Here is a 288,358-nt window from a genome sequence, read left to right on the forward strand (position 1 = left end):
ACATGGCCATTTAGACCCGTGGGATAACAAGAAGCCGGCCAGGCCACTTTGGGGATGGCATGGGCATGACAGCCTGTGCAAAGGCCCTGAGGCAGGAAAGAGGTAAGACTGAGACCGGTGATGGAACAGGTCGGCAGGAGTCGAATCAGAGACTCTTGTTTCTGCAGCAAGGAGTTCAGGCTTTAAATGCCTGGTGAAACCACTCAAGGGTTTTAAGCAAGAGGGTGACGTGATCACCGTTTAAGATGCTCTGGAGAGAAGGTTGTCACACTGTCCAGGGGACTATCGAAGCCAACGATGGAGGCCCAAGAGCGAAGCTCGGGTAAGGCAGATGGACAGGTGCACCTGGGAGGCATGGCCCCCGGGATTGAAGACTCCAAGTGCAGGGAGAACCCAGGCTGGCTTCCGGGTTTGGCCAGCGGAGGTGGTGGCGCTGGTCCCTGGGATGAAGATGTCAGGGTCGTGGCTGGGAGGTGGCAGGCAGGTGTGGCCCATCCTGCCAGCGCTGGCCCCTGTGTGTGGGGTGTCGAGACCATCCCAGGCACCCTGAGGCCCCACCACCCACACATGCACAGACATCTGTTGTTCAGAATTCTTTCCACTGTCTTCACTCAGGTCACATCTTCACTCTTAGCAGCCTGGGTTTGATTTTTTTTTATGCTCAAATTTTGCAAGGTCAACGAGTGAAAAATATGGTACTTTTTTAAAAATAGGAAATGTGTGGTTATAAATGAACACTTCTGGTACATCCTGAATAATGGACTGAAGACGATTCAAAATGCTTTTCCCAAATGTTCTGAGAAACTTGGATTTTAATATTTTGGGCTTCTCTTGTGGCTCAGCTGGAAAGAATCTTCCTGCAATGTGGGAGACTTGGGTTTGATCCCTGGATTGGGAGGACCCCCTGGAGAAGGGAAAGGCCATCCACTCCAGTGTTCTGGCCTGGAGAATTCCATGGACTGTATAGTCCATGGGGTCACAAAGAGTCAGACACGACTGAACAATTTTCACTTTAATATGGGCCTTATTTGTTTATACATGCTGTGCGGCTTGGGGGATCTTAGTTCCCCGAACCAGGGATGGAAACTGGGCCCTGGCAGGGAAAACACCGAATGCTAACCACTGGGCCACCGGGGAATTCCATGAGAATTTTTTCACTCTGAAAATATTTAAATTTTCACTTGTTAAAAAACATTTCCATATGAAGCTCATTGCCTGTCCTAGGTATTTCATTTTCCTAGAGAGATATTTAAAAAATTCACAACCTAGAAAGAATACAAGTGGCAGGCAACATAAAGGATGACCCACAAACACACAACTCCGAGATCTCATTAGATGGGCTGGGAACCAGCATCTGCTGGTTTCATCCGGGGCTTTCCCGTCTCGGGGTCTGTTTCATTTCCTGTAAAACAAGGGTTTTGAACTAGACCAGAGTTCCTAGAATCCCAGATTCCGCAGAGCTGGAGGCAGATCGATGCTGCTGTATTACTATTTTCTCCAGGGGGTGAGGGTGGTACACAGTGGCACCAATTTTTTTCAAGTAGGGAATCACTAGAAAACTACTATTTATGTTCATATTTCACGAAGGCTTAACGCCAAGTGTGGAGGAGAAGCATGTCGGGTGAAGGACAGCTTCCTGACTCAGGTGACGCAGTGGTAAAGAGCCTGCCTGATGCAGGAGATGAAAGGGACGGGGTTCGATCCCTAGGTTGGAAGATCCCCTGGAGGAGGAAATGGCAACCCACTCTGGTACTCTCGCCTGGAGAATCCCATGGACAGAGGAGCCTGGCGGGCTACAGTCCGTGGGGTCACAGAGAGTCAGACATGACTGAGTGGGCACAAAGGGAGGGAACCGGCTCAGTGCCCTGGAGGACAGAGGAGCCCTCCGTCATGCCCAGCACTGTGTGAGCAGACGGGTGGTGGGGGCCCGGGCACGGCCATCAGGGATCTGACACGGTTCCCGTGTCACCTTAGATAGGGCGGATTTGGGGTCTCAAATCATGTCGACAAGAGCAAGGGGCTGGGAATTGGGAGACGTGGCTTTTCTGCTCACTGAGCATCTGTGGACCTGGGTATCCTCACCCACCAAGCAACTTGCTTTGGGAGGAAGTTATGCCAGTCTCTGGGCCGGAGAAGAAAGCTCATGAGGGACCTACTGGTAACTTAGAGTTACTGGACTGCATCTTGGTTTGGGCAGCGGGCCCGTGGTGTTCATGGTGGTTATGAATGGATGAGTGAAGTCAGGAAGCCTCTTTTGCTCGAGATCCCCACCCTGGAGACTCCTGGGCCCCTGTCTGGCTAGGCGGGTAACCAAGACCACTGGTTACCTAGACACCTCCCCTTCCACCACTCCTTACTTACCAGGATGCCCTCGCCGACCCACCTATTCTAGAAGCCCAGGGAGCAGGGAACACGTTTCCCCCAAGTTCAGACTCTGAGTTGAAGGGGAAAATGTAAAGCGAGGCGTATTTTCAGGTTTATTTGATGTTAATGTTAAATACAAGTCACCTCCAGGTCACTCCCGGGTGTCAAGCTGCGTCCTCCGGGAGCGATGGAGCCTCCTCTTCAGGCTCTGTCCTTTTGCTGGGCAGCTCATGAGTCTCGTCTCCGGAAGCTTCTACTTCCTCAAGTGGCTCAGTTGGAAAGCAGGTCTCGCAGTTCACCCGGCAGCCACCTCCTCTTCCTGTCTCCATGTGCCTGTGTGGTGGAAGCCGTTAAAGGCCCCGCACACAGGCGCCACAGGCCGCCTGCTCTGCCCCGTGCTGGCTGTGGCCGGGACGGTTAACCAACCTCTCTGTGCCTCCCGCTCATCTGTGAGGCGGCTGAGCCCCCAAGGGCTCCCCTTGCCCCGACACACGTGTGTGCCCACACACACGTCTGCCCTTTGCTCCCGGCAGGTCACCTCTCGGCCCTGGGAACATCCTGCCTGATAATTTCATCTGGGGGGCCTTGGGCCTCCCTGGAGAGTCTGTGCTAACGATGGGATTTGGGGGAGGGGGGCAGAGCTTGGGTCGCACAGAATCAGCTCCATCTTTGGGGGGATTGAACGACACTCATCAGTTATGTCAGTGTGACTGACCTCTGATGAAACTGGACACCAAGGCTGGGGCCACGATGGCCAGGAGGAGCCGGGTGGAGGAAGGGAGGAGCTGGGTGGTGGAGGCGGGTGGGGAGCGCCCAGCTGTCCCAGACCACCCCACTGGCTTGCGCATCCCTCCCTGCGCTGACTTCCATCTGGATCCACCTGGATCCTTCTGCTCATGAACCGTGAGGACGGCAGCGCCTCTCTCTTCCACATGTCCTTAAGGGGAATCGGGGAGCCTGAGGTGCTGATGTTGGGACGCTGAACTTGGCAACAGCCCTTCCACCCATGGCCTCGCTGAGTGTCAGGCCGCCCTTGGGGTCCAGGAGGCCTGTTTTCTCCTCTGCCCAACATGCGAGTGACCCCCACCTGCCCTGGGGCTGGGTTTGGCTCAGTTTACCCTCCACAGCAGGCTCTTGACTCGTCTTTTTGAAACTCACGGAGAAACATTGTGGAAGAAGCAACCTCTAGGTTTCCTAGCAGAAGCGTTTACTATGGAATCATCTGGACTCTGACCCAAAGAGAGAAAGCTTTAAGATAGTCCGCTCAACAGCAACACTTCCTGTGGACATGACCTGCTGTGCGCTCACCTGGGCTAAGTTCTGGGGAGCCTGCCTTCAGTGTGGTCTGAACACCCTCTAAAATGTGGGGTGAGCGTGTCCCCTGGGGCTACTTCCCCTGCTCGGCCCGAGTGGCAGCTTCAGCTCACAGCCCCACCCGTGTGGGCCCTGGGGCTGCAGGAGGCAGTGGCAGGTGCCCTTAAATTTACAGGGAATTTGAGAGGTTTCTAGCAAGCGCACTCAGAGAGGGCAGTGAAGTCTCTACTAGGGGCCCCACCCGAGGCTGTGCAGCCTTAGGCCGGCTTCTCCATGTTCCCTTTGGTGCCAGGGCTGCCCGACCCTGCCCCTTGATCAGTGCCAACCCCCCCAGCGCATATTCTGACTCTGCGTGTGCTGCCAGCGTGAGCACGTCGGGGTGTGTGTGGGGGGGAGGGGGTGCGGGCACGGGAAGGCCCTGTCTGAGGACACAGCCGCTCCAGCAGCTGCACCAGCGCAGAGGGGCCGCCACACTCGGGTACCCTCCGCGGTGGCGCACGGCCTGTGTGCGTCTCCAGAGTGGCCCCGTCACCAGACACGTGGGGACGTCCCCAAGGTCGTCACTGAGCCCAGCTCCAGGAGCGACTTCGGCACGTTTGTCATTGGTGGTGGGTGGCGGGGTGGGGTGGGGTGGGGAGGAGTCACAGGGCCCGCCTGACAGACAAGGAAGCAGAGGGGCCTGGGTCACAGCCCACCCGCTGGGAGGCCTGAGGAGGGTGAGCTTGTCGCCATGACTCCAGGGAGCGGCTGATCCTGGGCGGCTTTTCCGTAACCACACCGGTGAGGACAGGGAGCCCCTGGGGAAGATGAAGGTGGATCAGCTAGGACCCCAACTCCTCCTCAGCCATCCTGCTCTGCTCTCAAGACTTTAACATCCCTTCAAGAACCATTTTAAACATCACGGTTAGGGCTCGAGTAATTCCATTTCTATAAACTGTGTTCTGATTCACATTTGCCTACTGGTAAAACAAGGGTGGTCATTAAAAAGTCATCTCTACTTTTTTCCATTAGAGAAACAAAAAAAATGAGCTTATGGAAGGCTCGGGGAAGACAGGGCTGTGGTGGACGGCAGAGTGGCCACCCAACCTGTGTTGAGTGAGGGCCTTCCAGCCGGTGTCCCCGGCGGGGCTGCCCGCCCCTCACCGTTACCTGACAGCGGTGGGCACCGGCTTGCCCAACACCATGGCTGAATTTAGCGTCATGATGAGCAGTAAAATTCACAGGTTCTTTATTTAGTCCATATAATACACCATTTTTTAGAGTTTTTCTTCTTTTAAAATTAGATAAAAGAGCATATTAAATGGCAAGTGTATGAAGTTTCTCTTCATAAACAATGTCAAAACGAAAAGTTCTGAATTACAAAATGTTAAAAAATATGTAGGTACTTAACATTTCACTAAAGCATAAAGTTACAGATATTCTCTAAAGAAAAATAATTGTGCCACTTACCTATTTTTGCTGTTTCTATGAACTTTTTTTTTATTCTGTACATAGGACATTTTGTACAAAATATGAAGTCTACATTTTTATTACTCATTACCATAAAACAACGGTACAATGTATGTACAATATTAAAAGGAAGCCACACTAAAGCCGCGCTAAAAAGACACTCGGAACAGTGACATTTCTGATGTACAGATACCTTTTGGAAAGACTGAAGATGCCAAACGCAGAACTTTATGAAGAAAAACAGTCACCAGTTTATTTTCAATGCAGTACTTTTGAAATCAATTTGGTACAGAATAAACAGTGTATCTATGTAATAATATGTAAGCTGAACAATTAGCACAGGGAATCTGAGTTCTAACTAGGAAAACTTTGAGAGGCCAAAATATTAAATAATAGTCTCATCAAAGAAAATCAGTTTCTCTCAAAACCTTTTTTTTTTTTCTTCCCTTTTTGGTGAATGTTTGTCTTCAATAAAGAGCAGAAGGAAAACCTAGACAAAAAGATGTTCTTAAATGCTGAGCTTTCCACGTCACCCAAACACCGAGGTTTTTTGCTTTTTTCCCTCGGGCAAGAGGAGAGGCTTCCCAGAGACCTCTCGGGGACAAGCCGAGAACATCCTCCATCAGCTGAAGACTGAAGTTCAAACAATGGTTTATTGAGATACACAAGACGCTGCTTTATACAGTGAAAAGCACCCTTTTTCCCTCAAAAGGAGAAGGCATCTGAACTTTTTTTTAAATGATAAATTTCATAATGGCAAAGTGGATGGATACTTGTCAAGTTTCTCAGGAAGGTTTCTCCTCCTGCTTTCAGCTGGGGCGGCCTTCCGATTGACTACCTGCTCTGAACACAAGGGGTCCGCTCCCTCCAAGTGACAGGACCCAGGGAGACGCACGCCGTCGGGTGGGGGGTTAACTGAGACCACGGGCAGGAGGCTCCGAGCTGCATGGGGAACGATGTCTGCTCCGCTCCTCACAGGATCTGAATGCGTCCCCCCCAGACCTTGAGTGAGAGATACATCCTGACGGAAGCCTCTGAAGCATCCAGACATTTAACATCAAGTTGTAGCATCTTACGCCAGAGACACGGGAAACTAGAATCACTGGTTGACAGGGGCGGTGTGCATCTCAAATAGCTTTCGAGCAGGATAAGTCAGTCAAAATACTGGCCACCAGGAGAGACATAAAGAACAGAGCCTTAAGTTTAAAGACTTTTCTCCTCGTGCTGTCCCATTGAAAACAAAGAGCTTAATACATGCAAGGAAGTCTGAAATATTTAGCAGCATTGAAGACCAGTGAAGACTCAGACGCTGTATTTTCCTTATGAAGCTTCGACTAAGGTGTCCTCTTGCAACAGAGACTCCTCGGAGGCCATCGCCGCCGCCGCCGCCGCCGCCTCCATGAATCCCTGGGCACTGCACCGTGGGAAGTGGCACTTGCCCACGGCACTGATTCTGTGACTTCTGCCCAAAGGCAGCTGTGGCCTGTCTCGGGCCTAGAGCTGGCCTCACTCAATATGATTCCCTTCTGACTTTCTATAAAATGTGGAATTCTCAGAGAATTTATCAATTGAAGAGCCTCATTCAAGGGTAACAACGTGTTAAGTAAAGAAAAATCATTCTTCAAAGTAAGACATTGAGCGCACCACTTTAAAGTTCCAATTCCAGGCAAGAGAAAGCTTATATATATATTTTTTTAACAAATTTCTCCTATGAGCTCACTCCCGGAACCCTGGTGCTGGACCACAGACCTGGAAATATGGCTTTAGTGACACGCAGCAGCAGGACGTGGTGCGCACGGCACTGGTTGGAGTAAAGTGATACCTCGGGAAGACACGGCGCAGAAGGGTCACGTCACTTTCCCAGTGAGCTGTGTTAAGATCAACAGCATAGACCCACCTTGGTGGGATTAAAACAAAAACAGACCAAAAAAAACCCACCCAGAAAGAAACTGTTGGTGTAAGAGTCTGAAGGGCTGTACAGTCTTAAAAAATATGTGATACTCTTTTATAGTGTTCCTTTGATTTGAAAACCATTGATATTCTCATAGGACCCACCTATCCTAAATGATCGCAAATCCCATTTGGGGAGAGCGTGAAGGTGATGACTGGGGTGCTTTCCTTAGCTCTGATTTTGGGGAACCATCTTACGTGGGGCCGTGCGGGGACCCCGAATTGGGGGGGGTGCACGCACAGCCCTGGAGGGGTCACCATTGTTTGAACTCCTAGTCTCGAGCTGAGGCGGAAGGATGTGATTGCCTACAGACAGGGTTGGAGAAAGCTTGGACTTGAGTGTGACTGACTGGTATGGCACACGGAGCGTGTCTTCTCTACAGGCGGGCGTGGGGGCTAGCGCCCGTCCTGGGGCGCCGGCTCCTCGGCGCGGCCGTGGGCCTCCAGGGCGCTCTTGGCGTGCGGGTCCTGGGGAAGCTCGGACTTGCGGCGTGCCAGGGGCCGCTCCTTCTTCGGGTCCTTCTGTGCCTGCAATGGAAACGCACGGCGTTGGCGACAGACCTGGCGACCCGGAGGTGTGCTCGCCCTGCTCTGAGCCGGCGCAGCCCACGCTCCAGGGCCCCCCTGAGGACTCCGGACGCCCAGAGGGCAGGGTGGCCCTCACCCCCTCAGTGACTGAGGGGGACGCCTCGTCTATTAAGAGATAACCCAGGGACGGTGTGTGCGGTGTTGGCATCGCGGTCTTCTAAAAGGTACAGTTTTGTCCAGGGTATTGGATACCTCTGTTTTGCAAATTCATCAGCTTTAGTACATCTCATAAATGGCAAAATCTTCCCAGTTCATAAAATGTCACCGAAACCATTTTATGGTTGTGTCCCTTACAGAGGCATTTCAGGAAGTCGAAATTTCCCTTGGAGGTAGATAAAAACAAAGAGTGAACAACACATTTAAACTGGACTCAAAGCCACCAACGGGTCTAAGACTTCTATTAAATTTGAAAAAAGATATTTAAAATGAGAGGTATTAAGTAGGTCATGTAAGGGGAAAAACCTTCTAGAACTTAGAAAAACTATATATTTAATCATCTACATAAAATTTCCTAACATTAAGGGTACAATATAAGACTCCCCTCTCCATTCCATTTTCTTCCTAAACTTAGGACATTTTGGTCTCCTGTTTGCATGGGGATTTAGAGAATTGTGTCTGCAGAGAAAGGGTGGTCTGAAATACGGGGAGTTTAGATACCAACAGCGTCCATTTCCATGAGAAATAGTTAAATTATTCAGTTTTGAAGTAGGGCCATTGCATCAATACCAATATATCTGAAACAAAACAAGAGGCCATCAAAGTCGCCTAAACACACCGTTATATACCAGGAAGCAGCCAGTTTGTGAGGAAATTTGACAAGAACCACAACTTCCTTTCTGTTTAAGTGTCTCCAGCAAAGGGGAGATAGTACTTAAATAGCAATACTTTGGTGGTGATGAGCAAACACCTACCAGAAAACACTTGTACTAAGTCAACCACTTGCTAGCAAAAAGCACACACCTCTGACCACTGCCTGGAGTAGCCAGCTTGCCAGCACTGCTGACATGATACACAAAGTATACTCTCTGTGCTTTAATAACAATATTCAGGGGCTTGCAGAAACCATATATGAAAAGTTCAGCTTTGCAGAGCTACTATTTCTTATGGTTCTTCGCAAATTTATCTATGAAGACCATAATAAAGTCAAGGTTTGGAAAGAATTTTGTGTCACATCATTTTAGGATTGTTTCTAGAAATGTTATTTGGATATTAAGGTTCATTTACGGCAAAGGCAGGAATTCTGATTTTCTCTCCTGGAAACTGGTGTAAGACAGCTTCAGGACCGCCAGCACGTCGGGAGACTGGAGGCCCCCAGTCCCCGAGGGGCTGCTGATCATGGTCACAGCCCTTGTAAAAGTGCTCTGATCGGTGAAGCCTGTTTGCCTTCGACCCGGGAGAAACTCAGAGGGAAATTCTACCCTGAATTTTATGTCCATTCCATGTTGAGTTGTAAAACAAAGCAAAGCAAGGCAAAACAAAAGCCTTTCAGATACTTGAAATATTTAATAACTGCCACCAACAGGCATTCCAAAGAGAAGAAACATTTTCATAGAAAAAGGCAATAGTAAAAGCCTAGGAGCTGGAAACTAACAAACGCAAATTGAGGAGGCAAATGTGACCGGGGAAGCTTCTGGAAGGAGAGAGAGAGAGAGGGACCTGCTGAGTCTTCCTGTGTAGCCTTTTAAAACCAGGGTGTAAAGCAGAGAGCAGTTACACAAGCCACAAAGGTTAAAAAAAAAAATCAGAAACATAGGAGGCAGGAGAGAGACATCATGCAGATGGTCACCCTGGACGAGCGACCCTGGTGGAGGGGCGAGCATGCTGTTGATGGGGTGGACAAGACAGACGGAAATGCTGCCCCGGACACCTCCGCGGAGGTGTGAGCCGGAAAGATGCGGTCTCTGTCCGCAGCGGGACAGCGGCTCTGAAAGGAAAAGCGGCTCTGAAAGCAGCCATTCAGGAAGTGGGGGGCAACATCGGGGTGGGCGCATGTAAGAGTGCATGCTTCCACTACTTAATTCAGGACAGAGCTCATCAGAGTCTCCTGAGGGACCAGATTCCTTTGTCTTCACCATCACAAGCTGGAATGACAGGGGGAAAAAAGGGAAAATACTTCATGTACACAGCACTGTCAGTTCTTTTCCTAAATATAAAAAAAGCCTTATAAATGCACTTCTACGTACTGGAGTAAGGAACACCTTCACTTCCCACCTTCCGTCTTTCTACACCTTCCTTAACTGCATGCTCGACACTGCTTTCCTCCCGACCGACTGTTAAAAATGAGAATTGCAAAACATTTTTAATGTCTCTGGTGTATGAACATCATTCACATGAACTTTACTAGTTCTCTCTGGAGGTTCTTCATAGGGTTACACAATTTTCTCGGAAGAAATACAAACCACAGTTCTGACAGGTAAATACATAATTGAATTTCTCCACAGGATCCCAACCCAGTACGTTGCACGACCATTAGGGTCTCCTCCACTGGAGAAGATTCTCCTGCAATGCTGCCTGCAATAAATGCAATGCTGCATTCTCCTGCAATGTACCTCAGGCCAGCTGTGAGCCCACATTCAAATTACTTCGAAGAAATGTAAGAGTTATTTTGGAAAAAATAAACCTAGCTGAAAATAAACTAAAAGGGGCAGTGAAAATATTCAAACTGCTAAATATAAAAACTGAAAAGCCTAGTTTTTAGCATAACCTCTTAAGTCAGTTTGGTCTCCAAAATAGATTTCCCCTGCATCTCAGTATCTTCTCTTTGCTTTAACGACAGTGTTTTTGAGGATTTCAGGACTATGACTCCAAATACTTTCAAATTAACAAGAACCTGTCATATCAAATATTATAGCTAAGAGACTGCACTATAAATTTCTTCATCTAGGTAGGTTGCTATTTGCAGGGGGTCGGGGTGGGGGGAGTTCAACTGATCCACAGAAATCCATAATAAGTCTTGAAATCGGGTGGTGTTAGTCTTCCAAGCCTATTCAGAGTTATCTTAGCTATTCTAGCTCCTTTGCATTTCCGTATACATTTTAGAATTAGCTGGTCAATGTCTTAAAAAAGAGAAGGGTGACTGTTGGGATTCTGACTGGGTTCTGTTAATTTGGGAGAGAACTGATACCTTAATAGCACAGAGTCTTCCAACACAGGAACAAGATCCATAGACACTTAAAGGTAGCATGAGGGGTGGGGAGGGGAGATTTTTGTAGGAATGTCAATTACACAGAAAGCTCAGTCTTATAATCTAATTTCAAGAGTTTCATGAAAATAAACTGGCAAACAAAGAGCTGTCCGAGTGACGCCCTGTCTACACCCAGTGACCCAGGACTAAGGAGTGGATGAGCAGAGAGGCTGCTTCCTTCTCAGAGAGGGGAAGGAGACACGCCCTCCACACGCCCTCCAGGGGCCGCTGGAAGATCAACCAGCTGGGAAGGAGCAGCCACCACGGAAATACGAGAGCTGACTTTCAAAGGTAGTCTTTCTCAAGGCAAGAATGCTGTTTTGTGTTCTAAATCCCCTACAGAGTGGGCCCTGAGTCAGAAATATACCCAAAGATCGCACAATTATGTAATATGTTCATTACACTCTGGGAGTAGTCTATCTTTTTCCTGGGTTTAATTATCACGTCAAATGACGTCCCCAAAAGAAAACCCCTCCAGCCCTAAAATATTTAACGTATCAGGACTGGCTTGTAAGCTGTCGGTTTCCCTGTGTTGTTGGGCCTGAGTGACCTAAAGACCACCGTGAGGTTAGACTGAAGGCCACCCACGGGCAGGCTTGCTGCTAAGAGGGACCCTGACACGCTCGCCCTCTGCCTGCCTGCAGTTCTAACCCACCTGAGGCTGTAAACTCGAAATGGCAGTCAAAGAAATGACTTCAAATTCCTTTCCAAGTTAAAACAAAACAAGCCTTAGTAAGAAAATTAACACCCCCATAAGACGGAGAAAAAAGATAAAGGTTTTCGTTTTTTTTCATTCAGGCTATTCATTGCTAAGAATATTGTGAGGAAATGATGGAATCCAAACTGGATTAAGTAAAAAATGCATCACTGATGTTTTTCCACTGTAGTTTCAGCGTTTGTATCCACCTGCCTTTCCCTGAACCTGAGGTCAAGAGCTGGCCGGGCGGGAGGAGGCATGGCGGGGTCCAGCAGCCCTGAGAAAAGGGGGTCTGGGCCCGTGCTGCCCGGTGGGAACACAGCGCTGGCCACACACACAATTTCAGACTGTCTAGCAGCCACACTGAAAAGGCGAAAAACCAACAAATGAAAATTATTTGAGTAACATTTTTTATTTAACCCAGTATATCCAAAATATTATCATTTCAACACCTTGTCAGTGACAGAAAGCTACGAATGAGCTTCCTAGGTTCTCTTCTGTGCATTAAGCCTGGGAGTCCCCTGGGTGTGTTCTGGGCCGCAGACGGCCACGGGGCACGCAGGCCTCTTGGCTGCCGTGTGGGGCCGTGCAGTCTGGATGGTCCAGAGTGTGTGCCCGTGGTGACATCCAATTCTGTCTGATCATGCAGGGGACACAATTTACTTGAATGAAAAACACAGAGTTAAAAAAAAAAAAACACAACCCTGAGGTCAGGATGACCCTCTCCTCTCGAAACCATCTGCATTCAGCTGCTGCTGCTGCTAAGTCACTTCAGTCATATCCGACTCTGTGCAACCCCATAGACGGCAGCCCACCAGGTTCCCCCGTCCCTGGGATTCTCCAGGCAAGAACACTGGAGTGGGTTGCCATTTCCTTCTCCAATGCATGAAAGTGAAAAGTGAAAGTGAAGTCGCTCAGTCGTGTGCGACTCTTCGCGACCCCATGGACTGCAGCCTACCAGGCTCCTCCATCCATGGGATTTTCCAGGGAAGAGTACTGGAGTAGGGTGCCATTGCCTTCTCATTCAGAGTGCAGCTCAATTTTAGCCTCTCTGTTTTTACATTTCAGTATTGTAGCGCTGGGAGTCTTTAGGAATTCTTATGAAGCTCAAAGGGGATTCATGTTTCAGAGTCAGAAAGGGCCATGTCCCCAGACTCGGGGAGTGCTTATCAGCTGCCTGGACTGAGAACGGGAGACACAGGGCGACCGAGGCCCTCCTCGCAGGCAGTGGCTCCACCCGCTACCTTCTGCAAAGCCTAAATCGTGTCTGCTCCTGATTTAGCGACAGGAGCCTTTCTTTGGACCAGCGGTGATCTGAACATGCATCTCTGAGAAGTGGAAACAAGACCATGTGACTGTGGGTACTGCCTGAGGGACCCGAGAGAGCCCTGGCGTGAGCAGGACCCTGCTGTTGACAGCAGGAGAGCTCTGCCCGGCGTCCTGGGACCCCCCGGGGCTGGCAGGAACTCTGCGGAGAAGTTAAAGGGGCCGGCCCTGGGCCAGAGCAGGAGCCAGAGGTGGGCAGAGGGCTCACATGGGGCAGACATGACCGCACACCTTTCGAGTTCTCGCTCTAGCTGTGAGCTGACCTGCAGGTAAGAGCTGGGATTATTACTTTTAAGAGTAAACATAGAAAACGCATTTCAGGCACGTATTAACCCTTAAAAACTGCTTCTACTAACTTGATCTAAGATGGACGGATGGGAGGTTTCCCGTAAGACGGCCAACTCATGAGTTTCCACGTCAGCTTGCACGGGAGGCGCTGCAGCCCACCACGTGTCTAAAATCGCACACACGTCTTATAAGCAAGTCTCTAAGGGGCGCAGCCAGCTGAGCTCTGCGCGCTTTTACCTGGCGAGCCTCTTCGTTCACTGTCTTTCTCAGCATCTGCACATCTTCAAATAAAGGCCCATCTGTCTCCATTGCCACCGGGATGCTGATGGTGCTCGCTTGACTATACACTGCGTACTGCAATGCAAAGCGCGGAGTCACTCTCGGCCAGCACTCGGGGGGTGGGGGGGGGGGCGCGGCTCCAGGGCTCCTCCTCGAGACGCCGCCCTCCCCCGGGGCCCCTCCTCAAGGAAGCCTGTGTGCAGGAGCAGCCTGAGCCTGGCCTACACCTGCCCGCTGCGGGCGGGGACAGCAGCGCAGCCGCCTCACTTCCAGGCTCTCCCAGCCCTGGGCCACAGGACACCACCCTGGAGCCTTGGCCACCTGACGCCCTGGGCCTGCTCACGGGACCGCTTCCTACAGAAGCCTGTGCCTCCAGCCCCCACCTCTGCCCCCAGCCTGCGGGCCTCATTGTGCTTTCCCTATGTCCATGTCACCCTCACTCACATCCCTGTTTGCTCTGCGCTCTACAGACTCGCCCCAACCCCAGCACGGATCACACCCGCCCTTTGACGCACAGCCTCTCTGTTTGCCTCCTGGACGATGTGGTCTCGATCGATCCCCCAGCTCACACCTCACCCTGCCAGCCGGGGCTGGCCCTGCGGGGGGCCTGATGCGCCCACAAGCCAGTGGGGTCCCGTCAGGGCACCCGGGGATGCCACTCTCCCCGGGCTTCAGTCCAAGTCAGGCTCTGGTGTGAAGTGTGGTGAAGTGAAGTCCGCTCAGTCGTGTCCGACTCTTTGCGACCCCATGGACTGCAGCTTACCAGGCTCCTTCGTCCAGGAGATTCCCCAGGCAAGAACAGTGGAGTGGGGTGCCATTTCCTTCTCCAGGGGATCTTCCTGAACCAGGGATCAAACCTGGGTCTCCCGCATTGCAGGCAGACGCTTTAACCTATGAGCCACCAGGGAAGCTCTGGTGTGAGCAGGACGGTTTCTGACTTTGCTTCTGAGAGTGCGACTGGGGGTGGGGTGGGGGATGAGCTTGCTTCACAGGTGGTGGAGAGGCCTGACTGTCCTTAGCGCTTAGCATCCACTCGTGTGTCTGCTGCGAGCTGGGTGCTACTCCAAGTACCAGCTATAACGTGAGTGCTAAAAGCCCCTGACTGAAGGATTGCTGCGGTCCTTACGCTAACCCACCGAGGCTCCGGGCCGGTGCAGGGGGTCGGGGTCCTGAGCTGCAGCTCCGCCCTCCCTGCCCCGCACCGTGCCCTCCTGTCTGGGCGGAAGGCTCTCCGGCCCACAGCGAGCCCCTTCCTCCCACTGGGCAAGCACCCAGGAGAGCCGCTCAGCTCTCGGGGGGGCCCTTCTCCTCCTGATCCCTCAGGCCTGGGCCTCGCCTCTCTGACAGGACGCTGGGCACCAGGCTGTGGGTGACCTTGTGACCATGCGCTGACCACTGTCGGCCCTGAAGCCGCCCCCTCCTGGGCCTGGGGCGCCAGCCAGCCCAGCTCCTCTCTCCTCCGCCACAGCTTGGATGACACAACTGTCCCTCCTCACGGCCCCCAAGGGTCTTGCAGACTCCCGCCCTCAGCCCCCTTGCAGGAGCCACATCCTTGAGTCCGATTCTCCCACTGAAGGTGCCCAGGCCCTTCAGCGCCCCCCCCTGCCCTGGCCAGCAGCAGAGTCTCCACAGGTGCCCCAGAGCACCCCAATGAGCTTTCTGAACACAAGTGAGCCGGGACGACGCCCGCACAGCGGAGGGGATCAAACCCACGGGTCCTGCTCCCTCTCCAGCTTCAGCCCCGACTCTGACCATGCCTAGCCCCTGCCCCGCGACGACACTCCATCCACGAGCAGCTCGGTCTCCCTAGTGTCCCATTCTGTCCTGACCCCTGGCTCCTGAAGCACTTCCCAGCTTAGTTGAGACGTGTTGGCTCCATCTGCAGGCAGCCCAACGCTCTTAAGTCCTGGTGGCGTGGGGACACCCGGCTGTGCCCACCCTATCCCCAGCCCTCCTTTACGTGTCCCTCTCTAAAGGCACGACCAGACTCTCGCCAGCATCATCCCCTGTGTTTCTATCATCTGACAGTCTGGGTTCTCTCTGTTCCCACCTGGCTCCCATCCTTGACACCCGGGCCCTGTCTCCTTCTCATCTGTGTATCCTGGGACATGCTGTTGGCACCATCGGCTGAGAGAGGAGGGGGCCTGCTTGGTACAGGGAGCTGGGGGCCTCACGTGACTTGGCCCAGCAGGACTCAGGCTGGGCAGGGCAGATAGGGCAGTGCCCAGGAGGTGGTGCGTGGGGTTTGAACCAGTATTTCAGCTTTCGGCCATGCCAGGAGAAAATCAGTGCTCCATGCAGAACCCACTGATGAACGGCTGTGCCAAGAGCAGCAGGGGGGACTCTGAGCCCCTGGGGGGGTTGGGGCAAAGAGAAGTTCGCACAAGGATGCTGGGTGATGTCTGCAGGAAGCAGCATCACTAGCAGGCTCGGGGCGGGGAGGGGCGTGGGCAGAGGAGTCTCACCAGGAATAACAACCTTCCCCCACCTGCCGAGGCTGATGTTTTCAACAGGTGGGAGAGGGAACGCACATGCCCAGAGGCTCGTCTCGCACAGGAGAGGCAGGCAGCCAGGCTCTGTGCCCCGGGCCTGCCACGCATTGTCCTCTCGCTGCTAACGGACAGAACGCTGAGCCACAGCCGCGTCTGAAAATCACAGAGGCGCGCCTGGACTGCATGTCACGAGATGCCCGCAGAAGGGAGATGAGCGTTAAACCGCTGTATGGCTTCTTGGTGGATTGAGAAAAACACATTCATGTTAGAAACCTTCCGTATTTCATGACTTTACTAAACTGAATTACGTCTGACGTTAAAAACACCCCAACACAAGCCACCACAACTGCTAAGACAACCTGAATACTGAAGGACCACCGCTTTCTGAATCCAGCAGCCTACACGGGGACCTGTGGTCACGTCTCAGGGAGGATGAGACCTGGCTTGGGCAAACTGCTCGAGTCCCCCCCGCGAACAGAGGGAGGGGCTGGGGGCTGCCTTAAATGAGGAAACTGGTGAACCACTTCTCAGATGGCAGGTTCGAGATGGAGCGTGAGGCTGCAACCACCCAACTACCTACTTTCGTCAGAGATAGAAAGCAAACTGTATTACCCACAAAATTATTTACCGTTTTTGGTTGTTATAAATGGCAAGCAGTGATTAGAATTTAGAAAAGATTTTCTCTCTCTCGAGAATGAACAGCGAGCACCAAGGCCCTGATTTCCAGCTCTGAGACACTAGCCCATGAAGTATTTTCCGACAGGGAGCGGTGGACTGCAGCATGCAGATGGGACGGGCCAGGGTGGAGGTGGAGGTGGTTCCCAGGCACGGATGAGGGACGGGGCGGTGCTTGGCCCGGGGCTCAGCAGCACAAATGAGGCGGACCCCAGCAAAGCCCGCCCTGCGAGACGCCGGGAGACAGAGCAGCCGAAGGAGGGAAAACGCGATGGATGAACATTCAGGAAAGGTTCAGAAATGGGAATGAGGACGATACATATATATACATTAGCGGGATCTCCCATGGGGTTTATTCCTGTTTTCCAGGTAAAACAAATAAAATCAGACCCTCTGATTTGTACACATTTCACCTGTTGTCCAAGGGTGTGCGTGACGGGGGCCCTGACGACCTTGACTGGGACCCCCCGCCCCGTCTGACCTCGGCACGTGAGCTGTCAGAACAGAGCAAGGCAGCCGGGTGCCTCGTGAGGCCCGGCCTGTCCACCAACACACCCCAGACGCAGGGCTTTACGACAAACGTCAGCCGTATTTTAACCTCATGTTCAGCACAGATTCTGTTCTTAAAAGTATATGCCCATAGCTACCCGCCTCAATAACTGCCGCACTGTTTCACAGTAATCTTAAAACAGTACTTCTGCATAAGAGCGTGGCATACAGACAGGAATAATAAATCAGCATGTTGTTACGAAGGTGAAGGACATACTTTCAACTTTGATTCACGTGTCACTTTTTATTAATCGAGAACCCACCGAACACCTGAGATCACGATGACCTGTGCACACTTCTCACCAAAGGCAATAAATAGGCTGCGTGTCATCTGCTTCACCTCATACAACCTTTCAGGACCTTAGTGGGTAGCTGGAGCAGTTATCCTCAGAAAACAAAAAAGTCTTTCCTTTTCTGGGGAGCTGAGCACAGCCCTGAGAATTCTCAGGGGCAGCAGAGACTCACAGAAAGGCCCTTCAGGGACGGTCAGATGGACACTCAGCACTGGGAAGAATGCCTGCCAGGACCTGCTCCAATCCCCGACCAGAGGACACGACCCCAGCAGCCCCAGCTCCGGCCCCCGACCCCGGCCGTCTGGGGGGGTGTCAGCTGGCTCACCTCTACAGGGGACACTGCTTCAGAAGACACTTCTTCCAGAAGACACGCCCGTTGGGCCCACTGGCCAGGGCGCGCCGGGACGGGAGAAAAGGGTTAGTTGCTAAGATGACAGAAGCCAGTCCACTGTTAGTGAGAAAGGATCAGGCCTGTAGAAACCTCATTTTAGGAAACAGGTCACTGACTTCATACTTCACCTATTCCAAATCCAGTTTTTATTTTTTTTCCCTGTAGAATTAATTTGATATTAAAAAGAAAAGAAAGTACGGTTTCAACTACAGCATCTATGATATTGGAGAGAGAAAAGCAAGCTGTAATCTGGGCCCAGAACAGAGGTTGTATCCTGGCTTTCTTTTTACCACAGTATATTCGAAAGGTCTGTATCTTATTTAAAAAGCATAATAATAATAATTAATAAAAACACCAATCCTGTGGTAAAAACTTGGTGGGGCAAAATAAGTACTTATACGAAAGTTGGAAAGTATTTTTATTGCAGACAGTTTCATACACAATGTTGGTGAAGTGGATCTGTCTCCCCTCCCACGATGAAGCCACACTCCTATCTCACAAAAATACTCAAGTCACACCCTAGACGTTTTCACGTCACTCTCTTTTTTAGTACCTGGGGGTTTGCTTTGGCTAGGTTTTCTATTTTAACCCACGCTTCTTCTCGTTCTTTCATTTTTAGCTTCTCTCTGAAAAATAGTAAAAGGTCGTTGGCGTTAGAGAAACAGATCAAATTCAAGAGAGTGTTAAGTGGAGGGGGGGGCATGGCTGGCAACACGACACCTCATTTCCCCTTTGTCACCGTCTGGTCTTATCTCACGTACGTCACAGTGGTGACCACGAGGCATGCAATGGGGGAAGAAAAAACAAAACTGGGCTTAGAGGAGAAAGAGCTAAAATTACAAACACACCAAAATTTTAACACGTCTAAGAACTTCAGCTCTTAGGAACGTCTGTGCCAGCACCTCCACGCCTCCTTCCTCCCCTGGCTCTGTTGCGTTGTCACAGGATGCTCGCAGCTTCGAGGAGAAGTCTCTACCCGTGAAGAGTGAGGCCGCACCCCAGCGCGGAGGAGCCAGGTGAGGACGTCCTCACAGAGGCCCAGCGGCAGGTCTGCACCCGCGAGGCGCAGGGCCTTCAGGAAACTACTCATCACAGGACCGACTCTTTAAATCTGGAAAACGTGCGGCCTGATGAGTCAGGTCCCTTTTAGGGATGCGATGTCCCATGGACATTGATGCACCATCAGACAGGCCCCGGGGGTCACGCACTTCAGCCCTGGACACACGTCCACCCGAGGCAGGAGGGGGGCCAGGCAGCCTGAGGCGTGAGGACACCACGGCCAGCTCCCCGCGCCCTCCTCCTGCTGCTCCCTTTGTCACCGCCCCTCACACACTCGTTGATGTTTTGCTATCTTTCTCTTTCCGCACCGCCCAGGGCAGAAACTCCAGAAGGGCAAGGGTTTTGTTTGTCTTATTCACAGCAGGGCCTGGCATACAGGTAGACACACACTGAGGAATGAACATGGCACTGTGTGATTCTGATAACGGATGGAGCACGCTGTTCCCAGCACCGCTCGGGGACGGCCTCAGTGAGCGTGTCCCTGTGCAGGTGTGGGCTCTGACGTCCTCACGGCACGAGAGCAGGGCCCTGGTTTTGTGAGGGACTCAGGCACCAGACTCTAGAGAGAATGCCCGAATTTATGGAGAGCAACAAGTCAGAACAATAAAGCTACGCTGGATGAAGTTCCGGCTTTCTTACACAGAACTTACAGGATAGAATCTAAATTCCTGCCTGATGACCATGAAAAATTGCTACACATTCCTGTTTTTAAGTGTCCCCTGAGAAATGCAAAGATTTTGAAAGTTAAATTCTTGATTATTACATGTACTTTTTGCAAAGATGACTGAACTGGTAGAATAAGGGAGAGTATAGCTAAGGTCTGTTTTTTGTTGGGGGGGGCGGGCTGTGAGGCTTGTGGGATCTCACTTCCCCGAGACTGAACCTGGGCCCTCGCGAATGGAAGCGTTCAGTCCTAGCGGTTACCAGCGAGACGCCAGAGAATAGCTAACTTAGGAAATACGTTTTCACCACAAAGATTTACTTTGCTTTCCAGAACAACAGGGCAGATTTTGCTTTGAAGTGAAGAGTAACTTTTTACGACAAACTAGTGGCAGAGGTTTATTCAGGATCAAGGGGGGAAAATCCTTGAAAGAGTAACTGCTGAAAAGAGCAACTTACTTCAGTTTCTCTGCTTTAAACTGCTGGGTGCAGTCATCAAACAGTTTTTGGTTCATCTCCATGAAGAGCTTCAGTGCGTTGTATATCAAGCCATGTATTGTCCTGCAACGAGAGCTTTGTGTTCACACTCAGGATGCTTCATCTTATTCATCTTTTTGGATCCCCCTCCCTCCCCTCCCCCCCCAGACACTCCTTCCTCTCCCAGCCTGGCGGCGTATTTCAATGGTCCCACAAGTCTCCTAAGCTTCAGAGTTAAAAGCCTGTGACTTTTTGACTCCTTGCTGGTTTTCTCAGAGGCAGCCCTGCTTCACCACGCCTCTCATCTCAGCGCCTGGGCCTTCTGGCTCACCGACCTTGCTAATGGCCGCCAAAAGCCGCATCATTACTTGGAAGTCGAATAAAAAACGCTGAACCTTGAACAGGTACAGTTAAGGCAAGGTTAGTCATACAGAGAATAATGGAAACGTTTTATTTCCTGTAGACGTCAGCTTCCTTTCAATCTTACTCACTGAGGACAAAAAACTAATGTTGACACTGCCAAAGCACATCTTAGGAGAGTGTTAAATGAAACTGCTACCGATCAGCTTAATCCAGCTCAGCTCTCAGGCGCTGACACCAGGAGAGGGAGGACCCGGCTGTCCCCCTCCCGGCAGGGCTTCGGGAGGACTCCGGTCTCACCTGTCATCAGCTGCAGCCACGTGAGGGACCCCCCCACCGCTACCCCCACCCCGTGATTCGGGCAGAGGACTGCCCCTCGGAGCCTGGTCAACCCACAGAATTGGGAGCAACAACCAAAAACTCGACTCGCAAGTCTTATCTAGTATTTGATTCACTATAATAAAACCAGACCCTGTTTAGCAAACACCTAACAGGACGCGCCCGCCTTGCAGGGGGCAGCGGCCTAAGCCATCACTGCCGGCCTCCACAGCGCTCTGCACCACACGCGGAGCTGGGGCTTAGCTCGAGGGCTTGCTTAGCACCTGCTGAGCTTAACAGAAGACGAACGTCACGCAGGAAAGCTTGCTGAAAGCGGCACGTGAACACTGACCGCTAGGCCACTATTCCCACCGCCACGGCTGCGTCTCTCCTACCCCGGCGGTCGGAACCACTGCCAGACCCGTGGCTGAGGGGCTGCTGCAGAAGCGCACTGAGTGCAGAGAGGCGCCAGGAGCTTTACACCGACGCACACTCACTCCGTCCTAACCAAGCCCCGCCGCAGGGTGGCGGGCGCCACAGGGCAACGTGCTGCACGTGGCCTGACGGTATCTTGGTCGACCGATCACCACTGAACAGAGGGTGCCAACATTTACTCCTTTTTTTTTCTTTGGTTGAGCCAAGTGGCTTGTGGGACTTTAGATCCTGGACTCAGGGGACCCTTGGCAGTGACAGTGAGGAATCCTAACCACTGGACCGCCAGGGAAGTCCCAGTGCCAAGATCTTCTCTACTTTTCAGGTGAGGAGGCTGTGGCTGAGAGACCCAGTGGGCAGCAGGGCAAGTCTGTGAGCCAGAACAGCAGAAGGGGTGACGGCAGAGCCCGCGGACAGAGCGGCCCAGCAGCTCCTGGCGGCGGGCTGGGCCGTGTCCCGCCCCGCCATCCCCCCACAAACAGGAGGGTGGGACTGGATATCAGAGCTCTGTCCCTCCTGCTTTAAATTTGGATTCACTTATTATAACACAGAAATGGCAGAACATGGACGAAGCGGAAGCCTGACTCCTTATTTATGAGCACAACGAGGGTACCAGGGCAGCCCGAAGGGTAGCGTGGTTTGCGGTCTTAGCAGACGACCGCTGAGACCGTCAGTCTGCTCAACTGTGTCAAGTGAGAGGAGGGAGCAGAGCAGCAGGGACAGCCAGGTGTCAGAGACTCCGAGGTGGTGTTTAGGTTACTCGCCCCTTCTCTCTGGCTGCTTGGGCAGTGGGCACAGAGGGGCTCACTAGGGCGAGTGTCAGCAGGGCTCCGGGGACCCCCACAGGAGGGGTGGCCTCTGTGCTCCAGCGGGGACTGAGCCCGAGGCTGTGATGACCTTTAACTCCTCTGGAGGGAACTTCAGAGGAGGCCTGGAAGATGCACCTCCTGACCCCGCCCGGGGACAGGATGGGGCTGGGCAGGGAGGTACTGTGTCCTTCTACGTGGGCCCGACTCGGGTACAGGATGTCAACGAAAGGGCGAGATGCAGCCAACACTTCTGCTTGGTCACAGCCCACGGAGAAATCGGCATCTAATTTTTTTAACTGATACTGAGACTTGGATTCAATAGTAATTGGTTTCAAGTATCAGCAAAATACTGTACGCAAAATTTAAAAATGGCCAGCGCAGGACTTGCTTGGCGGTCCTGTGGTTAAGAATCCACTGGCCTATGCAGGGCACGTGGGGCACATGTGATCCCTGGTCTGGGAAGACCCTACATGCGGTGGAGCAACCAAGCCCATGGTCACGACTCCTGAGCCCACACATCTAGAGCCCGTGGTCCGCAACAAGAGAAGACACCGCAGTGAGAAGCCCGTGCACTGCACTGAGGGAGGAGCCCCTGCTCGCCCCGACTGGAGAGAAGCCTGCACGCAGCACCAAAGATCCAGTGCAGTCAAAAAACTAGAGAAAAGCCTGCACGCAGCACCAAAGATCCAGTGCAGTCAAAAAACAAAAGCTACTTGAGTTAAAAACAAACAAACAGGTTAATTAGAAAGGGGTAAAAGAAAGGCGGGCGGCGGGTGCTCACTTGTTCCAGTGGGTCTTGGAGTTGCGGTACAGGGACGGGAACATGATGGGCAGGATCTTGGCCGCGTTGTCGCTGATCAGGCTCATGATGTACTCGTTGTTCCAGTAGTACAGCGCCCGCTCCGCCACCTGCAAGGCAGAAGGGCATGGCGCTCATCGGCGGTGCGCACGCAGGTGGGAGAACGAACTCTAGTGGACGGGAAGGGTAGTATCGCTTCTGCAAATGAGAGTGCTCTAGACTGTAACCCTGAAGCGCCTTCAGCAGAGAGGCGGATGACTCCATATCCCTCAAGATCACTGTCAGTCTTCCATGAGTTGGATCAACACTGCTGTGGGACATGGGCCAGGTGCTGAGGCCACAAATCACATGAGGTCGCCCTCCTTAACCATCAGCTGCCCAGCACCCTCTACGGGCGTCTCCCCCTGGGGAGGGCGTCTCTCCCTGGGGAGGCACCGTCCGGCCCTGAGGATCCTGGGGGGAGGCCTGCAGGCAGAAGCCCTCGCCGTCAGGGAGCTCGCGCTCTGTGGGGTGAACCCATGATGCCGACTGGTCTGACATGTTAGTGCTACAGTGCGTGGTGAACGGCAGCAGGGGAGGCAGGGGGAGCCGGTGTGTGCACGGAAATGTGGCCTCTGCTCAAAACTGGTGGTGGCGGGGCCCATCCCTGCCGAAGCCCGGCGGGAGGGGGCGTGATATGGCTGCGGGGTGGCCGGCTGGGGATAGCAGGGTGGGGGACGCGGCCCAGCTCTGAACCCCCTGGCAGGACGGAGCAGCCACACCGCCCTCTCCGGCCGGATCGTGACTCCCTGGAGACTGTGAGGTTCTGCTTCTTTGGTGCTTACGTTTCTACCTTGTTCACAAAGACTTCACCATAAATACCATCTCGATACAAAACGATGGGGTGCCCAGTGTATTAAAAGGAGGCAGAAAGGCTGGAAGAGCCACCGAGATGACCTCTGACGGGGGCTGGGAGGGTATGAGGGCGAATCGGGAAAGGCGTGGCATGGCTGCGGCCCCCACGCAGGGACGTGAAAGGGATGGAAATCAGAACCACGACTGTTTCCTAAAACTCACGTGTCAGAAGTGGAGCGCTTATGGAGGGAGGGAGTGGAAGCCAAACAGCTGCACATCCTCTGTAAATACTGAGCTCTCAGCTGTGGACGGTAAGGTTGTGTGTGTCTGGCAGCCCAGGGAACACAGAGACGGAGGCGGCTTACAGAGAAGCTGCCCTTAATCACTCTTACTGAGAAGCGTGTCTTTAGTGGCAGGGCGGGACAAGGCACTGGAGGCTTATTTTATAGACCCGAAGCCTCAACGTGTTACAGCTGAGGCGAAAGCCTGATTGTCACCTTCAGATTACCTGAAGGGCAAGAACACGAGCAGCGATGCCCGAGTCGAGGCCGCTCTCCGAGGCACCCTACCTGGAAGTGGGGGCTGGAGACGCACTTGGCCAGCTGCCGGAAAAGAGGCTCCATGATCTTCACGAACTCTGACGGCTCAATGACGTCCAGAATCTCTTCCAATTCGTTCAGGAACATGACTTCTTTTGGACTGTGGGTCTTTGGCCAGTACTTGAGAAGTGCCATTACCACCTACAGAAGAGAGAACACAGGGGTCACGGCCTGCTCCCCTGTTCAGGGGTCCCCTCTGAGAAGCCACAGATGAGGTGGTGCTTTCTCCCCTGTAAGAAGGAACAGTGATTCAGTGGTTGAGAACGTGGGCTTTTATAATTAGTGTTCAAGGTGTTAGTCGCTCAGCTGTAACTGACTCTTTGCAACCCTATGGACTGGTGCCCACCAGGCTCCTCTGTCCTTGGGATTCTCCAGGCAAGAATATTGGAATTGGGGGTTACCATGCCCTTCTCCAGGGGATCTTCCTGACCCAGGGATTGAACCCGGGTCTCCTGCACGGCAGGCAGATTCTTTACAATCTGAACCATGAGCTAGACCTAATCTTATATACTTTAGAATCACAGTTTTAATTTATGTGACCCACTCTGTTTAACCACCATCTCAGTAAGAGTCAGATCTTTAAATTAAAAAAAAAAAAAAAAAAAAAAAAGACAAAAAGATATGCAGTTAGGTGAGTTTAGAGAAAATAAGACCAGTGGAGAAATGTAGATCATATGAATTGTATAAATGTCTTAGGGTGGAGACACACATAGGCACAATCCATTTCTCTCTCAAATTAACTGACTCTTCATATATATTTACACACATACATACATAGGGGCTTCCTGGGTGGCTTATGTGGTAAAGAATCCATCTGCAAGGCAGGAGATATGGATCTGAACCCTGGGTGGAGAATATCTGTTGAAGGAGGAAATGGCAACCTACTCCAGTCTTCTTGCCTGAAAAATCCCATGGACAGAGGAGCTTGGCGGGCTCCATGGGGTTGCAAAGAGTCAGACACAACTCAGCGACTGAACACACATATACATACATAGCTGTGTACAGTCTTTTCAATTGTGTTAAAACACATCAGAAAGAGAGACGTGAAGTGCTGTAAAGTACTGATGCTGCTGGCAAGCCCTCCGCGTGGTCTCGGGCTGGTGCCAGCCCCTCGGTGTCCCGGAGCTCTCCTTAAATACCAGGGGGAACGACAATCCTCGCCTTGGGGCTGCTGGGAGGACGTTATTACTAAATCCACACAAGCGCCTGTGGAGTGCTGGCCGCAGTGAGGGGTGAGCCTGGCCCGGGCCAGGGCCCCAGTGCAGGTCTGTGCAGCCGCTCCCCGTGAGGCATGCCCGGTGGGGTGGCAGCGGCCTGGCTGGTGAGTGCTGGCCGCTAGGTTCCTTGCCCGTGACACAGGCAAAGTCCCTGCCGGGCAGCCTTTCTTTATCGTGTTCCTGCATTTCCCAAACTTCCTACCAGTAGAGGCTGTTCACCCAAAATATCTGATGGGTAATGCAGACTAGTAGTATCCCTAAGAGTTTAGCTACCTTAAGCCCAAAATGGTACAATGATGCAAAACATTATGCAAGTGTCTGTAAAGCACAGATACCTACTTGCCCATGTAACTGAACGACTGCGACCTGTTGCCTAACGCAGCCATCTACCCTCGTCACGGCCGTTCCTGGCCGCCAGCGCCAGGACTGTGGTGAGGATCGCCGCTCGTGGCCGGGATGCCATTCGCTGCTCATCCCCGGCTCCGCAGACCACGCCAGCTCTGCTGCCAGCCTGGGCGCCGGCACCGCAGGCAAAGCGAGCAGCTTCGGAACAGCGTCCGCCGAGGACAACTGTGCCTTGACGCTTCTGACCTTCAGGCTCCTGGATAACCTTCTCTGTCCTTACACTTTATAAAACTCCAAATTTACACAAAAAGTGCCCCCAGTTTTGAAGTCTGTCATAAGAAGTTAAGACACAACTGTCTTTAAGAGGGATCATTTAAAAAAAAATGCATCATTCGATGATTTTCCTACTTTTTTGCTCAAAATCACGTTAGTAGACATTTGAGCCCCCCACTCCACTCTGTGTATTGGAATCACTTTTAAGGTTCAGCAGGTGCCAATTACTTCACAAACCCACCATTCCTTGTCATTTGACAGAATGGAGTTTTTCTAGGAGAAATATGCTGATCTGTGAACTACAGAACACCACTGACTTATCTGGCTAATGTCTCTAGAAAAGGTCTTATTTCTGGAATCAGAGTTGTACGCTGGGCTTACTTTTCACACTGTTTGGAACGACTTCTGAGCAATACCCAACTGGTTCAGCTCCTTCTGAGGGTGAGGGTGTTCTGCAGGAGCAGGAGTCTGCTCAGGGAATGCTAATCTGAGCCAACAATGGCTCTCGCTGTCGGGCGCGCTTCAAGACTGAGTTCTCCTGGGGAAGCCAACGGTTGGCCTGCTCCCGGGGGGAGGCTGCTGAGGGGCAGTGGTGGTGGCTGGCGAGCCCAGCATCCCGCAAACCCCTCTCCTGTCCTGGAACACCAGGGGGAAAGGCCACGGGGCAAAACTTGGTCAGCCTCAAGGGACAGGTGGGTGGAAAAGGAATGTGATTTTACTTCCACCATGCGCCTCTAACTCTTATAATGACAGTGCACACGTCCCACATGCCCAGAAAGCTTGTGGGCACTCTACACAATTTACAAACAACAACACAATAGTTACAGATCACCAGTGGGTACATCGTGGGTGCAGGACCATGAGACGCCGGCCGAGTGCCCATCCCAGTGCCTTCACAAGGGTTTACACCTTCATCAAACTGTCTACATGCCTTTGATGCTGAAGTCAGACAAGATGGGCTTTGGATTTTCGTAACACATGAATTCTAAAGGAAGGAAATTACTGAGGCGAGGGTCTGAACATTTGTAAACTTTTTTTTTTACATTAACATCTTTAATAGCACTCTGTAATCAAGGGTGCTATTATATTACTTGTGCTATAGGAAATCAAGAAATGAAGCGGTTCTGGGTGGAAATATTGGGGACTGGGTGTGGGGGGACCTGAAGTAGCTTTGGGCTCGTGCCGAGTCAGAGTTTTCTATCTACTATCTAAGACAGAAGGACCCCACTGAAGCCAGGAAGGACACTGTCTGTCTCCTGCCTTCTTTCAGACAACTACAGTTAAAAGCTCTCACTGCTGCAAAGTTGTATTAGCTTATTATTAGTGGGAATTTATATGGCAGTTCAGCTGTTAAAGAATCCCCCTGCAATGCATGAAACCCTGGTTTGATTTCCTGAGTCGGGAAGATCCTCTGGAAAAGGGACAGGCTGACCACTCCAGTATTCTTGGGCTTCCCTGGTGGCTTAGATGGTAAATAATCTGCCCGCAATGCAGGAGACGAGACCTGGGTTTGATCCCTGGGTCAGGAAGATCCCCTGAAGGAGGGTGTGGAAACCCACTCCAGTATTCTTGCCTGGAGAATCCCCATGGACAGAGGAGCCTGGTGGGCTGCAGGCCATGGGGTTGCAAAGAGTCAGACACGACTGAGCGACTAGGCACACAGGCATAAGCTTTAACAGCAGCCATATTACTTCCAGGTGAGAGAGAGAAGGGGGTGTGGGCGTTCACTGAGTCTTGCTGGAGCAGGATTAGGACCAGGTTCTGACAGATGGTGGTGGTGGGGGGCGGGGGGGGGGGTGTGCAGGTGGACAGAAGCTGCAGGGGGTGGCTTGGTGAGAAAACCTTATTCCATGATAAAAATGTAGGGTAAGATTCAGTGAATTCTTTAGCCACTAGACAGTATGAGAAATATGCACAAAGAAATATCACAGAAGGAAACTGCACACTTTTTTCTTATTTTTGAAGTAGGAATAGTAGGAAAAGAGCAGGGTTCGTGTTAAAATTTCTTCATATAACAGTCTGGAAAAGAACTGCAAATATAGACAGGAATTAGGATGTGTCACTAGAAAGACATTAAAAAGGGCTTTTGTATTATTAGTGCCATCTCATTTTTCTTTCCCCATCTAAACATGTCGTCAGTTTAGTAGGAGGATAAAATAACACGTCCTCAACCTAAATTGCAGTAAATACTTTTTGTGTTTGGTACGGAAGTCTGGTAAGATTTGGTACATCTCCTGGTTTGGGAGATGGATGTCCAGAATGTTGGTCAGAGCTGAGGCAGGGGTGCAAGGAAGACCAGGGAGGGGCTGCAGAGCAGGGGGCTCCTGTTCCCCCTGCAGGCAGCAGCTGAGCAGTATGACCAGGGGCTTTCCCTGAATTTTAGGGTGAAGGGGGGTGGCCACATGTGGAATTTAAAAGCTTACAAAGAAAGGAGAGATCAGAAGCAGTTTAACTCAGGATACAGTATTAAGAATTTCTATTTTTTTTTTCACTATAAAAACTACAGTTTCAACAAGGAAACTGTGGAAGACCACTAAAGGGACAAGGAGGAGTCAGGAATTACAACAGTCACCTTTTCAGTCCAGTAGTGATTCTTAAAAGTGTTCAAACCTTTAAAGTGGCACCTGACACTTCTTGCTCTGTTACTCAACAGTAAACCAACCCAATTAAAAATGGGCAATGAATCTAAGAGATTTCTCCAAAGAAGAAACACAAATGGCTAGTATACATGTGTAAAGATGCCCGACGTCGTTAGTCATTGGGGAAATGCAAATAAAAAACCATGAGATACTCCTTCACACTCACTAGAAGGGTTCCAGTAAAAAGAACGGAGAACAGCAAGTGTCGGCCAGGGTGTGGGTCAGCTGGAATCCTTGTGGCTGCGGATGGGAATGCAGAACGGTGCGGCTGCTGTGGAGAACGGGACAGCGTCTCCACAGAATTACCAAGCGATTCAGCACGTCCACGTCCAGGTTTATACACAGAAGAACTGAAAGCCGGGACGTGAAGAAATGTTTGCACACAGATGTTCACAAAAGCTGAAGTACGGAAACAACTCAAGTTCCCGCTGACAGGTGAACGCGCCACCCACATGCGGTCTAGCCACACAATGGAGCACTAGTCAGTCACAAGGAGTGAATTTCTGGCACACGCGGCAGCACAGACAAACCCTGAGCATATGACACGGAGTGAACTAAGCCAGCTGCAAAAGGACAAAGCCTGGACGAGTCCACTCACATCAGGAATCTAGAGCAGTCAAATTCAGGGACAGAGAGTAGAGCTGAGGTTATCACGGGGAGAGTGGAGGGCAAATGGGGCAACCCTGCTTAACGAAGACAGAGCTTCTGTCTGGGGCGATGACAAAGCCTTAGAAACAGCGGTGGCAGCTGCACACCATCCTGAATGGAATCAACGCCCCTCAGCGGCATTATCGGCTCAAAGGGCACGAGCCCGCGCAAACTCCAGGAGAGTGGGCAGGGGAGCCTGGTGTGCTGCAGCCCATGGGGTCAGAGTCAGACACGACTATAGCGACTGGACAGCAACAAAACTGTAACCTTCAAATAACAATCTTGTTATACAGTATATTTTACCACATTTGAAGAAATTAATAACCTAGGATATAAAAAAACCATTGAATCACACACGTTAGGTGGGTGAGCTGCATGGCACAGAATTACATCTCAATAAAGCTGGTTAAAAAAGGGTATTCAAATGCTTCAACGGCCACCTGACACACCCAACTTTGTGAAATCTAAGTTACAATAGCCTTTTTATTTTTAATAAAGGTAAAGTGCCAAGAAACTTGGAAATCTAAACACTGACGGTGGCAATCTAACGTTCATTTATGATACAATGATCATAAAATAGTTACACTCTAACTTGGGGAGAATTTTCAAAACAGTAAAAGCTCTTTAGTATAGGCATTTTGAACCCTTACTACACTTCCTCTGACTGAAGTCAGTAAACTGTGCTGTTAAACCAAGCAACGTGGAAGCATTAAACCGCACGCGATTCAGCAGCCATGCCGTTCACTCGGAGTAAACGGCAACGCGGGATAAGGTGGCCATCTTATTACATAAGAGTCACTTTGGCAAGGGGACTTGTAATTAAAATTGCTACAGTTTGAAAGCTCGTAACACACGAATGAGATCGGTCCGCATCCGTCGGTGCAGTAACTTAGGAGGGAGAGGCTGTCGTGGTGAAGGTGGAGGAGCCGGACTGCAAGGCTGCCAGCGGCGGTGCGCACACCACGCGCGGGGCCTGAGCGGGCGGCTGTACTTACCGGCTCAGTGAGGGTGCTGTCCTTCTCTAAAAACTGCACCACGCAGTAGGCCAGCTATGGTGAGAGAGACAGAGTGTTAACACCGCACGCTACCAAGGAAACACAGCATCACTGCCAGACACCTGCCCCTGGGAGACAGGCCTGGACGTGACCCATGCCCCCCACCTCCCACCCCGGGAGGGACTCTCAAGGAGGGACCCAGGACCGATGCGTGACACAGGTCAACCGTAGAAAGAACATTAGGAAGCTGAAAAAAAAAAAAAAACCCAGGAGACGGTCTTTTAGGCCAAGACTGCCAAGTCAGCCCAGGGCTGGTGAGGACTTTCCCTGTGGCCTTTTGGAGACCGTAATGGACAAGTAATCTAACTGCTGGGGGGAAAAAATCTGTTTCCATCTTAAATCCCTAAACTATTAATTTCTAATACAGAACAACTAACGTGATAATAAATTGGTTGGATGTAAAGATGTTACCAGTTAATAGGAAGCAGAGAAAAAACTCTAAGTAAAAGATTTCTCAGGAAGCCAGTGTTATTAGAATGGCTGGGTTCCCCAGTGGCTCCGTTGGTAAAAAATCTACCTGTAATGCAGGAGACACAGGTTCAATCCCTGGGTCGGGAAGATCGCCTGGAGAAGGAAATGGCAACCCACTCCAGTGTTCTTACCTGGAGAATCCCAAGGGCAGAGGAACCTGGAGGGCCACAGTCCATGGGGTCACAAAGAGTTGGACACGATTTAGTGACTAAACCACCAACTACCACCCAAGAATACACTTTCTGATGCTATGAGGCACACTCCTCGAGGGAGGCCCCACAGAATGCAGGGGGGAGTTTCCTGGTTCTCGGACCTAGACAAGGACCCAAAACTTCCCGAGCTGCGTCAGTGTGGCTTATTTCTGTCTACATGGAACTTAGAAGAAAAGTGTGAAGGAAAATCCAAATTTCCTGGGGGAAACGCAGCCAAACCACCAGTTAGAAACCATTTATGGATTAGTTTTTCAGTGTAATTGTAAACAGATTTTTACAAAGTTATAAAAACCCCACAGCTTCAAAAAAAACCCAAAACTTTTTGTTTGGAAATATATACTTTTTTTATTCTTTTGGCTGCACCATGTGGCTTGTGGAATCTTAGTTCCCTGACTGGGGATCAAACCCGTGACCCCTATGGTGGAAGTGCAGAGCCCTAACCACTGGACCACTGGGGAAGTCCCCAAACAACCTGTCGTTCTGCCACTTTACTGGCGGGCAGACACAGCGGTGTCGTCTTTGGGGTGCGAGGTTTCTACCCCGCCACAGGAAGTCTTCCTCTGAGAGGTCTTCCTTGACCCCTTCATCGTGTGAACCCGCTCCCTTTTCGATACTGACAACCAATTTTGAAATTCTCCATTCTTGAGAATTTTCTGATATTCTTAAAAAGCAATCTCCTTTACTCCCTTATCCCCTTTCACTCATCATCGGAATCCTGATACCCAAGTCCACATGTGATGTAACAGAGAAAACACTCCCTGCTGGAGGCTGGGGTTCAACATCCCAAGTTCACTGAGGTCCAAGCAGAGACGGCCACGCTCCCTCCTGAGGCCCCACCGACCGTCGAGGGAGGAGCCCTCACCTGCGGATGGTAGACGCTCAGAGACTTCACTTTGTGCAAAGGTAATAACACCTTCAATAAGAAAATCTTGTGCTCTTCTTTTAGTGGTAAGGCAAATCCGTTAATTATACTGTGAAAACAGAATTTATTCAAAGTTTGAATATGTACAAATTCCAGGTTAAAAAACGTATCTCGCCGTTTTTCTTTTAGTTTTTGTGTTCACCATGAAAACCAGAAAGCAAATTATGAGTGTCAGAAAAAAGGAGGGCGGATAGTAGCAAAAATTAAAAGACTGTTAGGTCCCTTTCAGGAAGCACAGTCATTTCTATCTTTGGAACTGCAGGGTGATTTAAAAATTCTGAGCTCACAGGTAGCTACCCGGAGCAGCGGGAACCTCTGGGGGCAAAACCTCCTCCACCAGGCAGGGCCCTGAGACCGGCAGCTCGGGTGGGCACCAGCGCCTTCCTTCAGCTTCCACCATCGTTTGGAATTCTCACTCACTTCCCCAGAGAAATCCTGCCTCTTTATTCTAGTGCTGGCAGAACAGAGTCTGCGGGTGCAGAGTGGGTGTCATTTAAAAATCAACAAGAAAGCTGTTCCCTTCTGCAGGGAAAGGGGATCCCCTGCTCTTAACCTCCAAGCTGAAGTTTTCATCTGCAACACCGAGGACTTAGTTATCTACTTGGCGTTGTACACTCAGGTAAGTTGCTGAGAGCTGCAGAAGTGTTTGCAGCAGTTTCTCAACTGGCGCCTTGTTTGTGAGCCTGGTGCACTGGGCACTCAGGCAGGATCAGTCCGAAGTGACCATCGGGGTGATTTGCGCGTTCAAATGAGGGGACAGGAGAGGCTCTCGTGTGTGGTGTGGGGGCTGTCTGGACACGTCACTCGGCTTGCCTCAGCCTTGCAACAATCTCAGACGTGAATACGATGACCTTCCCATCTTACAGGGAAGGAAACAGGAGGCGCGAGTGTTCAGTAAGGCCAAACAACAAGGGCGCCCACTCTTGCGCTCACTGCACTCCGCTGAGAGAGAGAACCCGGGACCGTGTCAGAGAGGAGCTCGCCACGAGGACTGGTGTTAGCTTTACATTTTATCTGAAACGGCGGGCGAGGGAAGCTGTTTTCAGAACGACTGGGCCTCGGTTCGCCAGATGACAAGACTGTAGCGGTGTTCTAACAGCTTTGGGAGTTACTAGACTGAACAGGAGGACAGTTTCCTCCCCGCAGGACTCCTCAGAACCTTTAGCTTCTAACCTGAACTGAATCCCCAAGCGAGGTGTTGGGGAAAAAGCACTTTCGAGCTTATTCAGCCGTGGAACCCTGAGGAAGGCTGTTTGAGAATCAGTGAGTTAGGAGGCCTGGGAGAAAACCTATTGGTCGTTGATTAAAAAAGAATGATAGGAAGCAAGAACTCTACTTGGATTAAGACAATGACATTTTTGAAATGTTAGTTTATAAGAATACATATGAAAAATTTATAAAATCAAAGCAATTTGAAATACTAGTATTTACTCAATACCCCAAATGTATAATAAATGACCTATTCTTCTTCTAAGTGTCAGATGTAAACCTTCTTAATGTAGCTATTTTTAGCACTGCTCTTGAGGAAATAATTGAGATTGGGTTCCCACAGTAATGCTACCGAGGTATATACATGACACAGAATCTACATATGGAACCATACGATGGGAGAGTCCCGTCACTCAGTCCTGATCCGAGGGCTCACCAGCCCTGCCACTCAGTGAGGCTGGTTTAAGTTCCTCCGGAGGACAGCCTGCACTGCCCTGCTCTGGGGGGGGCGGCTGAACGCAGTGAACTGGATTGTTTTGGCACGAATCCCACCGAAGGCCGTTCACTGCCAATTAACAGAGAGACAGCTTACCTTCCCAATATTTCCAGTAATTCTGCTATGCCATTGTGATGCTCTGTTTCATAAATAAATCTGGAAAAAGCAAGATGTCATTTAGAATTAGAACGCTGAAATCATGGCTAGAAAAGATGAAAATGCTCTGAAGAAGAAAACAAGGCTTTTAGGAAGAAAACCACGTAGCCAGGCAACAAGAAGCACCGCTAATTGTTATCAGAGACTCCTCAAGGTCTGGATGTGCAATACTCGGGGCAGGGAGCAGGGGCTCGCTCCCGTTTCTCCCGAATATTTTACTTTGAAAGTTTCAAACATAAATTGGGAAGGATGTTTACAGTGAGCACTGCATCTCAACCACCCGGATGTGACAACAAATAGCCTGCTGTTTGCTTTTATTTTTTTGCTGCATCTCAAGCTAAGTTGAGACCTGACTCAATTTCAAAGCCTCCGATATTTAGCATGGTCTCTGCAAAGGGTACAAGCTACTTCCTTACCACTGGGGCTGGCTCCCCTACTTCCTCCCTGACACCCCACACTTTTCCTACGCTACTTCAACTGCCATCTTCTGAAACCCCTGTCTGAGCAGCCGCTCCCTTGGGCCCCGTGCGTGCTCCCTGGGGCTCCCAGCGCCTGTGTCAGCCTGAGGCAGCGGACCAGGACTTATTGTCAACACGCCCCTGGTGTGAGGGCCAAGCCTGGCCTCTGAGACACGACTGCTGAGTCTACTGGGGCCAGAGAGAGGGGCCAGGGACAGGAAATAGGACAGTGTCTTCTCTCTCCGAGGGTCCCCCAGGAACAACCCACTGCCGCCCCACAACCTGGCTCGCCTGGAGTCAGCCTAACCCAGAACACGCAGCGAATTCTGCCTGAAGCCAGAGGGGGCTGGTGTTTGAAAAACGTTCCTGGCTAGCAGATGAAAACTACCAGTTTAGAGCCAGCTTCCGGCCAAAAATAAGTTCGCAATGAATAAAAATTTTCATTGTCCTCGTTTGAAACAAATGAAACAGTGACGTTAAGGTAAAGACCAGGTCGGACACAAAGCGTGACATGCTTCCAAGGAGCGGGTCTAATGTCTCTAGATTTTGGAACTGATCTTTTAAAAATGGGGTCGTGAGGCAGGGAGGTAACCCCTTTGGCTACAACAGAGGTGGGTGATGGGCAGGCAAGGCAGTCACGTGGAGGCCTGGACACCAGCTTGGACTGATCGGAGCTGAGCCCACAGGGACCCGGGTGAGAACCGCTGAGCAGCAGAGCACAGTGGTGTGGTCGCAGCATGGAGCCGAGGCAGGGGTGTGCCCGTGATGGATCGTGGAGGCCGGGCTGGTGACAGCAAGGCTGCATGGCATGCGGAGGCTGTGCCAGCCTCAGACACATCGGCCCCGCCGCCCTGCCCTGAGCTGGAAAGCTGGCCCTAGGGAGCTCCAGCCTCCTCGGACATCTACACGGGGAGGCGCTTCAGCTCATGGAACTCAAGGCTCCCTTCGCTTCACCTGTTTTACCAGAAATACTTAAAAACGGCTCAGACGTACAAAGTTACATTTTTGTCCAGCACGACCGGCCCGCTTCTGTTTCTATTCCTCTGTGTCTACCGGGGTGGCTGGGCAGGCAGCAGCGGGGCCAGGCTCCTGAAGCCTGAGAGCTCGGCTCTGGCTCCTGATGCTTGGAGGCGGCCAGGCCCCTGGGCACCACCTGTGACCCAGCCCCACCAGCGCTGACGTTTAAGCAAGGGTGGCCTGGGGCCAGCAGCCATTTTGTTTTCCTAAATCAACTTTACTATCTTCTCATCGATAAACTCTTAATTTGGATTACTTGATAGATGTGGAGCAGGTACAGGAAATATAAGGTTTCCCTGGTGGCTCAAACGTTAAAGAGTCTGCCTGCAGTGCGGGAGACCCGGGTTCGATCCCTGGGTCGAGAAGATCCCCTGGAGAAGGAAATGGCACCCCACTCCAGTACTCCTGCCTGGAGAATCCCATGGATGGAGGAGCCTGGCAGGCTACAGTCCATGGGGTCGCAAAGAGTCGGACACGCCTGAGCGACATCATTTCACTTCACAGAAAAGAGAAAGCAAGTACAGCCCCCTTCCTTCTTTTCCAGAGGAGAGCAAGAAAGCGGGTGCAAAATGGGAGGCAGCCCTAAGGGTCCACGCAGAGCAGAGCTGTGGTGTTCCTTCCTCCTTCCACACAAAGGAGCCAGGACTCCACCCACACTGGGCTGAAACCTGCCTGTCAAGGACAGGGCCCCCACAAACGGATGCCATGCACCTCTCTCGTGAGGGGTGAGGCGCTCTGCACCTCACATGGAGGCGGAAGCTGGTCCCCCTCGAAGCTGGGCTGTGCTCACCTCCCCGAGTCGCTCTGACCCATACCAAGGGAAGAAGCCAGCTTGCCCCAGGCCGAGGCCAGGCCCTGCGGGGTGCAGTCAGCCACTGCGGCCTCTGCCTCGAGTTCCTGGGGCCTGGGTGGGTCACGGGACGCGAGGGCCAGCAGACGGCTGACCAAAGCCTCCGGCTGCGGGGGCGCGTCGGCAGCAGAGGCTGAGGCCCGGCTCTACCTGCCACCTAACCTTAGGGGTCCACCAGTGACCAAGACGGGTGCGAGCCCTCACCCGGAGCCGCCAGCCCTCAGCCGGGCTGTGTCTGACCCAGCTGTGAAGATGCTGACTAGACTTGAGAAAGCACAGGCCTAGGTAGGGGCCTCGCACCAGCAGCTCGGGGAGGGGGCCGAGCGTGTCGGAGACTGTCTTACAAGCCGCAGCTGCGCCGCGTCGGGCGCGGCGAGCGGGGTGCAGCTCCTAGGGACCCTCTCCATCTTTCTCACATGAAGTAAGGAGCGGGTGGTGCCAAAGGTGGAGACCAGGCTGGTCACGGAGCCCACAGAACTGGCTCCCTTCTGACCGCACCCATCAGGGGCGGTTCTTACAGACGGGATCACTGAAGACAAGAGGAGAAGGCCACATGCCCAGCACCGAGTGTGCAGGGAGAGCTGAGCTGTACCGGGTGACAAACTTCTGGACAACCACCTGGTCAGGCATTCCAGGCCGAGGTCACGGTTCCTCAGGTACGAGGCAGCCTCTCCTCCCTGCACGCAGCACTGACTGGTGGTTCTGCACAGAACAGAACCCACCTGCCCAGGGAAGGAACCTTCAGGCAGAGCTTCCTCCACTTTAGTCTAAAAGACTGGAACTGAAATCCTACCTGCTTGCTGTTGATTAAACAGGGGATGCTACGTTTTGATATATAAGCCCATCAGCCAAGGAACGATCTTGTTAAAAAGGAAACACTACACCAACAAAGACAAAACAGGAACATGACATTTAGGAAACACGACGTCACTCCTCTAAGTCATGGGTCCAGCCTGGGCTCCGCCATATAAATGGGCCATGTGGAGCGTGCAGGGAGTCTGAAGGGAGGCCATTCGTGAGCTGGACAGCTCTGACGCCAAACTGCATTGTCAAGTCTGCAGATAAAGTGGGGGGCGCCAGACCCTGCTGACCTGCAGGCGGGCGGGCGGGGTGAGGAACGGCTGGGGCAGGCCGCCCCTGGGGTGGAATTCCCAGAGAGGGCCGCTGGTCTTGGCTACAGGACCCTGTGTCCTGCCCACTGTCTCAGCCCCTCTGCTTTCCCTGCTTGGTCACGGCCACTAAAAAGGCCCCGGCCAGGCTACTGGGGTGCTCTGTGCTGGTGCCCCTGGGCCACCCCGTCCCACAAAATCCGCCGGCCTTCCAACCTCACAGCAGACGCCCGTCAGCGCTGGGATTCACCACTACCTGAGGCATCCCAGAGCCGGGGGCTTGGGGCTGAGCTGCCCTTTACTGCTTCCAGGGGCAGAGAAGGAACTATGCTAAGGGTTTTGTCCACTGACATTTATTGGGCGCCCCCAGGAGACGGGTGGGAATCTGGAGCTGGAGCTGTGAGACCAGCTTGCCCTTCCAGGAGACCAGACCACCCACCACGCCGGGGCCTTCCTGGTGTGGGCCTGTTTCCAGAGCCCGGGCGGGTGAGGAGAAGGGCTGGTGGAAAACGGGAGGATGTGCAGGGCACCGGGGACTCGCCCAGAACCCACATCCGCTCATCCAAGGAGCATGCTGGCGCAGGAATCGGCGGATCTAGGGGCGTTAGCACCCAGGTTCACAGAGGTGGAGGTGGGCCGGTGTGCAAAGGGAGAAGGGGCTCAAGCTGAACACTTGAGGGATACTCTTCCCTGAACCCTGGGGTGCGGCCCTCCTCCACCATACCAGGGCCAAGCCGGCCCCCGTGGACCTGCAGGCCTGGGGAGGCCCTGGTCGCCACTCTGCCTCACCCACTGCTTCCAGCAAGGACGCCTCCAAAGAGCCCCTGCGCCACCCCCAACCCTCCTCCTTCCACCAAGATCCATGGGGAAGCGTGAGCTGGTGTGGCTCTGGGTGGGTCCAGAGGCAGCCAGGCTTGGGGTGACCAGCCTGCTGACAAGAGCTGGACCACAGGCTGGGGTGCGAGCCGTGGGGTGGGGGGTGGGGGGGGGTAGGGGAGCAGGCACAGAGCGAAGGGGCCCTGCCCAGCGCCGAGACAGGAGGTGTAGACGGGCCCCCAGCTGCACACGACAGGCCAGCTGCTCACAAACAGCCACTCCTGCTCCTCAGCCTCTGAAGGAAAGCGGTGAGGCTAAGTGTGACGGGACCATCAGCGTGCAAGAGGGGGAGGCCACCGTGCACGGACTTACCTATAAAATATATTATTTATCTGTTTTCTGATGTAAGCTCTTAAGCCTAAGAATTTTCCATAGATTCTGTGAAGGGTAGTTTTGAGAAAATCTCTCTCGCGGGGATCTTCACTGTCAAAGAGCTCTAAAAGCTTCAAGGAGAAAAAGACACTCAGTGACACGGTAATGCTCTCTGCGTAGATCACGCAATCTGTAGCTTCAGCTAATCTGGGCCTTACCTGCAATACAAACTTCTGATCAATATATTTCTTCGCTATATTAGGTTGGAAATCTGGAGACTCTAAAAGTCTTAAGAAAAACTCATAAACAAGCTAGGAGGAAAGAAAAAAAAACCACAGTGAGTCAAATAACATGGTATTTCATTAAATGGAGATTTCAAAATATACTATGAGTTGAATCTCTGTCTGCAAATACGAACCTTAAAAAAAACCACAGGTGTGTATCTAAAGAATCCATATCAAAGCACGTGGCTTAATTATACTGAGGATGGTAATTGCTTTACTTATAAGAACCACAGGCTATACCCTTCCGTGGCATCTACACAGGGACGCCCGTGGCTGAGGTCACCCCTGCTTGGAGCCCACAGTGCACAGGAGCCACGACCCTGGCTGGGAACAGACTCCAGGTGGGATGTGCAGGTCCCGGCACCCCCGGGGTCCTGGCGGAAGGCCGGGCGCACAGGAAGCTGGGACCCCCGCATGAATGGGCTGCAGGCTGTCACGGTCACACACGATACTGAGGGCAGGGTGCTCTGCCTCTGGCCCCTCCTGTCTGCTCCCCATCGAGCTCCTTCCCAGGGTGTTTAGCTCCCCGACTGCCCTCCTTCAGCCGACCCAGACCTCCCGATCTAGCTCGTGGGGCTGGCGCCCTGCCCAATCCACCTCTTTCTTCACAAATGTGTCAGAAAAACAGCATCCGTCAAGCAGGTGGGCCCTGGGATGCATCGCAGGCAACAGTAAGTCTGAGGACCAAGACTGAAAAATGTCTGCGTAAGACCCGCGACCTCAGCTCAACAGTCACGTCCACTGGAAATACACTGACAGTCCTGTAGCCGTGCAGCGTGTCCAAACAAGCAAACCCTTCTGCTGCCACAACACTGCTCTCGGGCGTGCAGGTCTGCAGGGCTGGGACACCAAAGCTCCGAGGCCTCCCCCCGCCGCCCCGGGGCCAGCTGGGCGTGGGCTCCCGTCCTGGAGAAAACACCAGGCCCCGCCCCTCTGCTTCTGAGGCACCCGCGACCCCGTACCTGCAGGTGAGGCCAGGCTGCTTCTAACGTTGGCTCGTCTTCCTCTGGGTCAAATTCTGCTCCCGTGGGGTTGGAGGAAGGTGGTAACGTTCGAAACATGTTAACTGCAAACTAAAACCCACATATTTTATAATTATAACCAGGATATTAAAACAATTTCCAGAGAACGTCTACAACAATCTCAAGGCATTCTAATGGCAGCTGCCTCCTGTGGCGATCTGGCTCGTCTTAGTCTCAATGTTCAGAAGCGGCGTGGGTCTCGAGAGCCTGGGTCAACGCCGCAGCCGGACCCGAGGCCGTGACAGCCTACACCGAGGTCCCTGCCTGACCTCTGGACAGCCAGCACCAATATACACCACCCGGCAGGGATGACACCTGTTTCGGAACACGGAGAGAGTTCTGAGTGCTAGTGAGAAAAGCGGAGATCACAAAGGAAACCGTGGAGACCCAAGAACCGCAAACGGGGAGGAGAAAGCAGAGGTTGTGTTGCACTGGACGCTGTGTGCACCTTCCGGAGTCCTCCGCAGGGACAGGGACAAGAGAGGCCACAGTGGCGACACGGTGGTCTCCGGGTGGTCGGCCAGAGGAGCCTTTCCAGAGAAAGGGCTGTAGTGTTGGCAAGGAGAGGAGGACAGCCTCCTCTTGCCCGACAGCCTGGCGTGCGCCAGGACAGGACGCACAGACGGGAGAGTCCTCTGGGGTCCGGGCGATCCCCCCGCGTGACTCTCTGCCCTCTGCTTTGTTCTCCTCCTGCACTGTCCGTCACCATGTGCCCCCAGCCCAGGCTCTGATTAACCCCAACTTCTTAAACATCAGTGGGCTTTACAACACGTTTTCTATACAAAATCTAGAATTCTTGGGCGCACAGGGGTCCTCATGGTTAATGAGGATAAAGCACAACATATACGACAGATTCCTGATATAAAATAAAAGTTTAGTTTTTCTCTGTCACCAATTCATAACCTATTTTTCTTTTGCAGTCAGTTTATTTCTAAAAAATTCCTGTTTTGTTTGGCCGTGTCGGGTTTTGGTTGTGGCGCTCGGGATCTTCTCTTGGGGCACATGGACTCTCCCGTTGCGGGGCACAGGCCCAGCAGTTGCGGTACTTGCTCTTCACGTGCTCCGGGGCACCTGGGACCATAGTTCCCCGACCAGGGACTGAACTCACGTCCCCGGCATTGCAAGGTGTATTCCTAACCACTGGCCCACAAGGGAAGTCCCCTAGTAGCTATCAGTTTAAATGTGACCAGTGACCTCACCAAAATCTTTGAGCCGACCTAAGCCAGTTAACAGAGCTTGACTCTAGGGATCAAAAGAAGCCCTCTGTCCCTGCAGCCCAGATGCACAGAATCAACCCCCCTCCAACCTACAAGGCAGAATCCCATTCCACGGCAATAGAGAGGGTCTCTGCAGGGAGTTCAGAGCAAATCTGGCTCTTCAGAGAACAGCCTTGTAGAGACCCAAGCAAAAACTCCAAGGCACCTGTTTTGGCTCGTCTTGTTTTTCTGTAACACCATTTTCCATGAACAAACACAGTCACTCCCTATACCACGGGCTCCAGAAGCCCCAACACCAAAAGTCTGCTCTCTAAGTCGTGTGAGAGGAGCTCACACAGGTGGTCCAGGAACAGGAGGAACAAAGAATGGCTGGAACAAGGAACCAAAAGCCAGAAACAACTAAAACAATTTACTAAAAATATGAGTAATGCTCTTCTTGTGGCTCAGCTGGTAAAGAATCCTGCATCTGTAATGCAGGAGACCTGGATTTAATCTCTGGGTTGGGAAGATACCCTGGAGAGGGAAAGGCAACCCACTCTAGTATCCTGACCTAGAGAATTCCAAGATATGCAAGGACATGCATGTGTAGTGCAGGGGGTCGTAAAGAGTCGGCCATGACTGAGCGACTTTCACTCTCGCTTTCCTAAGATAAAAGTAAAAAGGGGCGGTGCTCCAGAACCTGTGGACGGCGTGTGCGCACAGGGCCCAGAAGAGGCCTCCCAAACAACAGGTGACCGCAGAGCAGATGCTGGGACAGCCGTGGCCAGGTCGAAGGGGCAAGTCCTCTGTCGCTGGCCCCCAGGTTCCCAGTCCCAAAGCCCAAGGGACAGAACGAGGGGACACGAGGTGCCCGCCCATTAAGGAGAGGCGAGCTCGTCTCCTCCGGGCCTGCGGGGTGGGGCGGGGGCAGCAAAACAAACATGGTCACCACCGCCCGCCAACCCTCCTCCCAGGCTGCAGGGTGTGAGAGGACAGGATCAGAACGGAGCCGGGGGCCTTTGTGGGGTGTGGCATTCCTGGGCCGGGCTTCCCAATCCTCTCCCTGAGAGCCACCGGTTGGGGGGCTCCCAGAGATTGGGGCTGGGAGCCCTGGATCTGGCGGGGAGGTGTCTGTGAACACACTCCGCCCTCCTCTCTGGGAGACTTGCTGGTGGGCCCATGATGTTGGGGTGCAGGGCACCTAGAGGGGAGCACAGGGGCCACAGAGGTCAAAGGGGAGAGAGGAGGGGTCAGCTTGCCCGGATAGGGGCTGGGGACACATGGGAGATGGCCGCCCCTCAGAGGGGGTCTCCGGGGAAGCCCAACATTCCCCAGAGCACAGACACCCCCGGGAGGGGTGGCGACCCGGGCAGAGGCCAGGCTGCAGGACGGCAGGCACAGGCCCCGCTCAGGGGGATAGGTGGGGATGGTGAGGTTCTGAGCCGGGGGTTGAGTGTTAAACTAGGTGTGACAGCCATAACCAGAGGAGCCCGAAAGGGAGATACGACAGATTGTGGTTAAGGCAATGGCTGAAAAAAAAAAGCATACCTGGCTGGCAGCTTCGAGTAGCCACTATTCAATCCAACAGTGATCTGACTGTCACTGTGATGCATTTAGTCACCGTGGTCGCATCTAGATCAGCTCACTTTAAGGCAAGATTACCCTCGAGAATGAGAGTGGGCCTCATCCAAGCAGTTGAGAAGTCTTCTAAGAGCAAAACCAGCTTCACCGAGGAAGAAGCAAGTCTGTTGTGCACAGCGGCGGCAGCGCCCGCCCCTTGGGGTTCAGATCTGCTCCGTCGGACTCCACGTGTCCTAAGACAGAGCCTCAAAAATCCACCCATCCATCTGCTCCTCTCTGTCTTTCTCTGCTCTATCTTATTGGTTCTGCTTCTCTGGAAGAACTCTGACTGATCCATCCTTGGGGCCTGCAAGGGCCTGAAGACCAAGTTGGTTTGAAGACAAAAGTCCCCTTTTCAGTGTCTTGTGAGGATGACCATCTTCGGTCCAGGAAGTTTTATTACTGGCCAGCTCCAATGGATAGAAAATTATTTGTTTCATGCAACAACAACAAAAACCTCACACTAATTTCTACCCTCCTTTCCTACCACATTTCACTGCACTGATTTAATGCTCTAGAAAAGGGTAAAGACATTAAAAACTAAAACACAGATAAAAGAGCAGAAAGCAAAAAAACAGGCCACCTTAAGCTGTCCTTGGGTTTCCAACCCACCAACATTTCTTAGCCCAGAAGCTTCGGGGTCAAATGAGTTGAGCACCGTGGCGTGGAGTTTAGCTTCAGCACTATAGAAGGCGATCACTGCCAGCATCACGCCATGGATATCAGAGGGAATCCGTTTCTGCCGTGAGTCTAGAAGCCTTAGATCTGGTGCAGATCATGCAGACCACCCCCCACAGCCTCTCAGCGTGCACCCCTATCCGGGCACACAGAGCCGGAATCAGGTCTTGGACAGAAAGGTGCAGCGTGGCCTCGGGGCAGCCTCCCTGGGCCCTCTTCTCACTCAACAGCAGGACCCGAGACTCAACAGCCTACTCAAGCCTTGGTTTTCTCACCCGCGGAAAGAGAGTAAACCCCTGCTTTGCGTGGGGCATGTGAGAAACAGACGCCGTGACGCGTGTAGGCGTGCACAGCCCCCGCGCACGCGTGCAGGCAGGCAGAGCCCCCGTGCATGGCATGGACTGACTGTGCCATAGGAAGCACCTGCTTTGACGGCTCTCCCAACACTTCTACTTTCAGTATTTAAATGACCCTGGAGATGCTCTTCTCCCAGTTGCTAAATTTACTGAGTAAACACAAACCAAAATGGCTCAAGAAGCGAGTTTATGGAAAAGTCTCACCATTGAGCAGTAACATGCACGCTTTCTATACCTGGGATACTCACCGCCAGTGGGTGAAGTAATAAAACACTCATGCTGTGAGACACCTGCAGTACAGTAGACAATATAAAGGTTTAAGACAGGAAGGGATACTCTCCAAAAAGGAACGCTGATAATCTAATTTCAGAGACAAGGAAAGAAAGGCTGATTCCTCAGTTCTCTGTTTAAAACCACAAGGGTTCTCTACTGCTACTGATTCTGTTTTATTCATATCACTAGGATTTATAAAGATGAGTCCACCAAAGACCAAATTACAGCCCTTCCTCCTGTAATAGGAAGGCCAGGCTCTGAGGGTCATATTGCTAAGAGACACATTTTGGGGGTAGGGAGGAATGGAGCCCTTCCACGTTATATTTTAAACGGCAAGCTGTTATTTGACTGCAAATTATATAACTGGGAAAACCAACAGAGGCAATGGCCAGAGCATCACAGTTGGACCACCCATACGAAAACCAAAAATACACACCTAACAGCAACAGCCTCTCCACCAACAACAGGTAATGAGGAAACAGCTTCTCCACCAACAGCAGATAATGAGGAAACATGATTAATAGGTGGACCCCCAGATATGTGGCCACAAAAACGACCAAGGACCTGGGAACTCACAAGCCAGTTACAAGGCCTCAGAGCATGAAAAACCTAGGAAAGGCACTAAAGAATACCCAAACGAACAAGGACCCTTCCCTTCGCCAGTGTGAGATGACATCGTATTACAAAGATGTAACTTTTCCACAAAGCAATTCATACTTTGAAAGCAATCGTAGTAACTCTAATTGACTTTTTAGGTGGATAATAATCCAAGTAGCAATCTTAAAGAGAAAAACCGTCCCCTGCCTCACTTGTAAAATGAGATCAGTCTGGTTTCACAGCAGAATTCAGGCGTCTGCTTGACTTTGACCCTCCAGCGCCTGCCGCAGCGCCCGGCACCTGGTGCGGCCTCAAAAACCTGCTGAGAGCAAGTGGGTCCTTTGGGAAAAGCACTGACCAGGCACCTTATTAACTGCAACACCAAGTAATTACCTGGAAACTGCGAAAATGTCCCAATTAAACCTCAGCTCTCCGCTGCAGTGTCATGTCATCAGGGGAACCTCTCCTGACCCCAGGCCCAAATTGGGCCCCTGAGTTCAAGCTCTTCCATCATCCTGGACCTCTCTTCATGATCTGTGTCTCAAGTATAACTGGACGGTTGGGTGATTCCTGGTCTAATGTCTTTCCCCTGGTGCTGCTTTCCAGGGCCCATCGCTTCATGAGGCACAGAATGAGCACTCTATTAACATGGGGGGGGGGGGGCAGTGAAGTTGGGTCCCCTCCTCCAGGAATCGACCTCATCACTTCCTCTAAGTGAGAGCTGCTTTCAAAGGATGCAGCTTCACCTCCAAATAGACGCCCGAATGAAGGAACCACAAGCTGAACTCTTACTGTGAACAGCTGGTTATTCTTACGATCAAATATGTTCTTAATCAAAGTTAAAGCTATGGAAATAAATACCTACAAATCTTTATAGAATACTTAAATAAAGGAAATTTACTCTCACGTTTTCAAACAACATACATTTAATTTAATGACTATTTCACTATTAAGGGTATAATAGCATCTTCTTCAAATGAAAATATGCTCATTATTTATAGTTATGTGATTCATGGGGTCGCAAAGAGTCGGACACGACTGAGCGACTGATCTGATTTATAGTTATGCATATAAATTTATTCTTTAGTTTTTATTTTTTGAACTTCAGAACAGAACATTTACTTACAAAAGATAACCACTAATCTGCAATACTTATAGTTCAGTTGGTGCTATTTAAAGATAACACTGCAACTGGAAGCTTCTCCTAAACTGTTTACTCTGGACCTAAGGTGACTTTTACACAGCCTCTGAACGACGTATTCCCCAGTATCTTGCTATGAAAAACCTCAACGATAAACAGCTGAATTTCATAGTGAATAACTATACAGCTACCAATTAAATTTTACCATTAACATCCTTATACATTACATACATTGATTTTTTTTTTTTTGCAATAAATTGTGAAAAAGTTTAGGAATGCTTTGGAATGGCAAAACTATGTATTCTGCATTCAACATGAGAGAAACAAACTGAAAAGGGAAGCTTAAGAGTGAAAGTATTTACCTGCTGGTCATGTATGCATAACCAACCATCTTCTTCCTACGTGCCATCTCCACTGGCTAGGTGTACACAGCTACACAATTATAAATTATGCACATAACCTTTAATTAGTTCATTTTTTAGAATCATTGCTGGACCGCCTGTGTGGATGCAGTTACAAACCAACTGAGTATCTATTATAAATGAAGCAGAGACTTACACTTCCTGACAAGACACAGAAACAGAAATGGGATTTGCCTTACTTCCTGAAACAACGAAAAAAACTAAGCTAAAACATATGGAATAATGGTTTGCAAGGCATGGATTTCAGGCAGTGAAAGATAGAGATTCCTGAGAGATGGAAAACAAATACCCAGCTTTCTCCTTCAACAGAATTTCCAGGTTGCAGCACAGGCAGAAAAAACCCAGGTGATGTTCAGCAGACACAGGTGTTAGAATTTGCAAGGCACAGTCCCAGAGAGGACCGAGTTGCACGGAGACAACTCCAGAGACTGCAGAGGTCTCCTTAAACTATTCAGCAGAGGACTGACCAGCACATCTGTGTCAGAAAACTACTGGAGCCTGCAAAAAGAACACCCGAAAAGAGCAGAGACCCAGTACTCACCCGGGGCCAACAGCAGTGCCTGTTCCCACCAACCAGACTGGAAGAATTCATTAATTCATAGAGTACCGGGCTCATAATCAGAGGGGTCTTATCTCAGTAGAGGGGATAATTAGCCACAGAGTGACTATGACCACAGTCCGTCCTTCTTGTTGTTCAGTCGCTAAGCTGTGTCGGACTCTTTGCAACCCCATGGACTGCAGCACTCCAGGCTGCCCTGTCCTTCACCATCTCTTGGAGTTTGCTCATAGTCATGCCCACTGAATTGGTGATGCTATCCAACCATCTCATCCTCTGGTGCCCCCTTCTCCTTTTGCCTTCAATCTTTCCCAGCATCAGGGTCTTTCCAATGAGTCAGCTCATTAGTTTTTCCTGCTACTGCTAAGTTGCTTCAGTCGTGTCCGACTCTGTGGGACCCCATAGACGGCAGCCCACCAGGCTCCCCTGTCCCTGGGATTCTCTAGGCAAGAACACTGGAGTGGGTTGCCATTTCCTTCTCCAGTGCATGAAAGTGAAAAGTGAAAGTGAAGTCGCTCAGTCATGTCCGACTCCTAGCGACCCCATGGACTGCAGCCCACTAGGCTCCTCCATCCATGGGATTTTCCAGGCAAGAGTACTGGAGTGGGGTGCCATTGCCTTCTCTGTTAGTCCTTCCTAACACCTCTTAAAAGCAAGAATCAAAAAGGATCAAACTGTTTGCAAGTAACTTAACTGCATGCAAAGCAAAGCTCCAGAACATTAGCAGAAATCAGTAAGTATGCAGTATTCATCAAGACAAAATCCACATGGTCAGGCATCCAATAAAAAATTAATTACCGGACACATAAGACAGCATGAAAGATATAATCTATAACGAGAAGGAAAACCAATCAATTGAACTGACCTGGGACTGACACAATGGTAGAATTAACACATAAGACTAAAACAACAGTCTGTGTTTATAAAGTTAGGTGGAGACACGAAGATATAGAAAAGACATAAACTATATGAGATGAAGACGACAATGTGAGATGAAAAATTTACTGGGTGGGAATTAACAAAAAAGCGGAGACACTGCAGAAAATTACTGAACTTGAAGACAACAAAGGGAATCACAAAATGAAACACATGAAAAAAAAAATACAATGCTAAAGAGAAAAAGAACACCTGTGAGCTGTGGGACAACTCTCAGGGGCCTAACACACATGTTACTGGAGTCTCTAAAGGATTATGGTGCAGGGGGCAGAAAAAAATGTTTGCAGAGATAAGGGCCATATACTTTCCCAAATTTGATAAAAATTATAAATGAACTCCAAACACAAGAAAAAGAAGAAAAATACACTGAGGTCCATCATAATCAAGGTGCTTGATTAGAAAGAATAAAAGAAAAAGATCATAAAAAGCAGCCAGAGGGGGAAAAAAAAGATGCACCAGGTTCAAAGGAACAGAGACAGGAAAGGCAGCTGACTTCTCATGAAAAACGATGCAAGCAAGAACAGAGTGGAGCACAATTTTTTTTTTTTAATTTTATTTTATCTTTAAACTTTACATAATTGTATTAGTTTTGCCAAATATCAAAATGAATCCACCACAGGTATACATGTGTTCCCCATCCTGAACCCTCCTCCCTCCTCCCTCCCCATTCCATCCCTCTGGGTCGTCTCAGTGCACCAGCCCCAAGCATCCAGTATCATGCATCGAACCTGGACTGGCAACTCGTTTCATACATGATATTTTACATGTTTCAATGCCATTCTCCCAAATCTTCCCACCCTCTCCCTCTCCCACAGAGTCCATAAGACTGTTCTATACATCAGTGTCTCTTTTGCTGTCTCGTACACAGGGTTATTGTTACCAGCTTTCTAAATTCCATATATATGCGTTAGTATACTGTATTGGTGTTTTTCTTTCTGGCTTACTTCACTCTGTATAATAGGCTCCAGTTTCATCCACCTCATTAGAACTAATTCAAATGTATTCTTTTTAATGGCTGAGTAATACTCCATTGTGTATATGTACCACAGCTTTCTTATCCATTCATCTGCTGATGGACATCTAGGTTGCTTCCATGTCCTGGCTATTATAAACAGTGCTGCGATGAACACTGGGGTACACGTGTCTCTTTCCCTTCTGGTTTCCTCAGTGTGTATGCCCAGCAGTGGGATTGCTGGATCATAAGGCAGTTCTATTTCCAGTTTTTTAAGGAATCTCCACACTGTTCTCCATAGTGGCTGTACTAGTTTGCATTCCCACCAACAGTGTAAGAGGGTTCCCTTTTCTCCACACCCTCTCCAGCATTTATTACTTGTAGACTTTTGGATCGCAGCCATTCTGACTGGTGTGAAATGGTACCTCACAGTGGTTTTGATTTGCATTTCTCTGATAATGAGTGATGTTTGGAGCACAATTTTTAAAGGATCAAACTCTGACCTGCTGCTCTACACCCACAGAGGTATTGTGGGTTCAGCTCAAAACCACTGCAATAAAGTGAATGTCAAAATAAAGCTAGTCACACAGAGTTGTTGGTTTCCCAGTGCCTATAAAAGTTATATTGAAACTGTATTACAGTATATTAAGTGTACAATAGCCTTATGTCTAAAAATGCTAACCATTATCTGAGCCTTCAGAGAGTCATAACCTTTCTGCTGGTGGAGGGTCTGAAATATTTTGGGCATTACCAAAGTGTGACAGCGGGACACGAAGCGAGCAGAATGGCTGGGAAATGGTGCCAACAGAGCTGCCTGTCCCAGGGCCGCCACAGACCCTCACTGTGTCACAAACACAATGCATACAAAGCATAATAAAATGAAGCACAATAAGGTGAGGGATGCCTGCATGTCCTTCAAAACCAAAGGCAAAAGAATGACTTTCTCAGGCAAACAAACGCTAGAAGAATCAATCGCTGGTAGACCTCAGGGGTGGGCCTCCCTGATAGCTCAGCTGGTAAAGAATCCACCTGCGAAGCAGGAGGCTCCAGTTCGATTCCTGGGTTGGGAAGATCCCCTGGAGGAGGGCATGGCAACCCACTCCAGTACTCCTGCCTGGAGAATCCTGATGAACAGAGGATGCTGGCGGGCTATCGTCCATGGAGTCGCAAAGAACTGGACACAACTGAGTGACTTCCCATAGCACAGCACAGATGTCAGAGGTAAAGAATCCACCCGCCAAACAGGAGACGTGGATTTGATCCCTGGGTTGGAAAGATCCCCTGGAGAAGGAAAAGGCAACCCACTCCAGTATTCTTGCCTGGGAAATCCCATGGACAAAGGAGCCTGGTGGGCTATAGTCCCCATAGGGTTGCAAAGAGTCAGACACAACTTAGCGACTAAACAACAACAGACGTCTACTACACGAGAAATTTAAGAAAGTCCTTCAAGCATAAGAAAACTGGTATCAGATGGATATCGGAATGAAGAATACTGAAAATGGTAATTATTTGGGTAAGTATAAGAGGGTTTAAGAAATAGAGGAAAACAATAGAATGAGAAAGACGAGATCTCTTCAAGGGAACATTTCATGCAAAGATGGGCTTGATAAAGCACAAAAATGGTAGGGACCTAACAGAAGCAGAAGATATTAAGAAGAGGTGGCAAGAATACACAGAAGAACGTATAAAAAAGATCTTCACAACCCAGATAATCACGATGGTGTGATCACTCACCTAGAACCAGACATCCTGGAATGTGAAGTCAAGTGGGCCTTAGGAAGCACCACTACAAACAAAGCTAGTGGAGATGATGGAATTCCAGTTGAACTATTTCAAATCCTGAAAGATGATGCTGTGAAAGTGCTGCACTCAATATGGCAGCAAATTTGGAAAACTCAGCAGTGGCCACAGGACTGGAAAAGGGCAGTTTTCATTCCAATCCCAAAGAAAGGCAATGCCAAAGAGTGCTCAAACTACCGCACAATTGCACCCATCTCACACGCTAGTAAAGTAATGCTTAAAATTCTCCAAGCCAGGCTTCAGCAATACATGAACTGTGAACTTCCAGATGTTCAAGCTAGTTTTAGAAAAGGCAGTGGAACCAGAGATCAAATTGCCAACATCCGCTGGATCATGGAAAAAGCAAGAGAGTTCCAGAAAAACATCTATTTCTGCTTTATTGACTATGCCAAAGCCTTTGACTGTGTGGATCACAATAAACTATGGAAAATTCTTCAAAAGATGGGAATACCAGACCACCTGACCTGCCTCTTGAGAAACCTGTATGCAGGTCAGGAAGCAACAGTTAGAACTGGACATGGAACAACAGACTGGTTCAAAAGGAGTACGTCAAGGCTGTATACTGTCAGCCTGCTTATTTAACTTATATGCAGAGTACATCATGAGAAACGCTGGGCTGGAAGAAGCAAAAGCTGGAATCAAGATTGCCGGGAGAAATATCAATAACCTCAGATATGCAGATGACACCACCCTTATGGCAGAGAGTGAAGAAGAACTAAAGAGGCTGTAGATGAAAGTGAAAAGGGTGAGAGAAAAAGTTGGCTTAAAGCTCAACATTCAGAAAACGAAGATCATGGCATCCAGTCCCATCACTTCATGGCAAATAGATGGGGAAACAGTGGAAACAGTGTCAGACTTTATTTTTTTGGGCTCCAAAATCACTGCAGATGGTGACTGCAGCCATGAAATTAAAAGACGCTTACTCCTTGGAAGGAAAGTTATGACCAACCTAGACAGCATATTAAAAAGCAGAGATATTACTTTGTCAGCAAAGGTCTGTGTAGTCAAGGCTATGGTTTTTCCAGTGGTCATGTATGGATGTGAGAGTTGGAGTATAAAGAAAGCTGAGCACTGAAGGATGGATGCTTTTGAACTGTGGTGTTGAAGAAGACTCTTGAGAGTCCCTTGGACTGCAAGGAGATCCAACCAGTCCATCCTAAAGGAGATCAGTCCTGGGTGTTCATTGGAAGGACTGATGTTGAAGCTGAAACTCCAGTACTTTGGCCACCTGATGCGAAGAACTGACCCATTGGAAAAGACCCTGATGCTGGGAAAGATTAAGAGGAGGAGGAGAAGGGGACAACAGAGGATGAGATGGTTGGATGGCATCACTGACTCAGTGGACATGAGTTTGGGTGGACTGCGGGAGTTGGTGATGGACAGGGAGGCCTGGCGTGCTGCAGTTCATGGGGTCGCAAAGAGTCGGACACGATTGAGCAACTGAACTGAACTGAAGAGGGTTTAACAATTACTTTAATCTCTTTAACATAGAACAGTTTCCTAAAAATAATATACCATGGGGTTTATAACATACGGAGAAGATGTACAGCAACAACAGCGGAAAGACTGGGGGAGAAGACACGGAAGTCTGCTGCTGTAAACTATTTACATGACACAGTGTACAGTCACTTAAAGGCTAACTGTGACAAGTTAAAGATGCATTCTAGAAAAGCTAAATATATGAGATCAAACAATAGTGATAGTTTAGGACTTCCCTGGTGGTGCAAAGGATATGAATCTGCCTGCCAACGCAGAGGACATGGGTCTGATCCCTGGTCTGGAAAGATCTCACATGCTGTGGAGGAACTAAGCGCGTGAACCACAATTACTCAGTCCAAGCCCTAGAGCCCACGAGCCGCAGCTACCAAGTCCATGTACGCTGGGGCCTGAATGTCGCAGCTCCTGAAGCCCATGCCTGGAGCGTGCACTCCACAAGAGAAGCCCCCACAATGAGAAGCCCGTGCAAGTAGCCCCTACTTGCTGCAACTAGAGAAAGCTCTCACGAAGCAACGAAAACCCAGCACAGCCAACAATAAATTAAAAAAGGTTTTTTTTGAAAAACAGTGATAGTTTAAAAGCCAACAAAAGAGATAAAATGTAATCACAAAAAATATTCAATTGGTCAAAAAGGAAGCAGAAAAAGAGGAAAAGGTAACAAAACCCAGATAGAATAAATAGGGAAAAAATACAGCAAAATGGTAGATTTAAACCCAACAATATCAATACTCACAGTGAAAGTTAACGGTTTGACTACCCCAGTCAAAAGGCAGAGATTGCTTGATTGAATAAAAGTATAAGACTCAACCATATACTGTCTGTAAGTCCACTTTAAATATAAAGATACACATTGGTCAAAAGTAAAAGGAAAGAAAAAGATTTGCCATGGTAACACTAGTCAAGAGAGAGTTGGAGGGGCTATACTAACATACAAAGTAGGTTTTGTAGAAAATAATGTTACTAATGATAAAAGGATCATTTTACAGTTATAACGGCAATTTAATTAATAAATAATACTAATACTTATGCACTGAATAACATGAAGCACTTGATGCAACTGCAAGAAACAGAAATAGAAAATAAAAAACTCCAATTACAATAGCACCAAAAAATGAAATACTTATATTTATGGGTCTAAAAAATACACAGGAATCTACATGCTTAAAACTGCAGAGATGACCAAAATGGGGAGATATGCTGTGTTCATAGACTGAAAGGTTCAATATTGTTGATATCAATTCTCTCCAAATGTATGTATTTAATATAATTCTAATTAAAACCCTTGAAAGATATTTTGTAAATAAAGACAGACTGATTCTAAAATTAATTTGGAGAGATAAAATAACTAGAAAAGCTAAACAATTTGAAAAAGAATAAAAAGGTTGGAGCACTCACATGACTTGATCGCAAAATTTAATACAAAACTAATGGACTTCCCCAGTGGCTGAGATGGTAAAGAATCTGCCTGCAATGCAGGAGATCTGGTTTAATCCCTGGGTTGGGAAGATCCCCTGGAGAAGGGAATGGCTACCCATTCCAGTATTCTTGCCCAGAGCATTCCATGGACAGAGGAGCCTGGCAGGTTACAATCCACGGGGACACAAAGATTCGGACACAACTGAGCGACCAACACTATCACTTCACAAGCATGAAGACAGTATGGTACAGGTGAGCAGATCCCTAGATCAGTGGACGAGAATACAGGGTCCAGAAACAGACTCACAAATACAGTCAATTTTTGATGGACCATATCAAAAAGGTGGAAAGGAATTCAATGGAGAACGGTTATTCTCTTCAACAAATACTTGGACATCCATAGGCCAAAAAATGAACCTCAGAAAAAAGTAGAAACGTTTAGGAGAAAATTTTTTGAGTTTGGGTGGGGAAAGACTTCTTATATATGACACCAGAAGCACTCTCCGTGAAAGAGACAAGTCATGAATTAGACTTCATCTAAACGAAGAACTCTGTAAAAGACACTGTGAACATAAAAAGACAAGCCACACACTGAAAGAGAGGATTTGCACGTCACATATCTGGCAAAGCATTTGTATCCAGAATATGTAAAGAAGTCTCAAACTCAATAAGAAAACAACCCAATTAAAAAATGGGCCAATGATATGAACAGACCCTTTCCCAAGGAAGATATGCAAACAAACACAGGAAAAAGTGCTCAGCACTGTTAACTGTCAGGGAATTGCAGCTTTAAGTCAAAATAAGATAAAAGGGCTGAAGACACCAAATGCTGACAAGGAGCTGGAGCAACTGGAACTATCACCTGTGACTGGTGGGAGCACAAACAACGGCACATGGACCTGGGAAAGCAGTTGGGCAATTTCTTAGAAAGTTAAACAAATACTCAACAATATGACCCAGCAAGCCCACGCCTGTGCTCAAACATAACACCAAACTTGTTATGCTAAGTTAAAGGAGCTAGACTCAAAAGGCAACATACTGTCTGAGTCCATTTATACAACATTCTGGAAGAGGCCAAGCAGAGCTGGGGGAGAGGTTAGTGGCCACCAGAGGCAATGGATAAGGGGAAGGTCTGATTTCAAAGGAGCAGCGTGCAGTGCTTTTTTGGAGGGCAATAAAACTGTTCTCTATCCTGAGTGGTTACATGACTATACATATTTGTCAGATCTCAGAGAACTCTTCACGAAAAAGTTAATTTTGCCATATGGAGATTTAAAATTAATTTAAACATGTTACAGAAAGGTATTTACTAGGTTCTAAGTTCTCAAACCTTCTTGGTTCACAATGCCCTAAGTGTCATCGTAATTTCTTCTCGGTGCTTCTAGATCAAAAGAAATAGCTATCAATTTAGGAGCTTCAAAAACTCCAGCTTTTGTGAGGTACAACTGACATGTGTAACTGTACATCAACTGCACAATTTGATACATTTAACATTTGCATACATCCATGAAATGATCATGCAAGATGATAAATGTATTCATCATCTCCCAAAGTTTCTTAGCAGTCTTTTGGGAAAAAAGGTACATATAAGTTGGTTGGCTGGAGGTAGGGGTGGGTTTAGGTAGAATTGGGAAAGGGTGGAGTAAAGACAAAGATTAACTATTTTTTTCTTTTTGTATTTATTTCACTTATTTAAAATAAGCACACATTTAAAAATAATTTTAAAACATCCAACAAAACAAAGGGTAATTCTCTCAAAACAAGAAAAAATCTCTAAGAAACAACTCACTGCTTTTAAGGTAGAACAAGCATTCTCTGGATTTCAATAAGCACTTGCTGCTTTCATCTCCCTTTAGCTCATCTCTGACGAAAGCGCTTCTTTACCCCCATGTTACGGTGACTTCGGTAAAACAAAAACAACTAAGCGAAAAGGGGAATGCATTGTTCATTGGAAGGACTGATGCTGAAGCTGAAACTCCAATACTTTGGCCACCTGATGCGAAGAGCTGACTCATTTGAAAAGACCCTGATGCTGGCAAAGATTGAGGGTAGGAGGAGAAGGGGACGACAGAGGATGAGATCAGAGGATGGCATCACTGACTCCATGGACGTGGGTGAGTAAGCTCCGGGAGTTGGTGATGGACAGGGAGGCCTGGCGTGCTGCAGTCCATGGGGTCGCAAAGAGTCGGACGCGACTGAGCGACTGAACTGAACTGATGGTTTAAATCACCACCTGAAAGAAATCTGCGGACTACTGAAGCTTCATTTTTAATATACCACCTCCTTTCATTCAAAATGCCCTTTCCCCTCTCATTTGCAAACTATCTTTACCCTTACAACACATAAAACTTTCCAGAACACACTGTAAACATCAGATATAAACACTGAAGGAGAGAACTGGAGCACAAGACAATCACCAAGGGGATCTCGGCATGAAACCTCCGGTAAGGACCAGAGAGAAACGCTCTGCTCTTATTAGAAAATGCCGACTTGAACCCCAAGCATAAAAGAAAACTTGCAAGGCACCATGTCGTCACTGACGAGCAGTGCAGGTTAAAATACGGTGATGCACTCGTTTCCCCTGAAACTCAACATGGATCCCCACAAGGCCAGTACTCCTGTTAGACTACACGCCAGGAGGGTTTTGTTTTTTTTTTAAAGAAAAACATATTTACTGATTTTTGATGATGGCAAATGAGATACATAATCATATGAAATTTTTTAAAATTAGAAAAATATAGTAAAAGGGGAAAATGCACTTACACACCACGTGGAGGCAGCTGCTAGTAACAGTTGGCTCTACGCTCCTCTAGAAGAGTCTGTCTCTGAGACAGTCAGGGCGGACTGCGGAAGGGCACCCCTGCGTCTGATTCACTGACTTCTATGCAGTAATCCAGCCCCACAGAGACAGGTGATTCCAGAGAGGTCTACCTTGATGTGAAGCACTTCTGAGCCAGCCACTCCACTCAACCGGTGACCAAAACAACTTTTCTGACCTGCAGGCTATATTCATCTCTGACTAAGACTAGCCTTTGTGCCCTCGCCTAGGCAGGAAACTATCGAGGGAGGGTTACTGAGCTCTGACCAGGACTTGTGCTAAATTCCGCGGAAGAAGCGGGGCACTGCAAGCCGTATTCTCTGGAACCGAGAGCCCAGGGGGAGTTGGAGTCGTCACAGGCAGCACGGGAAGGCGTAATCTCAGGGGGGCGGGGCCGGGGCGGGGGCGGGGCGGGGCCGGGGGCGGGGCGGGGCCGGGGGCGGGGCCGGGGGCGGGGCAGGCAGGCCATTCAGCGTGAGCCGGAGACCCTGGCAAACACAGCGCGATGCCCCAGGAAAGCGATGCCCCAGGAAACGTTTCTGAGCCGCTCCCAGGCCGTGCTGGTAGACCTCCTTGAGAGGAGTGCTTCTCACACTTTTTGGTCTCAGGACCCCTTTAAACTCCTGCAAGTTATTGAGGATCCAAAGAACTTTAGTTATTAGAGTTCTGTCTATGGACATGGACAGTATTGGAAATTAAAGCAGAGAAATTAAAAAAGAATACTTGCTCATTGAAAAATAATAAACTCATTATGTCAATATAAATTTATAAAAATAACTACATTTTTCATAACTAACGTTACTTATTTCATAAAACAACTCATATTAAATAAAAAGATTTCCTGAAACAAGTTCAGTGAGAAAGGTGGCACTGTGTCACATGTTTGCAAACTTCTTTACTATTTGGTTTCATTAAAAAAAAAAAAACCACAAAGCTGAATTCTTATATCTGCTATGCTCAGAATGTTCACTTGGTTGAAATACAGGAAGAAAAACCTGTCTCCAGCAGATACGTAGTTGGAAAAGCGAGGGGTGATCAATAGCTCTTCTAGATAACTGTGGATTTCTTTGATACTTTACCAAAACTTGACAAGTGGTAGTTCACTAAAGGAGAAGGCAATGGAACCCCACTCCAGTACTCTTGCCTGGAAAATCCCACAGATGGAGGAGCCTGGTGGGCTACAGTCCATGGGGTCGCTAAGAGTCGGACACGACTGAGCGACTTCACTTTCACTTTTCACTTTTCACTTTCATGCACTGGAGAAGGAAATGGCAACCCACTCCAGTGTTCTTGCCTGGAGAATCCCAGGGACAGGGGAGCCTGGTGGGCTGCCGTCTATGGGGTCGCACAGAGTCGGACACGACTGACGAAACTTAGCAGCAGCAGCAGCAGCAGCAGTTCACTAAAGGTTACCTATCCTGTGGAATCCTAAATCTTATCAGTTAGAGGGGTCTCTAATTCCTGAAAACCCCATGATGTGTTTTGCACTCTGAATGGCTCTCCGGCCAGTGAATGATTTTATAATATCATCTGTTCGTCATTTGGAAAATACTGGCCTCACTGAATTATGTGTGTTAATGTATTGTAAACAAATTGCCTATTAGACTGAAGTGCCATGCTTTTTAAAAACAGGTTTATTGAGATATTCACATATCATACAATCCACCCCTTTAAAATGTACAACTTGATTGTTTTTAATATATTCACAGGACTGTGGAGGCACCACGTCTAGTTCCTTTCATTGTGTATACTAAGGATCCCACTCATTGGTATCGACGCCAGTCTCAGCAGGACAGCTTGCAGCACTGGGAAGCTGAAGTCTGCACTGGCAGATACAAATCTTCCAAAATTCAAAATTTCTCCTGAGAGCTTGAATTTTCTTTTTGAATGCTCAAATTTTAATCACTGACAACAAACATCATCAGTTATCTTCCTTAAAGTGACATTTTCATTTTATTTTGTGAGAAGATGCTCCCTGAAAACCCAAGTCTGAATAACCTTTTTGTTAGTCGTTCAAGTATAAATGGTATTCTGTGAAAGAAGAGGCTATGCTATTAACTTGGTTTTGCTATGAGAAAAATGCCAAAGCCTGAAAAAAGGATTAATTAGATAAGTTAATTAAATACCAGATGGCTGACTATATTTTAAAAATGGCCGAAATATTGAGATAATGGAGTTTATGTAATTTAGCCTAAGAATCTAGACTCCAGGAACTTCCCCCCTGGGTATTGCTCCCTTTTCATCCTCATCTCCCTGAACCTAAGCTATTTTAATCTGGAAAATAAAGGTCGGGCTTGATGATCTATAAGCTTCATTTAATTTCCGTTGAATGACGTATAATAGAAAAACACCTCACATGAAAAGTGCTAAACATCATTAGCCAAGAGGGAAACACTAACCAGAACGCCAGTGAGATCCTAGCTCACACCTACCAGGATGGCCACCATCAAACAGATGGGCAGTAACAAGTACGTGAGAGGTGGGGAAACTGAAGCCCTCATACCCCACTCCTGGGAACGTGAAACGGGGCAGCCACTTTGGGAAGCCGTCTGGCAGCTCTCCAAAACGCTAAACACACAGTGTTAGCACGGGACCTAGCGTTCCACTCCTGGGTAAACTCTCTAGAGAAATGAAGACACGTATGTACACAGAAGTCTGTACATGAATGCTCACAGTGGCATTAGTCACAACTGCTAAGTAGCAGAAATGACACAAATGTCCATCAATGGATAAACAGATAAATAAAATGTGGAGTATATATTCATGTAATGGAATATTATTCAGCAACAAAAAGAAGTTCTGACACCTGCTACCACATCAATGAAATGTGAAAACATTATGCAAAGTAAAAGAAGGTCATGTACTGTGTAATTCCATTTCTAAGAAATATCCAGGTTAGGCAAATCTACAGAGGCAGGAATTAGAGGAGCGGTTACCCGGGGCAGGGGAGGGGAGTTAGGAAGAGTGGCAGTAACTGTTAATGGGTACAGGATATTTTTTAGGGGGATGAAAATATTACAAAATTGTATGTGCTGATGCCTGCACAACCCTGTGAATAGACTAGACTGAATTGTACATCTTAAAGGGGTGGATTGTACTTATGAATTACCCATCAATAAATCTGTTAAAAAAATATAGCAGCCCAGTATAATAGGCAACATATTTAAAAGAAGTACACATAAAGAATGCAACATCTCTAGAGCTTTGGATTCTTCAAAGTCAGTAGGAATAAATGTCTGTAAAAATATTAAGACAGGGACTCCCTTCGCAGTCCAGTGGTGAAGACTTCATGTTTCCACTGCAAGGTACAAGGGTTCGATCCCTGGTTAGGGGATTAGGATCCCAAGAACCATGTGGTGCAGCCAAAAAAGAAAAAAGCAAAACACACACCAGGCAACCCTTCAAGCAAGGCTCAGTGGTAAGCACACCAGGGGCGTTGGGATGGAACTGCAAAGGGGCCCACCTCTCCGCCTGCCCCGCCGGGTCTGGGCGCTGCGCGGCGGAGGCCTTTTGTCGGCTCTTGAGTTCTGCACTCACTCTGCTTCTGAGAGGGTCAGACATGCTGCCGGCGCCGTCCCCACCACACTCTTGCACTGTGTCTTTCCTCAGCACCCTCCGTCTACCAAGCGAAACAGCGAGAGCAGACACAGCGCAAACCCTCCCTCACTCTCATTAACCCATCAACAGGGGTGCCCCCTCCCCGCCCCTCCTCGAGGGAAGGCCGGCTGTGCTCTCCTGCCCTCGCTGCAATCAGAGACAGAGCACAGAACGACCGTCCCTGTCCTCAGCGACACGGGAAAGCACCTCCTTCACGCACCTTCGTGGGACGGTCTAACTCACCTTGTACCAGGTTTCTCTCCGCACCTCTTCCCACCACGTGGGCGGTCCTGCAACTCTACTCTCTCCCCACTTCCCCTTCTTTCATGGCCTCACCTTAACCAAAAACGACATGTTACTGATCCCAGTTCTGGGAGGGCGCACGTCTTGCTCACCACTCTTATTTCCTCACCTAAAAACGTGCTCAGGGGATGCTCAGCAAGTGTCTGCTATGTGCATTAGAGGCAAGATGCCCAGGACTCTGAAGACGGCCTGCATTGCCTGGAGGGGAACACAGCTAAGACAGCGGGAGAGCCTGGTTATTAGGACACAGTTTTAACAGGGAGGCAAGAAGTAATGATCATTTCATCTGAAACAAGTCTCAAGAGCTCAAGGCATGCTAAGTGGTTCTGGTAACATGCCACCTCAGTGAAAGACCCAGGAGAGACTGGGGCCCACGGGCAGTGCAGGGCAGGCATCCAGTCCACACCCGGCCAGCCTGGGCCTCGATGCCCCTTGCGAACCCCCTCCCTCCCGGGGAGAGAGCGGGACTCAGGGGCTGCTGGCAGCCCAGGCTCCGTCCAAACAGAAGAAGCTTCCACACAGGCCATCTAATACAGAATATATTGAGTGTTTATAATAGATGCCATTTAGATACACAATGGCACCCCACTCCAGTACTCTTGCCTGGAAAATCCCACAGACGGAGGAGCCTGGTAGGCTGCAGTCCATGGGGTCACTAAGAGTCGGACACGACTGAGTGACTTCACTTTCACTTTTCACTTTCATGCATTGGAGAAGGAAATGGCAACCCACCCTAATGTTCTTGCCTGGAGAATCCCAGGGACGGGGGAGCCTGGTGGGCTGCCGTCTATGGGGTCACACAGAGTCGGACACGACTGAAGTGACTTAGCATAGCATAATTCAAAAATAGAATACATTTAATATACAGTAAAGCAGCATTTAAAGTCAATGGAGAAAGGGGAATATTCATCACATGATGTAGAGACTAATGATTTTTTAATCATTTTAGAAGACACAGTTATATCTCTACCCTGAGACATTAAAAAAAAAAAAAAAGGTTCCAGGAGGACTGCAAAACATCTTGTGAACAACAGAATTATTAAAGTGTTAGAAAATATTAGAGATTTCTCTTTGCGGTTCTGGGGTTTGGGAGGCCCTTCCATAGTAACTGAGAGTGGAAATTAAGGAGAGAAAAAGACATTCCCTGATTTTCCTTAGTCTGGATGAGAGAAGCTTTAAAGGATTTACTGATCAGTATACACCTGCCGGGGGATAGTGAAGGACAGGGAGGCCTGGCGTGCTGCAGCCCATGGAGTTGCCAAGAGCCGGACATGACTTAGTGGCTGAACAATAGGCCTGTGATGGTTCTTCAGGTAGGCGTCTGGGGAGGAACCCAAACGGACCTCACAGCCCTAGGCGGACAACAGGCTGGTAAAGTCTGACCTTTAAGAGTTAACCAAAATAAAGGAAGCAAGTTGATCTCAACTTTGGATACAATAGATTATGAATTACACAAAGAACGTGATTTACATTTCTTTTCTTCCGAAGCACACATACTAATATAAGAATAAACATAGTTTAGGTCAATGAGCCTAGTCAATTTTGAAATATATAGCTTTAGGGGAAAAGAATCAGAAACTTAGAGAGTTCAATGGAAATCAGGATTTAAAATTTTGTATTAAGCCACAAGGATTCCCTAGTTATCAAGGAGTAGTATTTCAAAGACAGATAAAATAACAATTCACAAAAAATGCAACAGATAACTGGAGTTCAGCATTAAACATTAGAGTTTTAAAAATGGTATCACATGAAATGTTTCTAGATGGTACTGACTGAGGTCACAGCGGGACCTGCAAAGGACCTAGAAATGGGCTGGAGAGTCTGAGACTGAAGACAGGGATTTGGGAGTCAAATGAAACCAACGATGAACCAGCCAATCAGGGTGGACTGTCCTGACTCCAGCTTGGCCCTACCACTATTTTACCTCCTCCCAACCATCAGCATTTTCCTGCCTGTGTGTGGACCACACGCTTACTTCTGAATTATGCACGGGCACTGTTAGAGAGGGTAAGACAGTTAAGAAAAAAATGAAAGTTCTGACATTTCTACCCCACGTGGTGGCTGTGAGGATCAGGTGAGTTAACACACGCAGGGCACAGCGGTCCTTCGAGTCCCCTCACTGTAGTCGATGTTCATTCTTCCAGGGGCCAGTACACATTTTTGAACAGGAGGATTTTTTTTTGGTAGCAAACGTCATGTTAGGCTTAAACGTCTTAGCATATTCTAAGCAAGTCAGAGTTCAGTTTGTAACCGAGGGTTGGGCACGCTGGTTAAACGGCCATTACTTACCATATGGACTACTTCTGGGTAAATAGGCTCTGTGATCACATTCCGATTATGGGTGATATATTCTACCATCTCACTTAAAGCAGCTCGTTTTACTTCCTTCCACTTTAGGTCACTTAGTGGATCGGAAACAAAGTCAAAGAGGACACAACACTGACGTAACTTCTGGATGAAAAGCTTCTCTTGATCAGCAGGAGGAACATCTGAAAAGGAGAAAGCAAAGTATTATTGATCGCAGCAATGCTTAACCCAGAATTACTGTGACGCGCTTTTAAGTTTTCTACAACTTTTGAATCTCTATTGGGATTTGAGAAACAAGAGATGGGGTAGGAGTGAATAGAGATTATACATTCCTTAAAGACAATGAAAGGAAAAAATAAGCTAGTCGCTGCTCATATCATATGCTTCATATGACAAAGTTTCTATGTTTCTTAACTCTCTGAAGCCATGTCCAGAGTACTGTTCAAAATAAGATTCTAATTAAGTGCTTGCATTCAACAAACGTGACCCTGAAGCCATATCAGATGCTGGCAGGATGCTGGGCAGTGGAACAGGAGGCAAACCGCAGCTCCGGTGTGGGGTGAGGGGCACCGCGGGCCCACTGCGCAAGGCAGGTGAGGGGTCACAGGAGGGGTGCCCCCCGGGCCCGCTGTTGCTCTAGATTTACGGGGGAGGGCGTGGTGGCTGTCCCTCGGCCAGCTGGCAAGCAGCAAGGGCCATCGCTGTGGAGCTGCCCAAACGCGCTGTTCCATGCACACAGTGGGGGTCTCCACCCACCCTGGTGCCCCGTATCCTCCGTCAGCGTGGGTGACGGTCAACACGTGTCACCTACGACAACAGCGACACAGAAACAGCGCAAACAGCAGCGGTGTTACTGAGGGAGTGCTCGCCTGGGCCGGGGCCGCACCGAGAGCTTTATACACATCACACATACTTTTCTCACGTAATCTTTACAATGACACAACAGAAACGAGATGCAGGCACGGATTCGGTGCAGGACTGGGAAGTGATGGAGCGCTGTGCGACGTTCTGGGAGGTGTTGGAAAGCCCCGATCTGCCCGTGCAAGTGTGACAGCTTTCTGGGGTGAAGAGGAAATCGGTGGTGATATTAACAAACAGGATCTATTGACCCATTGACTGAAATGTGTCCAAGATCTGCCTGACACAGTGAACCAAGAGCTTCCACAAGATCACACTGGTGTTACACGATCAGTTAAGGGTAAAATAGCCATTCGGAGGGTGAAACAGCCCACCAGGCCTTAATTTGATAAGGTGTACAGGAGCCTATTACTGTGGTTTCAGATTCCACACTGCAGATTCCTTCAAGAAACCTCTCACTGCTTACTTTTTGCTGTGGTATCAAAGAAAATGTCCTTAACGATCTGAAAAGCCTACTGAAACGCTCCTCCCTTCCCAATCATGTGCCTTCCCGGAAGCATTGTTTTAACCCAAACACATGGCAACAGGCTGGATGCAGAGGCAGGCCGCAGAATCCAGCTCTCGCCTAGTAAGTTAGACATTAAAAAGACTTTCAAAATAGAAAATGATACCACCCTCTCTGGTTTAATTTTTAATGTGGTCAATATCAGTAGTTAAGCCTGCATAAACAGAAGCTCTCTACATAGTTCTGAGGGGCGTGAGAGGGTCCTGAGACCAAAGCTGTTGAGACCCCCACCCCATAGGAGCCAGCACCGCAAGTGGGTGCCCAGGTGGCCCTGGCTTCCCTGCTTCCACCCGCCTCTCTTCGCATCAGCTCCCCCAACCCTCCTCACCTCCCTTTCCTCCACCAGCTGCCCCTCCTGTTTGGAGTTCTCGCTTGGCCTGCTCACTTCCTGGTCAGACAGGACGCACTCCCGGTCGTCATTTAGCTCCTCCTGCCTTGAACGGTCAGCTCCCTCGCTGGGCATTTCTTCCGCATCGGACTGCTTGCTGAGAGCAGGTGCCAGGTGAATGTCCCCTGGTTCTTGGTACCCTCCAGTGCCCAGTGTGGAACCCTGCAACTAGCAGGCACTCAGCACAGCCTCCCACTTCCTGGGAAACTCCCCGAGTCCCCACACTGCACAGCTGGTCCAAGGAGTGAGGGCGTGCAGCCTGAAGGGTACTCAGGACTGAGGGACAGAACTATGACCACAGACATCCTGAGTCTAGGTGGCTGTTGAATCACTTAGGTGAGTAATAGTCACTACAATGTCTGGGTCTCTTTACAATCAAACATCCAGCCCTCTTCAATGAAAAGCTTCATTTTCTTAATGACCTCCGAGCTTGACTTCAGTCCTCACTCAATTCCACACCTGCACTCACCTCCACTTTGCCAGAAACACCTTGAATGAGCACATTTTGTAGTCACAGCTCGTGTACGTGGAAACTTTGGCTTTCTCACACTGTAGAGAACCGAGAAGCCCGCATTTACCCCTAAAAACTACGTGATGACTCAGCTGTCACCAGAACTCTGAAACAATCCTATTGCAATAAGAAGGAAGAGCAGAGTAAAATCTTTTTTCTTCATAAAATTTCTACCTATAAATATCCTTCTAAAAAAACCAAGAAAATCTCAATTTGCTGAAACTGTCAATTCTTCCAGGGTTCCAGATGGCTAAGGTGTTCAGTTCAGTCGCTCAGTCGTGTCCGACTCTTTGTGACCCCATGAACCGCAGCACGCCAGGCCTCCCTGTCCATCACCAACTCCTGGAGTTCACTCAGACTCATGTCCACTGAGTCAGTGATGCCATCCAACCATCTCATCCTCTGTCGTCCCCTTCTCCTCCTGCCTTCAATCTTTACTGTATTAAATATTTTTGTTTACAGTTTGAAGTTTGTGAGCAAAATCTCATGACCTCGTGTTTTAAAACCTCCTTTGGCTACATTTACAACTTTATTGTTTTTTAAAAAAACTATATTAGACCAATCAAATCGAGTGAAAAATATTGCACCCACAGCCCCATCAGATATTTCCTTATGTTCACTGATTTATTTGGCTGCATCGGGTCTTTTCGTGGCAGGCGGGATCTTTTGCTGTGGTGCACGGGCTCTCTAGCTGTGGTGCCTGGGCTCAGTAGCTGTGGCACACGGGCTCAGCGGCTCCATGGCATATGGGATCTTAGTTCCCTGAGCCCTGACCAGGGATTGAACTCGTGTCCTCTGCACTGCAAGGCAAATTCTTAACCACTGGATCACCAGGTAAGTCCCTTCTGTGTTTTCTGAATGCAGGTTAATTTAGGTTCTTGTTGGTCACCATATTTTAAAAATCTTCAGTACTTTCTGCTGTGTTAATAGACTGTACCACTGGGGGATAAAAATGAGTGGAGGTGCTGGTGGGAGAATATGCTTTTTACCCTTGTGTACGCTGGGTCTCTACAGAATGAGTTATTTTTGTAATTGAAAAATAAACTCTCTAAAAACTATAATGTTAGCATTGCTAATCTTTTTTTTAAAAAATCTATTTATTTTTTAGTTGAAGGATAATTGCTTTACAGAATTTTGTTGTCTTCTGTCAAACATCAACATGAATCAGCCATAAAGCATTGCTAACCTTGAAAGAGGAAAAAAGGTATGACGGATACAGCCCGTACTTGACCGGACTGTTCTGATTACCATGTCATGTGGATCAAACGGTAAAAGCTACCCGGGGCTGACGCTGTCGGTGTATCACGCTTCAGCGTTTGGTATTCAAGACTGGTACTGACTCTCGAAGTAATGAACCACGACCCCGGATTTGACCCAATTTTTACAATTACTTCTATGAAGCAAAATAAAGAATGGATTTTGAATTCTGCCCATGAGTGACAGTGGTTTACTTTAAACTGTTTATAGACAAGTTAACACTGACATTCTTGTTTTCAGACATATTAAAGAGCAACCTTGAGCCCCAAAGAGAGCACCAACTAAAAAGCACAATATGAGACAAATTGCTGTAGCCCACGGGCTTGGCCGGGAGCCCCCGTGACAGGGGTCTGGACGGGCCCCAGGGTACCACCCGGAAGCCCGACAGTGTGCGGAGTGAGATCTCTGATCTAAGAGCAAGAGGAACATGGAAGGGGCATTTACAGCGCTGGCTGGAGAGCGTTCTTCATGTTGAGTAACATTTCCTTTCATTATTATTTTTTTAAGTTAAGAGTGGTAACATTTCTCTCTACAAATAACATCACAGGTGCCTTGCATTTATATTAATTTCTTCACCCCTCCCTCAGTTGTTTTCACTGATTTGCTAATGTGAACTTGGGATGCTTCCTGATTATTTCAAGGTAAATCCTTGATGATACCAGGAGCAAACCTGATGATACCCACGCAAAACCTGCAGGAGGCAAGGAGCAGAGAAAAGACTAATGTTTAACCCACAGCATCTGAAGAACGCATTGCTCTTCGAAAAACATATTTCCTAAAGGGAAGCCTGTAATTAACAACTGATGCACAGGGGCGCTTAATGAGGGTCGCCGCCAGACAGGGGTGGCTTCGTGAGTGCCCCTGGCCCTTGGGTGAGGGAGGGCAGCATTCTCACCAGTGGCCCCAGGGCAAGCTAATAAGGAGTGGACACCCTCCTCTGACCGCTGACCCCCAAGATGCGGGTGAGCCCTGGGGCCTACCCAGGGTGATGACAGAACTTCTACATGTGTTTTCTTTTACGAAGAATAGAAAAGTAAGAGGTACTAATATTTGACAGGAGCTGACACACGCTGGAGGTGTGTGTTTAAGACTGCTCTGCTGCCAGGCAGGAGTGATCGAGAGCCTGGGGACCGCTGGCCAGGCAGTGAGGAGCCTCTCCAGGCCTTCCCAAGTGAATCCAACACAACACAATCCACAGGTGTTTACAGCATCTGTGCATCTCAATTACCGCAGGGACGGATGGACATGACAACACGTTGTAACCGTCAAATTGTAAGACGGGACACAAAAAAGCTGCATCACTGAACTGTCACTGTACTGGAAGGGGCGGCACGTGAACCCTGTCTCTGGGTAGAAATATTATCAAAGGAAACAAAACAAAACAGGGAGGCCCACTTCCATATGACTCATCTCGGTGGTGACGAGAAACATTCCAAGAGGCCAAAAGGACCAGCTTTGGCAGGACAGTCATAGAGAGGCAGGCCTTTTTAGCACGGAGATGGTGGCTTTTCCCAAATAAACACAACCCCGATGAGGACCAAAGCCAGAGCTGCACGAACCGCCAGCCCAGAGACGTCACTTTGACAAGATGCTCCCAGAGGCACGGCCGTGAGGGTGGGAACCATTTCGCAGTCACTCATGTACTCCGTGCTAAGCAGATGCAGCAGGCTAGCTTTGATAGACCCCCGTGCATCCCTCCCGGCCCCCAGCGCCCACCTTCCTGACAGTGTGGGGATGAGAGTCTATGAGCATGTGCCCATTCTGAGCCTGCAGACAAGAGGCAGTCCACACAAAATGGAAACACGTACAAACTCTCCAGAAGGAGAGAGCCAGTTCTTCAGCCTGTCTTTCCAATACACTTATTCTGAGTACAAAGTGAGTGGGAATACAGCTGAATCCAATTACTACCAACTTGGAGTAAATCTGGGATTCGTCATTAATAGGCATTAAACTCCACTTACTCTTGGCAAGTACCCCCTACCAAGAAGAGTTCAGCGATACTGCTTTGATTTTGAAAGACAGAATTCACATGCCGGTTTTTGAAGTGACTGTTTTCCCCACTGCCTCCTGCGTCTTCTGTCCTGAACCAAGTGTCTGCAGACATGAGAGCCCTTCTGTTGCACCGTCACCTCCCCCATCGCAACACAGCAGAGCCTCACAATCGGCCTTATTACCTGTCAGACGACGCTCCTTCACCCTGCCCAGCTTTACATCTTGACCATGCATGGCCTTCAAATTCCCAGATCAATTTGGCGAGAACAGAAGTCTTTGCAATATTGACTCTTTCAATCCACAAACAAGAAATATTTCTCCAATTACTCCTTTCCTTAAATGTCTTTCAATAAAAATTTTATACTCTTCTCCTAAAAATACATTACACATCATTTTTCAAGGTTTATTCTTAGGTATCTGTTATGTTCTGATGCTACTGTAAACTGTATCTTTAAAAAGATTCAAGAATTTTCTAACTGCTGATGTGGTTTAGAAGAAAAAAAAAAGATTTGGAATATGACTTTTGTAACCAGCTACCCTTTTGTGCGTATGAAAACAAACTTCCTGTATTTTTTAATTAATTAATTTTTAATTGGAGGATAATTGGTTTATAATATTGTGCTGGCTTCTGCCACACATCAACGTCAGTCAGCCACAGGTATAGACGTGTCCTCTCCCTCTTGAACCTCCCTCCCATTTCCCACCCCATCCCACCCCTCCAGGTGGTCCCAGCTCCTATTAACTCTAATGACGTCTCTGTGAGTCCTTGTGGATTTCTGTGGGTACCACCCTTTTATCTACGAGTACCGACACTGTTCTTTTTCTCACCTGAGCGACGCTGCAAGGCAGCGGTGAGGGCGTCACCTTGGTCTCTCCATCGCCTTCGAGGGAAGCTCTCCCTAGCTCCCCAACCAGATAGACACTGGCGATAGGACTCTACAGATGACATTTAGCAGAAGAAGGAATTGTTCTATAGGTTTATGCATGCGTGCTTAATTCCGTCCAAGTCTTTGCGATCCCACCTGCCAGGCCCCTCTGTCCATAGGATTTTCCAGGCAAGAATTCTGGAGTGGGTTGCCATGTCCTCCTCCAGGGCATCTGCCCGACCCAGGGGTCGAATCCATCTCTCCTGTGTCTCCTGCATTGGCAGGCGGATTCTTTACCACTGAGCCGCCTGGGAAGCCCCATTGATGGGTTCAGTGCCATCTCAATCCAATCCAACAGTGACTTCTGTGAACTGATAAGTGAATTCTAAAAGGTACATGGAAAAGCAAAGGGTCAACACTCACCAAGACCCTTGGAGAAGAACAACAGGGCGGGCGGGGGGACTTGCTGTTCTAGAAACCCAGACTCACAGGGAAGTTTCATGAATGAAACCGGCCACCAAGAGCAGGGCCCAGGACAGGCTTGTAGAGACGTGGATACTTGATTTACGACAGGACTGCATTACAGAACAGCAAAGAAAGATCAGTCTTTAAAAATACAGCTCTGGGAGAGGAAGGAAGGATAGAGAAAGAAGACATCGGATCATATTCTACGCAAAAATAACAAATAAGTTCCTGGAGGACTAGGACTTTAGTCTGAAAGATAAAACTCTAATGCTTTTAGAAAATAATACAAAAGAATATCCCATGTAGAGAAAGAAGTAGAGAAGGACTTCTTAAGACCTAAGGACTGCAATCATTAAAGGACTGATGTAATGAACTATATAAAACTCAAACCTTTTTCTTCATCAAGACACCACAAAGAATGAAAAGACATGCCACAGAGTAGGAGGACTATTTGAATACATAAAGCCAATGAATTAACGTCTGGAATATGTAAGCATTTCCAATAAGTCAGTAAGAAATACGCAGAGTACCAATAGAAAACGAGGCAAAAGTTTTAACCGGGCACTTCATGCTGCTGCTAAGTTGCTTCAGTCGTGTCCGACTCTGTGTGACTCCACAGACGGCAGCCCACCAGGCTCCCCCGTCCCTGGGGTTCTCCAGGCAAGAACACTGGAGTGGGTTGCCATTTCCTTCTCCAATGCATGAAAGTGAAAAGTGAAAGGGAAGTCGCTCAGTCGTGTTTGCAGCCCACCAGGCTGCTCCATCCATGGGATTTTCCAGGCAAGAGTACTGGAGTGGGGTGCCATTGCCTTCTCCGTATGCCCCAAAGGCTAACTGATCGCCACTCACTAGTGGCTAGAGCAATGCAAATGAAAACCACAGTGAGGTACCATGAGACACGCCGCAGACTGGCAGACAGTCTGAGGACACCCAGTGCTGGGAGCAGCCGTGCTGGGCTGGGCAGGGCTGCAGGGCCCAGCGTCACCAAGGACAGAGGTGGACAAATTCATTTGCAAGCTGGGATGCACTGCTGGGAATCATGTATGTTTTAAATACGTGTGTGTGCATGCGCACGCACATGTGTGTGTGCATGTGTGTGTGTATATATACACACACATATGTATGTTTATATAAACCTAATGGAGTTCAGACACACGTGCACCACAACACGTGTCAAAGAATGTCCACAGCAGCACTAACAGCTTGAACCAGAAACAACCCAGTGTCCACCAGCAGTGGGCATTATATAATATTCTGAAGCTGTGGCGATGAATGAAATACAGCCACACACAACACGGACGTACCCTGCAAAATCCGACTGAGGGAGAGAGGCAATATGAAAAGGACTTACTCTGTGATTCCATTCACATGGAGGCTAGACACAGGTGCTCCTGAGACCTGTGTGTGACCTCCGGGGGGTTGTGGGGGGTGACTGTGGGGGTGCCGGTTACAGGAAGACTTGCTTTGCAACGACCCTTCACACTTTGCGCTTGTTGTGCACGAGTCTGTGAGTTACATTACAAACCGCAAAGGTTGCAGAATACACGCACGTGGCAAAAAACGCCCGCAAGAACACTCAGGAGCACACGGCGAGCCATGAGCCTCCGACCCTCCTCCCAAAGCTGAGTGCCTGGGGCCCCCAGAGCCGCCAGGCACACACTCCACACACAGCATATATGGGCGTCTCCTACACAACAGCTTTAGAGGAACGAACACTGACGATCTCCAAACTAACCTTGACGGACACACACAGACGATCCCAGCACATTTCCTAAGGTCCCTCCAGGCATTTCCGTTGAAGAATTTAAGCTCTGGATATGTGCTTTTTTTTTTTTTTTAAATAAATTTTGAAAAAAATTCCCAATCAAGAAGCAATCTTAGTGACCTCTAATTTTTTCTAACTATATAAAGTGTCTCCCTGTTCCTCTCAAAGAAAGGATCAGTAATTATGACTTCAGATGCATAATGTAAAAATGGTGGCACGATTTGCTCATCAGATCTAATGCACCTGGTATAAAGCAGAGCAGAGCAGGCCCCGGCCTTGAACACGTGGAGCCTGTATCACAAGGAGCTGACTTAAGGACGTATCCAGTTACACACGGTAGGCACTGTACCAGGCATGACAACAGAGAGATAAATTAAAGCATGCTACTTGATCTAAAAGAAAGCCACAACTAAAATAAGTGAGAACTGCAATGATGCGTGAGGCAGGACAGGGCCTGGGGGTGGGGAGTGTGGTGCAGGGAAGGGTTTCCTGAGGCGCACTTGAACTTGGCCTTGGAGGGAGGGCAGGAGCCACGGCAGCTCAAGGAGGCAAAGGTTCGCTGTGGAGGGGCCGGGCCCCGCTCAGCTGGGAAGAAGATCCACAGGTGCTGTGCTGTGCAAGTTGTTTGGTCGTGTCTGACTCTTTGCCACCCCATGGACTGTAGCCCACCAGGCTCCTCTGTCCATGGGATTCTCCAGGCAAGGATCCTAGAGTGGGCTGCCATGCCCTCCTCCAGGGGATCTTCTGGACCCTGGGATCGAACCCGAGTCTCTTACATCTCCTGCCTTGGCAGGTGGGTTCTGTACCTCTAGTGCCACCTGCCCACCTCTCAAATCCGAGCTCAAAAAGAGAACCTTACCCGAAGGCAATAGATTACACTTTATAAACCTAAATTAATCACAGTGGATCTTTAGCCATACATTTTCACAGAGGAGAAACTCTGTCTTGCTCACCACTTAATCCTTAGTATCTAGGACTGGCCAAGCACACAGCAGAACCTCAAATCATCTGCTGAATTTGCAATAGTTGATCGGAAGGAAACAAATATGGGTAATTTAACTGAGCAGCATCATAATTTAAATCACATTTATATTAAAATAATGACACAGGTATCAGAGCAGAATGCAAAGTCCATATAAAACTTATGACAAAGTTCTTCAAAGAAGATGCTCGTGTGAGGCATTTCAGCACTCTAAACTCTCAGAGGTTTGCATTTTGACAGAAAAATCTGAGAAGTACTGCGAGTAGACAGATTTGAATCAGAGAGGGTTTTTAAGTGGATGATCGACATGAACACAGCCTGGAAGTAAGATCTCTTCAGAAGTGACACGGGGGCACTGAAATGAAGATGCCAGGAGCAGCGGGGATCTACTAGGAGGGAGAAAGCAACAATCTATGAACCGACTTCTCAGTCTTCTCAGGAGGCAATCGTCACTCCGAGCATGGTTCCTTAGGGTGTTGGCCTGGCAGGGGTCATTTTTGGTAATAATTATCTCTTACTCCACAAATCCAAACTTCTGCAACTTGAAAGCCTGATAAATACACTGAATGAAACTCTCACTTCTCTGTAGACAATGCGATGAGACCAATTCTACAAGAATCCATGGTGCCTACGTGATTTTAAAGTTGAGTGAACCCTCCCTCTCCAGCAGTTCCTCACTTGGCTGATGAAGTTAAAAACCATCACCAACCTTGTAAGTCTTTCTCCGTGTCACAGGGCAAGGGTCAAAGTTCATCTATTCTAATGTCTACATGTTCCACTTCAACACCAAATAGACCAAGCTTCTCTTTCCATGTTCTCTTTTTTTCTTGGTGGTCCTTAAAACAAGGCTGGACTTACAATCAACAGCGTCTTAGATCTGATGGGACTTCACCACACACACTGAGCCACGGGGTCAGATACTTCATGCAAATACAGCCCACAGGCTGCCCGCTTCACGCTGTCTATACCGCCTACACAGGGAGCTAGCAGCCCGCTGCCGATGTGAAGGGGCCAGAGCACCGGGCACCGTCCTCCTGCTGCTCAGAGAGAACCAGCCGCGGACGCCCAGCCCTGCATCCTGCCTCGCTGTGCAGAGCCGCCCTCCTCCGGTCCTGGGTGGCGTTCCGGGTGCCGCAAAGTGGAAACACCGCCCGCTCTATAATCTGGATGTAAATCTGGTGATGCAAGGATGCCAGCAGCTTCTACACCACCGCTTTCACTTTAAACATGTTTCGCTGGTGATAACTACGGCTCGAAATCCATTATGAACACTCCCTTCGCAAACTCCAATCCTGTAGTTTATCAGCTGAGCCACACATGTGCGTGAAGCTTACCTCCTCCCTCCCACAGGAAAAGACCTGCCCCCCGGGGCTGAGTCCGGGCTGGAAGGTGGCTCAGGACAAGCGCACCTCGTGTAAATCCGACATCTGACTGGTTTCCTTGCCAACCTGGGCACGCCTCCATCCAGCCTTGGAGACCCTTTTTCCCTCTGGTTTTCCTGCAGTTCTTCAGTCTTGTCTGTATTTACACACAAAGCAGGTCCCATTCCCCTTCCTCACTGACCTTCCACCGCTGACCCCCAGCCCACCATCCCTTTCTCATGAGACTACAGTGTAAGCTTATAAGGCAGTTATTCTCATTTCAGAAAGCATCATCTGAAGCCAAGGTCTAGTTCATCCCCGTGCTCTGCACCCTGGGAACTGGCAGCTTCGCCAGGGAGGCGGGCAGGGCGGGCAGAGGCTGAAGGAGGGTCAGACTGAGGTGAGACAATGGCCAGCAGAGACTGGTTTCCTCAGAAAAGCTCTTCATAGGCAAGTGAACTCAGGAGAGGACGTCACATGGAGAAACAAACTGATTTCCAGCCTAGACCCTGCCGTAAAGAACACGGCGAAGTCACGACAGGATTCTAAGCCTGGAAAACCTCGAGCGGACACACAGGGACGTTTAGGAATGTGTCTGCACCTCCCGGCGCAGGCGATGCATAAGAGGAAGTCAACAGATTTGGCTGAATTATAGCCTCCGCTCTTTTGACAGTGAAAGATTAAGTCAAACTCCTAGGAATAAAGAGATTCAGCCCCAAATTTGTTGACAAAGGCTTTCTTTCCTGCTTAAGGACTTAGTTCTAGAATGCCTCATCGGGGAACAAATAAGACACTCACCATGAGTACAAATTAGTAAACACCCAACGTCTCTGGTCACGTTGCTTCCTCCCTCACTGAGGCTGGCGTTTCTGATGAAATATTATACAATACCACTGCACCTGGCAACCAGCAGCGCCAGCAACACAGCAGCGCTTATCTAAGGCACAAGGACAGGTTATCACTTCAGGAAAAGTGACTGCTTTTATTACATTTGACAAGTAAGAGATGGCCAAACAAAGGCCGCAGAACTTCTCATATCTTTACCAGTGGACAGAACCGTGTGGAGTTGTGAGAAGGATATACTGAAAAAATAATAGGGGTTTTTCAGTTTTTATTCACATTCTCTACCCCCGTTCTCTGTGTCTCAGATAGATGAGTGATTCTTTCTGGACACAAGCTCTTTTAGAGCTTCACGCATATCTGGCCCAAGGCTGCGCCACAAAGGACCAGTGAAGGACACGGTCCGGTAAACCCCGAGGGGCTGTGTGCCCAGGAGGTGGGGCCCGGAAGTGGTACAGGCGCCAGGACATTGGGGGAGCAGGACATCGGGGAGCCTGTGCACGCTGTGGGTCACCCTCCCCCGGCGGGGGGAAGCTGATGGAGATGGTGCTGGACCCCTCTGAGCCCTCACGGGACCTGCCAGCCTCCTCATCTCCTGTGCCCACCGCCCCGTCCCTCGTGGTCTAGTATTAACTAATCAGCGCTAATATTTGCCTATGCCGGGTTCTGGTCTTCAGCTCATAGTCTGTCAACTACTCCCTGCCCAGAGGCTGGTCCTGGTAAGGACGCCAGCAGTAAAGACGGAGGACAGCCCCCCATCTCCAAGGCTCAGCACACCCATTCTGAAGGTCGGGGGGTGCCCACGCCCCTCCAGAGACACAGAGCTGAAGCCTTCCCCAGGGGCTTCCCGACATCCCACACTGAACTTGGCCTCAACTGGGGAGGACCATGGAGGTAAAGAGGGGGCATAGCTGCTGTGCCCTCAGCAAATAAAAGGCATCTGACCAATGTGCCACAAAAACCAGCGGCGGGACAAGGACAAAGCCAAGGGTGCCGACACCCCTGCGCAGGGTGGTCATCGCAGACTAAACCCTAATACATAAGATGCACCATCCAAGGGGCTGGCCAAAAGGTTCATTTGCCCTTGGAGAAAAACATGCCAACTCAATCGCCAGTGTTTTTGTTATTAGTTGAAACAGGAAACACTGTGTTTGGGTGTGTGCTGAAAGACACTCAGCTGCTCCTTTACTTCCTAGCTGACCCCAACCTGCAGGGCAAACCGAGACGATGCTTCTACTTGGCCCCCATTTGCCTGACGTGCAGGGTCTGGTGACACGGAGAGCCTGCTGGTTTGAAGGGGGCTCCGCTTGGCTCCCACACGAGCTGCTCCTGGACCCGGGAAGAGGAGCCCGCCCTGCCCGTGGGCATGGCGAGGGGCAGAGCTGCAGGCGGTGCCAAGGGCCACAGGAGGAGCCCGAATCGAGCAGGCAGCTGTGATCTCAGTGTCTGAGGACAGGATGGGCACAGCCTCACGGGGAGGACGAGGCGCGCTGAGAACCAAGGTGGAAAGGGAGGACACGTGGGGTGGAATTTCAGCACCGCCTGTTACTAACTTACTGACCTTGGGCAGAAGGCTGGACCCCTGTGGGCCTCGGTTTCCTCAACTGGGAAATGGGGGGTAACTAAGCAGGGGGGAGCGGGGGGCTGTGAACAGATGTGACGTGATGCAGTGATGTCTGAAACCGACCATGCCCTCAATACAGGGTGCTTGCTTCTGTCTCCCGTTAATCAGATGCAGTGGCTTGTTAGCGTCTATTACTCCATCCTGTTTATGCTCCTATCCTCAGAAAATGTCTGCTACGGAAGCAACGTTTTTCATCCTCTCCAGACATTTCCGAGCAGGCCGCCAATGCCCTGCACGCAGCAGCGAGCCCGGCACCTAACAAAGGCCGACTCTCAGGCTGTCGGCGTCTGGTTGTGCATAACACAATTACGTGGGTGCTCTGGCGAGCGAGGCACCGTGGCTGCGCTCGGCTGCCCCGGTCCCTGGAACGGCGCGGCGCGAGGGCAGCTACGTAACTGCTGGCCGAGAGGGGCTGGATGGACCCCAAATCCAATTATGACCCGTGTGCCTGCTGGGTCACAGAGGAGCCCATCTCTCTGATGAGTTCATGGACGTTTTGGAGTATCAATTTGTGGTGTAACTGGATTTGGATGGGAAAATATCCTTGAAACTTGAAAGGTTTATAAGGGATGATGGTAGAGCTGGTTTTCTGGGGAGTAAGCCTGCTGCCTGAAGCTACCCGGGTGAGGAGACAAGATGACCTGGAACGCAGAGGCAGACCAGGTCGGCAGGAGACACCGCTGTGCCCTGCGGTGGCCAGTCACGCGATGTTTCTGGGCCGCGGTTTCTGTATCTAAAAACTAAGGTTCTTTCAGGCTCGACGAGATTGTGTGAGACCGCTGGTCTCAGACACTGGGGTGCCGGCAGCAGTTTCCTGAGCGGGGAGATGAAACTACAACAGGTCTCTAGAAACAGTAAGTGCTACGTGGGCACCACAGGGAGGCACACACACAAAACCAAGGGCTTGAACCTAGACACGAAACCTGCACATGGCTGACCACCAGTCAACATGAATCGCCCCAGCCAGACATTTAATGTTGAAATAGTATATTTAAATCAATTTACTCAGTTTAAATAGCATTTTGAAAAAGAACTATCTTCAAACCCTTGAGATAAAATCCTTGAAATATAACTTTCCAAAATAATAGAACAGCTTGCTTACAGCAATGACAGAACTGGCTGTAAGTGGGCGTGTGGCCCGAGAAGCGGCGACTCTGGTCTCAGGCTGGCTGTAAGTGGGCATGTGACCCGAGAAGCGGCGACTCTGGTCTCAGGCTGGCTGTAAGTGGGCGTGTGACCCGAGAAGCGGCGACTCTGGTCTCAGGCTGGCTGTAAGTGGGCGTGTGACCCGAGAAGCGGCGACTCTGGTCTCAGGCTGGCTGTAAGTGGGCGTGTGACCCGAGAAGCGGCGACTCTGGTCTCAGGCTGGCTGTAAGTGGGCGTGTGACCCGAGAAGTGGTGACTCTGGTCTCAGGCTGGCAGCCAGAAGCCCAGAAGGGAAGCCCTCGCCTGTGGCTGTGGTCAGGTCTGGCGGCCGCTCTGTCTCTGCTGGCAGGTTGGGGGTCTTCCAGACCCAGGTCTCTGCCTGCAGCTCAGCTGAAACCCCGTCCAGCTTCCTCGCCTCAACTGTGTAGAGCATTTCAGATTTTATTCTATTTCTTTTGCTGGAGGTCTAATCTCATTTATTTTTGCTTGGGGCCTGAAGAATTTCCTTAAACAATTTTGAAAATTTAGTTTACTATTGTATTTCATTTTGCTGGTTCTCCACACTGTCTTCACTTCACATCCTGGAGTGTGAAGTCAAGTGGTCCTTAGGAAGCATCACTACGAACAAAGCTAGTAGAGGTGATGGAATTCAGCTGAGCTATTTCAAATTCTAAGAGATGATGCTGTTAAAGTGCTGCGTTCAGTACACCAGCAAATTTGGAAAACTCAGCAGTGGCCACAGGACTGGAAAAGGTCAATTTTCATTTTAGTCCCAAAGAAGGGCAATGCCAAAGAATGTTCTAACTATCGCACAAATGCACTCATCTCACATGCTAGCAAAGTAATGCTCAAAACTCTTCAAGCTAGACCTCAGCAGTACATGAACCGAAAACTTCCAGATATACAAGCTGGGTTTAGAAAAGGCAGAGGAACCAGAGATCAAACTGCCAACATTCGTTGGATCATAGAGAAAGCAAGAGAATTCCAGAGAAACATGTACTTCTGCTTCATTGACTACACTAAATCCTTTGACTGTATGGATCACAACAAAGTGTGGAAAATTCTTAAAAGAGATGGGAATAACAGAACATCTCACCTGTCTCCTGAGAAACCTGTAGGCAGGTCAAGAAGCAACAGTTAGAACAAGACAAGGAACAATGGACTGGTTCAAAGTTGGGAAAGGAGTATGACAAGGCTGTATATTGTTTACTTGCTTATTTAACTTCTATGCAGAGTACACCATACGAAATGCCAGGCTGAATAAATCATAAGCTGGTATCTAGATTGCCAGGAGAAATATCAACAACCTCAGATACACAGATGATACCACCCTAATGGCAGAAAGCAAAGAGGAACTAAAGAGCTTCTTGATGAGGGTGAAAGAAGACAGTGAAAGGCTGGCTTAAAACTCAACGTTGAAAAAACTAACATCATGGCATACAGTCCCATCACTTCATGGCATATAGAAGGTGAAAAAGTGGGAGGAGTAACAGGTTTTATCTTCTTGGGCTCTAACATCACGATGGACCGTGACTGCAGCCATGAAATGAAAAGATGTTTGCTCCTCGGAAGGAAAGCTAGTAGTAGTTGTTCAGTCACCCAGTTTTTTCTGACTGTTTGCGGCTCAATGGACTGCAGCACGCCAGGCCTCCCTGTCCCTCACCATCTCCCGAAGTTTGCCCAAGTTCATGTCCGTTGCATCAGTGATGCCATCCAGCCATCTATCTCATCCTCTGACGCCCTCTTCTCCTTCTGCCCTCAAACTTTCCCAGCAAATCAGGGACTTTTCCAATGAGTCAGCTGTTTGCATTAGGTGACCAAAACACTGGAGCTTCAGCTTCAGCATCAGTCCTTCCAACGCGTATTCAGGGTTGATCTCCCTTAAGATTGACTGGTTTGATCTCTGTGCTGTCCAAGAGACTCTCAGAAGTCTCATCCAGCACCACAGTTCAAAGGCATCAACTCTTTGGCGTTCTGCCTTCTTTACAGTCCAGTGTTCACAACCGTACGTGATCACTGGGAAGACCACAGCCTTGACTGTAAAGACCGTTGTTGGCAGAGTAACATATCTGCTTTTCAGCACACTGTCTAGGTTTGTCATAGCTTTCCTGCCAAGAAGCAGTCGCCTTCTGGTTTCATGGCTGCAGAGTTAAAGAGCTGGCTTAAAACTAAATGCTAAAAATACTAAGGTCATGGCATCCAGCCCCATTACTTCATGGCAAATAGAAGGGGAAAAGGTGAAAGCAGTGGCAGATTTCCTCTTCCTGGGCTCTAAAATCACTGTGGATGGTGATTGCACCCATGAAATCAGATGACAAAACTAGACAGCATATTAAAAAGCAGAGATATCACTTTGCCAACAAAAGTGCATATAGTCAAAGCTATGGTTTTCCCAGTAGTCATGTATGGATGTGAGAGTTGGACCATAAGGAAGGCTGAGTGCCAAAGAATTGATGCTTTCGAACTGTGGTGCTGGAGAAGACTCTTCAGAGTCCTTTGGACAGCAAGGAGATCAAACCAGTCCATCCTAAAGGAAATCAACCCTGAATATTCATTGCAAGGACTGCTGCTGAAGTTGAAGCTCCAATACTTTGGCCATCTGAGGCAAAGAGCTGACTCATTGGAAAAGACTCTAATTCTGGGAAAGATTGAAGGCAGAAGGAGAAGGGGGCAGCAGAGGATGAGATAGTTAGCATCATCGACTCAATAGACATGAATTTGAGCAAACTCTGGGAGATAGTGAAGGACAGCGGAGCCTGGTGTGCTGCAGTCCGCGGGGTCACAAAGTTGCTATTCCACTGAGCGACTGAACAGCAAGGACATCTTCACTTTTATCTCTTTAATAGCTCACCATCCCTGAGTACTTATTATGTGCCAGGCATTATTTTAACTCTTCTAAGCCCAGGAATCGAGTTACACAAAGAAGCAGATGCACACAGAGGTTAAGGTGAGAAAGCTCAGGAGTGACAGGGCTGGCATCGCGTGTAGGCAGTGTGGCTTCAGAGCCTCTGCAGGGCACAGTTCTGGCCACTCTGGTACCATCCACTGGCCAGGAGCCCTTTCAAACCTCCCAGGCTGGTCTCCACGTGCTGCCCGCTTCTTATGGGAAGAAGTGTGGCCTTGCTACTCCTGGTCAAGATAAAGACTGTGACTGTCCCCCAGTCTCTGTAAACCTTAATAAAACGTTAGCAAAATTATTATTTCTAGGATCTTAAAATCGCCTCCAAAAAAAAAAAAAATCTGTGAATTAAAATCAGCGGTGCCTAATATAAATAACTCTGACACAGGCCAAGTTCCCCGTTAGCTCGTATCCTAGATGAGAGGGCGGCCTGGACAAAGGAACCCTTTCAACAGATCATCAGATGTCTGGGATTTTGCCTGAAGTCCCGGGTCTCATCTAATAACACCACCATCCAACTAAAGATCCAAACTGTCCACTTTTCCTTCTACCAATTCTCTTGGATGCTCAGTGGACTGCGAAACGTGCCCCATGCTGGCAGCCACGGAGGGCACACAGCGCTTCAGCTCCGAGGTGGGATCTCACCCACCAGCTCTTGGCCCAGGCCCACCTCTCAGGCATCCCAATCCCACAACCCTCTTCTCCCCACAGAACACCGCTGTTATGGCGTCTGCCAGACAGGCTGCCTCAGACAGCCACGGCCTCAACCGAACGGTTCCGGGCCATCGTCAGAGACTAGAGACAGAGGCGCCTCCGCCCCTCGCTGTGAGTGTGGTATGAACAGACCCCTAAAGGAAAAGGCTTCTCCAGGAAACTGGGAAGAAAGGGAAGCAGAACAGAAGGCCCTGCCAGACCTTCTAACCTTCCTCTGAGGCTTTTTTTTTTAATCATCACATGCTCACTAGCGAGCTGTATTTAAGGAAGTGATTTTCCAAAATTCAAGGACTTTTTCCTCGTAGGTTTTTGGAAGAGTCATCTTGGGAGAGGAAAGGGTAGTCGTAGTCAATTAGAGGGTTGATTTCTGATTCCTCCCAGGTTATAATAAAGAGTCACTGCTCTAGTCTCCAATCAGATTCCTGATAAGACCAAACTGGTATCTTACTACGTAAACCCTTTCTACAAATGCCCCCAAGCAACTTGACAGCCCTCAGACATTAAGCAAGCATCACATGACCTCATGGTTTAAGAGACTTGGATGTCAGGACTGGCAATGATGCTGAGGTTTTACCTACAAGACGCTGGGTGTGGGAAGAGAATTTCCCCTGGAATCACCCCCTGACCTTGAGAGGGAAATGCTTTCTCAGGTCAATTACTGGTGGCCTGTGGGGCGTCAACAGCCACACTTTGATGTTAATCAAGGGATCACTTAATGTCACACTTTTTCTTCCTCTCCTTTTTCTAAGAAGACTATTTTTGGCCCAGATTGAAAAGACCACTTCCTCCTGAAACTGGCCTTGGTCTCACCGTCCCCGCCTCTAACCTCACACCCAACCTCCAGGACCTCAGCGCAGAAGACAGGCGGGTCGGACGCAGACAGGGCTCTCCCTTCCCGGAGACAGGCTTCGAGGGGCACGTCAGCCACTGTGCTCCGGCCAGACTCACAAGGTGACCCTTGGTCTGTGACAGAACTGCCAGGGCCACACCGGACTTGGTCGGTCGGAGAAACAGACCACTTTAGATTCAGTGAAGGTGGGAAGCCCAAACCAAAGCGCTCTGAGGCACATTAGAGAGAAAACGTAAAGCACATTTACAGCGCTCTCGTGATTCCGGCAGTGTACTGATACACACGTGCCGTCCGATCCCAGGACAAGTTGATGAGGAGTCTCATTCAGCACGGTCACGTGCCCTGATGGCTGGCCGGGAGAGACAGAACTCAAACCCAGGGCCTCTAACTCCACCACACAGTGTCCTCTCGAAAGAAACCAAATGAACAAAAGAGGGGGTGAGACGATCACGGCCAGAAGTGAAGGCAAAATCAGGACCAGTTACCCACGGCGGTAGTGTCTAAAGTACCATCACACCACACAATTAGTCGTCATAGGCAACTTTCCGATCCTGTGACAGTTTGTGCCCAACTTTGAGAGTTGAGGGATCTCCCCGCCTACCCCAAGCAGCCCCGTCTTAAAACATCTGCTCTGGTCATGACAGGCTGGCCGGGACCCCCAGGCATTAGCGGGGCTGAGCGTCTCTCAGGCCGGTGAGGACGCCACAGCGGTCCCAGGGTCAGCCCGAGGGGCAGACCCGGGTGGCGGGTTTCTCTCACGCCTGTCCTCCGCTCCCCTGCAGCCTGGGCCGAGAGCAGACGTGACCCCAGCGCGAGGTTCTGGCCAAGCCAAACCTTCTCTCCTGAAAAGTGAAGTACCGGTACTCCGCTTTCACTAGCTGGGGAGTCTGAATTTGGAAACGAGGGAAGAACCGGGCAGATCTGATCGCAGTGGCTGCTAACATGCCTGGTTTTAGCGCATCCCACACTCTGTGCTGGGGCTCACACCCTCGTCACACTGAAAGTAGAACCCACAACTACTCCTTGAGAGAGAGGGTTATCATTCCCAATGTACAGATGAGCAAACAGTTCCTCAGCAGGTTAAGTGACTCGCTCGAGCTACACCAGCAAGCATAGAGAGACACAGAGAAGTCACCCAGTGAATGAGGGTGCAAAGGGGCACTGAGGGTGAGGTGAGGAGGGGGACGAAGACAGCACGGAAGGCCAGTGTGGCCGCATGGCTGTGAGCCTGGCCCTCCCCTGAGGGCTACTGGGACCCAGACCCCTCGGTCTCCGAGTCCAGCGCCACCGGGGCTCCTGTGCTTGGAAGCAGACAGGAGACTGTGGGGCTCTTTCGAACAGTCTTCCTGGGATGAACTCAGTGGGCCTATCCCAGGGTTTCCGTGCTTCAGGCATCCCCAAACACCTCAATTTCAGCCATATCTGTGCACAGTCGTGCTACTGCTTACTTGGTGTTTTTGTTTAAGTGGACACACTTTTTACTAGGCCTTGTCCTAAGCAACAATAATCTAAGAAATTGTGGATTTGACACACTAATTACATACTTTTACATCAATATACAATGCTTAAAGTGAAAGTCGCTCAGTTGCGTCTGACTCTTTACTAGAGTGGGCAGCTGTTCCCTTCTCCAGGGCATCTTCCCAACCCAGGGATCGAACCCAGGTCTCCTGCATTGCAGGCAGATTCTTTACCAGCTGAGCCCCAAGGGAAGCCCATATAATGTTTAAAATAATGTTCAATTCTGAACCACTAAAAACCATCTCTCGTGTGACCAACAGCGTGTACCAACCATTTCTGGAAGCACCTTGGGTTACCCCAGTGTGTAAAGAACAAAACAAAACTCTTCTTTCACCAAGTTCATGCTTTTCTTTGTTGACTCTTACTACCCAGCAAAGGGCATACTTTGGAGTCCTGAATGAGAAGCAAGATCATTCAACCCCTCTCGTACATTCTGTTTCTCTCACTGAGGGAACAATTGCTCTCAGCCTCTGCTGACCCTCTGCCAGTCTCTGGTTCTATAAATATAAGACTATTTAGGAACCCTGTGTCCGAATCTCTCCATCAATCCCAGGCAATCAATTAGTTCTTTCAGGTTTTGCCTTCAAATCTCCGTCATAGTACTGCTGCGAAAACAAGAATGGCTTCAGACAAATTAAACTCAGCTTTAACCAGTGTAAATAACAGATGAATGCCTTTACTTATCTAAGGAATAAACTACAATAAGGTGGCCACGTCCCACCTCACAAATCACACACGAAGGTAAGCACCTTCTGTTGTGCATTTTGCAATTGTTTTAGTTATAAACTAGAAGCCAGCTTAAAAAGATGCTATGCCCATTGGACCATTAATAGCATGAATTTTTTTTTTCTGAAACTGTGCTAAACAGCTCGATTCAAAGGTTGAACTGACCCTCCAAACTGGTTTCTAATACACTTTTTTCTTTAATACACTGTTGTATATATTCTAATACTTTAGGCCTCACCGAATTCTTTTTTGGAAGTAGCTAAAATAAAAAAATGTCCTAGGTAAGCATGCAATCATGTCTTATACATTAAGCTATCATAAACACCAACAAGAAGGCTCATATTTCATTTGCTGTAAAACACGACAAATCACTAAAGCTGAGCAAGGCTTTGGTGCTTAAAACCGCCTCTTGTTGCCACCAGCGGTGTGTGCCAACCATATCTGGAAGCACCTTGGGCTACCCCAGCATGTAAAAAACAAAACCAAACCCCTTCCTGCGGGCTGCTCGCCCTGCATGGCTGCCACATCTGCCCACCGCAAGGCTTTCAGGTAGCACCTGGGCTGTTTACATTCTTCGCCTGGTGTGACAGGCGTAACACAAAAGTGCTCAGAAATGTGTGCTGGATGAACACATTTACAAGAAGCCTCCAACAGGGCCCAGGCCCAACTCCTACCCCCTCACCGGCACCCGGGCATGTCTTCGCCTTCCTTCAGCTAGTTCCCTCTGCCGGATACCCCACACCATCCCGACCGCTGCAAGTCCAGCCGGCGGGCAGGCGCCCCCTTGGAACCTCACTGAGCCTCCCTTCATCCTCTCCCCCTGCAGCCCCACAGCTGCTTTCCTCCAACCTTCTCCACAGATACATGGTTCTCTTCTGGTCATCCCCAGTCCACGGGCTCCCTGAGGGCGGGCCCTCTTGCTTATCTGTGTATTCCCTGCTTTCTGAACTTGAAAGCCCGTTCATACCTTTCCACTCAAGGACCTGACACAGGGGCTATAATTTGACCCAACTTGACAGAAACCATGTGTCTCTTTGGATACCATAACAGAGTTATACTAAACCTTACCTAAATATCTTTGCTAGAGGAGACTCATTTCACGTACGCCTAGCACCACATAGAGCCCGCACTGTGTTCCTTTCCAGGCCCAGGAGCCCTGGGAAGCTCCGGTGAATTTCTGGCTGCTCTGATTTACACAGGTCTGGGCGAACCCTCAGTGGTCATCAGCCTCAAAGCAGTACTGAATTGGGACAGACCCTCCAAAGCCACAGCTAAGAATCTGTTTACAGTTTCGAGGTGGATCATCCTTATGGGCGATACGCTGGTCTCGGGATCTGAGGGAGCAGCGTATAGCTCACAAATCCTCTGCGATTCCACTTGGAAGAACGGAAGGTTTCACTGATGTAAAATGTTGGAGGGGCTACAAAGGTTAACTGGCAATGGGGACCCGAATTAACGGATTAAGACGTTGCCTACCCCCTGTGGACAGCAGCCAGCTGAGCCTCGGAGAACGAGCGGGAGAGGAGAGGCACTGTGATGGCTCACACTGCAGGTTCCCACCGAGTCAGGACACAGAGGCTGCCCGCCTCGACGGCAGGCCTGAACGAAGCAGGTGTTTTCTTTACAAAAGCAGAACTCTTTTTTACGGAATGATACAGAATCCGAGGTTCAGATGGCACCCTGCGTGCCCTTGTTTCGGTTCTGGCTCTTAACAGACAAGAATGCGGAGCAATCAGCTGTGGCAGCTGAGGACAAAACAGAAATGACTTCAGAAACTTCTCTTTTTTTTTTTTGGTCACTATGGACGCTAAACAGTTTCCAGTACAACTTCAACCCCACAAAGCAGAGAACAATGCTGACAAGAACCACGAAACAACAGGGGGACTGAGTTGCCAGCAGTCTGTGAGGAAGCGCGACTGGAAGGCACCGGCTAAGGGCGACTGGGGCGTGGACTGCCGTGGAGCCACGCCCGAATCCCTCCCGCCAAGACCCATGTGCTTGGGACTGCCCTGCCGTGAGCAGGCTCGAGGCACGGAAAACCATTTAAACACTGCCAAAACTCAACACACTTACAAACATAAAGTCAAAGTTAAGAGGAAAAATCACCTCCCTAAAAAAAAAAAAAAAAAAAAATCCACCTTATGGACACCTGTCTGACTAGAGATCCTGAACTGTTACTTCAGAAAACTAAGAAACCTGAACAGTGGTGAGTGTTCCTGTCCCCCCAGAACCCCAAGTCCAGGGTGGCTTTCTGTGGATTTCCTTCTGAAGCAGCAAGGAAAGAAAGTCTAACAACAACAATGCTGTGCTTGGAATTTGTAACAAGGGTTTACTTAAAAATAACGTAGGATCTTTTCTCTCCTTTCTTTTTTGGGGGCAGAGGAGGACAAATTTCACGTTCCCCTTTCAGGGGTTACAGGACAGGACGTCAAGGACTGTCTCCAGCCTGGTGGCTGGCGTCCCAGTAAACGCCAGGGCAGAGCCACTGACAGAACAGCAGGAGAAACTTTATTCCGCTTTCTCCTGATGGCGAGTCCAAAACTTCAACTTTCCAGGGTGAAAGGTTGTACAAAGCAGGTGGATGTACATTGTGAGGTGAGACTAAAGAATATCTTTGAGTTTCAGTGGAGTCTTAAAACCAACTTTTTTGCTGTCCCAAAGCAGAAAGTCTGTTGATCTGGTTAGCTTCTAATGATAATGCTTAGAGACACAAATTAATAATATATACCAGCATGTGTAAGCACACATCCTGTGCTCACCTGGATTCATATAACCCCGACACACCCCCCTCCCACCTTCCGGCTCATATATAATTACAACATTGAATAAAACGACTTTAAAAAAAAAAAAAAACGAGGAGAAATTCACATAACCTACAATTAACAATTTTAAAGTGCATAGTTCAGTGGCATTTAGTGCATTCACAGCATTGTGCAATCACCCCTCTCTGGTTTCAAGACTTCTTCATCACCCTAGAAGAACACCCTCCCCCAGCCCCTGGCCACCACTAACCTGCTTTCTGTCTCCGTGGATTTGCCTATTCTGGAAATATAAAGGAAATAAAAAATGGGCTTTTAAGTTACATAAACTGTCTGAAATATTATGTGGTAATTCTGAATGTAAACAAGGCATAAATAGGAGATTTGTGGCTTAAAGCAATGTTCTGAAGTTTGATTTTGCAGATCAATAAAATTTCACAAGGAATCTTAAAGACTGACATTGGCTTACCGGTGTAACTGACAAATAGGAACACTCTTTAAAAAATCATAAAAGACATTTTAATACCAAAAAAGGACAATCTTAGAATAAAGGATAGGCCTGTAAACTGAATTAATTTAGCTGTGTGAAAACTCCACACTACATCACCTTTATCTCTGCCTGGACAGGCAAAAAGCCTTGTCACAGAGCAGCACAGGCATTTGGAAATGACTATTTCCGGGCCGTCACTGTCAATACATCTGAATCTAGATAAACTAAGGAGGGTGCTCCTGGCCGAGAACTTGACCTTCCAAGAAAGGATAACTTAGGGAACGGAATGGATTGCACCCTGTAGCAATCTGATTGACAGCCAAGACCGACAAGGTCTAAACCTGCCTCAAGTCTCCAGAGCAAAGGGCGAGAGCAAAGGGCGGCAGCCTCGAGGAGACACACGCTGACAGTCAGGCAGCCCCACCTCGTCTGGTGGGCGGGCGCCAGCCCGGGGTCTGCAGAGGCGATTCAGAAGCAGACGGCCAAAGAAACAAGCATCACAAACACAAAAGCTCTACTGGGCAGGTTTCCTGCAACTCGGCCTTTCAAACTGGGGCATGTGATCTGAGCGTGGGGGGCGGGGATGTGTGCACAAGACCGCAGGTTAAACACGACACACTTCCTGGAGTATCCGTCTTAAAAAGCAGTTGAAATCATGTCAGACATCTTTATATTAAACTATGATAATTATATAGAGAACACAAAATTCAAACAGCTTTCTGAGACAAAACCCAAGACTTCAGAGACAAACATTTTGGGGGTTCTTACTAGAGCAGAACGGACTCATTGGAAAAGAGCCTGATGCTGGGAAAGACTGAAGGGGAGGAGAAGGGGACGACAGAGGATGAGATGGTTGGATGGCATCAAGGACTCTATGGACATGAATTTGAGCGAACTCCGGGAGTTGGGGATGCACAGGGAGGCCTGGCCTGCTGCAGTCCATGGGGTCTCAAAGTCGGACACGACTGAGCGACTGAACTGAACTGAACTAGACCAGTACAGGACATGGCCCCAGACTCCCAACAAGAGCAGGTTTCTGCCCCAGTCAGAGGAGCTTCCAGGCAGAGTGCGGAGTGCACTGTCCTGACCTAACCAATGCTCGCCCCGACAAGACTACTGAGAGAGCCAGAGGAGCTGACCAACTGGCCCTAAATACTACATGGAAATGCAAGGAACCCTGAATACAAAACAGTTTGGAAAAAGAAGAACAAAGCTGGAGGACTTCCATTTCCTGATTTTAAAACTTCCAATAGAGCTACAGGAATCAAGACTCTGGTACAGACATATAGACCAATGGAACAGAATAGAGTCCAGAAATAAATCCTCACACTTACGGTCCACTGATTTTCCACAAGCGTGCCAAGTCCATTCAGCGGGGAAAGAACAGCCTTTCAATAAATGGCGCTGGGAAAACTGGATAGCCACATGCCAGAGAATGAAGGTGGACCCTTACCTAACACCACACACAAAAATTAACTCAAAGTGGATCAAAGACCAAGTGAAAGAACTGAGGTGGTACAACTTTTCGAGGAAAACACAGGAGCAAATCTCTGGATTAGGCAATGATTTCTTAAAAATGACACCAAAAACCAAAAGCAACAAGAGACACATTAGATAAACTGGATTGCATCCAAATTAAAAACTCTTCTGCTGCAAACGATAACATCAAGAAAGTGAAAAGAGAGCCCAGAGACTGGGGAAAAGTGTTTGCAAAGCGTGTCCATACTAAGGGATCGTGATCACAGGCACCACCGCAGACTGCTCCCGGGAGGCTGCCCACACTTCACCCACCCAGTCAGCTCCTCTCGCCCGTGACCCATTCCTTCCTCTGCCAGGTCACCATGCTCCCCTCAGTTTTCTGCAGAGGGCTCCCCTCTTGTGCCACCAGAAAGCCCAAAGCCATTCGGCCTCATCTTCTCCAACCTCCTTCTTAAATTCCCCCTCCAGCCCTGAAAATTTCTGAAAACCCTCTTTGCTGAAGACGATGCTGCGATTTGGGTTTCCAGCAGATCTGGTTTTGACAGCCTCACCACCCACATGCAAGAAAGGAAGAGGGCTGACCGCACCGTGATGACACCTGAAATACAGCAAAACTGGTTCATGCGACAAAGTGAAATGCAACGGGGAAAGGTCAGTTCAACCAGAACCATATAGTCTGAGTGAGGCCCTGGTTAGGAAGTGGAGGTGACTGAGAGCCTTCCTGCATCCCGGGCTCTGCAGCCAGGGCTGGCCAAGCGAACCTCTGGTCACGTCTCAAATCCAAGTCCGTGACAGTGGCCTTTCCACACCATGTTCTAACTAGTTAGCTAGGAGCACAGGAACACGGAAAGATGAGTAACCACACATGCCCTCCACTTTAATGCTTTGTCTCCCTTTTAGTTTTTTGAATAGGAATATGTTTACAGCATACACACACAGTGATAACCCGGGCATTTCCCTACCAAAGTTATCAGCTTCTCGCCTGTCTCTGAGGTTCACTGTGGGAGTAACCGGGGCCCTGCCTTCCTGTGTGACAACCATGGTCTGCAGCTCAGTCTTCTCACTCCTAGCTCCCTGATGGTCTCCACTTCTGGTCCACAAAGAGATGCTGCTTACTTGACAAAAACCCTTTTCTAGCGCTTCTCTCACCACACCCGTCATAACACACTGCCCGATGTGCTGAACGAGTCACCCCTGGTCCCTGCCAGCGCCTGGGGACCACCGGTGAGCTTATCCAGGATGACTTTGGTGAGGCCTCCCCGCCCCCGCCCCAACCAGCCAGACCACTCTCTCCTCCCCAGTGCCAACCTGGTGCCAGACCACTCTCTCCTCCCCGGTGCCAACCTGAAGGTGCCCAGACGTGCACCTTCAGTGCCCAGCACAGCACCGACCACCAGGGTGGTGATTTATAAATATTTGTTCAGGGAAGGAGACAAAGCTTTAGGGGGCCAGAAGGCAGAAGGTCACAACTAAATTTTGTTCTCTATATTCCATCAAGTTTTCCTTCCCATCAAAACAAACCTGGTGGACTAAAAATCTGGGGTCTGAATTTTAACCTTATCCGGCACAACGACGGCCGTCGTGCTGCTATACTACCAGCGCTGAATCCAACAAGAACACGTGCACGGAGCTCTCGGAGCAAAGAATGAGGAAGGAAACATCTCAGAGCTTTATGAAAATCAGGAACATGAGTTCACTGGCTGTTAAAAAACTATTTTTAAAATGTAAACATCCTCCCAATTGTATACATCATCCAAAAGCAGCTGTCCTGCCTACTGTTTCCCCTTGGACAAATGCTTATACTAAAACAGCCAGTTTTCAGATGAAGAATGTCTCTCCTCCCTACCGCCTGAAAGCTCCAAATTCTATTACAACAGAACAATATATCTTACTTTGTTCTAAATTCTAAGATCACTTATGAGGAATCTTTACCAGTAGTAAGTCTATGTTCAGCATCGAAATACTCTTTGTTAGCTATGGTGAAAACAAAGCTTTGACGTAAGTCTCTTGGGACGTGCAAGGTCCTCGGACCAAGTGGAAAGCAGTCCCGGAGACTGTGTTCCTTCAACAGGAGCTTCCAGGTTATGCTAAGGGCAAGTGGGTGCACTTTAAGGCTCCACTCAGTTAATTTCATCTGTACCCACAAACCCCCAAGGCACGGCCCTTACCTTCAAGACCCAGAATCTGCATCTCTTGCTTTTCTAGATGATACCATAAGATCAACTAACCTGGTTCCAGCTGCACGGCACTCTGCACCCCTGTGAGAAACAGAGCAGAAAGCACCGCGCTGCTAGATGTCTGTGATAAAGGGGCTGAGAGCGGCAGTGTGCACATCAGAGGGGTGTGGGCCCGGAGTCGTGACTCAGGAAACCCAGGAGCTCGTCCTTCTGACCTCGGGCAAGGCCAGGAACCTCTCTGCTTTGGCTTCCACAGCTGTAAAAGAGGGACTAATAAAACCTGTTTGCTGCCTCGTAGGAGAGAGGGCATGGTTAATGAGCACCTGCAAGGTACTCTGAAGATGAAAAAGGTTCCTGGGCGCTAATGACAAACAACCGCAGCCTCCACCAGCCTCTGAGTATCGCACGGGAGGATGAACTGCCCTGAGTAAGCTGGCCCTCCCACACAGCTTCTCTCTAGCCATACAATTTTGGAAAACACTGCAAGAAATGGATGACGGCAGTGCTCGTTGTACCAGACAGGACGCAGGGCCACGCGCTGGGATGGCTGATGCCCGAGCTGCATCAGCCCTTGCGCGGCCCTCCCCGGTTCTGCACACTCCTAGCCCATCTAAATATTTACCTGGGTGGCGTGTCTGAGTTACTATGGATGTCACAGTCAAGGTGAGTAACTGGCTGATAGGTCCCTGTTTCCTGGCAGAGAACACGTTACTGAATATGCTTCTTAAACGCCCCTTTATATTTTTTAAGATGATGTAGTGTTAAAATTATAATCCCGGTTTAGCTTACATTTCACTTCAGGGCTCTCCTCCTTTTTTAAAACGGAAGAAAGGCTCAAATAAGCAGATGATCAAGGCAATATACTAAACAACAAGGCTAGAGACTGAACTAAGTTGGTGTTTGGCTTTAGAGACACATGTGAGGGCATATATGTGTGATACTCCCCAAAGGTGTTTTCCCAAACCAGGCAGATGGGACGGTCTATGTTTGTTTAATTGGGTACTGACAATTGCAACGCATATCAAATTAAGTGCTAAAATTCAAGATCAATATTTGAAATTTTATATTTAATTGGTGCACAAAACTTAGAAGTGAAAAATCCAAAATTCATATCCACTGACACTGTATTATTTGAATAAGTCAACCCAAGGAAAGTTACATGCCTTAGAAAAGGTCAGTTTCAAGATCTGACGGCCTCATCTGAAGAATAAATGAGACAAAATAAGAAAGGGGAGTGCTTAATGGGAAGAAGCAGGCAGAGAGGAAGAAGATAAGCAAAAAGACTTCAGGACTTTGCAAGTTTAACTTTGGCTTAAAGTGTAAACTTAAGTTAACCTTTGTTTAAGATGAATAATCCTTCTTCAATAAAATGTCATTTGTGACTTTATTGCAAAGAGATAATGTTTTTAAATTTATTAAAGTCATTAAAAAAAAAAAAACCCAAACCAAAAAACCAGTCACTTAAGTTTTCTACCAGCGTAGCATTTCTCTTAAGGATAAAAGGAGCAATCTGCTTATTCTCATCACGTGCTTCTGTCCTCAGGGACAGGAGGCTAGAATTTGAATCTCAGCTCTTTTCTTTCAATTCCCTTGAAAAACAAGTAATTTAATCAAACGCATTTAAAAATATAGCACATTCACAGACTTAGGAAGGTCTGCAGACAGCCAAGGACCCCAGTAACCCCGTAAGACACACTGTTAGGCCTTAGCCTTGAATCCGACAGCTCGACTGCGGCATGACTGGATCTAATTTAAGAGGGGGTCTGCTAAACTGACAAAACCCCAGTGTTCTCAACATGTAGGAAAATATTCTAAAAAGCAGGCCAAGGAGGGTCACCGGTGGTGTCTCAGGTAAGATGACTCCTGGGGACCAGGCCTCAAGCACAGAGAAGGGGCCACATTTCCAGCAGGGAGGTGGGGAGAAGCCCGCCCGGCTCCAGTCCGACAGGCCTCACCGCTCACTGCCTGGGCAGGTCCGCCCGCGGACGCTCCGTCTGGACCTCTGCACGGTGAGCACGGAGCCTCGGTGCCACCTGGCTGTGTGCTGCGAGCGCCTGGGATCGCCCCTGGACGGCCTGGGCACGAGCCCGAGATCACCCCTGGACGGCCTGGGCACGAGCCCGAGATCGCCCCTGGACGGCCTGGGCACGAGCCCGAGATCACCCCTGGACGGCCTGGGCACGAGCCAGATGCCCACCTCGTCCCAGGGGGGTTTAAACCCAACCCGCAGAGAAGTGTGGGACTGCACTTAAAGAGTTTATACGGTGTATGTATATACAGCACGATTCAGGATACTATAATGTTACACTTAGCTAAGAGCATCAGGAACTAGTTCACAAAGCTATCAACACGTTAAAACCTTGTCAAAGGTTTAGTTTTCCAAAACTACTATCACGCTAGCTTTTTTGTCTTAGATAAAAAAAAAAAACCAGGGAATTCCCTGGTGGTCCAGAGGTTACGACTGGACACTTTCACTGCCAAGGGCCTGGGTTCAATCCCTGGTCGGAGAATCCACAAGCTGCGAGGCGCCGGGAAAAAAAATCCACAAAAAAACAGAAAACAAAAAATATTATATACTTCCAGTCAGTAGACAAATCCATATTTACATTACTTGGTGTGAATACACACACACACACACACACACACGTGTAAAATGATACACAGCAAATTCCAAACGATTTTCTCTGAGATGCCAGGGAAGGTAGGAGACTCATTTTGGGGATAAGGCTAGGGATAATTTTAGTTGGCAATATTCACATATGGATTTTTAAAAAAGATCAGAAAAAGATAAAAGGGAGCCAATTAATGCCAAAAGAGAGGGCCCAGTCCTGGGGTGACCCCACTACCCACACGCTGGGCACAGTCACTGGCTCCCACTGTGGCCCCGGAGGCCTACATATATTATTAGCTGATTAGTTAATCTGGAAAGTTTTTTTTTTTTCTTTTTGAGAGAGGAGGAGAGAAAAATACAGAGACTTAGTAAAAACAGGGTCCAGCAAGTCCCGCTCATGCTACAGAGCTTTCTTGGGCCAAGGGTTTTCACTTGTTTTTGGTGTCAGAATCAGGTCCTCTAAAAACAGTCTGGAGGACCCTGAAGAGCATGGATCATATGGATTCTACTTACTGATACCAGATTAGAGAGGGTTTAAAACACGTACTGACTGATTCACTTAAGGTAACAGGCTCATTGCATGTTAGCTGAAATATCATGAGAATACCTGTATTAAAAAATAGCAAGAAAAATGATACTGTTTTATATTTTTGCTTATCTCTTTATAAAGTCTGACCTAATAGAAGACAGGTAGACCTGCATTTCTGCGTCTAAACTGTTGTCTGATATGGTACTTTGGTTGAAGTATACAAAAAGCAGCCCAGTCTTCACCACATGTTTAGCTGGAAAAGGGAGGTATTTCAATGACTTTAAAAAAAACTGTGGTTATTCTTCTTTGAGTCTATGCTAATGTTCAACAAGCGGTAGTTTCTGAAAGCTTAGCTGCAACGTGGAATCTGAAACCATACTGACGATGTTTCAGTGACATCAAACCCCGTGGTGTGTCCTCCACTTTGAACGTCTCTCCTGCCCACAAATGTTTGCAGCATCTCTGAATGTGTTGGTGTGCAGTCATGCAGCTCTTCTGTCGTTCAGATCAAGAAGCCCCGTTTGTTAGTATCATCAGAAATCGTCAGCGCTGGGAGCTGTCAAGCTCACACTGGCAGTTCCCCAAAATTCAAGCTTCTGCTTACAAGTTTGAGTTTTATCCTGGGCAACTAAGACTGCCACTGTTGTCCCCTGAACCGACAGGCTTCCTTCATTCCTTTTTGAGAATGGGCTTCTTTGGTGGTTCAACTGGTAAAGAATCCGCCTGCAATGCGGGAGACCTGGGTTTGATCCCTGGGTTGGGAAGATCCCCTGGAGGAGGGAAAGGCTACCCACTCCAGTATTCTGGCCTGGAGAATTCCATGGACTGTATAGTCCATGGGGTCACAAAGAGTTGGACACGACTGAGTGACTTTCACTTTCACTTCACTTTCGAGAAAACATATGTCACATACTCAGGTCTTACTAACCCCATTTGTCTGTCTCTTGTTCTTTCAAGTAAAAATAATGTTCCTGAAAAAAGTGGCCAGTTCAGCTCGCAACTCACACAGCTGCGCAGTATTCCTGGAGACCATCGCAGCACTGCAGCACGCCCGCGGGCTTCATGTGAACTGTCATCCACAGAGCGTTATTAAAAGGTGTGTGAGCAAAGGCTTTCATCCTTCATCAAGGATCGACTTGGGTCAGACTCGTGCGACATGGTGGGGTGCGTGGTGGTCTCCAGCTGGGCACCACGGCCCGCTCCGCGAAAGGAGCCATTTTACCCATCACTGCCTTTGCACCATCAGGGCAAACGGCCACACAGGCAAAAAAAAGGCTGCTGTATTCTTGAGAAAGGGCTTCCCTGGTGGCTCAGATGGTAAAAGAATCTGCCTGCAATTCTGGAGACCACTGTGACCTTGCAGCTCCCTTGGAAGTATCTCAGGGACTCCAGGGGCCCAGGGACCGCTGCTTTATGCAAACACTGAGGACACCTGCAGAGTTGTGAATACAATGTTATCATATGCCACCCCTGGAGAAGCCTGGCCTACTACCAGGAGAGAACAACTACTTCTGGTTGTATATATGCCAAAAAGGTCTACAAACATACACCGTGCCTCCCCTGGTCCCCGGCTCTTCTTCCTCCTTGAAGTTACCAAACATAAAAGACCAGCAATTTAGGAAAACTGGGCTTGTTCCTTAGGAAACATTACTATGCTCATAACTGTATAAGTTGAACTACCACAATTAGAACACATTGCTAGTGAATAACACAACAAGCAGACAGAAATTCAAATGAAGCTCACACGCATCAAAGACAAGGCAGAGACTGAAAAGGTTAATCAAACAGGTGTTAACAACTCAAGTTCTATCAGAAATACTACAATATTAAACCTTGAAACAGTAAGGTAGAAGGTTATAGTTTGGATCTCAGTTGGTTCAAATACTATCTTTTTTTGGGGGGTGCGTGGCATGTGGATTGGCCAAATTCTTTGTTTTTTTCCCATAAGATGCTTCTTGTAGCATTGTTGCCTTTTACTTCATTCGAAACAATTTTCTTAAATTGCATTGTGACAGGTGTCATATCAGCATGAGTTAAAAAAAACGAACACCAAATTGGGTTGTGTAGCCATTTGTAGTAGCCATTGAAGATGGAAGAAAAAAAGCAACACTTTCAGCATATTATGCTTTATTATTTCAAGAAAGGTAAAAACGCAACTAAAATGCAAAAAGAAAGACTTGTGCAGTGTATGGAGAAGGTGCTGTGACTGATGGAATATGTCAAAGTGGTTTGTGAAGTTTCGTGCTGGAGGTTTCTCGCTGGACAATGCTCCTCGGTCGGGCAGACCAGTTGAAGTCGATAGTGACCAAATCGAGAAATTAACTGAGAACAATCATCGTTATACGCCACAGGAGCTAGTCGACATACTCAAAATACCCAAATCAAACACTGAAAATCATTTGCACCAGCTTGGTTATGTTAATCGCTTTGATGTTTGGGTTCCACGTAAGTAAAGCGGCGAGGGGTGGGGGAACCTTGACCATATTTCCTCATGTGACTCTGCTTAAACGTCACAAAAAATGTTGTATTTTTAAAACAAATTGTGACGGGTGATGAAAAGTGGATGCTGTATAATAATGTGGAATGGAAGAGATTGCAGGGCTAGCGAAGTGAGCCACCATGAACTGCCCCAAAGGTACCCGTCTTCATCCAAAGAAAGTGATATTGTGCACACAGTGGAATTGGGAGGGAGTCCTCTAGCACGAGTTCCTTCTGGAAAACCAAATGATGGATTCCAACAGGTATTGCTCCCAACGAGACCAACTGAAAGCAGCACTCGACATGAAAAGTGTCTGGAATTAGCTGACAGAAAAACGCATCCTCATCTTCCATGAGCATAACGCAACAAGACTACATGTGGCTTTGATGATCAGGCAACAATCGTTACAGCTTGGCTGGAGCTCTGATTCTTCAGCCGTGCTAACCAGACATTGCACCTTTGGATGTTCTATTTATTTCAACCTTTACAAAATTCTCTTAATGGGAAAAATTTCAATTCCCTGAAAGACTGTTAAAATGCACCTGGAACAGTTCTTTGCTCAAAAAGATAAACAGTTTTGGGAAGATGGAACTATGAAGTTGCCTGAAAAATGGCAGAAGGCAGTGGAACAAAATGGGTTGTTCAATAAAGTTTTTGGTAAAAATGAAAGGTTTATTTTTTAACCTGAAAATTGAAGGAACTTTCTAGCCAACCCAATAGTTCCAAGCAGGGACTGAATTTGCGTCCCAAGCATCTGAAGTGCCGGAGCCTTAACCACGGGCCCACTTAGGGAAGTCCCATCAAATACTATCCCAATTTAAAAATCCCCACACAAAAAAGGAATTCAGGAATTCTAACAAAATGGGATTTGACCATATGACAGTAAACTTTTGGAAGTCAAATTACTAACACATCAGAAAGCAACATCTGCATTTAAAAACAACCAACTATCATCCTATTTGGGACTAACCACAGATAAAATTTCTAACTTCTTAAAGGAGAATTCCTTAAAAATCTTATGCTAAACTGGCTTTCTTCAAAAGAGTTAAAAATGGTGTGAGGAGACGACTGTATTAAATGCTGATTTCCTGTTACAGGCTGGACCCCTGAGAGCAAGAAGTCTGAATGGGGGTCATCAGTACACGCCGAACGGAGCGGCTGATGATCATCCGGGGGTCGCCTGATGAGGCAATTCTGTATGCGATCTATAAGCAGAACACGGCCCACACTCCAGGGTCATCAGTGACACCGACTTCCTCCAGGTGGTGAAATGACAAGCAAATTGCAGGAAGAGAGGCTTGGTAAACGGGGAGGGAGAGAGAGCAGAGAGAGACAGAGATGCAGATACAGGCAACACAGCGGCAGAAAAATAAAACAAGCTGCGGTTAAGGCGCTGGGCTCTAAATTACCACCGTGACCTAGAAAAGAGAGGACAACCGCGGCAACCATGAACACGGCCCATGGGCTCGCAGCACTCTGGGCACCGTGTGGTGTTTCACACGTATTCACTCACTTAACTAACCCTCATAAAATCCAGAGAGGTAGATCCTTTGACAACCCCCTATTTCTTTCCCATTTCTGGCAGGAAAATGAGTGAGCTTGCCGGAAATGGCTCAGCTAACCCACAGTGGGGACCCCCGTGACTTCTGAACCCCGCCTTTAACCACTGAGCACCCCGCCTGTCAAGTTCAGAGGGAACTTTGCTTTTACCTGAGAGTGTGTTTTAAACTGTTACATTTTAAAAGACCAATAAAAATGCCAATAAACATTAAAAATAAAAAAGGTGTACACCCCGCAAAACACTGTTCGGTAAGATGGTGTGGCTGTCAGGGAACCCACCCGCGAGGCGCTGGGCTACAGGGTCTCAGCCCCAGCCCACCCGAGATGACCCCGCCCCTGCCTTATCATTTCACCACGGGCCACTCATTTGTTAGCAAAGGAGTAAAAGCAAAAACAGAAGAAAGGCCCAAGCTTGAATATGAAAGACCACTGCTCACTGCTTAGGAAACAATTTCTAAGTAATTACATGTCCTTTGCACATTTTTTTCTAAAGCAGAACACTTTAAAGACATTTCAAACATTATGAAGAAGTTTAAACCTACATGGAAGGCGAATACTTGTATTCCTTGTATATACTTGTATACCTATATACCCACTTCCCTAGATTCAACTAGGGATATGAGCATATTTTGCTTTACAGTTATTTTTCTCTCTGCTGTTTGAAGTAAGGTGCAGAGACCGTGGTACTTCACCCGTATTTAAATACTTCCATCTGCAATTCCTAAAGATGAGGAAAGTTCCTACAAATCAGAATCCCTTTGAAACTAATGGTAATTCCATACAAAATTCCATATTGCTCTACTCAGCTTTCCACAACAGCCACACGAATGTCTTCTGCAGGTTTGATTTTTGTTTTGTTGTTAGAACAAACATCTGATACAGAGTCATTCACTATGTTCGACTGTTATATCTCTTGCGTTTTTCTTTTCAACTAGAAGGGTTTTTGATTTATGAATAATTCAAGGACCTAAAACAAAACCAGCTTTTTCTGGCTGTTGCAGTTTGTCCTTGCGCACGTGAGCCAATGTCTCTCCAAGATGAATAAGCAAGACTTTTCCTTAAGTACATTAGTGAGAGAAACTAGCCCAGGCTTGGGAGTTCCCTGCATCCTTGATGGTCCTTTTCCATCTGACAGGGAAGAGGAGGTGCGGCGGGCCTTGTCTGGAAGTGGACGGGGGGAGATGGGGCAGGGGCCCGCGCCCCAGCCTCTGGTCTGGGATGTTCTGCGTGGCCAGGACCCGAGCTGATGGAAGGGTGCTTTGTCCTATCTGATCACTTGGAAATCAAGAGCCCCCCAAAGATTGCTCTAGCTGGGTCTCCAGAAAAGGCCAAAAGGAAATATCAGAAGATGATACACGTGGCTGTTTCCTCTGGGAGAACCACCAGCAGTGGCCTGGGGACGCAGAGCTGGCGGAGGGGCAGGACCATGGACTTGGGACTTACAGGCTGGTGACCTTGGGGAAGAGTGTCAAGGACGTTCCAGCCACCTCCCAGGCAGCAGGGCTGGGCAGAACAAGTCAGTGTTCACAAAAGCTCGTCACATCTGGCAGGTCATTGGCCCAGGGGAGAACCGCCCCGTGGGGCTACCTGGCGTATGGAAATGGGGTGTGCTGCACCCCAAATGGCTGTGCCTGGGAGGACTCGGACCGTTCCTAGATGCAAAGCACCCTTTGCCTGACTACTAACCATACCTCCTTACTCTTCTACATAATTAGCATCTTTTAATGAAAAAATATGATCAGTTCAGAGAAGACTAATTAACAAAAGGTGTGCGGGCTTTACATAAACACACACCACCCCCCAGAGAGCTCTCTGTTACTCTGGTTACGTTCCTTGTTCCTCGCTGGCAGGAATGATGAGAGAGAAACAGCTTTACGTAGAGGCTCACTCCAGGTAGCTTTCAAGGTGTACTTCTAAAAAGTCGCTTCACAGGGAGGGACAGCTACATAGGAAACACCCTGCGTCTAGTTCTATTTGGAGAGACAGTCACTGGTGAGGTCTTTTGAGGGGGGCTTTCACTGTCTGTAGTCGATGACCCGATTTCCTTCCTAATTCTGGGGGGTGAGGACAGCGCGGGGCAGCCGCCCTCACGACGTTTACTGGCTTCAGCCACGCAGGAGCACCCCACACCTGGGAGCCCGTGTGCACGTGCGCAGCGGGGCTCAGCAGCACGGGCTAAGTCATCAGGTGGGCTGAGGCAGAAAGGAAGCCCTGGGCCTCAGCCTCCACACTGCCCCCGGATCATTCTTCTCTAAGTTTCTATTGGAAAGGTAAACACCTTTCCTTGAATCGGTGACTCAGGAATACTTGTGAGAAGACAAACTTTTCCTACAATCAGACTTCCGTTCCCCAAGAAAAAGGGGTTTTACACAAAAAGAACAATTTGCTCCCCAGCTCCCCACCAGGCCTCGGCGACCCATCAGTCTTTCAGAGACTGGACTCGCCAACCGACTCTCAGATCAGAGCACGTAATGGCTTTCCTGAGGCCGGAATAAAAGCCAGCTGGATCCGAATGGACAGCAGATCTTCCTTTCTGACCATCATCATCTTTTTTGGCATGGCTATTCTTGCCTTAAACCTGGCTCTGGAAGTGACAGACATCTCACTATGCTAAAACCGGCAATTAAAATTCAAGGAAAAGTCTTGACCAGTGGTGGGGCTGGGGGTGGGGGAGGCAAACTATGCTCCACGGGCCAAATCTGGCCGGCCCCCTGTTTTTGTAAATAAAGCTTTATTGGAACATGGTCATTCCTATCTGCGGGCTGCTTTCATGGCCAAAAACATTGACTTTTCCTGAAAGAGTCTGTCGATCCCAGTCTAGAACTGTGGTGTTCAATACAAGAGCCACTAGACACAGGTCTATTTAAATGTCAAATAGCCAAAACGAAATAAAATTAACCATTCCACCTCTCAGTTGCACTAGCCACATTTTGAGGGCTCAGCAGTCACCTGTGACCGAGGGCACCGCGGTGGCCAGCACAGAGGACATTCCCGCCACCACAGACAGGTCTCCTGGTCGGCCCCGGGAGGACAGGATTTAAGTCATCAAGCTAAATTTACAGCCACCAAGTTCCAGGTGACGCCGCTCCTTCTCCAGACAGAAAAATTTAGGCTAAGTTTCAACAACACGTTCCTGTCACGCTTCTTAGGACATGCTAATTCACTATATTGACCACAAACTCTAGGCTACATAATAGGAGATGAGTGTCAAGCCAACTGGGGCTACTAACCAATTCAGGAACTGCATTGTTTATGGACTGTAAGCTCTGAAAGCTGGGCCACGGTGCTTGCTTCATACTCCTAATTAGGAACCTGCTTGGCATGAGGTGATAGGGACTCAAGTATTTGCAAAATGAATGAAGAAATGAATCCTAGGCCCCAAAACTGTCATCCATCAGAGGCCAGTGAAACAGATGGATATTGATAAAATGTTGGGGGAAAACACTGCTATTTCTACAATCCTGTGGCAAAAGGCTCTACAAACAGCCAAACTTTCTATTTTAAAATGAATTAAAGAAAAATTCCATACAAAACAAAACTGCCTGGGTTGGGATTCTGGCCCTACCACTTACAGGCTGTGTGCCGCGGGCTGTTCTTTTCCCTCTGTGGGAACGACCCCTCTTCTCTAAACACATGGGGGAGTGGAGTCGGAGGTGAGCCCCAGGGCTGCGGGCTGCTCCCGGCACCAGGCGGCATCAGGCCCCCGCTCGCTTCCCCACACCCCACACCCGCCCAGACTCAGCTCCCGTGCGCCTTCTGCCCCGGGGCCCCTGTGTGGGTCCCTCCACTAAACCATCGAGTCCTCTGGGGAAGGACCCTCAGCACTGGACGCACAGAGGAGAGGCGAAGTGGAGATGAAACTGATCAAGACTCTAAAAGCCAATAAAGTAAAAATAAATTTTGCTAAACCACTCATGAATATGCTTGCCCTCAAAAGTCCTTGTGAGTAAATCAAGTGTTTTTCAAGTTTTAACTAGTTCACTGTTTGAACCAGAAGTTAAGTTTTACTACCGGTTATTCCTTCTTAAAAACTCAAGCCTCTTGTAGGTTAGTACACTTCACTACTTTTCCCCCTCACAATTAGAGAACAACCAACAGTTCAACCAACAGAAAAAAAAAAAAACAAACCCCAGATTGGTCACAGTAGTCTTAGAATTAAAAAAAAAAAAATCAATGTGGTATAAGATATAAAATCAAATATTCCAGTTTGGAATAAATTCATAGCTCAAATAAAAAAAGTACATTAAACTCAAACTAAAACAAAAATCTGTTATTTATTAGAAGATACCTTAAAAGTTTAAAAATAAACATTTCATGTGCAATAAAATTTTCTTATTGCTAACTCAATCAGTCCCTGTTCAAGAACTTAAATGGAAACACAATCATTTTGTTTTAGCCTGTTAGAACACCTGCGTGGTAACTGTGGTCCACGCTTGCTCTTTCCTGGCTGCACCGAAAAACAAAGTGACCTGCAGGTTGGTCACTGTGGACCTTAATTGCCGCCAGCTTCATTACAGAGGGTTTGCAGAGAAAAGGCAACCCCTATCTTATTCCAGCAGACTGGGTATTCATGGAGTTTCATCTTCCTTCCCTGGGTCCACCCTAGGATCTGAAAAATCTTGCCTGGCATTTTAGTCATCCAGACTATTAGTCACCTGGAGATCTTGCCCCCACCCTTCCTTAGCACGGGTCCTGACAGTTCTGTTCTGTTAGGACAGAGCTGGGATATTATATACATTTTAAAGTGATTTGATGAAGCTTAACTATCATTTTCTATTTCACCCAATTACGAACAAAAAATGTGTATGAGAAACATTTTTAAATGCTTAAGAAAAAGTACACAATTATCCTGATACCTATGTTTTAATATAATTATCAATTTACTGTGGTAATTGTGTTTTTAAGCTAAGTTCTGTATAAATTTTAAGCTAAATTCTGAATTCAAATTTTGTATAAATTACGACTGGCAAACTGTATTAAAAGTGATCTATACACACACTGAAAACTTGCTGCCACTTAAAATTGTTAAGGCAAATGTCAATACAGAGCCTATTTAAATGCAAAGTGTATCCTACTATCCCACAAAAAGGCTAACAGCTCAGAAATTATGACCCACAATGGATTTCAGTATTTCAAAGCACAAGTGTATTTCTCTTTTTAGGCTCCATGGCAAGGACGAAAACGATCCTTTTAAAAAGGGAAGTTCTTTTCTGGTCGTTCCCACATATTTTCTGACTGCAGTTCATCTTTAATTCAGGGATGTGTCCCCGGTGAAGCCTTTGGGGTGTTAATCAAGCGACACATCTCTAACAGAAACTCTGCGCACGGACAACTTGGCCAGGCGTCCGCCCGCCTCTCCTTCCTACCCCCACCCAACGCCCTCCCCGGGCAGTGACTTCACATCCTTTGACATCAGCACGGCTCTGAAAGGGGGATGGGAGAACGAGCAGAAAGCAGAAAAACCAGCTTTGAACTATGCATGCAAGGCCTCTCTCAAGACTCAAATTCTGTAAGTAGTTCGTAAAATGCCAAACTGCAGCGACACACCCAGCCTCCTCCGGTTAGGTCTGCCGCGAAACGGGGTGAGTTCTGCTAGAAAGGACTTCCTGCTTTTCTTATCTGAAGCACAATGGCCATTTATTAACTAACCACAGAAGGTTCCGTTTCAGTGAAACACACAATAACTTACCTCGAATATGGAGAAGGGCCACGGGCTGGAAAGGCCCATTGGAGCTGGCCGCATCCACCACCATCCTGCTGCCCGCTTTATTACATGTCAACATCTAGACTTCAGCGGGGAAGGCAATGTACTCCTTAAGGCAAGAAACCAGCCTCCATTTTAGTTTAAAAAAAAAAGACAAACTGAAGCTCTCTGCAGCTGGAGGGAACTGGCTGCTTCGTGATGTCAGCAGGCACAGGGCTTGCTGATTGGCCAGAAGCTGCAACTTAAAATGACACTAAAAAACTGCAAATGGAAAGAGCGTTCTGTTTGGCTGTCAGTGTGTGTGAAAAGCCTGGACATTTTTTGGCTTTCTCAGTCTTTATTTCTCACTAACTTTTAGGCAAAGATCCCATCTTTCAAGGGGCAGGACTGCGGCCACAAGTCCAGCCAGACTATAAACAAATGATTCGGAGAGAGCCACCAAAAAGAAAAAAAAAAAAGTATGCATATGTGTCTACGTGAACTTTAAATTTCGCATTTATCTGGTACCCCAAATTCACTGGTACCTTATACCCACCTGGCCACCTCCTGTTTTCTAATTACTTTAATATCTGTATCATATTTAGCACTTGGGCAACCTATTTTTTTTAATGCAAATTGCTATTTAAATATTACACAATCCCAATTCATTAGTTTAGACTCTTGTTCTATCACCTTTTCCTACTACCAAGTTATGAACTAATAATCCTCAAACAGTGTTTTTTTTTTTCCTCAGGGTCTAATTTTTTTTATTGGAAAAATTCAGTTTAAAAATTACATGGAAAATGAAAGTTTTAAATGCAGTAGCTAGAAAGTGCTATAAATTAAAGGTATTTATACCACCTGGCTGTGAAAATTAAAGTCATAAAATAAAATGCAAGTGTTTATTTTTACACCTTAAAAGCGTCAACATACCACTTTATTTCTCATATTTTGTTTAAATTAAAATTTTTTAATTAAAAAAGATATTTCCCTTCTTTTTATGGGGCTAGTATTAAAAGCTGTTATTCAGATCTTAGTCTCCTATCTTCAAAAAAGGTTAATGTAAAAAGCTGCTCCAAGAAAGGACATCATTTCTGAATCAGAGTATCCTGGGGAGGGGTGTATGTGTGTGCTGGTGAGATGATTCCCTATAATAAGGTTATTACTAGCTTCAAATGAAAGTGAATACGCTATGAGAAAAGTCTCTGTGCCAGGCAGAACTGAAAAAAACTCCTCACTCCACACACACACACAACTAAGTCTGTCCAAACCATGTCTTCTCGCTTTATAAGTTCTCACACAACTCCCGCCACCCCCACTTTCCCCAATTTGTGAACAAGAACCAAAAAGCCCTTTGGATTCTAAACATGACTCACAGCAGTTAGAAGTGGGCTAGGATTTGCAGTTACACCTGTGGGCTGGCACGCACCCCATTTCAACCAGCAAACGAACTGTGGTCGTTCAGGGGTGCTTATTAGGTGCCCCACACTAAGTAAGAAGGTAGTATTTTACTGTGTGGATCAATAGCCATTAAAAAATACTCTAATAAAAGCACACCAAATCCTACCCTGGCCCCTCGTCCACAGAGCTGAAGGACACTGCTGGATCCCAAAGCTGGGCCATGAATTCACTTACAACAAGCAACGGGGAATGGGTGTCATGTGAGCGGGCGCTCCCCACCTGAGCCCACCTGCGGCCCACCTGCCCGGCTCCTCTGCTCTCTGAACAGCCGGTGCTCTGAGGCAGGTACTGTGAATGTAGATCCTGGCTGCTGACCCCCTGAGTCCATCAGATGCGTGAGGATGGCTCTCCGAGGACTCACTGTCACCTCACACTCAGATAACTCAGACTCAAGTGCAGACAGGATCGAGGCTTGCAGGGGGCTTCCCCAGGGGTCAGAAAGCAGATGCTTAATGCAGATCTGTACCCTAAAGAGACAGAGTGATTTGTTCTCAAACAGTTTAATATTTCATATGAGATGAGAAGGGGAAATGTGCCTGTCCTAACTAAGACCGTGCTGATGAGTGGAATGAAGAAATAACAGGGAAAGACTCCGAGAATCTTTATATAAAATATATAGATTAAAGTCAAAGAAAAAGGGAAGACACTTCTTGATGTATTTTTCCTAATGATCTCGGATCAAAAGATCTCAACTTTATTAGCGATTTTCCCCCATGCTCTTTTGAAGCCTTATGCATATGAAGTAGCTCTTTAAAGAACTTGAAGTCTGTGATCTGAAAATCACTGGTGAAATAAGAGTCCAAAATATAAATAAGCAAACAAACATAAATAATATGGAGAAAGAAAAAAAAAGACGAACAAAAAAAGATAAGGTATGTTTCTGGACTGGAAGCACACACATGATAAATAAGCTGATGTTAACATTTCCCCAAACTGATTTATAGTTTTAAAGCAATTTCATTCAAAATCCAGAGGAGGCGTCTTATGTTTCTGGGTAATTCTAAAGTTCACTTGGAAAAATAAAAAGCATGAAGAATGAGAACACTACTTACGAGAAAAGCAGGTCCTGCCAACTATAAAGTTGATGAACTGAGGATAGTATGATGTAGACTGGAGACAGGTCTTGGGACAGAAAGCAACAGCCCCTGACACAGCGAGTGTGGTTACACAAGCGTAACATCTGGATACAGAAGGATGCTCGGAACCATGGCAAGGTGATGATTACCCAGGTAACTAACGGTTACCTGTGGGCAAAAATCCAAGTCCTCACCTCACACCAAAATACAATAGATGGTCCAAAAAAATGCAGTTACAAAAAATCAAAGCAGCCCCACCCCCAAATCCCCACAGTGCTGAGAAGAAAAGGGAAGTGACTATCGATTCTCAAGCTAGAAAAGGATAATTAAAAGACACTGGACAATGCTTAGGGGATATTCCTCACATTAAAATATTCACCAAATTTCTATACGTTCCCTCCAAAAATCAAAAGGAAATATAAATGCTATAATTACAAGAGTTAATAATATACTGTAATTTACTCAAAAAAATTGGGCAAGCTCTGGGAGACAGTGAGGGACAGAGAGGCCTGATGTGCTGCACTCCATGGGGTCACAGAGAGTCAGACAGGACTTAGCGATTGAACAACAACAACAATAATTAGAAAAAAACTAAGACCTCAGAGTTCAAATGATCCAGTTTGCAAAAGAACTAGAACTGATCAGTTGTTGCTGTTCAGTTGCTCAGTTTTGTCCAACTCCTTGGGATCCCATGGATTGTAGCACACCAGGCTTCCCTGTCCTTCACCATCTCCCGGCGCTTGCTCAGACTCATGTCCGTTGAATCGGTGATGCCATCTAACCATCTCGTCTTTGTATGAAAAAAGTATTCATCTGTCAAATCAGCAATAATTTTAAAAATTATAATTAATACTGGTAAAGGTATGTTGTAACCTTGACAACAAATCTATAAATTGTTCTGATCCTTTTGGAAAATAAGGATTGGCAATAAAATGTGGCAATATGTAAAGATTCTTTAAGTCATTTCACTTCTGGGAGTCTATTCCAGAAATGTAGGTAGCCATGAGTGAGCATCATGTTTTAAAAAAATAGTTATTTAAAAATTTGTGCTAAAGTACTTCTCAGGTGGTGCCAGTGGTAAAGAACCTGCCTGCAATGCAGGAGATGTAATGAGATACGGGTTTGATCTTGGGTTGGGAAGATCCCCTGGAGGAGGGCACAGCAGCCCACTCCAGTATTCTTCCCCGGAGAATTCCATGGACAGAGAAGCCTGGCGGGCTAGAGTCCTTAGGGTCACAGAGAATGGGACCCGACTGAAGAGCAGCATGCACACACGTAACATGACATTGACCGTCTTTACCATTTCCAAGCGTAACGCCCTACGTCGCATAAGCACACTCACAGTGTTCTGCTAGCGCCACCACCATCCATCCCCAGAACTCGCTTCATCTTGCAGGACAGGAGATCTGTCCCTATTAACACTTCCACCCCAGCCCCTTCCCCTCGGCCCCTGCACGTTCGGTCTCTCTGACTATGACGACTCTGGGTACCTGATATTTAATACAAGTGGGATCATGCAGCTTTTGTCCTTTGGTGACTGGATTATTTCACTCAGTGTCATGTCCTTAAGGTTCTGCTGTGTTGCATCATGTGCGAGAATTTCTTCCCTTTTTAAGACTGGACAATACTCTACTGCAGGGATATACCACATTTTGTTCTATTGATCCCTTGATAGACACAGGCTGTGTCTGCCTTTTGGCTGTTGTGAATAATGCTGCTATAATATGAATATACAAATGTCTAAGTCTCTGCTTTCAAGTTTTTTGGGTATATTCTCCAAAAATAATTCTCCAAAAATTACAGTAATTCTATTTTTAGCTTTTTGAGGAACTGCCACGCTGTTCTCCACACTGTTGTTGTTGCTCAGTCATCTCCGACTCTGTGTGACCCCATGGACTGGGTCACGCCAGGCTTCCCTGTCCATCATCATCTCCTGGAGCTTGCTTGAACTCATGTCCATTGAGTCAGTGATGGCATCCAACCATCTTATCCTCTGTCACCCACTTCTCCTGCTGCCCTCAATCTTTCCCAGCATCAGGGTCTTTTCCAATGAGTCAGCTCTGCACATCAGGGGGCTGAGGTGGCAGCATCATTTTACATTCCCACCAGCAGTGCACAAGGGTTCCAATTTCTCCACATCTTACCAACACTGGCTAGTTTTTGTTTTTCTGACAGCAGCCATCCTAGTGGGTGTTAAGTGGTATCTCAATGGTTTTGATGTGCGTTTTCCTAACAATTGGAAATATTAATCATGTTTTCATGTGCTTAATGGCTATTTCTGTATGTCCTTTGGAGAAATGTCTACTCAAGTCCTTTGCACATTTTTACATTGGGTTGTTTTCTTGTTGTTGAGTTGCAAGAGTTCTTTATAAGTTTTGGATATTAATCCCTCATCAGATAGATGATTTTCAAATCCTTCTTCCCGTTTCACGGGTTGCCTTTTCATTTTGCTGCTTGTGTCCTTTGCTGCACAGTTTTAAATTCTGATGTAGTCCAATTTATCTACTTTCGCTTTCCTTGCCTGTGCTTTCGTGTTGCGTCTGAGATATCACTGGTAAGTCTAATGACACACTTTCCTCTATGTTTTCCTCTAAGGCAGTGTTAGGTCTTTGATCCACTCTGTTAAATTTTTAGGTTCGGTATAAAATAAGGGTCCAGTTTCATTCTTTTGCATGTGGATATCCACTTTTTTCCAGCACCACTGTTGAAAAGACTGTCCTTTTCCCAGAGTGGTGGCATCCTAGAAAACCATGTGGCCATACACGTGGCACTTTACTTCTTGATCTCTTACACTCCTGGTGTCTATGTCTTGGTTTATATATATATATATATATATATATATATATATATATATATTTATTTGGTTGTGCTGGGTGTTAATTGCAGCATGTGACCTCTTAGTTGGGGCATGTGGGATCTAGCTTCCTGGCCAGGGATTGAACCCGGACCCCCTGCATTGGGAACACAGAGTGCTAACCACTGGACCACCAAGGAGGTCAGTACCACACTGATTTGACTACTGTAACTTTGCAGTAAGCTTTGATATCAGGAAATGTAAGACTTCCAATTTTGTTCTTTTTTTTCAATATTGTTGTGGTTATCCTGGGTCCCTGGAGATTCCATGTGAATTTTAGAATGCATTTTTTTCTATGTCTGGGAAAAAACATTGTTAGGATTTTGATTGAGATTGCAATGGATCTGTGGATCTCTTGGGCACTGCTGAGGTTTTAACAATACTAACTTTTCCAATCCATGAACACACGTCTTTTGCATTTACTGGGGTGTTCTTGAATGCTTTCAGCAGACAAGTCTTTCACCTCCTATGTTAATTCAAAGTATTTTATTCATTTTGAGAGCATCACATTTTAAATTTATGATTCTAAAATACTAGAAAACACCTTAACATCAAAGGGATTATCCCACACAGTGAAATTTTTTACACATTTATTGAAAGTACTTATGGATTTGTAAAGTAAAAATAAGTGAGCAAAGCAGTATATAATTTTTCAGAAATAATATGAACATAAAAAGAAACATTCTCAAAATATCAATGGTAATTACCGTGGAGTGTTATGGCTATGTGTAGTTTTTCTTTCTGAAACGTCTCTACATTGCTCAGTATTGCTAAAATAAGCACACAATACTTTCATGAAAATTAACTAAAGACATATAGCGTTTTTTTAAAAAAATTCTAATTAGCTGATCATTCTTACTGTCATCTTATTTATATTTTGGCTGTGCCACGTGCCATGTGGGATCTTAGTTCCCCAACCGGGAATCGAGCCTGCACCCCCAGCACTGGCCGCACAGGGTTGTAACCACTGGGCCCCCAGGGAAGTCCCAGGACACACAGATGAAGTGACAGCAGGAAGACTCCCTTAGTGAACGCTGCCCTCTCAGGCACAGGCTAGGAACGGAGAAGGGGAAATATGACGCAAAAGATTCACTGTGCTGCATAAATGAGATGACTGTGTAAAAACACACAAACACAAGAGTGGCCTAAATGAGGCGTGACGAACTGAACCACAAACACGAGGGTGCTGACTCCTCGTCTCAAGGAGCCAGTTACGGGCTACTTAAATTCTGACTGCACGCTTGCACGGAATCCACAGGCTCATCTAGGCCTCTGAGGCCCAGTCAGCCTCCAGAGCCCTCTCCTCTCGATGAAACAGGGACTCAGCCAGCGCCTGTGCCCAGGGAGAGGCCGCCCTCACCCTCCATAACCCCAGGCTGCTCCTTCTTTCCTCACCTGTCAAGGGGGGGCGCGTCTGTGATCCCCCCACCTCCTCGGCTTTGTGGAGGCACCAATGCCACCGATGTTGGGGGGGGGCGCCCAGGAGGATGAAGCCACCCCCGAGGCGGGATCCGCCTGCACGTGCTCAGCCATCCCGGGGAAGGGGCAGTGGGCACTGAAGCACTTGAAGAGCAGGGTCTTGGCCCTGGGGCTCAGTGTGAGGGCAGAGACGCCGAGAGCACCCGTCTGGACCAGCCGCCTCCGGGAAGCCTTCCCCTCCCCGGCCTGGGCCACGGGCTGTCTGTCGGCAGCCCCAGGACCACACCGAGCACACTCACTGCACGAAGGCATGAGTCAAGCAGTGACGCCAGATTCTGATCCTGCCAAACTTGTCCCCGTAGTGCAGCGTTAAGACGGGTATGCCACTGACCACCTGGAGCGGGACAGGTCCCCCTCCTGAGTGCAGAGCCCCTGCCCAGCGCCCCCTATCCTGTCAGTGCCCAGTCCCCACGCCCCCAACGGTGCCCTCCAGCCTGGCTTCTGGACGCTCCCATGACAGCTTTTCCTGCCCCGTGGAGGGCTTGAGCTGACTTCGAGGAAAGGCACCTTTCCGGGCTCAGTGCAGAGCTCCTTGCAGAACCGCCAAGTGGGCAGACAGACTATAGCTCTCAGCGCATCTGTCCGGCACGGCGGCAAACGCGAGCATCATACTGTACAAGGATGGGAGGTTTAAATAGGAGTTCCTCTTTATTCTTGGCTTCCTCTGTCACTTTACGTGGGTCTTTATTTACAAACAAACTGTCTGTAGTTAAGACCCATTTGGAGGTAGCATTCCTGACTAAAACGTTCATATTTTCATTTCTAAATTCAGCCAAAGGTTTTAATTTTCATCTCCCCAGGCAAATTTTATAGGCAAATTAAGTACGCTCATATTTTAATGAAGAAGCTTTACAGTTTCTTTTATTAAAGGAAAGCTGTGCTCTGAGCCGACACTTAACTGGAAACGACAATGGGCACGGGCGATGTATGTTTTGTTGGGTAGGAAATCTAACCCAAAAAAATTTGGCTTCACTTACAGTTTAAAATAGCCTTTTTCCTTAGGCAGATCAAAGATATCTAGCATTCAGCTGTGTTCAAAGGTTGCCAGGGCACTTCTGCTTGCCAACAGCAAGGTCAAAGGGACGCTCGCTAGCTGCCCTGTTGATCTGAGTGAGTCCTGCGACTGGTTTAAAGGGTGGACAAGCTTATCTCAGGAAAGGCCAGCGGGGGTGCGTGGGGTGGACGAAGCAAAGAATCTGCCCGGAGTGCGCTGCTGGAGACCTCTGCTGCTTTGTGCTTTCCCCGCAGCGGGGCTGGAAACCCTTTAAAGCCAAAGAAGTCGTCACACCCCTTCTGTGTCCTGAGAAGGTAGGAAACCCACGCACGGTACACAGAGCCAAGGTGACACGCCAAGTGCTTCTAGGTCAACTGTTAGCAGGAAACCTCATTTCATGAGGAAGAGCCCGAGTGCAGGGAGCGCTGAGCCCGGGACGGGGTCCAGCCCCACAACAGTTCCCAGAAAACTGGAGGATGCGGGGAGGCCCCAGGCCCAGAGCGCTTTTTGCTCCTTCAGCAAACCTGTGTCTCCGGGATCCATGGCAGGTACTAGACTGGGCACAAAACAGACACGCAAACCACCTCTGCCCTCAGTGACACTTCAGACAGAACAGCATGTGGCATGTTCTGCAACCAAAGTGTCCATCATGATGAACAGATAAATGGTGCTCCATCCACAAAACTGACATTTCCGACTCAATGGACACGAGTCGCAGAAAGCTCTGGGAGATGGTGAAGGACAGGGGAGCCTGGCATGCTGCAGTTCAGGGGTTGCAAAGAGTCGGACACGACTCAGTGACTGAAGAACACCGATCCACACAATGGAATGCTGTTCAGCCTCGAAATTCAGGAATAAAATGCTGTATGATTCCACTTACATGAGGTCCCTAGAGGAGTCACAATCCCAGAGACAGAAAGGAGAACGGTGGGTACTAGTGCCGGAGGCTTTCCAGGCGGTGCTAGTGGTGAAGAACTGCCTGCCGGTGCACGAGACAGGACAGACGTGAGTTCGATCCCGGGGTTGGGAAGATCCCCTGGAGGAGAGCATGGCAACCCACTCCAGTATTCTGGCCTGGAGAATCCCGTGGACAGAGGAGCCTGGCGGGCTGCAGTCCATAGAGTCAAAAAGAGTAGGATACAACTGAGCGACTTAGCCTGCAGGCAGGGGCTCGGGGAGGGGAAAGTGAAAGTCGCTCAGTCGTATCTGACTCTTTGCGACCCCATGGACTATACAGTCCGTGGAATTCTCCAGGCCAGGACACTGGAGTGGGTGGAGGGAGGTAGTAACAGGCCCAGAGTCACTGCGGGAGGACGAAGAGACAGTGGCGATGGCACGCTGCATGGATGCCAGGCAGGACTCAGCCAGGGTGGCTCAGGAAACACAGTGGGAGACAGAGCCAGTAGGGCAGGGGGCTGCCTGGCATCCATGGAGAAGGCAGAGCACAGGGGAAACCCAGGCCTGGAGGGTCTGGGCAGGGGGTGAGAACACGCAAGGAGTGTGTGTGTGTGTGCGAGCGTGTGTATGTGTGCGTGTGTGCACGTGCGTGTGTGCTCGCACGCACGCGCATGCGTGCCTAAGATGCTGGGAGAAACCCAGGTGAGGTCTACAGAAGGCCTGAGCTAAACATTAAATGCGGGATTACAGCTACCAGTTGACACCAATTCCCTGAGTTCTGCCGAGAAGGGGCTTACCGGGGATGACAGGCAGAGGGTGAGAGCCACACCTGTGGCGGGAGGAGAGTGGGCAGGAGGCCGCCCCAGCGGCCAGGCCGTGCTCAGGGCTGGGCTCAGGCTAACGGGAGACGGCCCGGGGCGCCTCTGCAACAGACAGGGGCGGGGCCCAAGTGGGAGGGGGCCACAGACGCCGCGGGTCTGGTCTGTGGCCTCCCTGAGAGCTGGGGCCACCTCTACTCCTCGTCACTGTCCTGGCCGCCTCCCTGTGCTTGAACTGGCGCCTGGCTCGCCAAGCTGTTTCCTCCCCTTATTGTGGGCATCAGGAGAAGACACAGCACCAAACACGTGGCAGAAACAAGACGGATGAAAGCTGAGTTCCTGAACCAGGAGAATTCAGAGACTAAGAGAAAGAACTCTGGTACCTTCTCGCTCCACTTTTATCCTTCAACAAACAGGCAAGAGGGGTATGCGTTCCTGGTTGTGTCCAACTCTCTGTGACCCCAAGAACTGCAGCCCACCAGGCTCCTCTGACCATGGAAATTTCCAGGCAAGAATACTGGAGTGGGTTGCCATTTCCTTCACCAGGGGGTCTTCCCGACCCAGGGATCGAACTCACATCTCGCATCCCCTGCACTGGCAGGTGGATTCTTTACCAACAGTGCCACCTGGGAAGCACGAAGCTCCTCTAAATAGATGCTAGTTCATTTTTAAGCAGTAAAAAATGATCGCTTGTATGGCAAGATGCTCAACTGTATTGGAAAATAAACTGCTTTGAATTTAGGCTGCAGCACTGCATTTTCACAAAACGGGGGCAAGACACACATTTTTAACTGCTATTCCAAAGTCAATTTCTAAAAACTCAGATAAGTTCTCCCAACAATGGGACAACTTCTTTCCCCAAAGGCCTAACACTTATTAGCAGTTCTAAATTTCTGTCCCATGGTCTCCAATGAATTGTTATTAAGCCCTGGTTGTTTCATTACATCTTTGACTTCTCCAGAGGTCTGTCTTTTCTAAGGCAAGGAGAATGGCTTCAGGAAACAAAGTCCATGATTTATGAGCCACCTAAAAACTTTGCTCTCTTCATGTTACACTTCTACCTTCCAGACCAAAAATATTAAAAGAAAGGACTAATTCAGAGAAATCTTTGAATGAACAGGACTACATTTGAATGAACAAGGCTACATTCAGCCTCATTGTTTAAAAAAAAAAACAAAAACAAAGATAGGAAATACCATTTTCCACTAAGGTGCGGCAGGGCAGGCACCTCCTGTGCTCTGGGGGGAGAGCTCGCAGGCCGCCCCTTGGACGTTATCTGTACAGGGTTCTTGAAAACGCGTGGTCTTTGATCAGTACCCCCCTTCCTTGATTCCAGCTTAAGGAGAGGTTCAAAGGTGTGGGCGACAAAAGAGTTACATTAAAGCACAGTTTACAGCAGCTGAAAACCAGGGGAATATAAACAGTATAATTAATAAATGCTTCTTGTGGCTCAGATGGTAAAGCGTCTGCCTACAATGCGGGAGACCCGGGTTCAACCCCTGGGTCAGGAAGATCTCCTGGAGAAGGAAACGGCAACCCATCCGGTGTGCTTGCCTGGAAAATCCCATGGACAGAGGAGTCTGTAGGCTATAGTCCATGGGGTCACAAAGAGTTGGACACGACTGAGCGACTTCATTTTCACTCTTCACTTTCTATTTCCATTAAAGTCAGGAACAAGACGAATACGCTTGCTCACACCACCACACATTAACATCTTACTGGACTTTTTAGTCAACTCAGAAGAATGACACTAGAGGTATAAGAACTAGAAACAAAGAGGTGAGATTACTTTTACATGCAGCTCTAATGAATAGCTGGGACATCAAAAAGAATCAGCTGCAAAACTACTGCAAACAATAAGACAATTCAGTAAGGAAGCAGGAGGTGAAAGCAAAGCACAGAAGTCACCAACCTCCACATAAACCATTAACAGCTACTTGGAAGACAAAGGAAAAGGAGACCCCAATTTACAATAGCAAGGGCAATAGAATATTTGGGCACACACTAAGAAATGTGCAAAAGCCTACATGAGGGAAACTTAAAAACACCCCTAAAGGAAATGAAAGTGGTCTTAAATAGAAAGACACACTCTTTGATGAGGGGATTCAAACATCCTCAAGATGCCAATCCTCTCTAGACATTTTTTAAATTTAATGGAATCACAGTAAATAAATCAGCAGCTTTTTTTTTTTGCAATGAAATGAACCAATTCAAAGTTCATATTGTTTGTAATAAAATCATTATTGTTGTGAGTAATTTTAGTATGATACAGCAATAGAATGATATTAGAAATCAAGATTTTCAGTGTAAGATAAAGATACAACTATGAAAATTCAAGAAACATGTGAAAACATCATAATGTTATAAAAGCACAGCTAAAATATACACATATATATTCTAGAATATATGTCCATATTCTAGCTTCCTCCATCGAACATACCTAAAAGCAACAGCAGGCCAGTAGCAGTGAAAAGTTCCTAGTGCCCTGATTTTGGTCTCTAATATTATTCCCCACTGAAAGGAATCATGGCTCTTTGAAAAACGGCTAATTCCAAGTCTGGGGGGAGGGGGGACATCTTACTGTGCCAGAAACCAGGAGACAAAAATGACACTGTGCCAAAAAATACACAGCAGCTCTCCCAAATATCAGACAATGCTTAAAACTATGCATCTGCACAGAAGAAGGAATATGGTTTTAGTAGATTAAAACACACTGATATCAAGGAAACGCATAATGGTAGTCACAAAAGAAAAAGCAAAAAGACCTTTCATTTTCACCATTTGAGGGAAACTGGTAACTCAAAGGCAAAGATTTAAGCTTCTCCTCACTTTCCAGTAGGAGCTGCATGTCAGGATAACCAAATAGGCCCCTTTGGCAAGAAATGGCTCTGCTTTTAGAAGGATGCCAGATCAAACGCTGAAGTCTCCAGTGAAACTGTTGACTCGGACAAGGGTCATCAGGTGGTGCTTAAAGCACTGGCACGTGGTTGATGGGGAAGAGACGCTGCAGGGGGCCAAGATATGCCTTGCAGACGGTCACGAGCACTTCTGAACTGCGGGAAACACCAGGCACTGGAGAGGTGTGACCGGCACAGGGGCAGGATGTAGCCTCCCATCCTCTCGTCACACACAGCACGCACCTCGCCCGATAGGCAAGCTGTCTCCGGAGTTACACAGCATCACTTCTGATACAGTCTGTCCCAAAAAAGGTTTCCACTTTCAGCAGCTACCCAGAATCAGGGGGATATTTCACAAGGCAAGCTCCTTGGCTAATTTAACAAGTCGTACAATTGGTTGTGGTTTATGGCACTCCCACACTAGTAAGTGACCCCAGGGGTCTTGCAGAAGCAAAGACAAATCCCTGCTGGAGAAGACACCTTCATCCTAGGTTTTAGTTTATTTCAAATGTTTGAGTAGAATGACCAGCATACACTAAAGAGTCATCAGGGACATAAGGAAGTAAGACATCATGAGCAACATGTGACAAGGACTTCAGATGCTGGTATTATCTGACACGGACTATAAAGCAGCTGTGCTGACTAAAAGACGTGACATCTGCAAAAGAATAGGAAACTATGAAAAAAAAATCACATAACAGATTAGAAACAGAACTTCCATAAATGAAAAAAAGTATACCTGAAATCTAAAAATTTGTGACTGTATTTTATGTTTCATTTATTTTCACTATATTTTATGAAAGTATGAGATGGGTTGAAAACTAAAAAGAAAACTGGTCCTTCACCATGGGTGACATGAAACTCCAATCAAGAACATAGCACCATTTCACAAAAATGCTGAAAAATACAGATGAGGAGTAAAGAAAGATAGTAAATGAAAGCTTCCAATACCTATTTAATTAAAGCCAAAGTTGGATGGGGAGAGAAACTAAATATAGAGATAACAATCGAAGAAACAATGGTGTATTTCCTCGGTTGTGTGGGAACTTTCCATACAACTGAGGAAATGTAACAATCCAAGATTCAGAGTGAATTGCAAAAAAGACTGATAAGAAAGAAATCCATACTTGGAGACCTGGTAGTGGAATCACTGATAAAAAAAATCATTTTTTAAAACAATTTTGTGGTACAGTGGATAAGAATCCGCCTGCCAGCCAGGGGACACGGGTTCGATCCCTGGTCTGGGTAGAGTCTATATGCCACGGGCAGCTAAAGCCCGTGTGCCACAACTACTGAGCCCGTGCTTTAGAGCCAGCGCTCTGCAACAAGAGAAGCCACCTCGATGAGAAACCTGCACACCGCAACTAGAGAAAAGCCCACGCAGCAATGAAGACCCAGCATAGTCAAAAATAAATAAATAATAATAATTTAAAAACCCAACCATGTCTTGGTCAAAATCAGAAAAGTGGCCAGAAATCACAATGCTTTCCAAAAGAATGAATTTGGCTTCTCAATGCTGCTGCTGCTGCTGCTAAGTCACTTCAGTCATGTCTGACTCTGCGACCCCATAGATGGCCTCCTACCAGGCTCCTCTGTCCCTGGGATTCTCCAGGCAAGAACACTGGAGTGGGGTGCCATTGCCTTCTCAATGCTAATGGAAATCAAAAGGCAATGAAATGCTTGTCTTCAATGCACTGAAGGAATGTAACAATCCACAGTTAGATACTCAGTGATAAGCAAAGTGTTTGCTGCCAGCAGATCCTTATTAAAGAAAATTCTAAATGATGCATTCAAACAACAATTTGACCTCACAGGGAAAGTCTGAGATACAAAAAGGAATGAAGGCTAAAAAGATGAAGTAGACAGATCTAAACGGTTATCAACAGAACAAAACAGTAATGACGTTATGGAAGACTTAAAATGGTTGGAATTCAAACATCCAATAATGGAGAAGTCCAAAGAGATGGCAGTAGCAGCCTACCTCTTCTGAGGCATAACTGACATATTATATTAGTTTCAGGTGTACAACAAGTTGTTCAGTTGCAAAGTCATGTCCAACTCTTGGCAACCTCAAGGACTGCAGCATGCCAGGCTGCCTTGTCCTTCACTATCTCCTGGAGTTTGCTCAAATTCATGTCTATTGAGTTGGTGATGCCATCCAACCATCTCATCCTCTGCCACCCCCTTCTCCTCCTGCCCTCAATCTTTCCCAGCATCAGGATCTTTTCCAATGAGTTGGCTCTTTGCATTAGTATCTACTGCAAAATGATCACCACAATAAGTCTAGTTAATAGTTAACATCCCTCACCAGACATAGTTAAAGAATATTTTACTTCTTGTGATGGGAACTTTGACGATCTCATCTCTTAGCAACTTTCAAATACTCACCACAGTATTATGAACTATAGTCACTGTGCCGTATATTACATCCCTACGACTTTATTTTAACTGGAAGTTTGCACCATTTGAGTTCCTTCGCCCATTTCACCCATGGCTCCACACCCCACCTCTGGCAACCGTTTTTTAAATTAACAAACTTGAAGGATTAGGTTTATAGAAAAACCGAATGTACGGAGTTCCCATAGCTCTCCCTCCCCTCCCCTAGTTTCTTCTATTACTAACACCTTGCAGTAATGTGATGTATTTCTTACAAGTGAAGAGCCAACACTGATACCTCATTATTAACGAAAGACCATAGTAAGGATTCATTTTGTGTTGTACATTCTGTGGGTTTTGACAGACATAAAAAGCCATGTATCCACCACACGGCAACATACAGAGTAGTTCACTGCCCTAAACACCTCCTGTGCTCTGTCTATTCATCCCCCTGTTCTCCCAACCACTGGTCTTTTCACCGTCTCCCTAGTTTTGTCTTTTCCAGAACGTCGCATAGTAAGAATCATGAAGAATGCAGCCTTTTCAGGTTGGCTCTTTTCACTCAGTACTATGCATTGAAGGTTCCTGCATGACTTTTCATGGCCTGGCAGCTCATTCCTTTGTACTGCTGAATAACATGCCATTATCTGGATGGTTTGTTTATCCATTCACCTACTGAAGGACATCTTGGTTGCTTCCAAGTTTTGGATATTATGAAAAAAGGGTGGCGTCGTTTTTTTAACCACCCCAAATTCTTACACAAAATTATACAGTGCAACTAAGATGGCAAAACAAATGCCCATGGCCAACATCGACAACAAAATGAGGTGAAAATGTGTCCCCAAGACATGTGAGCATATGGGTTAGCCCACCAGCAGCCACAGGCCGGTGTGCAGAAGTGTCTGTGGGGAAGATGTCGGAGAGAAGCAACGAGCGTCCTCCACAGGTAAGAACTCCAAAACAACCAAAGAGCCGGGTGGACCCTCCTTGAGAACAGCAGAAAGCAGAAGGGGTCCGTACACCCCACAGCAGGTGAGGGCAAGGAGTCCACAGCCAGGACTGGAGGGGCCCTGGGAACCCTTGACATTCAGCAGCTGTAGCTTCCTCCCAGAACTAGGTCACACTCGGGACGACTGCTGGGCAGAGAATCCAGAGAGGACAGCAGGGAGAGAGGAGAGAAGCTGGAGAACGCAGGTCTGGTATTAGCAGCAGAGACCAAACCAGGGCGCTCAGGAGGTCAGGCAGCATATTTTTTAAAATTTCACAAAAAAATAACTGGAGCTAGAGCTCCAGAGCCCTAGCTCCGCTTTACTTTCACACGAGCACTGGTGGGATCGAAGTCAAGTCCCACATGGAGTTCTTATAAGGAAAAAGCGAAAGGGGACTGAACGACACCTACGCAGCAGTAAAAGCAAGACAGGGAGACATCCCACAAAGACGTGAAGAACTGCAGCCTAACATTTCAAGATGAGACAAAAGACACTAAAGGAATCACATAATGTGTCAAAGGGCTACATGAATATTAATAGGAAAGTTCAGAGGTAGGTAGTAACTCTGTAAAGAATTAAAAGAAGAAAATCATTTCAGAAATGAAGATTCACTGAAGAGAATACGAGAGCAAATAAAAACATAAAATGCCTCACAGGTAACAGCACATAAAAAAGAGGGAAAAAAAAAACGATTAAATAAAAAAGAAATGATAAAAACCCAGAGGGAGACAACAAATACCAAAAACAGGCAAAGAAGATTCAGTATGTGTACAACAGGAGTCTCCAGAGGAGTAAATGAAAGCAAGGGGAGAGAACAAATCCTCAAAATAATAATAATCCAAGAAAAAGAGACTTGGTATTATCATTGTGAAAGAACACAGAACGTATGTGGGAAAGTCAACCCAGAATGATATACTCTGAAACCACTGGACTTTAAAGAAAAGGGGGAAAAAAAAAAAACTGTTTAGGCATCAAAGCAAACAGACCAAATAACCTGTAAGAGAAAAGAAAATCAAACTGACATCGGAGTCGGACAGCGGTACTTTATTGCAGAAGGAAATGGAGAACACCCTTAACATACACGTGAAGAGGAAACGTGAGCCAGGGACGTTCTACCGACGCTTTCTGAGGTCTGAGACAGAAGCCTCCCAGAGAGGACGCTCACCGCACAGCAGAGTACCGAGAAGCCGCGCAGAGATGGCGGTGAGCGTCGGCCGCGCTCCCGCGGAGGACTAGGGCAGGCAGGGATGCGGCGAGACAGCACAGGTTGTCACGGCCAGTGACTAGCTCTGACAAAGAAGACGGGTAAAGCTATTAAGAAAAAGGGTGGGGGGAGGGAGGCAATGAAAAGATGCACAAATTTTAACCTTTCAGTCATCGTACTGGTCACAATGTTGGTATTATTTGTTTGAAAATACACTCTGTATAATGTGGGATAAAAAGAAAGTCGCTCAGTCGTGTCTGACTTTGTGACCCCATGGACTATGCAGTCCATGGAATTCTCCAGGCCAGAATACTGGAATGGGCAGCCTTTCCCTTCTACAGGGGATCTTCCCAACCCAGGGATCGAACCCAGGTCTCCTGCACTGCAGGCAGATTCTTTACCAACTGGGAAGGGAAGCCCAACGTGGGATGAAGTAAATGAATAATTATCTGATATTTAAGTTCTATTTATTATCTCTGATGTCCCTGAGAACCAGAAATCTCCACATGACTAAAAGGAGGTGTAAGACAGAAGTTAAATAAATGCCTGAACTTGAATGGAGGGTATCAGCAGGAAGTCCTGATGTGCTATGTCCTGAAAAAAAAAAACACGTTATTTTCTAGTTCGGTCCACTGAAAAGTCCTGTAAACACTGACCATTCCAATAGCAAAGAGAATCCTGGCACTCAGACCGCGGTCTTGAAATACCATCCCCCACTGAAACAAAGCAGGGACTTCTTGGACAAATGGCCAATTCTAAAACTTGTACGGAAATGAAAAGAGCCAAGGCAATTCTGAAGAAAAAGCTGAGGGACTGAAGACTACTCGATACCAAGACCTGCTAGGGTGGGTTAGCGCTTCTCGGACACAGCCCAGGCAAGCCCGTGGAACAAAACAGGGCCCAGAAAGGGGTCTGCACAGCAATGGTCCTTTATTCACAAAAAGATAACAGCACAGTGAGTGAAGGAAGGGTGGCCTTTCCAACAAAGGCACTGTGCCAGGGAGCACGGTAAAAAGGGGAAAATGGAGAAACACGGAAAAGAAGCTGTGATCTCACACCAGGCACAAAACTCGACGTGGACTGTACGGTTCAAGGTGAAAGGGCAAAGAAAGTTTTAGGAAAAACAACGTAAGGTAACATCTTCTTTACTTGGGGAAAGCAAAGACTTACTCAGCAGGCCAACACACTGTCAGTGCTAATGGCTTTGAAAGTAAAAACTCAAGATACAGAGTAGAAGAGCATGTGCAGTTCCCATATCTACAAGGACCTACACCTGAACTCCAACAAGTCTATGTTTTTTTAAAAAATCTTAACAATCCAATGAGAAAGAAAGGCCCAGAGACTTAAGCCTGCACTTCAGAAAAGAATATATCTGAGCAGATGATAAACCTATAAAGAGATGCTTACCTTCATTCGTCATCAGCTGGCTTTGAAACCAGCTCACCAGAATGGCTAAAATGAAGGACAAACTACAGTGGAACAAGGTATTTATAACACGTGTACAGCCAACAGAGAGTTCATATCCCGAATAAAGAAATCGTCAAAAACATTAAGAAAATGTCAGGCCGTCCAATGGGAAAGGACCAATAAACATTTGTAAGGTCACCTGGCCTCATGATAGAAATGAAAATTAAAGCAGCAGTGAGCTCCTACAATGAGATCCTGTTGGCCTGTGGTAAAGTAGGCATACAGATTGATATGATAAAATTGAGAGTCCAGAAATGAATTTTTACATTTATGGTCCGTTGGTTTTTGATAAGGATACCAAGGCAACTGGGCTTCCCAGGTGGCACCAGTGGTAAAGAACCTGCCTGCCAACGCAGGAGACGGAAGAGACGTGGATTCCATTCCTGGGTGGGGAAGATGCCCTGGAGGAGAGCATGGCAACCCACTCCCGTATCGCTGCCTGGAGAATCCCATGGAGAGAGGAGCCTGGCGGGCTACAGCCCATGGGGTCACGAAGAGTCGCACACAACTGAAGTGACAGCGTGCACACACGCACCTCAGCACACCGCCCCAACGGCAGGGAGCGAAGAGGAAGTAAAGAGCCTCCTGACGAGGGCAAAAGAAGAGAGTCGAAAAGCTGGCTTAAAACTCAGCATTCAAAAAACTGAGATCACGGCATCTGGTCCCATCACTTCATGGCAAATAGATGAGGAAAAAGTGGAAACAGTGGCATATTTTATTTTCTTGGGTTCCCAAATCACTGTGGATGGTGACTGCAGCCATGAAATTAAAAGAAGCTTGCTTCCTTCTTGGGAGAAAAGCTATCACAAACCTAGACAGTGTATTAAAAAACAGTCCTCACTTTGCTGACTAAGGTCCATTTAGTCAAAGTTATGGTTTTTCCAGCAGTCACGTAGGGATGTGAGAGTTGGACCATAAAGAAAGTTGAGCGCTGAAGAATTGATGCTTTCGGAGTGTGGTGCTACAGAAGACTCTTAGGGATCCCTTGGACAGCAAGGAGATCAAACCAGTCAATCCTAAAAGAAATCAACCCTGAATATTCACTGGAAGGACTGATGCCAAGGCTCTAATACTTTGGCCACCTGATGTGAAGAGCTGACTCACTGGAAAAGACCCTGATGCTGGGGAACACTGAAGGCAGGATGAGAAGGGGACGACCGAGGATGAGATGGCTGGATGGCATCACCGACTCGATGGACACAAGTTTGAGCAAATTCTGGGACATAGTGAAGGACAGGGGACTGGCGTGCCATATAGTCCACGGGGTCACAAAGAGTCGGACATGACTTAGCGACTGACCAACAAAGAGGCGGAAAGCACATCAGTGGCCGCCTGGAGCTGGGATAGGAGTGCGGGCTAATGGCAAATGAGCATAAGGGCGATGGAAACATTCTACAACTATTAATACATTGTGGTAATGGCTGCACAACTCTCCATGTTATTACAATAATACACATTTCCAATTATAATTAGTGAATCCTATAGTATGTAAGTTATGCCTCAATAAAACTTTTAAAAAGGCTATGATTTTAGAAAAAAGAAAGAAAAATCTATGGGCAGAGCTAAAATTATACTCAGAGGAACACATGGCTTTAAGTTAAGTGAACTCTGTATATAATAACTGAGAAAAAAAATAAAAGAAAAGAGGATAATTAAAAGTGGAAATGAAGTATATTGAAAAGGAAATAATCAGAAGAATAAATGAACTCATAAGGAGACAGCACCACCACAGAGGTAGGAGAAATGAAAAGATTCATTACAGAGCACAGTGTGTGAGTTAACACGTGACCCGGCCTAACCTGGCCTCACAAGGGGGGATCTGCAGACTCATCCCTGAGCAAAGCACTAGGCCCAGCCAAGATCCACCATGACCTTTCACCCTGAGCCACGGACTGTGAGGTGCATCTGTTCCCCCACAGTTGATCTCTGCTAAAACTGGGTGCGTCATACAACCTCTGTGAGAGAGGGCGTGAGAGAGTGGTGTATAGTTCTCTAGACGGTATTCAGGAAAGAGCGCAAAGTGCCAGGACGGACACTTTAGATTTGATACAGTACAGCAGTTTACAGAAAGGGAAGAAAACTACGCCCAGCTTCACGCAGTAAATGTGGAGGCAGAGAGTAACGAAAACTAAACCCAACACAGCATGCAGCAAAGCCACACTGCAACGGTACCGAGGTTCCTCTCAGTAATGCAAGGACAGCTCAAAACCGGAACATTTACCAACACAGCAGTTATTAAATTAACATCTTAAGGAGAAAAACCATACAGCATCTGATAAAATCCAGCAGCGGCGCTCGGACATGACCCGCCGGCCACGGCGATACGGAAACAGCGATGCCAAGTGTGGCCCGTGGAGCAGCAGCATGCTGGGGCAGCGTGATTCACCGGAAACCGAGAGATGAGAAAGCCTCCTCAGCGATCAGTGCACAGAAACAGAGGAACACGACAGAATGGGAAGGACTAGGGGTCTCGTCAAGAAAGTCAGAGACACCAAGGGGACATTTCACGCAAAGATGGGCTCGACAAAGGACGGAAATGGTATGGACCTAACAGAAGCAGAAGATATTAAGAAGAGGTGGCAAGAATACACAGAAGAACCATACAAAAAAGATCTTCATGACCCAGATAATCATGATGGTGTGATCACTCATCTAGAGCCAGACATCCTGGAATGTGAAGTCAAGTGGGCCTTAGAAAGAATCACTACGAACAAAGCTAGTGGAGGTGATGGAATTCCAGTTAAGCTTTTTCAAATCCTGAAAGATGATGCTGTGAAAGTGCTGCACTCAATATGCCAGCACATTTGGAAAACTCAGCAGTGGCCACAGGACTGGAAAAGGTCAGTTTTAATCCCAATCCCAAAGAAAGGCAATGCCAAAGAATGCTCAAACTACCGCACAATTGCACTCATCTCACATGCTAGTAAACTAATGCTCAAAATTCTCCAAGCCAGGCTTCAGCAATATGTGAACCGTGAACTTCCTTATGTTCAAGCTGGTTTTAGAAAAGGCAGAGGAACCAGAGATCAAATTGCCAACATCCGCTGGATCATGGAAAAAGCAAGAGAGTTCCAGAAAAACATCTATTTCTGCTTTATTGACTATGCCAAAGTCTTTCACTGTGTGGATCACAATAAACTGGAAAATTCTGAAAGAGATGAGAATACCAGACCACATGACCTGCCTCTTGAGAAATCTGTATGCAGGTCAGGAAGCAACTGGACATGGACATGGAAGCAACTGGACAAGTTAGAACTGGACATGGAACAACAGACTGGTTCCAAATAGGAAAAGGAGTATGTCAAGGCTGTATATTATCACACTGCTTATTTAACTTATATGCAGAGTACATCATGAGAAACGCTGGACTGGAAGAAACACAAGCTGGAATCAAGATTGCCGGGAGAAATATCAATAACCTCAGATATGCAGATGACACCACCCTTATGGCAGAAAGTGAAGAGGAACTCAAAAGCCTCTTGATGAAAGTGAAAGTGGAGAGTGAAAAAGTTGGCTTAAAGCTCAACATTCAGAAAAGATCATGGCATCCGGTCCCATCACTTCATGGGAAATAGATGGGGAAACAGTGGAAACAGTGTCAGGCTTTATTTTTTTGGGCTCCAAAATCACTGCAGATGGTGACTGCAGCCATGAAATTAAAAGACGCTTACTCCTTGGAAAGAAAGTTATGACCAACCTAGATAGCATATTCAAAAGCAGAGACATTACTTTGCCAACAAAAGTCCGTCTAGTCAAGGCTATGGTTTTTCCTGTGGTCATGTATGGATGTGAGAGTTGGACTGTGAAGAAGGCTGAGTGCTGAAGAATCGATGCTTTTGAACTGTGGTGTTGGAGAAGACTCTTGAGAGTCCCTTGGACTGCAAGGAGATCCAACCAGTCCATTCTGAAGGAGATCAGCCCTGGGATTTCTTTGGAAGGAATGATGCTGAAGCTGAAACTCCAGTACTTTGGCCACCTCGTGCGAAGAGCTGACTCACTGGAAAAGACTCTGATGCTGGGAGGGACTGGGGGCAGGAGGAGAAGGGGACGACAAAGGATGAGATGGCTGGATGGCATCACTGACTCGATGGACGTGAGTCTGAGTGAACTCCAGGAGTTGGTGATGGACAGGGAGGCCTGGCGTGCTGCGATTCATGGGGTCGCGAAGAGTCGGACACGACTGAGCGACTGAACTGAACTGAACTGAGGGCCATTTTCAAGAGAAACGAGGGAAAGCTGAAGCCGCTCACCCAATGGGAGGCCATAGGGGGCAGGCTCTCACCTCTGATACCTGTGTATTACTGGTCCCGGCTGAAGGCAAAATAAAACTAAAAGCACCAGTATTTGCTGGTACAGATACCGGAAGAGAAAAATACCTAATTGCAAATGACAGGACCATATATACGGATGCTAACAAAAACATTACTAAGATTAATAAGAAAATTTGGTGACAGAGTAACAAAGTATTAAAAAACCAACAGCTTTTCACTGTTGGTTAATAAGTGCTGGGAGCCGGCATATTGCATATTGAGTGAGGATCTGTAATAGCTCAACTGGAATTCTATCACTGCCGGGAGCCAGCTTGAGGCACTCCGCCCATGACAAAGGTCATGAGGAAGGAGGCTCGGCATACGCAAAGGCGGGATCGAGCCTCAGGAGTCCCCCTGGAAATTCTCGAGCATCTACCCCCAAAACCAGAGTCTGCCTACTTTCTGCTTTGTGCTTTCACCTACACCTCTGACTTTACGGGGGGCTGTCCCCCACTACCTCTCTCTGAAAAAAGAGTTAGCTTACAGCTCCAGTTAATAATTCCTGGGTGTGACAGTGTTTAACCTACAAACTCCTTTGGAAATCCTCTAGCCTGCCTGAATAGGTTTTTCCGGCCACATGTGATTGTTCAGAGCCTCCCAACTGTGAGAGACAGGAGATGTTCTAAACTGTCTAAACACAGATTGCTTTGAGTAGTTAAAAGATTGATTAGAAATTGTATTGGTGAAGGGTTTTTCACTTGTTGGGCCAATGTTTGCTGCTAAGTCTCCATACTCCTTACCTACTGTGTCCTTGGCAGTGTATTGATTGATATAATGGGTGTATAGAAATGTAAAATGCAGCTTTGTCCAATGTTTTTTGGAAGGCTGGTGCCTGACTTTGGAATAATCACCTTTAGAGAAAGATAAGTTTCTTAAAATGTTAACAGGCCTCCTGGCCAGAAGATGATGTCAATCACCTGAACTTTTGCATATGATAAGGAAGAAAGCCTGGCTTGCTGCATGGCTCTACCCCTTCCCCCATTATCCTCTATGCATACCTTAAGGTATAAAAACTACTTTGGAAAATAAAGTGTGGGCCTTGTTCACTGAAACTTGGTCTCCCCATGTCACTCTCTCTCCCAAATTCCAGCTGAGTGTCCATCTGGAGCGTGAATGTCCTCTGCGACCATTTATTTGCCTGGGCTTCTAAGACCCACTCGAGAAGGTGTCTAAGGTGGGGCACCTTCCGCTATTCGAGAGGGCGCCTGCGGCCTCCGTGGTCAGAGCTAACCTGGTGTCACGGGTTATATTGATTTTCCGCGTAAACCAAGCCACTCAGCTTCTTTTCTCCACTGAATTTTCCTACTGAGCTATCCTTATTTCAGCTGCTTTTCTCCACTGAATTTCCTCACTGAGCTATCCTTATTTCAGCTGCTTTTCTCCACTGAATTTCCTCACTGAGCTATCCTTATTTCAGCTTCTTTTCTCCACTGAATTTTCCTACTGAGCTATCCTTATTCTATTACTCTTTATATCTTTGATAAATATTTATAAATAAATAAGTCGCCGACGCCGTCCCCGCTTCGAATACCCTGGATCAGCCGGGGCTGGACCCCGGCAAATAAGATTAATAAGAACGAATTTAGAAGCATAAATGGAAAAAACACAATGCAAGAGTGACAAGACCTAGAGAGCACTTGGGAGGAAATTTAACGCAAGGGTAAAGAATCCCAGGAAAAATCATAAAACCTTATGAAAAGTCAGAAAACAAGAGCTGAAAAAGCAAGGCAGCGTGCCATTGTCCTAGATGGGTAGAGTATCATAAAAACAGAATTCTGCCAGTAATTATATCTTTAATGTAATTTCAGTCAATTCCTATTTTTTTCTGAACCAGACAAAAGTTGCTCTGACATGCTTACAGAGGCACTAATATTTTAGAACAGCCAGGAAAGACTCACCACACGAGAGTGATGAGGGGTACGGCTTGGCCAGGGTGAGATTCGGGCTAAGTGGGTATGTCTTTCTTGGCACGGGAAGGGAAGGGGTCGGCCTGGCAGGGCACAGCCTCGTGGGCAGGGGCCAACCTCCAGCCAGGACAGGTCCTGGGGACAGCTCCCGCGCCTGAAGGCTCAGCACAGCGGTGGGAAGCCTGTCCACCCCGGACAGCTGCAGATTCTGGCCGGGCCTCTGCAGGGCCCCAGGAGCAGGGACAGCAGGCGGCCCTTCACTCGCTCCCGGGGGTCCCGCTGGTGGGGGAGGCGCTGGCTCCAGCAGAGCAGGCCCTGAGGTTTTCTGGATGGGGCACCCCCAGAGCCTAGAGCAGGGCTGGTGTGGGGGTGTTCCACATGGTGTCTGTGAATGGCTGAACAGCACCAGAAAGGCATGCTATTGGGGAGGGAAGACTCCTCCAGAAGGACTTACTAGGCACGCTATCTGCTACACAGCTAAACGAAATACAAGCCAGACACAAGCTCTGCAGACGGCAGTGAGACGAGAGCCTGGATCCCTAGCAAGTCAGGGGTCAGAAGTACATCCATGAATCCATCAATCCCTCCCTCCACCCACTCTTCCACCCCCTCCATCCATCCACCCTCCCCCACACACTCCTCTCTGGCTCCAGTCACCCTCTCTCCCCTGCCCCTCTCCACTCACCCTCTCTCCATCTACCACCCCCCTCTCTATCCTCCCTTCCTTTCCTCCATCCATTCTTCCTCATCCACCCTCTCTCCATCTACCCTCTCTCCCGCAAACATCTATACTGAGCTCCGGCTCTCTGCCCTGCAATGTGGAAGGCACGGGAACACACCTGTAAAGATGACAAGCTTCCTGCTGCAAGTTCATACACAAGGAAAATTAACCACAGAAGACCCACTGTTAGGAATTTAAAATATGAAAAATGTTTGATGCTTTATTACACTAGTCTTACATGTTAGTAAACATAAAGCTTTTCAGAGGTTCATATTTGACTTTGGGGTCCTTACCTTGCTTCCCCAGTAAGATTTTATGTACTTTGACCTCAAAATCTCCTAGAGAAGCACTTTCAGGGACTGAATACCCCCCAGACAGAAAGGGGTGGCTGGGCTGTTTTGGGGGGAAACTTGAAGCAAAGAGCACTGTTCCCTGACTAACCTCAAGCAGAAAACCCCTGGTAGAGGTAATCCCCAAGTGACCCAGAAGGAGAAAGTCCGTAAAAGACTATTGCTATCGTCCTTACTTCTCCAGCACCAGAACAATGAAGCGCTTCTACCATAGTTTTTACAATTACTCTACTTGCAGTAACTCCTTTCTGGATTTCCAGAGTTCTAAGACAAACGAAAGAGGAGAATTACTTGAAAGAAAACTGGCTAGCTGAATTACAATGAACAGGAAAAGATTTAAGTCTTTGCTCTGTGTGTGTTAAGTATTTTACACCCGTAATGTACTCACGATTACATTTTCATCGTAAACAGCTCTGTAATTTGAAATATTAGTTGGTTAAGTTAGTGGCATTCAACCTGAAAAAACTCAATAAAGAAGAAAAAATAACCCTACAGAATTTAAACACAGCAAAAGTATAAGAAGCTAGCAAACCATCCAAACGTTGCTCCTTACCCCTAAGTGGGCAAACTTTAACTTTCAAAAGATGAATAATAAAAATTACCTTTTAAAGACGGTAGTTTTTGAAGTTCTCTATTATTGCTGGCGCTAAACCTGGAAGAATTTTGCCGTTTGTCTTTCTTCACTATGGGCTGAGGGGCTGGCACTTTTATTTTACTAGACACTGCAGACGGGGCAGCAATAAGGCTGTTTTTCCTGCTGGGAATCTGTTTCCAAAATGAAGACAAAAACAAATATGTATGTCAAACAGTTGTAGTTTATAGCACAATTAGAAAGGGAAAAATACACATGAGAAAGGCAAGTTTTGCTCTGGGATAGTCTCTTTCACACTACTAGAAAACAACTCAATCGCTTACAAGCCTCCGGAGTCTGTGGTTACATCCCACCCCAGCGATGCTCTTTTTCTGGAGATTTCACAGATACACCTAATTCCCTGCATCTTCTTCCGAACTTCTGACTATAGGGCTGATGTATATACATAGGCTGATGACAGTGACCCTCAAAAAATGCTCATATTCTAATTTCTGGAACCTATGAAAATGTTTCCTCACTTGGCAAAAGGGACTTTTGCCCACTCTTAGGTATATAGCCAAATGAACTGAAAAAGTGGTGCTGAAGCAAAACCTTGCACACCAGTATTCACAGCAGCACTGTTCACAACAACCAAAGGCAGGAAAGCCCACGTGTCTCTCAAACGATAACACACAATATGGCATATCCACACATCGGAGTATTACTCGGCCACGAAAAGCAGTGCCGTACAGAGACAGGCTGCAAAACAGATGGACCTTGAAAACACCATGTGCAATGAAAGAAGCCAGCCACAAAAGGCCATATATTGTATGATCCCATCTGTAAGAAGCAACCAGAACAGGAAAATCCACGGCGAGACGGCAGGTGAGTGGCTGTCAGGGCCTAGCAGTGGGGGAGGTGAAAAGCGAAGGCTCCGCTTAGGGGCTTCCCTTCGGGGGTGAGGACGATGTCTGCAAGCAGACGGTGGCGAGGGCTGCGCAGCACGGAGGGCGCACGAAGCGTCACCAGGGGTACGCTTCCTGTTGGGTATCTTTGACCACATATAAAAAAGGATGTCATCTGTTCCTTTTTGGCTTGTTTACAGAACCCCCTGCCCTCACCCTAGGCAGAACCAGGAGCTTCTTTGTCCTGTGATCCCCCACTGACCTCTAAACAGGGTCTGGCGCTGGGACGGTGGTCTCCCCTCCAAAAGAAGACTGGCAGCTCTTGGACTTTTGAACTATGAATGCCAGCTCATGTCAAGGACAGTGCCAGCCACGCACAAGGGAGGAACCGGTGTGGAACAGAAAGAGAAACACACGACAGCCGCTAACCCTGCGCTCCCAAAGGGCCTTCCTCCTTCCAGATGGACTCACTCACAGCAGCCCTGGAGTCGCGGGTGTGCACTTCCAAGTCTGCTCGGGGCTCTGGCGCGAGAAGGCGCTCGTGTCGGCTCAACGGTGACGGACAACGGGGTGCTTCCCTGGTTTAGGTGTTTACACGCAAAATGAAAACTCGATTGTCCATCTTGGAATTACAAGAAATTTTTCTAAAGAAGAATGATACTGTCTAAGCTACTTGACTTGGGTAAGATCTAAGCACACTAACTTCTTCCTTTCTTTGCCACTCCGGGAAAGGAGGTGATGGGCAGTTTTGTTTTTATGTATTCACTCAGTGAGGCGAGAGGTGCTCCAAGACTGGCTTCAGCCTCGTTTGTTTTTGGATCAGTGATGGAAAATGATCATTATTATTAATATTTGGACGCGCTGTGTGGCCCGCAGGATCTTAGTTCCTCCACTGGGGATGGAAGCTGCGCCTCCGGCCGTGGAAGCATGAGTTCTAACCACTGGACCGCCAGGGAAGTCCTGATGGGAAGTTTATCAAACTCAGAATTATTAATCAAAAAAGCTGCCCTTTTCCTTCCACTGGACGTCGCTGCAAGTCAGCAGGCTCTGGAGGTTCTGAAGCGAGGGTGCAGACGCCCACCTCTGACGCCCACGTCAGAGGCAGCTGCGTTTCCAGGTGGGACGTGGGGGCCTCGGGATGCCCTGAGACTCACATGAAGACCCGTCAGTGAAGTGGGAGCCAGGCCCGCTCTTCTCAGCTCAGGGCCTCTTTACCGCAGGGCTGTGCGGACTCTGGGGGGCGGGGCATCTATCACTGCCGGTTGTCGGGACCCTCGAGGCCTTGGCAGTGGGGTCTTGGAGGGGGAGTCTGTCAGGCGCCCCTGCCCAGCCCCTGCACACCGCTGCGCCCCCAGGGAGGGGCACAGCAAGAGGCGTGTCTGCTGGGGGCACGAGAACCCCCCTTCCCAGGTCTTGCAAGCAGCCCAGGCTGCACCTTGGAAGGTGGAAGGGCTTCCTCATCGTCAGGAAAAGCGGTCCCCGGCAGTTTCTAACGTGGGGTGCATCAAGCCTGAAGGTCTCTGGACCCAGCAATATGCCCAAATCCCCAACTTTCTATGCAGCCAGGCAACTGCACCCCCATAAAATCAGAGTGAAGAAAAATGTGGACAGCAGATATATGGGTATTTGTCAGCTTCTCAGTATTCTATTTCATTCAAACACCAAAACAGACAACTGGATTTGTGATAAAGCCTCATTCCTAGATGTTTCCCCATATAGAGGATCACTCCTAAACAAGCACCTCTTTCCTGCCATTCAAACGCTGCAATTCAAAAAATTCACAATTAGCTGAAAGACATTTATCGCTTATTTGAGCAGGGCCAAATCACTGGCCTCTCAATGGCATCTAGGTGGGGAGTGGGATCAAAGACAAAGGCATATCTCTTTCACAGAGCACAGTCTCCACGGGCTTCAGAGCAGAGCCCAGAAACTCACCAGCAGCATCAGTGCCCTCACCAAAGGGTTTCTCTTAGGCACTGAACCTGATTTGGAGTCCACTAAGCCAGGGGTCAGTGAGTTATGGCCCATGGGCCAAATCTGGCCCCCTACCTGTTTTTGCAAACAAAGTTTTACTGGAACACAACCGCACCCATGTATTCACCTACTGGCCATGGCTGCTCACTTGCTACAATGGCAGCAATGAGTGGTTGCCAACAACCCCTGGCTGAGGGGTGAGAAAGAAGGAAGAACAGAAGAGAATTTCCTGATGGAGGTCAGGCCTGCACTCACACTTAACGGTGTAAGTCTTAAACAAGTGACGATGAAGGCACGGAAAGTTACAACCTCCAATCACAAGGTCTGCACGAGGAGTCGCTGGGGCATCTAAGGACAAGACAGCGTTCACTCCCCAGATGTCTCGAGAGTAGAAAGCAGACGGAGGGGTGGGGCCAACGAAGCAAGACCGGGGCAACCTCGCTCTGGAAACCACACAGCGGGTGAGGCTGGCGGGAAAAGGCAGGTGACCTGCTTCCACAGAGCCCCCAGACTCAGAAATTCTGGGCAGTGTGCGCAGGAGTGAAGTTTGGGGCTGAAAGGACTTCCCTGGCGGTCCAGTGGTTAACACTGTGTGTCCAACGCAGGGAGCACAGGCTCGATCCCTGGGGGCGGAACTAAGATCCCACATGCCACGCAGCATGGCCAAAAAACAAAGCAAAACAAAACAAACTTTAAAAGAAGAGATATGGGGCAGAAAAGGAGATTACTTTTTGGACTGAACGCTGACCATCCACAGCTACAGAACCGCGTGTCCGTGACACTGGAGAACCAGCTGTCTGTGAGGGAAGAAAGGCATTCTCTGAAGAAACCAGACTGTCCAGGAAAAAACGAAGGCTGCGGGGGTAGGAGCCGGCCCCGCAGAGCACAGCTGTCTGCATTCTCCTTCAGGGGTCAGAAGCCACAAGCGCCAGCTCTCAGCTCAGGCCTGTAAAGCCAGCGGTCAGCTGACAAGCCCACCCAACTGCAGTGCTCATGGCCAGCCGGGCCCAGCCTCATCCTCCCAAGTGTGGACGAGGAACCCCGGCATCTGAGGGGCTGGGTCTTCAACCTGAAACGCGCCTCCCTGTTCCCACTCTTGCGCCTCCCTGTCCCACTCTCGCGCCTCCCCGTTCCCACTCTCCGCCCTCTGGTTCCTACCCAGCAGGTGCAGAGGTCTTTGGAACCACTTAGGTCGGATCATCTCACGTCCCTGCTCACCCCATCATCTTAGAGTAAGAATCCAAGATGCCGCGGATGAGCCTGAGAGCCTGCTGGGTGAGCCTGTGCGCCATCTTTCCAAACTCCTCCTCGACGTGTTTCACTTCTCTCCAGCCCGGCTGGCCTTCTTTCTGGTGGACACACCCAGCTCCCTCCTGCCTGGGCCTTTGTACTAGCTGCTTCTTCTGGCTGGAACACCGTTTCCCAGATCTCTGCATCTCTGGCTCCTTCTCCACCCTCAGGTCTCACCTTTGCCCTCGTCTCCCTGGGGAGACTGTCCCTGACCACCTGCAGCAGCCTCCTGGCTTCCAGCACAGGGCAGCCAGAGGTGGTCCTGCCCACCAGGGGTGTCTGGACATGTGACACACCTGGATTCGGTGTCACGAGGACCAGCGGGAGCTGCTGGTGTCCAGAGCCCCGGGACCGCAGCTCTGCCCAGTACGAGGCGGTCCCACACCAGTGCGACCGCTGCCCCTTAGATACAAGAGAGTACACGGCACTCACTGAAAGCTGCCCCTTAGATACAAGAGAGTACACGGCACTCACTGAAAGCAAGCTGCACGCGTGCGGGAGCCCTGCTGTGTCCCGCGTCGAATCCCCAGCACCTGCGGCGGTGCTCAGCACAGCGGGGCCTCAGAACGTGCCTGCTGGGTGACTGAGTGCATCTACTGAACAGAAGCCTGCAACGTAAAACACGATGGCCATTCGGCTGGCCAGGCGGGGCGATGGACTTTCCATCAGAGAACCGCAGCCCAGTTTGTCAGTAACCTTGCGGGTAGGCCGCAGCATGGTCAAAGCTGTTGTGACTTACTCAAAGCCTGGACTGGCCATGCTTGGGTGCTATGCCAAGGTTGAGCTGGTTCCTCCATCTCCTGCTGAGATCTCTACAGCTATTTAGAGCTTAGCACTGTCCACAGTGCTAAGACTGGCAGCTTCAGACAGTGCAGTTAAGGAAGCTCTGTGAATGGCTTAGTGGCCACCAAGGCATGACTGTGGATTTATGTTGGGGAGACTGTGGGCAAGTGTGGCATCACTGGTTATGATGTCTGAAGACCAATCTTTCATATGTGATTATATCTGCTTTATTACATCGATGTTCCAACTACAATACAACTGTGCTCATTTCACATGCTAGCAAGGTAGAGCTCAAAATCCTCCAAGAGAGGCTTTAACAGTACGTGAACTGAGAACCTCCAGATGTACAAGCTGGATTTAGAAAAGGCAGAAGAACCAGAGATCAAATTGCCAACATCCACTGGATCACAGAGAAGAAAAATGTCTACATATGCTTCATTGACTATGCTAAAGCCTTTGACTGTGTGGATCACAACAAATTGTAGAACATTCTTAAAGAGATGGGAGAAACCTGTATGCAAGTCAAGAAATAACAGTTAGAACCAGACATGGAACAATGGACTGGTTCCAAATTGGTAAAGGAGTACGTCAAGGCTGTATATTGTCACCCTGCTTATTTAACTTATATGCAGAGTACATCACGCAAAATGCTGGGCTGGATGAAGCACAAGCTGGAATCAAGACTGCAGGGAGAAATATCAACAACCTCAGATATGCAGATGATACCAATCTAATGGCAGAAAATGAAGAGGAACTAAAGAGGCTCTTAATGACGGTTAAAGAGGAGAGCGAAAAAGCTGGCTTAAAACTCAACATTGAAAAACGTAAGATCATGGCATCCGGTCCCATCACTTCATGGCAAATAGATGAGGAAACAATAGAAACATTGAGAGACTTTATTTTCTTGGCCTCCAAAATCACTGCGGATGGTAACAGCAGCCATGAAATTAATAGACATTTGCTTCTTCGAAGAAAAGCTATGACAAACCTAGACAGCATATTAAAAAGCAGAGATATCACTTTGCCAACAAAGGTCCATATAGTCAAAACGATGGTTTTTCCAGCAGTCATGTATGGATGTGAGAGTTGGACCATAAAGAAGGCTGAGAGCCGAAGAATTGGTGATGAGGAAGATTCTTGAGAGCCCCTTGGATAGCAAGGAGATCAAACAAGTCAATCTTAAAGGAAATCAGCCGTGAATATTCATTGGAAGGACTGATGCTGAATTTGAAGCTCCAATACTTTGGCCACCTGATGTGAAGAGCTGACACACTGGAAAAGACCCTGATGCTGGGAAAGACTGAAGGCAGGAGGAGAAGGGAACGACAGAGGATGAGATGGCTGGGTGGCATTACCGACTCAAAGGACATGAGTTTGAACAAACGCCAGGAGATGGTGAAGGACACAGTAGCCTGGTGTGCTGCAGTCCTGAGATCGCAAAGAGTCAGACTCGACTGAGCAACTGAACAACAATTTTGTGGGTGTTCCTGGACCATGTGTGAGCAGACTGGTATTTGAATAAAATAAGACAATGTGTCAGGAAGGAAAGAGAGAGACAAGAGACCAAGAGAATGCTAGCTGAGGGGAGGAAGATGACTCTGGGAGAGATGAGGTTCACCCCGAAAGCAGAAAGGCCTTGCCCTTCAGAGCCCAGGCTCTCTCTCTCAGCATGCAGCACTGCGCCCGTTAGATCTGGAAGGAACCAGACTAGCTCTGCTCTAGGATGCAGGGCTCAGAGTAGATCAAGGAAAATGCGAAACTGCAGACTTCTGGACTCTTTTTTTTTTTAAAACCAAGTGTGTTTTGATCCCCGCCACCTGCAACCCACAAATGAAGATAAATGTCTAAAAAGAAACACGAGAAGGACATAAGGCTGCTGTTTCCCCGGGGCCGCCCTGGGTCCACTCCCTGGGTCCACCCTGATGGGGAGGGCGTGGCCTCGGGCTGAGTATCAGGGGTGGGGCTTTAGAAGGTAGGCGGGGCCTCTTTCCCACCTCACATTCCCCTTGTCACCTGCCTCTTTTCTCTAATTTTACCCATTTGCTCTTTTGGTCAGTTTATATGTCTTCTTGTCTCTTAAATTTAATCCTAGGTTTGATCCTTTATATTAAGAAGAGTGACAGCTAACAAGTTCAAAGCGCTCACACTGGAATTATTTTGAAAGCTACTGCTGGGGTCTGAGGCTGCTCTGTCCAGTAGAACTTCCTGCGAAGTGGGAACTGCTCCCTGTGTGCTGTCCAGCAGGGCACCCATGGCCAGATGTGGCTGCTGAGCACGTGGAATGCGGCTGGTGTGACTGAGGAACTGAACTTCTGAATCTGATTTATTTTTTGTTAATTCACACTTAGCTGCGTGTGTCGAGCAGCTAACTCTTGGGTCTAATGTCTTGGTGGTGCCAGGCACACTGCTACTCCCATTGGCCAGAACCAGCTTTAGGTCAGAACTAGCGCCCCTTTCGGAGAAGGCAATGGCACCCCACTCCAGTGCTCTTGCCTGGAAAATCCCATGGGGAGAAGCCTGGTGGGCTGCAGTCCATGGGGTCGCTAAGAGTCAGACATGACTGAGTGGCTTCCCTTTCACTTTTTACTTTCATGCATTGGAGAAGGAAATGGCAACCCACTCCAGTGTTCTTGCCTGGAGAATCCCAGGGACAGAGGAGCCTGGTGGGCTGCCGTCTATGGGGCTGCACAGAGTCGGACACGACTGAAGCGACTTAGCAGCAGCAGCGCCCCTTCGGTGGTGCTAGTGGCAAAAGAACCCGCCTGCCAACGCAGGAGGTGTAATAGATACAGGTTAGATCCCTGGGCCGGGAGGATGCCCTGGAGAAGGAAATGGCAACACACTCCAGTATTCTTGCCTGGAGAATCTCATGGACAGAGGAGCCTGGTGGGCTACAGTCCATGGGGTTGCAGAGTCGGACACGACTGAAGTGACTTAGCATGCACACACAATGCCCCTTTAGAGCCTTGCTCAAGCTCATCTTTAAAAAACACATATAGGCTTCCCTGGTGGTCCAGTGGCTAAGACTCTGCACTCCCAGCGCAGGGGGGCATGGGTCTGGTCCCTGGTCAGGGACCTAGATCCCACATGACGCAGGGAAGCTCTCACATGCGGGAACTAAAGCTGCTGGAGTCAAATAAATCAATATAAAAAAAAAAACTCACTTATGATAAAGTCTTCTCAGACGTTAAAGAATCTGCCTGCAATGCAGGAAACCTGAGTTCGATCCCTGGGTCGAGAAGACCCCCCTGGAGAAGGAAATGGCACCCCACTCCAGTATTCTTGCCTGGAGAGTCCCATGGATGGAGGAACTTGGCGGGCTGTAGTCCATGGGGTTGCAAAGAGTCGGACACGACTGAGCAACCAACACTTCCAACCTGATAGAGGAAAACATGAAGTCCTCCAACTGAGAGGTTTTCTTCCTCCCCTCTTGGAGCGTTTACTTCTAGGCCGGCTCTCTCCCGCCCCCAGGTGGAGAAAATGAAGATGACGCCGTGCCCGGGGTTTGGGAAGCAACACGTCTCAGCAGCTGCTGTTCTGGAAGCTGACCTACAAGCAGGGCCTGGGGAGACTTGGCTCAACACCACCGGCGGACAGGAAGACGCCAGGCTGTTACCAGAATGCTGGGCCAAGCCAGACAGCACCGTGTCCCGACCTGGGCAAGTGCCCAGTACTTAAGGAAACACCGGAGACGCTGTGAGAGTTGCCATCTTTCAGAGGAATTTTCCCTGTGACTTAGGAAAAGATCCCCGTGATTCATGCTGCTGCAGACTGACTCACCCTGCGCTCCTCGCCGGGGGGGTGACCTCGCCACCGCCGTGGGCAGGGCTCCGGGCCTGCACTCGCTGGGAGAAGGCTGACCCAGGACCTCCCACAAACAGGGATGCTTCCTGTTATCTCATACAAGTCAGTTCCAGGCTAACTCGTCAGGCAGAGGAGCTTTTACTGAAGAGGAGAGGGGTGCTCACTGACCTCAGCGGGCTTTACCCACAAGGCACTCCCCACGTCCACCGCCACACCCCCCGTCCCACGTGAGCTCGGGGGCTCCTGGGTCTGCTTTAAACCCTCTGCTTTCCTCGCCCACGGCTGTAGGGGGAGCTCTTTACAAGAACGTGCCCCACCTCGACCCATCCATTCAGCGGGACGACAGGGGCCAAGTTACCCCCAATTCTACTCAATGTCTGAGAGCAACAGCTGTGGCCCTTCACAAGTCACAGAAAACACGCTTCACGGGCGACGACGAGGGCCTCCCTCTTGTCTTCCCCAGCGCCTTTAACAGGACAAGACACACTCCAACTTTTGTCTCTTTCTATACATGTACACACACAACTTACAAAATACGTATGAGCTACTGAGAAATATTCCCAAAATAAATGTAAAAAGAATGATAAAGCACCCCAGATTTGTGGATATGAAGGGCCAACTCTAAGTTATGCTGGGATTTCTGACTGTGCAAACAGTCACCCCAACCCCCATGTTATCCAAGGGCCAACCAAACCTTTTACAAGAATCTTTAGAAACATCAGAAAAAACACCTAAGACGATAAGCTTCAGATTTGTGTGTGTGTGTGCTGAGGTGCTTCCATCATGTCCGACTCTTTGTGGCCCCATGGACTGTAGCATGCCAGCTTATCTGTCCAAGGAATTCTCCAGGCAAGAAAACTGGGGGGGTTGCTATGCCCTCCTCCAGGGAATTTTTCCAACCCAGGGTTTGAACCTGTGTCTCCTGTGGCTCCTGCGTTGCAGGATTCTTTACTGCTGAGCCACTGGGAAGGCCCAATCTTCTGCTCTAATATAATGCTATTTATTTGAAACAAATTACACTGAATGAAAATTCTGCATTAAAATTCCCTTAGATGATCAAGGAGGCGATACATAAATAAGCCTCTTACCAAGAGAGATTTTTTTCTTTCAAATTTACAGAATCAGAAAGAAAACAGCCAGCTGATTGATTCGAAGCTCTCTTCCTTCCTGAACACTTTCAAAATCCACCAACAAGTACTTCTTGACTCCAGGTCCTAACACATCTGGCAAGTGCAAAGAAGAATCCAGTTAAAGCGCTGGCCTCGAGGTCTCGGTCTAGTGGGGAGGTAAATCTCAGGTAAATTAAAGTTGTCCGAGGCACTATACATGGTAAACAATTGGCAGGGCAGATAACTGCTATGCAAATTGAAAAGACAGGGAAAAAACACATTGCAGGATGGTGAGAAAAAGTTTCCTCTAAATTTCAGAACAAATGAACTTGAGTTGGAGATACAAAGACGAAAGCAGGAAAGGGATGAGAGGAGTAGTCTAAACATCAGGTCTCCGAGTGGGCTCCCTGACGCCCCTGGGGGGGGGGTCTCCTATTTTTATGGTAACATTGAGACATGCTTTGTCTTTATAACCATCATTTTGCTGATTTCTCACAGGCTACTGGACTGCTGCTGCTACGTGACGTCAGTTGTGTCTGACTCTGTGCAACCCCATAGACAACAGCCCACCAGGCTCCCCCGTCCCTGGGATTCTCCAGGCAAGAGCACTGGAGTGGGTTGCCATTTCCTTCTCCAATGCATGAAAGTAAAAAGTGAAAGGGAAGTCGCTCAGTCGTGTCCGACTGTTAGCGACCCCATGGACTGCAGCCTACCAGGCTCCTCCGCCCATGGGATTTGCCAGGCAAGAGCACTGGAGTGGGGTGCCATTGCCTGCTACCGACATATGATATCAAAACAGACAGAATGCAGGCACAGACTCAGGAGACCAGCTATCTTCAGTTAAGCCAGATATTACAGGGATTTGCAGAAACACAGAGCAATGCCATTTTTCCTGGTGAACTTTTGTAAATAGTAATTCCTGATGAAAAATATTCTATTTATGTCAACACGCCATAGGTGTGGTATAGGTATTAAATAAATTAATGCATAACAAAAAATTTTCTCTTTTAGTTTCTGATATGAAATACATAGTTATAGCCCACCTCAGTCAAAGCTCTCAGGGACCTTCATGAATTCTGAAGGGTATGAAGGGGTGTGGGTGCCCCTCTATCTGAGCACAGCTCTTCCCATCCACGTGCCAGGCACGACTCACAAGCAAGCGTGCGTGATTTGTGCAGAGAGCTTTCTAGAGCAGTGGCTGCGACACGGGGCCATTTTGGCCTCCAAGAGACACTGGGCCACGTTAAGAGGCATTTTTGCTTGTCATGGCCGGAGATGGGGAGCTGCTGGCACCTAGTGGGGCTGCCCAAGGATCCCGGGGGAGCTCCTGAGTGCACAGCACCACGGGCGGCACCACAGGGGTGCACCTGGCCCCCATGGCTGCAGTGCTGAGGCTGGGTTGCCCTCTCAAGAGCAGCGGGTCTCTGGTGGGAGGCACTCTGTGACCACCAAGTGTCCAGCTTGTAGCACAGGACAGGAGCCGGCGCTAGAGAGGGGATAGCTCAGGGAGTCTTACTCCCTGAGGACAGTGCGCTCCTGGCACCTCCAGACCCCACATCCTACCAACCCGACCATCCTCTCTGTAGAGCCGCCTCTTCCTGGACACCTGGGCCCTAAGCAATGATGATGCGGAATTCCCATTCCCAACAAAATGACTTGTAGAGAGTCCCTTGGACAGCAAAGAGATCAAACCAGTCAATCCTAAAGGAAATCAACCCCGAATAGTCATTGGAAGAACTGATGCTGAAGCTGAGGCTCCAATACTCTGGCCACATGATGTGAAGAGCCCACTCACTGGAAAAGACCCTGATGCTGGGAAAGACTGAAGACAAAAGGAGAAGGGGACAGCAGAGGGTGAGATGGTTGGACGGCACGAGCTTGAGCAAGCTCTGGGACATAGTGAAAGACAGGGAAGCCTGGCGTGCTGTAGTCCATGGAGTCACAAAGACCTGGACATGACTTAGCGACTGAACAATGAACAACAAAATAATTACATAAGAATTTTTAACAAGTTGTTTTTTTCGGCCCCACCCAGCGGCATGAGAGATCTTAGTTCCTTGACCAGGGATTCCCCTGCAGTGGAAGCACAGAGTCCTAACCACCGGACAGCCAGGGAAGTCCCATCAAAACAGATTTTAAAGTACTCCTCCTTGGAGCCCTCTCCGAGTGTCCCTGGAGGCCAGTTTGCGGTTGTATTGGAAAAAATCGGTAAGATGACGATGGGAGAAGGGGCACGGGAAGCCCCCAGTGAGCCTGAGTTGAGAATTCAGCCTCCACACAGAGGCTTTGGTGTTCTGGGGATGGGAGGTGGGGACTCTCCTCTCAGGAGGGGAGGACCATGGCTGTCCCCTTGAAAGCACAACCACTTCGCCGTCCTTCTCCAACCTTATGCAGCTCAGAAAGCCTGCTACCAAATCACGCGACTGGAGAGTCAAAAAACTTTTCATGGACAGGCATCTTTCACAAAAACGTTATTCCTGTTAACATGTAACAGGCGTTACTGTCACTATTAGATGAATTAATAAGCATCTCTAAAATTTCAGTTTAAATTTCTAAAACAGGACTCTACCACCGATGCCGACGGGACCCCAGCAAGTCTGGCTTCCTGTCTCAGGAACCTTGAGCGGAGCAGGTGGGGAATGCAAAGGGACAGGTCACAGAGAGGAAGACGAGCTACTGCTGAAGGTGGAAGGGGACAGAATAAGCTCACAGGTTAGGAGAGAGGGCTGTTCAGCTTTCCTTTCAGCAACAGATATTATGTAAGAGTTGCTGTAGAGACTTTCAAACAAAACTGAGCTGAAACAGGATAAGGAAGACACACGACCAGAGAACAACACTCGAACGACCTTTAATGTGCTTACAACCAATCTCTTTACAGAAAGCATCGACGCTTTTAAAAACGTAACTTTGGACACAGTACACAAATTGAAATAATGATAACAAAGCACATAGTCGCGTGGTCTGATCCTCTGCAGTGGACTCTGGGACTCTCCAAGCGGTTTATTAGGGTTCTAAACGCTCATCCAATGAGCCTAGCTATGTGTCTACAGACTCGATGCTGACTGAGGACAGCTGCTCAGGGACAAGTTCGCTCTGTCAATCGCCACAGGTCTACAAGGTCAAGGTCCCCGTGAACTCATCTGTGTCCTCCCTCCTTAAAAGCATGCTTGAAATAAACCAGCAGGAAGTAATGGGTGGAAACTGATTCCCAGGACACTTATGGAAAGGCAAGTCAAACATTAACCATTCTGTTTCTAAGGAGGAAAAAAAAAATCTACTTGCAAAAAAGAAAAAAAATCAAAGATGTACCAAATACAGGTCAGTCAAGGAGTAGAAATTTCTACTAAAAGACAAAAGTTATACAGCAGCAGTTATGACTTTTAATGGTATCTTGCTGCCCTGGGAGATATATCCTGGCCATATATCTTGTGGGGAAAACTTTCAAGAGGGGTCACGCTTGATCTATCCCATGCAGTTAAAAATGGTCAAATGTGAAACTCACCAAGTCATTTTAGAGATGAGGAGCCAGGGCCACGGAAGTTAGGTGCCACTGCTGACGGCACCCGGGGTCAGCGTTTGTGCTCACGAGCCCCCGGCCGAGGCACTGCCCCAGCCACACTTGTCCTGCCTGCAGGACTTCATGTTCTTGCTAAAGACTCATGCCGTTAAATGGCCCCCATTCTAACCAAAGCGGTCTGCGATGCTAGCCACCAGCTCCTTTGTTTTCCTTGAGGCCAGCTTGTCGCCAGCCAGGACTTTGTATAAAGACCTTTCCCCACACTTGAAGTGGCTGGTATACCGAGTCAGCCACAGGCCAAGCTCTTTTAAGTGTTCTCGGTCGGGATGACTTGTCTGCCCTGGACGAGCACCTGCTCTGTACCCCTCGGGCTATGAGGTCCAGGATGTGCTAACTGTCCTAATGGAGGTGTGTCTGCAGGGTAACCTGAGCCAATGCCGACCGTGAAGGTGATGTGACATCTGAAAGGTTCGAAAAGCAGCGTGGGAAACTGTAAGTAAGTGATTCTTTGCAACCCCATGGACTGCAGCCCACCAGGCTCCTCTGTTCATGAGATTTTCCAGGCAAGGATACTGGAGTGGGTTGCCATTTCCCTCTCCAGGGGATCTTCCCGACCCAGGGATCGAACCTGGGTCTCTTGCACTGCAGGCAGATTCTTTACCGACTGAGCTACCAGGGAAGCCCGGGGGAAACTATAAACCCATGTGAACCGTTCAGGTTAAAACATTCCAGCTCAAAGTAACATCGGCAGACAGGAGGGGAAGAGAGTGTGCGATGGTTTCATTCACCCGTGTGAGTAAATCGCACTGGCTAAGGGGGTGGGACTAGAAGTGAAGATGGACAAGAATACAGAGGGGAGAGAGACAACAGCGGGAAAGCAATGGCCAACCCAGAGTTCAGAGGCACAGAAGAGCCTCGGCTAGTGCTCCTGCAAAATACCCAGGACCTGCCAAGTGTCAGGCTTAATATGCCATGTTGCCTCTGGGATCCTGAGGAGGAAGCAATGAAGGGCCCAACATTTCAGTACTTTTCAGTGGTAATTTCGAGCTCTGTAGCTCCAGCTCTTAGACAGTAGCGCTGGAAAAAATACAGAAAGACAAGTGGGGCATCACACTCAAGACACTGGAGGCCACACCTCAAGATTCTTAAGCCACTGACAGTCTAAGAACCCAATCCACCTCAAACAGACACTTGATTTAGGAGTGGCTTTGGGATTGCTGAGTTGCTGAGCAGTTGTTGTTGTTGTTGTTTTCCAGATTCAAACTTAACTTTTTCCATCCTTACAGTCAGGTTCTTTTCATTAAAACAGGAATAAATGAACCATATGCACTGATCTGTGCGTGTGCAACACTAACAGAGACAGGTATGCGAGCAAGAAAGGTCCGGGGCAGCACTCGGAAGACTAAGCAGTTTTAATGAAAGAGCAACAAACCAAAAAAGGGAAAAGAAAAGGCATATACCTTTGCAGAGCAGCTAAATTTCATTTAAATCAATTTAGTCAAAAGAGTGACACGGAAGTAAGCCAAGTCAAATGCAAGAATGCCACAGTGAAACGTGACTGTCTGCTATAAAAGAAGAACAGGGGAAGACTGGCACAAAGATACTGGTATTTAAGGAACCTTTTGGATTTCTGTTTTCTGCTTTGGGGAGGGCAACAGATTTGCTGGAGTAAACCACCTTCTGAAGAGGAGGGAGACTTAGAACGTACCAAATGGTAAGGAAAAGATAACCTGGGGCTATATATATTAAAAAAAAAAAAAAAAAAAGGCTAGTGCAGATAATGGCCTGTTAACTTATTTCCCAGACAGAACTGAACTCGATTCTAATTTGGCTTATAGGAAAGGGTCTGACACTTGTAAATTACCGTCATTGGCGATAAGACTAGGGACCTAAACAGTCCAGCTCTGGAGAACTATGACACCAAATTAAGCAGCTTCTCTGCTACCAAGGATTCAAAACAACCCATTAGCTCTGCCTGGGTCCGTGCGGCTCCCAGACCCTCAGCCCAAGGTGCTCTAGCTAAACTGGTTGCAAGGAAGAAAGGGTGAAGCCAAGCACTGGCTCTGTAGACACCCTCAAAGCACGCTCCCACCAGGTAGACACAGTCCCCACAAAGCACTCTGGCAGCTTCCTCAATAAGCCCAAAGGAAAGAAGCGAAAGCAGTCAGAACTGGCCAATACAAAGAAAAACAATGTGAAAGATGACGGACAATTGCACAAAAATAGCAATACCAGAAAATCCAAAATATACCAGCACTGTGAGGGACAGAGGCTAATGGGACAGGACACTTACAGGGAAAAACACAGCAAAGTCTGCAGCCCAGAAAGCAAGGATGATGGGAGGAGGGGGAGGACGAGCTGCTGAGACAGACCTGCCTGTGAGCATGCTCAGTCGCTTCAGTCGTGGCCGACTCCTTGCGACCCCATGGACTGTAGCCCACCAGGCTCTTCTGGCCATGGGATTTTCCCCGCAAGAATACTGGAGTCGGTGGCCATTTCCTCCTCTAGGGGATCTTCCCAGCCCAAGGATCGATCCTGCGTCTCCTGCATTGCAGGCATATTTTTAACCACTGAGCCACCGGGGAAGCTGAGAGACAGACCTGGCCCCTTGCAAAGGAAGGAGGATGGGAAAACTGAAAGGAACCTGAACCCAGTCTTGAAAGAGTCCTTGACGCCAGGCTCCACAGCAGGGCTGCTAGATTTCAGGTGGTGAACCTGAATATACCAGCTGCGCCAGACGTACACAACTGGTCTGAAAACATTCTTATTTCCCCAAAGACAAATAATACAAACCCAAATAACTAAAATGGAGGGCTATGAGCAACACGAGTAAAATATCTCATACAGGGACACATTTCAGAAGAGCCTAGATTTTCTCACCCTCAGTTTTCCTGCCCTAAAAAGGTGTTTATGAAAAAAATGGAAACAATATTTAAGAATAGTTACCTCTGAGTCTATTATGTCTTGTCCTTCTTTTGAACTTTTTCCACTCTTCCCTGCTTTGGGTGATTCCTGGGAAACATCAAGCAGAATCAATTAGGCTCCTCAATTTTTAGACTGTGAAACATCAAATAAACCAAAATGCAGTTTCATAAGTATTCAGACACTTTAACTATGACTTTTGATAGTTTTCATCAATACCATCACGACTTTCTTCCTTTATATGGTTAAGAGACCCAGGATTGTGATGTGACACCCACCGGCCAACCCAAAATTCAGATTCTCCTTGTTTTCTTCGTCTGCATTATCTGGCGCTCAAAACTTGAAGCAGAAACAGGTAAACGCACATTTGTACCATGCTCTCGGCATCTTGAAAGATGCACATCACAACCCTTTTTTCCCCTTCCCACACTCAACTCTGGGAGCGAGGATATTCGGGGAGATTCTGAAACGCTACAGAGCTCCACCTGAAGCAAAAACATACCCCCCCCCCACCCGTATGCAAACGCAGCCCAGTCACAGCCGTCGCAGCCGCCGCCACCCAGGATAATAATAGTATTTGAGAGTCCCTGAGTGTCCCTCCGGAGGGCAAACCGTTCTCCCCAAGCATTAAGCCCGGTCCATTCGCTGCCCTCCTCCCCAGCCGGAGGGTTCCTGCTGAGACGCCTGCACCCCGGCCTCGGAAGCCCCTGTCCAGGCGCCTGCGAGGATGGGTCAACCACCTCCGCGGCCCCACCTGCCCCCTCGCGCCCATCGCGCGCGCCGCCCCCCAACCCCGGCCGCGCCCCCCACGCCCCGGCCGGTCCCGGCCTGGGCTCCGAGGCCCCGGGCGGACCCGCTGCCCCCCGCCCCCACCCCGCACCCGCGCGATCCGGGAGCCCCGCCGGGCCCCGCTCCCGGGCCGTTCCCCGCTGCCCCTCGCGCCCGCCCCGTCCGGCGGCCCCGGGACCCGACTCACTTTCTCCTTCTTGTTTTTATTCGGCATGGCTGGTGCGGACCGCCGCCGCCTCCCCCGCCCCGGCCGTCGCGCCTCCCCCTCCCGGCCGCCGCCGCCGCCGCCGCCGCCGCCGCCGCCGCCGCCGCCGCCCGGGGACTGAGTCGTTCGCTCGCTCGCGGTTCCCCTTTCCCAGGCTCCCAGAGGCTGCGGCAGCCGCGGCGGCGGCAGCGGCGGCGGCGGCGGCGGAGGCAGCGGCGGCTTCTCTCCGCCCCTCCCCCGGCCCGCCCCGCCCCTCCCCTCCCCCAGAGCTCTCCCCGCCCCCGCGCCCGGCCCCGCCCCCGTCCCGCGGCCCCGCTCCGCCCCCAGCCCGCCTTCGCGCCGGCCCCGCCCCCAGCCCGGGGCACCACCCCGCCCCATCTCCGGCCCCGCCCCTGCTCGCGGCCCCTCCCACCACGGCCCCCGCCCCCAGCGCGCGGTCCCGCCCCCGCCCCGCCCCCGCCCCGCCCCACCGCCCTCCAGGCCACCGGGCCATTGGCCGAGGCGCCTCACGTGCCCTAACGCTCTCCGTTCTCCCCGCTCCTTCGCGCGGCTTCTGTCTCCCTCCCCGCGCTCCGGCTCGGGTCCGTCTCACGCAGGGCAGCGGCGGCGGCTGGGGAGGGAGTGTGGGGCTTCGGCTGAGGCGACAGACCGGAGACTGCTGTGGAGGTTCGGGACAGATAGAGCAGGGGACGCATTTGAAACGGATGGCAATAACTTGTGCGGCCAGAGGGACGCGAACGGCGACTTCGGCCCCTGGCCGCCGCGGCGCTGGGTAGTGGCTGAGGAGGCCCGGCAGCCACGCGAGCAGCGGTTTCGCGGGTTCCCACTAGGCCACGCCTCTTGGGGGGCCGCCCCGCCTCCTGCGTTGGCCCCGCCCTCAGGGGGTCCGCCCCCTCCTTCTGTGTTGGCCACGCCCCCAGGCCAACCCCGCCTCCTGTGTTGGCCACGCCCCCGGATCAGCCCCGCCTCCTCCTGTGTTGGCCTCGCCCCCGGTCCGGGGCCCCGCCTCTGGTGGCCCCACCCGACAGGTCAGGTTCCTGCTTTGCCAATGGGATTTTATTTTATTCTTTAATTTGGCTTGATCGTAAGAAGAAATCTCTGCATTATGACCAGGAATCACGTGGTTCATTTTACCTCGCTAATAGCTCTTGGGAGATGAATTTTCCAAGGGAAGTGGGCTAACTTTTTGATATTCCCGCAATTTGTGTAGTGCAGAAATATTTTAGGTATTAAGACTCTAGGAGTGAGCGGTGCAGGGGCCGTTGGTGTCTCACCTGTGAAGATTAGGAACTGAATCTTATCTGGGCACTTCGAAACCATTGTGTTCTCTTAGGCCTGGGTTTTCACTCTTGAAAGTTGCCAGGCAAAGCATTTTCGGTTATCCTGCGCGGCTCTGCCGTGAGAAAGCTAAAAGAAGAAAAAAAGAACTAATGTGAGGAGTGTCGTGGGAGGTCCTGAAAGTAAGTTCTGCATGCAGGTGTCTGAACGTGTGTCTTTAGACGAATATCCTCAGGTTAATTGCACAGCCCTAAACAGCCATTTGTGCAGAAGAAACGGTTTTTGATTAGTCTTTTAAGTGGGTTAATAGTTTCTCCAAAAAAAAAAAAAGTTTAAAGTGGAGAGAGGGTAGAGCAATGCCTCTGGTTAATAACACTTCATTTTTAAAATGACATATATGCTGACAATCTAATAAACCCAGTGTAAGTCTATATCAGAAAGGACAGTTCTGAAACTGGTAGTTGATGACCACAGAGTTCTAAAGGGGCTCAGGGGCTCCCCTGAGACTTGTCTGTGTCACCAGTATTCTTGTATCATAGCCCTTGATGCAGTATTGCCGGCATTCATCCAACAAACATTTTGTTGGATGCCCACTGTGTGCAAAGCACAGTGCAAGGGATACCATGGTGAACAAGGCGTGACCCTTGTCTTGAAGCACACCAGCTCCTTGGGGGTGGAAACAAGAAAGTCAGTAATCACAGGATGTGACATGGTGACACGGCAAGCCTGCAAGGTCTGGAGTGAGAATGGCCTGGCTTGTAATCCTGAAAGAACACAGGAGTATTTTTATGGCCAGAGATGAGAGTGAAAGAACAAAGACTTCTAATTAAGACTAGTAGGCTTTGGCAAGGAATTGGACTTCTTTTTGAATGTATAATGGTTCGGGGTCACTAAAGGATACTAAGCTGGGGAGTGACTGGCTCACATTTGCACTTTAGAAGACATTGTGGCAGGAGTGTTGGGGGAGGGGAGCAACCAGGCTCTCATTCTGGTCCAGATGCTGCCTGTGAGGCCTCTCGATGACAACAGGAGGAAGGACCCCAAATACCCTGGAGGCCAACTTGCTCAGGCGGGAGAGCCAGAATCGAAGATGAAAGGCTGATGCCCGTGTTTGTAGTTTGGGCACCCTCATGATGAGGAAGGGATGTAAGGGGATAAGGAATGGAGAGCAGGCTTTTGAGAAAACGTGATTTCAGTCTTGGGACATGCCGAATTTGAGCAGCAGCTGCAACATGCTAGTAGGGGTGTCGACTGCAAATGGAAATGCAGATCTGACAGAGTCAGTGCATGTCAGGGTAGGTGTTTACCAGGTCAGCTTGAGTTGAGGGAAAATGTAGGGCAAGATATCAGAAGAGCTACCTAGTTACCACCCAGTGACCTTGAAACCACAGTAACTGGAGAAACGAGTCAACACTGCAAACCTACCATGTGTGGTCCTCAATGGCCATCGAGCTGGTTTTCATTTGTCCGCATTAGAGAGGGCCATCTCATAGCCAGTGTTCTAGCCAAAAGTTGTAGAATGTTCCCAGGGGATGCTGGGAACCGTGCTGTGTCCTGGCTCCCGTGGCATTTACAGGAACACAGATGGTAGAGGTAGATCCTGGTCTCAAAAGAAGGGATTCAAAATAGGCTGTTAGAGCCTAGATGGGAGGGGAGTTTGGGGACAATGGATATATGTATGTGTGTGGCGGAGAAGGCAATGGCACCCCACTCTAGCACTCTTGCCTGGAAAATCCCATGGATGGAGGAGCCTGGAAGGCTGTAGTCCATGGGGTCGCTAAGGGTTGGACACGACTGAGCGACTGACTTCACTTTCACTTTTCACTTTCATGCATTGGAGAAGGAAATGGCAACCCACTCCAGTGTTCTTGCCTGGAGAATCCCAGGGACGGGGAAGCCTGGTGGGCTGCCATCTCTGGGGTCACACAGAGTCGGACATGACTGAAGTGACTTAGCATAGCATAGCATGTGTGTGGCTGAGTCCCTTTGCTGTTCTCCTGAAACTACCACGACATTGATAATTGGCTATTGTTGTTGCTCAGTCTGACTCTTTGTGACCCCATAGACTGTAACTTGCTAGGCCCCTCTGTCCATGGGGTTTTTCAGGCAAGAATACTAGAATGGGTTGCCATTTCCTTCTCCAGTTAATTGGCTATGCCCAGTAAAAAATAAAAAGTTAAAAAATAACCAAACAGGCTGTTGAACTTGGTAGTCCAGGGGTTGAGAATCCACCTGCCAGTGCAGGAGACACAGGTTCCATTCCTGGTCTGGGAAGATCCCACGTGCTATGGGGCAGCTAAGCCCGTGAGCCACAACTACTGAGCCGACATGCTCTAGAGCCTGTGCTCTGCGAGAGAAGCCACTGCAATGGGAAGCCCGTGTACCACAACTAGACATTGGCCCCTGCTCACCGCAACTAGAGAAAGGTGTACAGCAATGCATGTACAGCAATGAAGACGCAGCACAGCCAAAAATGAATAAATGCATTAAAAAAACAGGCTGTCAAAGGGATATAGAGATAGTGTGTGTGTGTTCATACTCATATGTGCATGTGTGTGGTGCGTGCACATGTGTCTGAGATGGCCCATGTTCGTAAAAACACTGCCTATATTACACAAAACCCCTTTTTCTTCAGACCCCCACCCTTTTCGAACACTTATCCTGAAGATGGCCCCGAGTAACCCAGAAATGCTTTCTCCACGTCCAGCTGCTCTGTACAGTGGATTGCTGCGTTTCTGGCGCCAAGGTCTCGCAGGGCCAGAGAGGTCCTGGAGGACTCGGGTCTTGGGCTGCACGGCAGTCATCAGCCTCAGGACCACAGAGTCTTGCCGCCTCACTCGGGGGCAGGGGGTTGGCTGGTGAGGAAAGGCAGGGCACAGAGAAGATGGCTCCTGCCCCACAGTCAGCCGTGGGGCCCTTGCGTGCGCCCACCCTCAGGAGTCCTCCCCACTCCCCTACTCTCAAAGACGTCTGTGACGGCCCTGCCCTCACACGCTCCTCGGAGGCCGGGCCCGCCTCGGCCCTGCCGCCATGCTACCGCCCGGGCCTCCCTGACCCAGAGCCTCCTGTCCGGGCTCCCTGGACGTCAGCCTGGGTCCCATCACGTCGCCCACTCAGACTTTCAGCTGAGGTTCCTGGGGGAGTGATCACCTCACAGGCATTCTGGGTTTCCCAGGGCCCGGTGTTGGTTGAAGAGACTGATTTCCCCTGCCTCTGTGGTTTGGCCCATCGTCTCAGCCTGTCCTGTGACCTCCTCTCGTCTCCCCATCAGCCTGGGGTGTGCCTACAAGCCCCCTACTCTGTCCAGTAGGCTCCCCATCCTCACTCCTCCCCACTCCTGGCCAGGGGCTGCCTACAGCCTGGACGGGGCAGTAACTTCTTCAAGGCCACCCCTGGGCCTTCTCCACTCCAGAAGTTCAACTCGTTTACCCCACCTCTACTGTTTCTTCACTTCATTTCCACAGATTGGTGCTTAAACACTCATTTCTTGTGGAATTTTGGCCTATTCATTCACACATTACAAATTTGCAGAGTAGGGGTGGAGGGGTAGGGAATACATGTCAGTCAGATTACACTAGAATGAAATGTCCACAAGGAGTTTTGACCACAGAAGCCAGCACACACTCAGCTTGGTTGCCACGGAATGGACAGTGATTTGATGGGAACTGCTCTTCAGCTCTGAGGATCCAAGGAAACACACCCCAAAGTCACCAACCTAAGGCCCAGGGGTACCAAGACTACTCAGACTAAGGAAAGCCCCTTGCTTGGCCCCTTAAGAGCTGTGATAAGTGCCAGGGGTCAGCCGGTGAATCACCGTCTGGCAGTAAACCACCCGGCTCTGCAGGGTGTCCTTGCTATGACAAACCTAGACAGCATACAGAAAATCGAAGACATCACTTTGCTGACAAAGGTCCATATATGGTTTTTTCATAACTCATGTACGGATGTGAGAGTTGGATCATAAAGAAAGCTGAGTGCCAACGAATTTTTAATTGTGGCGCTGAAGACTCTTGAGTCCCTTGGATTGTAAGGAGATCAAACCGGTCCATCCTAAAGGAAGTCAATCCTGAATATTCACTGGAAGGACTGATGCTGAAGCTGAAGCTCCAATCCTTTGGCCACCTGATGCAAAGAGCTGACTCATTGGAAAAGACCCTGATGCTGGGAAAGATTGAGAGCAGGAGAAGAGGGTGACAGAGGATGAGATGGTTGGATGGCATCACCAACTCAATGGACTTGAGTTTGAGCAAACTCTGGGAGATAGTGAAGGATGGGGATGCCTGGGGTGCTGCAGTCCATGGGGTCACAAAGAGTTGAACACGACTTAGCGACTGAGCAACAACTGTGTAGGGTGAACCTGGAGGACTTTCTCTGTGAAAGCCAAATGGTGATACGTTCATGAAGGTTCTAAAACTTAAAAGTTTTGTAGACTGCTCTAAAACAATCTATCAAAGTCATAAAAAAGTTCTAAAAATATTTTAATTTCATTAAATATAGAAGAAAACTGGGCACTACACAAAATATAATTTCATTTTCATGGAGATAAAATCCCTTTCTTTTTTTCCTCCCAAATCCCTAAATCCAGTGGAGGAGATAAGACAGGACAGAAATAACCCAAGGTGGGGTGAGAAGAACACCGTAAGAGCATTAGAGACCTGGGATTAGGAGGTTTCTGAGCAAGGAGGGCAGGAGGCAGGCAGCAGAAAGCTAGCAGGAAGGCCAGGCGCTGGGGAATAGCTGCAGTGTGCCAGTGCTGAATTTGAGTTCTCGTCCAGAGTTTGGTGTTAGTGACTTCAACAGGCAGGAAACATATGGCCCAGTCAAAAAGGTCTAAGTAGGAATAAATGAATGAAAGGTCTATGGATAGACGCAGGCAGAGATCAAGCAAATGTTGGAGGGAGGGCACAGCATGGTGGCGGGAGTGATGGGAGCTGTCCATGTCCTCACACTTACCTGGGCAGAGGCGGGGCCGTGGTGCTCTCTGAGCCTGGCAGAGCCACGGTCAGAGCCCTCTGTGCAGGGAGGGAAGCCAAGGAGGGGGAGTAAATACTCTGACCTCTCTCCTCTCCCCCACCCCCTCACAGTACCTCCCACTGGTGGCCTAACCACCTGGAGCAGTGGGCCAGAGAACCAGCGATATGGTCCCTGGGATGGAGCAGGGCAGAGAAGGGTATGTATGTGGTGGGGCCTCTGGAGGGACCTTAAATGAGAATAACCCCGTGTCATACAGGGATGGGAGATTAGGAATCAAAAGACGCAGGTTTACGTGTCAATTCCATATGATCTTGACTCAGATCCTCTGAACCTGTGGTTCTCAAACGGGGCTGATTCTATGCCCCGAGGACATCTCACAATGTCTATAGACATTTTGGGTTGTCAGCACTGGGTGGGGGATGGCTGCTACTGGCCTTTAGTGGTTAGAAGCCAGGGATGCTGCTAAACATCCTTCAGTGCACAGGGCAGCCCCACAAGGAAGAATCCATCTGCTCCAAATGTCAGCACTACCGAGACAGCAGGCTCCGGGAGTTGGTGATGGACGGGGAAGCCTGGCGTGGTGCGGTCCATGGGGTCACAAAGAGTCAGACACGACTGAGCAACTGAACTGCCTGAACTGAGACAGAGAAACTCTGGTCTAACCCCACATATAACAGATAGGACACAATCTTCCCGGCTCCCACCGTGGCTACTGTGAACGCAACAGAATATAATGGGCTGACACTGTGTCTACACACTTCATTTAAGAAGAAATTCTCCATCTGGACAGAACATTACCGTTTGCTGAATGCACTTACACACACACACACACACACACACACACACACGTACACACGTTATTGCCATCTTTCTGCCCTTGATGTGGAGAAAGAGAAAATCTCAACTGTGCTTTAAAGACCTGAGAGTAACACCTTGTCTAGTGAGCAAAATTCCTTGCAGACAACGACTCCGTGCTGGGAGACCTGAAAGGACTGCCTTTTTGCATGAACCACCATCCAAGTTTTAACTGAGAGGTGATGAGACTGGCTTTCGAAAAAAAATTTTTTTGATTGTAAAATACATATAAAATCTATTATGTGAACCATTCTGAAATTGCAGTTCAGTAAGTATACTCACATATTCACATCCAGATTTTTTTCATCTTGCAAAACTGAAACAACTTCCTGTTTTCTCTCCCCGGACCCCAGTCCCTGGCAAGCACCATTCTACTTTCTGTTTCTATGAAGTGGAATCACACACGAGTTGACCTTTCGTGACTGGCTTATATTATGCATACTGTCCTCAAGGTTCTTCCATGTTGTAGTGTGAGCCAGAACTGCCTTCCTTTATAAAGCTGAATAATAGCTCATTGTATGGATATACCACAGTTAAATTTATTTATTCCTTGATGGCCATTTGGGTTGCTTTCACCTCTTGGCTACTGTGAAAAGGGCTCTTATGCACATGGGTATGTAAATATTTCTTTGAGATCTTGCTTTCAATTCTTTTGAATATATATCTGGACGTGGACTTGCTGGATCATATGGTACTTGTGTATTTAATTTTTTGAGAAACTGCTATACTTTTACCATAGAGGCTGTACCATTTTATATTCCCATCAACAGTGCACAAGGATTCCAATTTTTCCACATCTTCACCAACACTTGTTTTTTTCCCTTTTGTTAGTAGCCAACCTAACCTGTTTGTGTGAGGTGTTATCTCAATGTGGTTTGATTTGGATTTTCCTAATAGTGATGTTCAGCATCTTTCCATATGCTTGTTTATTTGTGTATCAACCCTGAATATTCACTGTAATGGCTGAACCTGAAGCTGAAGCTCCAATACTTTGGCCACCTGATGCAAACAGCCGATTCATTGGAAAAGATCCTGATGCTGGGAAAGATTGAAGGCAGGAGGAGAAGGGGATGACAGAGGATGAGATGGTTGGATAGCATCACCGACTCAATGGACATGAATTTGAACAAGCTCTGAGAGACAGTGAAGAACAGAGAAGCTTGGTGTGCTGCAGTCTATGGGGTCACAAAGAGTCAGACATGACTTCACAACTAAACAACAGCAACAAGATGTCCTGTTTGGAACAATATCTAGTCATGGGCATTTTTCAGTCAGGTTGTTTGTTTTCTTGTTGCTGAGTTGTAGGAATTCCTCATGTAGTCTGGATACGAACCCCTTATCAGATGTATGATTTGAAAATATTTTCTCCTCTACCGCAAGTTGCCTTTTCACTGTTGATTGTGTCCTTTGAGGCACAGAAATGCTAAATTTTGATGTAATCAATTTATCCTTTTTTTTTTTGTTTTTTTGTTGCCTGCTCTTTAGGTGTCATGTTTAAGGAAATATCGACAAATCCAATGTCATAGAGCTTTCCCCCTGTGTTTTGTTCTGAGGGTTTTATAGTTTTAGCTCTTATGTTTATATTTTTGATACATTTTGAGTTAATTTTTATTTACGGTATAGGGCAAGCCTCCAACTTTGTTCTTTTGCATTTGGATATCCAGTCTTCCCATAGCCATTTCTTGAAGAGACTGTCCTTTCCCCTTAAATGTCTTGACAGTCGTGTTGAAAGCCCGTTGGCCATATATGCGAGGCTCTGTTTCCGGGCCTTCTCCTCTCTTCTGCCGTCTGTATGTCCATCTGTAGTCCGTCTGTATGTCCATCTGCATGCCAGCACCACTGTTTTGATTACTGTAGCTGTGTAATATGCTTTGAAATTAGGACGTGTGAGACTTCTCACTTTGTGCTTCTTTTTCAAGATTTTTTTTGGCTTGCTCAGGATTTCTTGAGATTCTATACGAATTTTAAGGTGGATTTTTCTATTTCTTCAAAAAGTGCCATTGGAATTTTGATAGGGATTGCATTACACCTCTAGATTACTTTGGGTAGTTTTGACATCTTAACAATATTTTGCATTCCAATTCATGAACACAGGGTCTTTCAATATATTTGTGTCTTCTTTCATTTCTTTCAGCAGTGATTTGTAGTTTTTACTATCTAAGTTTCTTTTACCTCTTTGATGAAGTTGATTCTAAAGTATTTTACTCTCTCTGATGCTATTGTAAATGGAATTGTTTTCATACTTTCCTTTTTGGGTTGTTCATTGTTAGTCTACAAAAACACAACTGATTGTGTTTGATTTTTATATCCTGCAACTGCTGAATTCATTGATAAGCTCTAACAGTCTTTTTCAATGGAATCATTAAGGTTTTCTACATATAAGATCATGTTTTCTACTAACAAGGGTGATTTTATTTCTTCCTTTCCAATTTTGGTGCCTGTTTTTTTCTTACTTAGCTGCTCTGGGTAGGACTTCAAGTACTGTGTTGAATAGAAGTGGTGAAAGCAGATGTCCTTGTTTTGTTCCTGATCTTAGAGGAAAAATTTTCAGACTTTCGCTTTTGAGTATAATGTCAGCTGTTGACTTTCTAGTCATAGCCTTTATTATGTAAGGTAGTTTCCTTCTATTCTTAGTTTGTTGAGTATTTTTTTAAATCATGAAATGGTGTTAAATTTTGTCAAATGTTTTTTCTGTGTCAATTGAAGTCATCATGTCTTTTCTCCCCTATATTCTGTTAAGTGGTGTATTGTGTCAATAAGATTTTCACATGTTGAGCCATCTTTGCATTCCAGGAATAAATCCCAGTTGGCTGTGGTGTATAGTCTTTTTAATTTGCTAGTATTTGGTTGAGGATTGTAGCATCAATATTCATTAGGAATGATGTCTATGGTTTTCTTTTATTATAATGTATTTGCCTAGCTTTTGTACGGAGAAGGCAGTGGCAACCCACTCCAGTGCTCTTGCCTGGCAAATCCCATGGACAGAGGAGCCTGGTAGGCTGCAGTCCATGGGGTCGCTAGGAGTTGGACACGACTGAGCAACTTCACTTTCACTTTTCACTTTCATGCATTGGAGAAGGAAATGGCAGCCCACTTCAGTGTTCTTGCCTGGAGAATCCCAGGGACGGGGGAGCCTGGTGGGTTGCCATCTCTGGGGTTGCACAGAGTCGGACACGACTGAAGCGACTTAGCAGCAGCAGCAGCAGCTTTGGTATCATACTAATTTAATACAATGAGTTAGAAAGTGTTCCTTTCTCTTCAGTTTTTTGTAGGAGTTTGAGAAGAACTCATGTTAATTCTTCTTTAAGTATTTGGTAGAATTCACTGGCGAAGCCATGTGGTCCTAGACTTCTCTTTGTTGAGAGGTTTTGCTTAACAATTCAAAAGACTGCCTTTTAGAATGAATTATAATTTTTACATCCAAATTCCCCCTTCAGAAGAATAGGCCTTCACTTTGGAGGAGTAAGTACCTTTTATATCCATGTACTTTTCTCAGATTTTTAGAACATCTTTTTTTGAATAATAAACTCTGGATACTTTAATTTTTGCCATAGTTTGTTTTCTTCTTAAGCAGGAAAAAAAGAGAAGCAACTCAAGACATTAGTCTCAAGTTGACCCCATCTGACATAGAATGACTTTTGGTGTTTCCAGATACCAAGTCCACACTCAGAAAACAAAGATTTGCCACCGTTTCAGGTATATAATGGACTTCCCAGGTGGGGTTCCTTTAAAGAATCTGCCTGTCAATGCAGGAGACAATCCACAAGAGATGTGGATTCCCATCCTTGGGTCGGGGAGATCCCCTGAAGTAGGAAACAGCAATCTGTTCCCGTATTCTTGCCTGGAAAATCCCATGGGCAGAGGAACCTGGCAGGCTACAGTTCACGGGGTCACAAAGAGTCAGACGCGACTGAGCATGTGGCACAGGCATATAACAGGATCTGCTGAAGGCTTATAAAAATATGAGTTCCAACTCACAGTAGATGAATTGAACTTAGGACTAATGACAGGTGGGTCCCTCACATGGTTAGCTCCTAGGTCGGGGTGTCTGCAGGCCCTGGCAGCTGTGAATTCCTGGGCAGGATGGAGACTGCATGCAGAGGGTCCTGTGTGAACCCTAGTTCTGCCTCTTGCTGTTTGTGTATCTTACCAAGTTCACGCATTCACTCTTTTTTTTTTTAAAGAAGTGTTTATATGTATTAATTTGGCTGCACAAGGTCTGAGTTGTGGCGTGTGAGATCCTTTAGTCGTGGTGTGCAAACTCTTAGTTGTGGCCTGTGGAATCAGTTCCCTGACCAGGGATCGGACCCAGGCCCCTTGCATTGAGCATGTAGAGTCTTAGCCACTGGACCATCAGGGATGTGCCTTCCATTCACTGTTGACTGAGCCCCTACCAGCTGTGTCTTGTTCACTTAATCACCTTGGGGCTCAGCTTCCTCATCGAGTCAATGGACATAAAAATGCCCCACTCCCTCAAGGACTTGGTAGGATAAAGCTCCCAGGACAGGGTCTGGTCAGGGTTTCACGGGCCTGTGACTGTGTGGTTGTGCTGGGCCCATGTGCAGAAGGCCGCAGGCTTTGTTTGAGGCTCAGACATTATCTTCTTGTACTTGTTAGTATTTTTGAACAGGGGGCCCCAGGCATGCGTTTTGCACTGGGCTCCACTAGTCATGCCGCAGTCCTGTGTCTGCTGTGTGACGGGAGCTGGGGTGTCAGCAGAGGAGGTAGCTGTTCCCACCCTCTCGGTACCACCTGGTACATGCCCGTCCTCTCCCTGCTGCCCCCACCCCCAACCAGAGCCCTCTGAGTCCTGAGAGGCTTCCTGGGAGACCCCTGCACTCCTAGCCTCGACATGTACACACCCGGCGTCGGCTGCCCCTGGGGTCCTGGAGCCCCCGTGCCCTGCCCGGGGTGGGGAGGGCCCCGACCCTCTCTTTTCATTGCTGTGCTTCCTAGTTCCAGGGCAGGGGCTGTTACTTGGGGTTCTGGGGTCTCCCAAAAGTTTCAGGGAAGAAGCGTTTTTGACTGTTCCTTTCCTTAGTCTGCGGCGTGAGTCCATGGGAGCGTGCTTGAACCCTGGCGCAACAGTTGAGCCTCCCGCACACATGCGAAATGGAGATGATCACACTCCCCCTCCAGACTGTCATGAGGCTTAAATGATACATGAGCATCATCATGTAGGGGGTTAGGAGGTGCTTAAAGAACTCTGTATCAACATCAATAAAGTCAGCTGCCATCGAACAAATAAAGTGTGTGTGCGCATCATTGGAAACAAGATAAAAGTATTGAAAGCAAACCATAGTTTAATCCATCAAAGCCATTCGGTAACCATCTTCTCAGGGTTTCCCTTTGAATAGGTATTTGGAAATACTTTCTAAATTATAAGAAATTACAAAAATGGCATAAAGAATATCCACACACCATTTACTCAGATTTACCTATTGTTAATACTTGACCCCATTTTCGCTTATCTATTATCTATCCATCTATCTGTAAACGTAATTTTCTTCTTTTGCCATGTGAGAGTGAGTTGCTTAGATTACACACTTCTCCCTAACACTAGAGTTTGTATTTCCTAAGAGTAGGGAAATTCTCTTGCATGAGCATAATGCATAGATTTACATCGATGTAGTACTGTGGTCTACTTTCCATACTCCAGTTTTGCCAGTGGACCTAATTATACTTTCTAGAGAATTTTTTCCCCTCTACCCTAAGATCCATCCTAAGCTTCAGGTATTGCATTAAATTGTCATGTCTCTTTAGCATTCTTCAATCTGGAATATTCAGTCTAGTATATTTCTACAGCCCTTTCTTTCTTTCTGATATTAACATTTTAAAAGAGTACAGTCCCCCCGCTTTCCCTTTTAAAGAACGAAGCAGTCCTCATTTTGTTGTCGGATGTTTCTTTGATTCCTGTGAGGCTGTGCATTCTTCTGTCTTTCTTCAGGTAGCACACTGGGAGGTAGCGGTACCCTCAGCTTTTACATGGTGATTCCAGATGCTGGCCTGAGTCAAACTTAGGACTCATAAGACAGTTTTCTCTGGTGACCCTAATGTCCCCTCTGCCTTTCTATCCTACCTAAATAGTCCTAATGCAAACCTGATCTACGAGAAGAATTTCCAACCATTTGTGAATTAGAAATAATTATTTCCAAATTAGAAATAAGATAGTTGAAAATTCTTTCCATGCTTGGCCTCTTTCATTCTCCAGGAGCCTGATGGGCTACAGTCTACGGGGCCACAAAGAGCTGGACATGACTGAGAAACTAACACACACACGTGACAATATTTGTATCCCTCTCAAATTCATGTTAAGGCTCTAGTTCCCAACATAATGACGTCTGGAAATAGGGTCATGGAGAGGTAATTAGTTCCTGAGAGTGGGGCCTTCATAGTGGGATTAGTGTCCTCATAAGATGCAAGAACGGAGAAGGCACTGGCACCCCACTCCAGTACTCTTGCCTGGAAAATCCCATGGATGGAGGAGCCTGGTGGGCTGCAGTCCATGGGATTGTGAAGAGTCGGACATGACTCAGTGACTTCCCTTTCACTTTTCACTTTTATGCATTGGAGAAGGAAATGGCAACCCACTCCAGTGTTCTTGCCTGGAGAATCCCGGGGATGGGGGAGCCTGGTGGGCTGCCGTCTCTGGGGTCGCACAGAGTCTGACATGACTGAAGTGACTTAGCAGCAGCAAGACGCAAGAAAGCTTGCTTCTTCTCTCTCTGTCTCTTCCAGTTTCTGCCATGCGAGGACTAACAAACCAGGAAGTAGGCTCTCACCAGACACCAGATCTGCTGGGGCCTTGATCTTATACTTCCTAGTTTCCAGAACTGTGAGACGTAAATATGTGTGGCTTAAGCCACCCAACCGATGGTGTTCTGTTACTGTGGCCCAAACTGCTACAATGATAATAATACAGGTAGATGGCAAGAATGGCCTCCTCCCCGTCTCCACACCCATTACCATGAGACTTTGCCGGGCCCTCCCACTGTATGTGGAGCACACGCCCCTGCCTTGTGATGTGGGGTCCTGCCATGGATTTGTGCTGGTCAGTAGGATGAGGCAAAAGTGAAGGTGTTCCAGTTCCAAGCCTTCAGCAGGTGTGAGTGCCCCCCTTAGTCTCGGGGCTTCTGCCATCACCATGGGAAGAATGCGCCCAGGCTCGCTTCCGGTTTTGGAAGAGGTGCTTGGTCTTTGGAACAGGTCTATCCCTGCCAACTCCACCTGTGTTAGCCACCCTGGGGAGCCACAGATGTGGGGCTGATCTCCACCCAGCCCAGCCTGGGTGAACTGACTGCCCTGTAACCCTCGGGTCACCCACAGATCTGTGAGATAAACACATGTCTACTTAAGTCACTGAGGTTTGGGGTGTTTTTGTTACACAGCACATTTGGCAATAGCTGTATGATGTAAGATCTAACCAAACTATAAAAGTAAAGATTCAATAACCTTCAACGTTCACCTTTTCTCCTATTATTTGTTCACCATTCATTGCACTCTTTCTGTGTTGCTGGAGTTGGGATGATAACAGTAAAGAGGATGAAAAAGCCGCTTCTTTTATAGAACCTGTATCCTGATGGGGAAGACACACAATCAATATGTCGGCAAACAGATGAATGAGGTCATTTCGGACATTGAGAGACTATGAAAAAAAAAAGCCAAGGGAGTAATGCTTTAGCCCATGCCATCCAAAACAGTAGCCTCTAGCCACATGGACACTTACATTTAAATTAACTAAAATGAAATAAAATTTAGAATTGAACTCTTTAGCCACACCAGCCATTTCAAGTGTGCAGTAGACACATGTCTCTGGTGGCTACCACACTGGACAGAACAGACACAGAACATTCCCATCATTCCAGAAATTTCCATGAACAGTGCTAGCTAGATTAGATTTAATCAGGTGCCTGGTCAGGGGACAGTGGTGGCTATTTTAGATACAATGATCAGGAAAGCCTTCTCTGAGAAGGTAAAATTTGAGATTATCCCTGATTAAAAAAAAAAAAATCAGCCGTCTAAGATACTGGCAAGAGCTTTATAACTTAAGGACCAGTTGGTGTAAAGGCCCTGAAGCATTAATGTTATTGTCCAACTCTTGGTGACCCGATGGACTACGACCCACCAGACTCCTCGACGATCTCCCAGAGTTCACTCAAATTCACGTCCATTGAGTCAGTGATGCTGTCTAACCATCCCACCCTCTGCTGCCCCCTTCTCCTTTTGCCTTCAATCTTTCCCAGCATCAGGGTTTCCCCCATGACTCAGTGGTAAAGAATCTTCCTGCAATGCAGGCGACACCAGTTCTATCCCTGGGTCAGGAAGATCCTCTGGAGGGGGAAATGGCGATCCACTCCAGTACTCTTGTCTTGAAAAATATCCCATGAACAGAGGAGCCTAGCAGGCTGCAGTCCATGGGGTTGCAAAGCGTCGAACACAACTGAGCGATTAAGCATGAAGCGCACTGAGGCATAAAGACATTGGCAATGCAATCTGGCTTAGACCATTGTTTTGGTTGATGGATGAGGGTGGATGTAGGCGAGGCTGGGGATGGGGTGGGCAGAGAAAGCCAGAATGCTAGTTGGCAGCCTTCACAGGGGTCCTGGCTGGACATAGAGTTGACTTGGGTTGTTTTCTCCATAAGTTGCAGCTGGTACTGACCTGGGTAATGTCATGTTCCCATTATTTGGGACTATCCTAACACTGAGGTGACACCACGATAATCCTGTATTTCATAGGTTGTTGTTCGATTCAGCTTTGATAAGGTAGGGAAGGCCTGTTATGGGGTTCTCCCTTTTCTCCACTTTTTTCAAAATCTAACTCACTCCAAAGGTAAAATAATTGTTGCACAGATTTCAGCAGGCTCCAGTAAATAGGAGAAAAATTAAAATGAATTATAATCTCATATCTTTGTGTATGCTACTGCTGCTGCTGCTTAGTCGCTTCAGTCGTGTCCGACTCTGTGCGACCCCAGAGACGGCAGTCCACCAGGCTCCCCCGTCCCTGGGATTCTCCAGGCAAGAACACTGGGGTGAGTTGCCATTTCCTTCTCCAATGCATGAAAGTGAAAAGTGAAAGGGAAGTCGCTCAGTCATGTCCAACTCTTAGCGACCCATGGACTGGAGCCCACTAGGCTCCTCCGTCCGTGGATTTGCCAGGCAAGAGTACTGGAGTGGGGTGCCATTGCCTTCTCTGATCTTTGTGTATATCTTTCTATTTTTTCTATGCATATACATATATATTTTTTCACTGACACAAATGGGAACAATAAAACCGGCAGGGTTTTGTTTTTTCTTTAAAGCTTTATATACATATGTATATATATTTTAAATTTATTTGTATTTGTCTGCGCTGGGTCTTCATTGATTTGCTTGGGCTTTCTCTAGTTGTGTCCAGTTGTGGTGTGCAGGCTTCTCTTGTTGCAGAGCACGGGCTCTGGGCCTGTGGGTTTCAGTAGTTGTGGCTCATGGGTTTAGTTGCGCCACGGCATGTGGGAATCCTCCTGGACCAGGGATTGAACCTGGGTCCCCTGCCTTGGCAGGCGAATGCCTATCCACTGAACCACCAGGGAAGTCCCGCTAAGTCGCTTCAGTCGTGTCTGACTCTGTGTGACCCCAGAGACGGCAGCCCACCAGGCTCCCCTGTCCCTGGGATTCTCCAGGCAAGAACACTGGAGTGGGTTGCCATTTCCTTCTCCAATGCGTGAAAGTCAAAAGTGAAAGTGAAGTCGTTCGGTCGTGTCCGACTCTCAGCGACCCCATGGACTCCAGCCCACCAGGCTCCTCCGTCCATAGGATTTTCCAAGCAAGAGTACCGGAATGGGGTGCCATTGCCTTCTGCTATAAGCATATATACATACATATACATATATATATATTTAATGCATTCATTATTTTATTTTATATTATTTTTTGGTTGCACTGTGCAGCTTGCAGGATCTCAGTCCTGACCAGGGATTGAACCTGGGCCAAAGCGATGAAAGCCTGGAATCCTAACCAGTAGGCCACCAGGAAACTCCCTGAAACCTGCAGCTTTAGGACTGAACGGCATGGCACCTTAACTTGCTCCTATGCGTGGCTCTATGGACGTTGGTCCCCCTTTAGTCTCCGTTCCCTGTCGGAGTCACTGTAGTGCTAAGTCGCTTCAGTCATGTCTGACTCTGTGCAACCCCTGGACTGTAGCCCCTCAGGCTCCTCTGTCCATGGGGATTCTCCAGGTAAGAATACTGGAGTGGGGTGCGATTTCCTTCTCCAAGAGTCACTGCGGCCCTCTGCAGACTCCTCCCTCGTTTGAGTCCCTTTTTTCCCCCTCTCTCTCCTGGACTCCTGGTCCCACTGCTGCTCCTGAGGACCAGTAATCACAAGACAAAGACCTCCTACCCCCACGTGGGGTTCTTGTCCTGGGGGGCCTTCCAGCTCTGTTTGTCTTCTGACTCTGCCTGGGGTCTCCTTTCATCTTTGGACTGTTCGTTGTGGATTCCTTGACTCACTCTTGGTCCCTGAGAGCCTTGCCTTGGATCTTCCTCTGGGTCTTTCCACCACTGGTTGCCTTGGGTGCACATCTGGCCCCTGGGGCCCAACCCCAGCCTCCTTGGTCAGTGTCCTGGTTTGGTCCTCAAACATTCTTCCTTACAGACTTTCCTTGGCACCAACAGGGCAGATCTAACTCCTCAGGATGCCTGCAGGGCCCTCTGAGATGTGCCCTTGCCTCTGCTTCCTCTGCATCCCTCATGTCTTCCAAGTACCCTGACCCCACAAGGTCCTGCCTTGGCTGTAACCTCTACCTGCTCTGCTTCCCCGACCTCCTTGCCTAGTAAAATCCTCCTCAGTCTGAAAACTCAGCCCAAAGTCCACCCCAGCCCTGGAGCCTCTCCCAGCCTCCCTGTGGGACTCACTCCCTCCTTCGGTTCTGAAGACATGGCCTCAGGACCCCTGGAGAGATATCAGTCCTTTCTTTGTCCTCTCCCGCATTGTTGCTGGCTGCTTACCGCCTGTTCTTACCTGGCATCTCTCACATCTCTTCTGCTGGGATTACCATTCAGCCTGGGGCCTAGAGCCAGGCCAGGTCCACACTCCTTCTCTGCTTCCAACCTCCAACGCAGGGAAGCAACTGAACCTCTATGCCGCAGCTGCAGTATCTGTGAAATGGGTGCAGCACGTGTGCCTCCTTTATAGATGGCTATGAGAATGTGTGTGTTAAAAAGCAGAGACCTTACTTTGCTGACAAAGGTCCATCTAGTCAAAGCTATGGTTTTTCCAGGAGTCATATAGGGATGTAGAGATTTGCACCTTTATGGAAGGCTGAGCACCAAAGAATCGATGCTTTTGAATTGTAGTGCTGGAAAAGACTCTTGAGAGTCCCTTGGACAGCAAGGAGATCAAACCAGTCAATCCTAAAGGAAATCAACCCTGACATTCATTGGAAGGACTGATGCTAAAGCTGTAATACTTTGGCCACCTAATGTGAAGAGCCAACTCATTGGAAAAGACCCTGATGCTGGGAAAGATTGAAGGCAGGAAGAGAAGCGGGTGACAGAGGATGAGATGGTTGGATGGCATCAATGGACATGAGTTTGAACAAGCTCTGGGAGATAGTAAAGGACAGGGAAGTCTGCATTCCACAGTCCATGGGATTGCAAAAAGTCGACCTGACTGAGCGACTGAACAACAACAATGAGAATGAAAGAGAAAATAGTGCCTCTTTATGAGTCTCTCTCCCTCACCAATATATAATCTCCTTTGTTGCTCTTATTGTTGAGATACTCAGTCACGTCCTACCCTTTGCAACACCATGGACTGTAGCCCGTCAGGCTCCTCTGTCCATGGGATTTCCCAGGCAAGAATATTGGAGTGGGGTGCCATTTCCTTCTTCAATAATCTCCTTAGGGGCAGGAATCATGACATGTTCACCTTGATGCCTCTTCCCTCCCTTCACCCCCAACTGAGCAGAGTGCCTGGTATACAGTAATCACTCAATAAAGATCACGGAACTGGACTGTCAGGCAAGGTGGCATACTCCTTTTTCAAAGGACCCTTCATCCATTCCAACGGGACCTGGCATGTTTTAGGCCCTCAGTAAATGCATTCTGGATGGAACTTGAAAACACGTCCTCATTTATTTCTCACGGGTCAGGAGGCTGTGGCCAGCTGCTATAATTCATGCTGGTTTCTTTGGACCCTGGAGGAACAAAGAAAAGTGACATCAAGGAAAAAGGGGGGCATGTGGCCCGCAGATTTTCCCTCAGACACTTGGCATCTATAATTACTCACTGTTCGCAGGGAAGAGACGGCAATCTAATTTACACGCCCGGCATTCTCCTTGTGGTGCAGAAAACCCTTCTGCCTCAGCGTCCACATGCTGGAGAGGCTGTTTTTGCCCCAAATATGTTGCTTGCTTTTCCCCCTTCCTCCTTGTTTTCCTCCTTCCTTTCCTCCTTGTTTCTTTCCTTCCTTCCACCAGTTTTAGATGACCTAGAGGGTTATTAGAATTAAAATTCTGTGCAGTGTATCACATGAGATGCCTTTTGCCTGCAGTCGGCTCCACCCAGAAACTATACCCTCATCTTAAAACCCCCTCCAAAGCCGCGATCTGCACCCGGGCAGGGTGGGACAAGGCCACGAAAGCCAAGCAGATGTTGCTACTAGGGAGCCAGATCCCGTGGCCCACAGAACAAGGCAGGCCTGTTGTGAAGAGAAATAGATGAGGCTGTTTGAACCTAAACTATGATTAGTTGCTCTGCATGTTGCTGAAGATTGTAAAATAGTCAGCACGCCCATGCACAGACTTGTACCTTAAATAATTTGCAGCTATTACACATCCAGAGCTGAGTCACACGATAGGCTTTGATGAAGTACCTACTGTGTGCTTAATGGTTAACTAGGAGCCGTGAGGACTGTAAGAGTCTGACACCGATTCCACTTAAAACAGAGCTGCGAGGCCTTTCCTGGTGGTCTGGTGGTAAAGAATCCAGTTGCTAACGCAGAGGACATGGGTTCGATTCCTGGTCTGGGAAGATCCCAGATGCTGCAGGACAGCTAAGCCTGTGCACCACTACTGAGCCCGTGCGCCTGGAGACCCGGCTCCACACCTTGAGAAGCCCGTGCACGGCAACTGGAGATGGGCCCCCTCTCACCACAACTAGAGAAAATCCATGCAGCAATCAAGACCCAGGGCAGCCATAATTCATTAATGAATGAATTTTTTAAAAAGGCCTTCGAGAATAAGACTCCTGTGAGGAGGCAAAGGAAGACTTGATGGGAGTTGGCCACGCAGACCCCTGGCACCCAGGCACGGCTCCAGCATACTGTAGGCACTCAATGATTGCTCATGGTGAAAATCAATCCGCAACACCTTCCCTTTACAGAGCACCTCTGTGTATTATCTCATTTTGGGATGTCGACCAGGCAGGGGTATTAGTATTGCAGGACCACATCCCAGGAGGCTGAAACCCCAGACGGTTCTTGCCTCCCAGTTCTGGAGTCTGCAGTCTGCAGTCTGCACTGAAGATGCTGGTGGGGTTGCTTCCTCCGTGGTTCACGAGGGAAGCCAGGCCTCTCGGCTCGGCCTCTAGACCGCTGTCTTCTCCCTGGGTCTTCACGTTGTGTTCCCTGTGTGTGGGTCCCAGTTTCTCTTTTTGATGAGGACACCAGTCGAATGGAATTAGGGGCCTCCCCTGATGACGTCACTGCAAATTGATGACCTCCGCAAAGACCTCATCTCCAAATAGGTCGTATTCTCAGGTGCTGGGAGTTTGGATCCTAACGTGGTTTTTAGGGGGAGGTAAACGATTTGAACTATAACAGCAGGAGCAGTGGGGTGGAGGACCCAGAGAGAGGTCACGTGGCTGGGACAAGCCCACATCAGAGCCTTTGGCTTCAGACTCAGGGTTTTCCCGTGTCTCCTGAGGCCCCACCAGGCACACCAGGTGGAGGGACAGTCAGTACCGTGGGGACCAGAGCCAAGAGAAACCTGGGCCCAGAGGGAGCATGACCCTGGAGGAGACGGGGCCTTGCAGTGGGGTCCACGTGGAATTCCCCAGGTTGCCTGGGGGGAAACCTTACTCTGAAATTGAGGTTGCTGGGGTGGCGTCTCTCGAGTATGAAATCCTCAAGGTCAAATTCTAAACCGTGTGAACAGGGGGGTTGGTGGGGAGGAGTAGGACTGTTACAAAAAGGGGAGAAAAGGTGGAGAGGGGTTGACTAGGAGGCCACAGGTGGATGTGGGGGTAGTTCATGAGAAAACGGGTCAATCCCTGAATCCTAAGTGCTGCAAGTCTTGGAGGAGTTCAAAGTCACAGACCCAGGGTGTGGGAGGGGTTTTCTGCAGGTGATAAGTGTTGGGGGCGGAGGTGGGGTGGGGTGGGGTGGGGTGCCGAAAGGACTTCTCCTGTGTGATGAGAGTGCTGGGGGACCTGAACCATGAGCCACCTTGCAAGAAGGGCAACCTGAGCTCAGAGAGCCCAGGACACCCAGAGAAGCATCCAGGCCTCTTGGGAGAGGTCTCCTGCCCACGGCTGCCCAGACAGAGCCTTTCTTGTCCACACTTGTTGCAGCCAGAGCAGAATGGCCTTGGGGCCACAGAGCACCTGTCAGCCCTCCTTTTTGTTTTTTTGGCCTCCCGATGCGGGTTGTGGGATCTTAGTTTCCTGACCAGGGACTTAACCCGGGTGCCCCAGCTGTGAAAGCTCCAAGTCCTAACCACTGGACCTCCAGGGAAGTCCCCACATCTCTGCTGATTTGACTCTCAAACAGGCGAAGGTTCAAGGCTGCTGCAGCCGAATCCCAACTGCAGTCTTTTTCTTACGCTTCCATAGCACTGTCTCCACACTAGCATTAACCCGTGTGGTGGGAGGAGGCCTTCTCCTGAGGAGCAAGTCACAGGCCTCAGGAGCAGGAACAGTGCTGGGGGCCGGTGCTGGGGCGGGGGGCGGGTTGTGAATCTGTCCTGAAATATGGAAAAGTGCTCTCCCTGTGTAAAGTGGGAACAAGACAATTTTGAACTGTACAAAGTCAGAATTACAGATTATTATCATTCAGAGAAATGCATGCTCATAGTTATAAGTTTCTTATACAGACAGCTGTGGCAACCAGACGCACATAGAGTCATCTAGCAGGCCTCCCTGGAGACTGAAGTGAAGGAAAAAGTAATGATTTACTGTTTGTACCTAGAAGGTGGGCTTCCCAAGTGGTGCTAGTGGTAAAGAACCTGCAGAAGATGTAAGAGACATGGGTTCGATCCCTGGATCCAGAAGATCCCCTGGAGGAGGGCCCGGCAACCCACTCTAGTATCCTTGCCTGGAGAATCCCATGGACAGAGGAGTCTGGTGGGCTACAGTCCATGGGGTGGCAAAGAGTTGGACACGACTGAGCGACTTAGCACACATGCACTCGCCTGGAAGGCACGGAGGCTGACCGCATGTTCCACTGTGGTCCTCGGTTTCCATTTTCCAAAATATGACAATCACAATCCACCCAGCCATTCCCTTGAAACGGAGGTAATGTGGAATGACCACCAAAGCTGGTCATAAAAGGCTTTCCCTCAGGGCCTTGAGCTTAGAACCCAGCTGCCATGCTAGAAGGAAGCCAGGTGCACACACGGAGGCCTGTGTGGGTGTCCTGGCAGCACCCTCTGCTGAGATGCCAGCCCAGAGGCAGCACTAAGCTCACTCTAGGGCAAGCTGCCGACTGCCACACACCAGCAAGAGCACCAGATGAGCCCAGTCAACCCCCAGAACCCGGGGAGGAGATGACACCGTACTTATTGGAAATGCTTATTGTCGTGTTAAGCCACTCAGGTTTGGGGGTGGTTCATTAGGCAGCAATAAGGAACTGGAATAGATGGAAACAGTGCTTATAGGAGGCAGCCAACCAAGTGAACACGATTGATTTCACCCCATTGTTTACACATGACGTGCTTGAACACGCACACGAAATATTGCCTATTAGATGCATAGTTACCTCTGCCCACTTAATGATCAGCGAAGCACCCTGAGATGGGCGGGTGTGGGGAGCAGCAGACACACAGAGTATCCGTGGAGCCCGAGGCCCCAAAGACAATGCAGCGTTCACTCGTTAAGCAGATATTATTAGGTGTGTTTACTTAGGAGGAACAATCTGTGAAATAATAAATCTGCTGATTTCTATTCTTCTCCCTTTGCAGGCTGAGTTTTTATTATTTTCATCCTAGCACCAATTGGAAAACTGCAATGTCTAAATATTGAAATGGTGTGCTTCCAAAAGCTGCCAAGATGTACTGGCAACGTGAGTTTCTCTCCAGAGCCCTAAGTTTTAGAGAGCAATCCGAATGAGTCAGATCCTTGTGGTCAGGGGTGATGCAAGGCGTTCTGGTAACGACACCACACAGCTGGGCTCAGCTGCCCTCTGGGTGCAGGGCCCTTGCTCACAACCTCATTGAATCCTTAGAACAACCCTGCGACATGGTAATGACTGTCCCCACACCATAGACCCAGGCACCTCTCAGGGGTGCGTCCAGTTTTATGAGTCCTGAAGCTTTCAAGCTAGGGTGGATCCTGGAAGGGAAAGAATACACTTTAGAATACATGGTGAGGTACTGTGCCCTGGGCCGGCCCATGTGAAACAGGGGTCCCAAAGGTAAACTGTTTAGCTTCCTTTGAGCCTGTAAATGTTGACGTTGGACTCTAAAGCCCTGGCTGTCCGTGCAAAGCCCGAGGTATTTCTGTGACGCGCCAGTCTTCCTGTGTCATGGGCAACAGCAGGCCATGTCCAAGCTCGGGACGTGGCACTTTCCAAGGAGTTGGGTCTATAGGAAACGGCAGTGCGAGCTGGACTCTGCTTCCAGCTTCTCTACTGCAGGGTGGCCAGCGGCTGCCAGAACAGCAGAGTATCCGGGCACCTGCCCCATCGTGGGGGTCCTCCGGCCGGTCGCTGCCATCTGCGGTCGACTCCCTCCTGCCTACGTGTGCTAAGTCGCTTCAGTTGTGTCCAACTCTTTGAGACCCCATGGACTGTAGCCTACCAGGCTCCTGTGTCCACGGGATTCTCTAGGCAAGAACACTGGAGTGGGTTGCCATTTTCATCTCCAGGGCATCTTCCTGACCCAGGGATTAAACCTGCATCTCCTACATTGAGGTAGATTCTTTACCGCTGAGCCACTGGGGAAGTCGCCAACTCCATCCTGCTCTCCTGCCGTCTCTCCCAGGCTGCTGTCTTTTGCTCTCACAGGTGGGCACTGGGCACTCCTTCCAGCCTCTCATTTCCTCCTCCCGCCACTGGAAAACATTTGAGAAAGGCAGGGAAAGCCTCGTGGCTCTGCTGTCGACAGGAGGCCTTCTCTTCCTTCTGAAAGTAGAAACTGGCTCCATCTGGTCTGGCTGAGGCTGTCTGGTACCCGGTGGGCACCAGCGGTTCCCGGAAACCCATCTTCCTCCCACGCTTTCCCCAGTGTCCTCACCCCTGGCCCGTGATTCCTGCCTGAGATGCCTCTGGGAAAGCCATTCTTCCTTTTATTGTTGAACATTGCCCTCCTCTGGCTCCTCCTTTGAGCCACCCCCGGGGGAGAGTTTATTTCCACACTGCCGGCAGGGAACAACACTGTAGACCCATGCAAGGGGCTGGCAAATGTTTGGGGGTGTTAGAATCTTTTGGGGGAGGATAGTTAAAACAAGGGCCTTCCCTGGTAGCTCAGCGGTAAAGAATCTGCCTGCAATGCAGTAGACACAGGAGGCGCGGATTCGATCCCTAGGTCGGGAAGATCCCCTGGAGGAGTGCACAGCAACCCACTCTAGTATTCTTGCCTGGAGAATCCCATGGACAGAGGAGCCTGGAGGACTACAGTCCAGGGTGGCAAGGAGTCGGACACGACTGAAGTGGCTGGGCACGCAATGGACTGACATTAACTGCACGTAACTAAGGTGAACAATTTGAGAAGTTCTGACAGAGACAGCCACCCGCGAAATCTTCGCTATACCCAGATAAGGCAGCCCGGGCTCCCCGAGAGTTTCCTGTGTCTGTTTGGAGCCCCCCCTCCTGCTTCCCCAGAGCCCTCTCCCCTCCCAGGCAACAGCTGGGCTGCTTCCTGTGACTATATGTTACACACATGTCCTAGATTCGTATACAAATGAAATCAGGCAGGGGGTGCACGTTTTACACCTGCTTTCTATCACTCAGCATCATGATTCTGAGATTCATCCAATTTGCTGCATTTATCAATAACGATGTTTCCTGGGATCAGCCCTGCTCATGATGGACCATCCCGCTTATATGCCATTGGCTCCATTTGCTACTGCAATTTTGTTTGAATTTTGGTGTCCACGTGCATGAGAAAAACGGTCTATCCTTTTCTTCCTTCTCCCCTCCTTGGCTTTCTTCTTTTCTTCCTTTAAAAAACAAATCGTGTTTTCGTATCAAGGTAATACTGGTCTCATATGAGTTGGGAAATACTCTTTTTCAATTTTCTGAAAGAGTTTCGGTAGAATGAGTATTATTTCTTTCTTAAATGTTTAGTAGAATTCACCAGTGAAGACATATGAGCCTGGAGCTTTCCCTGAGGAAAAGTTTTCACTATAAATGTATTTCTTTAATAGGTTGAGGTAATGAGATAATAGATAAACCTATTCAGGTTATCTATTCCTTTTTGAGACAGCTGCTTTGTTTTTCAAGACGTTTGATCTTTTATTTCTTGGAACCATGCAGTGTCTAAGCGCGTGCATGCTCAATTGCTCAGTAGTATCCAACTCTGCGACCCTATGGACTGCAGCTCGCCATGCTCCTCTGTCCATGGGATTATCCTGGCAGGAATACTGGAGTGTGTGTTAGTTGCTCAGTCTCATATCTGACTCTTTGCGACCACATGGACTGTAGCCCACCAGGCTCCTCTGTCCACAGGATTTTCCAGGCCAGAATACTGGAGTGGGTTGCCATTCCCTTCTCCAGGGGTTCTTCCCGACCCAGGGATTGAAATTAGGTCTCCTGCATTGCAGACAGATTCTTTACCACTGAGCCATTGGGGAAGCCATTTTATTGATTTGTTTTTTATATAATTTTGTTGTATTTATTTTTGGCTGTGATGAGTCTTCGTTGCTGCTCGGGCTCTCTCTAGTTTCAGCGAGTGGGGGCTTCTCTTTGTTGCGGTGCGTGAGCTTCTCACTGCGGTGGCTCCTCTTGTTGCCGAGCACGGACTCTGGGTGCTCAGGCTTCAGTAGCCGTGGCTCCCGGGCCCTGGAGCACAGGCTCAGTGGTTGAGGCTCATGGGCTTAGTTATTCCACAGCATGTGGGATCTTTCCAGATCAGGGATCGAACCCTTGTCTCTGCCTTGGCAGGTGGATTCTTTACCACCAGGGAAGCCCTCATACATTTTATTTACATATAGGTTATAAAATCCTACAACGCATTTTTGATTTTGTGTAGATGATACATTATACTTTAAAAAATTTAAATAGTGAGGAAAAACGGCAAACCCACGTAGTTGCCATTTCCAGTGCTATTCATTCCTTTCTGTAAATCCGTATTTTTACCTGATGTCATTTTCCTCCTGCATAAATGGCATCCTTTAACATGTCCTATAGTAAAGATCTGCTAGTAAATACGTTAAGCATGTGTGTATGTCTGAAATCATCTTTATTTTGTTTTCATTAAAAACCTATTTTTTGGGGTGCAGAATTCTAGGGTAATTGTGGGGTTCACTTCATTTGTTTTCACATTCTCAAGGATTAGTGTGTTCTGTTGCCTGATACCCAGTGAGTTGAGAACTCTCATTTCTTACATTTGGTCCAGTTTATTTTGGTTGTTTCAAGTAGGAGGGTAAATCCATTCTCTACTACTCCATCTTGTCTGGGAGTGGAAGTTTTCGTCTTCTTTTAAAGTTGAAAATAAGAAAGCTGTGGTACATATACACAATGGAGTATCACTCAGCCATTAAAAAGAATACATTTGAATCAGTTCTAATGAGGTGGATGAAACTAGAGCCTATTATACAGAGTGAAGTAAGCCAGAAAGAAAAACACCAATACAGTATACTAACACATATATATGGAATTTAGAAAGATGGTAACAATAACCCTGTATACGAGATAGCAAAAGAGACGCTGATGTATAGAACAGTCTTATGGACTCTGCGGGAGAGGGAGAGGGTGGGATAATTTGGGAGAATGGCATTGAAACGTGTAAAATATCCTATATGAAACGAGTCGCCAGTCCAGGTTCGATGCACAATACTGGATGCTTGGGGCCGGTGCACTGGGACGACCCAGAGGGAGGGTATGGGGAGGGAGGAGGGAGGAGGGTTCAGGATGGGGAACACGTGTACACCTGTGGCGGATTCATGTTGATGTATGACAAAATCAATACAATGTTTTAAAGTTAAAAAATAAAATAAAAAAAATAAAGTTGAAAATACTCTTCCAATTATAAAATGAGTTCACACTCAATGAAAAAGAATCAGAAAATAACAGAAACATAACGAAGAAACTATTCATCACTCCCGGTGTCATCTCGCCATAACCACTGTTAATGTTTGGGTCTGTTTTTTGTCACCTTTTTTCTGTGTGTTTGTGAGCGTGTAGCAGGGTCAGAAAACCACTCACAGTACATCAGATGTGCAAAGAAAACAGGGCTTCTTTATCTTCCTACTTAATTAATCTGATCGTTCTTGAGAGATACCATCTGCTGGGTAATAAGAAGGGGGGAAAAGCAGGAGTCCATTCTAGTAACCTTAGTCTAATGATTTTAATGTAGACATTTTTTTTTTTTTGAGAAACTCATTGTTCTTAGGCTGAAATGCTTGACCAAACAGGTATCTTCCTGCTCTCATCTTTGACTTCTCAAGACTGCCTCTAGTATATGGGGGAAGAGTTGTGGGATTTCTGGGTCCTATTTGTAGCAGGAGGAAGGGGACCTGTCAGTCACTTCAGTTCAGTCGCTCAGTCGTGTCTGACTCTTTGCGACCCCATGGACCGCAGCACGCCAGGCCTCCCTGTTCATCACCAACTCCCGGAGTTCACTCAGACTCATGGCAATCAAGTCGGTGATGCCATCCAGCCATCTCATCCTCTGTCGTCCCCTTCTCCTCCTGCCCCCAATCCCACCCAGCATCACAGTCTTTTCCAATGAGTCAGCTCTTCGCAAGAGATGGCCAAAGTATTGGAGTTTCAGCCTCAGCATCAGTCCTTCCAATGAACACCCAGGACTGATCTCCTTTAGGATAGACTGGTTGGATCTCCTTGCAGACCAAGTGACTCTCAAGAGTCTTCTCCAACACCACAGTTCAAAAGCATCAATTCTTCGGCACTCAGCTTTCTTCACAGTCCAACTCTCACTTCTATACATGACCACTGGAAAAACCATAGCCTTGACTAGACGGACCTTTGTTGGCAAATATCTCTGCTTTTAAATATGCTATCTAGGTTGGTCATAACTTTCCTTCCAAGGAGTAAGCGTCTTTTAATTTCATGGCTGCAGTAACCATCTGCAGTGATTTTGGAGCCCAGAAAAATAAAGTCTGACACTGTTTCCACTGTTTCCCCATCTATTTCTCATGACGTGATGGGGCCAGATGCCATGATCTTCATTTCCTGAATGTTGAGCTTTAAGCCAACTTTTTCATTCTCCTCTTTTACTTTCATCAAGAGGCTTTTTAGTTCCTCTTTTCTTTCTGGCATAAGGGTGGTGTCATCTGCATATCTGAGGTTATTGATATTTCTCCCGGCAATCTTGATTCCAGCTTGTGCTTCTTCTAGCCCAGCGTTTCTCATGATGTACTCTGCATAGAAGTTAAATAAGCAGGCTGACAGTATACAGCCTTGACGTACTCCTTTTCCTATTTGGAACCAGTCTGTTGTTCCATGTCCAGTTCTAACTGTTGCTTCCTGACCTGCATACAGATTTCTCAAGAGGCAGATCAGGTGGTCTGGTATTCCCATCTCTTTCAGAATTTCCCACAGTTTATTGTGATCCACACAGTCAAAGGCTTTGGCATAGTCAATAAAGCAGAAATCGATGTTTTTCTGGAACTCCCTTGCTCCTGTGGTCCACATACATTCTCCAGGTTCTCCCTGATCTGAGCCGCAAAATAGTTGGCCTGGCTGCTCCATGGAACAGTGGTTGCTGAGGGACAATGATGGCAGGAGACCAGCTCACGCAGGGATCATGTAGGGCCTTGTGGGCCATTGTAAAGACTTAGTTTTTATCCCGGTGAAATAGAGGAGCCACTGGAGTGGTTTACTGCAGTGGTAAGAGATGAAAGTGAAAGTGAAGTCGCTCAGTTGTGTCCGACTCTTTGCGACTCCATGGACTGTAACCCACCAGGCTCCTCCATCCATGGGATTTTCCAGGCAAGAATACTGGAGTGGGTTGCCATTTCCTTCTCCAGGAGATCTTCCCGACCCAGGGGTTGAACCCTGCTGGGTCTCCCGCATTGTAGGCAGATGCTTTACTGTCTTAAAATGGGTTCAAGAGAAAATGGGAGAAAAGAAATAGGAAATAGCAAAAATCAATACTTTCCAAGTCTTACTGAAAGGAGGAGGGAAATGGAATGAGGAATGATGAGTTTGTTTTCTTGTTTGTTTCAGTGGGAAATAGTGGGAGTTATCCAATGGAGAGGGGAATGAGGGCTGGTGGGAAGTTGCTGAAGACTGAAGATCTGGTACCTAAGTGGGGTGGGGGTTGGCCTTAGGGCACAGCCAGGGTACCGTAGGGCAGGCAGCTGGGCAGATGTGGAAGGGACTGTGTTGATGTTCCTGGATGGTTTCCCTTTCTCAGTGAAAAAGGGAAATAAGTTCATCAGCTGGACACAGTGTCTTGAAATGAGGAAGGAGCTGCTGGGGCTTTGGGGAGAACCGAGTAGACAGGCTTGCCAGCCTGCACTAAGGGCGTATTTGAGATCGATGTGCAGGAATTAAAGTGAGACCAGTCACCATGTTTGCAAGTTTCCCTTCATCCTCCTTCAGCTTAACAGGCACTGCCACGGTTTAACCAAGTTCAAGGTTTTCCCAGGCAAATACAGTAAAGTGAGAGGGAGGGGAGGGAGCTGAAAACCTACCCGAGGTGAGGCGGAGCCGCAGTGATGGCTTATGCAACCCTAGTCGGGGAGGAAGGGAGCCAGGACCTCGGCTGGGGGAGGGGCAACTAAAAATCAGGAAGAAAAATCAATGACGTGTAGAGCTCAGCAGAAACGACAGTTGTTGGCTGGTGCGTTGTTGGTGGGAACATAAATTGGTACAGTCACTGTAAAAAATGCTTCCCGGGTGGCTCAAATGGTAAAGAATCCACCTGCCGATGCAGGACCTGCAGGTTTGATCTGTGTCAGGAAGATCCCCTGGGGAAGGAAATGGCCACTCACTCCAGTATTCTTGCCTGGGAATTTCCATGGACAGAGGAGCCTGGTGGGCTATGGTCCATGGGGTCACAAAAGATTTGAACATGACTTAGAGACTAAAACAATATATACAATTATGTATATATGTATGTATATGTGTATATATGCTAAGTGAAAAAAGCCAAGCATAGAGAGACACTGCAATAACTCACTTCTTTGTGGAATCTAAACAAGTTCAACTCACAGAAGCAGAGAGTAAACGGTGGTTATCAGGGGCTGAGGAGTGGGGTAAATGGGGACATATTGGTCAAAGGGTATCCAGTTTCAGTTATGCATGATGAGAAAGTCTGACTTAGTTAATGCTACTATATTGTATACTTGAAATTTTCTAAGAGAGTAGATCTCAAATGTTCTCATCACATGCACACCCAAAACTATTTAAGATGTTAGCTTGATTGTAGTAACTATTTCACAATGTATGCATATATCAAAATGTCACATGGACACTGTAGACGTATATAATTCTTATTTGTCGGTTATATTTCAGTACAAGTGGAAACACTTTCTGAGACTAATTGAGGCCTCAAAAATTATTAGTGAGATATTTTACATTTTTTTCCACACTAGGTCTTTGACATCACACTGGCTAGCGTGTGTGGCCACTGCCTTGGACAGAGAGGATGAATACGGGTGAGTGCGGCCAAAGGGGAGTGGGAGGCGAGATCATTAGAGGAGCGGAGGTCAAAGGTTGGATACATTGTCTCTGTGGATTTCAGATCACCCAGAACCAGAACTTGAGGTGCTTAGAGTGAGTGACAATGAACTAGAGGTGAAGATCTCTAGGAGATGGCTGGTAAGGGGGACCAGGGATTTGCAGAGAGCACAGGCAGGAGCTGGAGGATTGGGGGAAGGTGGCAGGGATGCTGCTGGTGCTGCTGCTGCTGCTAAGTCACTTCAGTCGTGTCCAACTCTGTGGGACCCCAGAGACGGCAGCCCACCAGGCTCCCCCATCCCTGGGATTCTCCAGGCAAGAACACTGGAGTGGGTTGCCATTTCCTTCTCCAATTCAGGAAAGTGAAAAGTGAAGGTGAAGTCCCTCAGTTGTGTCCAACTCTTTGCGACTCCATGGACTGCAGCCCACCAGGCTCCTCCGTCCATGGGATTTTCCAGGCAAGAGTACTGGAGTGGGGTGCCATTGCCTTCTCTGCAGGGATGATAACCTGAAAGTAAATACAAAAAATCTATTTTTTTTTTGTTTTTTGTGTAACAAAAAATTTTGTCATTTTCAAATAACAATAAACAATATTGTTATTGTTTATAACAATAAAATAAAACAGCATTTTATTGTTAATAAGGATGCTACCAAGAGCAAGTCTTTCTGGACACAGACCAAGAAGATGGGGAGAACTTGCATGGGAGAGATACTCGCCATCAGATTCTGCTCATCTCCTAACCCAAACCCATCTTCCATCCCTCCTCCACCCCTCTCACTGCGCCCTCTGGACCTTAACCTTGCAGGGACCACACTCCTAAGAGACGACCCAGGGGTTCTGGGCTTCTTTGGTGAATCAGGAGAATAGGGATGAAAACACTCTCTTTTGGCTTGATTTGTAGCAATCACCCATTTCCATGGTGTAAATATCCTTACCACTTCTGGTTTCAAGTTATAGGTGGTTTAACAACTAGCGTGCATCATGCCTAAAAATGGAACAATTGACTCTTGCAAGCTGGTACAAACCATTCCAGCAGCAGACCACTGGATACAGGGTCTGGTGGTCTCCAAACCAGATGGCATGAGGGGGATGTGAGAGCAGAGGCTGGAGGCGGGGGAGGGAGGCATGGAGGTCTTAAAAGAATGACGGAGAGCTGCCTTTGCACCACTCTCATGGGGTCTGGAGAAGTGGGCTGTATTTTTAAACCAACTTTTAATAAGAATTTTACTGTTTTTTGTGATGAGTCACCCAGATGCCTCTTCCTGGAAGGACCGTCATCCCAGCTGCTGGGATTATAAGGTCGGCTGACTCCATCCACCTCAGGACTACTCTCTAGGGTCAATTTCAGTTCACGCACACCCCATGGGAGCCGCCACCTGGTCTGCATTGCAGTTTCTCCCTCCCTTTGCCCTGCGCTGCCCTCCCCTCCCATCCACAGGTATCAATCCCAAGGCCAGTCCCTAAGAAACATCTAACTCCATCTCAGACCCTGCTTCCCAAAGAACCCAACTGGCAATCCTCACCCCACAGGGATGAATTTGAAAGAGTCAGTTTGATAAGGTGGAAAGGTGCCCATATGAATTTGCCACTTTGATAACTGGTGGGGTTGAATCTTTTTTATAGGCATTGACTGAATTACTTCCTTTGTGGATTGCCCTTTTGAATTGCTTCGTTTGCTTGTTTTTCTATTAGGGTGTTTGTCTTTTTTTCTTTCTTTATTGATGAGAGTGCCTACGTGTGTTACCATCATAAAGATATTCATCTTTGCTTTCTGTGTGTGTTTCACAAAATGTTCTCAGGCTTCCCAGTCTGTGATATGTGTCTCTTTTGTGGTTAAGACTCGGTCACACTGCCCTACCACCTCCTAACTGTGTAACTTGGGTTCATCCTTTATCTACCGGAGCCTTTGTTTTTCATCTGTGGTTGTGTATTTGCTCCGTTGTGTCTGACTCTTTGCAGCCCCATGGACTCTTTGCAGCCCTCCAGGCTCCTCTGCCCATGGAATTTTCCAGGCAAGAATACTGGAGCAGAGTGCCATTTCATACTCCCAAGGAATCTTCCTGACCCAGGGATCAAACTCACATCTCTTGTTATCTCCTGTGTTGGCAGGTGGGTTCTTTACCATTAGTCCCACCTGGGAAGCCCTTTTAATCCATAATTGGGGGAAATATTAATACTCTCTAGGCTTGTTATGAGGACTGTATGAGTTAACAACATGCTTATAACAGCGCCTGGGATACAATATATATGAGATAATTATTTGCTTTTTATTAGTATGTATATTATTTTTTCTTATTAGCCACACAAAGGTTACATAAATTTTTTTATTGACATATAGCTGATTTACAACATTATGTTAATTTCTTCTGTGTAGCAAACTGACTCAGATATCTATCTATCTACCTATATATATACACACACATATATGCTCCTTCATATTCTTTTCCATTATGGTTTATCCCAGGATATTGAATATAGTTCCCCGTGACACACAGTAGGGCCACGTTTTTTATCCATTCTCTATATAATAGTTGCATGTACTACCCCCAGCTCCCAGTCCAGCCCTCCCCCACTCCCGCCCCCTTGGCAGCCACAAGCCTGTCCTCAATGTCTGTGATCTGTTTCTGCTTTGTAGATAGGTTCATTTGTGGCATATTTTAGATTCTGCAAATAAGTGATTGCAGATGATGTTTGTCCTTCTGACTTATTTCACTTAGCATGATAAGCTCTAGGTCATCCGTGTTGTACAGATGGCCTTATTCCATGCTTTCTTATGGCTGAGCAGTATTCAGTCGTGTATCTGTGCCACATCTTCTTGATCCATTCCTCTGCTGATGGACAGTTGGCTTGTTTCTGTGTCTTAGCCATTGTGAATAGTGCTGTTCTGAACATAGGGGTGCGTGTCTCTATCTGAATCATGTGGTAACTCTATTTTTAGTTTTCTGAGAAAACGCCACACTGTGGTCCATAATGGCTGCACCAACTTATATTCCCACCATGGTGTGGGAGGGCTCGCTTTTATCCACACCCTTTACAGAACTTGTTTTTGTGGACTTTTTGATAAGGGTCATTCTGACTGGCGTGAGGCATGCCTCATTATAGTTTTGATTTGTGTTTCTCTAATAATTAGCGATGTTGAGCATTTTTTCAGGTGCCTATCAGCCTTATGCAGAGGTTAAATTTTATGTAGTAAGAGATATCTTTTATGGGTTTTGCTCTTAAAAGTGATATTCAGGAAAAACTTTATTGTAAGATTATATAAATATCTACCACAACTTTCTTAGTTGTACTTTATAGCTTTGTTAAAATATACAGATAATATATATATAATATACTACACATATTCATATGTATTTGAATCTTACGCTCATCCAGGCCCCAGAATGTGTTTTGATATGAGATTTAAGACTGTGTGCAGACATACAGTGCCTGCGCATCCAGTGTTCCTTTAAGGAGCTGTATTAGTGTTCTCCAGAGAAACAGAGCCAATAGGATATTTGTGTATTTCAAAGGGGATTTCTCATGAGGACTTGGTTCACTCAATTTTGGAGGCTGGGGAATCCCACAATGTGCTGGAGGCCCAGGACAGCTGGTGCTGCAATTCAGTCTGAGTCTGAACACCTGAGAACTAGGAAGCCGATGGTGTGAATCCCAGCCAGAGGGCAGGAGGAGATGGCAGGAATCATCAGTGAAGCAGGGAAAACAAAGGGGAGAATCCCCTCCTCCACCCACCTTCTCTTCTATTCAGGCCTTCAATAGATTGAATGATCCCCACCCACATAGAGGGCAATTATTCTACCAAGTCCACTGATTTAAATACTAATCTCATCCAGAAACACCTTCACATACACGCTCGGAAACGATGTTTAATCTGGGCACCAGTCAAGCTGACGCAGAATTAACCATCACAAGTCCATTCTTTGTCAACCTGGCACCACACAAACCTCCTAAAACCCTACTTTATCTCCAGATAAGTCAGAACAAGGTCATAATTCTGCCTAACGATATAACTATCCTGTGTACAACAGAAAAACACTAACTCTTTCCCTAGAAGTGGAGGTAAGGTCCTTAACTGATGTGTCCTTTCTCCTTGATGTTCTGTTACGAACATACTCTGATGTAAAATGAACAATATTTAACTACTATGATACAAAGTCAATATATCTTATACGATAAGGGAATAAGAGAGGAAAGAAAACACACACATATTCATAGCAAAATAGGGAGGAAGTACTCGTAACAATAACACTCCTTGTTTCTGTAATAGGTCATGTGATCACAGCTGGTATTTACAATGACCTACTTCCACAACCTGTTCTTTTTTCTCTTTGCCTTTTGTAAGCCCCTTAGCTGGTTGTGGTTCTTTATATGGTGGGGTGACCAAACCTTCATTCCTAAAGGGTCTGGGTCACTAGTGGTCCTGCCTGGATGAGGGCCATTTCAATTTTTCGTAAACACTAAACTCAGAGACCCTCTAAGGTGCCTCTTGTTTTCCAGACACACTCTGGTCCACTAGCACCACCGAGGAAGCCCCCCAGTCAGCATAATGTCATCAGTATACTGGACCAGGGTGATGCCTGTGGACGGAAAAGCGGCTGAGGTCCCTGTGAACTAAATGATGGCCCATGGGGGAGAGCTGATTCACCCCTGAGGCAGGGCAGTGCGGTGTGCATGGTCTTGCCAGCTGACGGCATCTGGCTTCTGCTAAGCCTCATGGACAGAGATGGGGGAAAGACATTTTCCAGAGCAGTAGCTGCATGCCAGGGGCCAGGGGATGCATCAATTTGCTCAAGCAATGACGCCACATCTGGTGCAGCAGCTGTGATTGGAGTTACCACCTGGTTAAGCCAATGACAATTTTCTGTCATTCTCAAGATCCATCTGTCTTTGCACTGGCCAAATAGTTGAGCTAATCGGGGTGCGGTGGGCATTGCCAGCTGGCATTGTTCAGGTCTTTGATGATCGCATACCTCTCCACATCCCTCCAGGGTCCACTACTGTCCTGGGTAGAGTCTGCTCTAGGGGCTTCCACTTGGCCCTTCCCACCATCAGAGCTGTTACTCCACGGATCAGAGAACCAACATGGAACTCTGCCTTCTGCTGAATGTGTGTTTTCCAATTATGCACAGGATGGGACAATGACCGCAAGACGGGCTTGGGGACCCACTGTGAGACAGACTTGAGCTAAAGCTCCATTGACCACCTGACCTCCATAAACCCTAGTCTGATTAGAGAGCCATGGTGACATCTGGAGTCTCCTGGAATCAGTCCAGAACCAGTGTCCAGTAGTCTCAAAAGGTCCAATTGTTCCCTTTTCCCCAGGGTGCAGTGGTCTAGGGATGGAAGAAAGGAAGGAGAAAACCTAACCTGATATATTTCAGTAATGTGCTGGGACCTGGCCTCCCTTCATTCAGGGGTCCCGGGTCTGTAAACTGCCCCAAGTCTGGGAATCCACTGAGGGGCCGTGACTCTGCTTTTATGACTGTGGTCAGTCATGTGTTCCCTTGACCCGGAAATACTCTGTTTATAGAGACCAAGTAAGAACTGAGCAGGCTTCCTGCCTGTTTCCCTTCTAGAAACATCATGATCCTGCACCTCCCAAGACTGCTGCAGCCAGTGCCCCCATCCCCAGGGCAGCCCACTGCTGACCCATGCCTCCATAGAGTTTTTACATAAATAAAAGACCAAAGGCTTTACTTCTTATTACAGTACATGGTCTGAAATTGTACCCAGTATATGGAAGACAGCTGAAAGGAGAAATTTTTCTTTAAGAGGCTATAATGACTCAACAGCTCATTTTCTGTTTATCATAGACATTATCATGGAAGGCAAATTGAAGATATTCCAAGACAGAAAGGATGTCATGACTCTAGGTATTAATTCTTCAGTCAAGAGTTTGTCCTCACAAAAACTGTTTATGTTTTTCACAAAACTAGATTTAAAATCTCTTTGCTGGATATATGCAGTGCATCAGAAAAAGCAACTAGTTCACGATAAGCTGGATTCTCCAGGATCATCGCCCGGAGGTCTGTATGAGCCGGACCATCCTCACCGCGGCTTTGACTCTGCGTCCACCACCTCCTGCCTTTGGTGGGTGAGTGCCATTTGGCCCCGGGAATCCCGTGGCCCAATCCTCCCCTTGCATTTAGATTTCCCACCTCAGTGACTCCAGTTCCCCGGAGGTCTGATCTACAGAGTAGGGCAATCACAGAGCCCAGCTGGGACGGCTGGACTCCCGTCAGCAAATGATTCCTCACAGTCTCGGTGAAAGGTGCCTTCTGGACCCTCCCACTGTGGGTGAGTAGATCTTCAATGATAAAGCCACTCTAACCTCCCAGTCTCCCTAGGCCTTTGAGCCCCTCTCTGTACATTCAAGCAAGGAATGGTGCAGTTCACTCAGGTTGCACCACCTTTGGGTCCATGTTGGATCCATCAGAGCCCTTTCTAACTTTCCAAGCTGCTCGGTGAATGTAGAATTTCTGCATAGTGAGTCCACATCAAAAAATTCAGCCTAACCAACCTATGTTTCTTCCGCCATACCCCATAGCCCTAGTATCAATTCCTACACATGTCTCCTGGTTTCTGTCTGTGAATTAGGAAACTCACATAGTTCTCTTGCAAACAGGGCTCCTCCTCCGTGAGCCATGCTTTGTACTTCACTTTAGGGTCCTCCTGGGACTAGATTCTAGTAATGGGCTTACCTGGTGGCTCAGATGGTCAAAATCTGCCGGCAATGAGAGAGAGCCGGGTTCGATCCCTGGGTGGGGAAGATCCCCTGGAGGAGGGCGTGGCAACCCACTCTAGTATGGTTATCTGGAGAATCCCGTGGACAGAGGAGCCTGGCAGGGGGTCCATGGGGTCGCAGAGTCGGACATGACTGAGAGACTAACAACAACAAAAAATAGGTCTAGAAGTAAAGAGGGGTGGTGAGATGGGTCCTGAGGAGAGTCAAGCTTGTCCTGCATGACACCTGCCTCAGGAAGCCAGCAGTTTTCATCTCCTCAGACCGAGGTAGAAAGTCGGGTTCCTACTCTGGAGAGGCCAACAGCCCTGCAAAGTGGGCAGACCCTGCTACTGGGAGAGAAGACCACCAGAATCTGAGGCTCCGTGTTCCCAGGTCATCAGGGTCTCTCCTCACATCCTCATGCCCCACAGCCAACACCTTCACTTTATTACTTTTTTGGAAAACATTTAAGAATATATCTAGGGACTTCCTTGGTCCTCCAGTGGTTAAGAATCTGCCTGCCAATGTGGGGAACATGGGTTTGATCCCTGGTCAGGGAAGATTTCATCTGCCTCAGAGCAACTAAGCCTGTTTGCCACAAGTACTGATCCCTTGTGCCTAGAGCCGCACTCTGCAACAAGAGATGCCACTGCAATGAGAAGCCGGTACCCTGCAACTAGAGAGTGGCCTCTGCTCGCTGCAACTCGAGAAAGCCCGCACACGGCGGCCAACCCCCAGTGCGGCCATAAAAAAGAATGTGTGTTCCGTTGCTCAGTCGTGTCTGACTCTTTGTGAACCTTTGGACTGTAGCCCGCCAGGCTCCTCTGTCCATGGGATTCTCTAGGCAAGAACACTGGAGTGGGTTGCCATTTCCTTCTCCAGGGGATCTTCCCAACCCGGGGTGGAATCTGCATCTGCTGTGTCATCTGCCTTGCTGGTGTATTCTTTACCGCTGAGCCATTGGGGAAGCCCAAATGTATCTTTATTTACTAAAACAGTGTGCAATATTAAAATATGTTAATGTATATAATGATCTGCTATTGTCATCTAAAACAATTATGTAACTCAAGCTCTACATTTAATATTAGCAAGATTTTTGTTTTGTTTTTGAAACATTTTACTTTATGCTGGGGCTTTCCAGATGGTTCTGTGATAAAGAATCCGCCTGCCCATGTAAGAGCTGCAGGAGCCACGGGTTCAATCTCTGGGTCAGGGAAGGTCCTTGGAGGAGGAAATGGCAGCCCATTCCAGTATTCTTGCCTGGAAAATCCCATGGATAGAGAAACCTGGTGGGCTATAGTCCATGGGTCACAGAGAGTCAGACGCGACAGCGCACGCGCACAGGCACGTATTTGGTGAACAGCGTCGTGTTCGTTTCCGGTGTGCAGCACGGTTTTAATGTCCGGACTTTTACAGGAGCTGCCCTTTGAGGCTGAGAGTTCAATTTGCGTTGTAATTCAGCCAGTCACAGGATGAACTGTTTGACGCTCAGCAGTTCCAGCCCGGCAGCTCTGCAGATGACCATCTCCTTCAGGGCACACGGGGAAGCTCTTGGGTTATTTTTATGGATTGTATGATGCCCACCCCCGACTGGTGAGGGACATTGGCTTGACAGAGTCCACTGATTCAAGCGGTAATCTTATCCAGAAACACCCTTCTAGACACACCGGAAAGGGTGTTTGGTCTGGGTACCTCATGGCCAATCATGGTGACACATAAAATTAACCCTCACAGAATCTCACTGGTCCCCATATTATTTAAACTTTTAAATCACCCTTTTATTTGAGGACAGCTACAGAATTATTATGAAGATCATCCAGAGAGCACTTGTAAACTCTACATGGTGTCTCTTATTCTTAACACCTGATATCAGCGGGGTACATTTGTCACAATAATTGAATCTATACTGGCATATTATTTTTCACAAAGTTGCATACTTGATTCAGATTCCCTTAGTTTTCCGCATTCCAAGATCCCTCCCAGGACACCGCATCGGGTTCAGTCGTCACGGCAACCTGAGTTCCTCTCGGCTGTGTCAGTTTCTTAGACTTTCCTTGTTTGTACGACCTTGATATTTGAGGATGACTCGGTGGATGTTTCATAAGATGTCAACCAGGATTTGAGAGATGTTTTTCTTGTGATTACACCGGGGTTATGGGATTTGGGAGGGACGACCACAGAGGTAAAATTTCATTTCCATCACATTGTACCGAGGGCACTTGCTATCAACATCCCAGATGACGTGGACATTTATAACCCGACTGCGATAATGTTGGTCAGGTTTCTCCTGACTAAAAAAAAAGGTTATCTTCCGCTTCCCACACTGGGGTCTCTGGAAGGAAGTCACTGTGAAGCTGACCCCTGAGGAGGAGGGAGCTTTGCCCATCCCCTCGAGGGCAGAGCAGCTACGTAAATTATCTAGAATCCCTCTGTTTGAGAGATTTGTCCCTTTCCCTACATTTATTTATTCCATCATTTATTTCTATGACTATGGACTCATGGATCTTTATGTTCTACTTTGGGTTATAATCTAAGACTAAGTTATTTTCTTGCTCAATTTGTTCCAGTTTGGGCCATTAGGCGCTCTTTCAGTTGGCTCCCAGGTCCCTTTGTGATTACTTGTTGTTGTTCAAGTCAGTCACTAAGTCGAGTCCGACTCTTTGCAGCCTCATGGACTTCAGCACGCCAGGCTTCCCTGTTCTTCACTATCTCCTGGAGCTTGCTCAAACTCACATCCATTGAGTCGGGGATGCCATCCAACCATCTCATCCTCTGTTGGCCCCTTCTCCTCCTGCCTTCACTCTTTCCCAGCATCAGGATCTTTTCCAATGAGTCAGATCTTTGTATCAGATGGCCAAAGTATTGGAGCTTCAGCTTCAGCATCAGTCCTTCCAATGAATATTCAGGGTTGATTTCCTTTAGGATTGACTGGTTTGATCTTCTTGCAGTCCAAGGGACTCTCAAGCGTCTTCTCCAGTACCACCGTTCAAAAACACCACAATCTGAAAACACAATTGTGTGATCACTTTGGGGTTCTTTTTTTTGAGCTGCCCACCCCCACCCTGTGTGTGGTCTTGGCCACTGAGCCCCTCAGCACCTTGACCTCCTGCAGGAGGTACTTTCTTCCACAGAAGATGCCAAGGGGGGCAGAGAGCTGGCCTGGCATGGCCACGGCCCCCTATGCTAATGAGGAATTACCCCAGACAGAGCCTCCTTGGGGAGAGTGGAGCCAGGAGAGGCAGATGCAGAAAGAGGGAAAGAAAGAAACAGCCAGAGAGAGAACTCTTGACTCCTGTAGTACCTGGGTCTCGGTCTGTTCAGTTATCAACTGAAGATCTTTTCTTTTTGTTTAAAGTGGTTCAGTTTGAGTTTCTGTGACTTGTAACAAAATGACTTAATAGACAAAGCTTTGTTATGGGCTCTGTTTTAGTCTGCTTGGGCTGCTATAAAAAGAAAAAAAAAAAACAACCCACAGGATGAGCAGCTTAAAGAGCAAAATTTTACTTTCTCACGGTTCTGGAGGCCGGAAATCCGAGGTCAAGGTGCTGCCAGGGCTGGTTTCTGGTTTGGAGACAACACTGCCTTCCTGCTCTGTCCTCACAGAGCCTTTTTCTGAGTGTGTGTGAAAAGAGAGAGAGACAGACAGACAGACAGGTGAGTGAGAGGTCTCTGTGTCTCGGATTAGGGCCTTTCTCTTATGTAATGCAGGAGATGGGGGTTCGATCCCTGGGAGGATCCTCTGGAGGAGGAAATGGCAATCCGCTCCAGGATGCTTGCCTGGGCAATCCCATGCACAGAGGAGCCTGGTGGGCTACAGTCCACGGGGTCGCAAAGAGTCGGACACAACTGTAGCGACTGAGCTTGCACATCTCATGGCCTCATGTATCCTTAATTACCTCTGTAAATGGTTAACTCCAAACAGAGTTACATGGGGCTTAAGCATTCAGCATATGAATTTGGGGGGGCATAGGTCAGTCCTTAACAGATTGATTTGTGTCCCCACAAATTCCCAGGCCAAAGCCTTAACCTCCAGGGCCTCAGAATGTAATCTTATTTAGAAATAGGGTCTTTTCAGAAGTAACTAAGTTAAGGTGAGGCCATTAGGGTGGGCCCTGATCTGACATGACCAAGGTCTTTATAATAAGAAGAGAGCTGAATACAGACTCACGCCACGGGCAGACTGGAGTCCTGCTGCCATAGCCGAGGAAGCACCAGCATCTGGGAGAGACGCCTGGACCGGAGCCCTGCTGACCCCTTGATTCCCGAGTTCTGACATCCAGAGCTGTGGACAATGCATTTCTATTCTAAGCCCCTGTGTTAGTGTGCTCAGGTTCCCATAACAAAATGCCATTGCCTGGGGGGCTTAAACAGCACATATTTCTTTCTCGAAGTTCTGGAGACTGGAAGGCCCAGATCAAGGTGTTGGCAAAGGCTGGCTCTCCCGGGACCCCTCTCCTTGGCTTGTAGATGGCCATCCTCTCTCCATGTCTTTCCATTGTCTCCTCTTTGTACTCAGCATCCCTGCTGTCTCTTCATGGGTCAAATCCCCCCTAGTTATCAGGACACCAGGCACACGGATGAGGGTCCACCCACGCGGCCTCACTGAACCTTAATCCCCTCTTTAAAGGGGCTTCCCAGGTGGCTCAGTGGTAAAGAATCTGCCTGCCAATGCAGGAGCCAGAGGAGACAAGGGTTTGATCCCTGGGTCAGGAAGATCCCCTGGAGGAAGAAATGGCAACCCACTTCAGTATTCTTGCTGGTATAATCCCGTGCAAGAATAGAATAGCCTGGCGGGCTACAGTCCATGCAGTCGTGAAGAGTCGGACATGACCGAGGGGCTGAGCACACACACCTCTTTAAAGGCTGTGTCACCAAACAGTTTCTGAACTCCTGGGGTGAGGGCTTCACCAGATGAACTTCAGTGGACACGGTTCAGTCCGTCCATCACAGCCCTCAGCAGTGGCCACGGCAGCCCTAGGAACCCAGCAGGGTCTCTGACTTATCTGTATCTAAGCGGCCACTGACCTCAGCTCTGCACAATCTCAACAGAGCTCTCAGGACCTCTAGGTGGCTGCCCACCTGTCCCCCCATTTCCACAGGCCCCCCTCCTTCCCCACTTCTCTCTTTGCCCTGGTTGCACAGCAGCCCTCCCAGACTGGTCCACACACAGATGCCTGCACACCCCCGATTCTACTGCGTCATCCAGTGGACGCTTCATCCTGGAAGCAGCGGTGACCAGCACTTGAGGACCAGCAGTGCGCCCAGAGCTCACGGTCAGAGGCGGACGTCCGGCCAGTGAATATCAGATGGCAGGCAGTGTTGTAACCGCTGCGGGGTGGGGCGGAGGGCCGCACCCCGACTTCCTCCGTGTCCCTCCCCTGCAACCACGGGAGGCACCTTCTCCTAACTGGCACCAAGACTCCCTGTAGGCCAACCAAGTGGGGTGGGGGCTGGGCGGCATTCTGGAATTTGAGGGAGGTGCCCCAGGAGGGAAGGCTGGGCTGGACCTTGGGCAGAGTCTCATTTTGAGAAGACTGTGGTGGAGGGGCGGGGGATGGAGAGCTCACAGGGGGTGTAGGGAGGAGGGACGGTGGGAGAGCTGGGAGGCTTGGGATGGATGAGGGCTGAGGAAGGTGAGGGGACAAAGGTACATGTGTGAAGGAGAAAGTCACTCAGTTGTGTCCGACTCTTGTGACCCCATGGACTGTAGCCCGCCAGGCTCCTCTGTTCATGGGATTCTCCAGGCTCGTTGCCATTACCTTGTTTGGGGGATCTTCCTGACCCAGGCATTGAACCTGGGTCTCCTGTATTGCAGGCAGATTGTTTGCTGTTTGAGCCACCAGTACAGGGGTGAGCTGAGCTGAAATAGCACGGTGGGAACAGAATGGAGGGCTGGGTCCAGCAGGGCAGACCTTGGGGGTGGGGGGCGTGGGTATGGGGAGAGGGGTGACCACCCTGTTAGCGGTTCCACCCAGCCTGTTGGAAGTTCGATATTCCGTGGCTCAAAAGGTGGAGGGGACCACAGCCTTGGGGTGAATTTGCGTGAGAAGGACAGACTGTGGCCAGCTCCTAGGTGGAGGCCTGGAGCCCCGGTGACCAGCTCAGAGGGGCCTGTCCTGACCCGAGGGAGAGCTGGGGCCCTCTCCCTAGCCAGCCCCATTCCCAGAGGCTCCGCCCCGCTGCCCCACACCCAGATCCCCTGACCCCCATCCTGGGCTTTTCGCCAGGGGCGGCTCTACTTCCTGCAGCCCACCCTTGGGTCACTGTGGCCTGGGGGAGTGCATCCGTCAAGCTGAGCCTCCTTGGGGATGAAGAGTCTAGGGCTGATGGGTGGTGGCCACCTCCGGCCCCTGTGAGGCCGGCACTGGCCAGGCCTGGGCCGGACGGGGCGCACCTGCTGGAGCTGCTGCCGGCATCTCAGCTCTGGAAGCTGAGGAAGGAAGTGACCTTGTCAGGGACCTCCACCGGAAGGCTAAGTCATCGACACTGACCCTCTTTCTGCAGAGTGGGGGTTCTGGGGAAGGCAAACTCTGAGAACTGGACCCAATCAGCTCCAATCCTCACTGGCTTTCCCAGGCAGGCTCTGGGAGAACCAAAGAGAGCAAGGCAAGTAGCCCCTCCCCATCCTAGCTAAGCAAGATCCTCCTGAAGCCCCTGTTTCCCCAGGCAGCCTGGCCCTCCCCATCTTAGTATCACACTTCCTTAACTCATCAGTCAACCAGAAAACAAGGTCAAGATCCTGCTTACGGTGCGTGTGTATATGGGGTGGTATCACTCATATAGCACTAAAGGCCTTAGAACTCTCCAGAACAGCACCCTCCAATACAAACAGAATGACAGCCACATATATACTTTTTATTTATTTATTTGGCTGCGTCGGCCTGCGGCACGCAGGCTCAGGAGTTGTGGTACACATGTGGGATCTTAGTTCCCCAACCAAGGATCAAATCTGTGTCTCCTACATTGGGAGGCAGATTTCTTAACCATTGGACCACCAGGGAAGTCCCCACATATAATTTAAAATGTTTTAGTTCAGTTCAGCTCAGTTCAGTCACTCAGTCGTGTCCGACTCTTTGCGACCCCATGGACTGCAGCACGCCGGGCCTCCCTGTCCATTACCAACTCCCGGAATTTACCCAAACTCATGTCCATTGAGTCGGTGATGCCATCCAGCCATCTCATCCTCTGTCATCCCCTTCTCCTCCTGCCTTCAATCTTTCCCAGCATCAGGGTCTTTTCAAATGAGTCAGCTCTTTGCATCAGGTGGCCAAAGTATTGGAGTTTCAGCTTCAACATCAGTCCTTCCAATGAACACCCAGGACTGATCTCCTTTAGGATGGACTGGTTGGTGTTCTAGTAGCCACACTGAAAAAGTAAAATGAAATGGGTGACACTGGTTTTAATATATATTTGATTTAACTGACACATCTGAAGCATCATTTCAACACGCAATCAGTATAAAACTTACTAATGAGATACTCTGCATTTTTTCCCCACAGCCACAAAATTAAAAGACACTTGTTCCTTGGAAGGAAAGCTATGACAAACCTGGACATCACTTTGCCAACAAAGGTCTGTACAGTCAAAGCTATGGTTTTTCCAGTAGTCATGTATGGATGTGAGAGTTGAACCATAAAGAAAGACCAAAGAATTGATGTTTTTGTATTATGGTGCTGGAGAAGACTCTTGAGAATCCCTTGGACTGCAAGGAGATCAAACTAGTCAATCCTAAAGGAAATCAGTCCTGAATATTCACTGGAAGGATTGATGCTGAAGCTGAAACTCCAATACTTTGGCCACCTGTTGCGAAGAACGAACTCATTGGAAAAGACCTCGATGCTAGGAAAGACTGAAGGCGGGAGAATGGGACGACAGAGGAAGAGATGGTTGGATGGCATCACCAACTCAATGGACAGGAGTTTGTGCAAACTCTGGGAGATGGTGAAGGACAGGGAAGCCTGGCGTGCTGCAGTCCACAGGGTTGCAAGGAGTTGGACACAACTGAGCAACTAAACAACAACTGTCTTTACTTCCCAGGGTGTGTTTTGTACTTACAGCTCAGCTCAGCTCAGACCGCCCCGGTACCTGCACAGGGACAGCACAGTTCTGGATGGTTCTGGGAGAGGAAGAGGCTTACTAAGAACATCCAGGAGGCAGTAGGCGGCTGACCCCAAACCAGAACTTTCTCAGCCCTACAAGTGGCACCTGGGGAATCCCAGCAGCTTCTCACGGGCTTGTTCAAAGAGGACGGAAGGAAATGGGGTGTGAGACTGCGGTGGGGCTGTGCTGAAGCCAGCTGCTCCCAGCCTTGCACCTCTCCCCATCCGCTTGCACGTCTAGGCTGCAGGAGGGGCCACCCCAGACGTGATGGAAGCTTCTGGAAAATGCCTGCTGAGTGTCTTCTAAGCTCCAGCTTCTGCTGCCAGGCTGCCACCCCTCCCCTAACAGAGATGTGCCTCCCCTCTGAGCCTGGGCACCGAGCTGAGGGTGGGGCTTTACCCTACTTGGTTCCTTCCTTCCTTCATTCCTGGCCTTCCCTGGTGGCTCAGTTGGTAGAGAGTCTGCCTGCAATGCGGGAGTCCTGGGTTCAACCCCTAGGTTGGGAAGATCCCCTGGAGAAGGAAAGGGCAACCCACTCCAGTATTCTCGCCAGGAGAATCCCATGGACAGAGGAGCCTGGCGGACTACAGTCTATGGGGTCAAAAGAGTTGGACACGACTGAACGACTAAGTGTGTGCATTTATCTCTCCCCGCCTCATCCCTTCCTTTCTTCTTTCTGGAAATATCAAGTGAAGACCCAAAGGCAGGGGGATTAGTCTGTGCAGAAAATGCTCAAAAGAGCCAGGAGGGGATGGGGGCAAGAAGAGAAATGAGGGGCGTTGACTCATGCAGGGGAGAGGGACATGCAGCCTGGGAGCAAGGAGGGTAATTGACATTCTCCACGGCCTGGCCAGGTCAGCCTCACGGGGAGAAGAAATTCAGTCAAAGACCCTCCCTCCTGTGTCACAGGTGAAACCAGTGTGGGAGGCTGCCGGCCCAGCAGGTGATCAGGCGGGGCTCCCAGGCAGGGGCCAGGCCACTTCCTCTTCTGAGTGGAGTGAGGAGATGGACTTGCAGCCCCAGGGGAACATGATGTGTGGGATTCCAGGTCTAACAGTCTGGAGAAGGGAGGCTGAGGGGGTCAGGGCCTCTGGGCATCCCTTTGAGGCAGCTCATGAAGACCCCAGCAAAAGCCAGAGGGGCATTTCCTGGGTGCTGGGAGTCTGCGTCCCTTCCCTTTGTCAGTGCGTGTGCAGAACCCCAGGCCGACTGGCCTCCAGCCCAGCCTCCTGGGGGATGCTAGAGTCCTGCTTCCTTTGTGTTGTGGCATCTTTTTGATCGGCTGCTGCTGCTGCTAGGTCGCTTCAGTCGTGTCTGACTCTGTGAGACCCCATAGACGGCAGCCCACCGGGCTCCGCCGTCCCTGGGATTCTCCAGGCAAGAACACTGGAGTGGGTTGCCATTTCCTTCTCCAATGCATGAAAGTGAAAAGTGAAAGCAAAGTCGCTCAGTTGTGTCCGACTCTCCGCGACCCCATGGACTGCAGCCCACAAGGCTCCTCCGTCCATAGGATCTTCCAGGCAAGAGTACTGGAGTGGGGTGCCATTGCCTTCATACACATTTAAATACTTTGGGAATTTATATTTTATTTTGGGAATTCCCTGGTGGTTCAGTGGTTAGGACTTAGCGCTTTCACTGCCATGGCCCTCGTTCTTAGAAACTAAGATCTTACAAGCAGCATGGCACGACTGAAAACACTTTTTTTGTTATTTTATTTTATACCCATCCCTGGAGGCTCAGTTGGTAAAGAGTCTGCCTGCAATGCAGGAGACTGTGGGTCGGAAAGATTCTGGAGAAGGAAATGGCAACCCACTCCAGCATTCTTACCTGGGAAATCCCATGGACAGAGGAGCTTGGTAGGCTACAGCCCATGGGGTTGCAAGAGCTGTATACGACTTAGTGACTAAATCTACCTACTCCCATCCTGGGGGCCTAGGGGAAGGCCCCGATGGTCTTTCCATTCAATGACTGTTAAGAGGCTGGGGGAGCTGGTGGGGAGAGGGCCTGTCCCAATCCCACTCCTGGTGCCCCAAGCTGGCACAGGAGGTGACTCCAGGCAGGCACAGGAGGTGGCTCTAGGTTCTTTGTGCTAAAAATAATGTAATCAGAACAGCAAGACATAACATGAAATAAAATATAATGTATAATTATATTTAAAATAAAATGACATAGAATTAGACAAAAGAAGGCACGAGCCTCCCAGACAGACATCCTGTGCCTGGGGAGGTGCACCCAGGAAAACCACATGAAGAACAAGCCCTACGGGAGACTGACAAGGCTGCTGCTCCAGGGCCCCGTGTCCTCTCTGAACCTCCGCTTCCTGTTCTGCACAGTGCTGACACTGGCCTCGCACGGTGGTTTGAAAGACTGAGTGGGCTCCCATCATTCTCCAGGGCAGAGCACCCCTATTTGTCCTAGTGAGGCTGAGCAGGTGGGCTCTGGGCTCTGGGCTCCCCGACCCTTTCAGCCAGAACAGCTTTGCTTCTGTCTCTTTTGTGTGTGGGTCCCACCTAAGATGTTTGGGCAGGGGCTAGGGGGTGGGGAGCAGGGGGATAGATCGTCTTGATCCCAGCTCAGCTCTGAGCCTACTTCCTCCCCAGCGCCTCCCGTGAGGGAACAAACTCAGGTTGCATTGACGGAAGTGAGCTTCTGATTGCGCTAGAGTTCACGGTGGGTATGGCCAACCACAGCTCATGGTGGGTGTGGCCACCAGGCATGGCCAACCACAGCTCGTGGCTGGCATGGCCGACGGGCGTGGCCAACCGCAGTACTTGGTGGTCTGTGGGCGTGGTAGCCACGGTTCGTGGTGGGTGTGGCTTGTGGGCGTGGCAGTCACAGTTTGTGGTGGGCGTGGTCTGGCGGCTCAGTCACCGTATAAAAGGCCCCACATTTTCCCCACCTTCTGGGTCTCGTGCTGGTAGGTGGAAGGGTTTCCAGCGCTGGCCTGGGTTAGAGGCAGGCCCTAGGTGGCTGGGTCGATCCGGCTGTGGGAACTGGGGCAGTGCATCCTTTCTCTCCCACTCAGCCCTCTGCAGCAGCCTCAGGTGCTTGAGCAAGGGTAGCGGAGACTGTCAGTGGGGGCGCATGTCAGATCACAGGGTGGGGGAGACCCCACTTCAATAAAGGCAGGACCCAAGGCTGGGCTGTTGCGTGAGTGATACTGCTTGTATTTCAATCCCCAAGTCCCTTTCTCCTCCAGGACTGTGGTCTGTGGCCTCTAAGATCTGGGGTTTTGGGAGTCTAAGTGTAGATGGCAGGAGATTGACCTTCCCCAGTTAAGTCCCTTCTGTTTGGTCTCCAGCCAGGGGATCGAGCTGGAGTTTATTTTCCGGGGAGGGGAGGCTTCTGCCCCCACCAGAGTCCCCAGCGCATGCTTTTGGCTTCCTCTCCCCATTCTTGGTCCCTGTCTTTATCTACACTCACCCCTTGGAGGTCTCATCCATCTGCTGAGATCGCGTGGATTGACACCTCCCGCCCACCCCCAGCTGTTGCTCAGTGTGGCAGGGGACGTGGCAGACTTCTCAGCCCCAAACTCAGCTCTTCTCTGCTGCCCCTGCCTCCGAGATTCTCCTTGGGTTCCCTCTCTGTCAGTGAGGAGCAATGGGTGGCGACTCCCCACCCCCTTCCACATGCTCAGGCCCAAACCCCAGAGTCAACCCTGTCTCTATTCTCACGTCCCATGTGGAAGCCACCAGGAAACCCACTGGACCCTCTTTCAAGATAGATCCAGAATCTGACCACGACTCCCCGCCTGTGCAGCCATCGTCCGGGCCAGGATCCCAGCAGCAGCCCCCTCCCTGGGGTCCCAGCCTCTGCCTTCGCCCCTCCACCTCACTCTACAGTGGTGGTGGGTGTTCAGTGACCAGGTAAGGGGAGAGACAGCTTTGACCCTTCATCTTCGTGTTGAGCTGAAACTGAGGACCATCTCAGGAGACAAGAAGGGAGTTAACAAGGTCTAGAGTTGGAACCCATGGGCTCTGGATCAGGTGCATCAGGAGGCGGGTGGGGAGAGGGACAAGGCAAGAGAGGACAGGCCTCGGAAGGCAGTCATCTAGGTTCTGGGAGCAGGACATCAGCCTTGGAGAACCTGGCCTAAGTTTAGAAACAGGAGTCGGCCCTGCAGGCAAAACAGGGATGGGGACAGAAGGACGAGATCTTGCTCGCTCCAACCTTTGTTTGTCCACCCTGCAGCCAGGGGTAGAAGGAGACTTGGCGAGCAGTGGACCTCAGGGCCCTGGGAACAGAGCGGGAGGAACATCAGGGAAGCCCAGGGCTGCAGGAAGAAAGAGGGGGTGGGAGGGGGCCCGGTTTCCCCTGGGAGATTCAAGAGAAAGTCAGGAGCTGAGGACCAGCCAGGTTGTGGGGAGTTGCCAGTACATTGAGGGTTACTTTCCCAACTGTGATGAGCTTGGGGAGCTGGGAGAACACTGCCTTGGAGCAGCCTCATCCATGAAGGAATATTCTGGAAGAAGAGATGGCAACAGCTTCAGGCCCAGGGCAGAGCAGGGGCATAGCAGGCTATTGGCTCAGGGACCATGAATGAGGTTTAGAACTTTCCTTGGATACTTTCCTGTTGTGTGTGTATATGTGTGTCCTGTTTGTGTGTGGCACCGTGTGCATAGGGCAAAGGGTGTCTGTCTTGCTGATCGCTGAACCCCGGGTAGGCAAGGCAGGTGCGGGGAAGCTGGAAGAAAATGCGCGGAGCCAGAGGACCTGCAGACATGCTTTGTTCGCTAACGGCTGATGCCGCAGCAAGGCAGACGTGCTTTATGCTCCCGTGACCGACACAGTCACAAGGGCTGTTCAGGTGATGCTTGCACAGGGATACAGAACGAAGGTGGCACGTGGCCAGGAGAGTGCATCATGGTGCGTGTGCACGTTGCTGTAAGTGATCTCAGCCATTACAAGGCCATGCAAAGTCATCGTTTACAGAACTGGGGCAGGGGCAAGAGCGAGAGAGCCTGACCATTGGATCTTGGCTAATTGCTATTTCTCTACAGTGTCAAAGGGAAAATAAAAACAAAGAATTCTTAAATGCCCAGGACTCTAAAGGAAGAAGACTTCATTAGTTGTATGAGGTTCAGAAAATCTGACTCAGCCTTGCTTAAGTGAAAAGGAAATCAATCTGTCGGTTCACAAAAGCTGGAAGAGTCTAGACTGGCTTCAGGGACAACATGACTGGGCTCCAACAAGCTCGGCCAGATTCTCAGCTGGCTGTCTTCAGGCCACTTGAGTGTGCCCTGTAGCTTCAGGCTCTTACACACTGAAGCCCAGGGCCCGGTGCCTCTTCTTTTCACAAGCCGACAGAATGTTCTGGATCGTTGTCCCCGGTCATTACCATCTTGTAGTCTTGGGAGGTGGGGTGGCGTTCACCATAGGCATGGCCAAGAGGGAGGTTCCTCCAGGGAAAGTGGGGTCCAATTGCTGGGAGAATGGATACCACAGCACAAAAGCAGCAGACACCCCCATCAGAGGATTTGAGGTAAGTCTAGGCACCAGGGACCACCCCATCATGGTGAGGAGGAGTGTATGAATCCTCTTTTCCCAGAGAAGCAGCCGTATGAAGGAGGCTCCCCTGAGAATGTGTGAAGCAGAGAGAGGCCCACAGCTTTCTTCCTGAGTTTTAAGCGTCAGGTGCGAACTAAGAACAACTGGCATCTTAGTGCATGCAAGCGCAGGGGCTCCTTCCTCCTGGTTCCGTTTCCACCCAGCTGCACCCGGCTCCTCCCCTACTGTGGAGGTGGGCACAGGGGTGACTGTCTTTCCCTGGGCTGACATGGGGTGTGGGGGCCTGTCTGGACCATCCTGGCCACTCTGGGGACCTGTGTTAATCTTGAGGCTGGATTAACTCCTCCTGTGGAAGTGATGGGGCTTCTCTGGTAGCTCAGCTGGGGGTCCGCCTGGTTAGTGAAGGATAACCCAGGCCAGCCCCCACTAGCCCCACTACTCAGAGCCTGACAGATGTCTGCCAGACTGGGGTGGGGGTCTGGGGGGCTTTGAAACTTCACTTTCTGTGGGAGATGTTATGCTTTCTAACTTCTTTTTGGTAACTGAGTAAGGAGAGGAGCTTCACAGGGGTTCACCTTGCATCGTTTTGGCCCTCGGACCGTCTGGGCTGGGCTGGGCTGTCCCTGGGCCCCTCCTGTGAGCTTGTCTGGCCCCAGACTGAGGATCATTCTGATGGGGGGAGGGGTAAGATTGGGAACTGGTTTTTGGTGTGAGTTAGAGGGAAGACAACAGACTCAGTTTTCTCTCTGGTTCCAGAAGAATACCAAGGAATTTGAGTAAATGTAGGGGGAGGTACAGATAAGAAGGTGGGAAGGGGTCCTTCCTCTTGGAGAGGGCCGACCACATTCTAAGCTGACTCCATGCTCTTCACATAAACACAGAAGGCAGTCAGAATACATTTAAAAAATTGAGAAAATGATTCTGGTTTCTGGTTTGGCATGTAAGACGCATGAAGTTGCGGCTCTGTCTTAATAACAAGTAAAAAAACTGCAAAAGCAATGATTCTTCAATCTCTAAGAGCAGTGGGGTCACAGGGCAAGCCACTGACAGGTAAATACAGAGGACCACAACTTCCCAGAGCAGAAACCTATGAGCAGACACCGCTGAGGGAACCAGTGCTGGGTAGGGAAACCCAGACGGGAGTTGATGAATTGCTGGAGGCTCAGTGTGGACATATCTGAGCACTAAAGATTCCAGATACCCCAGTCCTAGAAGGACCTCATGCTTTGTGAGTTTTACCTCCAGGAGCTTGACCAGGTTCCCACAGTGAATACTGGGGAACAATCCCCTCATGATACTGGCAGGAGGAGAGGGAGGTGAACCATCCTGAAATATACCAGACACTGGGTTCTTCAGGGGGTCTGCCCTCAGCAGAAATGGTTAACCACAGCCTAACCTGCTGGGGTTTGATCAGAGTCTGAGTGACCTGGGGGAAGGAAAACACCCAGTTCCAGCCCACTCTAGCTATCCTGTCCCACTTAAGAGGGGAGAGAGGGGAAAACTGAGAAACACTCCTGAAGTTCACAGTCCAGAGCACAGGCTCACTGAAACCTCCTGGGCTGTAGAACTCTTCCCCTCCCTGTACCTCACTACTGCGTTATTAGAGTGCCTGAGAAAGTTTACAACTTTACAGAAATTCCTTTTACCCAGGACATCATGTCCTGCTCTCAGACACATGGGACTTCCCAGGTGGCTCAGTGGTAAAGAATCTGCCTGCCAAGCAGGAGGCGTGGGTTCAATCCCTGGGTCGAAGATCCCCTGGAGAAGGAAATGGCAACCGATTCCAGTATTCTTGCCTTGGAAGTCCCATGGACAGAGGAGCCTGGCAGGCTATAGTCCCTGGCGTCACAAAAGAGTCGGACATGACTTAGCGACTAAACAACAGTAACAGTCAGACACACTAAAGGCAAAAAACAGTTGGAAGAGACAGAATAGGCATCAGAATCTGATTTAGCTATGGCTGCTGCTGCTGCTGCTGCTAAGTCGCTTCAGTCATGCCCGACTCTGTGCGACCCCATAGACGGCAGCCCACCAGGCTCCGCCGTCCCTGGGATTCTCCAGGAAAGAACACTGGAGTGGGTTGCCATTTCCTTCTCCAATGCATGAAAGTGAAAAGTGAAGGTGAAGTTGCTCGGTCGTGTCCGACTCTTAGGAACCCCACGGACTGCAGCCCAGCAGGCTCCTCCATCCATGGATTTTCCAGGCAAGAGTACTGGAGTGGGGTGCCATTGCCTTCTCCGTTAGCTATGGCAGAGAGGAAATGATCAGATCAGGAATTTAAGACAAGCATGATTAATGTGCCAGGGCTCTCATGGATAAAGCTGACAGCATGCCAGGACAGGTGCGCAGTGCAGCAGGAAGATGGAAATGACAGAGAAAAGGGACCGAAGAGAAATGCTGTAGATCAAACACACTCTCAGACATGCAGACTGTCTTTAAAGGGCTTATTATTAGACTAGACATGGCCGAGGAAAGAATCTCTGAACAGCAGCATGCCAGGCCCCTCTGTCCTCCTCTCTCTCCTGGAGTTTGCCCAAGTTCATGTCTATTGACTCCGTGATGCCATCCAATCATCTCATCCTCTGTCGCCCCCTTCTCCTTCTGCCTTCAATCTTTCCCATCATCAGTGTCTTTTCCAATGAGTCAGCTCTGTGCATCAAGTGACCAAAGTATTGGAGCTTCAGCTTCAGCATCAGTCCTTCCAGTGAATATTCAGGGTTGATTTCCTTTAGGATTGACTGGTTTGATTTTCTTGCAGTCCAAGGGACTTTCAAGAGTCTTTTCCAGCACCACTGTTTGAAAGCATCAGTTCTTTGGCGCTCAGCCTTCTTTATGGTCCAACTCTCACATCCATACATGACTACTGGAAAAACCATAGCTTTAACTAGATGGGCCTTTGTAGGCAAAGTGATGTCTCTGCTTTTTAATACACTGTCTAGGTTTGCAATGGCACCCCACTCCAGTACTCTTGCCTGGAAAATCCCATGGACGGAGGAGCCTGGTGGGCTGCAGTCCGTGGGGTCGCTGAGGGTTGGACACGACTGAGCGACTTCACTTTCACTTTTCACTTTCATGCATTGGAGAAGGAAATGGCAACCCACTCCAGTGTCCTTGCCTGGGGAATCCCAGCGACGGGGGAGCCTGGTGGGCTGCCGTCTATGGGGTCGCACAGAGTTGGACATGACTGAAGTGACTTAGCAGCAGCAGGTCTGTCATAGCTTTTCTTCCAAGAAGAAAGCGTCTTTTAATTTCATGGCTGCAGTCACTGTCCACAGTGGTTTTGGAGTCCAAGAAAATGAAATCTGTAACTATTTCCACTTTTTTTCCCATCTATTTGCCATGAAGTGATGGGGCTGGATGCCATGATCTTTGTTTTTTGAATGCTGAGTTTTAAGCCACCTTTTTCACTCTTTTCTTACACCTTTATCAAGAGGCTCTTTAGTTCCTCTTCACTTTCTGCCATTAGAGGGGTATCATCTGCACATCTGAGGTTGTTGATATTTCTCCTGTCAATCTTGATTTCAGCTTGTGATTCATCTAGTGTGGCATTTTCGCATGGTATACTTTGCATAGAAGTTAAATAAGCAGGGTGACAATATACAGCCTTGACGTACTCCTTCCCCAATTTGGAACCAGTCTGTTGTTCTGTATCTGGTTCTGACTGTTGCTTCTTGACCTGCATACAGGTTTCTTAGGAGGCAGGTAAGGTGGTCTGGTATTCCCATCTCTTTAAGAATTTTCCACAGTTTGTTGTGATCTACACAGTCAAAGGCTTACCCCAATGTTCACAGCAGCATTCTTTACAGTAGCTAGATTTGAAGCTACCCAAGTACCTATCGGCAGAGGAATGGATAAAGAAGATGTTTCATATATATACATAAATGTGAATATATAATGTATGTATATATAATATTTGCACACACAATGGAATGTTACTCATCCATAAAAAGAAAGAAATGTTGCCATTTTCAGCAATGTAGATGGATCTAGGAAGTATTATATTTAGTAAAAATGTCAGACAAAGATAGGCAAATACTGTATGGTATCACTTATATGTGGAATCAAAAAAACAATACAAATGAAGTACATGCAAAACAGAAACAGACCCACAGAGACAGAAAACAAACCAGTGGGTATTCGTGGGGAGAGGGGAAATTCCAGGTATAGATTAAGAGACACAAACTATGTATAAAATAGACGAGCAACGAGGATGCATTGTATAGCATAGGGAATTATAGCCATTATTTTGTGATAACTTTTAATGGAATATAATCTGTAAAAATACTGAATCACAATGCTAGATACCTGAAACTAATATAATATTGCAAATCAACTACACTTCAAAAAAAAAAAAGACATTTTCAAGAGAATGAAAAGACAAGCCACAGATTTGGAGAAAACATTTACAAAATATGCATATAATATAGGATGATTATCCAAAATATACAAAGAACTCTTAAAAGTCAAAAGAAGGCAAACAATCCAATTAAAAATGGGCCAAGGATCTTAGCAGACACCTTGTCAGAGAAGATATACAGATGGCAAATAAGCTTATGAAAAGTTGCTTTATGTCATCTGTCATTAGGGAAAGGCAAATTTGACCAGCAGTGAACTACACCACTACAAATCTATTAGAATGGCCAAAGCCCCAGACTCTGACAACAACCGATGCTGGTGAGGATGGAGAGCAGCAGTAACTCCCGCTCATTGCTGGTGAGAATGCAAAATGCTACCATTGCTTTGGAAGACTCTGGTAGCTTCTTACAAAACATACTCTCATCATATTATCCAGCATTTGTGATCCCTGGTATTTACCCCCAAAGAACTGAAAACTTCGGTCCACACAAAAACCTACACGCAGATATTTACAATAGCTGTATTCATAATTGCCAAAACTTGGAAGAAGCCAAGGTATCCTGCAGGAGGTAAATGGACAAATAAATTGGGTACATCCAGACAATGGACTATCATTCAGTGCTAAAAAGAAATGAGCTATGAGGCCGTGAAAAGACGTGGAGGAAACTTACATTTATCTTACTAAGTGAAAGTGCTAAGTGAAAGAAATCAATCTGAAAAAGCTACATCCTGTATGATTCCAACTATAGGACATCCTGGAGAAGGCAAAACGATAGAGAAAGTAAAAACATCAGTGGTTGCCGCGAATCGGGATGGGGAGAGAGGGATACAGAGGCGAGCACAGAGGATCTTCAGGGCAGTGAAAATACTCTGGATCATATTATAATGGTGGGTAAATATCACATAAGTTTCCCAAACCCACAGAATGCACACTGCCAAGATGTAAATTACAGATTTGAGGTGATTGTAATGTGTTGGTGAAGGTCCATTAAGTCATGAATGTGCCACTCTGGTGGGGGACGTTGGTAATGGGGGTGCTGTGTGTGTGTGGGAAGTGGGGTGCAGGGACAGGGTGCAGAGGGCAATGCTGTGCCCCTTCTGCTCAGTTTTGCTGTGAACCGAAAACTGCTGTAAAAAATAATCTGTTTTTTTAAAAAGAAGGGCAAATGTCAGGCAGTGCCACTGTGTTCATATCTCTGCTCTCCCTTTGAAGGGTCATGTCCAGCCCTGTGTGTTTCTGCTGGTCTCCACCGGCCAGTGGATGGGGGGACTCAGCGGCTGCCCCGATGGCCTGCCTGCACCCCAGAAGTGCCCCAGAGTGTCCCAGCCAGTCCCTCAGCTCCGCATGGATGGATGACCATCTGCAGATTTCAGGCCAGTGGTGCTCCCCAGCTCAGCTGTCCCGCAGGTCCTGCTGGACACCAGCCACCCAGGGACCAAGGGCTCTGCGTCCTGTTTGTCCACTATTCCCAAGGGCACCTCCCAGGAAGGCCAAGGGTGACTGAAGGAGCAGGACCCAGGCATTACGGGGTCCCCCAGCCAGACACCTCCAAATGCTACCCAGTACATCCCCAATATCTCCAGTACATTGTCTGGCAAGAAGGGAGAAAAAAAACAACCCTTGAAAACCACATTCTTTCCATTTTACAGGGTAGGAAGCTGAGGCTAGGAGAGGAGTCACACCACAGTCAAGAGGCCTGGGGTCCTGCCTCCCCACAGTGTGGGTGGGGGTGGGGGGTTGGAGGTGGGGCGGGGGAGGGCTCCTGCTCTGGTTACCCTGGCCCAGGGGGATGTGGACTCAGGTCTCCCCGGGTCTGGGGTGGCCAGGTGGCCGGTGTCCTTGTGCAGCAGAAGCCTTGACTTCCGCTGGGAACTGCTGACCAGCACAGCTGTCCGCATCTGGGCAGCGGAAGGAAGCCGTCACGGCCCTCGGTGCCCTGTCCCCGGGCCTTAGCGCCGCTGCTTGCAGAGCCCTGGGCGCCCTCCCCGGCCGCATCTGAAGCAGGTAGATCACCGAGCAGGCGGATCCGGCCATGGGGAGGTTCCTTCCAGGGTTGTGCGTGTTTAAAACTCAAACCGATTGTTAGAACTACCTCCTTGGCACCAGCCAGAGGACCCAGTTTGGAGAGGCTTAGTCTCCTGTGTCCAGACGTCAGCCAGCAGAGGCCATAAAGCCCTAGGGACTTTAAGCGTGTCTGGGTCCCGCTTGCTAAGCTCAGCATCCTTTGGCTCCTGCGCTCCCTGTTTGCATGTTGGCCCCTGTTCCTCTGCCCTCACGATCTTTGCCAAGGGCGGCTCTTACCCCATATGCCCTTCCCTCCAGGCAGGGGCGTGCTGTGTGTGAGTGTGCAACAGCTGACTCTGGGTAACAGGCCTAGATCGTAGTGTTGGCCATTTTCCCCACCGTGGCCAATGCCAGTTTCTCCTTTCTTTCTTTTAAAAAAACACTTACATATTTGGCTGTGCTGGGTCTTACTTGCTACATGCAGGGTTTCCACCTTCCTTGTGGCAGGCAGGATCTTTACTTGCAGCAGGTGGAACCTAGTTCCCTGACCCGGGAGGGAACGCTGGCTCCCTGCTTGGGGAGCCTGGAGATTTAGCCACTGGACCCCCAGGGAAGTCACCGACCATGGCCAATTTCAAACCACTGACTTGAAGTCACTGCACTGGGGTGTGGAAGAGATCTCTCTCTCTCTTTAGTTGCTGAGTCGTGTCTGACTCTTTTCGACCCCATAGACTGTAGGCCGCCAGGCTTCTCTGTCCATAGGATTTTCCAGGCAAGAATACTGGAGTGAGTTGCCATTTCTTCCTCCAGAGGAAGAGATATACAGTAGTAAACTGTTATATGGTGTCTTCACTCTACAAATAAACAGTTGGAAGAGCAAAGACTATAGTGAAGTTTAGTAAAATAATAACTAGGTGATGTCTTGAATATTTATTACCTTTGTTTATCCTTATTTATTTAGTTGTGTCGGGGCTTAGTAGTGGCACACAGGATCTTCCTTGCTCATGAGGGCTTCTCTCTAGTTGCTGCAAGGGGGCCGAGTTGCCCTGTGCCATGTGGGATCTCCATGTGGGGTCTTATTTCCCTGACCAGGGATCAAACCCCCATCACCAGGACCGGAAGGTGGACTCTTAACCACTGGACCACCAGGGAAGTCCCATTACCTTTGTTTTCAATAGAATTTAATTGCAAGAATATATGATTTATTTTTTAATCAATGTATGAGAAGGAAATGGCAACCCACTCCAGTGTTCTTGCCTAGAGAATCCCAGGGATGGGAGAGCCTGGTGGGCTGCCGTCTATGGGGTCGCACAGAGTCGGACACGACTGAAGCAACTTAGCAGCAGCAGCATGTATAACAACTGGTTTAGAAATTCCTGAAAATGCAATAGTCAGCTCTTGTCAAGAGCTGGGACAAGCACCCCACTGCTGCAGGGAAAACCCCAAACTTCATACATGAGAAATCAAACAGGGCAAATGGGAGACAGTATAGTGGGTGCAGAGTGCAGACCCTGAAAACAAGGCCTGGGTTTGATCCCACCTCTGTGGGTTGCTGTGTGACCTTAGGTAGGTTATTCGAGCTCTCTGGGTCTTGGATGTGTCGGCTGTCAACGGCAGTAACACTACATAGGGCGACTGTGAAGCCTGGGTTAACGAAGAAACGCACGTGCATAGTGTCCTGCACGTTCTGAATGATCAGGAAGTGTCAGCCTTTCTTGTTTTCTCTTTTATGTGTGAGTTTTTGGTTGCTTAGCTGTGTCCAGCACTTACCATGAACTGTAGCCCGCCAGGCTACCCTGTCCATGGGATTCTCCAGGCAAGAATATTGGAGTGGGTTGCCATTCGCTTCGAAAAGGGATCTTCCCAACCCAGGGATCGATCCTGGGTCTCCTGCATTGCAGGCAGTTCTTTACACTTGAGTGCGGCTGTTTTAAATTGGTAGCGGTAGTTTTCTGTGACTAAAAGCAAAGATGATCATTGTCCGCCATCTGGTGGTCAGAGTCTATCATTACACCCTAGATTGTGCCCAGGTGGGTCATTTTTCACTCACGGCCTATGGACCACCCTCAGCTGCTGGTCAACGACCCTCCCTCACCCATTTCGACCCCTTGGCCCTTTGCAGGAGTAGCGGCAGCCTCCTCAAGAAAGGGGATTCGATGGGACAGGCCCAGTCCTGGACTCTGCAGAACTAGCTTGCATCCCTGAGTAAGGTCCTTGCTGCTGGGCTAGGAGTGCAGGTGCCTAAGGGGCCTTAGAGACAGGGCCCCCACTCCTCTGCGTGTGTGCGCGTGCGCGCGTGTGTGCGTGTGTGTGTGTGTGTGAAATCCAGTCCTCGTGTCTCCAGGATGGCCCTCATTCTGGACTTTTCTAAACCCAGGTCTTTGTATCCCTGTGGTCCTGCTGTGTCCTGGGCAACAGCCCTACTGTGGGCCAGGCGTCACGCTGGGTCCTGGGGACACACCCAGGGCTTAGGTTCTGGCAGGGAGATAGACGGTGCCTGCAGGGTGGGGCTGCCGGAGCCCGGATCCGCGTGTCCTGAGTCTCTGTGCTGCGCTGGGCCTTGCATGGGGTCTGGAGCGCCGGGCAGAGGCGCCAGAGCCCTCCGTGGGGGCCCCAGCAGTGGGTGCAGGGTCCCACTCCCTCCCAGCAGCCTTTCCTCTCCCACCAGGCTGGTGACAAGACCTGGACCTTTGTGCCACGTTCACTGCGGCTCGTGGCAACAGCCACATTTCCCGGCTCTTATCCGAGTGTCTTGCATCACAGGTGCTTCCTCCAGTCTCACGACGGACTTGGGGCCTCAGACCTACCGACCTCAGACCTACCGACAGACAGTCAGACCTACCGACAGACAGCACTGTCGAGGCAGTCTGAGCAACGGTTGGAGAAGAATTTCCAGACACAGAGAATTTCAGAAAGGAGTGAGTTTATTAAGAACAAATAGCCAAGATAATGAGGACGCTGCAAACGCAGTGGGCTGGCCTCCTGACAGGCCGTGGAGAGCCCACGGGACGCTGTAGGAACAGTGCTCCAGCTCAGGGGGAGCCGGCGTCTTTCATGGGTTAGCAAGCAATTTTCAAAGCCTCAAAACAAAGAAAATTCCTGCTGGAAGAGTGGCATTAGGTGATTGGGGAGGGTGCTAAAGGGCGAGTACCGGGCTGGGCATTTTTGCCTAATTTGGGGTCAGGAACTTGGCTGGTAAGGATCAAGGGGCTTTTGGCAATGGTTACAAATGTTTACAAATGTGGAAGATTCTTAAAGAGATAGGAATATCAGACCACGTGACCTGCTTCCTGAGAAATCTGTATGTAGGTCAAGAAGCAACAGTTAGAACCAGACATGGAATAACAGACTGGACCCAAATTGGGAAAGGAGTACCTCAAGGCTGTATATTGTCACCCTGCTTATTTAATGTATATGCAGAGTACACATCTGAAATGCCAGGCTGGATGAAGCACAAGCTGGAATCAAGGTTGCCAGGAGAAATATCAATAACCTCAGATACGCAGATGACACCACCCTTATAGCAGAAAGCAAAGAAGAACTAAAGAGCCTCTTGATGCAAGTGAAAGAGGAGAGTGAAAAAGATGGCTTAAAGCTCAACATTCAGAAAACTAAGATCATGGCATCCTGTCCCATCACTTCATGGGAAGTAGATGGGGAAACAATGGAAACAGTGAGAGACTGTATTTTGGGGGGCTCCAAAATAGCTAAAAATGGTAACTGCAGCCATGAAATTAATTAATTAATTTTTTCCCTTGGAAGAAAAGCTATGACCAAACTAGACAGCATATTAAGAAGCAGAGACATTACTTTGCCAACAAAGGTCCGTCGAGTCAAGGCTATGATTTTTCTGTAGTCATGTTTGGATGTGAGAGTTGGATTATAAAGAAAGCTGAGCACTGAAGGATTGATGCTTTTGAACTGTGGTATTGGAGAAGACACTTAAGAGTCCCTTGGACTGCAAGGAGACCCAACCAGTCAATCCTAAAGGAAATCAGTCCTGAATATTTATTGGAAGGACTGATGCTGAAGCGCCAATACTTTGGCCACCTGATGCGGAGAGCTGACTCATTTGAAAAAAGCCTGATGCTGGGAAAGATTGAAGGCAGGAGGAGAAGGGGACGACAGAGGATGAGATGGTTGGATGGCATCACCAACTCAATGGACATGAGTTTGAGCAAGCTCTAGGAGTTGGTGATGGACAGGGAAGCCTGGCGTGCTGCAGAGTCAGACATGACTAAGTGACTGACCTGAACAAAGGCGCTCAGTTAGTTCTGGAGATGACCTCCTTTCTGGGCTCCGTGTCCGTGGTCTTGGTAGGGGCTCCACAGGCACTGTCCCCTCGGTTCTATGGAGAGGGGGTTGGACAGAGAGGTCAGGTGCACCCAGGTCGTGTGCCTCCACTAGGCTCCACCACCCCCTGTGCTAGGGCCCCCTGAACTTGAACTGATTCATGATCTTGGAAGAATCCACACCTGAGTCTTGAGAGGGAAGTTTATGTGGAGAAGGAGGGGAGAATCCGTGCTGTCATGAAGTTCACTGAGGATGGAGACGATGTTTCTGCCCTGACTGTATCCGCCATCTGTAGTTTTCTTGTAGTGTCCGTGTCTGGCTTTGGTATCAGGGTAATGCTGGCTTCATACAATGAATTTGGTGGGGTTACTACTGCTTCAGCTTTTTAAGGAAGAGTTTAAGAAGGATTGCTGTTAGTTCTTTAAACATTTGTTAGAATTCAGCCATTCTGGTCCTGGGCTTTTCTGTATTGGGAGGTTTTTGATCACTGACTAATCTTATTTGTTATTGGTCTGCTAGATTTTTTTATTTCTTTGTGATTCAGTCTTGGTGGGTTACATGTTTTTAGGAATCTCTCTGTTTCTTTTAGGTTATCCACTTTGTTGATGCATCATTGTTCATGGTAACTGCCCGTGATCCTTCTCATTTCTGTAGAATCAGTTGTAACGTCTCCTCTTTCATTTCTGATTTTATTTGAGTCTTCTCTCTTTCTTCTTGGGCTTCTCTGGTGGCTCAGCTGATAAAGAATCTGCCTGCAATGCAAGAGACCCTGGTTTGACTCCTGGGTCAGGAAGATACCCTGGAGAAGGGATTGGCTACCCACTCCAGTATTCTGGGGCTTCCCTGGTGGCTCAGCGGGTAAAGAATCTGCCTGCAATGTGGGACACCTGGGCTCCATCTCTGGGTTGGGAAGATCCCTTGGAGAAGGGGAAGGCTGCGCACTCCAGTATTCTGGCCTGGAGAATTCCATGGAAGGTATAGTCCATGGGGTCACAAAGAGTCAGACACGACTGAGCAACTTTTATTTTTTCTTTTCTCTTAGTCTAACGAAGAAGGTTGAGTGCCGAAGAATTGATGCTTTTGAACTGTGGTGTTGGAGAAGACTCTTGAGAGTCCCTTGGACTGCAAGGAGATCCAACCAGTCCATTCTGAAGGAGATCAGCCCTGGGATTTCTTTGGAAGGAATGATGCTAAAGCTGAAACTCCAGTACTCTGGCCACCTCATGTGAAGAGTTGACTCATTGGAAAAGACTCTGATGCTGGGAGGCATTGGGGGCAGCAGGAGAAGTGGATGACAGAGGATGAGATGGCTGGATGGTATCACCGACTCAATGGACGTGAGTCTGAGTGAACTCCGGGAGTTGGTGATGGACAGGGAGGCCTGGCGTGCTGTGACTCATGGGGTCGCAAAGAGTCGAACACGACTAAGCGACTGAACTGAACTGAACTGAACTGAACGAAGGGTTTGTCATTTATCTTTAAAAACAACTCTTAGTCTCATTGATTTTCTTGTCTGTTGGTTTTCTAGTCTCTGTTTTATTTCTGCCCTAATCTTTATTATTACCTTCCCTCTGCTAACTTGGGCTTAGTTTGTTCTTTTTCTGGTGTCTTAAGTCATAAAGTTAGGTTGTTTATTTGAGATCTTTATTCTTTTCGAATGTAGACATTTATCACCATGAACTTCCCTCTTAGGACTGCTTTTGCTGCATTTCAGTAGGTCATGTTTTCATTTATCTCAAGATATTTTTGAATTTCCTAGGCAACCACTGATCTGCTTTCTGTCACATTAGATGCATTTAGTTCCGTATCAAGCGTCCTTAGACTGTGCACACACTCTCGTCTGCCTTCTTCTATTCTGTGTTCTGATTTTGAGATTCATCTGTGTTATGTTCCCTTTGTTCCTGTATTTATTGCTGGGTAGTATTCCACTCTGTGATGTGATGGTTCATTTTATGGGTTCATTTAACTGGCTCTGGGGTGCCCAGATTACACATCAATTCTGCATGTGTCTGTTAGTATTTGAGCTGATGGACTCAGGAAAGGTCAGCCTCCCCGACATGGGTGAGTGTCATCCAAGCCACTGAGGGCCTAAATGCAGCAGAGGTGAAGGAAGGAGGAAGTCACCCCCTTTCCTGCCTCACTGATGAGCTGGGACATCTCACCTCACCTCCTGCCCTGGAACTGGGATCTATACCATCGGCTCCCCTGGCACTCAGGCCTTCAAACTCAGAGTGGATTATTCTAGCTTTCCAGCCTCCACCGTACATACAGCAGACTGGGGGCCTTCACCTCTGTCTCTGCTCCGCGCAGCCTGGGTCTGGAGGCCCTGGATGCTCCCTGAACGGTTGCTGAGTGACCGAATGAGCACAGACCACAGAGCAAGGGGACGGGTGAGCTTGCCACACGGTTCTGTTTGGGGACTGGACAAAACATCCCGAAGCCATGGAGAAACGGAGTGTCCAGACGTCCTTCATAAGCCTCATAACCGAGCGTTTGCCTGTTGCACTGCATGTCTGCTGTCTTTGCTCTTTTTATACACACGTGTTTCCCACTGACCTTTGAAAGTAATTTGTGGACACTGAACTTCATCCCTGTAAATTTCCCTCTCACTGTGGATGGCCTAAAAAACACAATCAGGCCTCAAATAAGTAAGCTTCCCCTGGAGGAGGGCACCGCAGCCCACTCCAGTGTTCTTGCCTGGACAATCCCACGGACAGAGTCTGGTGGGCTACAGTCCATGGGGTCGCAAAGAGTCAGACATATCTGAGTGGCTAAGCACAGCACAACAAACTTCTGCGTTAACCAGACACAGATGAGCAAGAGAAAGCCAAAGCAAGCAGAAAGAAGGAAATCATAAACGAAAATGTAGGAACTGATTATATGAAAAACAAAAGAAATAAAGAAACCAATTGAAAAAAAAAGCTTTACTATTTTACTTTTAACATTTGGATCTGCAATCTATCTGGACTTGATTGCTGGGCATACATGGAGTTGTGGGGGTAAAGATAATTTTTTTCCTTAATAAATATCTAGTTAACCCAGCACCATTTATTGATGAGAATCACCTTTCATTGGTAAGTGTTACCTTGCTGCTGTCCTTCTGTATCACCTTCTTGTGACTCTGCTTCTAGACTCTTCTTAGCTGGTATATTTTTCTTTGTACCAACATCATGCTGCTGCTGCTGCTGCTACTAAGTCGCTTCAGTTGTGTCCGACTCTGCGCGACCCCATAGATGGCAGCCCACAGGCTCTTCTGTCCCTGGGATTCTCCAGGCAAGAATACTGGAGGGGTTGCCATTTCCTTCTCCAATGCATGCATGCATGCTAAATTGCTTCAGTCGTGTTTGACTCTGTGCGACCCCATGGACAGCAGCCCACCAGGCTCCTCTGTCCATGGTATTTTCCAGGCAAGAGTACTGGAGTGGGTTGCCATTTCCTTCTCCAACCAACATCATAATATCTTTAAAAAAAAAATTTTTTTTTAAAGACCAACATCATAGTATCTTTTAAAAAATTTTATTGTGTTTTTTTGTCCCAGTGCCTAAATTACCTTTCTCCTTCATGCCTTCTTCTTCCTTCTTCAACATCACTTTGGTTATTCTTGACGCTTTGTGTTTTCATATATGTTTTGAGAACGAGCTTATCATTTCCCACCAATAAGGGTTTCTCCTGGGATTTTGATGTGATTGTAATAAACCTTTAGATTGTTTTGCTGAGAACTGACATTAAAAAAACTGAAACTTCCAAATGATTAGCGTGTTGATCTTTAATGATTAACGATTGTATTTTTCAATTTATAGAAGTCCGTAATTTCTCTTGACGATGCTTTGTGGCCTTCAGTGTAGAGGTCTTGCATGCCTTTCAGTATTGTTTGTTCTTAGATGTTTTGTTTTCAAAAAATTTAAAAATGATATCATTTCTAACTTTTCACGTTCTGTTTGTTGCTGGAATATAGAAATACAGTTGACTTTTGCATATTGACTTAGTATCCAGCAACAACATTAAATTCTCTTAATACTTAAATTCAGTTGTCTGTAGGTTCGTTTGGCTTTTCTTTTTTTCTTCTTTTTTCTTTTTGGCCACGCTGCATGGCCTGTGGGATCTTACCTTGTCAATCAGGGATTGGACCTAGGCTATGGCAGTGAAAGTGCGGGGTCCTAACCACTGGACCACCAGGGAACTCCCTCGTTTGGTTTTTCTAATCAGTTCAGTCACTCAGTCGTGTCTGACTCTTTGCGACCCCATGGACTGCAGCAGCCCAGGCCTCCCTGTCCATCACCAACTCCAGGAGTTCACTCAAACTCATGTCCATTGTGTTGGTGATGCCATCCAACCACCTCATCGTCTGTCATCCCCTTCTCCTCCTGCCTTCAATCTTTCCCAGCATCAGGCTCTTTGCAAATGAGTCAGTTCTTTACATCAGGTGGCCAAAGTACTGGAGCTTCAGCTTCAACATCAGTCCTTCCAATGAACATTCAGGACTGATTTCCTTTAGGATGGACTGGTTTGATCTCCTTGCAGTCCAAGGGACTCTCAAGAGTCTTCCCCAACACTACAGTTCAAAAGCATAATTCTTCAGTGCTCAGCTTTCTTTATAGTCCAACTCTCACATCCGTACATGACTACTGGAAAAATCATACCCTTGACTAGACGGACCTTTGTTGGCAAAGTAATGTCTCTGCTTTTTAATATGCTGTCTATGTTGGTCATAGCTTTTCTTCCAAGCAGTGAGTGTCTTTTAATTTCATGGCTGCAGTCACCATCTGCAGTGATTTTGGAGCCCCCCAAAATAAAGTCTGTCACTGTTTCCCCATCTATGGGTTTTCTAATACAGCTTTATCTTTTTCTTTTCAATCTGGATGGCTTTCATCTTTTCCTTGAGTTGCTGAGTGAGTAGGACCTTCAGTACAATTTGAATAGAAGTGGTGGAAGTGTCCTTATCTTGTCCTTGATTTAGGGGGCAAACTTTCAATATGTTACCAATTTGTGTGATGGTTTTTATAGATTTCTTTATCAAATTAAGGAAGTTTCATTCCATTCTTAGTTTGCTGAGAATTTTTATCATTAGTTTTGTTAGACAGTTTTTCTGTGTCTATTGAGGTGGTCATAGAATTCTCCCTCTCTCTCTCTTTGGCTATTAATGTGATATAGTGCGGTCCTCCAGAGAAAGAGAAAGAATAGGTTGTATATATAGAAAGAGATTTATTATAAGGTAATGACTCTCATGATTATGGAGTTTCACAACCTGCCATCTGCAATCTGGGCACCAGGAGAAATGATGTTTACCTAGTTCTAGTCTAACCCTGCAGGCTTGAGGACCAGGAAAGCCAGTGATACATTTCAGTCTGAAAGTTGGGAGCCTTAAGACCCAAGAAGAGCTCATATTTCACTCGGAATCTGAAGGCTGGAAAAGACCAAAGTCATAGCTCAAACAGGTGGGAGGAGTTCTTTCTTACACAGACTTTTTGTTCTATTTGAGTCTTTGATGGCATGAGGGCTCCCCTGATAGGTCAGTTGGTAAAGAACCCGCCTGCAATGCAGGAGACCCTGCTTCGATCCCTGGGTTGGGAAGATCCCCTGGAGAAGGGGAAGGCTACCCACTCCAGTATTCTGGCCTGGAGAGTTCCATGGACTGTATAGTCCGTGGGGTCACAAAGAGTTGGGCATGACTGAGTGACTTTCACATTGCCTTTCCCCCACATTAGGGAGGGCAATCTGCTTTACTCAGCCTATAGATTCAAATGTTTTTCTCGCCCAGAAACACCCTCACTGACAAACCAGCAGCAGTGTCTCATCTAACATCTAGGCACCTTGCAGTCCAGTCAAATTGATGTGGGAAATTAACCATCATAAGTGGTAAATTACCCTGGCTTTGTTTTTCAATGTTGAAACACTTTTGTATTCTTGGAATAAACACTGATTGGTTGTTATAGATTATCTTTTACAGGTTGCTATATTTTACCCCTTTAAAATATATTGCTGTGTTTGATTTGTTAAAATCTTGCTTAAAATTTTTACATCTCTGTTCATGAAAATAATTGATCTATATATATTAAAATTCCTGTAATATCTTTATCAGAATTACCCTGGCCTCATAAAGAGATGGGAAGTGTTTCCTTCTTTTCTATTCCTTGGAATAAATTGGATAATATTAGGGTCAGGCTTTCTTTAAACAGTTAGAAGGATTCACAAATGAAAGCACATGGTTATGGATTTTCTTTGTTAGAGGACAGATTTCTTTTTTGGACTGATTTTTTATATTCTTTTTCTGTCAGTTTTATTCAGTTCAGTTCAGTCGCTCAATCGTGTCCGACTCTTTGCGACCCCATGAATCACAGCATGCCAGGCCTCCCTGTCCATCACCAACTCCCGGAGTTCACTCAGACTCACGTCCATCGAGTCAGTGATGCCATCCAGCCATCTCATCCTCTGTCTCCCCTTCTCCTGCTGCCCCCAATGCCTCCCAGCATCAGAGTCTTTTCCAATGAGTCAACTCTTCGCATGAGGTGGCCAGAGTACTGGAGTTTCAGCTTTAGCATCATTCCTTCCAAAGAAATCCCAGGGCTGATCTCCTTCAGAATGGACTGGTTGGATCTCCTTGCAGTCCAAGGGACTCTCAAGAGTCTTCTCCAACACCACAGTTCAAAAGCATCAATCCTTTGGCGCTCAGCCTTCTTCACGGTCCAACTCTCACATCCAAACATGACCACAGGAAAAACCATAGCCTTGACTAGATGAACCTTTGTTGGCAAAGTAATGTCTCTGCTTTTGAATATGCTATTTAGGTTGGTCATAACTTTCCTTCCAAGGAGTAAGCGTCTTTTAATTTCATGGCTGCAGTAACCATCTGCAGTGATTTTGGAGCCCAAAAAATAAAGTCTGACACTGTTTCCACTGTTTCCCCATCTATTTGACATGAAGTGATGGGACCGGATGCCATGATCTTCGTTTTCTGAATGTTGAGCTTTAAGCCAACTTTTTCACTCTCCACTTTCACTTTCATCAAGAGGCTGTTGAGTTCCTCTTCACTTTCTGCCATAAGGGTGGTGTCATCTGCATATCTGAGGTTATTGATAATTCTCCTGGCAATCTTGATTCCAGCTTGTGTTCCTTCCAGTCCAGTGTTTCTCATGATGTACTCTGCATAGAAGTTAAATAAGCAGGGTGACAATATACAGCCTTGACGTACTCCTTTTCCTATTTGGAACCAGTCTGTTGTTTCATGTCCAGTTCTAACTGTTGCTTCCTGACCTGCATACAAATTTCTCAAGAGGCAGATCAGGTGGTCTGGTATTCCCATCTCTTTCAGAATTGTCCACAGTTTATTGTGATCCACACAGTCAAAGGCTTTGGCATAGTCAATAAAGCAGAAATAGATGTTTTTCTGGAAATCTCTTGCTTTTTCCATGACCCATGCTTCAGTATTTAAAAAGCTATCAAAATCATATATAATTAATAGACCAAATTTTAAAATCTATATGATTATTTCTGTAGAAGCAATAAAAATAAATGTAATTTCAGCACTGCTTCATAGATAAAAAAATAAAATCTCCTAGCAGATGAAAGACAGATAAAATGTGTCACTTCTGTTCGTTTTTTTTTTTAATCCATCCAATACCCATTCCTAAACACTTTTTTCTTACCTACTTCTTACTATCAAGGAGAAAAAGCCAACCATTCACTCTTCTAGTCTCTCTTGTGTAGGAATGGTCATATGACCTATTTCTGGACAGTGAAGTGAAAAGAGAATTCTGATGGAAGGATTCTAGGAATGACTTTCCTCCCTGATAAAAAAGATATGCATTATTTCTTTTATTGACCATGGTTGTAAGTGACTTGTTTGAAGAATTTGTATATTGAATCTCAATTGTCAAAATGTATTGGTACATTATGGTATTCCTTTTGTTTTTGACATTTGTAGGGGCTGTAGATGTCCTCTTTTGACTACTGATATTAAAAATCTGACTTTCCCCCTCTTTTTAAAAATTACTCTTGCTAGGGTTTAAAATTTTTTCATTTTTTTCCCCCAAAGAATGAGCTTCAATTTTATTAATTATATGGATTTTTAAAAAATTCAAGTGTGGTTGATCTACAATGTTGTACTGATTTCTGCTGTTCAGTGCAGTGATCCAGTTGTGCATTTATATACATTCTTTTAGCATTCTTTCCCATTATGGTGTATCAAAGGGTATTGAGATAGTTCTCCGTGCTATGTAGGAAGACCTTGTGGCTTATCCATTCTATATGTCATAGTTTGCATCTGCTAACCCCAACCTCCCACTCCCTGAATTTTCTATTCTAATGATTTCTGCTTATCGTTTCCACTTTCTTTCAGTTTGCTTTTCTGTCACCAGCTTCTTGAGTGTAAAATGTGCACAACTGCTTGTGAGTCAATTTGTTGTTGTTTGGTTGCCGAGTCATGTCTGATTCTTTGCTGCCCCGTGGACTGCAGCATGCTGGGCTTCCTCGTCCCCCAGAATCTGCTCAGATTCATGTCCATTGAGTCGGTGATGCCATCCAACCATCTCATCCTCTGTCGTCCCCTTCTCCTTTTGCCTTCAATCTTTCCTAGCACCAGGGTCTTTTCCAATGAGTTGGCTCTTTGCATCAGGTGGCCACACTGTTGGAGCTTCAGCTTCAGCATCAGTCCTTCCATTGAATATTCAGGGTTGATTTCTTTTAGGGTTGACTGACGTGATCTTTGTGCAGTCCAAGGGTCTGCATTTTACTTCACTGATTCCTAAGATGTTGATGTTCACTCTTTTTTTTTTTTTTTTGACAGGAAATAGCATTTATTGGTGAGCATGATTAAGGAGGGGACAGCACTGATGCTCATGAGTGCAGGGCCCGCCATGTGTCCAGGGGACCACAATTAGGGATGTATTTGACCCCACAGCCGTCTGGGATGAGTCGCTTTTCTGCCACCATGTTCTCAAATTCATCCGCGTTGAACTTGGTAAATCCCCACTTCTTAGAGATGTGGATCTTCTGGCGGCCAGGGAACTTGAACTTGGCCTGGCGGAGGGCTTCAATCACATGTTCCTTGTTCTGCAGCTTGGTGCGGATGGACATTATGACCTGGCCAATGTGGACCCTGGCCACTGTGCCCTGGGGCTTTCCAAAGGCACCGCGCATACCTGTCTGGAGTCTAGATTGGGAAAACAGCAGGCCAGTCATGAATGCCCACTAGAAAGAGTTGTCTCCAAGGTCCCTTAGGGCAACCTGTACAGGCAACAGGTTACATACACTACCAAGGAGGCTGCTGTTTGCAGCCATTGCACACTGGGCCCCCATGGGGAAAAGAGCACAGTCGGCTTAATTGGCTGCGATGATGTTCACTCTTACCATCTCCTGCTTGACCTTGATTTATGGGCCTAACATTCCAGGTTCCTATTCAATATTGTTCTTTACAGCATCGAAGTTTACTTTCACCACCAGGCTCATCCACAACTGTGCCTCGCTTCTGCTTTGGTTAGCCAATTAAAAATTATAAATCTATTTGTAAATATTGCTTTAATTGAATTTCCAAATTTGGAGATTTACTATCTTTACTATAATTTAGTTTAAATACATTTTCTAATTTCTATTTTGACATCATCTTTGACTCAAGGATATTTTTAAATGTATTATTTAACTTACAGTTGGAGATTTTAAAATTCTCTTTATATAATTTATTTCTAATTTAAATCCATTGTGGTTGGAGGACATACTTTGAATGATTTCACTCCTTAGAAATTTGTCAGGTTATTTTTCTTCTTTAGTCTGTAATGGGGTGGATTACATTGATTCTAAAGCAGTGAACCAGCTTTATACTTCTGGACAAAATTGACTTTGTTGTGATTTTTTTTTTTAATGTGTGTTGCTGGAATCTATTTGTTAATATTTCACTATGGATTTTTGTATCTATATTCATGAGGGCTATTGGTTTATAGTTTTCCTTTCTTGTACCATCTTTGCCTACTTTTTCTTTTTTATATTGGCTTCCCTCATAAAATTAGTGTGGAAATGCTTCTTTCTTTTCTCATTTGTGGAAGAGATTGTGTAGAACTGCTGCTATTTCTTCCATAAATGTTTAGTAGAACTCACCAGTGAAACCATGGGACCTGATATTTTCTTTGCTGGAAATTTTAAACTGCAAATTCAACTCATTTAATATATATAAGATTGTCCCAGTTATCCATTCCTTATTGAGTGCATTTTGGTAGATTGCATCATCTCAAGGAATAGGCCTATTTTATCTAAATTGTCAAGTTCATTTTCAGAGAGTTGTTTGTATACTCCTTTATTATTCTTATCATGTCTGTGGACAGTGTAGCAATTTCCCCTCTTTCATTTCCGATATTAGTAATTTGAATCTTTTACATTCTTTAGCTTTGTTAGTCTGGCTAGTGGAATATCAACTTGACTGATCTTTTCAAAGAATCAGCTTCTGGTTTCATTGATTTTTTTTCCCCTCCCCACCCCCATTTTCAACTTAATTGGTTTCTGCTCTTTTATTTATTATTTCCTTCCTTATGTTTATTTAGACTTCTTTTTTTTTTTGCTTTTCTTTTTTTGATTCTTAAGGCAGAGATTTACATGACTGATTTGAGTTGTTTTTTTAATAAAAAATGTAATGCTGTATAATTCCTTTTAAGCACAGCATTAACTATATCCCACTCATTTTGATATGTTGCTTTTCATTTGTACTTAGTTTGACTAGCCCTTTTTACATTTTAAACTTTTAAAAAATTTGTGCATTTTCTATTTCACGTTGTTTTCATCATAGATTTGTCCTATTCATTAACCTGTTCAAAGAACCAAATTGTCTTTTCCCGTCTTTTTGTTCAATCTCTAATGTTGATTATTTCCCCTTATTTTATTTAGGTTTATTTCTGTAGTTTCTTTTCATCTTCTTAAAGTGTCCATTAATTAGCTCATTAATGGACAGTCTTTCTTTGTTATTAACATATGCATTTAAGTCTTTAAATGTCTAAATACTGCTTTTTTTGGGGGGGGGTTGCACAAGTCTCAATATGTTATAAAGGTCTCGATAGCATTTTATTGCAGTTCAGTGTTAAAAAATATTTCCTTATTTGGCTTCGTTGGGTCTTAGCTGCGGCACATGGAATCTTCGCTGGGTCACATGGGATTTCTCGTTTCAGTTCAGGGACTCTCTGGATGCAGCTCATGGGCTTACTGGTTCCATGGCGTGTGGGATCTCAGTTCCCTGACCAGGGGTCGAACCACCGCCTACTGCCACTCTGTCCTCAGGGCTCTCTTGTCCCTCCTGGTTGCCTGGTGCTCAGGCTGTGGATCATAGCTACTTCCTCCCCCGTCTTTGATGAGATCAGCTGTATCTCGAAGAGTTTGTTTCACAAAGTGATGCCAGAAGCAGGAATGTGCTCTCAGCTTTCATGCCCACCGCCTCCACAGCAAGACTGAGTAACAGTGGTGGTGCAGGCTGTTCCTCTGCTCTTCCTGATACTTACAGGAGCAGCTTGAGAGTTTTGCTGTTTAATAAGAATTTTGCTGTTGCTGTTGTTCAGTCGCTCAGTCATGTCCGACTCTGTGATCTCATAGACTGCAGCACACCAGGCTTCCCTATCCTTCACCATCTCCTAGAGTTTGATCAAACTCATGTCCATTGAGTCAGGGATGCCATCCAACCATCTCATCCTCTGTCGTCCCCTTCTCCTCCTGCCCTCTATCTTTCCCAGTATCAGGGTCTTTTCCAATGAGTTGGCTCTTTGCATCAGGTGGCCAAAGTAGTGGAGCTTCAGCTTCAGCATCAATCCTTCCAATGAATCTTGAGGGTTGATTTCCTTTAGGATTGACTTTGAGTAAATAATCTATCAAGCTTAGGAAGTTTCCTTTGGCTCAAAATTTAGCTTTTAATCCTCTAATTTGTTGTTTTAATTCATTCTATCCATTGTTTTCTTAATATTGACACATTCTTGCTTTCTTGGAATAAAAAGTACTTGATCATAAGGTATTAGTTTAATACATATTTGATTTAATGTTGTAATGTTTTACTTATTTTTCCATCTGTCTTAAGAAATGAAAATTATTCACTTCTCCTTTTAGAATAACTTAAGAAAGCTTTTGCACCAAGGCTATGTTAGCTTCATGAACTGAATTGAGGAAATTTCTTTTTCCAAGACATGGAATCCTTTGAGTAACACAGACTTGATCCTTATTTCAATGTTAGTGAACATTAATTTGGGAAGCCACCTGAGTACCATCAGTTAGATATTGTGAACATTAAAATTAATTTGGATCTTGCTCGTGGTGATCTTGAAACCCAGGTAATTTGGGACAACTCCTCTTTCGATGACAGCAAGAGAAACTAGATAAAAACATTCTACTTGAAGGGATTGGAGACATAATGAGACAGTTAAGAATTCCTGGGCTAGAGTTTGGCAGGCTTGATAAACTGAGGAGGTTAAGACTTGCACTTTGCACTGATTCTCTTACTGGGAGAAGTCGCCGATTCAGTATGGGAGTTACTGAAAGACCAAAAGTTACTGTCTTTGAAAGTAATATGTTTGGGCTGTTTTTGATATTTTCTCTCTTTCTTTAGTTTTCTGCAGATTACCACGCTGCGTGGTCTCTTTTTACTTTTCCCACTTGGGTTTTAAAAATTTTAAATCTCTTCTTGATCCTTTTCATCTATTTGGGTAAATTCTAGGGTGCTGTTTCTTCATGATTATTCTGCCCTGTAAATACATCCTGTTGAATTATTGTTTTGCCTCTTCCCGTATATTGTGCTGTTGTATCACGCTTAGTCACTCAGTCGTGTCCAACTCCTTGCAGCCCCGTGGACTGTAGCCCACCAGGCTCTTCTGTCCATGGGATTCTCCAGGGGAGAATACTGGAGTGGGGTGCCATCTCCTACTCCAGGTGACCTTCCTGACCCAGGGATTGAACCCATGTCTCCTCCATCTGCATTGGCAGGCAGCTTCTTTACCACTAGCGTCACCTGGGAAGCCATATATTTATACGTGTGCACTACGCAGTCCATGGAAGTTGCAAAGAGCAGGACGTGACTGAGCGACTTCACGTTCACTTTCACTATGCAGTCCATGGAAGTTGCAAAGAGCTGGACATGACTGAGCGACTTTACTTTCACATAGTCCCACTTGTTTCTGTTTTTGCTTTTCTTTTGGTATTATATCCAAAAAATTGTTGCCATGATCAGTGTCAAAGAGTTTTTAACCTGTGTTTGTGCCTAGGAGTTTTATGATTTCAAATCTTGTGTTTAAGTCTTTAATCCATTCTGAATCAATTTTTGTGAGTTGTGAAAGATAAGTATCCAATTTGGCTTTTCCATGTGTGATTATCCAACTTTCCCAGCACCACATTGAAGGTATCGTCCTTTCCCCATTGTGTAGTTTGGCTTTCTTGTTAAACATTAGTTAACTGTGTATGCAAGGGTTTATTTCTGGGCTCTTAATTCTCCTCTGTAGGTCTTTGTGTCTATTTTTATGCCAGACATATACAGTTTTGATTACTGTAGCTTTGTAATATAGTCTGAAATCAGTAGGTGTGATGCCTTCAACTTTGTTTTTCCTTCTCAGGATTGCTTTGCCTATTTGGGATCTTTTTTTGACTCCATACAAATTTTAGGATTTTTTTTCCTATTTCTGTGAAAAATGCCACTGGAATTTTGGTAGGGACTGAATTGAATCTATAGGTGGCTTTAGGTAGTATGGACATTTTAACTAATACTAATTCTTCCTTTTCCTTGTGGTGTGTACTTGGCTCCTGTGTCATGAATTAACTGATCCCATGTATGTGACTTTATTTCTGGGTTCTCTGCTCTGTTCCTTTGGTCTGCGTGCCTGTTATGTTACACGTTATTTTAATGCACATTTCTCACTTTTTTTTTTTTTTTACAAATGACTTATTGTTTACTTTATATTTATTTTAGATTATAGAAATGATGTGAGACAAAAAGCAAGTTTGAGCAATTTTCTTATTCAAGTTTGAAATGGTTCATAAAGCAGTGGAGACAACTTGCAACATCAACAATACATTTGGCCCAGGAACTGCTGATGAGCGTACGGTGCAGTGGTGGTCCGAGAAGTTTTGCGAAGGAGACGAGAGCCTTGAGGATGAGGAGTGCAGTGACCAGCTGTCGGAAGTTGACGACCGACTGAGAGGATCACTGAAGCTGATGCTCTTACAACTACACAAGAAGTTGACTTAACGAAAAGTTGCCAAAGAACTCAACCCCGGCATTTGAAGCAAACTGGAAAGGTGAAAAATCTCGATAAGTGGGTGCCTTACGAGCTGACAGCAAATCACAAAAATTGTCATTTTGCAGTGTCATCTTCTCTTATTCTATGCAACAACAATGAACCACTTCTCAATAGGATGGGGACGTGATGAAAAGTGGCTTCTACACAACTGCTGATGACCAGCTCAGTGGTTGGCCCGAGAAGGTGCTCCAAAGCACTTCCCAAGGCCAAATTTGCACCAAGAAAAGGTCATGGTCACTGTTTGGTGGTCTGCTGCCTGTCTGATCCACCATAGCTTTCTGAACCCAGTGAAACCACTACATCTGAGCAGTATGCTCAGCAGGTCAATGAGGGGCACCGAAAACTGCAGCGGCTGCAGCCTGTACTGGTCAACAGAGCGGGCTCAGGTCTTCTCACGACAACGCCCAACCACACGTTGCACAACCAGCGCTTCAAAAGCTGAATGAATCGAGCTACGGCATTTTCCTCATCCGCCACATTCACCTGACCTCTCACAAACTGATGACCACTTCTTCATGCATCTCAACAACAGTTTGCAGGGAAAATTCTTCCACAGCCAGTAGGATGCAGAAAACGCATTCCAAGAGTTGGTCAAATCCCAAAGCAAGGATTTTTATGCTACAGGAATAAACAAACTTATTTCTCATTGGCAAAAATGTGTTCATTGTAATGGCTCCTATTTTTTATTAATAAAGATGTATTTGAGCCTAGGAATGGCAACCCACTCCAGTATTCTTGCCTAGAGAATTCCATGGACAGGGGAGCCTGGCAAGCTACACTGCATGGGGTCGCAAAGAGTCCGACACGACTGAGCGGCTAATACATACACACATAAGGATTTAAAATTCAGGGCCCCATATCATAGAGAGAAGATGGCGGAGGAATAGGATGGGGAGACCACTTTCTCCCCCACAAATTCATCAAAAGAACATTTAAACACTGAGTAAAATCCACAGAACAACTTCTGAATGCCAGCAGAGGACATCAGGCACCCAGAAAAGCAGCCCATTGTCTTCAAAAGGAGGTAGGAAAAATATAAAAGACAAAAAAAGAGACAAAAGAGGTAGGGACAGAGCTCCGTCCCGGGAAGGGAGTCTTAAAAAAAGAGAAGTTTCCAAACACCAGGAAACACTCTCAGTGCCGAGTCTGTGCTGAACCTTGGAAGCACAGAGGGCAACATAATAGGGAGGAAAAATAAGTAAAAAATTAAAACCCACAGATTATGAGCCCAACGGTAACTCCCCCAGCGGAGAAGCAGTGCAGACGCCTGCATCCTCCACTAGCAAGTGGGGGCTGGGCAGGGAGGTGCGGGCTGCATTGCTTAGAGTAAGGATTGGGCCTGAATGCCCCTGAGGGTAATCAGACCGAACTAATTTGGGCTAGCAAACCAGACTGTGGGATAGCTACCATGCGAAAAGCCCTAAGACACCGCTAGGCCTGAGCACAGAACAAAGGGTGGAACAGAACTAGCCAGCTGCAGACCACCCCCCTCCAGTGACAGGCAGCTAGAGCTGGAAGGGGGCAATTGCAGCCCCAGAGAGACATTATCTACCAAACTGCAAGCAGGCTTCTTTGCTTACTAAGACTTCTTGGGGTTCTGGACAGTCATCTGCCTGAGAAGGTATGCCGGTTGTACACCCAGAAAACTGAGCAGCAGGGACGGGAGAGGCGATAAGTCGCAGTGACCACGCTTGCCAAACACCTCATCACCCGAGCTGCTCGGAGCTGGGAGGGCACAAAACGCGGGCCCAACAGAGTCCGCGTCTCTGAGGACTACCTGAGTGCCTGAACCTGAGCAGCTTAGACCTGGGAGGTGCATGCATCCCAGGGCCGGCCTCGGACAGTTCCCAGCAGAGCAACCTAGAGCCTGAACTGTGTGGGCAGGGAGGGTGCACGCGCCATGAGCAGGGGCAGGCCCAGTGTGGCTGAGACACTACGAGCACATGCCAGTGTTATTTGTTTGCAGCGTCCCTCCCTCCCCACAGCGACTGAACAAGTGAGCCTGAAAGAGTGTCCACCACTGCTCCCTTGTGTCAGGGCGGAAATCAGACACTGAAGAGACCAGCAAACAGAAGCTAATACCGGGGGAACTGCCTTGGAAGTGATAGGTGCAATAGATTAAAACCCTGTAGTTAGCACTGACTACATAGGAAGGGGCCTATAGATCTTGAGAAATATAAGCCAGACCAAGAAACTATCTGAAAATGAACTGACCCCACACTACCCACAACAACACCAGAGAAAGTCCTAGATATATTTTTACTATTTTTACCATCATTCTTTTCTTTTTTTTTTTCTTTTTCTTTTCTTTTTTAACTTAAAAAAAATTTTAAGTCCTCTATTACTCCTTTAATTTTCATTTTTATAACCTACTATTACTTTTCAAAAAAAGACTATTTTTTACAGCAAACTTCATATATATATATATATTTAATAACTTTTGTGACTTTTTTTTCTTCTTCTTTTCTTTAATATTGTATTTTTGAAAATCCAACCTCTACTCTAGAATTTTAATCTTTGCTTTTTGGTATTTGTTATCAATTTTGTACCTTTAAGAACCCAATCTTCAGTACCTATTTTTACTTGGGAGCGAGATTACTGGCTTGACTGCTCTCTCTCCCTTTGGACTCTCCTTTCTCTCCAATAGGTCGCCTGTGTCTCCTCCCTCCCCCTTCTCTTCTCTACCCAACTCTCTGAATCTCTGTGTATTCCAGACGGTGGAGGACACTTATGGAACTGATTACTGGCTGGATCTGTGTCTCTCCTTTTCATTCCCCCCTTTTATCCTCCTGGCCACCTCTGTCTCCTTCCTCCCTCTTCTCTGTATAACTCCATGAACATCTCTGAGCAGTCCAGACTGTGGAGCGCACATAAGGAAGTGATTACTGGCTAGCTTGCTCTCTCCTCTTTTGATTCCACCCCATCTCATTTGGGTCACCTCTAACTCCTTCCTCCCTCTTCTCTTCTCCATGTAACTCTGTGAACCTCTCTGGGTGTCCCTCACTGTGGAGAAACTTTTCATCTTTAACCTAGATGTTTTATCAACAGTACTGTATAGAAGGAGAAGTCTTGAGACTACTGTAAAAATAAGACTGAAAACCAGAAGCAAGAGGCTTAAGTCCAAATCCTGAGAACATCATAGAACACCTGACTCCAGGGAACATTAAGCAATAGGAGCTCATCAAATGCCTCCATACTTACACTGAAACCAAGCACCACCCAAGGGCCAACAAGTTCCAGAGCAAGACATACCACACAAGACATACCATACAAATTCTCCAGCAACACAGGAACATAGCCCTGAGCTTCAATATACAGGCTACCCAAAGTTACTCCAAATCCATTGACATCTCATAACTCGTTACTAGACACTTCATTGCACTCCAGAGAGAAGAAATCCAGCTCCACCCACCAGAACACCGACACAAGCTTCCCTAACCAAGAAACCTTGACAAGCCACTGATACAACCCCACCCACAGCGAGGAAACGCCATAATAAAGAGAACTCCACAAACTGCCAGAATACAGAAAGACCACCCAAAACTCAGCAATATAAACAAGATGAAGAGATAGAGGAATACCCAGCAGGTAAAGGAACAGGATAAATGCCCACCAAACCAAACAAAAGAGGAAGAGATAGTGAATCTACCTGATAAAGAATTCCGAATAATGATAGTGAAAATGATCCAAAATCTTGAAATAAAAATGGAATCACAGATAAATAGCCTGGAGGCAAGGATTGAGAAAATGCAAGAAAGGTTTAACAAGGACCTAGAAGAAATAAAAAAGAGTCAATATATAATGAATAATGCAATAAATGAGATCAAAAACACTCTGGAGGCAACAAATAGTAGAATAATGGAGGCAGAAGATAGGATTAGTGAAATAGAAGATAGGATGGTAGAAATAAATGAATCAGAGAGGAAAAAAGAAAAACGAATTAAAAGAAATGAGGACAATCTCAGAGACCTCCAGGACAATATTAAATGCCACAACATTCGAATCATAGGAGTCCCAGAAGAAGAAGACAAAAAGAAAGACCATGAAAAAATACTTGAGGAGATAATAGTTGAAAACTTCCCTAAAATGGGGAAGGAAATAATCACCCAAGTCCAAGAAACCCAGAGAGTCCCAAACAGGATAAACCCAAGGTGAAACAACCCAAGACACATATTAATCAAATTAATAAAGATCAAACACAAAGAACAAATATTAAAAGCAGCAAGGGAAAAACAACAAATAAGTCACAAGGGGATTCCCATAAGGATAACAGCTGATCTTTCAATACAAACTCTTAAGGCCAGGCGGGAATGGCAGGACATACTTAAAGTGATGAAAGAAAATAACCTACAGCCCAGATTACTGTACCCAGCAAGGATCTCATTCAAATATGAAGGAGAAATCAAAAGCTTTATAGACAAGCAAAAGCTGAGAGAATTCAGCACCACCAAACCAGCTCTCCAACAAATTCTAAAGGGTATTCTCTAGACAGGAGACACAAAAACGGTGTATAAACTCAAACCCAAAACAATAAAATAAATGGCAGCGGGATCATACTTATCAATAATTACCTTAAACGTAAATGGGTTGAATGCCCCAACCAAAAGACAAAGACTGGCTGAATGGATACAAAAACAAGACCCCTATATATGTTGTCTACAAGAGACCCACCTCAAAACAGGGGACACATGCAGACTGAAAGTGAAGGGCTGGAAAAAGATGTTCCATGCAAATAGAGATCAAAAGAAAGCAGGAGTAGCAATACTCATATCAGATAAAATAGACTTTAAAACAAAGGCTGTAAAAAGAGACAAAGAAGGACACTACAGAATGATCAAAGGATCAATCCAAGAAGAAGATATAGCAATTATAAATATATATGCACCCAACATAGGAGCTCCACAATATGTAAGACAAATGCTAACAAGTATGAAAGGGGAAATTAACAATAACACAATAATAGTGGGAGACTTTAATACCCCACTCACACCTATGTATAGATCAATTAAACAGAAAGTTAACAAAGAAACACAAACTTTAAATGATACAATAAACCAGTTAGACCTAATTGATATCTATAGGAATTTCACCCCAAAACAATGAATTTCACCTTTTTCTCAAGCACACATGGAACCTTCTCCAGGATAGATCACATCCTGGGCCATAAATCTAGCCTTGGTAAATTCAAAAAAAATTGAAATCATTTCAAGCATCTTTTCTGACCACAATGCAGTAAGATTAGATCTCAATTACAGGAGAAAAAATATTAAAAATTCCAACATATGGAGGCTGAACAACATGCTGCTGAATCACAGAATAAATCAAAAAAGAAATCAAAATATGCATAGAAATGAATGAAAATGAAAACACAACAACCCGAAACCTATGGGACACTGTAAAAGCAGTGCTAAGGGGAAAGTTCATAGCAATACAGGCATACCTCAAGAAATAAGAAAAAAGTCAAATAAATAACCTAACTCTACACCTAAAGCAACTAGAAAAGGAAGAAATGAAGAACCCTAGGGTTAGTAGAGGGAAAGAAATCTTAAAAATTAGGGCAGAAATAAATGCAAAAGAAACAAAGGAGACCACAGCAAAAATCCACAAAGCCAAAGCCAGACTCATCAAGAAACAAAGGGAGAAAAATCAGATCAATAAAATTAGAAATGAAAATGGGGAGATCACAACAGACAACACACAAATACAAAGGATCATAAGAGACTACTAAGCTAAGTCACTTCAGTCGTGTCCAACTCTGTGCAACCCCATAGACGGCAGCCCACCAGGCTCTGCCATCCCTGGGATTCTATCAGCAATTATATGCCAATAAAATGGACAACGTGGAAGAAATGGACAAATTCTTAGAAAAGTACAACTTTCCAAAACTGAACCAGGAAGAAATAGAAAATCTTAACAGACCCATCACAAGCACGGAAATTGAAACTGTAATCAGAAATCTTCCAGCAAATAAAAGCCCAGGTCCAGACGGTTTCACAGCTGAATTCTACCAAAAATTTAGAGAAGAGCTGACACCTATCCTACTCAAACTCTTCCAAAAAATTGCAGAGGAAGGTAAACTTCCAAACTCATTCTATGAGGCCACCATCACGCTAATACCAAAACCTGACAAAGATGCCACAAAAAAAGAAAACTACAGGATAATATCACTGATGAACATAGATGCAAAAATCCTTAACAAAATTCTAGCAATCAGAATCCAACAACACATTAAAAAGATCATACACCATGACCAAGTGGGCTTTATCCCAGGAATGCAAGGATTCTTCAATATCCACAAATCAATCAATGTAATATGCCAAATTGAAAAATAAAAGCCATATGATTATCTCAGTAGATGCAGAGAAAGCCTTTGATAAAATTCAACATCCATTTATGATAAAAATTCTCCAGAAAGTAGGAATAGAAGGAACATACCTCAACATAATAAAAGCTATATATGACAAACCCACAGCAAACATTATCTTCAATGGTGAAAGATTGAAAGCATTTCCCCTAAAGTCAGGAACAAGACAAGGGTGCCCACTCTCACCACTACTATTCAACATAGTTTTGGAAGTTTTGGCCACAGCAATCAGAGCAGAAAAAGAAATAAAAGGAATCCAAATTGGAAAAGAAGAAGTAAAACTCTCACTGTTTGCAGATGACATGATCCTCTACATAGAAAACCCTAAAGACTCCACCAGAAAATTACTAGAGCTGATCAATGAATATAGTAAAGTTGCAGGATATAAAATCAACACACAGAAATCCCTTGCATTCTTATACACTAATAATGAGAAAATAGAAAGAGAAATTAAGGAAACAATTCCATTCACCATTGCAATGAAAAGAATAAAATACTTAGGAATATATCTACCTAAAGAAACTAAAGACCTATATGTAGAAAACTATCTAACACTGATGAAAGAAATTGAAGAGGACACTAATAGATGGAGAAATATACCATGTACATGGATCGGAAGAATCAATATAGTGAAAATGAGTATACCATCCAAAGCAATCTATAGATTCAATGCAATCCCTATCAAGCTACCAACGGTATTTTTCACAGAGCTAGAACAAATAATTTCACAATTTGTATGGAAATACAAAAAACCTCGAATAGCCAAAGCAATCTTGAGAAAGAAGAATGGAGCTGGAGGAATCAACCTGCCTGACTTCAGGCTCTACTACAAAGCCACAGTCATCAAGACAGTATGGTACTGGCATAAAGGCAGAAATATAGATCAATGGAACAAAATAGAAAGCCCAGAGATAACCCCACGCTCCTATGGACACCTTATCTTTGACAAAGGAGGCAATATACAATGGAGAAAAAAGAATCTCTTTAACAAGTGGTGCTGGGAAAACTGGTCAACCACTTGTAAAACAATGAAACTAGAACACTTTCTAACACCATACACAAAAATAAACTCAAAATGGATTAAAGATCTAAACATAAGGCCAGAAACTATAAAACTCTTAGAGGAGAACATAGGCAAAACACTCTCCGACATACATCACAGCAGGATCCTCTATGACCCACCTCCCAGAATATTGGAAATAAAAGCAAAAATAAACAAATGGGATCTACTTAAAATTAAAAGCTTCTGCACAACAAAAGAAACTATAAGCAAGGTGAAAAGACAGCCTTCAGAATGAGAGAAAATAATAGCAAATGAAGCAGCTGACAAACAACTAATCTCAAAAATATACAAGCAACTCCTGCAGCTCAATTCCAGAAAAATAAATGACCCAATCAAAAAATGGGCCAAAGAACTAAATAGACATTTCTCCAAAGAAGACATACAGATGGCTAACAAGCACATGAAAAGATGCTCAACATCACTCATTATCAGAGAAATGCAAATCAAAACCACTATGAGGTACCATTTCATGCCAGTCAGAATGGCTGCAATCCAAAACTCTACAAGCAATAAATGCTGGAGAGGGTGTGGAGAAAAGGGAACCCTCTTACACTGTTGGTGGGAATGCAAACTAGTACAGCTACTATGGAGAACAATGTGGAGATTCCTTAAAAAACTGGAAATAGAATGGCCTTATGACCCAGCAATCCCACTGCTGGACATACACACTGAGGAAACCAGAATTGAAAGAGACACGTGTACCCCAATGTTCATCACAGCACTGTTTATAATAGCCAGGACATGGAAGCAACCTAGATGTCCATCAGCAGATGAATGGATAAGAAAGCTGTGGTACATATACACAATGGAGTATTACTCAGCCATTAAAAAGAATACATTTGAATCAGTTCTAATGAGGTGGATGAAACTGGAGCCTCTTATACGGAGTGAAGTAAGCCAGAAAGAAAAACACCAATACAGTATACTAACGCATATATATGGAATTTAGAAAGATGGTAACGACAACCCTGTATGCGAGACAGCAAAAGAGACACAGATGTATAGAACAGTATTTTGGACTCTGTGGGAGCGGGGTGGGGATGATGTGGGAGAATGGCATTCAAACATGTATAATATCATATAAGAAATGAATCGCCAGTCCAGGTTCGATGCAGGATACAGGAAGCTTGGGGCTGGTGCACTGGGGTGACCCAGAGGGATGGTATGGGGAGGGAGGTGGGAGGGGGGTTCAGCATAAGGAACACGTGTACACCCGTGGCGGATGCATGTTGATGTATGGCAAAACCAATACACAATTGTAAAGTAAAAATAAAAAAAATAATAATAAAAAAATTAAAAATAAATAAATATCATAGAGAGCAAAAAAATATATAATAATAATAAAATAAAATTCAGGGCCCCAAACCACAATCACCTTTGCTAGTAGTTACCATATGTGGGTGCATGCGTGGGTGCCTGTGTGGGTGTGTGCATGAGTGCTCACTCATGTAGGACTTTTTGCGGCCCCATGGACTGTAGCCTGCGAGGCTCCTCTGTCCATGGAATTTTCCAGGCAAGAATACTGGAGCCAGTTGCCATTTGGGAGGAAGTCTTCCTCTCTGTATTTGTTTTACCTCTTCTGGGCACCAGGGGGAGCCAGAACTCTTTGGTCGCTTAAATCCAGTTCTAGGGGAAAAGGTGAATTTTGCTTTCTCATCCCCAAAAGGCTGAATGCTTCTGGGTTACCCTTACACCAAACCATTGTTCCCACCCAAAGCAAGGGGGTAGGTCCGAGAGCCCTATTTCTGGTGGGTCCTGGACTCCCACCCCTTTCCCTTAAGCTAATTTTTAACAGAAAATCTGGGACTAACACAATATTGTAAGTCAACTGTGTGTGTACGTTAGTGGCTCAGTCATGTCAGACTCTTTGCAGACTCTAGCCTGCCAGGCTCCTCTGTCCGTGGAGTTCTCCAGGCAAGAATACTGGAGTGGTTGCCATTCCCTTCTCTGGGGGATCTTCCTGACCCAGGGATTGAACCCCAGTCAACTGCATTGCAGCTGCGCAGATTCTTTACCATCTGAGCAACCAGGGATTACAAAAAAAAAGAAGACTAAAGATAAAATAAAGATACATTCAGGGAGACAAAAACCGAGATAGTCTGGCATGGAATTCACAGTAAAGAAAATACTGAAAGCTATTTTTCAGGAGAAGGAAGCACTCAGAAGGAAGGTTAGAGGAACAGGAAGCTGGAAAGAGCAGCCAAACAGTGGCTATACGAGTAAGTGTCCATCAGCATTAACCGTATCGTCAGCAGTAACATCTTGTTGGCTTAAAAATATGCAAAGAATGAAAATACATGGCAACACTGGCCTGGAATTTGTGAGACGGTAGACAGGGTTAACTGCTCGTAGATTTTTGCCTTGTTCATAAAAACAGCATTTAATATGAGACTTCGATAAGTTCAGGAAGCATGTTCTAATCTCTAGGGTAACTACTGAAAGAATATAAAAGACTGCATAATATCTAAGTTCATAGAGTAAAAAAAATGGAATAATAAAAAATGATCCATCCAAAAGTAGTTAGTACAAGAGAGAAAGAGGAATATAGATCAAGTGTAAAGAACTTACTAAACCGAGGTATGTCAGTAATTACTATTTATAGTATATTCAAATCCCAATATATTAATATTTGCATTATATATGAATGGAGACTTCTATTTCTAACCAATAATAAGGAGCAGATATACTCTATCACCTGAATCAACCAAAGAAAGGACAAAATAGATCAAACAATGGTTTTTCAAGACACAGAGAATCAGGCAGAAAGGAGTGACAAGAAATAAATGAGCTAAGCTCTCTTGTTGCCCCAGCTTGCTGCCTTGATAATTTTGGAGGTGAAGTGTGGTGGACTCCTGAGTTGAGATGGAGCCAAGGGTCAGAGGAGGACAGGGAAGCTAGTGTTTGCAGGACAGAAGACCCAGGAGGAGAGGGCTGCAGAGACAGACCCCCTGAGATCTGCCTAGGGTCCCCCTTGAGTATTAAGGCTCAGTAGCAATCAGTACGGGAAGCCTGGTCGGCTGCCGTCTATGGGGTCGCAGAGTCGGACACGACTGAAGCGACACAGCAGCGGCAGCAGCAGCAGTGATCAGTAGATGCATAAGAAGCCACCTGAGTTAGGAAAAGAGCCGCTGAAAGCTACAGTCCTCAGTGATTGTACATGGCTGGGGACGGAGGCTGTTAAAACTAGCCATGCTGGAAACCTTGAGATTCATGGGGCACTGGATAGAGTTCACAGCGGGGTTTTGCCTCAGGAGTGGGAAATATTTAATCCTAGACCAAGCACTGCTCTGGTCTACCTAACAGACTTTTAAAATGAAAACCCAGAGACTTCTCTGGCGGTCCAGTGTCTAAGACTCAGTGTTCCCAACACAAGGGACCTGGTTTCAATCCCTGGTCAGGGAACTGGATCCTGCATGCCGCAACTAAGAGTCTTCAAGACGGCCTCCTGGTACTGACAGTCTGTTACGGTCCAGCCAACAGAGAGGTTTAAAACTAAAGTTAGAGCTCATTTAAACTGCCAAATGCTTGATAATGAATATCATCATTATGTTGACATCTAAAACCAGGATTTTTCAATCTACTGTGGTAAGAACTGCACCAATGCTTTCTTCACTGAGCTTCATCACGTGGTAAAAATGTTGAAAATTAAAAGAAATAATTTTCAAAAAAAAACCCAAAAAACCAGTTTGCCTGCTGCCACTGAAAATCCTAAAGAGAGACCACCCTGAGTGCTGCAAGTAAGGCCTGGTGCAGCTACATCAATAAATAGAGAAAATAAATATATTAAAGAAGGCCTCCTCTCTCCAGGGTCTCCCTTTCTAGACTAGAGTTGACGAACTTAAAAAAAGAAAAAAGTAAAGACCCAAAAGGATAACAATATTTCTGAGGACCTTAACAGGATCCCAGAACAAACACAGGAACATAAAAATATCAATACCCAACTAGGTAAAATTCACCATGTTTGTCTTTGAAGCAAAAACTATCAAGCAGGCAAAAAGGTAGAGAAATAAATCAGCTGAAACCAACCCAGAACTGAGACAGATGTTAGAATTAACGAAGATATTAAAGCAGTTATTGTAACTGTAATCCATATATTCAAAAGTTAGGTACGGACATAGAATATATAAAATGGCTCAAGTCAGACTTCTGTAGCTGGAATAATCTGTGAGATGAAAAATACACGGAATGGTATCCGCAGCAGTTTGGACATTGCAGAAAAAATGATTAGGGGGTTTGAAGACAGAGAGAAAAGAGAATTTACAAATGGAAAGAGCTTTTGTGAGATTTAGGGCAATTTCAAGTGGCTTAATATACGGTTAATTGGAACCCTGGAAAGAGAGGAGGGGGAGATACAAAAATATTTAAAGAAATAATTACTAAAATTGTTTCCAAATTTGATGAAAACTATAACCTGAGAGCCCCCTGCGAAGCTCGACAAACTTCCAGCACAAGAAACTGAAGTAAGACTATCTTGAAGCGCATCATAATTAAATTGCTCAAAATGAATGGTAAAGAGAAAATCAGCCAGAGAAAAGACATTTTACGTACAGAGGAACAAAGCTAAGAAACGAGCAGATTTCTCATCAGAAGCAATCAAAGCAAGAAGATAGTGCAGGAGCAACATCTTTAGATATGAAAAAATAAAACCCTTAGGATTCTATATCTAGGGAAAATATCTTTTCAAAAATGAGGATGAAATAAAGACCTTTTCAGAAATACAAAAGCTGAAAAAAAATTCATGAGCAGCACATTTGTATTACAGAAAATGTTAAAGGAAATGTCAGAGGTAAAATGGTATCAGGTAGAAATGCAAACCTACCAAAGGGATGAATAGTATCTGAAATGGGAACTACATTGGTAATGTGTAAGATTTTAAAAACTATTTAAATTAAAAAATAATAACCATGTATTGTTGGTTTCATGCATTTATAAAAGGAAAATGTATGACCACAATAGCACAAAGGTCATGAACAAAGAAATGGAAATATGCTATTGTTAAGTTTCTTATTTTATACATGAATGAATATCATTACTGGTAGATTGCGGTAAGTTAAAGATGTATCTACAACATTTAAAGCAACCGCAAAATACTAAGGAGACCGATAAGTCAAAAAAGGAGATAAAATGGAATTATGAAAATTCTCAAGAATCCAAAAGAAGGCAGCAGAAGAGGATAAGAAGAATAGAGAGCGGACGGAACAAAGAGAACCCAGAGAACAGATAGGGTTAAATCTAATCAAAACTCTAATCATATGAAATGTTAGTGACCCAAACACCCAAGTAAAAGTAAGAGACGTCAGACTGGATAAAAAGCAGGAACCAACTATATCTTCAGTCCATAAGAAATCCATTTTACATACAGAGACACAAAGAGATTAAAATTAAAAGAATGGAATGCAATATTTATGCTAACACTAATCAAAAAAGCTGAAGTCATTAAATTAATTGAAGACAAAGTGGATTTCCATGTATCCAAAATGTGTGTGTGCTCAGTCATGTCCAACTGTTTGCAACTATAGCCCACCAGGCTCTTCTGTCCGTGGGACTGTCCAGGCAAGAGTACTGGAGTGGGTGGCCATTTCCTCCTCCAGAGCATCTTCCTGACTCAGGGATCGAACTTGCATCTGCTGTGTCCTGCATCGCAGGTGGATTCTTTACCGTCAAGCCACGGGAGGAGCCCCAAAGTGGATTTTAGGGTGAAGAATATTGCCAAAGATAAGGAAAGTCATTTTGTAGTGAGGAAAGTTTCAATTCATCAACAGAACATTATCCTAAGCAATTATGCAGCTAATAACAGAGATCTGAAATGCACGAAGCAAAATCTGGTAGAACTGCAAAAGGAAATAGAGTGAAACTCAGATTTCAGCACCTCTTCCTCAACAATTTGTGAAAGCAACTAGACAGAAAATCAGTATGGATGTGGAAAGCTTGAACAGGACTAGCCATTAACTTGACCTAAGTAACAGTTGTTGAACCCTCTACCCAGCAACAGTAGAATACACGTGCTTGTCACGCATACTGAATGTTTACCGAGATTGACCCCATTGTGAGCCACGAAACAAATCTCAATACATTTGAAAAGGATTCAAGTCATCAAGGGGCTTTCCTGGAGGTCCAGAGTTGAGAATCCACCTGCCAGTGCAGGAGACACAGTCTCCATCCCTGGTCTGGGAAGATCCCACATGCTGCGGAGCAACCAAGCCTGTGTACCACGGCTACCGAGCCCGAGCCCTAGAGCCGGCCAGCCAGTCACTGAACCCCAGAACTACTGAAGGCTGGGCGCCTAGAGGCCATGCTCTGCGACAAGAGAAGCCACTGCAAAAAGAAGCCCCACACTGCAAGAAAGACTAGCCACCACTTGCCACAGCTAGAGAGAGCCCACGCGCAGCATCGAAGACCCAGCAAAGCCCAGAATAAATATATCAATCTTTTATTTTTTTAAAAAGGATTCAAGTCATCAAATATGCTCTTTGATAAGAATGGAACTTAATTAGAAATCAGTAACAGAAAAATCTCTGAAAAATCCCTGTATAATTAGAAGCGAAATGGCTTATAAATAATCTGTCGATAAAGAAGAAATCAAAACAGAAATTAGAAAGTATTGGGAACCGAATGCTTGTGAAAACAGATTAGATCTGTGCGATGCTATCAAAGCAGTGCTTCGGGGGAATCTGATTGTTGTAGACATATAAATTAAGATTGAAGAGAGGGCTCACATCAATAATTTTAGCTTCTATCTTTAATCAGAAAGATAAGAGCATGTAAACAGACACGGAGGCTTCCCCGGTAGCGCAAGTGGTAAAGAATCTGCCTGCCAATGCAGGAGAGACAGGAGACGTGAGTTCGATCCATGGGTTGGGAAGATTCCCTGGAGTAGGAAATGGCAACTCACTCCAGTAGTTTTGCCTGGAGAATTCCATGGGCAGGGGGAGCCTGGGGGGCTACAGTCTGTGAGGTCACAAAGAGTCAGATGCAACTGAGCACAGCACTACATACATATATACATTGATGAAAACATTTATAACCCTTCTAAACTAGGGATCAAGACAAGAACTGGACAAAAACAGAATTAAAGTTGATCTTGATTCTGAAGTTAGCACATACAGACTGTGTCATCAATGTGCTCAAGGAAACAAACAAAAAAAAAATTGAGAAGACTGTGACAAAGTGGAGAGTTTCAAGACAGAACTGGAATTCATAAAAAAGAATCAGATAGGAATTCTAGAACTGAAAAATACAGTATCTGAAATAAAAGAACTCACTACAAGGATTTAACAAAGGACTAGATGAAGGAAAAGATTAATGTATTAGAAAACAGATCAATAGAACACAGTGAAATGGAAACAGGGGGAAAAAACAAAAGAAAGGAAAATAGAGAAAGAGGATTAGAGGCATGTAAGGGAGAATGAAAGCTGTAAATTTAATTGAAGTCCCAGAAGGGAGAACAGGAAAGAAATAATATTTGAAGTGATAGTGCTTAAGAAGTTTTCCAAAATTGATGAAGAATTCACAGATTTCAGGAGCTCTGAAAATCTAAAAGAAGAAAAAAAAAATTATACCTAGACAGATCACAGCAAAACTTCCAATGCCCTCGTCCAGTGGATCTTCCCAATCCAGGAATCAAACCCACAACTCTCCTGTCTCCTGCATTGACAGACAGGTTCTTTACCACTAGCGCCACCTGGGAAGCCCAGGTATAAAATTAAAAATATTAAAAGTTGCTAGAGAACAAAAGACAGATTACCTTCAAAGGGCAACAGTAAAACTCAAGTATAAAATTCATAAAAATGGTGGAAACCAGAGACAATAGAAAGGCATCTTGAAATTGCTGAAGGGCAATGCATGCTCACTCACAGTTCTGTATATATAAGAATTGTTTGGGTATTCTGGGGCCCTTGAGTTTCCTAGGAAATTTAGGGTCAGCTCAGCTTTTATGGAGAAGCCAGTTGAGATTCTGATACAGATTTCATTGACTCTGTAGATCAGTTTTGGAATATTGCCATCTTAATAGTAGTAAGCCTTCAGATCCGTGAACAGTTATTTAGATTGTCTTTGATGTCTTCCATCTATTTTTTTAAAACATCATTTTCAGAGTATAAATCTCGCACTTTTGGGGTCAAGTTTATTCTAAGTATTTCATTATTTTTGATGCTGCTGTAAGTGGAATTGTTTTCTTAGTTTCATTTTTGGATTGTTCATTGCAAGAAATACAACTGGCTGAGCTTGCTAGTTAAAACACATTTTAGTGCATCTTTAAGCTGTTCTGTATACAAGATCATGTCATCTGTAAACAGAGACAGTTGTACTTCTTCCCTTCCGATCTGGATCCCTTTAATTTGTTTTTCGTGCCTAATTGTCCTGGCTGGAATGTCCAGGACAAGGTTGAAGAGAAGTGATGAGAGTGGCCATCCTTGTCTCATTCCTGAGCCAGTCTTTCACCGTCCAGAGTGATAGTATCGGTCAGGGTGGGTTTTTCATACTTGACATTTATCAGATTGAGGATGTTCTTTTCTGTTCCTGGTTTATATCATGTTTTTAATCATGAAAGGGTGTTGATTTTTGTTGAATGCTTGTATTCTGTCTATTGAGATGATCACGTGGTCTTAAAAATTCTATTGATATGGTTTTGTTGTATTGATTCCTGTATGTTAAATCAACCTGTATTCCTGGCATAAACTTAATTTGATTATGGCATATAATCCTTTTTATATATTGATGGATTGAATATTTTACATGTATATGCATAAGAGATACTGATCTGTAGTTTTCTCGTGATGTCTTTTGATTTCAGTACATTATGGGGTAATACTAGCCTCATAGAATGAGTCAGAAGTGGTCTCTCTTCTTCCCTTTTTTGGAAGAGTTTGTAAAGATTGATACTAATTTTTCCTTTAATATTTGGTAGAATTCACCAGTGAAGAAATCTAAACCTGGCTTTGTCTTTGTTGATTTTTTTGGTTACTAAGGCAATGGCACCCCACTCCAGTACTCTCTTGCCTGGAAAATCCCATGGACAGAGGAGCCTGGTAGGCTGCGGTCCATGGGGTTGCAAAGAGTCGGACACGACTGAGCGACTTCACTTTCACTTTTCACTTTCATGCATTGGAGAAGGAAATGGCAACCCACTCCAGTGTTCTTGCCTGGAGAATCCCAGGGACGGGGCAGCCTGGTAGGCTACCGTCTATGGGGTCATACAGGGTCGGACATGACTGAAGTGACTTAGCATAGCAATGCAACTTCTTAACTTGTTAGAGGTAGAGTCAGATCTAAAAATTTTTTCTGTAGCAATCTTTTAAGAAAAATTTCCATTTAACCTAACTTGTCTAATTTAATGGCATACAATTGTTCATAGTATTCCTTTATAACCCTTTTTATTTCTGTGTGCCTGCAGTCATGTCTTCTCTTTTATTTCTGACTTTTGAGTAATTTGAGTCTTCTCTCTCTTTTTGGTCACTGTGGCTAAAGGTCTGTCAACTGGGTTGATCTTTTCAAAGGAGCAACATTTGTTGATTTGCTCTGTTTTTCTCTTCTTTATTTCATTAATTGCTCCTGTAATCTTTGTCCTTTCTCTTTCTCTGCGTGTCCTGGGTTGAGTTTGCTTTTCTTTTCCAGTGTGTCAGGGTAGAGGGTTATTTGACATCCTTCTTCTTTTTAAACACAGATTTGTAGCTATAAATTTCACCCCATGTCAGTGGCATCCCATGCATTTGGGTACATGGTGTCTTCATTTTGATCCCAGAGTGTTTTTGAATTTCTCCTGTAATTTCTCCTGTGACTTACTGATTATTTAGGAGTGTGCTGTTTAATTTCCACATGTGGGTGCGTTCCCCAAATTCCTTTCTTCGGTTGGCTTAATGTCACTCCACTGCAGTCAAAGGCCCTATTTTGTATGATTTCATTTTTTTTTAAGATTTACTGAGGTTTGTTTCATGACCTAATACATGTCTGTCTCCTCTGGAGAATGGCCCACGTGTGCTTGAGAAGACTGTGTATGTCGCTGCTCCTTGGTGGAGTGTTGCCAGTGTCCAGTCCATGTGGCTGGCCTGCCACGTTGTCTAGATCTTTCATCTACTTATTGGTACACATGCTTGGCAGACTGCTTGGGAGCTGGAGCTACATATACAACACTTGGGTGTCCTTCCACCCACTATGCGCCTGCAGCTCCCATCTAGGGCCAACTGTCTGCACTTTCCAGAATGACCCCAAGTGAAAGTGGCAGTAGTGAGTGTTCAGGTCTTGTTTCTAACCCTCAGCTCCGTTCAGTCGCTCAGTCGTGTCCGACTCTGCGACTCCATGGACTGCAGCACACCAGGCTCCCCTGTCCATCACCAACTCCTGGAGCTTACTCGAACTCATGTCCATCGAGCCGGTGATGCCATCCAACCAACTCATCCTCTGTCGTCCCCTTCTCCTCCTGCCTTCAGTCTTTCCCAGCATCAAGGTCTTTTCCAATGTCAGTTCTTCGCATCAGATTTCTAACCATAGGGGGAACATATTTAGTATTTTACCAGTAAGAGTGATGTTAGCTATAGTTTTATTAATTTTTTTAGACACACTATCAGGTTGAGGATAGGAGTTTCTTTCGTTTTTCTAGTTTATTGACAGTTTTTTTTTTATTATAAAGAGGGATTTGATTTTATCAAATTCTTTTGTGTTTCTATTGAAATGATTATTTGGTTCTCTACTTTTTCTGTTAATGCAATGAATTATGCTACATTGCTTAGTTTTCGAATGTTAAACCAACTTTGCAATTTGGGAGATACCTCAATTGGTCTTGATGTATTATTCTTTAAAAAAAAATCCTTTTTTTTTTTGACTTGCTATTAGTTCTTTTAGGATTTTTAATGTATATTCATGGGAGGCATTGACCTGTAATTTTTTATTTTGAATGTCCCTCTCAGATTGCTAAAAAAGTTATCCTGCCTCAGAAATGAACCAGGAAATGCTCCTTCTTTCTCTACTAAAAAGTTTGTGCAATTTTGGTGTTTTTATTCCTTAAACATTTTGGAGAATTCTCGAGTGGACTCTTTCGACTGGAGTGTTCTCTGTGGGAAGGTTTGTTTTTTTAATTATGGATACAATTTATTTAATAGGTACAAACTGTGCATTTCTTCTTGGATCATTTTTCATGTTGTTTTTCAAATTATGTAATTACATTCATTTAATTTAAAATTTCAAGTATATTTGCATACAGTTGTTTCCAATGTTTTATTATTATCTATTTAATGTGGACACCTACATTGGTGTCCCTCTTTTCATTTTTTAAATTCATTATTTGTGTCTTCTTTCTTTCTGAAACTCAGGTTTGCTAAGGGCGAAGCGACTTAGCAGCAGCAGCGGCGGCAGTTAAGTTTTCAATGTTTACAAGGGAGCAATTTTTAGCTTTGCTTTTTTTTCTTCTATGTGTCTGTTTTATATTTTTTGCTCTCAACTTTTACTTTTGGAATTTAATTATTTATTTTTTACTTTCTTGATTTAATTTGATACTATTTTTGGGAGGATTAGATCATTGATTTTCAACCTGTTTTCTTTTCTAATATATACATTGAAAGCCTCTAAGCCCTGGTTTAGCTGAATTTCAAAGGTTTTGTACTTGCACTATTATTATTGTTCAGTTCAAACTATTTTCTATTTTTCATAGTGATTTATTCTTTGATCCACAGGTTATTTAGAAATGCATTGTTTAATTTCCAAACATTTGGTGGTTTTTAGTTATATTATTGTCATTTTTATCTAGTTTAATTTTACTCTGATCAGGTAGCATACTTTGTATAACATTATTTTATTTATTTATTTATTTTGTATAACATTATTTTAATCACTTGAAACTTATTTAGATTTGATTTGTGGCCCAAAATGTGGAACATTTGATAAATATTCCATGTGCCTTTAACAAGAACATGTACTTGGAAGTTTCTGGAAGTGGTGGTGTGTTAATGGCAATTAGGTTATTCATCATGTTGTTCTCCTATACACTTATTTTTTTCTCCACTTGTTCTGTCAGTTTCTGTGAGAGGAGTGGTAAAATCTTCACCTAAGTTTGCAGATGCTCATTTATCTTTTTATTCCTGCCAACTTTCGCTCTGTATGTTTTGAAGCTGTATTATTAGGTCCATACACATTTAGGATTTTTTTAGGTTTTCCTGTTGAATGGACACTTTCATCATTACGGATTATCCCTCTTCATTTCTAGGAATACTTCCGGCCTTAAAATTTCCGTTGCTGTGTTTAGTGATGGTCCTTCTGGCTTTCTTCTGGTTAGTGACGACTCGGTGCAGCGCCTCTCATCCTCTCACTTTCAACCTTTCCCTGTCCCTCAGTTATCCTTATATGCAGAGTGGGCATTTGGTAAACAGCACGCAGACAGGTCTTGGTGTTCAGCCAGCCTCCCGTTTTTGTCTTTTAATTGGAGTGTTTATTCCATAACATTCAATGAAATGAACTGGTGTCGCTGGGTTTACGTCTATCAACCTACTATGGTTTCTACACGTTCCGTCTGTTTCTTATTCCTTACTTGATTTTTCTTATTTTATGAATACTCTAGTGTTTGTACATTTGATCTATTTAGATCTTAATGTCATGATTAAAAAAAAATTTGAATATCATTTTAGTGGTTTCCATGGACTGGAGATTTCAGTATGAATTCCTGACTTATTGCCGTCCGTCTTAAGCTGGTACGTTTATCACCTCCCAAGCAGTGCGAGATGCTTACGAAAGTCTAGCTCTGTTTACCCTCTCCGCCCTTTATTTTAATGTTCCCACATTTTTTTTACTTCTATTTTATAACCTCACAGCACATTATTATTTTTGTTTTAAACAGTCAACGTGCATTCACAAAAAATAATGTAAATGTATTTTTAACCACTTATTTACCTTTTTATATGTTCCTCACTCTTTCCTGTAATTCTGTGTTTCCATCTGGGGCTGTTTCTCTTTGTCTTAAAGGAAAAGATCTTGTTTCCTAGTTCTTGTATTGCTGGGCAGCTAGTGACAGAACCTCTTAACTTGTGTTTCTTTAAAAATGGAAAACGTCTTTGTTGTTCAGTTGCTGAGTCATGTTTAACTCTTTCCGGCGAGTCCATGGACTGCAGCACGCCAGGCTTCCCTGTCTTTCACTATCTCCTGGAGCTTGCTCAAACTCATGTCCATTGAGTCGATGATGCCATCCAGTCATCTCATCCTCTGTCGTCCCCTTCTCCTCCTGCCTTCAATCTTTCCCAGCATCAGGGTCTTTTCCAATGAGTCGGCTCTTTGCATCAGGTGGCCAAAGTATTGAAACTTCAGCTTCAGCATCAGTCCTTCCAATGAATATTCAGGGTTGGTTTCCTCCAGGATTGACTGGTTCGAGCTCCTTGCTGTCCAAGGGACTCTTCAGCAAGAGTTCTTTGTCTAAGCGTCTTCTTTAGCACCACGATTTGAAAACATCAGTTTACCTTCATCTTTTTCTTTAAAAAATTTTAAAATATTGAAATAATTATAGAATTACTGGATGCTGCAAAGACAGCATACAGAGAGCCTATGTACTCTTCATCCAGTTTCCCCAGTTACATCTTATATAATTTTAGTGCAAGATCAGGACACTGACATTGGTACAAAGTGTACGGATAGTTCCGTGCCGTTTTCTGACACCTGCAGATTCATGTAACCACCCCTGCAGTCAAGATACAGAACTGCTCCATCATCACAAAGACCTGTTGGAACCAGCATCCTGCCAGCTTGAGAGAAACATAAAAAGCTTCCTCCCTTTGAGTCTCTTTACCGCCATCATTTTTAACAGAATTGTCTTAAATATTTCTTCTACCTACATAGAAATCCATATCAGGCAATGTTATACTTTTTGGTTCTACTATCAGACATGGTTTAGAGGTCTCAAGCGAGAAGGAGACTCTGTTGTGGTTACTCACTTTTTGCTCTTTATGCTGTTTACCTTCCTGATGTTCCAAGATTCCTTCTTTTATTCCCTTTCTGTTTCAAGAACTTGCTTTGATTAGTCTTTTGGGTAGATCAAGCTCTAGTAGAGTTGACCTGTTTTAATTTCCTTCTTACTCCTGGTATACAGCCTGTACTCCCTGGATGTGGTCCTGACTCCTTTACCTCTAAGATGTAGTCTTTCTGCTGTCTCATCTGAAAGCCCAGGGGGTCTTCCCAAGCCCCTCAGTCTTGCTGGGGGTGAATTCCCACTTCTGTCTCCACTGTTCTTCACGGCTGGTGTTCCTCTGCTTAGCTCCTGAGTCTCCGGGATGGGTTTGCTCTGATTTCTTAGAGTCTCACCCTAAGCAGTCACAGTGGGACAGTGACTTGAGGGGAATCGGGACAGAGGATTTTATGTTTACTTCTTCGTGGTCTTCTCCACCTCAGAATCTTGTCCCTCGTCTTATGTGACTTGGCATCAGTCACATGTGCCTCTGACCTCTGTGTTCTCAACTCACAAGTCTTCTGCTTTGTGTCTGGACTTGGTTTCCCAGCGTCGGGATGTAGAAATGCCCCTATGGAAACAGTGCGGAGTTTTTGTGGCATTCACATCATGAACTTCTCTCTCTCCTCTTACTGGGCATAACTTTCCAAATTCTGTCTGCCTCGGTGGTTCAGTGCCTTCGCATGATTGTTTCATATTTTATCCACCTTTTTCAGTTGTTATCAGCAAGGAGATTAGCTCAGTAAGGCCTTCTATTATCCCTTCTCTGTTAAAATTCCTTTCTAAAATTCAATGCATTATACTCTCTGATGATAAAATCTCCCCAAATTTGTCTGATGGGAGCCTCTTCTATCTGTTTCTTGTGGAATCCTGACAAGCTGCCATCAGTATCGATTGCTTCCTTCTTTTCTGGCACAAAAAATTTTGACTTTTCTTGCCCCAGGATTGTTACCAACTTCTAGGCCAGCTCAACGGAGAGAGCTGAAAAGCAAATATTTCAAAATGAGTTCATGTTAATACTTCTCATTTCACCCCAACATCCTTCCCTCTTCCAATTTTGCACCCCCTTTCTCCTACGAGGAATCCTAGTTTTCAGGGACATCCCTATGCTTACTTTCTGCTCAGTCCTACAATACACAGAAAACAGTTTAAGAATTGCAACCTCAAATCCACTACTGATAACAAACTTTTCAGAAAAGTTCAGAATCTCTTTTAGTTCTTATGTTCACCCAGACAGAGCAATGTGTTCAAAAAGCACTTGAATGATTCCTTTTTTCCCTCTATGTGGTTATGTTATCAAATGGATGATAGTTATATGTAGTTGTTTCTGGTTGTACTTGATTTCAGGGTATTTCTCAAATCATGTTGATTTAATTAATTTTATGAATGTAGAAAATTCTTGCAGAGTCAGACGCAGCAGCGACTGAACTGAACTGATGAATGTATAATATATGAACATGGTTCAAAAGACAAAGTAGTTAAAAAGGTGTATTCAGAATAGTCCCATTCCACCTCACTTTCCCTTACTATGAGCAAATCTGAGCATTAAAAAAAAAATATATATATATATATATATATATGATTTCTACTTTTATAGCTAACCAATTTCACTGGTTTCTGTTTTTTTCTTCCTATTTCTTTTGCAGATCTCCATAATTTTCTCTATTTCTTTGGGGGAAATTAGGCTGTTTAAACTTCCTGTCTTTGCTGAGATAAATTTTGGTAAATTGTACATTCCTAGAAAAGTATCCATTTCATCAGTTCATCTAAGTTTTCACATTTATTTTCATAGAGTTGTGCAAAATTGTCGATTATGGTTTTTTGGACACTCCTATTTTGCAATATGTATTACCTTCTTACCGTTTCTTTTATCCATGGCCACACTGCACAGCACACAGGACCTTATAGTTCCGCTACCAGGGATCAAACTTGTGCCCCCCTGTGGTGGAAGCACACTTAACCACTGGACCGCCAGGGAATTCCCAATCCATATTTTTCTTGATAACTAAACACTTCTCTCTTTTGTAATTGTTTTCAAAAGATCAGATTTTTGATTTATTAGGTAGCCCCATGGCTATTATTTTTCATCTCATGAATTTCTTTTTAAAAATTGAGGTGTAAGTCACATGGTGTACAGTGAACTATTTAAAAATGTACAATTTAGTAAGATTTGGTGTTCACAATGTTGTGTAATCACTTCTCTCTCTAGTTTCAAAAAAATTTTCACCACCCCTTAAGAGTACCCTGCACCCATTAAGTAATTATTTCTCACTCTCCCCTGCTCCTACGGTAGTCAGCTTTTTGTCTCTATGCATTTGCCTATTTCGGATATAAAAGGAGTCAGATACCATGTGACCTTTAGTTTCTGCCTTCTTTCACTAGCATAATTTTTTTTGAGGTTCATCCAAGTGGTGGCATGCATCAGTACTTTCTTTGTTCCTTTTTATAGCTAAATAATATTTCACTGTATGGATAATCCATATTTAGTTTATCTATTCACCAGCTGATGGGCATTTGGTTCTTTTATTTTACCTTTTGGCTGTTATAATAATGTTGCTGTGAACATTCATGCCCCAGTATCTATGTGGACATATGTTTTCATTTCTCTTGGGTAGAGTTCTAGGACTGGAATTGCTCAAATGGTAACTTTGGGTTTAACATTTTTGAGAAGTTACCAGAGTATTTTACTAAAGTGGCTGCGTCATTTCCATCCCCACTACCTCATTCATCTCTGCTTTTTTAGTGCCATTATTTTTTTTTTATTGTGCATTCTTTAGATTTCCTTTGTTGTTCATCTTCTAGTTTTGGGTTGGGAATGTAGCTCACTTATATTCATTATTTCATTTTTATTGATTCAAGTATTTGCTTTTTTAAAATTGAAGTATTGTTGATTTGCAATGTTGTGTTAATTACTGCCATGCAATAAAGTGATTCAGTTATACACATGCATACATTCTTTTTTTATATTCTTTTCCATTATGGCTTATCCCACGAGTTTGGATATAGTTCCTATGCAGGAGGCCCTTGCTGTTTATCCATTCTAAATGGAATAGCTTGCATCTACTAACCCCAAACTCCCAGTCCCTCCCTCTCCCTCCCGTCTCCCTTGGCAACCACAGGTCTGTTCTCTGTGCTGCTGTTCAGTTGCTCAGTCGTGTCCGAATCTTTGCGACCACACGGACTGCAGCACAACCAGCTTCCCTGTCCTTCACTAGCTCCCAGTGTTCCCTGTCCTTCACTAGCTCCCAGTGTTCCCTGTCCTTCACTAGCTCCCAGTGTTCCCTGTCCTTCACTAGCTCCCAGTGTTCCCTGTCCTTCACTAGCTCCCAGTGTTCCCTGTCCTTCACTAGCTCCCAGTGTTCCCTGTCCTTCACTAGCTCCCAGTGTTCCCTGTCCTTCACTAGCTCCCAGTGTTCCCTGTCCTTCACTAGCTCCCAGTGTTCACTCAGATTCATGTCCACTGTGTTGGGGATGCCACGTAACCCTCTCATCCTCTGCCGCCCGCTTCTCCTTTTGCCTTCAGTCTGTTCTGTAGATAGATTCATTTGTGCCACATTTTAGATTCCACATAAGTGATACCATATGGTATTTGTCGTTCTCTTTCTGACTGACTTCACTTAGTATGATCACCTCTAGTGGCATCCATGTGGCTACAAATTGCAGGGTTTCATTCTTTTTTATGACTGAGTAGTGCTCCACTGTGTTTACGTATCACGTCATCTTTATCTGTTCATCTGTTGCTGGACCTTTAGGTTGTTCCCATGTTTTGGCTATTGTGAACAGTCCTGCTATAATGGACGTGAGTCTGAGTGAACTCCGGGAGTTGGTGATGGACAGGGAGGCCTGGTGTGCTGCGATTCATGGGGTCGCTAAGAGTCGGACACGACTGAGCGACTGAACTGAACTGAACTGAAACATAGAGGTACGTGTGTCCTTTTGAACTATGGTTTCGTCTGGATATAGGCCCAGGAGCAGATTGTAGGACCGTGTGGTAATTCTATGCTAAGTTTTCTGAGGACCCTCCATACTATTTTCCCCAGTGGCTGCACCAGCTTACACCCCTGCAGACTGTGCAGGGGGCTCCTTTTCTCCATGCCCTCTCTTGCATTTGTTCTCTGTGCATCTTTTAATGATGGCCGTTCTGACTGGTGTGAGGTGACACCTCTTTGTAGTTTTGCTTTTTCTCTAATAATCAGTGATGTTGAGCATCTTTTCATATGCCTACTGGCCATCTGTGTGTCTTCTTTGGAGAAATGTTTATTAAGGCCTGCCCAGTTTTCCACTAGGTTGTTTTTTGTTGCTGTTGAGTTGTCTGAGCTACTTGTATATTTTGGAGATTAAGCCTTGTCAATTGCATCATTTGCAAATATTTTCCCCATTCCATAGACTGTCTTTTTTTTTTTTAATCGTTTCTTTGCTGTGCAAAAACTTTAAGTTTGATTAGATCCCTTTTGTTTATTTCTGTTTTATTTCTGTTACCTTGGAAGATTGACCGAAAAAAATATTGTTATGATTTATGCCAGAGAATATTTTGCCTATGCTCTCTTCTAGGAGTTTTAAGATGTCATGACATATTTAAGTCTTTAAGTGATTTTGAGTTTATTTTTGTGCTTAGTGTGAGGATGTGTTCTAACATCGATTTACATGCAGCTGTCCAACTTTTCCAGGTGTCTCTAGTCATAAAGAACTCACTCGCCAATGCAGGAGACATAAGATGTGGGTTTGATCCCTGGGTTGGGAAGATCCCCTGGAGGAGGGCATGGCAACCCACTCCAGTATGCTTGCCTGGAGAATCCCATGGACAGAGGAGCCTGGTGGGATACAGTCCATAGCATTGTAAAAGAGTTGGACATGACTGAAGCAACTCAGCATGCACACACATGTCCAACTTTCTCAGCCCCATTTGCTGAAGAGACTTTTCCCATTTTACATTCTTGCCTTTTGGCCAAAGATTAATTGACCATAGGTGGTGGTGTTCAGTCGCTCAGTTGTGTCTGACTCTTTGTGACTCCATGGACTGTAGCATGCCAGGCTTCCCTGTCCTTCACCATCTCCTGGAGCTTGCTCAAATTCATGTCCACGGAGGTAATGATGCCATCCAACCATCTCATCTCTGTTGTCCCCTTCTTGTCCTGCCTTCGATCTTTCCCAGCATCAGGGTCTTTTCCAATGAGTCAGCTCTTCGCATCAGGTGGCCAAAGGATTGGGCTTCTGCTGCAGCATCAGTCCTTCCAGTGAATATTCAGGGTTGGTTTCCTCCAGGATTGACCGGTTTGATCTCCTTGCAGTCCAAGGGACTCTCAAGCGTCTTCTCCAGCACCACAGTTCGAAGGCATCAATTCTTTGGCACTCAGCCTTTTTTATTGTCCAGCTCTCACATCTGTACATGAGTACTGGAAAAACCATAGCTTTGACTATAAGGACCTTTGTAGGCAAAGTGATGTCTCTGCTTTTTAATACACCGTCTAGGTCTGTCATTGCTTTTCTTCCAAGGAGCAAGCGTCTTTTAATTTCATGGCTGCAGTCATTGTCCACAGGTGTGTGGGTTTATTTCTGGGCTCTTCGCTCTGTTCCAATGACATGCATGTCTGTTTCTGTACCGATATCACATTGTTTTGATTGCTATAGGTCTGTAGTATTGCCTGAAGTCTGAGGTGGAGGGGTATGCCTCCTGCTTTCTGGTCCACCCCCTCCACCCATCCCTGGATTGCTTTGGCCATTCCAGTCCTTTTATGGTTCCATATAAAATTTTGGATTATTTGTTCTAGTTCTGAAAAAATGCCATAGCTAATTTGATAGGGATATCACATCGTCTGTAGATTATTTGATATAAGTATTTGAAGTCATGAATTTTCTCTGTCTTTAACGCACCCGAAAGATGAGATGTCATTATTTTTAAAGCAATCCTGCAATTTTAGTTTGTATTTTGCCTTTCACCTGAGTGTTGTCTGAGAGGAATTTTGAATTTCCACGCAGAAAAAAAAATTTTGAACGTGTTTTTAATTTCCACCTTATATAATGCCTTATATTCAATGAAGTTCAGTGGTGTGGGTTCTACATTATGAAAAGTGTTGTGTGTGTGCGTTTTGGTGATCCTTCCTTGTATGTTGGAGAAGAAGGTATATTCTCTTTTACTGTGATGTACGTTCATACAAAGCCATAAGGGCTCCCTTATCTTACTGACAACACTGCGGTTTGCTTGCAGCGTCCCTGGCTCTCTTGCTGCTGCTGCAGATGCTGTTTGCCGGACCGAGGGCACTGTGTTTAGTTCCCTGAGTGCTGTGGCTCTGCCCGTTTTCCCTCCCCTCTCCTGTAGCCTTCTCTCTAGGAAGGTGGTTGCTGTGTTATTTGTTGCATAGGCATTCCTATTAAATCCCCTCAGGCCTAATAACATACCCCCTTTGTCACATTTAATGCTTTTTGGCCTGAATTCTACCTTGTCTAACATCAGAATCGAACCCCTGCTTGTTTATTGTTTCCATTCGCTGGTCCTGGGATTTCCAGTCTTTCTAAATCACCCAGCCTGCGGGCTGATTGGAAATCTTTTCTTTTAGGAGGTGACTTAAGCCTATTCGCACTCACTGCTAAGACGGGCTGGTCTCCGCTTTGCCCTATTACTGTGGGTGATATTTAAGTATATGTGGTATTACATTTATTCTATGTCTCTCAATGTGTTTTGTTTTCTTTGTTCCTATTTTTTAAGGTGCACTTTCCTTTATTCGTATGTTTTTTTTTCTTTTTGTAATCAGCTTTATTGAGATCTATTTCACATACTGAACATTTTATCCATTTAAACTGTGCAGTTCAATGGTTCTTGGTGTATTACATTATTCATTTTTAAAACTTATGGTAAATATTTACACTACACAATTTATCATTTTAACCATTTAAAAGTGTATAATTCAGTGGCATGAAGTACACTTATAATATTGTGCAACCATAGCCTCTATTTCCAAACCTTTTCATTACTCCAAACAGAAAGCAATAACTATTAAATAACACCCCCCACCACGTCCCTCCAGCCCCTGCTGGCCTCTAGTGGACGTTCTCTCTGTGACTGACTAATCTCAGTACCTCTTATATGGGGAATCACACAGAACGCGTCCTTTTATCTCTGCCTCATTTCACTCTACATAATGTCTTTCAGGGTTTAGCCTCATCACAGCATATTTTTGTTTTTGCATTTCATTTGCAAGTTAGGGAAGTCTATGCTTTGGTTTGATTGGCTATTTTTATTCTAGTATCATTTCCAATGTCTAATTAGCTGGGGTCATTACTGAACTGGCATTTCTGTAGGTCAGCAATGGTCAGATATTGGTCATTTCAAGCGGTGCAAACTGGTATTGTTTGCTTTGTCAGTGTTAAGTGACATTCGGTGTCTCCCATCTATTATTTATGTGGCAATCAGTGCGTTTATTCTGTGTCCCCCTTCCTCTCTCCCTTCTCTTCCCACTTTTAGTTGCATTTTTTTTTTCTACTTTGTCAGAACATGTGTATTTTGTTTCCTCTCTGATCTCTGTCTTTGTATTAGTCTCAGATCTGTAGTTAAACGTATCTAATGCTTGCCACTGGGCTTCCCAGGTGGCTGCTGCTACTGCTGCTGCTAAGTCACTTCAGTCGTGTCCGACTCTGTGTGATCCCGTAGACGGCAGCCCAACAGGCTCCGCCGTCCCTGGGATTCTCCAGGCAAGATCCCCACTTGCCATGCAGGAGACATGAGACTCGGGTTGGATCCCTGGGCTGGGAAGATCCCCTGGAGGAGGGCATGGCAACCCACTCCAGTATTCTTGCCTGGAGAACCTCATGGACAGAGGAACCTGGTGGGCTACAGTCCATGGGGTTGCAAAAGAGTTGGACACTGCTGAAATAACTTAGCACAAAGCTCAAACACAACGCTCGTCACCAGCCTTCTAGTAGATTCTCCCAGAAGGGCTTGAGAGCATGATATTCCCTGGGTTCTTGCCGATTTGAATCTGCTTTTCACAGCCTGGATGGTTGAAGGACGGCTCAGCCTGATAATCCCTGTAATTTCCCATTAAGTTCATTCAGGTGTCCATGCTGTCACGTTAAGTACACCATTTTTTTGAAGCCAAGTGGGATCCGCTAAGTGAGTCATTTACACTTTTCCACCCCCCATTTCCTCTCTCAGCTCTTCAACTCTTGACAAATCTCATTCTTTGGACAGCCGCTCCAGTGTGGAACCGTCAAGCCTGTATTCTGATGCCATTTCTTCCCGCCACGTAACTTTGAAACAGACAGTCCTGTCACAGCTGCGATTGTATTAGAGTCCCCCATTTGATTGTGTCTTTTAATGTGGAAGTCATATCTGCATACAAACTTTTGATACAGGAGGCTGTGAAGAATGCTGTGCACGACTTGAATCCCAGGGTTTTCCAGAACACACTCTTGATGCGGAGCTGTGGTACCTTTCATCGGTCCAGCACATGTGTACGGGACACAGCGGGCCTCTGGAATGCACTTTCCATCTCCAAGTATTAATTTGCCAGTTGCAATGCTTCATTCCCAGTAATTTGTTTGGGGACTATTTTCAAGAGCCAACTGTGTCTCCCAGACTGTTTCCTTCAGGGATTCCAATTAACACCATTAACTGAGTCCAATTAGTGATGCATTAATATACAGATTCATCAATCAGCAATGAAAACTTTTTTTGGACTTAATAAACCCTTGGATCAGAGTTGTCTTTGTCATCTGACATGTCGTCAATCCGTTTACTAATAACATTATCTGAAAATGTCACCTTTTCCATTTCCCGTGCTTCATTAGTCTCGGACACAGTGTTGACAATTTCCAATCAGGCTGTTAAAATGAGCGATTCTGCAATTATGTGAGTCATTTCGGCTTTAGCTCTTAATTGCTCGACCTTGTAACCGGCTCCTTGGGCTCCATCGGATACCGGGGCAATCGATCCCGGCAGAGAACTTTGTTCCTTAATTTGCGCTTGCGGATGCTGATAAAAGGTCAGTGCTTTTTTCGTGCCCAACACGCCTGGTGCGCGGTGAGGTGCTGGCGAGGTCTGCTTGGCTCGCTTCCTCGCTGGATAATTCTTGCGGCCAAATAAGACATTTAGGCCGACAGGGGGATAATTGTCAGGCCACACGAATCCCAATGTGCAACAATTCTCATTATGTTGCCTAATTAACGACTTAGACTTTTGGGGGGAATAACTACTTGTCTTGTGACTGTGATAACTTTCCAGCTTTAATTAAAAACTTGTCAATTATGGAGGGAATATAAATACCTGCAAAAGTACAACCATGTAGATATGAAATGCTTAAGGAGACCCAAGGCCTTTGCAGCTTCTAAAGATCAATTTTTCATGGGTTTTAAGAAAAACGGTTTTCGTTTTCTGCATCATTAAATGTTTAAAAAAATAAAAATTAAAATAATCATAAGCTAGGGATAAACAAAATAGAATGCAGTAAAATGTTGATTTGTTTAACAAATTTAATTCAAGGATTAAATTTCTGAGAAATTCACAAAATATGACTATTACCTATGTACCTACTTTATGTATAATAAAAGACATTTGAAAAGCTAGATTTCCTGGTGTTATAATGGCTCACAGTCCTTTCCAATGAATTTATTTGCTTAAAGTATGTTAAATTATTATTTTTTAAACATGTAAGCATTGTTTCTTAATATCTAAAACCAAGTAACAATTCATTATGAAACTTCACTAAGGATTAGACTTTGGCTCATTGTAAATAATCAGTTTAAAAAAGTAAATGAAAAACAAAGTGGTGATCGGGAAAATTGGAGAAGCCAGTCATGCTTCACTCGATGAATCCCAAGATTCATCACCATCAGGATAAATAAAAAAAATCCTACAGACCTCCAATGACAGAATTAAAAATTGTGAAAAGTAAAAGCGAATCCAAAAGAACAATAAATATTTCCATACATTTGCAAAAAAAAGATTTCACTGATACACAGGGATGACTAAAGTCACAATCTGGCCCATTCATTAATGGGACGGCCAGGGTCCTGCCAATGGGTGTAGCCATTAGGGTGCTCTTTGGAGGAGGGGCTATACATACAATCTTAGGAGCCAGAGTGATAATGACTGCATTAGGAAGTTAGGCTAGGTTGAATCTAGCCTAGATTGTCCCCCTGAGAAGAGGAGTTGCTGAAAGAAAGGAACCATCTTGGTTCCTGTGGCAACTGCCATTTTGGTTCCAGTTGGCAGACAAAATCAGCGCTGAGGTGGACAGATGGGATCGCAGAGCAGAGAGAGGGATTGAACCTGGGTCTTTGAGGACAGCACTGAGCTGCTGAGTCAACCCACCCTGAAACCCGCTGGACCTCTCTGGATTGTTATTGGAAATAATTTGAGTTCTCTTCACTGAAGCTTGAATCAGGGTATTTCTGTTCCTTGTAGCCAAAGACATCTGGATTGAGGTGAACAAGCTGAATGTTTGTCCAATAGATAAATGGGAAATTGAATGAGAAGAAGATGATTAAGGGATTATAGTAGGAGCTATGATGTATGGTGGCTCAGATGGTAAAGGATCGGCCTGCAAGGCAGGAGACCCAGGTTCGACTCCTCTGTTGGGAAGATCCCCTCAGGAAGGGCGTGGCAACCCACTCCAGTATTCTTGCCTGGAGAATCCCATGGACAGAGGAGCCTGGTGGGCTACAGTCCATGGGGTCGAAGAGAGTTGGGCACGACTGAGCAACCAAACACTATGCATGGAGAGAGAGGGAGCTGGAGCCTCCCTTCCCCAGGGTGGTGGCTGGTGTGGGCCCTGGTGGGTGGTGGAGCCCAGCCAGGCTGGCACTTCACAGCAGGGATGTCAGAATGTGCCTCAATTTTCAGAGTTTATGGCTGGTGAGAGAACCAAACAGTTCTGCAAAGTTTTATTATGATTTAGAAAAGAGTGGGAGTGTTTTGGTGTGGGGGCGGAAGGGAATGAGTGATCACTCTTCTCTGAGACAGGTTTCATCTTCCGAACATTCGATCAGAACATGAATGATCGGCGAGTATTAAAAGCTCACCTTTAAAGGTCAGCGCACAGACAGGCGGGCTGCGTGGGCCCGCCGTCCGCCTTGGGTAGCCGCGGCAGAATTCATTAATTTGTCACAGCTGTCTCAGCCTGTCAGATGTCCTTCTGCAGGACACAGGTTATCCTCATTGACTCCCCAACTGGCCGAGCCAAAATGTGAAGCCACACAAGCCCCGAGAAGGTGGAGTTTGGTGGAAGAGATGGTCAGTGCTTAATCCAATACCATTCACTGTATTCTAGAACTTGACTGAGAATATCAATAGCTAGCACACACTGAGTGCTTACGCAAAGCCAGCACCGTGCCAAACCCCCGAACCGTAATTTTAGAATCCCTAATTTTTAGAATTTTTAAACTCTGGGAGGCCTAGGGGCTGATTCCCATCTAAAGCAAAGAAGGCTTGAGACTTCTCCGGTGGTGCAATAGATAAGAACCTATCTGCCAACGCAGGGGACATCAGTTTGATCCCTGGTCCAGGAAGACACCACGCGTGGCAAAGCAACTAAGCTCCTAGGTCACAACTACTGAGCCCACACGCTGCAACTACTGAAGCCCTTGTGCCTGGAGCCTGTGCTCTGCAACAAGAGAAGGCACTGCAACGAGAAGCTGGCGCATCGCAGGGAAGGGCAGCCCCCTGCTCTTGGCAACCAGAGAAAGCCTGTGCAAAGCAACAGGTAGCCAGCACAGCCAAAGTAAAATAAACAATAGTAATAAAAGAAGGGCTTGGACGGTTAGGGGATGTCCCCACACATGACAGAGCTGGACGTTACCTGCAGACAGTATGGGCCTAGGGTTCATAATCTTAATTGCTACACTCAACATTGCTTTCTGCACCCCCCGCCCCGAAGCAGACATCATGCTAGCCCCTGGGCAACCAGGAGAGAAGAAGTTGGTGTGTGTATGTGTGTGACACATACACACCTTCACAGCAACAACAGGCATTTCTGTTGGAGTCAAAAAAACATGACTTTTCAATCACTTTTGTTGGCTGTGTGTTAAATACCAACTGAATACTGGAGCTCTCTGGGGAGGCAACCAGCCAGCTTTAACTCTCCCAGGTGAGAGGGTGTCATGTGGGGGCCCAGCCTACACCTCCCCTTGCTTGCAGGTGTTTCACTGTCCTGCGGACTCCTGGTCAGCCTCCAGGGCACCCTCCCCAGCTCCTGGGAGGAATGAATGGGGGACCTTGTTGCACCTGATCACAGGTGAGTGGTGAGCATCTGCTTCAGCTACCTGAAGCTGATCTGAGCCCCTACCCCTTTCCTGATAACTTGTTATGTGTATCGTTGTTTTTTTGACTCCAACAGAAATGCCCGTTCAAGGACTTCCCTGATGGTCCAGTGGTTAAGACTCCATGCTCCCAAAGCAGGGAACATGGGTTCGATCTCTGGTCTGGGGACTAAGATGCTGCATTCCATGCAACACAGCTGGGGAAAAAAAAATGCCAGTTCACTGTGGAAATTTTGGGAAATGCTGAAGCCTGTAAGTTAGAACAGAAGGTTACTCACCACTCTCCAGGAGAGCTGAAAACCTCCTGGGCTCCTTTCTCTCTGGCTTTCTTCCCTCTCCATCTGTTTCCCTCCTGGGTCCGCATTCTGTTTATTCCACCAGCATTCACTGAGCACCCACTAGGTCCCAGTCGCTGTCGCTCCACAATCAAGATGCAGGAAGGAGCAGAGTCCCTGTTTTCCTGGGCTTAGGTCTAGAGAGAGAGGGGATGAAAACTGGAGCGGGTACCCCATTGCTTGAAGGGGTTGGGGCGGGGGGCCGCAACTTGTGGGGGGTCCGAAGGAGACACCAGAGATCCGTGGCAGGCCCTGGGAGAAGCGTGTCCTGGAGGAGGGGGCTGCCTGAGTAGAGGACCTGAGGAATGGGTGTGCATGGCGCTTGGGGGATAGCTGGTTGGATGTGGCGGGGGCGGGGGCAGCCATCTGTCCGAGTGCCTGGTGCAGGGAGACAGGAGAAGGGAGGGGGCCAGGCCGTTAGAGACCCGGATTTGATGGGGGATTTGGAGACAGCCTCTCTGGCCAGGTGGGACGAGGACCACATGTACATCTTCAAGGGAGGCAGCCTCCTCCTCTGAGGGGTCCGGACCTGCGGAGACCCACCTTTGTTGAGCTGCCCAGTGGCTTTCGGACCAGGGTAAAGTGAAGTAAAGTGAAGTCGCTCAGGCGTGTCCAACTCTTTGTGACCCCATGGGCTGTAGCCCACCAGGCTCCTCCATCCATGGAATTTTCTAGGCAAGAATACTGGAGTGGGTTGCCATTTCCTTCTCCAGCGGATCTTCCCGACCCAGGGATTGAACCCGGGTCTCCCGCATCCCAGGTAGAAGCCCTCAAAGAGCACCCTCGCAGCTGGAACCTGCCGTCTCCCGGACACACCCACTGGTCACACCCACCCAGTCACTGGTCACATCCACCCGGCCACACCCACCCCGTCCCGGCCACACCCATCGCCCCGGCCACACCCACTGGTCACACCCACCAATCCCTGGTCACATCCACGTGGCCACACCCACCCAATCCCGGGCCACACCCACCTGGCCTCTGGCTACACCCACTGGCCATACCTACCCAATCCCTGGTCACATCCACCCGGCCACATCCACCGTGCCCCCAGTCACATCCATGCCGATGGGCTCTGTGGGACCAACTGCCCTGGGATGCCGTCCTTCAGGCTCTGGTGAGTTACCATCCCCAGAACCTGGGGTTTCTCCTCACTGCATCTCCTTCTCACGCCATCTCCAGTGGCGACTGCATCTGGCCTCTGTGGACTCAATCCCAAATTCAAGGCAACTGTCTCTGGCACCTCCCCCCCTTGGATACCAGTCACCTCTAATTCAGCACATGATGAATCCAGCACTCTGCTGTCCCGAAACTTGGCCCTCCCCAGTGTCCCCTACATCTGGGAGCCATCCACGAGGTTCGTCACCCCAACGCCATCCCCACTCTGAAGTCATCACTCAAGGTTTTGTGTCCAGGGCGCTGGAGTCTGTCCACTCAGCTCCTTCCACCTTGGTCCTCAGGAATCCAGAAAGGGTCCTCTCTGGTCCACACCCCCAGAGCAGCTTTCTCAAGGCACCCCCACCCCCACCCCCAATCCCAGGGTCCCTCTCAGTCCACAGGGAAGACACAGGGAATTTTTAAATCACACGTTTCTGATCTTGCCATCTTCCTCGAAACCTTTGAATATCAGGCTTCCCACTGCTCCTAAGATAATGATCAAAATCCTCAACAAGGTCCCCCTGGTAAGTGCTCTCGAAGTGCCCGCATAGCTTCACTCCTCAATGTAATGAATTAATCATTGCTCCTAATGCAGTGAATTAATCGTGTGTGTTGGTTTAATGTCTGTTCCCCACTGGAGTTCAGTTGCCTCTGCTGAATTCTCAGCGCCCAGCACAGTGACATGTTTACATGTAGAGAAACAAGCACATAATAACAACCACTAACATTTTGGGTACTTACTATCTTCTAGCCAGTGAGCTAAGCATTTTGTTTTAACTTCTGCAACCCCCTGAGAGGTGCTGTCCTCATTGTTTCTGAGAGGAAACTGAAGCACAGGGAGGTTTAAGGTACTTGCCTTGGGGCACACGGGAAGGGTTGGACCCAGGCAGTCTGTCTCCTAGGCCATACTCAGCAATAAACAAAAAGATACATTCATTCATTGTGGGAAATACCAGAAAATGCAGAGAATTAAAAAAGAGAAGTCATTCAGAGGGGACCACCATTGTCTTTTGGCAAATATCTTCCTAGACTTTTTTCTGGGCCTAAAAGATCTAGATGTCCCTACTATTCTACTGAACACAACTTGCATCATTCTGCAGTGCTCTGTAATCTGCTCTTCTCGCTGGACAGTGTGGTGATACCACCTTTTTAAGGAATTATCTATGATAATATTTTTGCAGATTATTTATTATTTTATTTTTGGCTGCACTGGGTCTTCACTGCTGCGTGGGAGCTTTCTCTAGTTGCGGCACGTGGGCTTCTCCTGGGGGTGGCTTCTCTTGTTGCGGAGCACGGGCTCCAGGGTGTGTGGGCTTCAGCAGTTGTGTTGCATGGGCTTAGCTGCCCTGCAGCACGTGGAATCTTCCCAGACGAGGGATCGAACCTGTGTCCCCTGCAGTGCCAGGTGGATTCTTAACCACTGGACCACTAGGCAAGTCTTTATAGTAATATTTTTATTCACATTCCAGGGTACGGCTGAACCATGATTTGCTCAACTCAGCAGGCCCCTTGTGAACACTAGGGGCTGGTCCACTCTGCCCGTTGACTACACTGTAGCAGTGATCGCTGGAGGAGCTAAGTGGTCCTGCCTTGTGGTCTATACTTCTTTCCCATGCTCACCTACCTCAGGTGGCGGTGCTGATGCGAGGGCAGGCACGGTTTTAGACTTGGCATGGGTGGTGCCAGAGCCCTCCAGCAAGGATGGAGTGACCTGCATTCCTGTCCACTGCCTCGAATCACCTCCCAGTGCAAAATCAAGTCCACAGCTGTCCCCCCTCTTCCCCCACCACCTGCCTGGGTTGCATTCTTGACATGCAGTTATGTGGAAAACACTTGGAAAATTCGGGAAGAACCATTATCTCCCCTACCTTCCTCCAACCCCCGCCCCCCACATGCCGTTCCCCTCTGAGGCTCACATCTGCTGAATCACAACCCCGCAGCAGCCAGGCTCAGGAGTTATTCAGTTGCTAAGTCGCGGCTGACTCTTTGGGACCCCATGAACTGCAGCACGCCAGGCTCCCCTGTCCTTCACTATCTCCTGGAGTTTGCTCAAACTCATGCCCACTGAGTCAATGATGCGGTTAGGTAGGTAGAATAGGGAAAAGGAGTCCAAAATGGCTAAAAGACAAGGAAGGGAAAAGCCCATGAAACTAGAACAGAGGAAGGTTAAAGGAAGATCCAAGGACGGGAGTGAGGACTTCAGGTAGAACAGCACTCCTGACTAAGCCCAATTTGCATAGGGCAGGCCCAGGGGGGGAGAAAAAAACATATAAAAAGAGGAGCCAAAGGGCTCTCTCTTCCCCGCGTGCTGGGGTGCTCTTCTCTTTGTGTCTTTGGATCAAGGTGCCCTCAAAAGATGGATTTTCCTGCTATCTTCTAAATAAAATAGAGCTGTAACACTGAGCTGCAACACTGATTTGTCTAAGAGCTATAACATGGTCCGTTTGAGAACTGAGAGCTATAACATGGTCTGTCTAAGACCCGAGAGCTGTGACATGCCGAGGGGGCTTTAATTTCTGTCACTCCAAATCTTTGTTGTGACGAGACAAAGAACTGAGGAGCATACACTCGCCTGACAATGCCATCCAACCATCTCATCCTCTGTCGCCCCCTTCTCCCTCCTGCCTTCAATCTTTCCCAGCATCAGGATCTTTTCCAGTGAGTCAGTTCTTCGCATCAGGTGGCCAAAGGATTGGAGCTTCAGCTTCAGCATCAGTCCTTCCAATGCATATTCAGGGTTGCTTTCCTCCAGGATTGACCGGTTTGATCTCCTTGCAGTCCAAGGGACTCTCAAGAGTCTTCTCCATCACCACAGTTCGAAAGCATCAGTTCTTCAGTGCTCAATCTTCTTAATGTCCAACTCTCACATCCATACATGACTTTGGAAAAATTATAGCTTTGACTATATGGACCTTTGTTGACAAACTGATGTCTGTTTTTCAACATGCTGTCTAGTTTGCCATCACTTTTCTTCCAAGGAGCCAGCGTCTTTTAATTTCATGGCTGCAGTCCCCATTCAAAGTGATTCTGGAGCCCAAGAAAATAAAGTCTGTCACTGTTTCCATTGTTTCCCCATCTATTTGCCATGAAGTGATGGAACTGGATGCCATGATCTTAGGCTCAGGCTGCTGTCCTACAAATTCCAGGGCGGAGCATTGGCCCAGAAGGTAGAATCTCTCTCCCTGCCCCTAAATCTGGAATCCAGCTAGGATTATGCATGTTCCACAGAAACTAGTGGTGATCTTTTTTTTTTCCCTCTTTTCAAATCCAGAAAATTCCTCCAGCTGCTGAATTAGGACTATTAAGAAAATGTTGGATTCCTATTAAAGGTGGGACTTTGCCTTTAAAAAAAGAAAAGATTTTTCAAGTTGTCAAATACCACGGAGCAACTGAACAAACTTGGCATGAACGTGGGCCCTGAGGTGACCCCTGCTGGCCTGGTCTGAGGGGACGTGGGCTTAGGGTGGAAACCGGTGGGCTGGGGATCTGGGAGTGGAGGAGAAGGGGGAGGCTTGGAAATAACAAGGAACTCCTCTCCGGGGTGAGCTTCCCAGGTGTCTCAGCGGTAAAGGATCTGCTGCCAGGAGATGTCGGTTTGATCCCTGGGTCTGGAAGATCCCCTGGAGGAGGAAATGTAACCCACTCCAGTATTACAACCCACTCCAGTATTTTGCCTGGGAAATCCCATGGACAGAGAAGCCTGCTGGGCTAGAGTCCATGGGGTTGCAAAGAGTCGGACATGACTGAGTGATGGAGCACGCACACACTTTTCCCTGAGATATCAAAACCAGAAAATGCCATGCTGGCATGCTTGCTGGCTCTAAAAAAAAAAAAAAAAAAAAGCGGTGATGGTGGGTGGGGGGGAGGTTTGGGTGCCGTGTGACAAGCCGCTCCTCATCATACCTCCTGTAATTCTCACAGGAAGCTGGCCTGGGCGGAATCATCGCCCTCATTGTGCAGTGGAAGAAACTGAGGCCAGGGAGACACAGGGACGTGCTGCCCTGGAGCACTGAGAAGCTGCCAACCCCACCCTGAGATTAAACCTTCAGGATCCGCTCTGGGTGGTGCCTGGTTTCTAGCAGCTTTCTTCTCCTCCTCTGCAGAGAGGGCTGGTGGGGGCTCAGGCTTCCCTGGAGGGAAGTAAATGTCAACTTGGCAGTGCTTAGGCGGGGAGGGTTATCACTCTCCAGATAAAGCAGCTGTAATTCTTACTTCTGCCAGCAGGAGGCCTGTGTGCCCACAAGCTCTCCTCTGGCATGAAATATCTTTATTTTGATACCAATAATGGATGAAAAATACATCCTGGCTTTTGGAAAAAAAAAACACACTATCCTTTCCGTTTAAAAGTAACACATACTCATTAAACACACTTAGGAAACTATAGGAACAAACTGTTCTGCTCCCAATGCCTGGAACAGGTGGTCCACAAACATCTGTTGAATAGGTGAATAAGGAGAGAAAAATAGCACAGTCTACTAATAGAAACAGTTCTGTGAATGTTTAGGTGTGTGTTTTTCTCTGAACATTCCCCCCCTCCGCTCCCCAGAGTTGAGATTTGTTTACATGCATTATGGTCTCCGGAGAAGACACCGTTTTTATCCTGTTTCCTTCACTTCCCATCATTTGACACAGGCTTCCCTCTTTCAGATAACATTTAAAATATCTCAGTAATATCTTGGTAAGTGTGTGAACCACAGTTTATTTGAATCTTCTGTTGTTGAACTTTCAGGCTGCTTCCAATTTTTCTCTTGATAAATGACAGGGCTGATATCATTATGCAGAGACCTGTTTGCAGATTTCAGCTTGTTTCCTAAGGAGAAAGTCTCAGAAGAAAGATGAACTTGGTCAAAGGTTTTTTTTTAAAAATCTGATTTCATATTTCTCAAGTATGATGTACCTTATGAAACAACTTTATATCTGTTGGGAAACCTGGTTAAGTTCTTTTTTTTTTTTTAATATTTTTAAAAAATGACTTGTTCTGAACAATATCCCGAGCTTTCAGAAAACAGTGGCGGATATGAAAGGAGATTTGTTCCCTGCGAGCTCTTAGGGGGAGATCTGGCTCAGGAAACAGACACATCAGATTCTTGCATTTATCTGATGGTTGCCATGGGAACAAGTCATGTAACACAACGCTCTGGTTAGAGCGCTGATCAATAAGGGAGGGGTGAGATTGAAACAAATTAGCTGGTGTGTCAGCCAGCGGAGAGATAACAGCAATAATACAGAACGTTCTGTCTGTCCCCCCTCCTGTGACAGGGGTCTGGGAACAGGAGGCAGGGCTGGGATGCAGGGCAGAAAATAGAGTCATATCAGGCTGAGGAAAACTGTTCCCCAAATCAGATATTGGGGCAAGAGGGGGCCCCAAGACGAGACTGGGGAGCTGGGCTCCCAGGAGCAGAGGGACAGAAGGTTATGTGGGAAGCAGCTGGGGTAGACCCCAAGGTCTGGGTACCACCTGTCCAGAGAGGACCCATGACTCCCGCAGGCACAGTGCAGGGCCAGTCCCGGCCCCAGCTCTCTGCAGGGTAATGGGAATTCAGCAGTGGACCCACCCTCGCGTATGTTTCGGGACCTCCCAGCCCGGGCACATCTGGGGATCTGTGCTTCAGTCTGGGCAGACAGCGGAGACCCAAGTGGCTGGGGCGTGACTCCAGGGTCAGATCACAGCTCAGCCACGTGGCAGGCTACTCACCTATAACAAGTTAGGAAAATGACGGGAATGTAGCCTTAGATCAGGACCTGGGGAATAATGGGCACTCAATGGCCGTTGCTATGACAATCATCTGAAAGAATGTCTGATGGGAGTGAGGGAGGGTATTCACGAAGAACCGTATCCTGAAGGTGGATGCAGGATCAATGTGGGGAGGGGGGCTGTGTTTAAGGACCAAAGAATGGCATGGTATTCGGCCGGGGTTCCTTGGGGAGCAAGACCAGGACGAAGCGAGGGGATGAGGGACCAGCTGTGGCTGTGCCTGTCCGCCTCTGACCCTGAGGAAGTGGGGAGTCAGGCAGCACTGGTTCAAGGGGCAGTGCGCACCCTGGAAGTTCTGGGCTGGCTTGTGGAGAAGTTGACTCATAGACCAGCTGGGTTTCCCAAGGTCACCAGGCTGGGGGAAGGGGAAGCAGGTGGGGGTAGGGGTTCAGGACCTGTCATAGGCTGTCTCTCAGAGGCTGCCCAGCGTGCCTGGGGGTGGGGTGGGTGGAGACCCTCCCCAAATGGGTGTTAATTAGGATCCATTTATCAGAAGGCAATTGAGCAACATGCATCCCAAACCTAAAACTGTCCCGGCTTCTGGTTCAGGAGTCTGATTCCGGGAATCCTTCCTAGGGAAACAGTCCTAAACTCCAAGATGCCCGCCGCGGCACTATTCATGACAGGAGCTGGAAGCACCCTCTCTGCCCACATCATGCAGGGCTTAAGTCAACAACGATTCACTTCCTTGCTTTAACTCAGGTGTCCACCAAAGGTGCGGCTACTGACCCCGTGCCGTGTGTTCTGGGCATGGATGGGGGCGGGGGTGACATTTCCTCCCGCTTGTGGGAACCAGAAGAACCTGGGCTGGCTGTCCAGTGGTCAAGGGCTCAGACCCTGGACTTGGCAAGCCTTGGTTCCAGCTTCTGCCCTCCCTTCCTCACTGTTGAACTGGGCAAGCACCTCAGTGTTCTCAACTGCAGGATGGGTGGATGGAACTGTGCCTCCAGCACTTGAGGTCATACCTGGCTGGATGTCCGTCAGGGAGTCAGCCCTCAGAAACTGATAACCTTACCTGTTCATGCTGTGTCAGTGTGCCTGGAACAGGCTCTGGGGGCGGGGGTTGGGGGCGCAATTTGGAAACCTAGGTGTTACCCAGGCCACCAGGCAGAGGGAGAAGAGAACAGTCTTTGGCATCCAGTACAGCTGGTGGGCTGGACTCAGCTGTGACCTCAGGCAGTAACTTAACATCTCTGAGCTTCACTTGGCTCCTGTGTCAAGTGGGGATTAAACACTCGTTTCTTTCTCCGGGGTGTGCTGAGCGCGGTCGGTGGGGGGGGGTTGGTGCTGATAGCACGGAGCCCTGGCCCAGCCTGACTCCAGCAGAAGCTGCATTTTTCCTTTAGGGGGGAGCAGGCTCTTCCAGGGTCAGGCACACTACTCCTAACAAACTTGGGCCGCGGAACGCATGCGTGTCGCGGGGGGCCGTCTGCCAGGCGAGGGGTTGAGGGGCGGCCAGCACCCCGAGCGGGATGAGCGGCTTCTGGAAAGAGCGGCGGGAGCCTCGCGCGGCCGGCAGGGGGCAGGATGTCCCCGCGAGCCGGCCGTGTCCTCGCGTCACCCCGCCGCCTCCAGCCCCCCGCGCCTCATTAAAGGGCCCAGCGGCTCATTTCTGCGGAGGGAGCGCGGGGCGGCCCTTCCCCAGGGAGCCCTCTCCATCAACGCCGGGCCCCATAATTTACATTTAATTTGTGAGCGGTTTAATTTTTAAAAACCGAATGATTCATTACCATATTAATAAATAATAACATTTATTATTCTCCTAATGAGTGTCCGACATACAAAGGCAATTACATGTCTTATGTATTTTCTCAGGAGTTGAGACAGCAGAGCATTAATTACGGAGATTCACGCGCTGACCACGTTCTGATCCGGGGTCCTGATACCGTCTTTGTCTCGGTCTGAACCAGCTCCCCACCGCCCCTCCCCACACACCTGCCCCCACTTCTACAGCCCCGGGAATTCAGGGGAGAGGGGATGGGTCCCCCGACCCTGTTCTAGTTTCCCCAGGTCCCCAAGCCTTAGACCCCTGGACCCCCGCAGGTGCCAGGCCACTGCCCCCCCTGCCCCATCCTTCCGCGCCCCCCATCCCCGACGCTAGCCCGAGGGGGCTGGAAACCGCAGGCCTGGGAGAGTCAGGAAGGACCTGCCCTCCCCAGTTCGTGCCCCTGTCCCTGGTTCATTCCTTCCTTCTGCAGCTGCCCACTGAGGGTTGGGGTTGTGAGGGTCCTCGTGGCTGCGCACGTGGGGACACTGAGTCACGGGGGAGGAGCTCGGTGACCCGCGGTCGGTGGGGGGCAGAGCCGGAGCTCCACGTTGTCCGTGGGCTCCAGCGCTGGATCCCCCGTTCGCCCTTGCAGGTCAGAGCAGGCCCTGAGGGCCGCGGGGGTGTGTATGTGTGTGTGTGTGTGTGTGTGTGTGTGTGTGTGTGTCTGTGTGCATGTGTGTGTGTCTGTGTGCGTGTGTGTGTGCGTGCACTCAGTACTGACTCTGCGACCTGTGTGTGTGTCTGTGTGTGTGTGTCTGTGTGTGAGTGAGCAAGTCTCCATAGTCCATCCCCAGGGGCAGCAGGAGGGCTTAGAGGTTGCTATGTCCTGATATTTGAAAGGGCGAGGCTCCTAGTGAAACTGCCAGGAAGAAGATTTCTCCCCCACTCCCCTGACCTTAGGCCCTCACCCCCTTTTGGGAGGGCAAGGGCTTCCCTGCTTGCGGCTCACGAAAAGAAGGTCCGAGATGGAGGCCCAGCCCCTGGTCTGCATCCATAATATGGAAAACTACGAGGAAATTCCCCCGCCTCGAGATCACCAGGCATTTGGGTATGTATCCATCTGGGACTTTTTCTGTGCAAATGCTCAAAAACAGACTCTCTTCCCCCAGTAGGCCAGAGATCGTACTCCACTTGCAGTCTCCCATCTTGATTCTTTTTTCACTTACGTTTTATCACAGGCATTTCCCCACGTCAGAGAGTCAGTCTCGAAACACCGGTGTTTGCTCAGCTGGGTAGTATTGCACCCGTGTGCTGGGCTCCGCCGGGCCCTGCTGTCTTCTGGACCTTTCCCTTTTCACAGCAACACTAGAGCAGCCGTTCTTGTGCGTCAGGATTCCTCTTTGGGAATCCTTGATTACCTCCTTAGGGTCTGTTCCTAGAAGTGGCATTACTGCGTCAGAGGCACCAGTGCCTTGAAGGCTGCTGGCCCCCTCCGCCAGCGTGCCTGCCAGCAGGGCACACCCATGCACACTCCCAGGGCCCTGCCAGCAGGGCACACCCATGCACACTCCCGGGGCCCGTGTCACAGCCGCACCCCTGGCACCCTCACCAATGCTGACTGAATTATCACCTGATGAACTCTTTGCAGCACAAACCGTTTTCAGGGTGCTGCTCTACTTGTCCTTTCACCGGCTTATCCTGGGAAGCCTGGAATCGAGGCAGGCTGGTCTTGTTCTCACTATTTCATAGTTGGAGAGACTGAGGCCACTGAGGTCAAGTGCATTTGGCTCATAAGATTTTAGAGTCTCTTTTAGATCTCACAGGTCATTAAGGCCTCCTTGTGTTCCAGATGATGGAGAAAGACTCACTGAGCTGTGACATGGAGAGCACTGTCTCTGGAGTCTGTCTCTCCACCTACCCAACCACTCACCCATCCATCCATCCATCCATCCACCCATCTATCCTCTTACCCACCACCCACCCATCCATTCATCCACCACTAATCCACGCATTCATCCATTCATCTACCCATCTATCCACTTACTCACCCATCCACCCATCTATTCATCCATCCACTCATCCATCCATCTGTACACTCATCTATTCAGTAAATATTTACTGAAAACCAGCTTTAACTTAGGCCCAGGTACAGGGAATTTTACACGAACAGCTCAGGCTCTGGCAGAGAAGGCAGACCAGAAAGAAATGACCACAGCTGTGATGAGTTATCTGCAAGGCGAGGGTTAGGCTGTTATAGCAGCACATGATAGGGAAGCTAGAGCAAGCTGGGCAGGGGTCCAGGGACTCTTCCTGAAGAGGATGAAACCTGGTCCCCCACTAGCACTCTGTTTGTGACCTTGGGTGAGTCCCTGTGTCTCCCAGCCTGCTTCCTTCTCTGTGTCAGGGAGGAGCCAAGCCTTGGCTTTGCTGTGGGCTGGGAGGCCACTTGGTCAGGACAATGAGGATGAAGGGGCAGGTCAGGGGGTGAATGGGAAGTACATTTGGGTGCTGGTTATTCTCGAAGAGTTAGAACTAACTAGGGGTCAGTGCCAGGTAGCATCTTGCTCGGTCCACACAGAGTCACAAGAGCTCCATTATTATTCTTATTAGTACTACTACTACCTTCTGAATTTTTTTTTCCAGCAAAGCAAAAAGTCTATGATCACTTGTGGTTATATAAATCATCAGGCCAAGTTTATTGAGACCAGAACTATTTCATAAACAAACTAGTCTTAATTTGGTTATATTGGGTAAAAATGAGGGTAATCCAGGAAGAAAAAGATGTTTCAGTGAATGTTAAATCCTGATTTGTTAATGGAGGTCTTCATCTACTAAGACTCATTTTCTGGATAGTTCTCTGCTGTTATGGTCGTTGTTCAGTTGCTAAGTCCTGTCTGACTCTTTGAGACCCCATGGACTGCAGCACACCAGGCTTCCCTGTCCTTCAGTATCTCCCAGAGTTTCTTCAAACTCACATCCATGGAGTCGGTGATGCCATCTAACCATCTCATCTTCTGTCGGCCCCTTCTCCTCCTGCCCTCAATCTTTCCCAGCATCAAGGTCTTCGCCAATGAGTCAGTTCTTTGCATCAGGTGGCCAAAGTTTTGGAACTTCAGCTTCAGCATCAGGCCTTCCAATGAATTTTCAGGACTGATTTCCTTCAGGATTGGCTGGTTTGATCTCCTTCAGTCCAAGGGACTCTCAAGAGTCTTCTCTAACACCACAGTTCAAAAGCATCAATTCTTTGGTGCTCAGCCTTCTTTATGGTCCAACTCTCAAATCTGTACATGACTACTGGAAAAACCATAGCTTTGACTATATGGACTTTGATGGCGAAATAATGTCTCTGCTTTTTAAAATGCTGTCTAGGTTTGTCATAGCTTTTCTTCCAAAGAGCAAGGTTCTTTTAATTTTGTGGCTGCAGTCACCATTCACAGTGATTTTGGAGCCCAAGAAAATGAAATCTGTCACTGTTTCCACATTTTCCCCATCTATTTGCCATGAAGTGATGGGACTGGATGCCATGATCTTCATTTTGTGAATGCTGAGTTTTAAGCCACCTTTTTCACTCTCCTCCTTCACTTTCACCAAGAGGCTCTGTAGTTCCTCTTCAGTTTCTGCCATTAAAGTGGTATCATTTGCATAATCTGAGGTAGTTGATATTTCTCTTGGCAATTTTGATTCCAGCTTGTGAGTCATCCAACCTGGCATTTTACATGATGTACTCTGCAGATAAGTTAAATAAACAGGGTGACAGTATACAGCCTTGACATACTTCTTTCCTAATTTTGAACCAGTCCTTTGTTCCATGTCCAGTTCTAACTGTTGGCTTCTTATCCTGCATACAGATTTCTCAGGAGGCAGGTAAGGCGGTCTGGTATTTTCATCCCTTTAAGAATTTTCCACAGTTTGTTGTGATCCACACTGTTAAAGACGTTAACATAGTCAATATAGCATAAATAGATTTTTTTTTTTTGCAATTCCCTTGCTTTTTCTATGATCTAGGGGGTGTTGGCCATTTGATCTCGGGTTCCTCTGCCTTTTCTAAATCCAGCTCATACATCTGGAAGTTCTTGGTTCACATACTGCTAAAATCTAGTTTGAAGGATTTTGAGCATAATTTTGCTAGCATGTGAATGTAAAATTTAATTGAACTATTAAAGGGCGCTCCAAGTTTGTTTCTGAAGCTTATCTCAGTAATCTATCTTTGGACGAAAATCAGATGCTTCACGACCTGCAACCAAGACTAGAAAAAGACATGATTTAAGACACTGTCTCCGACTTGGTACTTTCTTAATTTTTATCATGGGCCAGGCATTATGCTGTTATGTATTAATCCATTAAACCCACCACCAGCCCAGTCGAATAGGTAGCAATCGCCATATCCACTTTAAAGACAAGACCACTCAGGCACAGAGTGGTGAGGTGACTTACGTGGGGTCACGCCCCCAGGAGGTGGGGGATCTGGAACTGGTACTAGGCAGCCAGCACCTGAGCGCATGCTTTTGACCCTATAGAGTCATATGCTTGCTTCTCTGTTCTTACTGCAGGAACACACATTGTGCACGTGAGGAAACCTGACGTGCCCAGGGGTCTGGTGAGTAAGCCAGGCCTGTGGGGCCCCCGGCTGGCCCTTTCAGGCCCTACCTGCCCCGAGCCACTAAAATAGCGCCCGTGGGGCCCCCTCCCCCACTTCCGGTGTGAGGTGCTGCTTCTCCTTCCTCCACAGGCACTGGGATCTGCCAAGCCTACCCTGCGCTCACAAGAGAAGGAAGGGAAGTGCAGATAGGCTCAGGCACAGAGGTTGAGCTGTGTGATTTTGCTCAAGTGTCCATCCTCTCCGAGCCTCCCATTCCTGAGGGTGATCCAGGGAGACCATGGATGCAACGAGAGGGAAATGCAACGAGAGGGAAAGCACCAGAAACATCAACTGAGACTGTCATTCACTCACTCATTCAATGAACATACATTCTATGTTTGTATATTCTATGAACATGTATTCTGTGCCCAAGTGTGTGCCAGGCCCCTTCTGGGCACTGGGGTTCCAGGAGTATTTAATAAGAAGGTAAGGATTATGACCTCAGGGCACTGACAATCTTGAGAGGGGGGCAAACAGTGATTGAACAAAAAAACAAATCATTACCTGACATGATGTGAGGACTAAGTAATATGAAGAAAATCAGGGTGAGGGGAGACTGAGAATAATGGGAAAGGAGGTCCCAAAGGAGCTGAAGAGGTGATGTTTAAACAGAATGAATAGCGGGGGCAAGTCACATGACTGTCTCCAGAGACAGCATCCCGGGCAAGGAACAGCAAGTGCAAAGGCCCTGAGGCAGGTGTTAATACAGTGAGTTTGAGGAACAGCAAGGAGGCTGGAGAGGGGACACAAAACAGTAGGAGATGAGGTCAGGGGTTAGATCTGGTTTGGCCCTGGGAGGAGGATTGTGGAGTAAGCTGGCGTGACCAGGACACCCCTGGTGGGCTTTGACCAGAGCAGTGACTTTAATTTAATTAATCCTAATTTAATCCTAGTTAGGGTTTAATCCTTATTAGGATTAATCCAGTTTAATCCTGATTCAACTCAGGATTTCAGAATGCTTCTGGATTCCCCGAGGAACAGGCTGTGGCCAGGTGACAGGCAGCAATGGCTCAGACCAGGGGCCTGGCCGTGGAAGTGGGGACTGGCTGGATTGTGGGTGAACTTCGGGCACAGAGCAGATAACAGAACTACACGATGGGTTGGAGGCTGGGGTGAAAAAAAAGTCAAGGGCGACTCTCAAGTCTGGGTCTGAGCCCTGGAAGGAAGGTCACGCCATTTGCTGAGATGCAGAGAGCAGGTCCGACAGGGACAGGAGCTGGAGATGCTGGGTTAGGACAGACCTGCCCACTTACTGTTCCACCAGGTGTCCGTCAGGCAGGAAAAACAAAAGCTTTTCTCAGAGCCAGGGACAGTCACTCCTTCCCCCGCGTCTTGCTCTGAGAGCCAAGTGTGACCCCTGCGCTGTCTGTATCTTGTTCTCATGTCCACTTCACTCCTTCTGAGTGACGGCCCTCTCGTCCCAGAACTGTCTTTCTAAGTCACCCATTTGACCAGATGCCTCCCTGCCTAGCACCATCTATGGCTCCCTGCTGCCCCTTCTCACCATCTCTGCTCTCATCATCACCGTGATGATACTCTCATCACTCGCCTATCTATGCTCTGGCCAAACTTCCTAGAGTCCCCCCCTGCCCCACCGCCCCACAAACACCCAGACTCTCCTTGCGTCCGGTGCTGCTGTCCCTCTGTCCCCTCCACCAGGAACTGCACCCCCATACCTCCCCACACGCACCTTCTACGTGGCTCTGAGTATACCATCCGGGTGGCCAGGGCAAGGGACGTCTCCTCCCCAAACCTTAGCTCCCTCATCTGTAAAATGAGTGTACTGCCTCACAGGCGCTGGGAGACATCAAACGGGTGATGCACCTGGCTTGGGTAGTACAGTGTCTGGCACATGTGCCAAATAAATATTAAGTTACAAGAACACAGAGCTTAGGTGTCACTTCTTCCTGGAGGCCCTCCCTGGTTGACTGAGGCCCTCTGCAGAGCCCCCAGCATTTTTCACACTTCATGTCAGTGTCTGGTTGATTTTCATTTCAGGAGCAACCCCAGGGTGGCGTCTGATTCTCTTGGGCCTAGTCGGGGCTGGCACAGAGCAGGGTGAGAGAAAGAATAATATAAACGGCTGAATGCCCTGTCCTCAGAAGTAGACAGACTGCCCATCCACTCCCATGATGCTCTCAAAGACTGGGGACAGACGTCTTACACCTCTGTGCCCATGAGGATGCTGGGGTCCAGAAGGGGTAGGGAATAGGCCCACCAGTTCTCAGCCAAGGGTCTCTGATTCCAGGTCCAGCCTCATAGTTTGGGCAAAGACAGTGCCTCAGATGCCTGCCTGCAGGATGGGGTGTGGCTGGGCTTTGGGAGTCCAAGATGGCCAGTGCTCTTCCCTTCTGCCCGGGGTGACACAGAGCCTCCCAGAGGAGGACATGGCTGAGCCAGGCCTTGAGAAAGCTACAGAACAGCCCCAAGCAGTGAAGGAGGAAGGGCATTCTAGGAACAGAAAACTGCAGGAGCAAAGTTGTGGCGTTAGCAAGAGGGGCAGTCACTTGATTGGCTGGAGGGAGAGTGACGGTCTCCTGATTGGCTGGAAGGAGGATGAGATTCTCCTGATTGGCTGGGAGGAGCGTGAGGTTCTCCTGATTGACTGGAGGGAGGGCGAGATTCTCCTGATTGGCTGGAGGGAGCGTGAGATTCTCCTGATTGGCTGGAGGGAGGGTGAGGTTTTTGTGATTGGCCTTGAAGTTGTCCCTTCCCTCAGGGCCTCAGGTGTAGGGAAGCTGGAGGAACAGCGTCCATGAGACAAGGTTGAGTGCCTTTTCCACCAAGTATCCCGTCCTTCCTACTTTCTCAGACCTCACAACAGGAAGAGGGCATGTTGCTCGCCTACTTAACGGATGAGGAAAGCAGGGCCGTGCATAATGTGAGCAGGACTTTGGGAAAACACGTTTTGTGGGGCGTCTGACTAGACCAGTGATTCGAGTAAAGGGTACTGTACGGCTTCCCGGCCCGCGAGCGGTTTAGTCCCGGGTCCAGAAGACGTCTTTCCTTTCACTTAAGTGAAGACGCCTCTTGGGGTGGAGGTCCCAGGTCTTCCCACTTAGGTCCAGGAGCCACCCGCCTCTCCGTGTCTTCACCGCCAGCCGTGCCGGGCCAGGTAAGAATTCCAGGTTTCCCGTTTCCCACCTGCAGAAGAAGGTAGCAATGGTGCCAGGACTCCCTGGAGCCTGTTTGCATTGAAGCATGACAGCCCACCTTGCCTCTGGGTCCTTGATGCTGGCAGCTTACTGCTGACAGTGACCCCGGGGGTGCTGGACCCTCCATGCCCCGCACCCCTCACGTGACCCCGTGAGGATGGGCCTTCCCCATTCTCCCGGAGGTTGCTGCTGCTCTTGGTTGATGGTGACCACAAACGCAAGTCCTGCCCTGTGTGGGCAGGAAATGGGAAATAATAGTCTGCCTTCCGGTCACGTTAATTTCACCATTGGGAACTCTGCAGCCAAAGCAACGTGTAAACGCCTCCTCAAAGCGCGTCCCTGACTCCTCGGGTCATGGCTGCCCCCGTCCTGGGCTGTGTCCTCTTTCTGCACCCTCCCGCGTCCCAGGGTGGGTGGGGGTCGGTGGGTGGGTGAGAAGGGACGTACTATTCATGCAGTGCACGTTGACCCTCCTCTACACAGCCTGAGGCAGACCTCGGGAGCATGATGTCCCCACTCGAGCTGGGGCGGGAGTAGACATGGGTAGTCTGGTGGTCTTGTGGGCACTGGTCTCTGGGGTCCTTGTGGGGAGAGTGGCGTGGCCGTCCACCGCAGATGGTGGCATGTGGTGTGGGGCCTGTGGACAGCACGGCTGCCAGCACAGGTGCCCCAGGTTAGACGCCTGCTACCCTTCCGCCCTTCTCAGGTGCCGAGGCTCGAGCAGAGAGCGAGGACCAACACAGGGGCTCACTCTGTGGAAGCTGGGCCTCGAACTCTTCCTTGTGTTGGATGTAAATGAGCATGATTCCAAAGGAGAGTGTCCATGCCATTCTGATGGCCCCATTTCCAGTGAGACCACAAAAGAAAGAGTGTCCTGGCCGCTAGCAGTGATCAGCTTGTCAGGCTTCCCTCCTAGACAGGGGCCTGGCCATAACCCCAGAATTGGGACATCTCATCTACCCCGCATGGCATGGCAGTTGGATAGAGGGTTGGAGAGTGCTCCAAATGGGAACAGGGGCTCCCAGAAGTCTCAATCTGGGCTTGGGGCACCTGCCTGGATGGCACTGCCAGCCCTGGCTTCTCCCAGATATCACCAGGGGCACCTGGATGTTTTTGTGGAAGTTCCATAATGCTTGGCTCCCTCTGAAACCTGAGGCCTGGGATGGGGCCCTGCAGGCTAGAGTCCAAGAGGGCTCAGAGATGGTAAGTGATTTGCTGGAGTTGCACAGCCTGCAGGTGGTGGAGCTAGTTCTTATGTCCAGAGCTGCTGGAGAAAATGCTGGAGCGTGTTCCTAGCCCCAGTGAAAAATTTCAGCACCAGAGAGGTGCTGATGGGACAGCTATTTATGGAGGGGGTATGAGAGGACCCCTGGCACATTTATAACCATTTCTCAAGCCACCTCAGCCCTGACTTCTCTTTTGGGCTCTCTGTTTCAAGCTGGGGACTGGCTTGTCTGAGAAGCTAATTCTGACTAAAGTGTTAATAGCTGAATGTGCCATCCGTGTGCTTGGTGATGGGTGGGGCCTTTCAACCTTTGCCTGAGGAAATGTGGGCAGGATGGAGAGGCCGGAGACCCATGTATGACTCCCTGCCCCCCATTCTGCAACCTGGAGGCCTCTGTAGACAGCAGTGGGCTGTCCTAGACCCCAGTTTCATGCCTCCTGAGCCTGATTTGGGCTGTTTCCTGGATTGACAGGGTCCTGACCACTCATCAGATGGCAGCATCCAGAGTCCTGTGCAAAGCCCAGGCCCCCAGCCTACGATCTGGGGTCCCTGGCCCTGGGAGCCTCACTCCTAGGTCTCTCCTCCATGTCATGCCTGGGGGCACCTGCAGCCCCCCGCTTCCTGCTCGTGGGCCTCGGCCCCCCTCTTTGAGGTGTTTCTCCACTCTGGGACCTGCCCAGAAATGAGAATAGCAGGGTCACAATGACCTGCTCCTTTGGGGCAGACAAGCTGTCTCAAAGGCAGCTCACCCGTGGCCCTTGACCCCCAGCTCCCCATCTTGAGCCCCGGCTGAGAGGTCTTTTTTTAAAAATTTAATTTTTTAATTTGAGTCCACTTGCTTTACAATGTAGTATTGGTTTCTGCTGTCATCACAGAGCGCTGAGCTGGGCTCCCTGTGCTCGACAGCGGCTTCCCACTAGCTCTGTGCTTTGCACACGGCAGTGTGTATGTCTGTGCCACTCTGTCAGTTCAGCCCCTCCTCTCCCCCTCCACTGTGCCCACAAGTCCATTCACTGAAGGCTCTTTCGGATGCGCACAGTGCAAACCGTGGCTCCCACTGGCTCAAATCATTCAGGGAGGGATGAGTCCAAGCTGGGGGGAAACCTGCAGGCAATGACCTCATGCTGTGGCCGGAGGGAACTGGGGAAGGTCCCTGGGAGGAAGGCCAGACAGGGCAGCCCAAGGTCCACAAGCGTGCCCTGAGACCTGCACTCTCCGTGGGGCTTACCCGACCCTGACTTTCACCTCCTCTGGGAGCTGTATCTTCGCCTCTGACCCCCTGGGGTGGGTGACCCATATTCCTCAGTTACTCCAAGTCCCAGCCTCAGGCTGCCACCCTTGCCCACCCCCATTTCCAGAGCTTTCTTGAACTTACGTCCTGGCTCCCAACTTAGCCTTAGCATCTGCCACTGTTTTTTCAACCACCCAAGCTGGGAGGACACTTACAGGGGAACAGGGCGTCCAAAGATGGGACCCCACACGGGAATAGTCGTGTGTGTGTCAGGAAGTGGAGGTAGGACCGTGCGGCTGTTTGATCCAGTCTCACAGCTCTCTGGGCGAGGTCTGTCCTGCACTCCCCAACTCCTAACCCTTAGGCCCAGGAGCCCCAGCTGCTGACTGTCCAGCCTGCTCTGTGCATGGGAACAAGCCCGGACCTGTGGACGGGGCCACTGTGTCTTGGGCTAGTCCCTGGTTGGGCCTCAGGAATTGCTTTCCCCAGCTGCCTACCACCTCCATCCCCTCCTGGCTTCTTAGCTCAGCTGGCAAACGTGATGTTTTTGGCTTCCTGAGTGGGTGGTCCCCGCTGCTGCCGTGTGAAGGACTCTGAGCAGAGGTGCAGTTCCTTCCCGCAAGGTGCTGCCCTTTTCCCTCCAGGTGTCCCCGATCTTGTTCCCCCTGGGAGAGGATGCAGGGGCCTGGGGTCCCCTCCTCCCCACTGTGGTCACGGGCTGTGACTTCCTGGCCCTGACTGTATTCTGCCCCGAAGTTTCCTGCCTGGACCAAGCTTCAGCCTCTTGGCAAGCCCCAGCTGTGGAGCTCAGCTTCCAGGCTCTGTTGCTCAAGTCGGCCAGAGAGAGCGTCCTGTGATGTGAACAAACACAACATCTGCCATATAGATTGTTTCACTTCTTCCTCCATAATCACTTCATTTCATGTTTTTTTTTTCCCCCTAATTACAATGCCAGGACCTTCAGGATAATGTTGAATAAAAATGGGGAGAATGGACATCCCTGCTTTGTTCCCAGTATTAGGGGGGGAAGTGTCAATACCTGTGTCAATATTATTAAGTGTGATGTTAGTGTATGTTTTTCTTAGGTCAGATCTAGGGAGATTCCCTTTATTCTCAGTTTTCTGAGTGTGTCATCAGGTATGGGTGATAGATTGATCATGTTTTGAAGGTTCTCCTTACTTCCTTTAAAAAGGTAAATTACAATAGCTTCAAAGGTTAAAACAGCCATATACTCCTGAGATAAACCTCCAAGGCCTACTTTATATATTGTTTGATTCTATTTGCTATTATCTTAAGAATTTTTGTGTTTATGTATTCACGAGACATGTGCATGCATGCTAAGTCACTTGAGTTGTGTCCGACTTTTTGTGACCCCGTCGACCGTAGCCCACCAGGTTGCTCTGTTCATGGGATTCTCCAGGCAAGAATACTGGAGTGGGTTGCCATTTCCTTCTCCAGGGGATCTTCTCAACACAGGGATTGAAACCCCCATCTCTTGTATCTCCTGCATTGGCAGGCAGCTTCTTTACCACTGGCGCCACCTGGGGGGCCCTTCATGAGAGACACTGGTTTGTAATTTTCTCTCTTGTTTTGCAATGTCTTCATGAGGGTTTCGTATTAAGATTATGCCACCCTGCCCCCTGGCAACAAGAAGTGTTCCCTTTATCCTCTATTTTATGAAAGAGTTTGTATAAATTTGGTACTTATCCTTTCAATGTTTGATCCGTTCCGTTTAATTGCATGGTCGTGTCTGACTCTTTGCGACCCCATGGACTGAAGCATGCCAGGCTTCCCTGTCTGTCACCAACTCCTGGAGCTTGCTCAAACTCATGTCCATCAAGTTGGTGATGCCATCCAACCATCTCATCCTCTGTCGCCCCCTTCTCCTCCTGCCTTCAATCTTTCCCAACATCAGAGTCTTTTCCAATGAGTTGGTTCTTCACATCAGGTGGCCAAAGTATTGGAGCTTCAGCTTCAGCATCAGTCCTTCCAATGAATATTCAGGACTGATTTCCTTTAGGATAGACTGGTTGGATCTCCTCGCGGTCCAAGGGACTCTCAAGAGTCTTCTCCAACACCACAGTTCAAAAACATCAATTCTTCAGCACTCAGCTTTCTTTATAGTCTAACTCTCACATCCATACATGACTGCTGGAAAAAACACAGCTTTGACTAGATGGACCTTTGTCAGCAAAGTAATGTCTTTGCTTTTTAGTATGCTGTCTAGGTGTCTCATAGCTTTTCTTCCAAGGAGCAAGTGTCTTTTAATTTCATGGCTGCAGTCATCATCTGCAGTGATTTTGGAGCCCAAGAAAATAAAGTCTGTCACAGTTTCCATTGTTTCCCCATCTATTTGCCATGAAATGTTGGGACAGAATGCCATCATCTTCGTTTTTTGAATGTTGAGTTTTAAGCCAGTTTTTTCACTCTCCTCTTTCACTTTCATCAAGAGGCTCTTTAGTTCTTTGCTTTCTGGCATAAGGGTGGTGTCATTTGCATATCTGGAGTTATTGATATTTCTCCCAGCAATCTTGATTCTAGCTTGTGCTTCATCCAGTCTGGCATTTTGCATAATGTACTCTGCATATAGGTTAAATAAGCAGGGTTACAATATACAGCCTTAATGTATTCCTTTCCTAATTTGGAACCAGTCCATTTTTGCACATCTGGTTCTAACTGTTGCTTCCTCACCTGCATACAGGTTTCTCAGGAGGCAGGTGACATGGTCTGGTATTCCCATCTCTGTAAGTATTTTCCACAGTTTGTTGTGATTCACACAGTCAAAGGCTTTAGTGCAGTTAATAAAGCAGAAGTAGATGTTTTTCTGGAACTCTCTTGGTTTTTCTATGATCTAGCAGATGTTGGCAATTTGGTCTCTGGTTCCTCTGCCATTTCTAAATCCCGCTTGAACATCTGGAAGTTCATGTACTGTTAAAGCCTGGCTTGGAGAATTTTGAGCCTTACTTTGCAAGCGTGTGAGATGAGTCCAGTTTTGTGGTAGTTTGAACATTCTTTGGCATTGCCCTTCTTTGTAATTGGAATGAAAACTAACTTTTCCCAGTCCTGTGGCCACTGCTGAGTTTTCCAAATTTGCTGGCATATTGAGTGCAGCACTTTCACAGTATCATCTTTCAGGATTTAAATAGCTCAACTGGAATTCCATCACCTCCACTAGCTTTGTTCGTAGTGATGCTTCCTAAGGCCCACTTGACTTCACATTCCAAAATGTCTGGCTCTAGGTGAATGATCATGCCATCATGGTTATCTGGGTCATGAAGATATTTTTTGTATAGTTCTTCTGTGTATTCTTACCACCTTTTCTTAATATCTTTTGCCTCTGTTAGGTCCATATCGTTTCTGTCCTTTATTGTGCTCATGTTTGCATGAAATGTTCCTTTGGTATTTCTAATTTTCTTGAAGAGATCTGTAGTCTTTCCCATTCTATTGTTTTCCTCTATTTCTTTGTACTGATCACTGAGGAAGGCTTTCTTATCTCTCCTTGCTATTCTTTGGAACTCTGCATTCAGATGGGTATATCTTTCCTTTTCTCCTTTGCCTTTAGCTTCTCTTCTTTTCTCAGATATTTGTAAGACCTCCTCAGACAACTGGCATTTCTTTTTCTTGGGGGATGGTCTTGATCACTGCCTCCTGTACAGTGTCAAGAACCTCTGTCCATAGTTCTTCAGGCACTGTCTAGCAGATCTAATCCCTTGAATCTATTTCTCACTTCCACTGTATAATCATAAGGGATTTGATTTAGGTCATACCTGAATGGTCTAGTGGTTTTTCCCTACTTTCTTCAATTTAAGTCTGAATTTTGCAATAAGGAGCTCATGATCTGAGCCACAGTCAGCTCCCGGTCTTGTTTTTGCTGACTGTATGGAGCTTCTCCATCTTTGGCTGCAAAGAATATAATCAATCTGATTTCAGTATTGACCATCTGGTGATGTCCACATGTAAAGTCTTCTCTTGTTCTGTTGGAAGAGGATGTTTGTTATGACCAGTGTGTTCTTTTGGCAAAACTCTGTTAGCCTTTGCCCTGCTTCATTTTGTACTCCAAGGCCAAACTTGCCTGTTACTCCAGGTATCTCTTGACTTCTACTTTTGCATTCCAGTCCCCTATGATGAAAACGACATTTTTTTTTTTTTTTTTATCTTAGGTCTAGAAGGTCTTGCAGTTCCTCATAGAACCATTCAGCTTCAGCTTCTTGGGCACTAGTGGGTGAGGCATAGACTTGGATTACTGTGATATTGAATGGTTTGCCTTGGAAATGAACAGAGAGCATTCTGTCATTTTTGAGATTGCACCCAAGTACTGCATTTCGGACTCTTTTGTTGACTATGAGGGCTACTCCATTTCTTCTAAGGGATTTTTGCCCACGGTGGTAGATATAACGGTCATCTGCATTAAATTCACCCATTCCAGTCCATTTTAGTTCACTGATTCCTAAAATGTCTATGCTTACTCTTGCCATCAATATAATTCACCAATGAAAACATCTGGGCCTGGAGTAAAGAGTGGAGTATTTAGATTTTCTATTTCATTCTGTGTTAATATTGATAAGTTTAATTTTTCAAGGAGTTCGCCCAATTCGTCTAAGTTGTTGAGCTTGTTGGTAATAAAGCTGTCTGGTGATAATCTCTTTTATTATTAATTGATTAATTTGGCTGTGTTGGGTCTTAGTTGTGGCACTCGAGATCCTCGTTGCAGTGTGTGGGCTTCTTTCTCTTGTTGTGGTGTGTGGGCTCAGGATTTGTGGCACAGACTCTGGTTGTGTGTGGGCCTAGTTGCCCTGAGGCATGGGGGAAGTTAGTTTCCTGGCTGGGGGCTGAACCTGCATCCCTTGTATTGGAAGGCGGATTCTTAACCTCCAGATCACTAGGGAAATCTTCTTTCTAGTATTGGTAATTTGTATCCTCTCTCTTTGATGTGGTCAGTCTCGCTTTTGTTAAAGAACCAGCTTTTGACTTGTTAATTTTCTCTATTGTTTTCTATTTGGTTAATTTCTGCCCTTTATTATTGCTTTCCTTCCACTTCACTTCACTTTTCACTTTTTTAACCTCTTAGAGTGTAACATTAGGTCCTTGATTATATTCTTGTCTTCTTTTCTTTTTAAGCATTTAAAGCTATACATTTTCCTCTAGGGACTGTTTCAGTGACATCTTGTAGACGTTGATGTATTTTCATTATCATGCAGTTCTTGTGACTCTTTGATCTGTTGATTATTTAGAAATGTGTTATTTAATTCCAAAATATTTGGGGGTTTCCTAGATATTGTATTCTTACTGGGTTTAATTCTGTTGTTGTCATTCTCTGATTTTGGTCCTTTTAAATTTATTGAACCTCATTTGATAGTTCAGCATATGGTTTACCTTAGTGAATGCCCTTGAAAAAAATGTAAACTCTGTAGTGGCTGGATGTAGTAATCCATAAATATCAGTTAGGTCAGGGTGGTTGATAGTACCATTCAAATCAGCTCTGTCATTTATGTATGAACTGGACATGAGTTGAGCAAATTCTAGGAGATAGTGAAGGACAGGAAGCCAGGCATGCTGCAGTCCACGGGGTCACAAAGAGTTGGACATGACTTAGCAACTGAAGAACAGCATTATTCTATCAGTTACTGAGAGACTGGACTTAAAATATCTAATGATGATTGAAGAATTGTCTACTTGTTTTGATTCTATCATCTTCAGATTTATATATTTGAAGTTGTATTTTTATATGAATACACATTTATGTTTGTTATGTCTTCCTAATAAATTAATCCTTTTATCTCTATGAACTGGTCCTAATTATTGCTAGTAAAACCCTTGGTCTTAAGGTCTCTTTTATCTGATATTATTATAATGGCTCTAGCCTTCTTATAATTGCTAGATTTTCCATCTCTAGATTTTCCATCTCTTTCTCTTCACATCCATTTGCTTTCAACCACTCTGTCTTTATATTTAAAGAATATCCAATTATTTAAAGAATAACCAATTGTAGTTGGTTCTTGCTTTACTATCATTCTGACAGTTTCTGCTTTTTAATTGTACATTTAGTACATTTATGTCTCTAATTTTATCATTTGTTTTCCGATTGTCACCTTTGTTTTGGGGCCCTCTGATGCTCTTTGCTGTCTTCTTTTGGATAATTTGAACATCTTTTGGAGATTTATTTTGTCTGTTGGCATTTTTAGTTATACCTTCTTATATTTTAAAATACTTAATAGTTGCTCTATGTGGTAAAGTATATTCTTAACTTTTCACAGTTTACTTAGAATAAATAGTTTATCACATCATTTACAACCTAGAAATCTTGCAACCATATATGTCCACCACCCCATCCTTTGTGTTATAGTTTTTGCATGTAATATGTCAACACATGTTGTAAACCCCATGAGAAAGTAGGATTTGCTTTTAAAAGGCATATCTACTTCTAAAATAAAGGATTTAAAGAACATTTACTAGACAGGTATCATTTCTGGTAAATATGTATCATTTTTTGGTAAAATTTCTCTAATGGCAGAAAGTGAAGAGGAACTAAAGAACCTCTTGATGAGGGTGAAAGAGTAGAGTGAAAAGCTGGCTTAAAACTCAACATTAAAAAACCAGGGTCATGGTATCTGGTCCTTTCACTTCATGGCAAATAGAAGGGGAAAAAGTAGAAGCAGTGACAGGTCTTCTTTTCTTGGGCTTCTAAATCACTGCAGATGTTGACTGCAGCCATGAAATTAAAAGACATGTGCTCTTTGAAAGGAAAGCTATGACAAACCTAGACAGGTATTAAAAAGCAGAGACATCACTTTGCCAACAAAGGTCCATCTAGTCAAAGCTCTGGTTTTCCCAGTGGCCATGTATAGATGTGAGAGTTGGACCATAAAGCTAAGCACTGAAGAATTGATGCTTTTGAACTGTGGTGTTGGAGAAGACTCTTGAGAGTGTCTTGGACTGCAAGGAGATCAAACCAGTCAATCCTAAAGGAAATCATCCCTGAATATTCATTGGAAGGAGTGATGCTGAGGCTGAAACTTCAGTACTTTGGCCACGTGATGTGAAGAGCTCACTGGCAAAGACCTTGATTCTGGGAAAGATTGAAGGCAAAAGGTGAAGGAGACGACAGAGGATGAGATGGTTGGATGTCATCACTGACTCAATGAACATGAATTTGAGCAAACTCTGGGAAATAGTGGAGGACAGAGGAGTCGGGTGTGCTACGGTCCGTGGGGTTGCACAGAATCGGACATGACTTAGCGACTGAACGACAACAAATGTGCAATTTCTTGAGGCTCTTTATTTCTTCCTGAAGATCTGAGTTTCCATTTTGTATCATTTCCCTTCAGCCTGAAGAACTTTTCGGATCTTTTAGGATCTCTTGCAGTGCAGGTGTGTAAAGTATGAATTCTCTTAGTTTTCTTTGATCTGAAAATGTTCTTATTTCACCTATGATATAAAAGAATATTTTATTTGGATTTGTATCTGAGTTCTGAGTTGGAAGTTTTTTCTTTCAGCATTTTGAAAGTGTTATTCTACTGTCTTCTTATCTCCGTATTTTCTGATGAGAAACCAGTGATCATTTGAATTGTTGTTCTATTGTATGTAACTGTGGTTTCTTCTGGTCTTTTGTGATTTTTCTCCTCTGTTTTTGGTTTTCAGCAATTCAGCTATCACATGCTTGAGCCCCCGTCCCCATTTTTTCATTCTGCCTGTGGTCTGCTGAGCATCTTGAATCGTTAATTTTTGGCCTTTCAGTGCATTTGGAAAATCTTGGGCATTTTTTCTTTATTTTTTCTTCCTTCTCTTTTTGTGACTTCAATTGCACTTATGATTTGGCCTTTTGATAATCACCCCATGGGTTCCTGAAGAACTCATTTCTTTTCAATCCTATTTCTTTCTCTTCTTCAGAGTGGATAATTTCTATTAATCTAGAATGAGTAAGTTTGAGGTTACTCACTTTCCTCTTTTATTCTGTTGTAATTAACGAGGCAATATTTTTACATCATTATTAACTGATGACTATGGTTCATTCAGACATCATTAGTTTTTACCCAGTGTCTCTTCCTGCCCAGGACCGTGTACCACCTATTTTTCATGTCTCCTGAGTATCTTCTTGGTTGTGAGAGTTTCTCAGACTTGCCTTATTTTTGATGATCTTGTTATCAGCAGGTTGGTTTATTTCTCTTCCTTGGTTTTTATCTCATTGCACAAACGCTTGGCACAGTGGACCAAAACGTGCAGGACAACAGACAAGTTACAGCTCCGTTCAGCTCAAGCAGACAGATCCTTTATTAGTCCTGATGGAATCTTCCTCATCCTTCTTAGCCATCTCTTTTGGCTTCCCACTTTTATATATCCAGTCTCCTCCATTGGGTATGGTCAGTGCAAAGCAGGGCTTGCATCCACCACCAGTCAATGAAAGGGAATGCAAATGAGCATATGCTCAAGGCTGATTGACAATTATAAGTTATATAACAGCAAGTTGTATTGTTTATGTCTCCCAATAATTCCATCTGTTATAATTAGATGTAGAATATTTATGAGCTCTTAATGGACTCCTAACTGCCTAAGGTTTCTTGGGGAAGCCCCTATGGTCATTTTGTACTCACCGTGTGCCTAGGGCATTTCAGGAGTGGAAAAGTCTCTGTGGAGATTCTATACACTTTAGAATCCTTTTTTCAGTATCTACAAAGTAGCTTGCTAGGATTTTGATTTGGATTGTGCAGATTCAGTAGATAAAGTTGGGAAGAATTAACAACCAGTCCATCCTAAAGGAGATCAGTCCTGAGTGTTCACTGGAAGGACTGATGCTGAAGCTGGAACTCCAATACTTTGGCCACCTGATGCCAAGAGCTGATTTATTAGAAAAGACCCTGATGCTAGGAAGGATTGAAGGCAGGAGGAGAAGGGGATGACAGAGGATGAGATGGTTGGATGGCATCATTGACTCAATGGAGATGAGTTTGAGTAAATTCTGCGTGTTGGTGATGGACAGAAAGCCTGGTGTGCTGTGGTCCATGGGGTTGCGAAGAGTCGGACATAACTGAGCGACTGAGCTGAACTGAACATCCCCAAATACTGAGTAATTACAAGTAATTGTTTAACAGAGAATATCCACCATTTATTTAGATATCCTTTGATCTCTTCATCAGAGTTCTATAGTTTTCTGCATGTATAGATCTTGAACATGTTTTGTTAGATTTATGCCTAAGTATTTCATTTTTTGGTGCCATTGTAAATGATGTTGTGTTTTTAATTTCAAGTTCCAATCGCTGGGACTTCCCTGGTGGTCCAGTGGCTGAGACTCTGCACTGCCCATGCAGGGGGCCCAGATTCTATCCCTGGTCAGGGAACTCGATCCCACATGCCACAACTAAACGAACCCACATGCCACGTGAAGGTGGAAGATCCTGTGTGCCATAACTGAGACAGTACAGCCAAATGAATCAGTAAATCCTAGGCTTCCTGGTGGCTCAGCTGATAAGGAACCTGCCTGCCAGTGCAGGAGACACAAGAGATTTGGATTTGATCCCTTGGTCGAGAAGACCCCCTGGAGAAGGAGTTGGCAACCAGCTCTAGCCTTCTTTCCTGGAAAATTCCATGGACAGGGGAGCCTTGTGGGCTACAGTCCATGGGGTCTCAGAATCAGAGAGGACTGAGTGCTCATGCACACCCACACAAATAAATAAAAATGAATATGAAAGGTTAACACATGCTCATCCAGATTAAAAAATTTCAATTGTTTATGCTTTCATAAGGAAAGCAAATGACCTGTATTTTAAAATTGTATCCTTTGACCTTGCTATACTTATTTATAGTTCCAGGTGTGTGCGTGTGTGAATTCTTTGGGGTTTTCTTTATATATTATAGATAATCATGTTAACTGTGAACAAGGACAGTTTTATGTCTTCCTTCACAGTCTATATATACATTTTACTTTCCTTTTCTTAGCGCAATAGCTGAAACTGCCAGTGTGATGTTGAATAGTGTAGTGAGAGGGAAATTCTTGCCTAGTTCTTAATCTTAGGGAGAAAGCATTAGTTTCTCACTCTTAAGTATGATGTTAACTGCTTTTTTTTTTTTTTTTTTTTTTTGGTAAATGCACATAACAAGTTGAAGCGCCTCTCTATTCCTAGTTTGTTGAGAATTTTAAAAAATCACAATGAGTATTGGATTTTTTCAAATGCTTTTTCTGCATTAATTAATGTGGTCATATGATTTTTCTTCTTTACCCTGTTGATGTGATGGATTACATTAATTGATTTTCAATTTCGGTTGATTTCAATTAGCTGAACCAGTATTGCATACCGAGAATAAACACCACTTGATCATGGGCTTCTGGTGGCTCAAGCATAAAGAGTCTTCCTTCAGTGCAGGAGACACAGGAGATGCGGGTTTGATCCCTGGGTCGGGAAGATCCCCTGGAGGAGGGGCATGGAAAACCACTCCAGTATTCATACCTGGAGAAGCCTGTGGACAGAGGAGCCTGGCGTGCTATAGTCTATGGGTTGCAAAGAGTCGGACACGACTGAAGTGACTGAGCACTCACGCACTTGGTATATTGCTCTTTTATGTATTATTGGATTCAATTAGATGATATTTTATGATTTAGTTTCATGAGACATATTCTGTTGTTTTCCATTCTTATAATATTTTTATTTGATTTTAGAGTTAGGATGATCCTGGCCTCATAGATGAATTAGGACGTATTCCCTCTGCTTCCATTTTCTGGAAGAGACCATACAGAATCGGTGTCATTTCTTTCTTACATGTTTGATAGAATTCAACAGTGAAATCCTTTGGGTCTGGTGCTTTATTTTTTGGAGGATCATTAATTATTAATTCAATTTCTTCAATAGGTATGTCTATAGAATAGACATTTCATTTCTTCAACTTGATTGAGATATAACTGACAAATAAAAATAGGCCTGTTGAGGTGATCTTGTTCTTCTTAGCATGGACAGAGGAGCCTGGTGGGCTACAGTTCATAGGGTCGCAAAGACTTGGACACAACTCAGCAACGAAAACAACAAAACATTCTCCTTGTGTGAATTTTGGTAGATGTGTCTTTCAAGAAATTGGTCCATTTTATCTAAGTTGTCATATCTGTGGATACAGAGTTTTTCTAGTATTCCTTTATTATCCTTATTCTTTTAATGCCCACAGACCAGTTGTGATTAACTCTCTTCATTTCTGATATTAGTAGTTTGTGTCTTCTGTCATCTTTTCTTGGTTAGCTTTGCTAGAGGGTTTATTAATTTTATTGATCTTTCTAAAGAACCAGCTTTCATGTTGCTGATTGTCTCTACTGTTTTCCTGTTTTTGATTCCATTGAGTTCTGCTCTAATTTGTTATTTATTTTCTTGTGCTTGTTTTAGGCTTAAATTGCTCTTCTTTCTCAAGCTTCCTAAGATGAATGCTTAGATTATTGATTTTAGGTGTTTCTTTAAAAATTTTTTAATTAAATAATTTATATGCATGTTTTAAGCTTTTTGTTCTGTTTTGGGATATAGGTGATTAACAACGCTGTGATAGTTTCAGGTGGACAGCAAAGGCCTCGGCCGTACATGTACGTGTTAGATATTTCTTTTGTGATGCTTGCATTTAATGCTGTGTATTTCTCTCTAAGCATTACTTTCACTGCATCCCACAACATTTGGAAGTTGTATTTTTATTTTCATTTAGTTAAAAGTATTTAAAAGTGTCTCTTGAGACTTCTTACTTGACCCCTGTGTTATTTAGATTCGTGTGATGTTTAATCTGTAAGTATTTTTGGAATTTCCAGCTATCTTTCTATTGTTGATTTCTTGTTTAATGCCACTGTGGCATGAGATGAAACATTTATGACTTCCATTCTTTAAAATGTGTTAAGGTGTGTTTTATGGTCTTGAATGTGGTCTGTTTTGGTGAGTGTTTCATGTGAGCTTGCAATGTGTGTACTCTGTTGTTGGCATATTCTAGAAATGTCAATTAGATCAAGTCGATTGATAGTGCTGTTCATGTCAACTATCCCTGCTGATCTTCTGTATGCTTCATCTATCAGTTACTCAAAGAGTGGTGCTGAACTCTCCAACTACAATAGCAGACTTGTGTGTTTCTCCATTTTAGGCATTCTGATGTCCTGTTGGGAGGTGCATACACAATCAGGATTATTGTATCTTTCTGAAGAATTGATCCCTTTACCATTATGTAATGTCTGTCTTTATCCCTGATAATTTTCCTTGCTCTGAAGTCTGCTTTGTCTGAAATTAGTAA

The 288,358-nt window shown here is 47.2% G+C and overlaps 2 protein-coding genes, 1 long non-coding RNA gene and 1 other non-coding gene across 29 annotated transcripts; 1 reads left to right on the forward strand and 3 right to left on the reverse strand.

Moving 5' to 3' along the window:
- Positions 1–4,889: 4,889 nt before the first annotated feature.
- PPP2R5C (protein phosphatase 2 regulatory subunit B'gamma) lies at positions 4,890–147,180 on the reverse strand. Of its 26 annotated transcripts, XM_044933049.2 has the most exons (17): positions 146,968–147,049; positions 146,016–146,081; positions 129,719–129,881; positions 62,205–62,404; positions 39,698–39,808; positions 38,670–38,762; positions 38,452–38,582; positions 33,770–33,829; positions 31,909–32,017; positions 30,304–30,357; positions 24,157–24,327; positions 22,736–22,863; positions 20,018–20,119; positions 18,393–18,465; positions 17,774–17,833; positions 13,398–13,514; positions 8,849–9,746 (listed from the first exon to the last, which is right to left on the reverse strand). In XM_044933049.2, the coding sequence occupies exons 1-17, from the start codon at positions 146,992–146,994 to the stop codon at positions 9,252–9,254; spliced, it is 2,160 nt and encodes a 719-aa protein (XP_044788984.1). In that variant the 5' UTR covers positions 146,995–147,049; the 3' UTR covers positions 8,849–9,251. The 26 variants fall into 26 exon arrangements, with proteins under 26 accessions (XP_025126835.2, XP_044789001.1, XP_044788990.1 ...); XM_025271050.3 differs by lacking the exons at positions 8,849–9,746; positions 17,774–17,833 and adding an exon at positions 4,890–7,605 and having other exon boundaries at positions 146,968–147,048; XM_044933060.2 differs by lacking the exons at positions 8,849–9,746; positions 129,719–129,881; positions 146,016–146,081; positions 146,968–147,049 and adding exons at positions 7,428–7,605; positions 9,849–9,935; positions 90,506–90,639.
- On the forward strand, positions 90,980–97,343 carry LOC123330839. Its single transcript, XR_006547038.2, has 3 exons — positions 90,980–91,117; positions 94,552–94,690; positions 97,171–97,343. It is a non-coding gene; the product is annotated as an uncharacterized LOC123330839 (long non-coding RNA).
- A 70,662-nt stretch (positions 147,181–217,842) lies between the features above and the next one.
- On the reverse strand, positions 217,843–218,314 carry LOC102415240 (60S ribosomal protein L10-like). The gene has a single exon (XM_025271178.3). It carries the CDS (start codon positions 218,256–218,258, stop codon positions 217,914–217,916), a length of 345 nt encoding a protein of 114 aa, XP_025126963.2. The 5' UTR covers positions 218,259–218,314; the 3' UTR covers positions 217,843–217,913.
- Positions 218,276–218,410, reverse strand: LOC112580978. The gene has a single exon (XR_003105432.2). It is a non-coding gene; the product is annotated as a small nucleolar RNA SNORA70 (small nucleolar RNA).
- Between the last annotated feature and the right edge of the window lie 69,948 nt (positions 218,411–288,358).

This window comes from Bubalus bubalis, chromosome 20 (assembly GCF_019923935.1).
Source record: "Bubalus bubalis isolate 160015118507 breed Murrah chromosome 20, NDDB_SH_1, whole genome shotgun sequence".
Classification (NCBI taxonomy): domain Eukaryota; kingdom Metazoa; phylum Chordata; class Mammalia; order Artiodactyla; family Bovidae; genus Bubalus; species Bubalus bubalis.

Excerpts from the sequence above, each read along its gene's own strand:
- PPP2R5C (XM_044933049.2), bottom strand. The coding sequence starts at position 146,994 with ATGCCGAATAAAAACAAGAAGGAGAAA. Across the intron at positions 129,882-146,015 it reads AAGACATAATAGACTCAGAG|ATTCCCAGCAGGAAAAACAG; the intron begins GTAACTATTCTT and ends TTTTGGAAACAG. Across the intron at positions 33,830-38,451 it reads ATAAATAATATATTTTATAG|ATTTATTTATGAAACAGAGC; the intron begins GTAAGTCCGTGC and ends TGCTTTTTCCAG.
- LOC102415240 (XM_025271178.3), bottom strand. The coding sequence starts at position 218,258 with ATGACTGGCCTGCTGTTTTCCCAATCTAGACTCCAGACAGGTATGCGC.